This window comes from Triturus cristatus, chromosome 7 (genome assembly GCF_964204655.1).
Source record: "Triturus cristatus chromosome 7, aTriCri1.1, whole genome shotgun sequence".
Taxonomy (NCBI): Eukaryota; Metazoa; Chordata; class Amphibia; order Caudata; family Salamandridae; genus Triturus; species Triturus cristatus.
In genome coordinates, this window is record NC_140590.1 from 344,259,186 (window position 1) to 344,542,510 (window position 283,325).

At 45.8% G+C, this 283,325-nt stretch overlaps 1 protein-coding gene across 1 annotated transcript; it reads right to left on the bottom strand.

Annotated features, from left to right (window-relative positions):
- Positions 1 to 22,056: 22,056 nt before the first annotated feature.
- On the bottom strand, positions 22,057 to 129,820 carry EMP3 (epithelial membrane protein 3 (MAM blood group)). The gene is made up of 5 exons (XM_085616475.1): positions 129,242 to 129,820; positions 46,078 to 46,180; positions 42,948 to 43,050; positions 28,105 to 28,245; positions 22,057 to 24,361 (listed from the first exon to the last, which is right to left on the bottom strand). Exons 2-5 carry the CDS (start codon positions 46,153 to 46,155, stop codon positions 24,192 to 24,194), a joined length of 492 nt encoding a protein of 163 aa, XP_085472601.1. The 5' UTR covers positions 46,156 to 46,180; positions 129,242 to 129,820; the 3' UTR covers positions 22,057 to 24,191.
- Positions 129,821 to 283,325: the final 153,505 nt, after the last annotated feature.

The following is a 283,325-nucleotide window of genomic DNA, read 5'->3' on the forward strand; positions in this document are numbered from 1 at the left end:
TTGCGAGTTGGTAGCGACAACCTGCTCCTGAGGGATCGGGTGTGACACTCAAAAAGGGCATGTTCCATGGATGCGGCATCCCCTCGTCAGGCATGGCTTTGGTTTTAGGCCCTCTGCACGCGATCAGAAGGCGCTAACTGCCCAAACTTCCGAAGCTCAAGTGTCTGTGGGTTTGAATCTTCCACAACCTCAGTGACCGCCTTACCGTGCTCCTGGGCCGGGCCCGGGCCGCCCACAGGGTGCCTTTGTTTCTGTAGAAACTCTCAGTGACATGTAAACTGACTGTGTCGCATAATCCACAGACCAGGTTTGTGGACCTCAAAATGTACACAAACAATAAACATTCGCATATCTTGCCCCTTATCGGTTCCAGAAAAAACGGGCCACATTGTGATGTTGAGACTCACTTACCAGCACTAACTCTCCCAGGGGCTGTTTGACACCGACCGTTTACAGCTGACTCAGTAGTGGTTCCGTGTCATAATATCGTCCTCAGAAATGTTGTCTTATATTAATATTGTAGCCTAAGTATACTTTACAAAGATATGGTCCCACTGGGTGTAGATTTCCTATTATTAACTCCAATGGGACCATATTTTCGCAAGGGGTAATTAGGGCACTGTATTTATTTCAGATAATATTCTGGTATCTATCATACACTCAACCCTTTAAAAGCCCATTGTAAAACAGTTGAGTTGGTACAGGGTGGGGTATTATGGAAGGCCATAACGAGGACTACAGGAACAGACAACTCAACTGAAAGTTTTGGACTAAAACAAGATGCACTTTTCAGAATAGCCAGTAGATGGCAGGCGTGTGCAATACATGTGGATCTATAACGATGTATTCCAGAAAACCTGCCACATATGGTATATGATGTTTAAGTACCTAGTATTTGTATATTTTATTTGAAAGGTTTTATATAGCGCGAACTAGACCCATGCGGGTATCAGAGCGCTTTACAAGACGAGGAGTCAATGACATAAAACATTAAGCATGGTAAAGGTTCATACAGTGTAACAGAAACGAATAGCAAAGCGGAGGAGAGAGTTGAGGATCTAAACCAGGAATATGTTCTTTAGTAGGAGTTTGACTTTTTTTCTTGAAGGGGATACTGGAGGGAGTAAGACTTATATCAGGGGGAGAGCGTTCCAAATTCTGGGAGCAAGGCCCGAGAATGATCTATTATAGTATTTTTTCCTTGTTGAAACGTTGTGGCTTTAGCAGGAGGGTGGGAGCCCTTCTGGTGGATCTAGCGCCTCCTGTTAGCTCAAGTTTGCTGGCAAGATAGGTTGGGGTGTTGAAATGTAAAGCTTTGTGTGTCATGCATGCAATTTTTAGTTGGATTCTTGCTTCGTAGGGGACCCAGGTGAGGGATTTAAGGTCAGGGGAGACATTAATGTGCCTTTTTGATCCAGTGATGAGCCTTGCCGCCGGGTTGAGTGAAGCCCTTACGGGGGCAGTTGTGGCACTAGGTAGGCCAGTGAGAGTAGCGTTTCTATATTCCAATCTGGGGATCACAAATGCTTGCACGGCCAGTTTGAAGTCTGTTTCAGGCGGGAAAGTTTTTAGTTTTCGTAGTATACTCAGTTGTAGGGAACATCTTATTAGCCCATTAATGCTCAAAACATGATGCACACAGTAGAAACAAGATCACGTCTAGGTATGGATCAGGATGTTGACAGCAGGGTCCTTCAATGGATCGCTACAGCAAGGTGAGGGACTTCTGAGCTTTCTTGAAAGACAGGATGGAGAAGGAGACTTGGAGTGGATTTGGTGAGTGGCGACTGCAGAGGGTCATTAGGCTACTTCCATGAAGGTGATTAAAGTGCAGCGATACATTGGGTTTTTATGCTATTCTGGCATTTGTATACCCCATGTTAGTTTTAGTGATGTATCTATGTGGCCAGCTGAAGTATATCTGTATACGTACCATGGTGTAGTAAAAGAGTCTTGACCTTGGTCCCAAAACAATAGGATAATCTGTGCCAAAGACTGAACCACAAGCATTGTCGGAAAAGGTCACCTGCCAGGACCCAGGCATCCTACATCCTTAGAGTCAGCCCCATCAGACCTCTTGTGGAGAATGATCCCTCGGAGATCAGCACGGACTATAGTATTCAACAACCACTGGTGTGTCATTGTGACATTCCTAATTGTCCTCACTATTTATAGGCAGAGCTCTACGTTTTCTGAATGAGGTTTAAACAATCTACAGATTTTACAGTATGGGTGTGTGTGGCACGCCTAGAAGTATCATTGTTGCAGCTCAAGGATTCAAACACAAGTCTAATGAAAAACTGAGTGGTCCACCTAGAAGCACAAAGCAAGGAAAACCACCAATACCACAGTCATCGGTCTTTGGCGTCCAAGCAGAAGCGGTAACGGTGCAACTCAGAGAAAACCACATTAATGGAACTATGGTGTGTACCCAAGATTAGTGAAATGCAAACCAAGTAGGTACCAACACAGAACCAGTGAGGGGGAAGACACCACAGTAAAAGGTCCATGGTGCCCACCCAGAATGATGATGATAGCAGGCAAGGAATGAGTGAATGCCATTTTAAAGCACAACAGCTACTTCAGAAGAGGTGTCTGGGCACAAATCAGAAACTGACTGCAACTAAAACCAAGCAAACACAAGGAGATGATGGATGGAGCGCTGAAACTTTTCTGATGCTTACCCCCAGTCAAAGATCTGGGTTGAATCCATCATCCTTCTTTAGCTCACTTTGCCACCCCATTTCAGACCCAGCCATATGCAAATCAGTCTTGATCCTCAGTTCCTCATGGGAACAGTCCAGCCCGAACTGCCAAGCCAGGTCTTCCCTGGGCCGGAAACAAGCATCCTGAGACCAGTTTCGGGGTAACACTCATGATCAGCTGGGCTTGCTTGAATCCAGTGGGAAAATGAGCAAGGGACCCACGTCTGGGCATACCCTGCCAACTTAGGGCAAACAAAGCAACACAAGGAGATTGACAATAGACAATTTGCAAGCATTCTTCCTATCACCTTTTTTGTGTTTCATGTATCGCCCTAAGTGGCATGGTTATGCCCAGATATAGATCCCATTCTCATTGTGTCTCTGGATTCAAGCAAGCCGGGCTGATGAGGAGTAATACCCCTGACCCGGTCCCTAGATCCATGTTTCCGGTTCAGGGAGGACATGGCCTGGCAGTTTGGGCTGGATTTTTCCCATAAGGAGCAAGGTCAAGACTGATTTACATATGGCTGGGTCTAAACTGAGGTGGAATTGTGAGCAAAAGAACGATGGGTTGGGATGCAACCCTGAGTGATCATCAGTGATTAGACAAATTGTAAGCATTCCTCCCATCAGCTTTTGTGTGTTTCATATATCGCCCTAAGTGGCATGGGTATGCCCAGATGTGGGTCCCATGCTCACTGTGTCACTAGATTCAAGCTAGCCTGGCTGATGAGGGGTAATACCCTGAAACCAGTCCCAAGATGATTGTTTCAGGTTCAGGGGGACCTGGCTAGGCAGTTCGAGCCGGACTGTTCCCATAAGGAGCAGGGTCAAGACTGGTTTGTATATGGCTGGGTTTAAACTGAGGTGGCATGGTGAGCAAAAGAGCGATGGGATAGGAAGCTAGCCCAGCGACTGCCAGCGGATAGAAAAATTGCAAGCAATCCTCCCATCACCTTTTGTTGTGTTATATGTACCACTCTAAGTGGCATGGGTATGCCCGGACGTGGATCCCATGCTCACTGTATCACTGGATTCAAGCTAGCCTGGCGGATGAGGGGTAATACCCCGAAACTGGTCCCGGGATGCTTGTTGCCGGTTCAGGGAGGACCTGGCCTGGCAGTTCGGGCTGGACTGCTCCCATAAGAAGCAGGGTCAAGACTGATTTGCATATGGCTGGGTCTAAACTGAGGTGGCATGGTGAGCAAAAGATTGATGGGTTGGGATGCTATCACAAGCGATCTCCAATGGTTTGACAAATTGCAAGCATTCCTCCTATCACCTTTTGTGTGTTTCATGTACCTCCCTAAGTGGTATGGATATGCCCAGATATGGGTCCCATGCTCACTGTGTCACTAGATTCAAGCTAGCCTTGCTTAAGAGGTCTAAAACCCCAAAACCGGTCCCGGGATGCTTGTTTCCGGTTCAGGGAGGACCTGACCTGAAAGTTCAGGTTGGATTGTTCTCATAAGGAGCAGGGTCAAGACTGATTTGCATATGGCTGGGTTTAAACTGAGATGGCATGGTGAGCAGACGAACAATGGGTTGGGATGCAACCACGAGCGATTGCCAGTGGTTAGACACATAGCATGCATTCCTCCCATCACCTTTTGTGTGTTTCATATACTGCCCTAAGTGGCATGGGCATGCCCAGACGTGGGTCCCATGCTCATTGTGTCACTGGATTCAAGCTAGCCTGGCTGATAAGAGGTAATACCCCGAAACCGACCCGGGATGCTTGCTTCCAGTTCAGGTTTCATATGTCTGTCTCCTTGCGATTTGCTCCCATGTGTTCATGGTGTAAGTAAAGTACTTGGAACCACAAATGCTTTCATGGGCCTCATGATTATGACTGCGTATTAGATATTCTTTCCAACTCTTCTGCATAATAAGTTCATAAAGACTCATTATTGAATAGGTGATAGAGTTGGTTTATGTGCTAGTTTGGGTTCTAATGTAGGTGTTGGTATTTCAATGTGTGCTCTTGGCTTTCTGTGTCATGCAGTTGGCAGCTCTGGGTTCGAAGTCTGTGTTGTGTCGCTGCAGGTGCAGGTCTCAGTGGCGCTGGTGTCCGTGCAAGTACTTTGTAGGTCTAGTTGTCATTGGTGACAGTGGTTCCCACTGATTTGCTTGTACTATTGTATGTGCTGGTGCAATAGTCATGCTTTTGGGGGGGGGGTCATTGTCTTTGAGATTGAAATCCTGCCTGTATCGATAGCAGTAAGACCTGTCTTGGTTGATCTCAACCACTGCTTGCTGTCATAATGCCTTGCTCTTGGATTCTGCTGTTGCAACTGGTTGTGATCCCCTCATGTGGTAATCTCCTTTTCTTCTCTTTCGTTTTGCTAATGGATCGTTGATTTTATACTTTTTGTGGTGAGGCTTTTAACCCACACTACTTTTTGACCATATTTCTAGATCCGTTTTTTAAACTTCTTGGGGGGATATTTGTGCCTTAGGATTTTGACCTCTTGTGATGAGAAAGCTAATTAACAAATTAAAAAATGTACTCAATATTATTTTTGTGCTGCTAATGGTAGGCCTTTTAAATACGTGCATAACGAAAAATGTGCACGAGTTTCTCTTTCTGTAAAACAAAAAGATATTCTGAATTAATTTGCATGTGCTGTTCTTACTGTTAGTTCCTGTATCTTTCTTTAGCTAATAAGACGTTGACTTTTCAAGGCTGTAGCCTCTAGGCAGAAGAGAACGTTTTCATGTTCTATTGTGGGAAACTTCCTTCACAATCAATCAATCCATTTGTAGAGTGCACTACTCAACTGTGAGGGTCTCAAAGTGCTGGGGGGGGGGGTAGGAGGGGTGCTGCTACTGCTACTGCTCGACCAGCCAGGTCTTGAGAAGTCTCCTGAAGGTCAGCAGGTCCTGGGTCCATCGCAGGCAGATGGGGAGGGTGTTCCATGTCTTGGCGGCGAGGTGGGAGAATGATCTGCTGCCGGCAGTCGCTCGTCGGGTGCGGGGGATGGTGGCAAGGGCGAGGTCAGCGGAGCGAAGCTGGCGGTTCGGGGTGTAGAAGGTGAGTCGATCATTGAGGTACGCTGGTCCAGTGTTGTGGAGTGCTTTGTGAGCGTGGGTGAGGAGCCTGAAGGTGATCCTCTTGTTGACGGGGAGCCAGTGCAGGTCTCTCAGGTGGGATGCGATGTGGCTGTTGTTGGGGATGTCGAGGATGAGGCGTGCGGTGGCGTTCTGTATGCGTTGTAGTCGTTTCTGGAGTTTGGCCGAGGTTCCCGAGTAGAGGGCGTTTGCCGTAGTCCTGTCTGCTGCTGACGAGGGCCTGGGTGACTGTCCTTCTGGTTCCGGTGGGGATCATCTGTAGATCTTGCAGAGCATGCAGAGGGTGTTGAAGCAGGAGGAGGAGATGGCGTTGACTTGATGGGTCATTGACAGCGATGAGTCCAGGATGACCCCCAGGTTGCGTGCGTGCGTGGTCCGTGAGCGTCGGTGCAGCAGGAAGAACGGGGACGAAGAACGGTGTGGCGATGTGCAAGAAATGATTAATGCAATGAATGAAGCAGCATTTATAGAGCGCATAGCTACCCGTGGGCATCCCAGCGCTGGAAAATAACTGATTGAATATAATGGGAAACCCAATCTACCCTTGAGAGCTTGATCAAATCAAATGAACAGGTAAAAAGCGCCTTCAAGGGATTTATTTGGAAAACTCTGTTCTATTGCTTTTGATATATATTTTTAACTGCAAGAATTATTGATAAACTCGCCACAGAAATATTATTCAAATGTCTCTTATCGAAGAAATATTTTTGTTCCTTTTGAGGACATAAGAACCAATGAACCAATCACAAAACAATAAATATTCAAAACATGGGTATATATAGAAAACATTTTTATCTTTTGAAATGTATCAAGGGTACTACACAGTTATACAAACAATGTAACCAGAGGAAAATAAATACAATTGTATAATCCTTCAATGTCATTTTTGTAAACACTTCATCTCATTGTACATTATTTTCCAGAAGAGAGTGTGAGTGTCGACGTTTCGGCCTCTATGCATTTGTCCATGAGACCATCTTCAGGACTATCATAAATTTAACAGTTGACCCCTGAATGGTGTTTCCAAAGATTCAAGAATTATAGAATACAATTTATACGTATATGTCAAATAGATCGTCGTTCTGTAACTTTTGTTTAAGGTGAATACTCTTCAAAAGATACAGGTAAGTGAACTCTGGTGCTTTTTGGACGGTGAAATAAAATTTCCACTCCCCAGCAACTTCTCAATTGAAGGAGTTTATTCTGTTAGGTTTTGTAGCGCAGCGAAGATTCGGCAGTCTGCAGTCGGATTTGATACTAATAATATCTCTGTGGCGAGTTTATCAATAATTCTTGCAGTTAAAAATATATATCAAAAGCAATAGAACAGAGTTTTCCAAATAAATACCTTGAAGGCGCTTTTTACTTGGACAATAACTGAAGCTTCCGAGAATCATTTAGGGAAGAGCCGTGTTTTCAGTAGCTTGCAGAAGGCCAGATGATTAAGTTCCCTTCGTATCTGGAGAGGGAGGGAGTTCCAAAGTTTGGCAGCATTGTATGAGAATAGCCGACCACCACTTCTGACACTCTTAATTCTGGGGACGACTGCCAGATGTTGCTCATCTGAGCGTAGGTGCCTGTTGGCTCAGTAGGGCTTGACCATAGAGGAGATAATCTCTGGTCCTTTCCCTCCCATCAGTTTATGAGTAATGCATAGAGCCTTGAAGTGGACTCTCTCCCGGATGGGGAGCCAGTGGAGAGCTTTCATGGCGGGCTTAGCAGATTGCCGATTCTGGATTCCCATGAGGATCCTTGCGGCACACTTCTGGACTATTTGAAGTTTGGCGAAGACCGAGTTTGGGGCACCAAGGTATAATGCATTGCTGTAGTCCAGGCGTGACAGAATAAGCGATTGGATGATGAGCTTTTTCGCCTGAAAGGGGAGCAAGGGAAGAACTTTGCGAAGCGTCCTTATGATGCCAAAGCAGGAGGCCAACACCTTTCTGGCCTGGACTTTGAGGCTGAGGTCTGAGTCCAACCAAAAGCCAAGGCTTTTTATCTCCGACTTGGGGGCCGGTACCGAGCCCATCGAAGATGGCCACATCTTATCTGCTCTGAAGAGCGAAGGGTTGCCGAGGAGCATAAGCTTGGTTTTATTGCCATTTAATTTTAGGTAGGAGTGTTTCATCCACTTGGCTACTTCTTCAAGGCAGGTGCAGAGGCAGGTGGAGGCCATGTCTGAGTGGTTAAGTGCAACCACCAGCTGGGTGTCATCGGCATACGTCATACGTCATATGTCAATGGAGGAGCCAAGGTTTGGAGGTGACCTCACCCTCAAATACCTGGAAGGACCTCCCCTCCAGGAAGGATTGCAGCCAAATCAAGGCTACTCCAGACACACCCAGATTTCTGAGTCGATGGACCAGGATGCGGTGATTGACCGTGTCAAAGGCCACGCTGAGCTCTAACAAAATCACAGCAGAGGAGCCTCCTGCAGCGAGAATCTTTCTGGATTCTACCAAGACAGCTAAAAGAGCCATTTCTGTACCTTGGCTGGAGCGGAAGCCACTTTGAGAGGGATGGAGAAGATTATAAGATTCCAGATGAGCAGAGAGCGCAGAATTGATGTGTTTCTCCAGTATTTTGCTAATTCCTGGAAGGAGCGAAATAGGACGGTAATTGGCCAGGCAATCTGGGTCTAGGCTAGGTTTTTTCAGGCGGGATTCGACCATGGCTTTTTTCCATAGGGAGGGACCACCCCTTAGGATAAGGATGAGTTCATCAAATCCAGGATGACCGGACCAACTGCTTCTGCCACCTGGTTCAAGATCTTAGGCGGGGCAGGGTGTCTGGGCGATCCGCTTTTAACAAGTGCAGAGATGGTCTGGAGTGAATCATGGTTCATTAAGGGGAAGGTCTTTAGGGAAGGTTCCTTACTCCCTAAGTGTAAATCCTCAGGGTGGGGGATAGTATGGCTATCGGTTGGGGCAAAGGATCCGTAGATTGTTTGGATTTTGTTATAAAAAAAGTCCGCAAGTTCGTTGTAACGTTCGTCCGTGGCTAAGGGAGTATCGGGGAGAGAAGGGGCTATCAGTAGTTTCTTTGCAATTCGGAATGTTTCACGGGGGGAATTTGCAGCTGAGGATATGATTTTCTCAAGATAAGAGGCCTGTGCTTTTTTAATTTCAAGCTTGTAAGTTTTGATGGCCTCCCTGTATTCCTTTTTCTTGTTCAGGGAAAAGTCCCTTCTCCAGACTCTTCTGTTTTTTTTACAGGCTTGTTTTAGTTCTCGGAGTTTAGGGGTATACCAGGCCGGTCTGTTAGGCCCTTTGTGCAACTGGGTGGTTGTTTTAGGAAGGACTTGGTCTAGTGTATCCTCAATCCAGTTATTGAATCTATCATTAGCCACCACCGGATCAGTGACGGGGGTGGGGGCTTAGAGTTTTCTAAAGCCGGTATCAGCCCCATCAGACCTCTTGTGGAGAATGATCCCTCGGAGATCAGCACGGACTATAGTATTCAACAACCACTGGTGTGTCATTGTGACATTCCTAATTGTCCTCACTATTTATAGGCAGAGCTCTACGTTTTCTGAATGAGGTTTAAACAATCTACAGATTTTACAGTATGGGTGTGTGTGGCACGCCTAGAAGTATCATTGTTGCAGCTCAAGGATTCAAACACAAGTCTAATGAAAAACTGAGTGGTCCACCTAGAAGCACAAAGCAAGGAAAACCACCAATACCACAGTCATCGGTCTTTGGCGTCCAAGCAGAAGCGGTAACGGTGCAACTCAGAGAAAACCACATTAATGGAACTATGGTGTGTACCCAAGATTAGTGAAATGCAAACCAAGTAGGTACCAACACAGAACCAGTGAGGGGGAAGACACCACAGTAAAAGGTCCATGGTGCCCACCCAGAATGATGATGATAGCAGGCAAGGAATGAGTGAATGCCATTTTAAAGCACAACAGCTACTTCAGAAGAGGTGTCTGGGCACAAATCAGAAACTGACTGCAACTAAAACCAAGCAAACACAAGGAGATGATGGATGGAGCGCTGAAACTTTTCTGATGCTTACCCCCAGTCAAAGATCTGGGTTGAATCCATCATCCTTCTTTAGCTCACTTTGCCACCCCATTTCAGACCCAGCCATATGCAAATCAGTCTTGATCCTCAGTTCCTCATGGGAACAGTCCAGCCCGAACTGCCAAGCCAGGTCTTCCCTGGGCCGGAAACAAGCATCCTGAGACCAGTTTCGGGTAACACTCATGATCAGCTGGGCTTGCTTGAATCCAGTGGGAAAATGAGCAAGGGACCCACGTCTGGGCATACCCTGCCAACTTAGGGCAAACAAAGCAACACAAGGAGATTGACAATAGACAATTTGCAAGCATTCTTCCTATCACCTTTTTTGTGTTTCATGTATCGCCCTAAGTGGCATGGTTATGCCCAGATATAGATCCCATTCTCATTGTGTCTCTGGATTCAAGCAAGCCGGGCTGATGAGGAGTAATACCCCTGACCCGGTCCCTAGATCCATGTTTCCGGTTCAGGGAGGACATGGCCTGGCAGTTTGGGCTGGATTTTTCCCATAAGGAGCAAGGTCAAGACTGATTTACATATGGCTGGGTCTAAACTGAGGTGGAATTGTGAGCAAAAGAACGATGGGTTAGGATGCAACCCTGAGTGATCATCAGTGATTAGACAAATTGTAAGCATTCCTCCCATCAGCTTTTGTGTGTTTCATATATCGCCCTAAGTGGCATGGGTATGCCCAGATGTGGGTCCCATGCTCACTGTGTCACTAGATTCAAGCTAGCCTGGCTGATGAGGGGTAATACCCTGAAACCAGTCCCAAGATGATTGTTTCAGGTTCAGGGGGACCTGGCTAGGCAGTTCGAGCCGGACTGTTCCCATAAGGAGCAGGGTCAAGACTGGTTTGTATATGGCTGGGTTTAAACTGAGGTGGCATGGTGAGCAAAAGAGCGATGGGATAGGAAGCTAGCCCAGCGACTGCCAGCGGATAGAAAAATTGCAAGCAATCCTCCCATCACCTTTTGTTGTGTTATATGTACCACTCTAAGTGGCATGGGTATGCCCGGACGTGGATCCCATGCTCACTGTATCACTGGATTCAAGCTAGCCTGGCGGATGAGGGGTAATACCCCGAAACTGGTCCCGGGATGCTTGTTGCCGGTTCAGGGAGGACCTGGCCTGGCAGTTCGGGCTGGACTGCTCCCATAAGAAGCAGGGTCAAGACTGATTTGCATATGGCTGGGTCTAAACTGAGGTGGCATGGTGAGCAAAAGATTGATGGGTTGGGATGCTATCACAAGCGATCTCCAATGGTTTGACAAATTGCAAGCATTCCTCCTATCACCTTTTGTGTGTTTCATGTACCTCCCTAAGTGGTATGGATATGCCCAGATATGGGTCCCATGCTCACTGTGTCACTAGATTCAAGCTAGCCTTGCTTAAGAGGTCTAAAACCCCAAAACCGGTCCCGGGATGCTTGTTTCCGGTTCAGGGAGGACCTGACCTGAAAGTTCAGGTTGGATTGTTCTCATAAGGAGCAGGGTCAAGACTGATTTGCATATGGCTGGGTTTAAACTGAGATGGCATGGTGAGCAGACGAACAATGGGTTGGGATGCAACCACGAGCGATTGCCAGTGGTTAGACACATAGCATGCATTCCTCCCATCACCTTTTGTGTGTTTCATATACTGCCCTAAGTGGCATGGGCATGCCCAGACGTGGGTCCCATGCTCATTGTGTCACTGGATTCAAGCTAGCCTGGCTGATAAGAGGTAATACCCCGAAACCGACCCGGGATGCTTGCTTCCAGTTCAGGTTTCATATGTCTGTCTCCTTGCGATTTGCTCCCATGTGTTCATGGTGTAAGTAAAGTACTTGGAACCACAAATGCTTTCATGGGCCTCATGATTATGACTGCGTATTAGATATTCTTTCCAACTCTTCTGCATAATAAGTTCATAAAGACTCATTATTGAATAGGTGATAGAGTTGGTTTATGTGCTAGTTTGGGTTCTAATGTAGGTGTTGGTATTTCAATGTGTGCTCTTGGCTTTCTGTGTCATGCAGTTGGCAGCTCTGGGTTCGAAGTCTGTGTTGTGTCGCTGCAGGTGCAGGTCTCAGTGGCGCTGGTGTCCGTGCAAGTACTTTGTAGGTCTAGTTGTCATTGGTGACAGTGGTTCCCACTGATTTGCTTGTACTATTGTATGTGCTGGTGCAATAGTCATGCTTTTGGGGGGGGGGTCATTGTCTTTGAGATTGAAATCCTGCCTGTATCGATAGCAGTAAGACCTGTCTTGGTTGATCTCAACCACTGCTTGCTGTCATAATGCCTTGCTCTTGGATTCTGCTGTTGCAACTGGTTGTGATCCCCTCATGTGGTAATCTCCTTTTCTTCTCTTTCGTTTTGCTAATGGATCGTTGATTTTATACTTTTTGTGGTGAGGCTTTTAACCCACACTACTTTTTGACCATATTTCTAGATCCGTTTTTTAAACTTCTTGGGGGGATATTTGTGCCTTAGGATTTTGACCTCTTGTGATGAGAAAGCTAATTAACAAATTAAAAAATGTACTCAATATTATTTTTGTGCTGCTAATGGTAGGCCTTTTAAATACGTGCATAACGAAAAATGTGCACGAGTTTCTCTTTCTGTAAAACAAAAAGATATTCTGAATTAATTTGCATGTGCTGTTCTTACTGTTAGTTCCTGTATCTTTCTTTAGCTAATAAGACGTTGACTTTTCAAGGCTGTAGCCTCTAGGCAGAAGAGAACGTTTTCATGTTCTATTGTGGGAAACTTCCTTCACAATCAATCAATCCATTTGTAGAGTGCACTACTCAACTGTGAGGGTCTCAAAGTGCTGGGGGGGGGGGGTAGGAGGGGTGCTGCTACTGCTACTGCTCGACCAGCCAGGTCTTGAGAAGTCTCCTGAAGGTCAGCAGGTCCTGGGTCCATCGCAGGCAGATGGGGAGGGTGTTCCATGTCTTGGCGGCGAGGTGGGAGAATGATCTGCTGCCGGCAGTCGCTCGTCGGGTGCGGGGGATGGTGGCAAGGGCGAGGTCAGCGGAGCGAAGCTGGCGGTTCGGGGTGTAGAAGGTGAGTCGATCATTGAGGTACGCTGGTCCAGTGTTGTGGAGTGCTTTGTGAGCGTGGGTGAGGAGCCTGAAGGTGATCCTCTTGTTGACGGGGAGCCAGTGCAGGTCTCTCAGGTGGGATGCGATGTGGCTGTTGTTGGGGATGTCGAGGATGAGGCGTGCGGTGGCGTTCTGTATGCGTTGTAGTCGTTTCTGGAGTTTGGCCGAGGTTCCCGAGTAGAGGGCGTTTGCCGTAGTCCTGTCTGCTGCTGACGAGGGCCTGGGTGACTGTCCTTCTGGTTCCGGTGGGGATCATCTGTAGATCTTGCAGAGCATGCAGAGGGTGTTGAAGCAGGAGGAGGAGATGGCGTTGACTTGATGGGTCATTGACAGCGATGAGTCCAGGATGACCCCCAGGTTGCGTGCGTGCGTGGTCCGTGAGCGTCGGTGCAGCAGGAAGAACGGGGACGAAGAACGGTGTGGCGATGTGCAAGAAATGATTAATGCAATGAATGAAGCAGCATTTATAGAGCGCATAGCTACCCGTGGGCATCCCAGCGCTGGAAAATAACTGATTGAATATAATGGGAAACCCAATCTACCCTTGAGAGCTTGATCAAATCAAATGAACAGGTAAAAAGCGCCTTCAAGGGATTTATTTGGAAAACTCTGTTCTATTGCTTTTGATATATATTTTTAACTGCAAGAATTATTGATAAACTCGCCACAGAAATATTATTCAAATGTCTCTTATCGAAGAAATATTTTTGTTCCTTTTGAGGACATAAGAACCAATGAACCAATCACAAAACAATAAATATTCAAAACATGGGTATATATAGAAAACATTTTTATCTTTTGAAATGTATCAAGGGTACTACACAGTTATACAAACAATGTAACCAGAGGAAAATAAATACAATTGTATAATCCTTCAATGTCATTTTTGTAAACACTTCATCTCATTGTACATTATTTTCCAGAAGAGAGTGTGAGTGTCGACGTTTCGGCCTCTATGCATTTGTCCATGAGACCATCTTCAGGACTATCATAAATTTAACAGTTGACCCCTGAATGGTGTTTCCAAAGATTCAAGAATTATAGAATACAATTTATACGTATATGTCAAATAGATCGTCGTTCTGTAACTTTTGTTTAAGGTGAATACTCTTCAAAAGATACAGGTAAGTGAACTCTGGTGCTTTTTGGACGGTGAAATAAAATTTCCACTCCCCAGCAACTTCTCAATTGAAGGAGTTTATTCTGTTAGGTTTTGTAGCGCAGCGAAGATTCGGCAGTCTGCAGTCGGATTTGATACTAATAATATCTCTGTGGCGAGTTTATCAATAATTCTTGCAGTTAAAAATATATATCAAAAGCAATAGAACAGAGTTTTCCAAATAAATACCTTGAAGGCGCTTTTTACTTGGACAATAACTGAAGCTTCCGAGAATCATTTAGGGAAGAGCCGTGTTTTCAGTAGCTTGCAGAAGGCCAGATGATTAAGTTCCCTTCGTATCTGGAGAGGGAGGGAGTTCCAAAGTTTGGCAGCATTGTATGAGAATAGCCGACCACCACTTCTGACACTCTTAATTCTGGGGACGACTGCCAGATGTTGCTCATCTGAGCGTAGGTGCCTGTTGGCTCAGTAGGGCTTGACCATAGAGGAGATAATCTCTGGTCCTTTCCCTCCCATCAGTTTATGAGTAATGCATAGAGCCTTGAAGTGGACTCTCTCCCGGATGGGGAGCCAGTGGAGAGCTTTCATGGCGGGCTTAGCAGATTGCCGATTCTGGATTCCCATGAGGATCCTTGCGGCACACTTCTGGACTATTTGAAGTTTGGCGAAGACCGAGTTTGGGGCACCAAGGTATAATGCATTGCTGTAGTCCAGGCGTGACAGAATAAGCGATTGGATGATGAGCTTTTTCGCCTGAAAGGGGAGCAAGGGAAGAACTTTGCGAAGCGTCCTTATGATGCCAAAGCAGGAGGCCAACACCTTTCTGGCCTGGACTTTGAGGCTGAGGTCTGAGTCCAACCAAAAGCCAAGGCTTTTTATCTCCGACTTGGGGGCCGGTACCGAGCCCATCGAAGATGGCCACATCTTATCTGCTCTGAAGAGCGAAGGGTTGCCGAGGAGCATAAGCTTGGTTTTATTGCCATTTAATTTTAGGTAGGAGTGTTTCATCCACTTGGCTACTTCTTCAAGGCAGGTGCAGAGGCAGGTGGAGGCCATGTCTGAGTGGTTAAGTGCAACCACCAGCTGGGTGTCATCGGCATACGTCATACGTCATATGTCAATGGAGGAGCCAAGGTTTGGAGGTGACCTCACCCTCAAATACCTGGAAGGACCTCCCCTCCAGGAAGGATTGCAGCCAAATCAAGGCTACTCCAGACACACCCAGATTTCTGAGTCGATGGACCAGGATGCGGTGATTGACCGTGTCAAAGGCCACGCTGAGCTCTAACAAAATCACAGCAGAGGAGCCTCCTGCAGCGAGAATCTTTCTGGATTCTACCAAGACAGCTAAAAGAGCCATTTCTGTACCTTGGCTGGAGCGGAAGCCACTTTGAGAGGGATGGAGAAGATTATAAGATTCCAGATGAGCAGAGAGCGCAGAATTGATGTGTTTCTCCAGTATTTTGCTAATTCCTGGAAGGAGCGAAATAGGACGGTAATTGGCCAGGCAATCTGGGTCTAGGCTAGGTTTTTTCAGGCGGGATTCGACCATGGCTTTTTTCCATAGGGAGGGACCACCCCTTAGGATAAGGATGAGTTCATCAAATCCAGGATGACCGGACCAACTGCTTCTGCCACCTGGTTCAAGATCTTAGGCGGGGCAGGGTGTCTGGGCGATCCGCTTTTAACAAGTGCAGAGATGGTCTGGAGTGAATCATGGTTCATTAAGGGGAAGGTCTTTAGGGAAGGTTCCTTACTCCCTAAGTGTAAATCCTCAGGGTGGGGGATAGTATGGCTATCGGTTGGGGCAAAGGATCCGTAGATTGTTTGGATTTTGTTATAAAAAAAGTCCGCAAGTTCGTTGTAACGTTCGTCCGTGGCTAAGGGAGTATCGGGGAGAGAAGGGGCTATCAGTAGTTTCTTTGCAATTCGGAATGTTTCACGGGGGGAATTTGCAGCTGAGGATATGATTTTCTCAAGATAAGAGGCCTGTGCTTTTTTAATTTCAAGCTTGTAAGTTTTGATGGCCTCCCTGTATTCCTTTTTCTTGTTCAGGGAAAAGTCCCTTCTCCAGACTCTTCTGTTTTTTTTACAGGCTTGTTTTAGTTCTCGGAGTTTAGGGGTATACCAGGCCGGTCTGTTAGGCCCTTTGTGCAACTGGGTGGTTGTTTTAGGAAGGACTTGGTCTAGTGTATCCTCAATCCAGTTATTGAATCTATCATTAGCCACCACCGGATCAGTGACGGGGGTGGGGGCTTAGAGTTTTCTAAAGCCGGTATCCATTTTTCTGTGAGAAGTTTTGACCAGCGGGGGGACTTAGTTTGCGTAAGCCAGGTTGGGAGAGTAGCATGGATAGGAGACCAACTGAAAGGAATGAGGAGGTGATCCGACCAGGGAATAGGGATCGATATCTGACAAGAAAGTTCCTTCAAACTGGAAAAAATGGGGTCTAAGAGGTGCCCTTTTGAGTGTGTTACATGTAGTACCTTCTGGGTGACTGTAAGGCCGCTAGGTCCAAGGACAGCTCAGATGCCACCTTTGATGTTAAATCATCGAAATGGACATTGAAGTCAGCCAAAATAGTAAACCTTGCGGCGGAACTAGCCAGTTTGGGGACCATTTCAGAAAGTGATTTGCAGAATTGGCCTATGGATCCAGGGGGGCGGTAGATTAGGATGCCCGATAGGGAGAGCGTGGGCGTAAATTATATCGAAAAATTAATGTTTTCACAATCGAGTAAGGGGCTCCCAAAAGTTCGACATGTGAGGTGACTTTTCAAAATATTACCAATGCCACCACCTTTACCAGTTGCCCTATCCAGCCTCTGTATTATGTAATCAGGGGGGAGATTTTGAATAATGTCGGGGTCTGAGCCTGCGTTCAGCCAAGTTTCGGTGAGGAATAGAACATCAAGGCCTTCATCCATAAGCAGGATGGGCAATTTGGCAGAATGTTTAGGCAAAGATCTGCAGTTCAATAGGAGTATTTTAAAAACGTTGTCAGGTGATGCTGCGTTGGGGGCTATGGGGGGCGGCAACCAAGATCTGAATGAATAGTGCATGCAGTTGGTTTCTACAGTACTGGGAGCAATGGAGTGGAGGCAGTTTGGTCCTGGGGGTAGGTTCAGCTGTATAAGCTGCTCCGCGCTGTCACAATACTTGTCTGATGAGGGAGGGGTTCTGGCCCCTGACCCCGTCTGGACGCGGATGGGCGCAGACGGGCTTGCCTTTGGCGCGTCAGTGGTGCGCCCGCAGCGCACGTCTGCTGTGTGGTCACGTCATCGGACTTTTAAGTTGCCCGGGCAGGTTCAGCGACTAGAGCGCTGACCAGAGCAACGGCGGCTCAGAGTCGATTGTGCAAATAAGAGGTGAGTTAAAACAAGGTTAAAACAATTCACCCACAGATTCCCAGCAATTTCAATTTCAATGCAATTCTGATCTATTCACTTTAAAAAATGAGCTAAGAACAATGCTTTTAAAAAAAGAAAAACAACGAGGTATCAACGCTACCCTCGCGCCTAACGTGACTCAAGGCAGCTCCTGTCAATGCTGCGCGGTCGTGTCTTCGGGCTTTTAAGTAGCCCGGGCAGGTTCAGCAACTAGAGCGCTGACCAGAGCAACGGCGGCTCAGAGTCGATTGTGCAAATAAGGGGTGAGTTAAAACAAGGTTAAAACAATTCCCCCACAGATTCCCAGCAATCAATTTCAATTTCAATGCAATTCTGATCTATTCGCTTTTAAAAATGAGCTAAGAACAATGCTTTTTAAAAATGAAAAACTTTGAGGTAGCAATGCTACCCTCGCGCCTAACGTGACTCAAGGCAGCTTCTGTCAATGTATTTTGAAGTCATTATTTTACTTTTGGTAGAAAGATTATGTGAAGAATGACTGCAGAAATTAATAATGTGTTTTGTGTCTTAACAATACGTGTATCTGAAGGTAAAGTTAAAGAAATGTTTTTATTTTTGTGTAACTTCTTGCTTCTGTCAGCCAGACCGGCCGTGAGTGCAGTTGATTTTAATTTTTTGTCGCAAAAGTGCCAGTACTCTTTAAATATTTTATGGTGTGCTAAGTTTGCAGACTTTGATATTTACGCGTTATAATTCGAGCAACTCTTGCACATACCTATATTGCAGGGTGCATATATTTGTATTTGACACCTTTATATGCGATTCTGCGCGGATTAGTAAATGGGACTGGGATTAGGTGCTTACCTCTGGGAGCATTGATAGGGGGTTCTGGACTTTGCAACTCCACCATCTTGGGGGGATTTCGGAGCTAGTCTGACGTGTTGGCTGTGTTCAGAGCCAGTCAGATGTTTTTCCAGCGCAATTTTGGTCAGCGCTGTAGCCCTATGCCCGGTACCTTTATTTAATGGGCAGGGAGTGTGGATGTGCCGTGGGTGTGCCTGGGGCGAGCCAAAGGTGCCTTTATCCGGCCAGGGGCCAGGACCCCTGCCTCTCTAGTGTCACAAAGGACTAGTTACTCTTCAGAGGCACTGAAAAGCCTCAATATGGGGGTTTCACAAACCTGCCGTCACTCATTGGGCCCTGTCTGTTCTAACAATGAGTGTGCAACTTGCCAATACATCTTGAGAGCATCTCACCCTAATAGATGGGGAGAAACAACCAATGCCTATACGCAACCAGTCGAATGGCATATATTTTTATTGATCTGCAGATCCCTCTCTAAACATAAATTAGAGCTTTTTGTCCTTTTAGAAGACAAACAGCTGGAAGCCATTTTCCTGACGGAAACTTGGCTCAAGGAAAACTGAAACCCTGATTTAGCCATAACCCTTTCCCCTGGCAATGCAATCTTTAGAAATGACAGGACTAGAAAAATTGGAGGGAGATGGCTATAATTTATTTAAAAAAAGAATGTGAATGTAGATGCTCTCCTGGCCAAGTACCAGGATGCCAAAGCCTGTTCTTCTCAATCAAACTTTCATCAACTTACACTTTTTCTGGCATGCTTTCCTATTGCCCTCCTAGATCAGCCTCAGAATTTGTCTCCGTTATACCAGACATCATAGCCTCTCAGAGCATTCAAACAACTACTTCACGCTGTTAGGCGATCTCAATTTACATTTCGAAGACAAGGGCTGTACACTGGCAGCTAATTTACTTCTGGATTTATCAGCTCTCCAGCTTCCCAAACGAGTTGAGATCCCTACGCACAACAAAAGCCATATACTACTGGACCCTATTTTTTCTAATATTCATAATATATGACTTGGGGCCCCTCTACCATTTAGCGGGTCTGATCATTTTTTAATTCTGTTTGACATCCCAAAATCAGGAATAAAGATTCCTAATAAATCTGGGAAGAGGCTGGCCCGGCAATGGTCCAAATTGGAACAGCATGACTGGGAAACGCCCTTGCAAAATTCTGCTCCTGAGTTCGTTGGAGACATTACAACAGCATATTCAGCATTCACCAACTGGATCAATAGTGTCCTAGAGAGATTGGTTCCTCTGAGGGTAAGCAAGAAGCCCCAGTCCTGTTACAAAGCCCAGTGGTTTTCTACAGAGCTGGTGGAGCTAAAGAAAGCTTGTAAGAGGTCTGAAAGAGAGTGGAGGGCTCATTATAGTGATAGCGATGAACAGGTCTATAGACAGGCGCTGAAAATATATCAGCACGCTATTCAAAAAGCCCGGTTGAAAAACTTTGCAAGCAGGATCAGCCAGGCTCTTTTAAGGAACTCTACACTATTGTGAATCCCTTTTTTAAAACCGCCTATCACAGGGGGCCGTCCGAAGCACGCAAGGGGTTAAAGCAATTCCTACATCAGGATTGGTTGGCTGCCCTTAACCTTTTAGATTTGAGAACAGCCTTTGACACGGTATCACACACTGTTCTCCTTCGAAGATTGGAAATGAGAGGCATTATGGGAAAGGTGCTAAATTGACTAACATCTTTCTTATCCAACAGGAGATTTCAAGTCAGCAAAGTGCCATTCTGTTCCAAGATACATCACGTAAAGTGTGGTGTACCGCAGGGGTCTTCCATCAGCCCAACACTTTTTAACATATATGTCCGTCCAGTCGCAGACATTATATGTTCCTTTGGTTTCGCTATGATCTCTTACGCTGACACCCAGATTATTGTTTCTCTCTCTCCTAATGGTGAGCCAGTATCCCAAAAACTCAATAGCTGCTTAGAGCAAGTCACCAAGTGGATGGCAGTGAGGCTTTCCTCAAATTAAATGGGGAGAAAACAGAGGTCATGGTAGTTGGTAATAACACATCGTTATGAGACCAACTCACATGGCTTCTGTCCTTAGGAAATCACCCTTTCCCCAAACTAGAGGTGTAAAATCTGGGTATCACTCCGGACAGTCAAGTCCACAGATTCTTCAGAATCTGATAAAACCTAACAAGGCAAGCAGAGAACTCAGGTCAACCAAGCTAGGCCTTCTCACTGTTGCAAGAATCAAAAGAAGTGGTGGTCAGTCCTTCGCCTACTTGGCCCAGAACTGTGGAACTCTCTGCCAGTCATTCTTAGACTTGATATCAATCTGCCGAATTTCAGAAAGTAGTTGAAAACCTATTTGTTTAAAATGTAATGGGATAGTTTCAGCAGGGATGGCTAGCGCTGGGAAGTCTGATTCGGGTAGCCATGCGCTTAACAAATTCTGCTAATAGTAATAATAACAATAATAATTTTGTAAATCCGTTGCTGAATGTTATGTATTTAAAATGTCACAATTTTGTTCTGTATAATGTGTATTGTTTAAAACACTATCAGTAGACATGAGTTACTGTTGGGGGTACTCTTTTATTTCGGCTTTATTCTTCTCAGATCTCTGTTGGTATGAGCTGCTTTTTCATTTAGAGCCATTTCCCAGAGCTTGTTTTTTTTATTTCTGTGCTTTTCTCATATTTTACATATCTGCTTTATTATTTGTTATAAAACTCTATTAACTGCAGGCTCACTTTAGCTTCTTTGGCACAACCCGACTCTTGGCTTATTTTGACTAAATAACAAACTTGCTCAACAAGTGCATAATTTACTGGCTGTTTCATTCTGAGAACACGTTGTTATTTTTCCTTGTGTAGAGTATTTGTTTCTTATTCTAAACGACCTAGTTATTTGATGACGTCTTTTTAATCTGGATTGTGTATTGTTTCTTTAGACAGCTTATGTGCCGAGAGAATACAATTGCGTTTCTGTTTTGTATCATTTTGTACTCACTATATTAATAAATGTAATGATAAAATGACCAAGTGAGAGGCTGTTTGTAGATTATTTTTGGCCCAGTTTTGAATCCACTCTGCCTCCCACGGATCCTGCGGATCTACCTTTTCTAACACAAGTAACGCGCCAAAAGTGGTTCTGTTTAATATCCTGTTTGAATGTAAACATTGGGGTTGGTCCTGGTGAACATTCTCGGAACTCTTTTCTGTTACCCGTTGGAATATTTGCCCTTTGATTTCAAGAATTTGGGAGAACCATTTTTAATTTTATTTTTGCTTTAAATTTTCTTTTGCAGTCTTAGGTGATGCTTAGTTATTAGCATCGCCTCTCCTTCCCGCCAAGAGGGCTGCTCTGTTGGATTGGGAACTGTTAGAATTCCTCCATGATCTCCTGGCCTCGACATTGACGTGGCCACGCTCAACCCCACATTAGATGCTGCCATAATTTGTCTCTACGTTTAAAACTGTTTTCTTAAGAATATGGTCAAATGTGGATAAAATTGTTCAGATTGTGTAATCGCAAACGTGGGACTGAATTGATCGAAATAATGTGCTCTGCAGGTCCTAGATAAAGCAGGCTTTAGAGCTGAACAGTCAAGTGCAATAAACTGTAAGATTTTTGAAGAGTCAGTAACAGAGTTGAAGGACTTCCATAGTGGTTGTTTTACTGCAATGAAAACGCCATCAAGTAATTCGGCATGTATATATTACAGTGAAGAATCTGAGACATTGCATAGACATTCATATTCCATGTAGATACAAATATAGTAAATAAGGCACATCATTTTCTGTGGAAACCACATTCTAAGAAACTAAGACAATGATTTAAGAAAGAGAAAGAAAAACATATGTTAGTCTTATTTATTTTTAAAAAAAAACAATGGTTGCAGCATCATGAGCATTCAAGCATTGCGAACAATAACAAATAATGTGATTTTAATATGGTGAGGCACTAAGCACTTTTATTCGTGATCATGTGATGGGAAGTATAAGACCAAATGTGGTCTCATAATGTCTAACCAGTATAAAAGAGTCACATTGGACGGAGGGAGCTCTTTCCTTGCTGTCATGTCTCTATTAATTCTTTTTTATGAAGAGGTCTCTTTCCTGGGTCCTCAACAGACCTACAGATCTATGCGCTGTGTGTCTATCCAGTGTGGATACTAAAAAGAGGAGAGGGCAACCAGAGGTGTTATTGGACAAACCCTCTTCACTCGTTGCCCTCAGCGTGTCCACAAATTTTAGTAATGGGTTTCTAATAAATATACCAGTTTTATGAAATAAAAGTGGCCCTATATGCATGGATACACATCCCAGCGACACAGTTGCCTGCAAAAGGAGTTTGGGAGAGCTCACTGTGACCAGATTTCACGAAGGTACACTGGAACGCTGGGCATTATGTTGGGAGCTATTTTTTCGACACTAGCCTTTGTTTTTATCCTTTCTCTGACTCCCTTCGTGTCTGCCATTCCTTAGATAAATTGTCCCTCTAATTAATACTATTGTCGATCGCCTAAGATCAAGATGCTTGCATTGCTTTTTAAACATAGCATCTTTTCTAACTATTGAATTTGATTGCTTATGGCACAGCTGTGGCAGAATTTATATGTAAATTACACTAGTGAACTTCTGTTTCTATTTTCAATTATAAAATTTAGATTAACGTCCGTACATTTGTAATAATTATTCATAGAGTATGTTTTCGGGGTAAAAAAGATTGATAGCAGAAGCGTGCCTGCTCAGAGATCCTTCACACAATATTTACTGACATTATGCGCAGCAAGACAACAATGCTTGCGTTGCACTTTTTTAATGGGACCGCAGTGACTGCCCTTCACTGTACTGCGCATGCTCGGCAGAGGCCATATCATTGGGAGGAGTGTGTGAATTTCTACTCTGTGCTGGAACAAGGAGGCCAACTGCTCAAATTGATGTGAATCGTACAAGGATTACACAATAATACATCTTGCTTGGAGGTTTACCACATTGAAGTCCATTCTTAATACAGCTGGGTGATGCATATTCCACGTTGAACTGGATGACTCCCCCCTCTGTCCAAGCACACACTCATTTATTTGACAATGAATAATGGGTTGTCTCTTCAACAGATCTAAAAGAGTATCTGTGTTAGTTATATGTATACTTTAACATTACATCATTACATGTAAATAACTTTGTAAGATAAACGTCTTCATAATGGAATATTCCAACAAAAATGTAGAAAAAATACCGATTTTCATAAGATGCTACCAGCTGCAACCGGCTTTAAGGATACATAAAAAGTAGACTCATTTTTTACCATTACACCACTAACTGCTGTTCATTATTGGATAAAAAGGTCCTTTTCAGTTACGGTAGGATTTCTTCTGGGTGAGGCTTCTTCCTTCTTTTAGGAAAAGTAAAACAATGTGTAGTGCCAGTGATTAGAGAAGGAATGTCTCCACCTCTTTCTTCTTCTCGGCCCTGTCCACTCGTGTCCTGATGGGCTTTCGGATTCTGTTTCCCGGGGCTGTGCCTGGTTTCTGGCATTGCTGGACGGTTAGACAGTCTTTGAAGAACACAATAATATTTCTGAGGGAGGAAGGTGTGAGGTCACTCTCAGCTTCATGCTAAGGCATAGGGGTTTTTCTAATATCCATCATGTTCTGTCTGGTGGCTAGTCTTGCTGGCACTACCTGGAGTTGGCACAAGATGAAACTGACATCCCTTTCTCCTTTGGATGAATCATTTTACTAAGTGGAATCAGTCAATCCTGGTGGGATAACTAAAAGAGGCAATTGATGCCTGTTCAACAACATGTTCTGAGCATATCGCAGACTCAATATAACTCTGCATTGGTCCGTAAATCTGGAAATGGTGTCCTAGGTAGGGAGCGATCGCGACAGGCAAGCTGGAGGAGACAAAATCTGGTCAGGTTGCCCACTGTGCACCTTTATCTGTAAAGTCTTCTCAGATGGCAAGGCAGGTCCTACTATTCACCTCACTCCCGCTTGCGTAGGTGGATGTACATAATGCCGCTGATCATGGAGAGAGGGAAGGCCACCCATGCCAACACAAAGCAGTAGCCGAAGTAGCCATCCTTCAGTCGACCAGTGTGGAACTCAGAGACGTGGCAAGCATAGATCACAGCAGAGGTGAAGACAGACAGACCTGCAACAAGACAGAAGGGTAAGTAGTCACTCAACGACACAGTGCAGTTTCCATGCGACATGAACCAGAACGAGGCGTAATGCATCTTCAGATTGTTTGCCGACCAGGTGAGCGACTATACCATTCTTAGGAGATGGAGCCTCTCCACACCCTGGGTACAATTGTCTTAATTAAAACCATATGTTGACATTTTGTTAATTGTTATACAGTTACTTTAAATGAATTTCTTTTCTGTCATCTATGCAATCCCAATTCAACCCCAACCCTGCTAAATATCATGCATCCCTTTTAATCTACTGCACTCTCATTGGTCTGTGCAGTATGTCAAATAATATATGTTACCAAAGCGACCTTGTTGAGAGTGCTATATAATTACACTACTTATTAGTGTGTGGCAAATTCAATATTGTAAAACAGAATATTTGACATTGCCAACCTTTTTTGGTGACCAGCCAGGAAAAGTTTTAATTGGTGACTTTCATAGGCATTCAAACCTTGCATATTCCAAATACCAGAATGGGTGTGGCGGGCGGAGAGGTAAAAGTGATGCAGGTTCAGGTTTGAGAGCAGGGCACAAGTTGGGGGTACAGGCGGGTACATGGCGTCCACCCAATATTTTCACAAGGTGGATGCCGTCCACCCTGGAAGAAGTGGGCCTCACTGAAATATGTTGAACTTATCCCAGAGTAATTTTCAGGCACCAAGACACATTCAGCACCGCGCCTGCACATTGCCTGCTTTCTTTCAGAGCAGCAACGCGCATGCTGTTAGGAGGCTTTCGTATTTCGGTCTCCAGCTGGCCCATAACAAAGGCTAAATTTAAGGGACCACCAGGCCTCCCTTTGGTCCACTATCCTAGTTCGGAGCTATCTGAGCCTCACACCTAGATGCAAGGGAGGTGAATCAAAGTTACACAGCGTGTTACCTCTTCAGAAATACTTAAGAGAGACATGCTTTTCACTTTGTTTAATCCCTGTATATAAGAGATATGCATGCACTGTGAGTATGGCAAATGTGCTGGTCTGTCCCAGTTTTTTTACACAAATAACATTTTAAATACCATTATTTTATATTTTATAGGCACTTATCATCCCAATGCAAGGTGTCAGACCGCTTTACATCACACATGCACATTATACATTGACAATAAATCATATAAGTATGTATATCAATGTACAGGATGTGTTACATAAGACAGGGTTACAAGGCGTAGGAGCCACATGTCCTTTATACCTCACTGTGCTATATTTACTACCACATCTCTCCTTGTTGCCAATTTCTTTGTGGCAAAGTTTTTACAAAATAAATGTGTACGCTGAGGCCTATGTTTTGCGTCGGGGGATGCGTCACTTTTTTTACAAAACTCTGATGCAAAATCTCACTTGTTAATTCTCGCAATGCGCTCAAATGTACTCATGATAGACCTGCAAAACGTATGTGTGAAGTGTTAAGATCTGATGTCACTCCTTATGATGTCACTTTCTGCGAGGTCATGGGTTATGATGCTCTCCCTGTGTTGCAGCGCTGTGATGTTACGCTGTGATATCATGCACCATGAAGTCACTTGTATACTTTGTTAGTCCCCCCACTTCTTTTTAGGTCGAGCTGGGCAGCGCATTCGTTGCTGTGAGGCATGCAGTATTGGAGTATGGCTTTGAAGCCCCGCCCATATTTTTTATTGGCTTGTGTCATTGCCCTTCGTAAATGCTAAATATCTGCGTGCGCGACAACCAAATTTGAAATGTTGTACAATTTTTAAGAAGTTATTGGGTGCTCCTGGGGTGACGTATATTCAAACTTGAGTGTGTCCCCCTGGGCACACCAGAAAAAACGCTAAGCGCTTCAATGTTTTGTAGATCCGGCAATTTTATTCATTGCTTGATGAAAGATTCAATAAAGTTTTTTCAAAAAAGTTTTTTCAAGATTTGGATTCATGAAATCACGACGTTGTATAACGTGTTCAAATCGCTAATGCTTATTCATTGTCCAATGCATTTCGGGTTTCGCACAACCCTTCATCAGGGACAAGCCTGTAAACACAATCAAGGTGAGGAGACTTTTAGAAACTTTAAATAATGAAACATTCAAATAATGTTGTCTTTATGTGGTGTTCGTTTGCCGACTAAGTGAAGGTACCGTATATGGGGGGCGAGTGTACCTCAAGTGTATTATTTGTTTGTAAACTCATAGTGTATGTATGAAAGTGTATATGGCCATTTCACAAGGTGGTACTATTGATTGGCTTAGTAAAGGCTATGTACAATAGGTCACGATAAACGTTACCGTTAGTTTAAATATGGTAATATACCATTTAAATTGGTTAAAGTAGATAAAGTTTTGAGGATTACTTACATTAGGCGGCCAAAATTTCGTGCATCCGTTCAGCAAGTTGTTATTTTTAGCGATGAAATGGACGCGCTTAAATGACGAAGCTGAATTCGCCACACTAGGGTGTGAAAACTGAAAAGGGGTGCAGATAGACTGTTTACAACGAGCGGACTTGGTGGCCATGAATAACTGTTTAAAAGTTTGTATGATGGCTGTAGGTAAACAACAATAGATCGAAAGATCATGTTAAACTAGTGAGCTTGTGTTGGGTCTTAAAAAATGTGTTGAACGGAATCAGATATATTAATTCATGAGTTACGTGGCAGTAAACAACAATGGGTTGAAAGATCGATCGTGTTAGGCTAGTGTTGGGTTTTAACTGATTCGAGTATATTAATTCATGCGCTACATGGCGGCCATGTTGGATTGGTATGGAGGTATGATGTTAATAATGGGTGTTGTATGTGGTAATGTTAGAATGAAATTGGCGGCCATATTAAACTGGTTTATATAGCATGTAAAGATACGTTACTATGCTAAAGACATTGTAAAAATGTGAAAGCATTAAAACACAATCGTTGGAAATACAGATTGTATGACGAATTTTACAGATAACAACGCTGCCTTCAGAGTCATTTTTAGGCTTGTTAGTCCCACCTTCGTACCTCCTTGTGTGCATTTGTTACCTCCCATAACAACTGGACCTTTTACTTGTCTTGTTACATGGTCTGCTTTATCTTGGCGGTGAGCACTATATTGTTTAATGAATTTCCCCTATCCCACCCACCACGTCATAGCACGCCGCCTCTTTTGATTTTATTTACTAATGGCAATCCACTTTAACTGTAGTGGCCACGTTTCTTTATTTATTTTAGCGGTGCGGTCCACTTTAAGTATAGCAGCCGTGCTTACTTTTTTTTTTTTTGTTTACTAGCGCCCATGCGGCACTTTCACATTCATGGAGGCTGCGCCTAAAGGCGTCTAAAGAAAGGGGCGCGGCCGCTATTAAAGTGAAAGTGGGGCATGGGTGCTTTTACCACAAAAAAAATATGTTTGTCAACTTGACAAACAGATGCTTATTTTTGTAAAAGCACCCCTTGCCGCGGTTTGACTTTAAAGTCAGCCTCGCCCCTTTCTTTAGATGCGGTTTGTCTTAAGAAAGGGGCGCGGCCTCCATGAATGTGAAAGTGCTGCATGAGTGCCAGTAATTTGCAATGCAATAGGTCTCGCATTTGAGAGAGTTTAAGCTAATGCAGTGCCAATACTGAAACTCTCGTAAATGCGAGACCTATTGCACCGCAAATGCTTGTTTTGGACTTGTGCCCTGGTTGAGAGGTTTGAGTGGATAAATTAGACCCGGAAATTGAAAATAAACAAAAGAACATAGGAAGACAAAGGCAGCAAAGAGCCCTTACTAGCAAAGATCTGGAAGAGGCCCGTGGCGTAGAAGAGCCCTCCACGTGCCATGGTGTAGAGCTGCCACATGAAGAGGATGAAGGAGAAGCTGGAGAACAGGACGGAGAGCACCATCAGGGCCTGGACGGCGTGGAACCAATCTGCACGGAAAAAAACAGTTCTGTTAGACGAGTTAGCATTTAAACAATTTTATCTTTTTGAAGATCAGCAAAGGAGATCTCTCAAAATGGCTCACTGAGTTTATCCAGTTCTCTTTGTTTTGCTGTCCAAGTCTTGTAGTTTTCTTTTCTCATTATAAATGCAAGGAGATTTAACCCATAATGTAGCAAACAAGCAGTGGTAAAGTCAATAAGTCTCCCCTTTCAGCTTTGCCAATGCAGGCCTATTGACTTTGCCCAAAAATGTTTGGCCAGTGCTGTTCAGCAGTAGCAGAAACAAACAAACAGTTATAGTCCACGCTGAACAGCATCAGAAAAAAAGACCGTGATGATGCATAAGCACACACTCGTCATCACTCGTTTACACATATGGGTCATGAGTCTATGGCAGCGTCAGCACCAACACTAAATATGCATAATTTGTTGGTTTATTTCTGACTAGAAATATGTCACTTGAAGTGTGCCTACTGTGTGACTAGTCACATAATATTCTTTGACATTAAGTGCTCCAACTTAACAATGATTGTATTCTACATTTTTAATTGGACTGCAATGACTTCCCTTTGCTGTGCTCAGAATATTGGGCGGAGACCGCCTTAATGATGGTGCTGCATATCTGCTAATCTATGCCAGAACAAAGCACCATCTATGTAAAGATTAAATAATGCCAGAACAAGGTACCATCTTTGTAAAGATTATTAATGATTTTTGCAGTCTCCAAGCTACCAACACAAATGATTGAATTGATTCGCATGAAGATTACATGATAGTGACTGTGCATGCGTCATAACATGGTGGCAATTTTGTTTTTTATTTTTATTTACCATTCCAAGATGATAGACACCGATCTTGTAAAAAAAACACTTAAAAAGTGTTTCGAATCAAATTTTTTCTAGGAAGGTGTGAAAAAAACATTAAAAAGATAATTAAATGAATAATTATTCTTTTAATTAAAACTGAGAAAAACCCAAGAGGGGAAGGGGGAGATACAACAGATGAGTTGAGGAGCAGAATAGTAGAAATACGAAGAGAGCGGAGGATAGTGGGGCGGGGAAGAGTGGGAGAAGCAACAGCTGTATAGAGGGAAGTGACACAGAAATTACAGGGCGAATTTCAAGGGGGGCCAGCACAGGAGAGAAGAGCAAAGAAACGCATACATTCCAAAGTATCAGTACTGAAAGAAAAAAAAAGTAATTCCATGAATGTAAGCAGTGGAAGGATACAAGTCATCCAATGAAAAGGATGGTAAAGAAGCTATGCTTCAACATAGGGGCAAATACAAGCAGAGAAAGAAGTGCCATAGAATAAAAAGCAAGCAAATGAGAGTGGCAAGAAAGGCAACCAATGGTAGGCAATGGGAGGACACAAAGGCCACTGTAAGTATTACTATAGCCCACAAGAGCACTTTGACAACACATGCTAAAAGCAGTCTGTAGACGAGAGCTAAAAACACAGGACTTGAATCAGAATGAGTTAATCTAGTCTGCTGGGGGTCATCTTAAAATCTATGCAGTACCCAATATGCCTCATGGTCTACTGCATAACCTATATATGGAGACTTAACAGTTTTCTGTGGTTCCTGTCAGTATGGAATTCTATATCGTTTTCTGACCAGTGAGTGGCAGCATAGAAAGACCCCATCACTCAACAAAGTACAACTGGCAGCAGTGGCAGGCTACTTCCCATTATACAAAGAGATGTGTCAGTAGTTTTTAACACCAGGTGATGGAAGACTTGCACTCTCAGTGGAGGTACTGAGAAAGATAAACACATAGGGGCAGATTTACAAGAAGGTGCCGCAGCCTGGCATCGCAAGTGTTAGAAATGGGGGTCTCTAGTTGGCAATGGCTGGCCACTGTCCAAGTAGGGACCCTTCTTCCTAAGTCAGAGTAAGAGGGCTACACCCTTTGATAATCCCTGCTCTACCCTGTGGTAACGTAGCACGAGCAGCTAGGCTTATCTCAGAGGCAGTGTGTGAAGCATTTATGACCATACACAGTAACACAGTGAAGAACACTAGAAAGGGACACCACACAAGTAGTTATAAAAAATAAGTATCTTTATATATAGACTTAACACAAGACCAATAACGATAAACAGCCACAATACTGTAAAATAGGATTACTCTTGAAATGCTGCAAAAATAGTTCAAAGTGTGCAAAGAGGAGTTCAGTTCAAAGCAGTGGTCTCTGCGACCCTTTTACTTACAAAGTACCTGGATTTCGTAGCAAAACCAACAAAATGTCGCAAAGAAGCTGTAGCGATGATTTTCTGCACGCGTGGCCGGCGATGCGATGAATCCTTGCCGCGAGGGAGGAGACGATGCGCTGATCTGCTGATGCGTGCGGGGACAAGGCGACAAACTTCTGCACGCTAGGCCGTTGATGCGATGACTCCTTGCCGCGAGGGAGGAGACGAGGCGACGATCCTGTTGCGTGTGCGATCGGGTTGCGATGAGAAGAAATGGCGCTCCGCGAGGAACCGACGATCCTGATGCGATGTGATAAAAATGGCGGACGCCCGGCGTCCACGCTGCGATGTCGTGATGCGATGATCTTGATGCGATGATCTGTGGGGTTAGCAAGCACTTGGCAGCCCGCAAACGTGCGATGCGATGATCTTTGGTTGCGAGCACTCAGAGGCAGCAACGCGATGATTTTCCGGTGCGCTTTCAGCTGCGGCGGCTCGCAAACGGGCGTTAGCGATGATTTCAGCACTCTCTTCTCTGTGGTAGAACTAGAGACCCTGGAACTCACAGGAGCCTCACCTGCAGATAGAAATCCTCGCTGGGAGGAATCAGGAGGCTGGGGGTGAAGGCTGATGTGCCTGAGACTTCAGCAGGAGGCTAGCTCTCTCCTAGCCCTTGGGTGATTGCTTTAACAAGATTAATAAAAGTTCTTTCAAAGTCCTTTTCCCTATTCTTCCAAGTCCAATGATAACCACTGCAGGCCAATCCAAGAAACAGCACACAAGCACAAGGATAGTCACCTCCTGCAGATTTCTTCAGTTACACGGACATAGGTTCGCCTTGATGTCCAGGAGCAATACAAATTGTAGGGGTTTCAGCACAGATATTCATACTCCAAAAGTCTTTGTTTTCAAAAGCTACAAGTCACTGAACCCAGCCAGAACTAGTTCTGCTCAGTCCTGGAGCACTTTGTTTTCCAGGCTGCATCCTTCCTTTCAGAAAGAGGGGGTCTGCCATCAGACACACAGTAGGAGGTGGAGCCAGCATTCACCTTGCCAGGCACAGGCCTATTCAGGTCAAGGAGCTACCCCTCCCCATACTCCAAATGCAGATCTCTCTATTCAACCCAGGTCTGACTCAGCCTGCCCTGTCCCTCCAAAACCAGACAACCAATACACATAACAGCAGAGCACACTGGAAGGCTTAGACAAGAAAATACCTACTTTCTGAAAGTGGTATTTTCAAACACAGAATATAAAAATAAACTTCACTAAAAGATATATTTAAATATTCTGAGCTCAGGCATACTAAATTCATTTTTCTACCATGTTACTTAGGTCAGTTAGGATTATAGAATGTAATAATCAAAACTGTCCTTTCTGGCCTATGGGGAACAGGTAGCTTTGTAGTAGTGAAAAACGAAATTGGGTGTAATTCACTACCAGGACATGCTACACACACCATGGCATGTCCTACCTTACACATACAATGCACCCTACCATAGGGGTGACTTACATGATGCCAAGGGAAGGTTCAGGGGCTGGGAAGTGGGTGCACTTCATAGCCAAGATGGCAGTTCTGGATTGCACACAGACTCTGCAGTGGCAGGTCTGAGACACACTTTACAAGCTGCTTCTGTGGGTGGCGCAAACCAGCACTGCAGGCCCACCAGCAGCATTTGGTTTACCAGCCCTGGGCACACACAGGCCACGCTACTAGGGACTTACAGGTAAACCAAATAAGCCAATCATGGGTATACCAACTCACATGGTCATATTTACAAAGGGAGAGCATATGCACTTTAGCACTGATCAGCAGTGGTAAAGTGCCCAGAGTCATAAAAACAACACAAACAGGTCAGAAAAAATACAGGAGGAAGGCAAAAAGTTTAGGGATGACCCTGCAAAAAGGGACATTTCCAACAGCAAGCCTTTTGGCTGCACCACTTTCAGAGCACAGGAATGCAATATATTTACAAGGATATGTCGCATTCCTGTGCTCTTCCCTGCGCTGGTGCACAAACAGCTGCCATGCGCCGGCACAGGCAACCTTGCACCGTGGTGCCAGGATGCATGCGTCATGGGGAGATTGTTTTTGTGCAGGAAGGGGTGCCTTTCGACCATGCCGAATCGAGTGATGCTTTTTTCAGGAGGGGCGTTACCAAAGCTTGTTTCCAGCAAGTTGGCACAGAACCACTAGTCAGCGATTGAGTGCAAATTTGCAGTAGTGCCGGTAAGAGTTCAGAAGCCAGCTCCTTCCAGATTTTATGTGGTAGCGGATCCAGAGGGGAAACTGAAGATAACCCTATGGCCATTTTATGGAAATCTTCCTCACAGAGTGTGTTAAAATGATCCAGGGAGTGGGAGTTGTCCACCCCTGCCCGTTTTGCAGGCAATGATTCCTTGGGCGTATTATCCGATTTGAGTCCATCAATGATATTACTAATCTTGTCCTCAAAGAAAGTTGCCAGGCTATCACATAGTTTCTGACTAGGCACAATCTCATTCTTTGAGCAATCTGGATTGATCAGATTGTCTACTATCCTGAAGACACTTTGGGTACTATTTTGTGCCTTCAGAATGGAGTCTGCAAAGAACTCTGTTTTTTCTACAAGAATTTCTTTTTTATGCTCTACTATTGCCATTCTCCAGGAAATTTCGTCTGCATATTCCTACGCCATTTCCTTTCTGCTTGCTTACAGCCCAGCTTCAGGTTTCTCAGTTTTTCATTAAACCATGGGGCTGACGGTCTACCTAATTTTTTATGTATTTTGATAGGGGCAACTTGGTCCAGCCTAGTGGTTATTTGCTCGCAGTATGTTACATCATTTTCTTCCACCTGCTTATTTACATCACATTCCTCATTCAACAGAAATATTGAGAATACCATTCTCTTTTTCAGGAGACCCTTCCAGTCCCTGCTTTGGAAGTTCCTGACTTTCTTAGGAATCGGTTTATTCATCCTGGGATTATCCAACTGAAAAACAATCAGGTGATGGTCCAACCAACACACCGGTAGGACATCAACTGTTCCCATTATCTGTTCTTCAGAGAACACTAGATCCAAAGTGTGTCCCCCCCTTGTGTGTGGGTCCCATAACCCATTATTGTAAGTTTAAATTTCCACAGGATTGGATGAGATTATGATATCCTGTATCTAGAATCCCGTTGGGCCATAAATTGAAATCCCCTATGACAAGCAGTCTGGAGTGAGTCAGTGCCAGATTGCTCAGGACCTCAATGAACCCCTGCTGTAGTTGAGGACTGGCTATTCCAGGAGGTCTGTAGCTGACTATGCCAGTTAGTACTTGTCCTTTGGGATCCTTTAATAGGAATCCCAAAAGCTCAATGCCCTCTAGCTCATCAATATTAAGAGGACATAACCAGAACATTACCGGCCCATCTCTTTGCTTCCATGGGTCTCTAAGATTGCTGAGGCTCATGTTAATAATATTCTATCTGGTCATCTTTTAAACACAGGTATCCTTCATCCCTCCCAGAATGGCTTCAGAGCAGGCCATAGCACTGAGACAGCTTTGGTGGCTATGGTTGAGCATCTACGAAGACTGTTAGACTCTGGACAGATGGCGGCACTGATCCTTTTGGATCTTAGTGCCGCTTTCAACACTGTTTCCCACCCGATTCTGCTCCAGAGATTAAGAGAAGCCGGAGTGGAGGGTACTGCTTTAGATTGGTTTCGTTCATTTTTGGCTGAGCGTACCTTTAAAGTGTGTACATCCCCCTATGAATCTTCTCCTCGCCTTATTTCCCAAGGAGTTCCGCAGGGTTCGGCACTCAGTCCGACCCTGTTTAACTTGTATGGGAGACCGCTTATGGGGGTTGCCAATAAATGGGGCATAACCATGGTGTCATATGCCGATGACACTCAATTAGCGGTCGCACTAAATGGGAATACTGCGCTGAATGCCTCCAATTTTCAGAGAGCCCTTAGGGAGGTGGCAAGCTGGATGACCGATAACCGTCTCCAACTTAATGCCACTAAAACTGAAGTTTTGGTGTTGGGCAAAGAAGCTCCCCTTTGGGGAGACGATTGGTGGCCGTCAGAACTCGGCCAAACTCCTATTCCGGTAACCCAGGTGAAGAATCTTGGGGTTTTGCTTGACGCCAACTTATCATTTACCCCTCACACAAAAAAAGTGGCGGGTACCTGTTTTGGTGTTCTTCAGAGCCTTAGGCCTATTTTTAAATCTTTCGACGCCTCTACTAGGCAACTTATAGTTCAGGCCATGATTCTCTCTAGATTAGATTATGCCAGCGCACTTTTATTGGGCACCAACCAAGCAGAGCTCACACGCCTTCAGCGTGTGCAAAATGCGGCCGCTCAAATGTTGATTGGTTTGCCTAAGTTTTGCTCAGTCAGGCGTCCCATTTCTGATCTTCATTGGTTGCCCGTTAGGCAGAGGATAAAGTTCAAAGTATTGTGCCTGGTTTTTAAAATTCTGAAGTTTGCCTCTCCTCCTATTTTAGCTCAGACCATCTCCTACTACACCCCTGCTAGAACACTACGTTCAACGGGTCAATTCCTGGTTAAGGTTCCCCGTTTTAAAAAAGCCAGAATGGGCGGCCGTTCATTTGGGGTTTTGGCAGCGAGCCTCTGGAACACACTGCCTGTTAGCATCCGTTCTATTTCTGACTTGCTGCCTTTCAGAAAAGCTGTGAAAACTTTTTTGTTTCCTTTGGTTTAGTGATCGTGGCTGGTACTATATATCTGGTGTTATGTTGCTCGTCCTTTTATAGCGCCGGGACGCCGCTTGGCTGTGGCATCTGTGCGCTTTATAAATATAAAATAACATAACATAACATAACTGGAGCAAAGTCCCAAATTTCTTTGAAAATGACTCCCACACCGCCACCTCTACCACTTAATCGAGGTTTGTGGAAGGCTTTGTATCCAGATGGGCACGCCAATCCCAATTCCAATTCTGATCCAAGGTGTGTCCACATTTCAGTCGTGAACAACACATCTAGGTCATACGTTTCTATTAACAATTGGACTTCCAAATAATGCTTGGGTAGGGATCTAACATTAAGCAACCCACATTTAAGGCTACCTCTTTTCACAAAATCAGATACAGGCCCTGCAGTCTCCTCTAACCTGAGCCTGCCTCTCCTACCCTCTGCTGCTCCAATCTCAAGTAGCTGTTCCATGGAGTAATAATACCTCTTGTCTCCAGCTCCGACTTTCTCCAAACGGGCAGCATGGCTGGCGCTGTGCACGGTCGGTGCACGGACTGGCGCAGACGGTCTTGCCTTTTGCTGCTTTTTAGGGGTGCAGAGCATGAAAAGACTAGAGTAAAAAAAGGCAAAGCAGTCACCCTCGTAACACACTGCGCGGCCACACCAGTGTGCTGCTTATATGGGTGCAGAGCGTGGAAAGGCTACAAAGTTGACCTCTAAGTAGGCGGGTCCGCTCTGACAGACGGGCATTGCGAGGTCAGAGGAGCGGATAAAGGTATTATGATCTAAGCAGCCTCAAATATGCGGGCAGTATTTAAAATGGTTAAAATTAGCTTTCATTAGTTAAAGGAGTTACAAAATAAAGTGCAGCAGCATCAGCAGTGGTCACAATGAGAACACAGTAAAAGCACGCAAAGCAGATACCCTCGTAACAAAAGTCATTAAGGCTCAAAAAGCATATGATTATAAAAAGTTTGTTTACACATGCTACACTTTAGACACATAGATTACAGGGCACTAAAGTGAAAGCGACGAGACAGGCAAATCTGAACAAGTGCACGCGGCCACACTACTGGAGACAGATGGCCCCTGCGCGCCGCTGCTCGCTCCCGCAAGGTGGATGCCGCAACAAGCACGAGTGCTTGAAAAGTGCAGACCGATTCCAAAAGGTCATTTCCTAGAGCAGCGCATGCGCGCTGCACTAGGCTCGATCTAAAAAGGGAGGGAAACAGGATGCCATAACAGTCCTTGTTTTTCCTCGATCTGGCCACTGGAAAACCCCAACTTTTGTTCTACCAGACTTCTGGACAGTGGCTGTCTAAGCTGGATTTTATGGTTAGATGTTGGAGGATACGAGGGATACTATCGTACACATTTCCTTAGCCCTCAGAGTCTAAGTTCAGTGTGCCTGAAAAGTTTTGACATTGTTAAACCTCAAAGTGGGTAGGTATGGCCACAAGAACTTTTATCCCATTGGTAAGGGCGTGTCCAGGAGTTAATCCCACTCACTAGCTCGGGCCAGGCATGAATGTAGCATCTACAGGCACCCACTTCAGAACACTCCTGGACCTGAAGAAGAACAGAAGAGAACTGAAAATGCTGTCTAAGACCCGAGGGGAGCTCGAAAGGACTGGACCTGCTCCCACTTCTACCTAGGACAACAAAGTGGACACCACAGGTCATAAGGCTGACCTCCTGCTCAAGTCACGGGGACACAACAAGCTACAAGAGGCCTTTACTACAACTGCCCAGCTGACATGTGGCAACTAGACCTGGACTGGACTTTACTGTTGGCCTCTGCCTGATACCCTGTGAGTCTCCAAGTGCTTCCCCTGAGGTCCTGGGGGGCTTCATATGTGTACTCCTCTGGTGGATATGGATTTAACGGACTAAGTTAGAAGGTAAAACCTTTGGCTATGACCAACCTGTTGGTCTATCTGACCTGCAGTCTATCATGGTCAGCATTAAATGGAGCTCAGCTCCCGGTCTCTCATTGGCACTTTGTGCTTCTTTGTCGTATTCCTACTTAAGGCTTTAAAACATCATATCTCCAGTTCTCCTTATTGGATGTTTATCATTTTAGTGTCATTTGGTTTAGTAACTTTTACTATAGTTTTCAAATTCAGTTTGGGAAATGTATTGTTTCGTATTTTGACTCTTACTGTTTTGATACTGCAGAAATACTTTTCACATAATTTAAAACCTGCTCAGTGCCATAGCTAACAGTGGGTTCCGCTTAGGTTAAATTGGTGATTTTAGGCGTTCACCCTGACATGGGCTGTGATTATTCCTTGAGGTGGGCAGCAACCATCCCAATTAATAATCCAATTTCTTACAATCAGGGAATATTCATACACAGTTAGTGCAAATAGAAAAGACTATTCCCTTTCTGCGCTTTTACTAATAGAGTATTGTACATTTTTGGGGTGATTCACAAAGACAGGTAAAAGTACCCATTTCGTCTCTATGCATATGTGTATATTGTAAGTCTGCACCTATAGTGCACATGAGTGTGATGGTGTTGGTGTGACTTTATGTGTACTTTGCCAGATCTGATGGCTCATTGGAAGAATGGATCTATTGCAAAGATCTGTTCTTGTCCTCTTAGTTATTGGTTTGAGGATCCAGTCAGCCTTTCATCATTACAAGGTCGATAAAATGAACATTAGGTAACCTTAGAATAAACATCTGTAACCAAGAAGCCACTTGGCCTGAACGTGCTGTTTACAAACATATGTGCGCCTTTATGTGCATGTATGTTACTTTTTCTGATCCTAAATATCTGTGCATATGTATTGTGTCTGGGTTTTGTATACTAAATCGTATAGTTACCTAATTTGTAAAGTATTTTTCTAAAGTTTTATGATGTTTTATAAGTGGTGGAACTGGGAAAATGCTGGACAAGCCTTGCTGATTTAAAAACGGCTAGATCATTTGTAGGTCTCTCCTACACAGTGCATGCGCTATGCTGCCACATGTATTGCTTACTATTCAGTGGGCTTACAATCCGCCTACAGCATACCTTTAGTTGTTTTCATAGTCACTCTTTTTTTGCAATCTTTCAATTGCTTAGCTCCTGCAGAGTTCCGTTCCTTTCTTGTGTTAGCTCCTCCCTTGACCAAGTACATGTTATTTTTGAAACACACTTTTGTTTTAATGAGACTTTTTTTATTATTCATGGACGTGCAATGTGCTTCCCTACTGTTAACACAAGTGTACGGTTTCTTAGTTATGTTACTTTCACTCTACCTGCTGCCTCTATTGACACTTAACTTACACCCACAACCGTCCTACTCTACGCTACTCAATTTTACCCTGCTCCAGTCTATGCCACTCAACTCCACTCTACACCACACTACTCAAATCTACTCTATGCCATTCAACTCTATTCCATTCCACTATGTGCCACTCTACTCTACCCCACTCCACTCTTCTCTATACTATTCCACTCTACTCTACTCTACTCTATGCCACTCTATGTCACTCTACACCACTCCACTCTACTCTATGCCACTCCACACCATGCCACTCCAAGCCACTCTACGCCACTCAACTCTATGCCACTCCACTCCACTCCACTTCACACAGGGCCACTCTACGGCATTCAACTCTACTTTACACCACTCATTTTCATGTCATGCCACACCATTCCATGCCACTTTACACTATTCTACACCACTGCACTCCACGTAACTCTACACCACTCCACTCTATGCCACTTCACTCCGCGCCACTCCACCCTATGCTACTTCACACCATTCTATGCCATTCAACTCTATGCTGCTTTACGCAACTCCACCCCACTCTACCCACTCTATGCCTCCACTCTATACTAGTTTACTTCAAGCCTCTCTACTCTATGCCATTCCACTTCAGTATATGGCACACTACGCCACTTTACTCCTCTCCACTCTACTTTGTGCCACTCCACGTCATTCCACTCAAGTCTACATCCTTCCACTCTATGCCAGTCCACTATACGCCACTTTGCTCGATGCCACCCTACTACATTCCACACATTGCCACTCTATCCCACTCTACTCTACACCATGCCACACCATTCTATGCCACTCCACTGTACGCTACTCTAGGCCTCTCTAATTCACTTCATACCACTCTTTGCTACAGCACTTTACACCACTCTACGCAGCTCTACTCTACACCACTCTGCGCCAATCTACACCACTCCATTCTGGCCTGCGCCACTCCACGCCACTTTATGCCAACATATGCCACTCTACTCTATGTCACTCTACTCTACACCACTCCATGCCACTCTATTCTTTGCCACTCTGCTCCATTCTACTACATGCCACTCTACACCACTCAATGCCACTCTACTTTACGCCACTATACTCAATAAGAACCTACACAACACCTCTCTACTCTACGCCACTTTACTCTATTCCTCTTCACTGCATGACACTCCATTCCACTCTAGTCTATGCCATTCCATTCTACACTACTCGGCTCTATGCCACCCACTCCAGTCTATGCTACACTAGGCCACTCCACTCTACACCCCTCCACACCACTTCACTGTATGTCACTCCATTCTACACCACTCCACGCCACTTCACTATTCGCCACTCCACTCTACGCCACTTTACTCTACTCTACACAATGGTGCTCTACAGCACTCTATGCCACTCCACTCTAGGCCACTCTATTACACTCTATACCACCCCAATTCTACACCACTGTTATCTACGCCACTCTACTCTATGCCACTCCACCCCATGCCACTGCACTTTACTCTACACCCCTGTACACCACTCTACCCTTCTCTACTCTACTTCACTCTACTCAGCATCACTCTATGCCACACTACTCTACTCTTCGCCACTACTGTATGCCACTTCAACCCAATGTAAGTCACTCTACTTTACACCACTCTACCCAAAGCCACTCTACTCTACGCCACTCTACTCAACTCCACTCTATGCACTCTACTCCACTTTACTCTGTACCACTCTACTCTATGCCACTGTACTGTACCCCACTCTGCATCACTCTACCATACTCCACTCCGCCACTCCACTCTACGTAAATCCACTCCACTCTATGCTACTCTACACAACCCAACTCTACTAAATGCCACTCTACGCCGCTCAAGCCTCTCCATTCTGCGCTACGCCACTACACTCTACTCTGTGTCACTCTCCTCTACACTACAAAACTAACTTGTAGCCATGCTGCTGTACAACATGCCTAAAAGGTATTAGCAAAGCCAGTCGCTCAGTGGCGTAACCTTAGCCCCCAAAGTGCAGACGGCCCCTGAAATCCATGGGACCCCCTCCAGCACTGTGCAAGGACGGTGGGACCCTGGACTGAGAGTTTCTGACCAGGTCCAGAGCACGGGGGCGGGGCACTGCATGTACTTTGCAGGGGGCCTCCTCAAGTTTTATTACGCCACTACTATAGCTTTCACATAGGTGAGACCTATTGGCTTTGCCAATGCTTGTTAAAAATTAATTGCGGACTCTCAGTAAGAGACGTTTTTAGAGGCTGATCACAACTCCCAAACATGCGGAATAGCGGAGCAGAGTCCCTGCTCGCTGGGAGGTGTCGAGCCTCGCCCTGCTGTGGTCAACGCAAAACCGGAAAATTACAGGCCAAGGAACATGACTCAGAAAGTGCAGAGACCACCATCTGGAGAAGCCCCGCTGCCTGCTGGGAGAGAGAGGGCTGCAGAGTTGGCAGTTACGGAAAGCTGATGAAAGGGTTCGCTTGTACTCTGTAAACTCACTCTCAGGACCGTGACATCAAGGACTGCGCCATCATAACTGGAGATCGCGAGAGCCCTGAAGAGCACGTCTATCCCAATTACTCGTATCCACAACACAACCACATACACTAAGCATAGAACAGCACAAGATATAACACAAACCTGACAAGAACACCATAGTCAAAACGTTTCTGTAATAAGACATCACCAAAGGACCTAATCACAAAAAAATACGAAAATGTGCCCTCCCAGCCTTTCTCAAGGGCGGACTGGGGAAGCAGCCCTATGAAAAATGTTCAAACTAACTCTGCTGCCTTCCTCTCTTCTTTCTATCTCTCTCTGCCCATTTCCTCTCCCCTCTCTATCCTCCCTCTACGATCTCTCTCTGCCTCTCTCCTCTTTCTTCTTTCTCTCTTTCGGTTCCTCTCTGGAAGCTTCTCTGTCCCTACTGCAATTATACTCTGGGGTCAGGGAGGGGGGTCTTAGAGAGGCAGCTAGAGGACTTAGGTTTGAAAATCATCCTACAATGTCTCCAGCACGAATATATGACGTTACATCGCAGTCTTCACACCGCGATACGTTTACAACGCAGGCATTACAACACAAGTCGTTACAACGACTAGCGCTGGAGGACGCTGGACTTAGGAATAGTACGATTTACTATTCCAACTCTAGCCTACGTAACAGTAGGGAAGGTGTTGGAATAGTAAATCATACCATTCCTTAGTGTATAGCGCCATCCAGCGCAAGCCGTTGTAACGACTTGCATTGTAATGCCTGCGTTGTAAACGTATTGTGGTGTGAAGACCGCGATGTAACGGATGTCTCCCCTCCAGCACCCACCTTCCACAAGGGCGTAGCTTGGTTAGTGAGATTAGGGGGTGTGAGCTTCAGATTTCCCAACAATCACGCTGGCACATGCTAAATTGCATTCTACACCAAGAGGGGCTTAAAGGGGAATGGAAAGGGAGAGGAATGTGGCATGATAGGGGCACTAAGTGAGAGAAAACATATTATTTTGTGAAATTACCAACATTTTAAGTCAATTCAAACAGAGAGAGGTAGAGAGTATGTGTAAAAATTCCTGGTGACAGACGTCTCACCATAACCAACCGAAAGCACCTGTACCCAACCATTCATCACCAAATACATTTATTAGGGGTGTGTGACAGCCCAAACTCCCCGTCCCCCCCAAAGCTATGCCCTGGCCTTTCAATATACCCCACTTCCCTGTGGGAAATGCCCAATGGAATAAAAGACCCATCTGACCCTTTACAGATGCATATTACTACATATCTGGAATTCACAAACCTGTCCCAGGTTAGGCCTGGAAACTTGAGACAGTTGCAAGTTTTCAAGCCTATTTATTCCATGGAAACATAAGCAAATTTGCACTTGTGAATATGCAGAAGCATTTTCAAATGTGCAATTGTATATACTACTATGTGCAATCATGTGTGCAAGGACACATCATTTTTAACACCTTTTTCCACAAAGAAAACATGTTTATCAGTGTAGAAATACCATTCTGTAGACACTTAGCAATGTTGGGGGTGATCCCTTCCCACTCCCACCCTAGAATTGGATTTATTGCAGGAGTAAGTCTCTGATCATTTTCAGGGTGGGAATGGATTGGTTGGATGTTCCCAAGCTTTTCAAGGCACACCCTTCACTCCCACCTCACTTTGCACACTCTGCGGAGGAGGAATTTCTGCTCCTCAATGCTATGCGGTCGTGAGGTTTTATAAGGCATAAGTAAATGGGTTTAAGAGTGCAAGGTCACTTTTTATGAATATCTTGCACATGTAAATCAGGCCATTTCAGAGTGTAAGTGAGACTTACATGCGCAGATGGCTTTAAGAATCTGTCCCAATGTGTTCTTTAGTTATCACAACAGGGAGGAAGACAAGGTGTGAATCTATGTAGCTTGTTTTCATTCATTCACTATTTCATTCAACACTGCTTCCCTAAGGACACCTAAGAATGCTTCTCAATTCCCGCGTCACCCATTTCTTGTTCCCTAGAACATTTAAAAAGAAGTAAAAAGAAGCACAACCACATTGCCACTTACCATTGTCTGACACCGAAGAGCACAGCCAGGCCTCAGTGTTGTTGTCGTAAAGGCAGTCATACCAGAGATTCAACGTTTCATCCTCCGATAAGACCCACCATGACTACGGAGAGGAAACAAGAGAGTGCAGAAACATCTTAGTAAGGCAACCTTGAGATGCTGCTAAAGTTCATCAACTTCAGCCCAAATGATTTTGAGGGCCAACTCATGTGTCCTTTCCCACAGAACCCATAATTTCAACCAGGAGCTTACACCAGCCCACCAGGAGCTTACACCAGCCCATCAGGAGTCCATCCTGGCCTTCACCCGGCTGCCAGTGCTTGAAAGAGTCAACCAAGCGGCAAACCCAACCTTGTGTGCTACATCCTATCATCTCCCTCCAGTGGGCCAAGAAATCACCCCTTATTTGGATGACAATACTAGCACATCCATGGGAACCTCCTTGTTCACCCTCAACCATGCACATAAGAGTCATCACCTGAACGCTAACAGGCCTTCCAGGAGTCAGAGAAACCCATCAGGAGCACCACAGATAGCCTTGGGGTGGGGTGGGGAGGGGCGGGGGGTCACAATCCAAGGAGACCGTTACAAGATCCCTGTCCCATGGTGTCAGCTTCCCCATTGCAAGTCAGTCCCCACCTCCTTTCAGGAATCAGTAGCTTTCAATGGCTTGCATTTGAAGTCACAAGCCACTGATACATGGCATTGCGCATCACAAATAGTAGGGGGTGCCCTTTTTTCGCCCCTACTGATTGTGATTTGAAATGAGTCATTAAACCCTTTTTGCAATTCACAAAGGCTTTCCCAAATCGCACAATGTGTTTATTATGTGAAAAAAAACTAAATTTTCCAGTAGCTAGTCACAGGGTTTGTGTCTGCAAAATGTTTTTGCACATCAGACCAAAACAGCTGTCATGTCCTCAAAATCCGATTCGAATTTTGAAACACACACAGACAGCCTACATTGTTAAGAACAACTGGAGAATCCTCTACGTTACCAATTCCCAAAGATGTAAATTAGCTGCTAATTAGAGCCAGGGTTAAGGTTAAAGACTGTCTCTGGCCCAAAATATATTTTCTGGGGACTAAGGGCATTTTGTCTTTCTAATATATATATTGGGAAATGCTTTGGGGAAATTATTTCAATGAAAGTATTAACATAGTCGAAATATTCAGCAATATTTTCTTTCTCTGCACAGAGAATTCGAATCCATCCATCTGTTGCCAAATCTCCCTCTAGTCTGCACCAGGCTTTTTCACCCAAATCTAAACCTACTAAGAATTTCTATTCCTAATTGTCTTTTCAGTTTATCCCAAAATCTGGACACTGCACAGTGCTTAATAAGAGCTAGGATCCATGATATTTCTCAGGAGATCAGTTCCCTTGCACCACCTGCAGTCCCTGGCAGCACAACCAGATGTCAGTACCAACGCCATCTACTACTGAAAAGACTCCATTAGACCATTTGAGCTACAACAGGTGATCCAATGCTGGCATATATTTTTGACAGTCCCCCACAAGTAAATGAAAAGATAATACCAGGGCGCCTCCCGAAGCTGGTTGGGCACCTGCTATGCTGGGACCACTGGTATTGTCTTTTAATTGTAATCATTAATTGAATTTCTAAGCATGCTGCTAGTCTTTTCTTTTAAAAATAGACTGACCGCGCCACCATGCGGTGAACTGTCATAAATATTTGCCAATGTTCAGAAATAAGAGCCGGTGTTGACCACTGGCAAACACACCTCAAATTAAGCGCTGACACTGGGGATATCATCTATCATTTGAAAAGGGGTTTCAACCCATCTCATTAAGTGGACAAGTGAGATGTCTGACAGATGGGTCAGTGAGTTAATCTTCCGTAGCGTGCAGGTAATAGTTTTTAAAACCAGCATGGCCATCTCAACTCTTCATATTTCTGAGGTTTAAGTGAGTAAATTAAATTGGGTAGTAAATGTGGGGTCAACCAAACATGCCATTAACACGCAAGCTTTACCACGCTTGCCTTTACCACGCATATGCTTTACCAAGCATATTCTTTTATCACACATGCCTTTACAACGATTTTCGTTGTAGAGGTGGTAAAGGTACATGCGTGGTAAAGGTAGTCAACACTATAGGCTAGGAGTGAATGGTTGGGAGGTGTTGCAGACACTTGGAGGAATTTCCTGCAAGGACAAGATTCCAACAGACTGTGCAGGGTTGCTCTAGATAAGATGAATGGGAAGGACCGGGATGCAGCTTGGTGAGAAATTTTCCGGTCAGGGCAGGGGTCGGTGAAGTTTTTGGGGATGTGGGCCGGGCTTTAGGGCCTAGGGCGGGGGGCTGGGGTGTTTTTAGTGCTGGGAGGCCAGTTTAAAGGCTGAGGACTTGGAGCATGTTTTCAGAACTGGGAGCCGTGTTTAAGGGTTCAGGGCAGGTGGCGGGATGGTTTTCGGGGCTGGGTGAGAGGGGAGGAGTGTTGTATAGGGCTCAGGTGTGGGACGGGCTGTGGCAGGTGCTAGCGGTTACAACGTGGGTCTCGTAACCACACGTAACCTTTACCACGTAAATGCCTTTACCAACCATGCCTTTACAATGAAATTCTTTGTAAAGGCATATGCGTGGAGAAGGTAACACATAGTAATGGTACAACTGCATAGTAAAAACATGCGTGGTACATCATACAACCACTTAAAAGTTATGATATTGAGCACTCTATAGGAAAACAAGTTATAATTAATTTGTCTTTTCCATAATGGCTCAGTTCTTTTAACAAAACCCACAGAACGGCTTGAGGGATTTCTGCTCATACCGCATTCTGTGGCGTGGGTCCTCTTTCCCTTGACGGTCTGCCCTTGTCCTGTTGAAATATAGAGTGACCAAAGAATGACATCCCTCCTTTCTGGACCACAGGTGGGTGTGAAGGGACCAAACCATGACAATGGCCAGAAAATATTGATAATTTTCTTATCTTTTGGTCCCTGTAGCAGATTGTGGATGTATCTCTTTGGCTAATTGATTGACGATTTGGCCAGTGCAAGTGATAAACGCCCCTGGTAGCCACTAGCGAGATGCATAGACCATCTCTGGTGATGCATCGCGCCTTATGGTTTACAACAGATGTTTTCTGTTCAGCCGCTGGCTTACCTTGTCTAGCGTCGCTACCAAAAGAAGCACCAGAATGATGATGTGAAGGGCCGTAACGCCAAAGAGGAGAAAACTCATTGTCCAAACAGCTGTGGGTAACGATCTACAGAAAATATTACATCAGAGAAGATCCATCAGTTATAGATATATATATTGCTGAATTCCATCACTGCAAACCACTGTTTCAATAATTTACAATAAATGTTTAAAATATATTTTTAGATAATTCATCAATTACAAACCAGAAAAGAACTTGGTGCTTGCATAGTACTAAAAATACATAATACACTAATACATTCATACAATGATCATGAATATATTTCTACTGCTATGGTGTGGAATATGCAGAGTACTCCTTAGAGCAGGGTTCTTCTAACTGGGGGGGTGGTATGGGGGGCCTCAGTTGTTCCCAGGGGGGCTCTAGTCTCTGGCAAAAAGAAGCACTATGCTCTGTAATGGGCCATCACTAACATCTTTTGGGGCACATGCATCAAGCATTTTTGCCTTCGTAAATGGCCCGTTTGTGAACACAAAAAATGCTTTCCAGATGCAGCCAACCCTATTTCGCGATTCGGTAACCTGTTAACAAATTGCAAAATAGGTTTGGGATTCGCTTTTAGTAAGGGGCGTGTTTAGGGCGTCTCTTCCTAATACCGAATCGCTTCAGTATGTAGCAATGTTTTGTGACCGAAATGCGGTCGCAAAACATTCACATTATACCACCTATTTTAAGTAGCCCAAGGGACCCTTTCCCCTTTGTAAATTTTTTGTAAAAGCATACTGCCTGCTCTTACAAAATGAAAGGTAAACTTTTAATTTTCTTTATGTAAAGCATCCCGTTTTCCTTTAAGGTATATGGTCTGCTTTACAAAAAAAAGATTGCTTTATTTGAAAGCAATTACGGACATTGTGGTCTGCTGACCCCAGCAGGCCACCATCCCTGTGATTTTTGCGATTCCTAGGGGTCGCAAATTGTGACCTACCTGATTAATATTCATGAGGTAGGTCAATTGCGATCCCCTAGGAATCGCAGAAAGTGTTCAGAACACTTTCATACATTCCATTTTGCGATTTCCTAATTGCGAATCGCAAGGATTTGCAATTAGAAAATCGCAAAACCGGGGCCTTCATGCATCTGGCCCTTTGTCAACTATATCCAAGGTAGAAGTATGTGTCAAAAGGTAATGGACTCCAAATATTCTTAAAATCCCCCAGCCACACACTGTGGATACTTTTAATAGATACAATTTAGTAGAATAATTGAAAAAAATGAAGAGGGCCCCCGATTTAATTTTTTCTCTGTGTGGGGCAGCATTAAAATGTTTGAAGACTACTGCCTTAGAGTGTGCTATACAAATATAAGAATTAATCCATCACAATATTATACATCCAAACATATTCAGGGTGTAAATGTTTATTGCAAGACAAGTGTTATGGAATGCCCAAGGGCTGTTAGCAGCCTTTAATTCTTACACACTTGTGTTTTAAATTAAACCTTTTGTGTGTACAGATTAGTATGCCAAAGAGTACTCTATTTTTCTATTGACTTTGTTTTTATACCTAACTCCATCGATCCTCATTTTCATTACCCATGATCTTATTGATCTTCCTCGCAAACATTAAAGGGGAGCTACATCCCACAAATCTGTATGTGACTGTAAGACACTCTCTCTATCATGCTTAACAAGACACTTTGAGGAGGCACAGGGGATCCCAAAGGTGTCCTCATTTTTTTTAAACCCAGCTTTTGTGTTTTTGGCAAAACTGAAACATAATTTATATCGATCCTCAAAATCTGTAAATTTGAATATCTTTGCATGTTGTCTAAAATATCCTTCAATCTAGCCGTTTAAAGATGGCGGCTAGAATTTAGAAGACAGGGTGATGAGATAGCAGTCCTATGGGTAGATCATAAACAGGTGTGTCCACTTGGCTAAAAAAAACTGAAATCATCCAGAAAGAGGCAAGAGAGGTGCAGAAAGAGGCAAGAGAACTGCAGAAAGAGGAAGAACAGTGCAGCAAGTGGAAGAGAGGTACAGAAAGAGGCAAGAGAAGTGCAGAAAGAGGAAGAAAGGCGCAGAAAGAAGCAAGAGAGGTGCAGAAAGAAGCCAGAGAAGTAGAGAAAGAAAGCTGCAGAAAAAAGCAAGAGAAATGCAGAAAGAGGCAAGAGAGGCACAGAAAGAAGAAAGAGAGGTGTAGAAAGAAACCATAGAGGTGCAGAAAAGAGGTGTAAAAGAGCTACAGAAAGAAGCAAGAGAGGTGCAGAACGGAGCAAGAGAGGTGCAGAACGAAGCAAGAGATATGCAGAAAGGAGCAAGAGGTGTAGAAAGAGGCAAGGAGGGTGCAGAAAGAGGCAAGAGAGGTGCAGAAAGACATAAGAGAGGTACAGAAAGAAGCAAGAGAGGTGCAGAAAGAAGAAAGTGAGGTACAGAAAGAAGCAAGAGAGGTACAGAAAGAGGCAAGAGAGGTGCAGAAAGAGGAGAAAATGTGAAGAAAGAGGCAAGAGAGGTGGGTGCAGAAAGAGGCAAGAGAAGTGATGAAAGAGGCAAGAGGGGTGCAGAAAAAAGCAGAGAAGTGCAGAAAGAAGCAAGAGAGGTGCAGAAGGAGGCTAGAGAGGTACAGAAAGAGGGGAAAATGTGAAGAAAGAGGCAAGAGAGGTGGGTGCAGAAAGAGGCAAGAGAAGTGATGAAAGAGGCAAGAGGGGTGCAGAAAAAAGCAGAGAAGTGCAGAAAGAAGCAAGAGAGGTACATAAAGAGGTGAGAGGTGCAGAAAGAAGCAAGAGAACTGCAGAAAGAGCAAGAAAGGTACAGAAAGAGGCAATACAAGTGCAGAAAAGGGCAAGAGAAGTACAGGAAATGGCAAGAGAAGTGCAGAAAGATGCAAGAGAGGTGAAGAAGGAGGCAAGAGAAGTGCAGAAAGAGGAAGAAAGGTGCAGAAAGAAGTAAGATAAATACAGAAAGAGGCAAGAGAGGCACAGAAAGAAGCAAGAGTGGTTTGCATACCATTAGTACCAATTTAACACCCACATATAGCAATAATTAACATGTGACCATTCCAGCTTTACAAAGGGCCTTCCCCCACACTATAACACGTGTTGCTGCATTTTTGGTTACATTTGAGCCTTTTGAGCTAGAAACAAGGTTTTTTTGTTCAAATCTGCAGATTATGCTGCAGATGATGGATTATGTGGCAAATGCAGAAAATGTATAACTATGTGAAAATCAGTGCTGCCGAACAGGCGCATAATTCCAGTGGCCCTGCTCATACCTCTGACTTGGTCCAGAAGTGCTCCTCTGTGTTGCATTTTTTTTTGTGTCTTATCGAGTTTATAGTTTAGTTTCTATGGAAACGAGGAAGGCTAAACCTGAGGTTACAACTTCACAGCACAGACTACCATACCACATAATTACTCTCCATAACACATAATCTCACTTTACATAATTCCTATACACTAAATACCCCATACTTTCTAACCACATAATTTCACTGCACAGCTACCACATAATTCCGCTACACACTTCATACATCCACTCCCCAAAAAATTAGTAAAAAAGTTTACATTTACAACACCAATAGGTCTAACTCTCTCAAATGCGTGACCTATTGCATTGCAAATGCTTGTTTAACTATTAGTCGCGCTTCCAGAGTGGTGGAGAAAGGGGGCTGGGCCACCGACCAGCGCACAGGATTCCTCTGCGTAGGACTTACAGGAGGCACCAAGAGGGCTTCTTAGCCCCCAAAGTCCCTCAGGAGTAAAGTGGACTTCCTCCCCAGCCAGTAGTGTGCCAGGAGTGGGGTTTGCAGAGTGGTGGACAAATAGTGTGTGGCCTCCAAAGACCTCTTAGCAATCCCACTGTGTAGGATTTACTGGAGGTAACAGGAGGGGTAGTTCACCCCCCAGGACCTCCTTGGTGGCCAACTACCCCTCCTATTACCTCCAGCAAGTCCCACACAGCAAGATTGCTAAGTTCTGATAGCAGGCCATTCTCCCTCTCTCCACCACTCTGAAAATTACCCTACCTGTTACCTCCAGTAATCCCTACACAGTGGCATTGCTGAGAGGTGGTCGCAGGCCACACCACCATTCTCCACAACTCTGCAAACGCGCCTCCTGGCATGCTCTTGGTTCGGGGCCCCTAGAGGGTCTCTGGGGGCTAACTAGCCCTCCTGTTACCTCCAGAAATCCCCTCACAGCTGGATTGCTGAGAGGTAGTCAGAGGCCATGCCCCCTTTTTACACCACTCTGTAATTGCGCCTCCTGGGGCACTGCTGCTTGGGGGGTGAAGTTCACTTTAGTCCTGAGGTCCTCAGGACACAAGGGGACCTCATCACCCCATTACCAGTGCGCCAAGAGGTGTGTTTTCTGAGTGGTGTAAAAAGGGGCATGGCCTCCTACCACCTCTCAGCAATCCCACTCTGTGGGGCTTACTGGAGGTACCTGGCCATCTAGTTGGCCCCTAAGGACCCTCAGTAGTGACCGGGACTTGATTCACCAGCCAAGATCTCGCCAGGAGGCACGTTTGCAGAGTAGAGGTGAAAGGGGGTGGGGCTTCCATAGATTTGCCAGTTCCTCTATTTATTTATTTTTATTTAGGAAAGGGAGCTGTGTGCCCCCCTTCCCTTGGCGCTTTTAGGCCCCGGGGACCCCATCTCCCAGGGACCAACCAATTTTTTTTATTATTAAATAGAAAGGGAGGGGGCTGTGTTGCCTCCCTCCATAGGCTGATTTAGACCCAGGGGACTCCATCCCCCAAGGCCTGGCCATTTTTCTTTTTTTAAAGGGAGGTGGGCTGAGCGGCTCCCCCTCCACAGGCCATTTTTGGCCCTGGGTACCCCATCCTCTGGGGCTTGGCCATTTTTATAAACATTTATATCATTTTAACGGAGGGGAGCCGTGCCACCCCCTCCCCAGGCGATTTGAGCCCAGGGGACTTCATCTCCCGGGGCCCAGTTATTCCATTTTTCGTTTTTAAAGGGAGCGGGAACCTGCCTGCTCCCCGCCTCCTGCGTGAGTGGGCATTTCTCTTGACAGTTTTCCTGCTCTCGTTTCCATTAAGTGAAGCAGAAGTTTGCTATGGCATGGCAGGAGCAGTGCTCCCGCCATGCCATTGCAAACTGCAATGTCCCGGGGGTGGGCACCCTGGTAAATTGCTGGTGCCGCCCTAGGTGGTGGCGATCCCCAGGGCCACTCAGGAGTCCTGGAGGGTGCTGCAAGGACCCCAACCCATCTTTGTAATAGCCCTGGGGAGGTGGTGGTCCTCGGGCCGGGGGGCTGCAACGCCCCCACATTTAATTGATCTGTGCCCCTGGGAGGTGATGGTCCCCCAGGGCAGTGTGGGGGTGCTTGCTCCCGCATATAAATGAGTATCACCTCGGGGAGGTGGTGGTCACCAGGGAAGCAGGGGCTCCCACACAATAATTTCCATTGTCCCCGGGACCTGGCCCACCTGGAAGCTTAGAAGAAATAAAGCTCAGGAGACCGCAATTCTTTTTTTTTTAAAGGTTTTTTCTGGTCCTCGAGGTCCCTGTGGGACCCCCTGAGCAGGCCTAGGGGGTCAGGGTGTTTCTATCCTTCCCTCTTTTCTTGTTTTTTCTTGTTTTTCTTGTGACTTGGTTCAACAGAGTCACAAGATGACTGCCAACACTTCTTGGTTTGAAGTGTTGGCAGCCAATCAGATCTCAGGCTCAAGATCGGGAGGGTTCAAGGACCCTCTGTGGCTACAGTTGTATATCTGAGAAATCTTTACATTTCTCAGGAACTACTAAATGGATTCACACCATTTAACAAAAATAATGCTTTTGGAACCTTTTTGCTAAATGTGGTGTAATTCCGTTCAGCAGTTCGGGCTGTAGCCTTTTCTAAATTTTCCTATGGAAATTAACATGGAGAAAACGTGTTTTGGGACCCACTTTTTTTCTTGGCCCCTGCTTGATGATTCACCCCAAAACTTTTAAGACAGGAGCTGACCTGAGCGCCCCATTAGTTTAGAAAAGTTCACAAAGATTTGGCGCCAAAGATATTGGCAAAAGAAAAAGCGCTTTTCCTCTGGGGACTATGGAAACTAGGTCCTAACTATAACTACCTACTGTCGTCAGTGACGTCATTTGAGATGTCAGTGATGTCATTGACCATGTCATGAGTGATGTAATATGTGAGGTCATAAGCAGTGCATTGCAGGGGCATTAGTTATAGTTAGCTCAGGTAGCTATAACTACTGAATTTCTCTGGTTTTGCATGAGTGAAATTGCAACCTAACTATAACGTCCCTTTAACCATTGTTTTTCTCAGTGAATTTCTAAGGATTTTTAAATGCTATTTCCTAACTATAATGTCCCTGTAACCATTGTTGTTTTTCAGTGAATTTCTAAGATCTTTTAAATGTTAATTCCTAACTATAACGTCCCTGTAACCTTTGTTTTTTTCAGTGAACTTCTAAGGTTTTCAAAAATGTTACTTCATAACTATAGCGTCCTTGTATTTGTTTTTCTATAATTAGTTTACATATGCATGGTGTACCACTTATTGTTGTATTTGTCATCTATCTATTTAAAAAGTACATTTATCATCTTATTTTCAAGATATTTTTGGTTTTCGCAATGACGTCGTGAGTCCCGAGGACACAAAGCAAAAAACGCTTATATAGACATCTTTTACATAAAGTTTGAGTCTAGCTTTTTAGTAAGACATTAATTTAACTTTTCCCTTTGTATTCATTTGTCAAAAAACAACATTCGAAATGCGTTTTCCTTGTTCTTGGCGACACCGGAATTAGCGATGGCATTGGCAGTCGCGAAGACCGTGTGTTTTTTGCCAAAGTGTTAAACACATATATAGACATGTTTTGCATAAAGTTTGAGTCAAGCTGTTTAGTAAGATATTCATTTACATTTCTCCTTTATATTCATTTGTTGAAAAAAAACTACATTTAATATGTATTTTTTATCTTGTTTGTGGCGACACCGGAGGATGTGATGATGTCAGTAGTCGCAAATACAAATGACAAATTGTAAAACACACATATATATTTTTTTTTACATACATTTTGAATCTAGCTGTTTAGTAACATATTGGTTTAACTTTATTTTAACAACGCATTTGTAAGAAACAGTTTTAAAAATTAACTTTCCTCAACAGTACTCGCAAATAGCAGATAACTACTAAATAAACCATCTTTAAAACTGATTTTCTGTTTTCGCGATGATGCCGCAATGTTATCACCGCAAAATGACAAACCAAAAGCACACATTCATTAGCCACCGCCACATACAAAATTTATAACTGCAAAGTAAATTATAACCAACACACTAAACACATTACTATCTAAAAGACTCTATATTAGCATGTATTACTTCCTTAATATCTCTGTAACACTGTATATAACTCTTTCAGTGGAATCTGTGACTGCATGCATCACTGTATCGGTAAGTCTCTCATTCACTGTATAAGTATTTCAGTGGATCTGTGAGATGGTGCATCAGTCTATCAATGGTTCTGTAACTAACTGCCTGACTGTCTCAATGCATCTATGAGTAGCTGCATCAATGTCTCAAGGGGTTTGTGATTGGTTACATGAGTCTCTCAGTCAATCTGTGAGTAGCTGCATGACTGTCTTTTTGCATTTGTAAGTAAGTATATGACTGTCTGACTGTATCTAGGGGTGGATACATGAGTGTCTACATGGGTGTGGGAGTGGGTCTGTGAGTGAGTGCATGAGTCTCTCAGTGGGTCAATGACTGGGAGCGTGAGTGTCTGAGTGGTTCTGTGAGTGGGTGCATAGGTCTCTGAGTGGGACTGTGAGTGGGTGTATGAGTGTCTCAATGGGTCTGTGAGTGACAGCATAAGTCTATGAGTGGGTGAGTGAATGGGTGCATGCATGAGTGTCTGAGTGGGTCTGTGACTGGGTGGGCAAGTGTCTGGGTGGATTTATGAGTGGATGTGTGAGACTTTGAGTGGGTGAGTGAGTGGGTGTATGTATATCTGAGTGAGCCTGTGAGTGGGTGTGTGAGTCTCTGAGAATATGGATGAGTGACTGAATGTGTAAGACTCTAAGAGGGTCTGTGACTGAGTGTGTGAGTGACTGTATGGGTGTGTGAGTGGGTGTATGAGTGTCTAAGCAGATTTGTGATGGGTGTATGATTGCCTCACTGGGCCTGTCAGTGGGTGTATGAGTGTCTCAGTGGGTCGGTGATTACATACATGAGTGTGTGAGTGGGTCTGCCAGTGGATGCATGCGTCTCTGAGTGGGTCTGTAAATGAGTGCATGACTCTCCGAGTGAGTCTGTAAGTGGGTGCAAGAGTATCTGAGTGGGTTTGTGAATGGTTGTGTGAGTGCCCAGGTAGGTCTGTGAGTGAGTGTAAGAGTCTCTAAGTAGGTAAGGGACTGTGTGCATAAGTCTATGAGTGGGTCTCGATGTCATTGAACGCCGAAGAGGTGATATACACAGATCTGGCGCAATTAAATATAGAACTGATCATACTACTTACTTTCGGGAGAAGACAGACCAGTCTACTTCTGGTCTCGTATTTGGACCATTGGGACTTGTATTTACTGCCCTGGAATATTGATTTGTGGCTCTGAGAAAAGGATCAGGCTGGTTTATTGGCCTACCCTATATAGCACGCCTGTGCTTTATATTGATTACAGAGCTACACTAAGCCCTGATGAAGTCGATACATTCGATGAAACACGTGTTGGCTACTGGGAAGAATCTGATGTTTTGAACATAGAAAATGATTTGTAACAGATATAGATTCAACCTAGTATACTACGCTGACGATATACAATTGATTGTTTTCATATCAAGGAATTGGGAAGACACACAAAAAAACTTCGTCAACAGTATACCCAAGGTAATTCATTGGAGGGAGTACCAACTACCTAAAATTAAATGGCGATAAAACCTTGTTTCGCTAATATGAAAGTGCTCAGCAAAATGCTCCCGCTGATTCTACCATGCTCCCGCAGAATAGTAGTGCAGGCACTGATTACGTGAAAGATCAACTATGGAAATTCTGTGACTCTGGGCACGCCTAAATTTGTCCTAATCCGACTCCAGACAGTAAAAATTCAGCCGCCCAGTGCTTTAAATGGGCTGGTACTCACCGGTACTGAGTACCGGCACTTCTTTTTTTTACCCCCAAGAGTACTGGCACTTTTTCCTTACAAAGGAGAGTACCGGTACTCATTTAATCAGGTCGGCGTTCGTTTCAGGTACACTGGTACAGTGAGCATGCGTCACATTTTCGCACTGTGACACATGCTCACATGATTGATGACTGTAATGTGTGCCGTGGCGCACCAGTGACGTGGCACAGCCAATCAACGTCTGACGTCACCCGCGCCAGGTAGTTGTTTGGCGCGAAGGATCGGAACTTCGGAAGCCGTTTGAAAAGACCAGTTTAGGCTGGTTTTACTTTTCCCGTTTCGGTTTCCCAGCGGCAGAGCAGGACGGAAAGCAGAGCCACAGGATCAGCAGCAGCACAGAAGAGCCGAATCGTCAAGGGGATTGCCATCGCCAGCGAGGAACCCTCTCCATCAACTCCTCGGTATAGGTTAGTAGTACCCTGCACGCTTTTTGTTTTGTTTCTGCCTGCACTCTGACTGCCTCATGCCACTTCAAAGCCTGCACTCTGCTACTCTGCCATCCAAAACACCGGGCAAAAATGAATTATGTCTGAAAGAAATAATTGCATTATTTCCGCATGCGGCGCCATGTGCACTTTTAATGTTTTTCCAAGTTTATTTCCGCACTATTTGATTTGTGAAATTCGCGACGAGAGGTTTTTTAATAATTAGCCAAATTAGAAAATCGCCCTTCTTTCTGTCCAGATGCCTCTACTTGCCAGTCGCCAACTTTTAAAACTGTCAATCTTTGTTTCATTACTTCTGAAAAGTAAGTTTTAAAAATACGTATTTAATTCTGGCCTGCACATGCTTCTTCGCTACCCACGTGGACATTTTTGTCTGCATAGGTTTGACAAGATGTTCCTCAGTGTCCTTGGTTGTAAAGGTGTGGTCAGTGCTTTACATGGGACGGTACTGTCCGGTACCGAGTACCAGCACTTTTTTATTTTGAGAGGGAGAGTGCCTGCACTTCTCACGAGAGAGGTAAGCTCTAAGCCTCCGAGTCTTCCCTCTCTTTGTCTTGCTCCTCAGTTAGTGAAAACCGAGACTTTTCTTTCGTTTATTTGCTCCCCTGTGAAATGGATCCAAAAAAGAAAAACATTTTTGCTGGAAACGTTGTCTTTTTCTGACACAAGTGCAGCCTCGGGGTGGAGAGAAATAAAACATTCCAAATGTGAAAAATAAATAACTAATTAAAGCAAGACAGAGTGGTTGCAAGGTGGCCAGATTGATTTATTTACACCTAAACACATTGGCGCCACTTTACAGTATTTGCCAGTGAAGGGATACTTTTGTTTTCTCCTCTCTCTCTTGAACAACATTGCTTACCTTGCCTGGAGGTACTGAAATACCTGCTTGATGGGTGAATTGGAAAACAAAATGTGTACAGCGACTGTGTGTTTACGAATGTGGTCTTTTTAAACCATATTGCCTATGTTTTGAAAGGATATAAGCAATGGGCACTAAAAGGGTTTGCTTTTTCTAGGATGTTAATTTTTTTTAGGCAGCACATTGCTCTTGTCTAGTGCAGAATTAGAATTGAGTCACATCCAGGTGTTTATAGCGGGTCAGTGCAGTGCAAGTTTCTCTAAGTGGGGCAGTATGGTGTTCAGTGGGGGAGAGGATGTGGCGCTATGGTCAGAGCTGCTGAAGTGGAACTGGTGAACCCAGGGCACAAGTCCTAAAAAAAGAAGTGGGGGGACGCTGTCACCGGAAGTGACGTCACAACAGGAATCTCATGAAAAGAAGTGGGGGGACGCTGTCACCGGAAGTGACGTCACAACAGGAATCTCATGAAAAGAAGTGGGGGGGACACTGTCACCGGAAGTGACGTCACAACAGGAATCTCATGAGTATTCATATGCCTTTAGATGACGGGGCATTTCACAGCACTGCTACCCCTGGTCTGTTCCTCGATGTCCTTTGCAACCCCCCCTCCCCCCCCACTCCCCCGAGGGGGTGCCCCAGTTCCAAGCGTTAACCGCCAACGCCTGCTCGCTCCGCCTCCCAATCACTCCAGCCTGCACACACCACCGGTGCCTCTTAAAGTCTCCAATTACAAAAATTAGCATATCTTTGGTAATTTACGGGAAACTTCCCTCCCACCCGGGCTCTCTGCTCACACAATGCTGTCCAGCTTTTGGGCAGGGGGGACGGCGTCCACCCGGAAAAACCTGGTAAAATAAGTGGGGGGACGCCGTCCACCCGCGTGGTACCCCGACTCGAGCCCTGGGTGAACCAGGTTCAGCCTTACTGACCAGGCTCCCAGACCACTCTCCTGAGGGAGCACATTCCTGTGCTACACCTTAGAAGGCGCTGCAAGATCTTAAAAGCCCAGGTGTCTTGGCACCAGCAGGTGGACCCTAGCGGTGGCAAGTGTGGATTGACCTTGAAGGCCTGTCCACCACTATCCATGAAGTCCACCTCCAGTCTTGGGGACAGACCTATGAAGCAGCACACCATAGAGTGGCAGTGACTCTGTCACTGAGGTCACAGGACCCTTGAGCAGGGTGGCTCTAGGGCAGTGTGACCGCACCGGGCGCTAACTTCAGGTGGGGGCGTTGTGTTTGTAAGTATAATATGGTTTTAAAAGCACTTGCTGCCTCCTTGCTGGCCTCCAACATTTTTGGGCAACAATAAAAATGTCTTGATAACTCCAGGGATTAATGTTCTTAGTAGAGAGAGATTGTGTTTTGTCTAGTGGAAGGTTTGACTCATGAAATGGAATGGCAGAGGTGTAACATGCATGCTGCTACGTACATGTGCCATGCAGATCACAAAGTGCACATAATGTGAATAGGTCAGTGGGTTACTGCTTTTGTCAGAGAGACCCTATTGTTACTTGCAGTTAATAAGTTAAAATCCTAACATAGAACAGTGAGCTATTAACTGTCATGTAAGAGCTGCATGCAAACTCCAAGGTATAAATTAGAGCGTTATGTTTCTTTCCCCAGTCTTCGGTTATCCTAATGTGGCAAAAAAGGGTTCATTTGGGTAGGTTTGAACCACTACCATATGTTAAAACATGGTTGCAACTAGGAAGGAGATCAGCTGATGAGACAGCTTGTCGTTCACGCAACCAGGGGGGAGAAAAGTCTCCTTTTGAAGCTATGTGGACGCTTTTTTGATGAATGACAAACACTGCTGATCTTTTTATAACCTTTAATGGTAATTTCCAAGCTTCCAAATGCAGTCCTACAACATTTTCGTTTTTTTGTATTTATCCAGTACTTTAGCTCATATTTGCTGAATATGTTGGGTTTTAACTAAACTGTGTCCTGTTAGATTAATAAACTTTATTTTTTGCAATTTAACTTGGTGGACTGAATTCCAGACTGTACTTTCATTAGACCAATGCCTCTGATAAAAAGGAAAGCCGATGGCTACCTATTCAATAATCTGTCAACTAGTATTGGTCAGTAGAAAAATTGTCTACTTTTCTTCTATAATCTGGCCATGGTCGCTGAATCTGTGCATAATAAATGTGAATCATGTGCCATTTGTGCACCGGCAATTTCATATGCAATATTTGAAAGAGAATGTTAAAAGTATTTTAATACATGCAAGGGTATCAACAATACATTACAGATTGAAGCAGTTTGTCATTATTCGCACCCCAAAAAATTCTTGAGCCTTTTAAAGTGACATTAGCCCCGCCCATTGTCCCGCCTCCTAGCCCCGCCTTCTTGCCACGCCCCCATGTCACAGCTCAAATTGATGAGTACCTGCACTTTTTTTTTCCCATTTAAAGCACTGCAGCCGCCAGACTACACTGGCTGCTCCTGAGCAAAAGCATCCTCTTCAAAGCGCTATGCATAGATAAATACACAACAATAAACCCTCCCACCTGGCCAATAAACTCGTTAAACCAGTTCTACCTAGAAACCTCCAATCATCTAACCTCCATCTGCGGTTATTCACAAAACCTCTCTTTCGAGACTTGGCTGCCGAACGTTTTCATTCATGATCGCCCCAATGGGGGAACGCTGTGTCCACTGTATGAGAAAAATGTGCAATCTGCTACATTTCTGGACACATTTTAAAAACATGACTATACCCACTCATGCTGAAATGCTTCCTATCTGACTTGGTTGACTTGGTTGTAATTTTGGGAGACCCAAAGAAATGATTTATTTTACCTGGGGCAGTGGTTAATTTGTAAAACAATAAGTGTGTGGCTCTCCTCAGGAGGCAGCTTGCACCGGCCCAGTTTTCCTATTAGCGCAGTCTAAAACTGAACAAACTAATCACCATGAAAGGAAGGATGGGAGAAAATGTGGCGTAATGACCTGACCTGCCGACTTCAGAGCTGGGCATTGCGTAATGGCAAGACCTGCCGACTTCAGAGCTGGGGAACCAGGTTCCAGCCTCTGCGTCGGTTCAACATCCGGTGATTTTGGGCAAATCACATAATCTCCCTGTGTCTACCATAAATTAATGTGTCCTTAACTGGTGCTCATGAAAAGCGCATGTGTTGATGATTAAGTGATGATGCTGAGCACCAGAATCCAGGGCTTTAATTAAGCACTGACTAGATGCGGGGGAGATGGTGTCATTAAAAAGACTGAAGGAAGGGGTGACATTAAAACGACTGAGGACCACTGACGTAGAGGGGAATCTGGGAGATATTCCTGGATGGCCGTTGCCCCTGAAAAGGCGGCATGACTGGCACAGGGTCAGTCACACATCAGGCGGTACACATGGTGAGCCCTAGTTGCTTTGCTGTTGTGCTGGCTTCGCCAGAAGTCGCTGGATTCCTCCTTGGATCAGCCTGTTCCCAGCTGCCTCTGCGCCGCGCCAACTCAGAGGACGCTTCAGGACATAAACAGTAGAATGAAAGCGCGTGAGGCTCTCTGGCGGCAGCAGCGCTGTTTCAGGCTCCAACCCTGGAGAGCGGCCAGACTTTCTTCACCCCTCAGCCCTAGGCAGACATGACTAGGCACGGTCCCCGCCCAGATGTGTTATGTTTATTAGCAATTAAAACCAAATGGAGAAATGCTTCTTTGTGGTTTGAATTTACCAATTATGCCGTTTCCCTTCATTTTTCTCTAACTGCTTTTTATCTGGCTTACATTACACCTCTCTCATTTTATTCATCTCAGCGGAGTCAGCGCCCATCTTTTTTTTCTCCCTTCTCTTCAAGTCCTACTTTCCCTCCAGGGTCTCCCTTTCTTTAGCCCTTCACACCCTCTCTTCCATCAGCAGCTAAGAGGGCGCATTTTCCTATTGGTGCAAAGGAAGTGACGTAGAAAAACTGCTATGGCTCCAAATGCATGGAAAACGGGCCACCCAGATCCCTGTTTAGTAATGAAAGAGAGCTACGACTGGAGTACAATGGACTCCTGATACCACTGGAGTCCTGTGCTACTGCACCTGTTGCACTAATTATAACTACTCCCCCCCCCTGCCCCCCCCGCAAAGGACAGGGGGCACAGCCAGGGCATTACCCCACTAATACCGACTTAGTGGCTCTCTGCAGCATAAGCCATATATACACTGGTCGACTGGGACCTAAAAGCAACCCTGGTACGTGTTCATTCGTACCCCAGGTGTACGAAGCGAGGGAGTTTGGCCATGTCTGTGATGATCTGGTGGGACTTTGCCTCATGATTATTTATTGCTGTCTCTTTCAGTTCTTCTAGCATATTCCTATTTCTACATTTCTTTCTCAAATGTCTTTCCCCCCCACCTCATTTATATTCTTCTCTTCCTGGTCTCGTCAGACTACTTTCTGTCCCCTCCCTTATTCACAGTTTTCTGTCCGTGGTCTCTTTCTTTCCTTTTCTTTCCTCCCCTTATTCACCTTTCTCTCCTCCTGAGTTTCCTTTTTAGTTCGAGCATGGGCAGTGCATGCGCTGCTCTGCGAGGCATGCTGGATTGAGGTATAGAATAGAAGCTCCGCCCATTTCCTGTCCATCTTTTTAATAGGCTCCTGTTACTGTCCTTTCAAAATCGTTTCTTTTGATTGATAAATAAGCTTAGTAGTCCCTCCTTGGTACCACCTTGTCTGCATTTGTAAGCTCCCATAAGGACAGGACTTTTTACTTGTGTTGTTACACGGTCTGCTTTATCTAGTCTGTGAGAACTATTTTCTTTAATGATCTTCCACTATCCAACCCACGACGTGCTTTCCTTTAAGGCAGCACGCCACCCTTTTATATTTTTAATAGTAATGGCTGTGGGTCCGCTTTAACTATAGCAGCTGTGCTTATTTATTTATTTAATTTGCAGCACAGTCCGCTTCAACTTCAAGCGGATACTCTTCTTTGTTTATTTAATTTTCCAGCCCGGTCCACTTTAACTTTAGCGGGCGAGCTACAGAACCTTTTTTTTTTTTTTTTTTATATTGGCTGAAAGCGCCCCATGCTGCTCTTCGTCCCTTTCTTGAGACGCTGCTCACTGTAACCGAATATGGCGAGCAGCGTCTAAAGAAGGTGGCACGGCGACCATTAAAGAGGCCTTTCATTTGCGAGAGTTTGAGCTATTGGCATTATGAATAACAATGCCCATATATGCGTGTTGGTTTTAAAAACACATAATTAAAAGGCATTGTTATTTAAAATGCCAATAGCTTAAACTCATACAGACATATTGGATTAAAATTGACATATTGCATTGAAATTGCTTGTTTTCGTTCCCTGCCCCTTCAGATTTCTTACATTTTGATCTCTTTTCCTCGCCTCCCTCTCACTTATCTACTTTATTACCCACTCGATCTCTTTTTTTCACCCCTTTTCTGTCCCTTCACCCTACTTCATCTTGATCTTGTCCTCTCTCCTTTTCTCCAACATCTCTCTTTTTCACGTATTTCCATCTGTCTCCATTCTCTGTGCCGGTTGGTTCTGCGGGAAAAAATTAGGATGTGTAAATGAACTTTTTTTTTTTTTAGCATTTACCTGTGTTCTTGTATTATAGAATTTATATAGTGCTTCGCACCCTTGCCACAAAGCACTTCCATTGACATTTGGTTCTTAGTGCCCATTGACTAACTACTTGCACATGTGTCCAACTGATGCGACTTCCTGAGAGTACATCTGAAATCTTTGAAAATTCCAAAAATGAGTTCATTTACACCGAAACGTTGGTTTGTATTTTTAGATTGTGTTGTTGACCTGTTCTCTGTATCTCTAAGTGTATTGCAGGCTTACCGTTTTACAGTCTGATAAATCCTTTGTTTTCCAGTGCAGCCTCTGTAGCAGCCAGCCCCGTAATCCACCGAATGTTGGCCTGATGCCTATTGCATCACCCAGCATCCACTACTACAGTCAGCCTTCAGCCAAGTCCCTGCCTTCTTAGGCCGAGAGTTTGTAAATACCGCAGCTGCAGCGAGGACAGCTTCAGGCTTCTTCTAGTCCTCACTTTTCTGAGTCACCTGCACTTCTCCAAAGCCGGTGTTCCAGCCGTTTGAGCTCTCCTGTGTTTCCATGTCTCCCAGAAGAGGGGTGCTTAGAAATACAGCTGTATGGCATACTTAAAGGGTTTTAGGAGTGTTTCTATCCCTCTTTTCGAAAGCAGAGAAGAGTTGTAGAAATGCAACTGGGCGGCATATTGGGGTGGGGGTCGAGGAGGGGGTGGAGGGGGGGGGGTTGGGTGGAGGCTCGCCGTATATCAATGTCTCTTCTCGAATGCTAAGACCTTTCATAGAAATAATGTTGCATGGAACAAAAGTAGCCATGTTTGTGCGCCTCCTCTCAAAGTTCAACCAGCCAAAGAAAAACATAGAAATACCCTGACATTTTGGAAACAGGATAATTTACTATTCTAACTCTAGGCATGGATATTTTATTAAAAGTGCATTTGGGACATACAAAATAAGATTTTCTTCAAATAGAACATGTGTTCTGCAATTGGTGGATGAGAGCCAAGGGGATAGGGTAAAAATATGGCAAACTCACTGAGACGCTTCTTGTGCACGAGCTGCGGTGCACACATTGTATCTGTCAATGCTGTGAATCCCGCTGACCTGAATAATATACTGGTGGGATTAAAAGTACACTACCAACAGTTATACAAAGGATTTACAAAACTACTATCCTTCTAACTCAATAACAATATTTATTGAGGATGTTTCAACACTATGTCCTGATGAAGCCCCTGTTTGTAAATAAGTGAATTGGGGTCACAACGTCGACATAACAGTTATTTGATTGGACATTTAATGCAATATTCATGAACCTGAACTTTATTTTGTAGTTGGTGTATGAAAGCAAACTGTGAAACCAGGCAACTTTCTGTTTGTTTTTCACTGCTGAGCTATGCACTTTTACACTTATGTCACTATTCACGCGTACCGCGATACCACTTGGAGCACTTACATCTTCCTCTAATGCTTACTGAAGAAAATAAAATTAGATGAACAATGTTCTAAAGTCAATTATAGTGCTAATTTTGATCAATAGAGGGTAGCCTGGTAAAATTAGCTTTTCAAATCTTCGCTAAAAATTCAATAGTAAATCCAAGTGAAGCAGTGTATCCTTTTAGCACACATACAAACAGGTTCTTAGGAATACCGGGTCAGCCCTTATTTATGTTCTTGTCCACAGAGGCTGTGGGCAGAAACAAATGGGAAGTTTCAACATACACAACAGCAGCCATTTCATTTACTTGTATGCTTTCCAGAAGTAGGTGTATTTCTGTGCTTATTCTCAACAGCTGAGGGAGGCATATAATTAGGACCAAATAGTAATAAGAAAGGATAATTTACTATTTTAACTTTATTCTTCAGATATTTGGTGGATTTCTATTTTACGGTATCCTTGCCATAGCCACGGGGACGCAGGCTAAGTGAAAGTGTGGGCATGTTAGTGCGCATGCGTGGAGTGCATCCAAATGCCCAGCAGAGGTGGTAGTTTGTTGAAAAACATTCAACATAGGGAAACAGCAGGACGCAGTAAGGTTGTTAGCACAGTTCTAGGTTTGGAAGTTGGTAGGAAAGAACATATGGGAAAAGGCGCATACACTATATTGTTTTAAGTTGGTGAATATTGGCAACTACTATTTAAAGAGAGCTGCAATGCCTTGCAACGTACCTCAGGATTCCATCGTGGCACCCACTTTGTTCAACCGGTACCTTGAGCAGCTGAGAGTGTTATTAGAGTGATCATGAGTGTTTACGCAACAATGTGCAGATTGCATCCAAATCTACCTAAAATCATCTTCCATGCCATCCTTTCCATTTGCACCACTCTTGCTAAACTCCAATCTTGGGTGGCTGACAACTTTCTGAAGCTCATTCCCAGTAAACTGAATTCCTTCTCTTGAAGCAAAAACACCAGACACCTTCTACCCAGTGCTCTTCGCAGCACTAAAAGTACAAGATTCCCCTCCTTCCCTGACTTCTACAGTGAAATCTCTGGAGTTCACTCTGGCTATAAGCAGACTTGAAACAGTGGTGGTGGTGGGATGTGGAACAGTGATGGGTTTCATTTTCGCTTAAGCATACAACATCAACAACCCTGCTATACAAGGTGTATAGCATAAGTTAATATATTGACATGAGTAATAACAACATCTATTATTTCAGCATGGGTTGGTGAAGGTTGAATTCAGGCAGAAAGTGGCAGTGTTGATGGCTGGTGGAGGGCCATGAGTCAGAGGATGACAGGAGGCCATTTCCATGGGAGGCATGGCATCCTCGTGTGCCCCTGTGTGTGGCTAGTACAGAGGTGGGCTGTACATATTTAAAACATGTTTTTTCAAACAGACCAGCAGGACTATGAAATGTCAGTCTGACATGTAATTGACCCAACCCAAATTTAGTCCTGACTATTGCTACTGACAACAGTGCTTCTCAGAAGCACTTGTCATTGTTTGTTTTAATTCCACCTCTTTGACTACCACACCTAAATGGGGACTATCTGGTTGCCATACAATTTCCATGATCTAAGACAGCTAATCAGATAGCTCATCGGAAAACAAGCATTGGCAAAGCCAATAGGTATCAGCATTGCAAGAGCTATTGGCGTTGTCAATGGCTGTAAGTGATGGAAAAAATGGTATGATGTGGCAAGCGCAGGCAGTGACAACACTTTTTTGTTGGGCAAGCGGAATCGGTCAAGCAAGACAACTTGAAGGGAGGGCAAGCAACACAAGAAGGGTGTGGAGGGCGGCTGGAGAGAAGCTAAATAAAAAGGCATTTAGTAATTGCTAAAATGTTCCCCTTATTTTGCATACATATTACCAGCCTGGTGATTAGATGCACCACATTATATCAACTGTACTTCTTGCCCTCTGGAGTGAGACAACACCTCACGCACTTCTGACATTTTAGCCCTTGTTTTGTGGAAGGCTTAGATGATAGCCTGCCTCAGACCCTTTAAAACTGATTGCCCATGTAGATACCTGGGTGAATGTTTTGCGACAGAGTAGGCCCCATTCTACCTTGGCCAGGGGCCCAGCATATTTCAATTGATCGGCTTTTGAAGTACACGTTTTGGAATCACCAAGAATAAAGACAACACAAATGAGGGGGGGGGGGGTGGGAGGAGAGGTGAAACAGGGATGGTCAGAAGAAATGAATATTTCAAAGGGGAGGGAGGGAGAAAAGCGACATGGACATGGCAAGTGGGAGGGGAAAAAGCTATATGGAGAGGGGCGCCCTGGAGGGGAAAAAAGCAAAATGGATGGGGGACCGGTGGGAGTGGAAAAAAGCAATATGTACGGGGATATAGGAGGGGGTCTGAAAACACAAGTACTCATATGAAAGGCTTGAAGGCAAATTAAAAAATAGCTCCAGAAACGGGAGCAGTGGAAGGACACAAGTACTTGGTCCTTGCTCAAGGGGAGGGCCAATCACAATAGAGGACATGACTAATGCTACAATGATGAATGAAACCAAAGCATATGAGAGCGATGTTGAAGCATACCAATGGTAAGCATTGGGCGGGCTGTAAGCCCACTGATTGTAAACAACATGTCTTGAAGTCTTGAAGAGACAGCGCATGCATTGTCTAGCTGGGACCTAAAAAGAGAACAAGCATTGGCATAGCCAATAGGTCTCGCCTTTGGGACCTTATGTGTTTAGCCAGAACTTTTGGCTATGTTGTAGAGCATTGTGGCTGCTGTGCATTATGTTGAAAAGTTATAATAAAAAGTCTTAAGCATTTTTATTACCTGTATACAAACAAAGAAGACACTACATACAACTGAAAATCCTGATTAAAAAAAGATTTTAACATAAAAAATGTCTTCTAGTTTTTTTGAACTTGCACTGCTGGCAACTTCTTCCTGCCTGTTCTCATGCTTGTTTGTTATAACTTTTTTTGTTATGGGGGAGCGGGACATAAATAACGGGGGAGTGGAGGTTGGAAAACAGTAATTTAATTAGAACACGAGCAGCAGACGGACACTAGGGGAGAATCAACAGATTGCAAGCAGTGAGTGTGTTGGGTCTGTGTGCGGGCAGTGAGTGTGCTGGGTCTGTGCACGCCCAGTGAGTGTGTTGGGTCTGTGTGCGAGCAGTAAGTGTATTGGGTCCGTGTGCGGGCAGTGAGTGTGTTGGGTCTGTGTGCCAACAATGAGTGTGTTTGGTCTGTGTGCGGGCAGTGAGTGTGTTGGGTCTGTGTTCAGAAAGTGAGTGTGTTGAGTCTGCGTGCGGGCAGTGAGTGTGTTGGGTCTGTGTGTAAGCAGTGAGTGTGCTGGGTCTGTGTGCGGGCAGTGAGTGTGTTGGGTCTGTTTGCGAGCAGTGAGTGTGTTGGGTCTGTGTGCGGGCAGTGAGTTTATTGGGTCTGTGTGCGGGCAGTGAGTGTGTTGGGTCTGTGTGCGAGCAGAGAGTGTGTTGGATCTGTGTGCGAGCAGTGAGTGTGTTGGGTTTGTGTGCAGTCAGGGAGTGTGTTGGGTCTGTGTGGGTGCAGTGAATGTGTTGGGTCTGTGTGCGCGCAGTGTGTGTGTTGGGTCTGTGGTTGGGCAGTGAGTGTGTTGGGTCAGTTTGTGGGCAGTGAGTGTGTTGGGTCTGTGTGCGGGCAGTGAGTGTGCTGGGTCAGTGTGTAGGCAGTGAGTGTGTTTTGGAATTACTGGGCACATGCGAATTTTGCCTTCATTGTTGCTGTGTCCCTGTGCCCAAGTAAGAGGCTGCAGAGGGCGTTGTGCCGACTTCATACTAGCAGTGAACATGTTTTGAAAGCCTGGGCTGCGCGAGGTGTTATTTCTGGTGGGTTTTACCCCTCTGACGTTTCTAGGGTCGCTGTAGGGCAGCGCTTGTGCATGACAGGCCAGGGTGTTTCTTTTGCCTCCAGTGTGGTTGTACCCTTGCAAGAGTGTTCAGGCATGGAGTTGTCTACAGCGGTGAGTGCTGGGAAGGCTAGAATGAGATGGCTGTCTCTTGTGGGTGGTCTCAGTACATGCTGGCGTGTGGCTGTGGAAAACTGCGTCTGCGTCGGTTTAGCAGCCCCCTCTTACGGAGGCTGCAGGGAACATTCACAAGTAGCGAGTGGGATTTGGCAAGATTGTGGCATGTGAGCTGTTGCCTCTTGAGGGCCGTGTGAAGGCAGCGTGTGTGTGCAGCTGTAAAAGGCTGCAGAAGGTTTTGTGCAGCAGTGAGTGTGTACCCCTTTAACAGCATGCGGCGGTTGTGTGCAAGCAGAGAGTGTACCACTATACGAAGGTGCATGTAGTTGTATGCTCGCGCTGTGTGCATACCATGATTGTAAGAGGGTGCAGATAGTCATGCGCGCACGCTGTGTGTGCACGACTTTAACAGCCTGCAGAGGCCGTGTGCAGGCAAGTGTACCGCTGTAAGAGGGTACAGATAGTTGTGTGCAGATGCTGGGTGTGTACCATTGTGAGAGGGTGCAGATAGTTGTGTGCATGCGCTGTGTGTGTACCAGTGTAAGAGGGTGCAGATAGTTGTGTGCACACGCTGTGTGTGTAGCAGCAGTAAGAGGGTGCAGATAGTTGTGTCCACACGCTGTGTGTGTACCGCTGTAAGAGAGTGCTGCCTGGCCGTGAGTCTACATGTCGTCACCCCGTGTGCCAGGGCTCTAGTGCCACTCAGGTTCAGGCTGCCGGTCACTTGCAGTCTGTGTCTCCAGGGATGCCATTTGCATGTTAAGGATACCAGGCAGGCCCTTAAATTAATTATCCGGTATAAAACTCGATGGAAGTCACTACCCCGGGTACTGTGGAGCTAGGACCCGACGCAGCTTCAAGAGCCGTGATTTACGATCCTGGTTGTAAACGCAAGCCTCAATGCTCCTGCTCAAAGGAACACGATCAGATCATTTGGAAACCCAGCAGAGTATGCCGAAGCAAAAAGAAATGACGGATGACCTCTACCTGGGTACCACAGTTTTTCTTCACCTAATCTTGAAGAAAGGATTGCTGCTGTTAATAACCAGAACTGCTTACCGGGCTGTCCTGTAACAATACTGCGAGTGGTGCGCGCGCGCGCCACTGCGAACCATGGCCTATTGGTGTCTATTATGCGCATCAAGCGCGTAATAGACACCAACAGGCCATGGGCGGAGCAATGCGCCCGCCTTTGGCCAACTGCGTTCAGTCTTTTATAAAAAGAAGCACGCAAAGGCTAATCGCGTAGCACAAAAGGAATCGCACACACACAAGCGTGTGCGATTCCAGGGTCCGTTTTGGAACCCTCCACAAAAGGGCTCTCGCCTGTGCGAGCAGTGCTGCGCACTGCATCGCTAGGGGCGAGCCCTAAAAATGTTGTTTTACGTGTTGAGATAATGGTGGAGTCAAATTAGCCTTTCTCTCCCCTGATGTAGAAAAGTGAGTGTGCCATTATCTGCACATATACTAGAAGTACCAAGAGACTATCCACCTTGTGGTGACCTCTGCCCTCTACAATGAATAAAGTGCCATCAGAAGATAAAATGAAACACAAATACAAGTTAAAATGGGTTATGAATTATTTTAGAATTCCACATTTCACCTTTGGAAAGAGAGCCCTGTTTATATTGCACAAAAAATGGATGCAGCCCTTTCTGCAGGGTCAGTTCCAACCTTTTTGCCTTCACCCTCCTGTTTTCTGAATCAATTTTTGTTAGCTTTTAAGACTCTGCACACTTTACCACTGATAGCCAGTGCTAAAGTGCCAGTGCTCTCTCCCTTAAACATGAGGAAATTGGCCTACACCCAATTGGTATGTTTAATTTACTTGTAAGTCCATAGTGAGATGGTGCTACATGTACCCAGGGCCTGTAAGTTAAATACTACTACATGCCCTTAACGCTCAATGTGCCACCCCCTTAAGTATCCTTTTAAACATGGCTCAGGTCTTCTATTGCAGCATGTGTGTGCAGTTTTAAAACACCATTTCGACCTAGCAAAAGGTGACTAAACTTCCCTTTTTAAGTGCATATAACTCACCCAAAAGGAGCCCCTAAAAGCCTATAGGACAAGGTGCAGTGTATTTAAAAAGTTGGACATGTACTTTTAACTTTTACATGTCCTGATATTGAAAACATCTTAAATTCATTTTTCACTATTACAAGGCCTTCCTCTCCCAAATGATAACACTGGGTTACCTTATTACCCAGAGGATAACATTGGGTTACCTTATTACATTTAATAAGTGATACCTTTTAGTTGGGAGCAAGTAGGAATGTCGCGTTTGTGTTTACAGATTTGCAATTTAAAACCCTCTTTAATGGCAAAGTTGGATTTGAAGTCACAATTCTGTAAATGCCACTTTTAGAAAGTTTGCACTTTCGTGTCCCAACTATTTGGTGCTGCAGCCTGTATCGTAGGTCACATGACTAGGTGCAGCTGTCAGTTGGTGTTTCTGTATTGCTCCCAGACAGTGAGACAAAGTAGGCATAGGTGTTGGCAGGATGGGCCATCTCTGACTTGATGGGGGGCCGAGCTGTCACCTACCACACTTGCACATCACAAAGGCTTTGCCTCTGCATACTCACAAAGGGTTTAACATTGGTCTATTGTGCCTCCAAACACGCTGGGGCCAGGGCAGGGAGCCAGGACATTTCACACACCTTTGGGGTGGAACCCTCTTGAAATTTCTCCTACTTCAAAGCTGGTATCATGGATAAATAGTGGACTCTCAGACGCAACTCTTCAGCACACCTCTGGACCTGTGGAAGACTCAGAAGGACTACTGTGCTGCTGTGCTGTAAAAAGGACTGCTACTTTGTTGCCCTGCTACTCTGTGGCTCTCTTCTGCTTGCTGCCTGCTGCCTTGCTGCCTGAGTGAAAAGGACTGGATCTACATCTTGAACCCAGGACCACCAGAGTAACTCCAAGGCTAGTTGGCTGGCCTCCTGATTGGAGCCTCAGGGACAGAAAAGGCTCAAACCATCTTGAACCTGACACCTGGGCTCTGTTTACCGTGAGTCTGGTGCCACCCCAGTCCTGGACCCTTAAAAGAGGACCTGACGGTGCTCTGCCATCCCAACTGTGTCTCCAGGGCAGAACAGACACATTGCGATGCATCTCTGCATTGTAATCACTGCTGCGCGACACAAACCAATGCAGGACTTCGCATTGTAAACCTTTGTCGACTGCTTCTTCGATGACAATGCAGGACCTTGAACCCCAAACCCATTGTTGGCTTCATCAGAACCGCCACTGCTCAACCCACCTCTAACACAGGACCTCGCACCACAGCTTCTTCGGGACAATGTTGCGCAATGCATCCTCAACGCCGGATCTCATAATGCTCTGGAACCAGGATTTAAGGTACTTTGTTTAGCCAGCTGAACTTGATCCCTTTATCCGACCCACACACCATTGCTGTTGCCCTGAACCTGTGACTTTGTCCTGGTACGGCGTTACCAGATAACCACAGATGGCACTTTGTACTTTTAAGCATTATTTCTACCTAAAGCTTCAAAACTGAATACCTCCGGTTCTACTAATTGGAATTTTGTAATTTTAGTCTCAAATAATATATTACATTTTACTCTATTTTTCTAAATTGGTGTGCAATTTTTCTTGTGCTGGGCTTTCACTTCATTACTGTTGGAAGTGCTGCATATATACTTTACATTTTGCCTCTAAATTAAGCCTTGCTGCTTTCGTGCCAGGCTGCCAGAGGCCTAAGCACAGGTTAATTTGGGTCTTGCTTGTCACTTCACCCTGACAGGAATTGTGGTTGCTGCTTGAGTAGGGTTTCACTCCCTCAACCACAAACTCAATTCCCTACAACTACTATGTAAAACTGGATGGCCCTGAAGACTTGATGGAAAATAAAATTGCACCCAGATTAAAACCATCTCATTGGTGCTGAGTCGACCTATATGGCACATTTAATACTAGCCACTGTCCTGGACTTTTAACCATCAGTCCTTTGCAGGCTGCCATGTGCAATCAATCCCACACATTCAACAGAAAAATTAAACTGTAAATCCAAACATTCATAGTGATGTTGTTTAAACAGCCACAGTTGCCTGAAGGGACCCCACACGACCTTGTTCCAGTTGCCAGCCGTTTCAGGCTATTTGTGCTAAATGATCATGTAGCGCTCAGTACCAATGCTCATTAGAGTTTCACCCAACTTTGGAAAATAAGGAAACTAAGTAACACACATTGGGGTTTGAAAAGGAAGCTGAGAATAGAAGCCAGTTTTTTTGTGATATAATCGACAAATTGAAGATAAGCTTGAGTAATATTTTTTTTAAATGAAGTTCTTTAACCTAGATGGCTCTAACTGGATTATTTGCAGTTTGTTTTCCAGGGATGTTTAAAAAGCACTTTCAAAGTGTTATGTTATTTTAGTCACAATGTTAGCATGACGATTTGCATGGATCAGACCCTCTTGCACCTATGTTGGACCCCCTTCATTTGTGTAAGAGTTTATGTCCCTTTACATGAGGTCATAAACTTCAGTTTCAATGACATTCCAGTGTCATGTTGTATGATGTCATAATTCTGCACTTCTGTGCTGCCACAGTGCTCCCTCTTTTCCATGTTACAAGGCCCAGCCCTTTTTCGAGTAAAGTTGCAATGTCTTGTGCAGTCCCATGTCCCTGTGACTCCTTTTCAAGCCATTGACTTTTCTTTTACTGACCTTTCCATGAACCCACGGAAGGTCAGGAAGACGTTGGTATGGAAAAGCCTTATGGACAGTTTTTAGGTCTGGCTAAAAATAGACAGGCAGGGACTAAACAATGTACAGAGAGGGGACTTGGCTATGCTCTTTTGGTGATTTATTTGGCAGCAGTTGTGTGAGCTAGTCTGTGGAATAGTACCATTGCTCGTAGCTGAGAGAGCTATTGCTATTCGTGGAGAAGTGTGGCTCAATGGTTAGAGCGGCAGACCCTGCTGCAGAGGTCTGGCCCGGGACCAGGGTTCAATTCCCGCCTCGGCTGGTCTTGGGCTCAATTTCCTCGGACCTGTTAATTCTCGTCTCGGTGCCTATTCTAATCGTGGGTCCCACTCTGCAACTCTGGGCAATAGCTTACTTAATCTCCACAACGGCCCCAACAGCTCTGGGATGCCTGGCTTCACCTTGGGGGTGCCCAGGAGTGGACATTTCACAGGGAAAAGCCAGGAAGGGTTCCACAGCGGTATGAGTACAGCGCCAGGAGACCCTAATTGGGTAGCAGTGCGCTATACAAGTACAAACACATTTACATTTACATTTGCTAATGCAAGCCCCTTTCAAATGCAGTGCGAAGAAAGTGCTTTGCATGGTGCAAACCTGTGACAAAGGCAACAGGAAGGGGTTTTACATTGCGAACACTCGGACAAACACAACAATAAGGGGTTTTCAATTGTGAACTATGTAACAAAACAATAGGAAGAGGTTTTAAGCTGTGAACTGGCAAAATAGGAAGGGCCTTATCACTGTGAACTCCGTGACAAACACCAAAGGAAGGGGCTTTATATTGTTTAACTCTCAGAGACTTTCTTACGCAGATGTCTAGTTCAGGAGGCGCTAGAAAGGTGCAGTTTTCATTGAGCACATTTGTAGTTTTATGTGTAGAATGTAGAACTATGTGACTTATAGTTCTTTTTCTTTTTATAGGTAGAAGCACTGGATGGACATTGAATTCTTAGGTGTTACCGTGTGCTATGCATAGTAACGGATTGCTAAGTTACATTACTCTGCTATTAAGCATTTGACTGATCTGCTTTGCTATTCTGAAGGTCAACTGTTAACAGAAGATACTTGGGGGCTTATTCACAAACCCCTTGTGCCACCGGTGCGTCACTTTAAATATGGGAAAAAGTGACGTTCCGGCGGTGCAGTGGGCGTGTAAATAGGCCCTTTGGTTCTAAGTTTCCTATTAGAGTAAGGTGGACCCAGAACTCCAGTGGTGAAAGACTCTTTTCAAAATTGGGGCCCAGTAATCCCAAATTGTCTCTCAACCCATCAAACATTCCCTCATGTACTGCAATGGAGGTGCATTGTTATTGCCCATTCCCCGGGAGAAGCTAACACTGCTGCTGTATATCTTCGCCAGCACTCCCTGCTGTGGTACCACAATCTACAAAAGCTGCTGTGCCTGCGGCTGCTGAAAGACACAGCATGGCTGCTGGAACACAGCATGATGCACTAGGAATTCACTACTCAGTCTGGCACTGTCAGATGGTCCAGCTTGAATGGGCCAGTGTGTGTGCTGGCTTTTGTGGTCCAGCCACGACCTACAGAACTGAAAGATAAACGACCCCCACACTGACCCTTTCAAAGTAGCCCATCTGATGGTGCTCGATTGCCTGCAAAGGCAACGCGACAAACTGGCAGCCGGACGGATATCCGCCATGAGTGAAACCTGCAGCCGAGATGCTCATATGAGCGAGAGGCAGAGTCCCGGAGTAGAGGATGCTTGTCAGAGTTAGCACTCAGGGATCCAGGTGGAGAGAGCGGAACTCTGTTCACTGTTGTAGCTGGGCCTTGATGACACAAGTGAACACAACTAGTGGTACATATGATGTGGTGTCAGTGGTTTGTGCTGGTGAGGGGGGCACTATGCCAGCAGTCACTGGGCAAGGGCTTCCCTCAAAGTTCATACATGGTCAGTCTGGCAGTGGTGTAATGTAAAATGATGGGGCCCGGCCCCTGAGTTACCCATATCTCACAGATTGTTATGGCCTTGGGCAGAATGGGGCCCCTCTGTAGAGTCTGGGGGCTCCCAAAGGGTTGTGGGCCCCACGCACTGCAGAGGCTGCAGGGGCCTTTGTTACGCCTCTGTGTGACTAATGTCTGGGTGACCAATGCCCCACAATATGTGGGCAGCTTCATTATGGACAACAGGCTAACAAGGCTTCCAAGAAGAGGAAGCGGATGCCTCTCAGCAGTGAATGCTGCAGCCATGGTTCATTAATATGGCTCATTCCTCATACAATAAGTAGAGTGCTTGTCTTCAGCCATGGCCTCAACAAAAACACAAGGGGAACTATTGAATCCTCTATGGCAGAAAAGCAAAATACAGTAAATACTGATTCTACCCACCGCACACACTTCACAGACTAGCAGGAATGCACTATCCGCTGCACTCTCAAACCGCTCACATAATTACAAACTAGTAACACACTACAGGAAGTGTTCTTATACCCCTCAGATACTACCAGTCTTACATCACCAACAGCACTCTCCCACCCTTCACAAACTCACAGCCTCACAACACAGACACCACTCTCACTCTTATCAAAAACTAGCAGACACAATTCTGACAGCATTCTCACACCACTGGCATCACTTCCACACTTTTCAGTGTTCTAGTAGTTACACCCCACCATAAGCATACTGTGGATGCTTAAGTGGGTGACTACAAGAAAGACCCTCAAGAAATATGCTCATCACATTGCCCCGATCCTGATGGCACTCCATTGGCTCCTCTTGCCAGCCCGCACATTTTCAACAACCAGCGGCATCATTTACAAAGTCATCATGTCCAGCACTCCGCTTATCTTGCAGACAAGCTCCCCATCTCTGGTGGTTCTTGGCCTTCCAGCAGTCAGGACCCATCAGACTGCATGTTAAGAAGAGTAAAAAAGAAAAAAACAAGGCAGCAAGCCAACTCCATCTATGCACCCAGGATCTGAGACGAAACCCCCACATTCATCAGGACCACCACAACGCTGCTCCAATTTAGGAAAGAGTTGAAGACTCACCTCTTTAAAGAACATTACACCATAATGCACTGGCCCTCCATTCCCAGCTACTTTTTTATAACACTTGTTGACTGTATGCTCGTCTTTGACCCTATACAGTACTTCGATGTGTTTTGGCTAGGTTTGCTCTATAGAAAAAACACATGCTTATAATGGGTGAATGAATAGATGCATGAGTAGAAGGATGAGTACATGGATGATGAGTTATTGAGCACATGGACAGAAGACTGAGTGACACAAGGATGGAAGCTTCAAAAGCACGTTCAGCTTTAATCTAGACCTTTGCTAATACTTGTTAATATAATTAAAGAAATATTTGAAAATGAGGCCAGCAGTCACAAGCTAAAAGGACCTCATGATGTTCAGGCATGTGGAGTCACAGAGCCTACCGCCTTCTGCTACCCTTGCAAAATGTGTTTAGTGGTAGGAATGTGTTGCTCATTAGGGTTGTAAATATGCATTTGGCGCTGGAGCTGCTTGCCACATGAGGACTTGAAACAGTGCTCTCGGAGTCAGTGCTGTACAACGTGCTTTGGACACAGGCGGCCAGGCGGGTGTTCCTGCTCCCCTACACAGACAGACCTTTTGTGAAGGAAAGACTACAAGAAGCCAGTGTGCTGCCAAATCTGTGGAGTATCTGTGCTGTGTTATTCACAGGCGACAATGCAGGAACTTTCAAGCAGGAGAACCTAAGAGTCATCCAGGACACATGGCCCCTGGCCTTGACCAGCCTGCCTCTTTCCTCTGCACATTACCTGGCAGTGGTGCTGGATCCTTTTTCAGAGTGGGGATGCTGAAATCAGGAAACATCTAAAAACTCGCCCTTACACCTTTTCCTGAACTAACCCTGTTCTCACCGGCCCCTTGGAATGTTCATTCAGTGTATATTTGTTACTCAGATATCCTTTCGGATTCTGTTGCACTCTAAAAAATGCTCATATTCTATTGCTCTTTTCTTTTTTGATTTATGGTATTCCCATCAGTTGCAGCATCATTTCAAACAAGTTCAAATTCAACAAGTCTTGGCAAAGCCAATAGGTCTCACCTACACAAGCTATTTGATTCTTTCAATGTTGTTAGCCATGTTGCACAGAGCACAACTATTGTGCAGCATGGCTGAATGGTTTCATACAAAAAAGTGCTATAGCGCGATGTTGGACTTGTTCCTTTCTGCAGGGTCATCCTAAAACTTTTTTCTTTCACACTTCTGTTTTCTAAACCTGTTTTTGTTGGCTTCTAGGTCTCTGCACACTTTACCACTGCTAACCAGTGCTAAAATGTTTGTGTCTCTCTTCTTTATGCATGGTGAAATTGGCTTACACCTAATTGGCACACTCAATTTACCTGTAAGTCCCTCGTAATGTGATACTACATGTACAGGGGGCCTGTAAGTTAGAGGCTATCAAGGGGCCTGCAGCACTGATTGTGCCACCCACTTAAGAATCCCTTTTAAAAATGTCTCAGGCCTGTCACTGCAGCCTGTATGTGCAGTTTTAAACTGCCATTTTGACCTGGCAAAATAAACCTTTTGCCAGGCATAAACCTTCCGTTTTAACACATATAAGTCTCCCGAGGATAGGCCCTAAACACCCTACAAGGTAGGGTGCAGAGTGTTTCTAATGTTGGACACGTACTTTTAAGTTTTGCATGTCCTGGCAGTGAAAAACTCTTACATTTGTTTTTCACTACTGCAAGCCCTACCTACCCCATAGATAACATTGGGTTCCCTTATTACATTTAATAAGTGATAGCTTTTAATAAGGAATAGATAGACGGTTCAAGTTTGGTGTCTAAAGAATTGCAATTTAAACCCCTCTTTAATGGAAAAGTCGTATTTAAGTCATAAATCTGGAAATATCACTTTAGAAAGTTGGCATTTTCTTCTCCTAACTGTCTGGTGCCTGCAGCCTGTCCCAGGGTCACATAACTATGTGTAGCAGACATTTGGTTGTTGTGTATTGGTCCCAGACAGTGAGAGAAAGGGAAAATAGATGTTGGCAGGATGGGTCACTCGGACTTAACGAGTGGGCAGCGTGGTAACCTACTACACTTGCACATCACAAAGGCCCTTCCTGAGCACACTCACAAACGGTTGGTCACTAGTCTTTAGTGTCCCCAGACAGGCTGGGGCCAGGGCAGGGGGTGGAAACCTCCGGAACCTTCTCCTACTTCAGAGTGGGCACCATGTATAAATAATGGACCTTCAGACCCAACTCTTCAGTACACTCCTGAACCTGAGGATACTACAGAAGAAGGACTGCTGCCATGCTAGTCTACTGCTCTGCTGCCTGTTGCCCAGCTTGCTGAGAAGAAAGACTGGAGATATACCCATCATCCCAGGCTGAATGCCTCCAAGGCAACTGACTTCCGGTTTTGAGCTGCAGGGATATAACAAGCTCCAGAGGCTCTCTGCAACTGCCCAGCCAACCTGCAACTAGACCGGCCTGAGCCCTGCTGGTCTCTGCTAGAGTGAGTTCCTGACCGTCAAGTGCTGCTCCTCTGGCCCTTAGGTTGGCCTCAGCTGTACCCTCCTGAAGTTTTGGGCACTTTTTGAATGCGAACAAGCCTGTTTTGGCCAAGATCTTGCCCCGCGCCGTCCACCAATGCAAAGTTTTGGTGCACCAATCTGCGCTACCGTGACTGCTAATGACGCTGGGCTGAGTTAGATCTGCACTTTGTGCCACAGCATCGACAGCTCGGGGTGACCTCCAACATGCGAAGCTCCAGCAACGATTTTACTTACCTGAAATCTTTTAAATTGCTTATCTTCAGTTTTACTGATTGGATTTTTGTAAATTTGATATCAAATAACTTATTAAACCTGGCTCTATTTTCCTAAATTGGTGTGGGATTTTTCTCGTGTTGTGTTGTGTTTTCTCTCCATTACTATTTATGTGATGCATAAATACTATATAAATTGCTTTACAGTTAAGCCTGACTGCTTTTGTGCCAAGCTTCCAGCAAGTTAAGCACAGGTTAATTTGGGGTTTGCTTGTGTTTCATCCTGACAAGAACCGTGGCTGTTGCTTGAGTAGGGTTTCAACACCCTCAGCCAGTAACCCAATATTCAACACACTTGTGTATCAAAGTACCTCAAATGAGGTCAAACCTCTGCCCAGATAGTGGTAATATGTGTAAAAATTACAAAAAAATGAGGTAATACTAATACAAAAAAGTGCCACATTAAGCTGCATAATTTGGTCCTTCCCTGCTACATGATTTCAGTGGCCCTGCCTGCAATGCTTCTATAAGCACTAGCCCAGTCTGTCGCAACCCTACAACACTCCCAGGCCATTTAGTTACATCCTTGCATCGCTTTCATAGGCACAAACAGATTGTGCCACTTATCTATAAATCTTCAGTAGCCGGTACCAGCCGATAATGGCATAGCCACATAATCGTCCATAGGCATCAGTTGATGTTCTCAATGCCCACTACACCTTACATTCTAACTAGATTCCTAGAAATTCACCCAGTTTCCCTAAATCCACCTAAGGTCAGCGTCTGGGCATGTTCTTGTCAAGTTCCAGAGGAACACCAAAGTTATCTTAGCCAATATGGATCCTTAATCAAACGGAAAAAATAATTCAGCTCGACTTTAAAAATGTTGATCAGAGAAGCAGAGCACTTTCTTTGCTCGCGCTCAACGAAAGTCAACATATTCCAGCTACCAAGTCCGCAGACCCCCAGAGACCTAGCTAAAAAGAGACCGCTGCGCAGGTAGGCCACATGTTCAACAGCTCAACCCTTGTGAGCTTCAAACCCCCCTCTTCGGGGAACTTGCTGCCTCCCTCCTTCCATAGTTTCAATGGATGGCCTGTTGTATGGCAGCCTTGATGAAAAGGCTGCTTGATAGACTTGTGCATGGCCAACTTGCCTCTGACGACCTTAAACAGCAACCTAAAGCGAGGAATGTGGACGCTCGCACGGGCATTATTACCCATAATGCGTTGCGAAGCAGCCAGGAGCTCACAAAAGCTCAATTTTCCTGTTTTAACAGATAAATGCTGACTCAGATGTGAGACTCCATTGAAGTGTATTGATCTCAGTGAGAGTCAGAGTGCACTTCCGGTGAGTGAGGTTTGCACTGCCTAGTAATGGGCAATGTATGGTGGCTTAGCCAATTTCCAGTGACAATAGTGGGACCCCGGGATCCAAATAGAAGTGACTCTGTTTTCCCTTCCAATATCTTCTCTACTTACTACAACACAAAGGGCCTCATCACAATTGTCCTGTTAGCTCTGCTCCCCGGCCCGTGCCCGGCCACTCGCAACACCGTGGGCGTGGCAATTACGTTGTGCTATATTACACTATCATTCTGGGTTCCAGACCTAGGTATCTGGGACAATGCGTTAATAGTGTGTGTTTTGCCACTGAACTCATTATACCACTGGTAGCCACGCCGCTGAATACACATAGCCCGATTTTTTTCTAAACATACGCACAGCCGCATTCTGCGTCTCTATGCTTGAGTGCCTTGTGTACAAACCCTCTGAAGTGGTCCAAGCGGCACAGTTTCATAGCAGCAAAGATCGTGAAAGAGGGGCAGAGCTATTATTAGTGCAGCAGTTGTTATTGGTGCAGCAGGCAAAGTGACACAGGGGTTCAGAGACACGATGGACCACTGTCACCCATCTGTGATAGTTTTTCACTACCTATCTGTGAGGTACGGTGTCTATTGTCCTTGCTCGCATTAGGTGGGGCCCATGGCACCCCTAAGTATTATAAGTAAAAAAAATGCTTCGTTACCAGACTCAATTAATAGCAACGCTTAATTTGTGCAGGTGGGTGTAGGTGGACTCCTTTTTGGAGAACAGGACTTATTTTTCTTCGTCAGACTTTGACGGAGAGCATGGGAGAGAAAGAATTGAGGGAAATATCTATAAGGCGGCGATATAAAATTATCGCAGCTTTTTCGGCCGAAAAGCTGCGATAATTTTATCGCTATATTAGCAAGGTCACGCTATCGCGTGAAACCTTGCCTTAGCGCCTGAATTCCTAACGCCCATCTTTGCATCTCTAATGAGATGCAAAGTGGGCGTTTCTCCCCAGGATAACGGGAGAAATGTTGCTAAGCGACATTTCTCCTACTATCAAGCCTCACGCAAAGCAGCATAGCGTCAAGAAAAGTAGCGATAACCTCTGTGATCGCTACTTTCCTTACGCCTGCTTTAAAAATGACTTAGCCATGATATCCTATGTAAGGTGGATATCATGGCTAAGTATGCGAGGCCCTATCAGCAAGCTATCGCCAGACTTTGTGAGATTATCGCTGGGTTTCCAACGATAATCTCACGTTTGGCAGTTAGCGCTAGGATTTTTATCGCTTTTGAGATAAGCGTTGCTAATAGCACGCTATCTCAGCGATAAAAATCCACGCTAGCCGGCAATAATTATCCTAGCGCTAAGTGTGCTTAGCGGTAATTATCGCCGGTTGTTGCTGATATGCCCCTAAAATGGGGGAAGAAGAAGCGACAGATCAGAAAACAGCCATAAAGGGAGAAGAACATCTAAAGCTAAGATAAATACACAGAAAGCGTGGAGTGGTGGAGTCAGGCGGTGGAATCAAAAAATGTCAGTCTCTGCATTTTGCAACCCTGGCATTTGGTTGCTCAAGTGGTGGGTTCGTAAAAATAACTTACTTGGGGGCATATTATCAAGGACAGCGTTAAAATTATCGCCGGTTTAGCGGCAAACAACTGCCGCTAAAGCGGCGTTAATGGGCTTGATAATATGCCCTGCAGAATTCCAATAAAAGCCCAGGTTCACACCAGAACATGCCGGCGATCATTTTTAACGCCGTCCTTGATAATATGCCCCTTGGATTCCCTGCACTTAAAAAAAAACCCACAAAGGGGCATATTATCAAGAAACGGCGTTAAAATTATCGCCGCTTTAAAGGCAGAAAACTGCCGCTAAAGTGGTGATAATGGGCTTGATAATATGCCCCAACATTTCTCTTGCATTACTACTCGTGACTCCGCAGTTCTTATACGTAAAAGTAATGAGGGATAGATGTGGGGAAGAGAATCATATTACAGCACAAGATAATCTTTTCGGGTAACGCACAGTAAACCTAATCTTGGCTGAAATTATAACCCTGCCCGCACCCACCCTGTGTTCTTTGGTAACTAGCACCCCTTGCGATGCATTCTTCAGAGCAGCACTGAAAATCTGGAAGATTATCCGATAGTCATTCTTTTTATGCGAGGCTTCCTGTTGTGCTTGAGATGTCTTAATTCATTTGAGGCGCGTCACAGGACTGTACGATTTACAGCCAAAAGCGAAGCTTCTGTCAGCCTATCTTGGAAAGGCTCAGAGCAGCAGCGCGTGCGCCTTCACCAGCGGGAATAATTACAAATATAATACTTAGACGGTATTAGCAGGAGCCCCCCCAGCGGCATCATACTTCCTTTGAACCATTTTGTGTTTTCCTAACACAACTCCGTTTCCGCATCCGTGTGCAGCACCAGGTTGGGCTCATTACTATGTTTTGTTACTTCTCACCTTCCTAACTTTTACATCGAAATTAATTAATGTAGAGACACTATCTGCAAACCAGACAGGTGTTTCCATGAGACGAACGCATTCTACCTACCCTTAAGATACAAACATACGAACTATCATTTAAATATTTAAGATGTAATGCCCAGGTCAGGAATTTTTTCTCTAGGGTAAAAAAAAGACCCCAAATGCAGGTTTCAAACATTACAATTCTTCCCAACCTTTACGCCTTACCACTTTCAAATGTCACCAGCCGCCACTGTCAGTTTCCCCACAACTACACAGGGACTACACTTCAGAATGTTGCAGTTTCGCCTCCACAAATAACGCCCGGTTTAACCTGATGAAATCGTGCTTGGTAAACACAGTGGTTGAGAATAATTGTCACAAAAATCGGAATCCCGATTTAGTTGCAAACATTTCTGTGTGCCCACATTCTGATTCCAGGGCCCGGCCCTTCAGATTTGAGTTTGTACGAAGACTACTATGTATGCATATTTTTTAGGTTCCGCTACTTTTATTTCGTGCATTCACTAAAGTGTTTTTCTATAGTGAGGACCTGGCCACAGAAAGTACTTAACTTTAGCACAAAAAGAGCGAATCACGGTAAGTGCAGTATTCCGGCTGGGAACAAGAGCAAAACCAATGTAACCTTTTAAAGAGCGAAATCCGACAGTCCTTGGCCATCTGTGGCCCAGCAGTGCCCCCTTCCATTACGACCATCGCCCCTTTTGCCCATGAAGCCCCCTTCGAACTCTGCCACTTCCTGGCGTTGTTTTTCTTCTGATTGGCCTGTCTGCACAATGAATGGTTGTATTGACGGAAGGCAGGCAGCGCGCGCACTGTGCCGGAAGCAGAGGCATGCCAGTGGCCATGGGAGTGGCCCCATCATTCTCGCTGGGTTGTGAGGTTCCTCGCAGCAGTGTCAGAGGTGGCTCTCTTCCCCCGGCCCATCGCACGACCTTGGTGAAGCATGGCACACCTCCCAGACGTACAAGGGGCAGTTATTTCAAAGATTTAAGATCTCCGAGGGTAATTTTATGTTCGGTCCAGTAGTGCCGGACCAGTGCTATAGGATATTAGTAGTATCCGCTTCCCTCCTCATCTTTGCCTGTCAGAACGAGAGGCAGGGTGGCCTTTAGCATGTGCGACCTAAAACCACGCGCAGGGCAACGACCTCCAGAGGGGCACCAAAGCTCCCTGAAGCACTGTCCCCTCTGTGGTGTCGTGGGCCCTAGGCCCACATGCTGCTGAAATCACGACACAGACTGGCCACGTGCACCCGGGCCCTTTTGATTAGCAGGGTCACCTCACTGATGGATGGGTGTGGGGTGCGTGTGTGTCCACCCCCACAAGGCAGTGGCTGACTAACTAGTGTCTGCTGAGACACTAGAACGTGTCCAGCATGACACTACACCCTCGACTTAGGTCAAAACACAAGTGTGTTGTGGTAAATAATTTAATTACCGGGACTTAATTTGGTACAGAAACATAATAAAATAGCTCAGTAAATAAGAGGCAGAATCCGTGGTATTAGAGGTTCGGAATGGGCTTTATTCCAATGATCGATTATAATCGGTTGCTCCAAGTTCCGTCACCACGAAGGTTCAGGAAGTGAAGTACATACATGATTGACAAGAAATGACTTTTATAGAACATACAATACAATGAAGCGAATGCGGTAGGCGTAACAATTGATAAGGAAGATGACGATTTACATGCGTAACCGAAAATGGGTGTAATGAGGAGTAAAAAGGAACATAATTGGTTATGATGTCATATATAGGTGGATCTATAAGATTATACTTGGCATAGATGCGCGCGCAGCAGCATGACGTGTGATTGACGTGCAACTAGGGGGTGAAGGGGACTTGACGTTTAGCTCTACATGTGGAGACGAAAAGTCTGGGGGGTCAAGTCAACCTAATCCCAAATCATATCTAACATCCTATGTTTAAAGAACTATGTTATCCACAAAGGGAAGTCTCTTGGACAAAATCTATTCTATACTGACTGTGTGTGCGTGCACAAGCGTCTAAGTGTCTAAGTGTCTATATGAGATGCAAGGGGCAGAAACCTTCTATGGTAACAGGGCTATGAATTACTTGCATGAGGACAGAGAAGCCGAGCCTTTGCTCGGTAGCTGGAAGAATGTTTACTTAAACTACTAGACAGGAATGCATCGGGCAGGGAACGGAGCAGATAATTTCGAAGGTGAAATACAGTTCTTGGCAGGCAGCAAGCTGATGTCGGGCTTCGTGAGCCGCGCAGAGAATGAGGCAAAGTTCATGGTCACGGTTGCAGGCTCAGACTGGAGCTTTCAGAGGCAGAAGGCAAGAAGAGTTTGATGACAGAATCAGGGCCTACTTGCCTGGACTGTAAAATGGCATAAGTGAACCATATAAAGGCGGTGGCCTTTCATACTTAAGAATGGAATATCCGGCCTATTCATGGCGGATCTGACAAAGGACATGTTGGCGGTGGACGCACATGTGTTTGCGTCTTCATAACTAGAACTGGAGGGAACATACATGTACTTGTGATTCATACATGGAACCGTTGGGGTCCAAGATAGGGGACATAACTGATCAGAAAAATCCATATTTCCACATTCCCTCCTTGTCCCCTACTTGCCCGTTAAGAGATATCAATCTTCATCAATCCATTGATCTGTTCATATAACATCATTTGTTCTTCTTTCTTCTTCCGTGACGAATGAAATCTTGGTGGTGGAATACACGATGTGGCACACAGACCACAGATCGCTGGTCCACATTGTAGACATAGACAGCAACTGAATAGTAGGAGAAGGCCAATACCTAGGAAAGATAGGACCTTCCATCCAAAGGTAGATAGTACACTCCAAAACCAACCGGACCAAGTCCAGGTGCCTGGGTTCTGGTGTATCTGGCTTACAATCTTATGAAGGCGAGTTATGGCCTTATATACAGATGGCGAATTTTCTGGTATGAAAATGCAACAGCTTGATCCGATGACCCTACAAGCTCCGCCCCTATCAGCCAGGATGACGTCAAGGACAAGACGATTTTGAAGCACAACAATCCGCATAGCAGACTGCTCTTCTGTTAAATTGCCTAAAGCGGAAATAGTTTCATTCACTACTGCTTCAAGGGTTCTAGTTAATCTACGTATCAGCTTACTATTAGTAACAGTACCTATATAGGGAAAGAGACCTTTATTGAAATCTGTGTATTTTTCCCATGCTGTTTCAGTGTAATCGACTATTGGGAGATCTCTCCTTACTCTATTATTTACTAAATGAGTGTTTCTGTGATAATCAGGGGGAGCTAGAAAAACAGGTGGCAAAAGGAATCCAATATAGCAAGTACCATCCCAATCTAGAGGCAAACGTACATATGCCGTCTGACCACATATGTAATAAGAATGGCGAGACGCTCTAAATGTAGACTTGCCTTGATCACTAAATTCTACTACAGTGGTGCATTTACTATGGCCCATATGTATGGAACCATTTTTCCTTCCACATAGTTCACCCTTTACTGGAAATATTGACATAGCGGGCAAAATTGGAGTAGCTTCGGATTCGACATTTAGGATCATAAGATTAAGTGTAAAATTACCTAATCCATACACTTCATTTTCTAGATCAGTTCCTGTTCTCTGGGGAAGTCCCTCCTTGTTGGGGTAGCAGACCTTAAGCAAAATTAAGTTCAAATTTCCCCATACCCAGTTATCTTGATAAACTGCAGAATTCGAATCTAGAGAATTAATTAAACTAAACCATGCTCCACAGGAGCCGTTGTGCGTGAACGGGTATGGAAAGAGAGGTAAAATTCCTTTATAATTCTGATAGGGAGGGAGTCGGCCACATATCCAACAATTTGTAGCATTGCTAACCTGATGGGAGTGATGTAACATACTAATAAAAGTGTTATTGCGCAGCGCAAATCTATAAGACAACTCAAGCGGAGATAATTCACTAAAAGAATGTTCAGCAGTAACATTGTAAACAGGTCTAGAAGTAGGATAATATATGTGCAACAATATACTTGCAGTAATTATTAAAAGACTCAAGAAAAACAAAATTAATAACGTCATTATGCAATGGCTACGCAATGATTTACAGTACGCATGTCGCTTCAACATTTTTTCGCGATTTTCCATGATTCAGGTCTAAGGGATACATGTCGGAGACAGATTCAACCGCTTCACCTTGGAGAGGACTTAAACAATCAAATCGTCCGACGGTCTAGGCCTTAGTTTTAGTTTATAGAGTTCCTTGCTGTTGGTCTCAGCCAAAGGTAGTTTTGAGTCAATGGGTGAAGACACACGAGGGGGGCTATTCACATCCGAAGGAAGTCCATGAAATTTCTTGATATGACTTGAATGCACCCATCCTTTTCTGCCTTCGATCTTCACGGCTGTCCTTGTGGTGAGCAGGACCAATTTGGGTGATCTCCACCTGGGCTCCAGCTGAGTCTTTCGGTCGAAATTCCTCACAAGAACGAGGTCCCCCGGAACTACGTCAAGGGGTTTCACCTCAGTGTTGTCGGGAAAGGTTGCAGCTACCTGTGAACGACAAGATTGTAGTGCAGACATCAAGGAAGCTAGGTAATCTGTTAGCATATTACAGTCAATATCAGTTATTTTTCGTGGCATAGGCGTCCCCCACATATTTGGTGGTCTGCCGAAGATCACTTCATACGGGGATAGCCCTGTTCAAGAGTGTGCTACCATTCTTGTGTAAAAGAGTGCAACTGGTAGTGCTACTACCCAGTCGACACCTTTCTCCCTGCATATTTTGGACAATCTAATTTTCAGGGTCTGATTATGTCTTTCTACGAGACCTGCTGCCTCAGGGTGTCGGACACAGTGGAATTTCCACTGATAACCTAACAAAAGTGAAACATGTTTCATTAATTCGGATGAGAACGGCTGGCCGTTATCTGAGTGAACAACACGTGGTAAACCGTATCGTGGGAAGAATTCTCGAACCAACTGTTTGGCAGTAGTCGGGGCAGTGTAATCTGAAACCGGGTATGCCTCCGTCCAACGGGAAAGAGCACAAACAACTACGAGAACGTATTTGAATCCTCGACATCGTTCCATCTGGATATAATCCATCTGGAGGACTTCAAAAGGGTGATCAGGAGGATGAAATCCACCCTGTTCTACGGGAACGCTTTTTCCTGGGTTGAACTGGCAACAGATCATACAGGTACGGACTTTTTGTTTGGCTGCTGCTCGTAAATGTTTATTGAACCAAATGTGTTGAATGCTATCTAGCATAGCTTTTTCTCCTAGATGTGCTGGACTATGTATAGTGTTAATTATAACTTGGACCATTGAATCAGGAAGGAACCACACAGACTTTTCCTTCATCATCCATCCTTGATCCGTTTGGATCCCTCCTAATTCGGTCCATTTCTTTATTTCATCTGGTGTAGCATGTGTCTGGATGTCAATTACGTCAAAAGTAGGATCTTTAACTGTCATACAATGTGTCGGCGTCGGGACTATTATCTTTGTCATGTCGGATGTTTGTGTTTGAGCAGTCTGTTTAGCTGTTTTGTCGGCTAGATCATTGCCTTGAGAAATGATATCAGTGACTTTCGTATGAGCTTTACATTTCATAATTGATATTGCAGTCGGTAGATGTATCGCATCTAATAAGGCATGAATGAGGGGTCCGTGCTGAATGTGGGCACCGTGGGAAGTTAAATAACCTCTCTCTCGCCACAGCACGCCGAAGTCATGTACAACTCCGAATGCATAACGTGAATCAGTGTATATGTTGACTTTTTTACTTGTGGCTTGAATACAGGCTTGTGTCAGAGCGATGAGCTCTGCGGCTTGAGCTGACAAAGTATTTATATGATTTGTTTCAATGACTTCAGTCTCTGTTGTGACTGCGTAAGCAGCCACCAACTCTCCTGTATTTGTTCTCATACATGAACCATCTACATACAATGTCAGGTCTGGATCTGACAATGGGACATCGGTTAAGTCTTGTCTGGGTTTCGTCGTTATAGTAATAACTTCAATACAGTCATGGGCTAGTGGGTCTGTTCCGATTACTGGCAAAAGTGTGGCAGGATTCAATGTGTTACAGCGTCTGATTTCTATATGTGGCTGGAACAATGTAAGTTCGTACCCTGTAAGTCGCGCTATAGTCAAGTGTTGTGTTTGCGTTCTATTTACAAGAACCTCTACCGCATGTGGTACTTGAACTGTCAATGGATGTCCTAACACTATGGCATCGCTTTGTCGTATTGCTAAAGCTGTCGCTGCCACTGATTTCAGGCACGCAGGAAGAGCCTGAGCTACTGGATCTAATGTATTAGAAAAATAAGCACATGGTTTGTGTGCTCCTGCTTGTTCCTGTGTGAGTACTGACAAGGCAGTACCTTCGCGTTCTGTAACAAAGAGTGTAAACTGTTTTCTGTAACATGGCGTTGTTAAAACAGGTGCTTGACATAAAGCTTTCTTTAGGCTTTCAAAAGCTTGTGTATGTTCCTGAGTCCAAGGGAGGACAGTCGATGTGGCTGCCTCCTGTGTTGTCAACTGAATGAGCGATTTTGCTAGAAATGCATACTGAGGGATCCACTGCCTACAGTATGAAGTGAGGCCTATGAAGGCTCGTACTTCCTTTTGTGTCTTGGGTATTGGCATGTTAGCTATTAACTGAATGCGGTCGGGTGTAAGCTGCCTTCCCTCCTTGGACAGCGAGTGTCCAAGATAAACAACTCGCTGGACACAGAATTGCAGCTTAGAAGGGGACACCTTGTGTCCCTTTTCAGCTAGAAATTGTAAAACTGTCAGTGATGCTTTCTCACATTCGGGTTCGCTTCTAGCGGTGATCAACAGATCATCGACATATTGAAGCAAGGCAGTGTTAACTGGCATGTGGATACTGTCAAGTTCTCGTTTCAGTGCTTGGCTATAGATGCTGGGGCTTTCTGTAAATCCTTGAGGTGCGCGTGAGAATTTAAAGCTACGTCCATTTAAACTAAATCCGAACAAATATTGGCTTTCCGGATCTATTGGGACGCTGAAAAAGGCGTTTTTAAGATCAATTACAGTAAAGAATGTTGCTTCGGAATCAATGGCTGTCAATAATGACGAGATATCAGGGACCACAGGGAATTGTGGCACAATGCACTTGTTTAATTCGCGCAGATCAATAACCAATCGATATACTGGCAGGGCCTTTGGATCTGTTCGTTTAAGAATCGGAATTATTGGTGAATTACATACATTGGAGTCTGTTTCCACAACTACTCCTTGGGCAATGAGCTCGTCAATGATTTGCAGCAAAGCCACTACAGCATCTGGGGGTAACTTGTATTGTCGCATTCGTGGTAGTACCACTCCTGCCTTTAATGTGACTCGATATGGTGTAATATTCATGCAACCAACATCAGTAGGGCCTTGTGCCCATAGATGTGTAGGTAAAGTCTGCAGTCGGGGATCCATGTCTCTAGATACATAGTGACCTTTAAAATCACGTAAAAACAATCTTACTCCTTCCGGAGAACAACATATTATGGCTCCTAAAGCTTTCAGTGTTTTTATTCCTAACAGATTTTCTGGACATGATTTAGTAAGCAATAAATCGGTAGTTCGGGTCAAAGGTCCTATCGTAAGTGGAAGAGGTTGTGACACTTCATTAACAATAGGTTTTCCTGAAAAACCAAGGGAGATATTCTGAGAGCCTGAGAGGGGTGCCCCTGGAACTTCACTACGTTTTATGGTCGTTCGACTTGCCCCTGTATCGAGTAAAAATTTTCTGTCTTGGCCTAACAATTCACTATGTACATAAGGTCCTTCTTGATCTACAGGGATCTCGATAAGGGGTAAGTCAACTTCCCTCTCTAGGCTGGTTCATGCGTATCGTTGGTAATCAGGATAGTCGTACTGTGCGGTCTGGTACAGTTGTCGTGTCGTGGTTTGTGTGGCAGCAACGGGCAGCGCTGGTGCAGCTGGCACAAACTGTACAGACTGTGGTGGAGCTGGCATGGACTGTGCGTGCTGCGGAGCTCCTTGTTCATTCTGATCCTGTCTAGGTGGCCGTGGTCTTTCTTTTGTATTACCTATGGCGATATTATGTTTCAAAACTGGACAATCGTGTACGTAATGACCTGGCTTTTTACAATAATTGCATGTCCCTTTTACAGGTCCTGCTGAATCACCGGAATGTGTCATACCCTTTTTATGTCCTTCAGCTGGAATTGTCTGAGGAACTAGCATTTTCATTTTTGTGTCTTTCATGCGTCTGTGTTCATGTTCTTGTTCCTCTCTAATTCTATTGTGATGGTACTGTAACATTTGTAACATTTGTGATGGAGTGTTACCTTGCCAGGTACTCTCGAATTTTAATACTCTATTCTTTACTTGGGGCAGGGCATTTTCTACTAATTTTGTTACAAACAGATGTGGGTATGATTCGCTACTTGCTTTTATGCCACTATTTATACCAAAACATTTTTCAAATCGGGCATAGTAATCACTAGTGTCTTCATCTTGCTTCTGTTTACAGGCTGAAATTGTACCCCAATCTTCCTTTTTCGTAGTTAATAAACGTGGCAGTACCTGTACTAATAAACCTGGTAGTGCTTTAGTTTTATCCCCAAGTCCTGCTCCTGCAGTTCGGGCCTTTTCTTCTGCTTCTAATACTGACCATTCTATTTTTTGGTCTCCTACCTCCCACTCTTTTTCCCTGAGTTTCTCATAAATGCCAGCAGGCATTAATACCTTTAATATTGTCATAATGTCGGGATAGGTATACTCTCCCATGAGTAACATGTCTTTAATTTCTCGGTGAAAACCCGCTGGATCTTTGTCATGACTGGGTACCACTTTCTTCATTTCTAACAATTCTATTTTTGATATGGGCGTGTATACAAATACGCGTTTAAACTCATTGTCCTCGCCCTTTATTGGGTGTACTTCTCGTAGAGGATTCTGTCTGTCCATGTAATACGTGGTTCTTTCCTTAATGGGTAGTGAAACATGTTCTGAACATACAAAAAGAATGTATTGCTTTCTTGATTCTAGTATTTCTTTAATTAATTTAGTACCTGAACCTCTCCATCTATTCATGAGTAATTCAGTCAATATATCAGGTAAGGGACCAGGGTCCGAATGCTGACTCTGATATAGTATAAGGAGTTGTTGAATCATATAAATCCCAGCTAAACGCTGTTCATCTGGGGTGAGATTCAAAAATGTGCGTGCTACTGTATCATCACTATATTTTCCGGGACTGTCAACCCAATGGACAGCTGACCTGGCTAATTCTTGTTCATCCATAGAATCGAGAAAATGATAACCCCTTCGTTCTCGGAGTGATTTGTCAGCTGCTTGGAACGAATGCTCGTTAGACCTTATATGGACTATGGGTGTTGGGAAACTCCTGTTATTGTCTGGACATATCGGACGTATCGGGTCAATAAGACATCTATTACTATTACAAGATCTTCCTCTACCTACATAGGCTATAGTGTCTGACTGTCCTGTGGGCAGTCCTGATCCTTCTTCCTCGCTTTGTTCGAACTGGTCTACCGCTAATCTTTCTTCGTGTAGGCGTTCTATTTCTTTTCGGATCTTTCGGCACATGGCTATTATACAATTCTGCTTATCATGTCTTCCTTCTGATATATTCTGACTCCATCTGGTAAGAATTTGCATTGCTTCCGGGTCTACCCCTGGTCGGTCTTGATTTCTGATCACACAATTTATGAGGAAACGTAACAGTTCCCCCTGTATCTCCACTTTCTGATATTCCATAGCTCTGTTAATACATTCAGAATCTCGCCCTGTTTGAACAAAATGATATATATTATCTAGATGCGCAGTCATTCCTGGTAACTTCCCTAGATACACCGCGGCTCGTCTGATACGTAATGATGCCAGGGTCATTTCGTCCTCTTTGCCGGGCACAGGGTCATATCTACAATCTACAAGAAGTTCCTTAAGCGTACGGGCATTTATGAGTTTGGGGGTACGTGAATGTGCTGACTCTTGAAACGTAAGTTTATTTATTCTGGGTGGCGTAGAAAAAGTGTTGCTAGTACCTCCCGTAGCCCCATCTGGGGTGTCGGGCGTGAAAGGATTCGTTGAACGCGATACAGCAACTATAGGTGTGGACACAGCTATAGAAGTATCTGCAGGGACAGATGTAGAAACAGATGTGCTTGCCGGAACTCGTTGCTGTAGAGATACGGGTACCGGATCTTGGCGTTGAACCTCCCTGACAGGCGGTCTATGTGGGGCGGAATTTGCATACTCGGGAGCTGCGTCATCTAAATATGAGGAAAGAAAAACATCTTCTGCGGTTCTAGGATGCCCCTTAGGATGTACCTTTATTGGAAATAATGGGGTTGGCAAGTCTTTCGGTATCTCTGGAGTAGCCTTAGGTAATCCTTCGGCTAGAAGGGGATACATACCATTCATAAGGGCATTTCTTTGTCTGTCTACTTGTTCTGATTTCACTCGGATACCTTCCTCAATTAATAGATTTTCTCGAACTTTATTTGAACTCTCTTTATTCTTCTCTTCCTGTCGGAGTGCTTTTTCTGTACGTCTATGAGATTCTTTACGCCATAACTCAACGGCATCTTTCTGTGACTGTCTGACTTTCCTTTTCCATAACTCTTCCTCGACTTTCATGATGCACTCTGCATCCCAGGTCCCCGCTGCGGGCCACCTCTGACTTTCTGGTAATTCCTTGGTGTAGTCTACCCATAAATCAAGAAATAATATAGCGTCTAAGCCATGTTTATGATACATGAAGTACCCTGGAGTGTCCCTAGGAGGAATAGGAACGGCTTCTTCGAGTACCCCTTTTCTTGTTGTGATCTGTCTTAATTTTGAAAAGAGCGGCATATTGAGAACTAATCTGATACTTGATTTAAAACAAAACTTAATACAGTAACCACGATAACGAACAGTCATTCATACTACAATATGCAGAACGTACTTAAAACATTTAACATTTAACATTTACCTGAACAATCAATAATGATGATGATCTAAGGAAAACTTAAATCACTAAACATAATACTCGACATTAACTGAATTATATACTTGATATACTGCTAAACAGTACAGATACACTGCTGAAACAGTGCAGACCGGATTTGTGTACCCAAACCCGTCTTGACCGGCACAAACTATGTGCACGTCAGAAAGCCTCCCCAGTAATGGTACTCACCGGGTAGCTCGGAAACGGAAGGCCTCGGAAACTGGACTGAACTTGAACCGGACTGGACTCGACTCGAACACTGCGGAGACTGGACTCGACTTGGGACTTCGGAAACTGGTGGGCCTCTGTATACCTCGGATCTTGCTCTCTCAGCTAGGCTCTGGTCGGGATACTTCGCACTTCTCACCGCCTCGTCTGGGTGTTGATCGCAGCCTCAGTCGCCCCCGCTTGACCGGAGGGAGATACAGGAAATCCTGCTGGTACGCGTTATTGTCCGTCCAGCTGTGGCAGGAGACCGGGCCTGCAACTCACCGCCGGCGCGTGAGATGAGAAAGTGTCCCTGTTCGGGCGCCATTCATGTGGTAAATAATTTAATTACCGGGACTTAATTTGGTACAGAAACATAATAAAATAGCTCAGTAAATAAGAGGCAGAATCCGTGGTATTAGAGGTTCGGAATGGGCTTTATTCCAATGATCGATTATAATCGGTTGCTCCAAGTTCCGTCACCACGAAGGTTCAGGAAGTGAAGTACATACATGATTGACAAGAAATGACTTTTATAGAACATACAATACAATGAAGCGAATGCGGTAGGCGTAACAATTGATAAGGAAGATGACGATTTACATGCGTAACCGAAAATGGGTGTAATGAGGAGTAAAAAGGAACATAATTGGTTATGATGTCATATATAGGTGGATCTATAAGATTATACTTGGCATAGATGCGCGCGCAGCAGCATGACGTGTGATTGACGTGCAACTAGGGGGTGAAGGGGACTTGACGTTTAGCTCTACATGTGGAGACGAAAAGTCTGGGGGGTCAAGTCAACCTAATCCCAAATCATATCTAACATCCTATGTTTAAAGAACTATGTTATCCACAAAGGGAAGTCTCTTGGACAAAATCTATTCTATACTGACTGTGTGTGCGTGCACAAGCGTCTAAGTGTCTAAGTGTCTATATGAGATGCAAGGGGCAGAAACCTTCTATGGTAACAGGGCTATGAATTACTTGCATGAGGACAGAGAAGCCGAGCCTTTGCTCGGTAGCTGGAAGAATGTTTACTTAAACTACTAGACAGGAATGCATCGGGCAGGGAACGGAGCAGATAATTTCGAAGGTGAAATACAGTTCTTGGCAGGCAGCAAGCTGATGTCGGGCTTCGTGAGCCGCGCAGAGAATGAGGCAAAGTTCATGGTCACGGTTGCAGGCTCAGACTGGAGCTTTCAGAGGCAGAAGGCAAGAAGAGTTTGATGACAGAATCAGGGCCTACTTGCCTGGACTGTAAAATGGCATAAGTGAACCATATAAAGGCGGTGGCCTTTCATACTTAAGAATGGAATATCCGGCCTATTCATGGCGGATCTGACAAAGGACATGTTGGCGGTGGACGCACATGTGTTTGCGTCTTCATAACTAGAACTGGAGGGAACATACATGTACTTGTGATTCATACATGGAACCGTTGGGGTCCAAGATAGGGGACATAACTGATCAGAAAAATCCATATTTCCACAGTGTTTTAAAACACTTATTCTGAAGGCTGCTGGTACCCCTGTCTACTTTTTGTTTGTTTTTCTTTTTATAGCGGACCTTAATTTTGCCCTCACCACCGTACTCCAACTCCTCCCAAATTTGTAATACATAGACAAAGACGAGGAGTGGGAGGGTGCACCAACTTTGGTTTCACCCAGGGAACTCTATGAGCAAAGGCCAGCTCTGTCCACAGGACTCCAGCATCAAGAAAGGAATGTCACACAGTTTAAGCCCCTCCCCCCCAAAAAAACCTAGGCCCATCAATAGCCCTGGACTCAAGGACATAAGCACCCTCCCAGCGGTGCTCTTCCAGTGCTGTTGGACTAGAGCAGTGCAAGCTTCCTCCAGCAGTGCTCTTAGAGTGCTGTAAAACCCCAACAGTGTGAGAGTACTTCAAGTAGTGCCCTTTCAGTGCTATAGAACTCAAGTAGTGTGAGCGTTCTTCAGCAGTGCCCTGTATGTAATGTTATATCGCTCCTCGCGATATTCTGTGTTGGGCTTGCCCATCACTTCTGAGCACACGTGGGGGTTGGTGATGAACTCTCCCCGGACCCTGCCTATGTGTGAGTTTTGGTTTGTCCCGCGTAGCGCAGGACGGTGTGAATAAATAACTGTGCACGTGCGTGTGGCGTCAGAGCTGACACACGCGAGCAGCCACTAACGAACCCCTGTGTCTTGCCTCATTATTGCGGCCCAGGCCAGACAATGTGTGCACGTTGAATAAGCGCATTACAATGCGACATTTCTTCCGGTCTGAGCGCACGAGCGCACGCGCTCAGACATAACATTTTGGTGACGAAGGTGGATCCTTGTGGTCCCAGGCGGCGGCCACGTATGGTCACATCGTGTGCGCGATGCTTGTGCTACTGGGACTCCATTCCCACGCGCCCACGTGCTGTCTGCACCTGTGGGAGGATCGTTTTATGAGGCGCTTGCTGCACCCTGCTGAAAGTCTGTACAGGGCAGCCTCGGAGTGCTGATTTGCTGGCCTGACTGGTGGCTGTGAGGAGGCAGTGAATGCTCCAGGGGAACTGTGAGTAACTGCTAGCTGAGGGCACTGGATCTTTGAAGTGAGTACCTGTCCACAGGCGTAGCAGCATCATCTTTTAGTCGAAGGGGCACACCAGTGACATTGAGGTTTCCCAGTCATGGCTCACGTCCCTGCCATAGAGCCATTTGTGGTCGATGGGGCCCCATCTGCTCAGGCCCAGAGGTGGAAAGAATGGGTCGAGCGAGTGCTTTTATTCTTCGAGGCTACAAAGGTAGATGATGAACAGAAGAGGGCGATGATTTTACATCTTGGAGAGAAGGATGTGTACAAGATAGCTAAGTCAGCGGCAGAGGCAGCGCCAAAAACTCATCTCACGCTCATCGCAGCCCTCAACGCTCATTTCGAGCCTATGGCGAATCGTGACTATGAATGTTTTGTGTTCAGACAAGCCAGGCAACAGCCTGAAGAGTCGTTAGTTGTATTTTATGCCAGGTTAAAAGAGTTAGCCAGCACATGTGGGTTTCAGGATGAGATGGAGGAAATTAGGGGCCAAGTCATTCAGGGGTGTGCTTCAGCGAAGCTGAGGGAACGAATCCTGAAAGAGTCAGGGAAGTCCTTGGCAGAGATACTTACCATGAGGAGGACCAAAGAGCTTTCAAGAGCACGGACGGCACATATGGAGGCAGCCCTACAGGCTCCCTTAAAGACTGAACCAGTGAATGCAGTCACCCCGGCCCCAGTGACTGTGCCAGTCAGATCTAGAGGCATGAGAACCCGCACATGTGGCTACTGTAGGGGATCGTAACATCGGCCGTCGGAGTGCCCAGCGAAAGGAAAGAGATGCACGGCATGTGGCAAAATGAACCATTTTATGAAAGTCGGTTGATCAAATAGAGGATGTGTGATGAGGTCCCAGGTGAATGTGATCCCAGAGACACAGGAGCAAGTAAGTGATATGAACGATGATGGTCAAGAAGAACACATGGTACACTCGGTATTCACGGTCGGGTCAGCATCAAGTAACTAAAGTCGAGTGCCACAGTGCCAAGTTCTGGTAGGGGGACACCCCTCGACAGTGATTGTAGATACTGGGGTGACCATAAACATCATGTCCCGTGAGGCTCACCAAGGGAGGACATCTCCTCCTATATTGACGCCAGCCAAAATTACAGTGTTTGCATATGGACAGTCCAAACCCTTGGCTATCAAAGGAAAATTCAGAATGACCCTGACCTATGACACGCAGGAAGTGGAGGCGGTGGTCTACGTCACAGAGGAAGGACATGGCATGTTGCTTGGGTGCAAGTCAGCAGAGGCCCTGGGCTTTGTCAAGTTTGCCTTCGGTATACACAGAGAAAGCGTGAGTCAAATATTACAAGAATTCCCAAAGGTGATCAATGGGATTGGATGCTTAAAGGATAAACAGATACGTCTTCACATTGACCCTTCGGTGCAGCCTGTGGCCCTTCGACACAGACAGGTCACATTTCATCTGAAACCCTTGGTGGAACTGTGTAAACTGGAGGAAGCAGGGATTATCAAAAAGGTGAAAGGTCTGATGCCCTAGGTGTCACCAATCGTGGTTGCGAGGAAGCCCAAGCAACCGGGAGAGGTGAGAATCTGTGTAGATATGAGGGCTCCCAATGCAGCAATAAAAAGAGAATGGCATTTGACTGCGACCATTGATGACCCTATAGGGGAGCTAAGCGATGCCTGCTGGTTCTCGAAGCTTGTCCTGCGAGCTGGTTATCATCAACATGTCCTCGATGAACCATCCAGATATATCACAACATTTTCCACGCATGTGGGATTGAGGCAATACAAGAGGCTAAGCTTCGGTATCTCAAGCGCAGCAGAGGTATTCCAAAATACCATTAAAGAACTCCTGGCCGACCTCCCAGGCGTAATGAATGTAAGTGATGACATTCTGGTCCATGCAAAATCAATACATGAACATAACGATCGGCTGCAGCAGGTTCTCCAGCTAATACAGGATTTGGGACTCACGTTGCACCGAGAAAAGTGCAAGTTACTTAAAGAGAGACTGCAATTCTTTGGGAATACCTTTTCAGCGGAAGGGGTTGCTCCTGACCCTGAGAAAGTCAAGGACATTAAGAAGGCCCCGGCTCCCAAGAATGTGACGGAAGTGCACAGCTTCCTGGGGAATTATCAAAAACCTAGCCTCCCTCACAACACCTCTAAGGGAGTTGACTAAAGTGTCGGTGCCATGGGTATGGGACCCGGAACAAGAGGCTGCATTTCAAGCAACGAAAGATGCTCTGTCGAGCACCACCACATTGAGATACTTCGATCCAAAGCAACAGACTCAGTAAAGCTGGGCCAAAAGGGCTGGAAGCCATCTTACTTCAGCGGATGACTGATGAGGACAAGTGGGCTCCCGTGGCTTTGCAAGCAGGTTGTTGACTGCCATCGAACAAAGGTATTCCCAAATAGAAAAAGAAGCAATAGCGGTGCACTAGGGATGCAGGCATTTCCATCTATATGTGTTCGGGAAACCTTTCCTGGTCACCACTGATCACAAGCCTCTAATACCTCTCTTCACTTGAACAGCGTCCAAGCCACCACCTCGCATAGAAAAGTGGATGCTGCAATTGCAGGAGTACAATAGCAAGATTGAATACCACCCTGGAGCCAGTAATCCTGCAGACTATTTGTCATGTCCTCCCCGAGCGGCTACCAGTGTCGAGATGTACGAAGCTGAAGGGAAGAATATGTGAGATACATCGCGGACTGACCAGGTCCGCTGCCGAAAACCCTAGTAGAACTGTGCCAAGCAACAGCTGAAGATGGATGCCTGCAGAAGGTGCTCAATGCCGTGAGAACGAACAAGTGGCATCCCCTAAGAAGTCAAGTGACAACTTTTACTCCGACAGCCAAGAAGATAATTGAGAGCTTGTACCAGGTGAGACAAGAGCTGAGTGTGGATCCCCATGGGTGCCTACTCCGAGGTCACAGGCTGGTGGTTCCGTCAACTCTTGTGGACAGAGTGGTCAGTTTAGCACATGCGGGACACCAGGGAATGGTGAAGACTAAAAGTAGACTGAGAACAAAAGACTGGTTTCCTCTCATGGATGACAAGATGGAAGAAGTGGTGCGGTCCTGTCCGTGGTGTCAAGCCACTGGTGAACCACACCCTCCAGCGCCAATCATGACCAAGCAGCATTCAGAAGGCCCATGGCTAAGGGCCAGCATGGATTTTGGAAATTTTCCGGACGGAAGACACTCCATGGTGGTAATTGGTGATTACTCGAAGTACCCCGAGCTAGAGGTGCTGTCCTCCTTGAGTGCTGGAGAAGTCATACTTAAGCTGGAGAAGGTGATGGCCACCCTTGGGCTCATCAAAGAGATCAGAATTGATAATGGTCCACCATTTCAAGGACAAGAATTTGCATCATACCTTACATCTCACGGGATTGTACACAAGAAGATAACCTCGAAGTGGCCACAGGCAAACGGTGAAGCGGAGCATTTTATGCAAACGTTGAATAAGGTTATCAGAATAGGCGTGGTACATGGTGATTCGGTGGAACAATCTATATATGCTTTTCTACGAGATTACAGACAGACTCCCCACACGACCATTGGGCATGCTCCTGGGCACCTGTCCATGGGACGAGTGGTTGGTGATTCGATCCCTCATCATCCAAGTCGGACTCCTAAAGACCTCAACAATAGTGAGGTGGAGTGTAGAAGGAAGCGAGCCAATGATCATGTCAGCAGAAAGCATAGAGGAGAGACATCTAAGCTTCAGACAGGGAACTTAGTCCTTGTTCAGGACAGGCATGCTGGCAGTAAGTTTCGCCTTCCATTTGAGAAAGATCCCTGGTGTATCACTCATGTTAGAGGTACGCAAGTCACAGTCAAAAGAGGCATGGAAGTGCTCACCAAAAACGTGACGATGTTCAAAAAGTATCATGGGTCTCCTAACACTGAAACAAGATTAGCAGAACCAAATCCTGATGATTGTTGCTGGGATACTTGGTCTGAAGCTGGTCATGATGTCCAGGGAACTGAAGGGGTGGCGGAATCTGTACCTCCATTGGGTGTTCAACGAGAGGTGTTGGAGTCTCCTGAGGATGCTGAGGACACTCACCATTGTGCCGGCTAAATAACTTTCACTGTTAAGGTTACACTGGATGTAACTGATGTATGTTATGCTGTATATAATACTGTAGAGCGGAGATGTTCTGACTGGTCATGTTAACTGTTAAATGTTGTTATGTGTGAATTCTTTGTTTGTGGAGGAATGTTATATCACTCCTTGCGACATTCTGTGTTGGGCGTGCCCATCACTTCTGATCACACGTGGGGGTGGGTGATGAGCTCTCCCTGCCTACGTGTGAGTTTTGGTTTGTCCCGCTTAGCGCGGGACAGTGTGAATAAATAGCTGTGTGCGTGCGTGTGGAGTCAGAGCCGACACATGGGAGCAGTCACAAACGAACCCCTGTGTCCTGCCTCATTATTGCGGCCTAGGCCCGACAAAGTGCACACGTTAAATAAGCACATTGCAACGCGACATTTCTCCCGGTCTGAGCTCTCCAGCACACACGCTCAGACATAACAAGTACTATGTTACTCTAGCTGTGGGAGCGTCCTCCAGTGCTGCCCTGTGAGTACTATGTGACTCTAGCAGTGTGAGCTTCCTCCAGCGGTGCCCTGTGAGCACTATGCGTCTCTAGCAGTGTGAGCTTCCTCAAGCAGCGCCCTGTGAGTACTATGCAACTCTAGCAGTGTGAGATTCCTCCAGCAGCGCTCTTTGAGTACTATGTCACTCTAGCTGTGTGAGCGTCCTATAGCGGTGCCCTGTGAGTACTATGCGACTCTAGCAGTGTGAGCTTCCTCCAGCAGCGCCCTGTGAGAACTATGCGACTCTAGCAGTGTGAGCTTCCTCCAGCAGCGCCCTGTGAGTACTATGCGACTCTAGCAGTGTGAGCTTCCACCAGCAGCGCCCTGTGAGTATTATGTGACTCTAGCAGTGTGAGCTCCTCCAGCAGTGCCTGTCTGTGCTAGAGGACTCAACTGGTGTAGGTTTCTTCTAGTAATACCCTGTAAGTGCTATATGACTCCAGTATTGTGACCTTCCCTCAGCAGTTCCCTGTCAGTAACGTACAACTGTAGCAGCGTGACCTTCCCTCAGCAGTGTCCTGTCAGTAATACACAACTGTAGCAGTGCGACTTTCCCTCAGCAGTGTCCTGTCAGTAATACACAACTGTCGCAGCGTGACCTTCCCTCAGCAGTGTCCTGTCAGTATTGCACAACTGTAGCAGCGGGAACTCCCTCAGCAGTGTCCTGTCAGTAATACACAACTGACAGATTTAATTGTTAGTTAGGCTATGTCAAAATGGCGCCAACAGTTCTAGACATTAGTCTATTTTACATGCAATTTGCTTTTAAGTAAAAACGCGCGTAATTGGGTAGATTTAAATAAGAGCGTGTATTCACGCAACGTAAAGATGGCGTTTTAAAATCAAGGCGAATCTCGTCTCCACCATGCCCAGGACTTGTACATTAACATCCAGGTAACTGCTTCTAGCTTTAACAGCAACATTGCAAAGTAAACTTCTTAGTCCTAAATATCATATTGATCGAATATTATTTACATCTAGCTTCAGGACTAACAACCTTGATGTGCTGTGAACTATTGCTGCATGATAATACACCGCCGCTATCAACTTAAGGTAAATGCTAAATGCGGTGTACTCAATATGATTGAACTGCTTAAACTGTGTTCGCGTTTTTTCACTATTTAGTGATGAATACCTCGTTTTCTATTTAAGTCAGTATTCCGCACTAAACGTCAACTACCTCATCATCTAGACTCCGTATTGGATATACCCACTAAGTTGTGGGAACAATAAACCTTTTCTTTTTGCTTAAGTTAGTATCCCATAACATCATGATTATTAGTCACTGGGGTGCCTAAATGCTAACTATCCCATTTTCCAGATCCAGTACTGGATACACCTATTAGGCTGTGGGAACAATAAAACCTTCTTTGCGCCCTAAGCATAAAGAAGTACGTTCAGACTTATCATGAAAACTGCCATTTGAAGCACCATTATTGATATTGTTCCCCGATATTAAGTTCCTAATTTAAAATGTTACATTTTGGACTTTTTTAGAATATTTCGATAACAAGAAAATACAGCCCGATACTTCAATATAAATATGATCTAAGAACATGAGCGACCCATCTAAGTATGTATCTTTGTCTATACTATGTATAAAATGTTTTATACCTAAGTTAGGAATATAACTAAGAGGTTGTCACATTGCTTTATACAGTGTATACAAATAGGAGTTTCACAACTGTAGCAGCGTGACCTTCCCTCATTTGTGCCCTGTCAGTAATACACAACTGTAGCAGCGTCTCCTTCCCTCATTTGTGCCCTGTCAGTAATATACAACTGTAGCAGTGTGACCTTCCCTCAGCAGTGTCCTGTCAGTAATATACAACCGTAGTAGTGGGAACTCCCTCAGCAATGCCCTGTCAGTAATATACATACAACTGTAGCAGTGGGAACTTTGCTCAGCAGTGCCCTATCAGTAATATACAACTGTAGTCAAGGCCGGACAGGCCGTTGCAGGCACCGGGTGTTTCCCCGGTGGGCCACTAGGGTGGGGGCCGTTTGTAGACCCCTGGGGTGCCGTTTTTATTACCGGGGCCGATATTTCAGTAAAGCTGCAATATTTCGGCCCCCGCAACAAAATAAGCATCAAGCTTTCCACAAGCACTGCCTCTCCCTCTCTGCCCCCCCACCCCCTCAGCCCCCCCCCCCCTTGGGTCCAGCCCAGCACTTGGCCAGGGCCGGTTGTAGCAGTGTGACCTTCCCTCAGCAGTGTCCTGTCAGTAATACACAACTGTAGCAGCGTGACCTTCCCTCAGCAGTGTCCTGTCAGTAATACACAACTGTAGCATTGTGACCTTCCATCAGCAGTGTCCTGTCAGTAATACACAACTGTAACAGCGTGACCTTCCCCCATCAGTGCCCTGTCAGTGCTATAGGACTCAGACAGGGTGTGCAATCCCCAAAACTAACTCGGCCCCATCAATGGTTTAGGAATCAAGCATCCTCCCAGCAGTGCTCTCCCAGTGATAAAGGATCCAGCAGTGCAGGCTTCCTCCAGCAGTGCTCTTAGAGTGCTGTAAGACCCCAGCAGTGTGCGCATCCGCAAGTGTTGCATTGCCAGTACATAGGCTCCTTCCAACACTGCCCTATCAGTACTGTAGAACTCGAGCATTATGAGCTTCCTCCAGCCATGCCCTGTCAGTACTACAAGACTCCATAAGGTTCCAGCAGTGCAAGCTTCTTCCGGCATTGCTCTGAGAGTGATGTAGGAGAGTAGGATCTGCTTCACATGTTTACCCCCACTTTTTGCTGGTGTTTCACTGTTTTTCGACTTTAGTCTGGCTGGGACCCTGCTAATCAGGGCCCCAGCCTAGCTGCTTCCTCTCTAAAATGATTCCATGTACTTTAGGTACAGTTCAGATTGGATCTGAGGTGCCCTTATAAGTCCCTAGTATATGGTATACTATGTACCCAGGGCATAGGTACTCTAGAGGCCTACCATGGGCTGAAGCATGTATTCTGCCACCCCTGGACAGCCACCCAAAATGACACCACAGGTCTGCTACTGCAGCCTGGGTAAGGTGGTGCATGCACCCCTTACTGTGATATAGATTACCTATATCACTATATATATACACAAATATAAACCTACCAGTCACTCCTATGGCAGGCCTTATCAATCCTGAAGGCAGAGTGCTTGGTTCTTATGTGAGAAGGTGCCCCTGGATGAGCAGAGCCCCTCTGCAGTGTTCGGAGACCCTTCTCTGATGCTGTTAGTAGTGCAGCCTGACCATATATTCTTAAGTGCATTATAACCAAACGGTAAATGCTAACTTTGGACTGGCTGCACGGAAACATGTCGTGTTTGGTGTCAAACACCTTGGAATCATACCCCCACACCAGTAACTGGTGTGGAAGTATAATCCCACCCTTCTAGAGGGAGAGACATGACAGCACTGGTATACCCGGTAGAAACTTAATAGAGCCCTGGCATCACAAAATGGATGCTGCAGCCACAGACACGGGTCTGGCCTCCTGCTGCTGACCGAAACTCCGGCAGGGGAGGCCTGGACAATAGGTTTCCTGTCACAGGGAGGTGTAACCACCTCCCAGACAGGCTTATGTGTGTTGGGGCTGGGTGGGAGCACTCTCTGAGTGCTTTGAAGTCCTGCACTGGGGGCACATTTGGTGTCCCTGTGCATAGTCCAGCTCAAACTGGTTCAGGGGCTTCCAGCCCCTGCTCTGGCGTGAAACTGGACACAGGAAATGGGTGAAGCCACCCCTCTTTCCAAACCCTCCCATAGGTGGGTCCCCAGAGTATGTCCAACCCCCTTCCTTAGTATAAGTATGGGACCCCTGTCCTTAGGACTTTAAATTACCCTGGACGAAACTCTGAAGCTGAATCCTGGACCTAGACCTAGATGCTCTGCTCAAAACCAGATGACTGAAGAAATCTCCCTTGGGGTCAAGGAGTGACTCCCCTGCTTGGCAGGCACCAATGAAGCAATTTGCCGGTCTGCCTGATCGAAGCTCCCGCTGGACTCCAAAGTAATTGCAGCCCAGGAAGAGGATTTCCAGACATCTCAGAGGCCGACCCGAGTTCCCAGCAAAGCTGAGACCCGCAGCCCTTGTGAGCAGCGTGGAAATGGAACTCCTGGCCACCGTGCATTTCTGCAAGTGCATTGACTTCTCGACATCTCTTGAAGTCGTGCTTGGGCCAACTTGTAGCCCCCACCTCGAGTACTGAATCCACTGAAGATTGTTAGCCTGGTCATTCCGAGTGACCCGTGGGCCACCATTTTGTGTTTCGTCTCGAAGTCCCTTCGCGTTCCCTGGTCCATTGACTGGTGGGTCCCTGAGGGTGTAACTTTGCATTTCCTTGGGCCTTCCTGGTTGCTCCAGATGTGCCCTGACTCTCAACCAAGTGGTGAGTACCATAGACCTTGCTGGTCTGCACCGAAGCATCTTTCTTGTTTCTGCTTGGGTTGCTGTTGCCAAGGATTGTTGTGTCCTATCCGGGCACCGACTCTGCAGCTCTCGACATCCTTTGTGGGACAGCTCGAATCCAGCTCCTGGTCATCCTCGACGCCTCCTGGACCTCGTGGCTGAAGAGTCAAGCTTCACCTCTTTCACCTGAAATCACCCGACATCGGTGGGCATCTGCTCATCGCCTTCCTGGTCACTGACAAGTGACCCAGGCTCTGTCCCCTCTGCTTTCAGGTTCTTCTCATCTTTGATCCAGGCTTGGATCTCTTCGGACACTTCGCATCTTCACGGCAGCAGCACTTCTTCGCCAGCTCCCATTGAAATCGACGACGCGACCTGACACCAAAAGACATCTATGCACCCGGCTTCCCTGAGTGAAGTAACACGAGTACTCTGGTGCTCCCGTGGGTGCTAGCCCTAGAACTTCCTAAGTCCAAAAGGGCTTGGACCTGACTCATTTCTAAGTGACCCTAATCTTTAAAAATCTAACCGCGACTTTCCCCATAGAAGCTAACGGGAGCTCGCGGCTGTGTTCACACACTGCACACGGCCCCCGTGGGTCCCCTGTGTCCCTACCTTGGGTGGTTTCTTGATGTCCCAGCGATTCTACAGGCTCTAGGCCTTGTGTCTAGTTAAGTCATGGTTCTTATACCACTATTTTAGTATATGGTTTGTCTCGCCCCTAGGGCCTGACGTGTATTTGTGCTATTTTACTGTGATTATTGAAGTGTAACTTATGTGTTTTGACCTCTAGTCTCATAAAGAGACTAGGAGGGTGTGTTTAGTAATAAATACATATATTTTATATATATACCTGGTGTGGAGATCTTTCATTTAGTGACTCAAGAGATTATAGACTGGTAAAACAAGCTGCTTTACATTCCTTCAAGACTAAGCCTGAAGGCTGCTCTCCATAGCTACCACTAGGATAGCTTTCAATAAAGGATGTCTTTAACCTATAACCAATAAGGGGTTATTTGGACTGATACAAGGTGCCCACTAGAACTAGTGGACAGCATATATCAGGCCAACTTCTCACAAGTGCTATAAGCAGAGTGAGTGTCTTCAAGTGGTGTGATGTCAGTATTATAGATCCCCACAAGTGTGAGCTTCCTCCAGCAGCACCATGTCAGTACAATAAGATTGCAGTGTTGTACATTTTCTCCAACTAGCGCACCACAGAGTGTGGATCCTCAAATGGTAAGATGTTGATACTTTAGAACTTCAGTACCACGAGGTTCTTCAGTTGTGCCCTGACACTACTATAGGACCCCAGCAGAATGAGGTTCCTCCGCAATGCTCGGTCAGTACTATAGGATTTCAGCATTGTGAGCTTTCTCCAAGCAGTGCACTGAGAGCACTGCAGCATGAGAGCCCTCAATGCTGCAATGTCAGTACTATAGGATTCCAGCAGTGTGAGCTTCTTCCAAGACTGCCCTATCAGTACTATAGGACCCCAGCAGAGTGAGCTTCCTCAATGAGTGGCCTGTCAGTACTGTAGGACTCCGGCGGTGTGAGCTTCCTCCATGAGTGCCCTGTCAGTACTACAGGACTCCAGTAGTGTGAGCTTCTTCCAAGACTGCCCTATTAGTACTATAGGACCCCGGCAGTGCGAGCTTCCTCCATGAGTGGTCTGTCAGTTCTATAGGACTACAGTGGTGTGAGCTTCCTTTATGAGCAGTCTGACGGTACTACAGGACACTAGCAGTGTGAGCTTCCTCCATGGGTGCCATGTCAGTACTACAGGACTCCTGCAGAGTGAGCTTCCTCCATGAGTGCCATGTCAATACTACAGGACTCCAGCGGTGTGAGTTTCCTCCATGAGTGCCATGTCATTACTACAGGACTCCAGTGTGAGGTTCTTCCAAGACTGCCCTATTAGTACTATAGGACCCCGGGAGTGCGAGCTTCCTCCATGAGTGGTCTGTCAGTCCTATAGGACTCCAGAGGTGTGAGCTTCCTTTATGAGCAGTCTGACGGTACTACAGGACTCTTGCAGTGTGAGCTTCCTCCATGGGTTCTATGTCAGTACTACAGGACTCCTACAGTCTGAGCTTCCTCCATGAGTGCCATGTCAGTACTACCGGACTCCAGCAGTGTGAGCTTCCTCTATGAGTGCCATGTCAGTACTACAGGACTTCAGCAGTGTGAGCTTCCTCCATGAGTGCCATGTCAGTACTACAGGACTCCAGTGGTGTGTGCTTCCTCCATGAGTGCCATGTCAGTACTACCTGACTCCAGCAGTGTGAGCTTCCTCCACGAGTGCCATGTCAGTACTACAGGACTCCAGCGGTGTGAGCTTCCTCCATGAGTGCCCTCTCAGTACTACAGAACTCCAGAGGTGTGAGCTTCCACCACGAGTGCCATGTCAGTACTACAGAACTCCAGCGGTGTGAGCTTCCTCCATGAGTGCCATGTCAGTACTACAGGACTCCAGCAGTGTGAGCTTCCTCCATGAGTGCCATGTCAGTACTACAGGACTCCAGCAGTGTGAGCTTCCTCTATGAGTGCCATGTCAGTACTACAGGACTTCAGCAGTGTGAGCTTCCTCCATGAGTGCCATGTCAGTACTACAGGACTCCAGCGGCGTGAGCTCCCTCCACGAGTGCCCTCTCAGTACTACAGGACTCCAGAGGTGTGAGCTTCCATCACGAGTGCCATGTCAGTACTACAGGACTCCAGCGGTGTGAGCTCCCTCCATGAGTGCCATGTCAGTACTACAGGACTCCAGCGGTGTGAGCTTCCTCCACGAGTGCCATGTCAGTACTACAGGACTCCAGCAGTGTGACCTTCCTCTATGACTGCCATATCAGTACTACAGGACTTCAGCAGTGTGAGCTTCCTCCATGAGTGCCATGTCAGTACTACAGGACTCCAGTGGTGTGTGCGTCCTCCATGAGTGCCATGTCAGTACTACCTGACTCCAGCAGTGTGAGCTTCCTCCACGAATGCCCTCTCAGTACTACAGGACTCCAGAGGTGTGAGCTTCCACCACGAGTGCCATGTCAGTACTACAGGACTCCAGCGGTGTTAGCTCACTCCACGAGTGCCATGTCAGTACTACAAGACTCCAGCGGTGTGAGCTCCCTCCACGAGTGCCCTCTCAGTACTACAGGACTTCAGAGGTGTGAGCTTCCACCACGAGTGCCATGTCAGTACTACAGGACTCCAGCGGTGTAAGCTCCCTCCACGAGTGCCATGTCAGTACTGCAGGACTCCAGCGGTGTGAGCTTCCTCCATGAGTGCCATCTCAGTACTATAGGACTCCAGCAGTGTGAGCTTCCTCCATGAGTGCCATGTCAGTACTACAGGACTCTAGCAGTGTGAGCTTCCTTCATGAGCAGTCTCACAGTACTGCAGGACTCCAGCGGTGTGAGGTTCCTCTATGAGTGCCATGTCAGTACTACAGGACTCCAGCTGTGTGAGCTTCCTCCATGAGTGCCATGTCAGTACTACAGGACTCCAGCAGTGTGAGCTTCCTCCATAAGTGCCATGTCAATACTACAGGAATCCAGCTGTGCGACCTTCCTTCTTGAGCGGTCTGTAAGTACTATAGGACTCCAGTGGTGTGAGCTTCCACCACGAGTGCCATGTCAGTACTACAGAACTCCAGCGGTGCGAGCTTCCTCCATGAGTGCCATGTCAGTACTACAGGACTCCAGCAGTGTGAGTTTCCTCCCTCCACGAGTGCCATGTCAGTACTACAGGACTCCAGCAGTGTGAGCTTCCTCTATGAGTGCCATGTCAGTACTACAGGACTCCAGTGGTGTGTGCTTCATCCATGAGTGCCATGTCAGTACTACAGGACTCCAGCAGTGTGAGCTTCCTCTATGAGTGCCATGTCAGTACTACAGGACTCCAGCGGTGTGAGCTCCCTCCACGAGTGCCCTCTCAGTACTACAGGACTCCAGAGGCGTGAGCTTCCACCACGAGTGCCATGTCAGTACTACAGGACTCCAGCGGTGTGAGCTCCCTCCACGAGTGCCATGTCTGTACTACAGGACTCCAGCAGTGTGAGCTTCCTCCATGAGTGCCATGTCAATACTACAGGAATCCAGCTGTGTGACCTTCCTTCTTGAGCGGTCTGTTAGTACTATAGGACTCCAGAGCTGTGAGCTTCCACCACGAGTGCCATGTCAGTACTACAGAACTCCAGCGGTGTGAGCTTCCTCCATGAGTGCCATGTCAGTACTACAGAACTCCAGCAGTGTGAGCTTCCTCCACGAGTGCCATGTCAGTACTACAGGACTCCAGCAGTGTGAGCTTCCTCTATGAGTGCCATGTTAGTACTACAGGACTTCAGCAGTGTGAGCTTCCTCCATGAGTGCCATGTCAGTACTACAGGACTCCAGTGGTGTGTGCTTCCTCCATGAGTGCCATGTCAGTACTACAGGACTCCAGCAGTGTGAGCTCCCTCCATGAGTTCCAATGTCTATACTACAAGACTCCAGCAGTGTGAGCTTCCTCCATGAGTGCCATGTCAATACTACAGGAATCCAGCTGTGTGAGCTTCCTTCTTGAGCGGTCTGTAAGTACTACAGGACTTCAGCTGTGTGAGCTTCCTTCTTGAGTGGTCTGTAAGTACTATAGGACTCCAGCGGTGTGATCTTCTTCCATGAGTGCCATGTCAGTACTACAGGACTCCAGCGGTGCGAACTCCCTCCATGAGTGCCATGTCAGTGTACTGAGAGCACTTCAGAGAGAGCAGCCTCAAGCAGTGTGCGGTCAGTGTGACGGGACTCTAGCAGGTCAGCCCCTTCCCTGCAGTGTACGAGATTGTTTGCACCAACATGATGGTGAAGCTTGCACTAAAAATAGAAACCCAACGGTTTTTTGAGCTACAAAGAGGAAAGAATATCTGTGGAATCCCGGATATTGAGCAGAGCGTCGCAGACGATTTGAAGAACACAAAGACAACTCCCATGCCACAGAAAGAGGAGCTCAGACAGCAGCCGCTTTTACTTCCACATTCACATGATGCAGTGCACGTGGTGGTTGGTGTATGCACTTATTAACATATCCTTTTATTTATGCCTCGTGTTTGTTCGGCTCCAGGATGTGGTTTTAGAAGTCCTCTTCTCTGAGGCAATCTTGTGAGAGGCTCGGGCGGAGCTGCAGATGTGCGATGCATCGGATATTAGCTTCAAGCCGCGCGCGCCAGGGCTCTCGGTGCTCTGACACAGAGCTCAAGGGGCACGTGGCCATGTGTCAGCCAAAGACGTTTGTTTTGCAGAAAATAATGCTCCCTGCATGAGAGACATCGTTACAGAGTGCGGAGCCTCCGAGGTTGGCACACACAGAGGTCCCCTTATAGCGGTGGCATCACGTAATATATTGGGAGGTGGTGAGGCTGAAGAACGTCTCATAGACACTTATAGACCTGGGGCTGGGTGGGAGCCTCGTGATGGGTGGGGGCTCCCGCCTCACACAAGCTGTAAGGCCTGCGTTACGCTAGAGTGAGATGCTGCGCGAGGCTATGACCACAGCTTCAAATTGAAATATAAAAGTGCAGGCACTCCTTGTCCCAGTCTGCTTCTGAGCCTTGGAGTAGCCCTGAGAAGTGCCGGTAGTCTCTCATTAAAGCATTGGAAGCAGCCCTGAGAAGTGCCTGTACTCTCTCATTAAAGCATTGGAGTAGCCCTGAGAAGTGCCGGTGCTCTCTTATTAAAGCATTGGAGCAGCCCTGAGAAGTGCCGATACTCTGGCATTGGAGCAGCCCTGAGAAGTGTCGGTACTCTCTCATTAAAGCATTGGAGCAGCCCTGAGAAGTGCCTGTACTCTCTCATTAAAGCATTGGAGCAGCCCTGAGAAGTGCCGGTAGTCTCTCATTAAAGCATTGGAGCAGCCTTGAGAAGTGCCGGTGCTCTCTCATTAAAGCATTGGAGCAACCATGAGAAGTGCCTGTACTCTCTCATTAAAGCATTGGAGCAGCCCTGAGAAGTGCCGATACTCTAGCATTGGAGCAGCCCTGAGAAGTGCCGGTACTCTCTCATTAAAGCATTGGAGCAGTCCTAAGAAGTGCCGGTACTCTCTCATTAAAGCATTGGAGCAGCCCTGAGAAGTGCCGGTAGTCTCTCATTAAAGCATTGGAGCAGTCCTGAGAAGTGCCGGTACTCTCTCATTAAAGCATTGGAGCAACCATGGGAAGTGCCGGTACTCTCTCATTAAAGCATTGGAGCAGTCCTGAGAAGTGCCTGTACTCTCTCATTAAAGCATTGGAGCAGCCCTGAGAAGTGCCGATACTCTGGCATTGGAGCAGCCCTGAGAAGTGTCGGTACTCTCTCATTAAAGCATTGGAGCAGCCCTGAGAAGTGCCTGTACTCTCTCATTAAAGCATTGGAGCAGCCCTGAGAAGTCCCGGTAGTCTCTCATTAAAGCATTGGAGCAGCCATGAGAAGTGCCGGTGCTCTCTCATTAAAGCATTAGTGCAACCATGAGAAGGGCTGGTACTCTCTCATTAAAGCATTGGAGCAGCCCTGAGAAGTGCCTGTACTCTCTCATTAAAGCATTGGAGCAGCCCTGGGAAGTGCCGATACCCTAGCATTGGAGCAGCCCTGAGAAGTGCCGGTACTCTCTCATTAAAGCATTGGAGCAGTCCTGAGAAGTGCCGGTACTCTCTCATTAAAGCATTGGAGCAGCCCTGAGAAGTGCCGGTAGTCTCTCATTAAAGCATTGGAGCAGCCATGAGAAGTGCCGGTGCTCTCTCATTAAAGCATTGGAGCAACCATGAGAAGTGCCGGTGCTCTCTCATTAAAGCATAGGAGCAGGCCTGAGAAGTGCCGGTGCTCTCTCATTAAAGCATTGGAGCAACCATGAGAAGGGCTGGTACTCTCTCATTAAAGCATTGGAGCAGCCCTGAGAAGTGCCTGTACTCTCTCATTAAAGCATTGGAGCAGCCCTGAGAAGTGCCGGTAGTCTCTCAGTAAAGCATTGTAGCAGCCATGAGAAGTGCCGGTGCTCTCTCATTAAAGCATTGGAGCAACCATGAGAAGGGCTGGTACTCTCTCATTAAACCATTGGAGCAGCCCTGAGAAGTGCCTGTACTCTCTCATTAAAGCATTGGAGCAGCCCTGAGAAGTGCCGATACTCTAGCATTGGAGCAGCCCTGAGAAGTGCCGGTACTCTCTCATTAAAGCATTGGAGCAGTCCTGAGAAGTGCCGGTACTCTCTCATTAAAGCATTGGAGCAACCATGAGAATTGCCGGTGCTCTCTCATTAAAGCATAGGAGCAGGCCTGAGAAGTGCGGCTACTCTCTCATTAAAGCATTAGAGCAGCCCTGACAAGTGCCCGTACTCTCTCATTAAAGCATTGGAGCAGCCTTGACAAGTGCCCGTACTCTCTCATTAAAGCATTGGAGCAGCCCTGAGAAGTGCCAGTACTCTCTCATTAAAGTATTGGAACAGCCATGAGAAGTGCCGGTACTGTCCCTTCCAAATTAAAGGAGTGCAGGTATTGAGAGCTGAGGTCAAAGAAGATGGAAATGGAGCACTAATGCTGGGGAAGATGGTAAGGGAGGAAGGTGGGAAGAGTGTAGAGTTTTAGCCATGTATTTGAAGTGTTGGAGACTGATCCAGTCGAAACCAGTGTAGAACATTGGTAATCTGAAAAAAATTGATTAGGGCACAAGTGTCCAGATCCAGGCCAGAGCATCAGTATAACAACTGCCAATCCATTGCTTGTAAATCTTTTGTGTGTGGATATTCTGAAAGTCTGGCATTGATCTAGCATTAGTGTGCCTGTGGTGGACATGTGTTAGCCTTCCATATATTTAACCACCATTCAAATCAAGTCCCTTCTAACTGCAAGGTAACTGCAATCTGACTGCCTGTTTAGTAGTCAAATATAGCAATATTGTGTGTTTAGAGGAGTTCTGACAACTTTTGGGTCAGGTGCTACTGCACCTGCTGCACCATTCAAATCATGACCCAGTTGTCTGCAAGTTAACTGCACTTGCGAATGCTTGTTTAGGAATTAAATAGAGCAATATTAGGTGTTTAGTGGGGTGCCTGGAACTTTTGCTCCCGGTGCCACTGCACCTGCTGAACTATTGAAATCATGACCCTAGTGCTTGATAGATAACTGCACTTATGACTGCCTGTTTAGTTGTAAAATGTAGCAATATTAGGTGTTTAGAGGAATTCTGACAACTTTTTGATCCTGGTGTCACTGCACCTGCTGCATCATTCAAATCATGACCCTAGTGTCTGAAAGATAACTGCACTTGTGACTGCCTGTTTAGTTGTCAAACATAGCAATATTTGGTGTTTAGTGTAATTGTGGCCCCGGAGCCACTGCACCTCCTGCACCATTTAAATCAAGCCCTTTCAACTGCAAGGTACCTGCAATTGTGACTGCCTGTTTTGTGGTAAAAGATAGCAATATTAGGTGTTTAGAGGAAATCTGACAACTTTTTGGCCCGCTGCCACTGCTCCTGCTGCACCATTCAAATCATGACCCTAGTGCCTGAAAGATAACTGCACTTGTGGTTGCCTGTTCAATTGTAAAGTATAGCAATAATCATTGTTTAGTGGGGTGCCTGGAGCTTTTGGTCCGCGTGCCACTGCGCCTGCTGCATTATTGAAATCATGACCCTAGTACTTGCTAGATAACTGCACTTGTGACTGCCTGTTTAGTTGTAAGATATAGCAATATTTGGTGTTTAGTGGAGTTATAAAAACTTTTGGGCCCGGTGCCACTGCACCTGCTACACCGTTTAAATGACGCTCCTTTTAACTGTAAGGTAACTGCAATTGTGACTGCCTGTATAGTAGTAAAATATAGCAATATTAGGTGTTTAGAGGAGTTCTGACAACATTTGGGCCCAGTGCCACTGCACCTGCTGCACCGTTCAAATCATGACTCTGTTGTCTGCAAGGCAACTGCACTTGTGACGGCCTGTTTAGTGGTAAATTATAGCAATTTTAGGTGTCTAGTGGGGTGCCTACAGCTTTTGGTCCTGGTGTCACTGCACCTGCTTCACCATTGAAATCATGACCCTTTTGTATGCAAGGTCACTGCACTTATGACTGCCTGTTTAGTTTTAAATTTTAGCAATAATATGGGTTTAGTGGGGCCCCTAGAGCTTTTGGCCCCGGTGCCACTGCACCTGCTGCACCACTTAAATCAAGTCCCTTTTAACTGCAAGGTAATCACAATTGTGAATGTGTTTAGAGGAGCATTAACTTTATCATTTGTTTTTATATAACTTTTTATTGATGACAGCGTAATGGCATTACAAACATCACATAATTCTGGCAATGAATCTACAACGATTATACTTTGGGACACACAGTTTTTCACCAAGTGTTTGGCACATTAATCAGTCAGTGTGTCACTGTTTTCAGAAATCTCGGACTACTCAAGGGAAAGTGGGGGAGAAAGAAAGGGTGGAGCACAAATATGCCCTCTGTATTTATTCCATTTGCTCCATATTTCTGTCCATTTTTTTGGGCACCCCCTGGATACATACACAGTTTTTTCCCTGCGCATGCACAAATCCATGTCTTTCTTCCATTCATTTACTGCCCGTACCCCCATGCCCCCCACATTTTTGCAATGTTCCGTTTGGTAACCATCTGACCCAACGTGGCCCATGTTTTCTCTCTGCTGCCTAGGTCTGTAGGTTCTCATATATTTAGTAGGCACCTTTTGGCCTCAGGCACAAGACTCACTCCCAGAGTTTCCTCCATACTCTGGAATACTTCTTTCCAAAACCCACTGATGTGGGTGCACTCCCAAATTATATGTAGAAACGTGCCTTCCAGGCCGCACTGCCGCCTGCAGCTTGCAGCTTGTGTCTTCCCTGTATCCCATCTTAACCAGTGCAGGCCCTGAGAAGTATATTCTGTGTAGTATTTTTACCTGTACCAATTTTAGTCTGTAAGAAATTGCCACTTCTCTGGGCGAGGCCAATGCCTCTAGCCAGTCATCATTTTCTAGCTCTGATAAATCATTTTCCCATTTCCTACGGAGTTGTAGAAGGCGGTCTGGTGTGTGGTTAATCAATTTTAGGTAGGTCATGGATATTGCTTTTTTAGGCATATATTCGTCGAGGGGTCTATCCTCCAGCGGCTAGGCCTCAGGGGGCGACTCTCCGCTTGGGATAACTGTTTGCAGAGCATACCGTACCTGTAGGTACTTAAATCTATCTGTATTTGCCAATTCATATTCTTGTTGCAGACGCTAAAAGCATATTACTTCCCCCATTCTCCATAGATCACCCACCAAGATATTCCTATAATGTCCCAACTATCGAAGAATTTTGTCTTCCTTAGTAAACCCAGTTGTTCCGAGTCCCACAGTGGGGTGGCTTGCGTAATTTTCTATGTCCTACCCACACTCCTATGAGCCGTATGCCACACTTGAACAAAGTGTCTCGTGGGTCCCGTCAGTTGTGGTTTTGTGGGCCTTGCAGAAAGTATCCTCACGTACGTTCCCCCAGGTAAGAGCCATCTGTCCATGTTATATCCTGGGTCAACTTGGGGCCGGTACGTGCAATGGTTGATGTCCGCCAAATGGGCGGCCCAATAATATTTCTTAATATCTGGGAACCCAATTCCACCATCATACCACCCTCCCACTAATTTTGGGAATGATATTCAAGACAGACTATTCACCCAAAGTAGCGCCCTCTGTTCACTTTCTATGGCCGCGAAGTACGCTGTGAGGACAGGATTAGGTGAGTTGTGTAGGACATATAAGAAGCGTGGTAAAGATATAATTTTAAACAGTGCCGCTCTACCTAATAATGACAGAGGGAGAGTCTTCCAGTGTGCTACATCATTTTTAAGCCGCTGTAGCGGTGGCAGGAGATTGTGGGCATAGAACAACTTTGGATCCTTGGTAATAAATAATCAGTGGTATTTAAAGCCGTCTATGGCATCCGCCACCCTGCAACCTTTGGGCAGGGGAGGAAAGCTCCCCCTCAGTACAAATAGTGATTTCGTCCAGTTAATAGCATAACCCGAATATTTGCCGAAATTTGTGAATATATTGAGAACCTTGTGTATCGATCTCCCAGGTGATGCCAGGGACAACAAAATATCATCTGCGTAAAGGGAGATACAGTTCTCCCAATCCTCCGACCATTTTAAGCAACTTATAATGGGGTCTTTACGGATCCACGCTGCTAGGGGTTCCAGTGTCAATGCAAATAACAGTGGGGACAAGGGGCAGACTTGTCGGGTCCCCCTGCGAAGGGCAAAGACGACAGATTTTTAGTTATTCACGACTACCTGTGCCAATGGGTCAGTGTGTAAGAGTCGTACCCAACTGGTGAAGTTGGGACCAAATCCAAGTTTTTCCAGGACACCACAAAGGTAGGGCCACTCAACGGTATCAAACGCCATGGTGGCATCTAAGGATACCACTACTGCATCATTAACTTTATTTTTAATATGCAATGTTTATCACAACATTTAGAATTTGATCACAATGACCAAATAGATTAAGTTGAAAAATCAATCCGATAATGCCTACAAAGTGCAAAGAAACTTACTGAGGCATGAATAGGAAATGCCATAAACGTTCTAAGGCTAAAGCATCTGCTTTTCACAACAAAGTAATAACAAGCATTTGCAATACAATAGGTCTCGTATTCACACAAGTTTGAGCTATTGGCACTGTAAATGAAAATGCCTTTTATTTATGTTTTGGGTTTTAAAACATAGATTAAACTCTCGCAAATGCGAGACCTATTGCATTGCAATAAAGGGCCTTCTCGACTGCTTGTTAGATTGTAAATATCAAAGGAAGAGACCGGCCTGCGACGTCTTCAAAGTAGTGATAAATAGTGCACTGAAGAAGATATGTAAGTGTTGTAAATTACACAGACACAAAGTGTGAAGTGAGAGTTACATATGATCTGAGCTACAAACACTAACAAAGCGCTCCCACACCTTTCACTCTGTGATTACACTGTCGCGACTCAGGATGAAGAGCGAGGGGGCTTTTTCCTGCCCTCTCCGTGATTTGAGTGTTCAGTGTCCCATTGCGTGATGTCATTTCTATCTTTGACCTAATAAAAAACACTCCAGCTGTAGTAGGGCCCTGGCTTCACCTCCTGGTGCAGGGCGGGCTGTGCTTTATGGCAGGCATGGAGAGAGGGGCGGTCTCTGCTGCAGCTACGGCCTCGTACAGTGCCTCTGATATTACTAGTGAGCGAGAGGCGCTGAGGTGGTGGTATTGGTGGTGGTGGTACTGGTGTTGGTGGTGCTGATATTGGTGGTTTTGGTGGTGGTGATATTGGTGGTGGTGGTGGTATTGGTGGTGGCAGTATTGTTGGTGGTGGTATTGTTGGTGGTGGTATTGTTGGTGGTGGTATTGGTAGTGGTGGTGGTGGTATTGGTGATGGCTGTATTGGTATTGGTATTGGTGGTGGTGGTATTGGTGGTGATGGTGGTATTGGTGGTAGTATTAGTAGTGGGGTATTGGTGGTGGTGGTAATGGTGGTGGTGGTATAAGTGGTGGTGGTGGTATTGGTGATGGTGGTATTGATATTGGTGGTGGTATTGGTGGTGGTATTGGTGGTGGTGGTATTGGTATTAGTGGTGGTATAGGTGGTGGTGGTATTGGTGGTGGTATTGGTGGTGGCGGTGGTAGTATTGGTGGTATGAATGGTGGTATTGGTGGTGGTAGTATAGGTGGTGATGGTATTGGTGTTGGTGATACTGGTGGTGGTGTGGTATTGGTGGGGGTGGTGGTATTGGTGGTGGTATTAGTGGAAGTATTGGTGGTGGTATTGGTGGTGGTGGTATTGGTATTGATGACGGTGGTATTGGTGGTGGTGATATTGGTGTTGGTATTGGTGGTGGTATTGGTGGTGGTGGTATAGGTGGTGGTGGTATAGGTGGTGGTGGTATTTGGTGATGGTATTGGTGGTGTTGGTATTGGTGGTCGTTGTATTAGTGGTGGTGGCACTATTGGTGGAGGTGGTATTGGTGGTGGTATTGGTGGTGGTGGTATTAGTGGTGGTGGTGGTATTGGTGATGGTATTGTTGGTATTGGTGGTGGTGGTATTGCTATTGGTGATGTTATTGGTGGTGGTGGTATTGGTGGTGGTGGTATTAGTATTGGCGGTGGTATTGATATGGTGGTGGTGGTATTGGTGGTGGTATTGGTGGTGGTGGTATTGGTGGTATTGGTGGTGGTGGTATTGGTGGTGGTGGTATTGGTGGTGGTAGTATTGGTGGTGGTTGTATTGGTGGTGGTGGTGGTATTGGTGGTGGTGGTATTGGTATTGGTGGGGGTATTGGTGGTGGTGGTATTGGCGGTGGTGGTATTGGTGGTGGTGGCATTGGTGGTGGTGGTGGTGGTATTGGTGATGGTATTGGTAGTGGTGGTAGTATTGGTGGTGGTATTGGTGATGGTGGTGGTATTGGTGGTGGAGGTATTGGTGGTGGTATTAGTGGTGGTATTGTTGGTGGTATTGGTGGTGGTGGTGGTGGTGGTGGTGGTGGTGTTGGTGGTGGTATTGGTGGTGATATTGTTGGTGGTATTGGTGGTAGTGGTATTGGTGGTGGTGGTATTGGTGGTGGTGTTAATAAAACAGGCTTTTGAAAACAACCCGTCAGGTGGCTTTAGTACAGACGACATGTAACACAGATGTGCCGTTATCTACTTCAGCCCATTAGCACAGGATTATGTTCTACCTGGAATTCACATGACTTAATTCGCTAATCCCAGGTTAAAGTGATTGAAAGCAGGCGACCGTGTTATGGGGGCGACCGTGCTGCTTAAAAAGTGGTTTCAGCTGAAGCAGCGCATGTCCAGCCTGCAGTAAGAGAAACTTAATAAAGTAAATAGTGCTTACAGACTAAATAACTGGTCCCGTGTAATAACTGAAGTAAAAGGGCCAGTCGCCATGGGAGTGTATAAATGAAGACATGGCCGTATTAAGGAGAAACTAACAAGCCTATTAATGAATACGAAGGCAGCATTTATGAAAGACAATGACACAAGCCAATGAAAAATATGGGAGGAGAGTGGGCGCTGCTTCTCTCCCAAACTCTACTACAGCAGTGTTGCCGAGCGAGCAGTGCATGCACGCAGCTGCTAGGCTCGACTAAAAAATCAAGCATTCCAGCATAATGTTAGAAGCTGTCTGCCTTATCTGTGGGAAGAGATCTTGAATGGGGCTTAACAGCGTGAACCGCTTTGGTAGAAGAATCTTAAATCGTAAATACATACAGCCAGGGTAAGGTCTTTCAAGTGGGAGGAAGAATGCAATGGTTTATACTTGCATAGGCATCTTGGGCCAGATGTACAATGTTTTACACTTGCATAGACATCTTGGGCCAGATGTACAACCATTCCGTTGTGCGTGTCGCAAAATGAAATGTACTAATGTGTCACAGAAACATTTAGCGATTCTAAATGGGGTCGCAAATGACCTGCCTCATCAATATTCATTAGGCAGGTCGTAATTTGCAACCCATTGGGAATGGGATACAAGCACAGGGATGGTGGCCGGCTGGGGACAGCAGACCACCATGTCTGTGTTACCATTTTAAATAAAGCAACGTTATTTTTTCAAATTCAGCCTATTTTTCTTAAAGGAAAACAGGATGCATTTAAAAGAAAAAAATGAAACATTTTCTTTTCATTTTTTTAAGGGCAGGCAGTGGTCCGTGGGACCACTGCCTGCTCTTAAAAAATATTTTCGCTGACAAACCCAAAGGGGACCCCTTCCTATTTGCGACTGGCTTACCACCAATTTCAAATTGTTGGTAACTGTGATTTTTTGCGACTGCATTTGCAAAACAATTGTACATACCAGTGCGACTCACTATTAGGAAAGGACTTTATTGGCACGCAACTTCCTAATAGTGACTCGCAAACCCTATTTTGCGAGTCGGTAATAGGTTACCAACTCGTAAAATAAGGTTTGTGCATTCTACAATGCTTTTAAGTGGTTGAAAACGGCCCGAATTTCTGCTTGCGACTGCTGAAAACGGTTGTTTATCTGGCCCCTTATTCCTTAATCTGATAACTGTACAACCCCTGTTACCCTGGCTAATTTAACTATGCCCCTGTAGATCCCACCCTAGGACCTCCTCACCACTTTCATGCTTTATGCTTGCTACTATTAAAAAAAACAAGCAAAAAAACAAATACTGGCAATGCCAATAATTTTTTCTTTTGTGCTCTTTTAGCACATACAGAGCAGGTACCATCTGAGCAACAGCAGTACTAGCTTCTGTTTGAGCTCACAAACATGTACTGCATGGCTATGAGAAGTGCAAGCTTCCCATGACCACACAAAAAGATACAGTAGAAGGGTAAACGCATGGAACAAGCAAGGCATAAGTGGAAGCAAGCATCATATACTTCCACCACACAACGGGGCAGTGTGCGCAGCAAGCTTCCGCCTCATACACAACAGTTACAGCAAATGCAATAGAAGTGAGTGATAGGTAGGCCCTCCCTGCAGTTAGATCCTAAATGGGATCACAGGGCAGAATTGAGCATTACAGGAGAGGGGCATCCAGATGGCAGCCATGGTGAGAGTTCTGAGACCTGTGCACATAGACGCTATCTTGGGCAGCAGGACAGGGTGATGCTTGGCTAGGTTAGTGGGCAGCAGCGGCCGTTCCATTAGAGCAAAGGAGTGCCACCCCCAATGCCACCACCAGCAAATAAAACGATAATAAAACGGGTTTGAGACCCATTTTATTATCGTTTTTTTAATCCCCTGGACCCGCCCCCAGGACTCTCGCAAGTCTTGGGGGCGGGTCCAAGGGATGTCACTGCTGTTAGGGGAGTGGTGGGCACTCCTTTCACTGCGAGCAGTGAATCTATATCCAGCCCCATCTTCGTTGCTGGGCCGGAGAGAGCAGGCATAGGCTCCCAGTCCTCCTGGGAGCGCCATTTGCCGGTGCTCGGGGCAATCCCGACACTGATTTCATGCAGTGTCGGGGTTGGCTGTAGTGCAGTCTGGGAGCCGGTGCCCAGAGGAAGAGCGGAAGAGCGCAATGCGGCAGGCAGTGTTGTTCAGGTACATTTGTATTTATTTATTTTTGTCCCCAGAATCCCCCTCTCTCCACATCCTTCCTCTGGCCCGTCACTTTGGCAGGAGACAGGCTGCTACTGTTAGCGGGGCACAGTCCTTAAGAGCATCAGGGGATGGAGGCGCTTGTGATCATGACCCTCAAAACACTAGACATGCTGCCCAATTTGTAAGCCTCTCACCGCCATGGAAAGGGGAGCAGAATACCTCATCATGTTCTCAGGGCCACCACACCAGCTCTCTCACACTAAAATAATAAATCTTGTGGCCCTAAAAAACATTTTACTAACAACAGCTGCATTCATTAAACCACTTAGGAGTTCTTGCATCACAGCAAATGATATAATTTCTGGCAAAATAGTCAATTGCTTAGGGCTAAGATGAGTGGATTTGCTGCTACATTTTATAAAATTAATGATAGGTTCATTGTATAGCGGTCTCCATATGATATAGTATACCTCTTGCCTTATCCTCCAAAAACAATACTGGGCTTATGTTGCAGAAAAATAATGGGTGTTTTCTGGATTATAGTGATGGCCAGATAGTAGTGGCGAAGATGGGCAGATACTCTAGGGCATTGCACGCCAAATTCTATAGCTCAATGATATTGACATATGACATGATAAAGAGGAGCACATATTGTTTAATATTTAATACTGTGATGGGCATATCATGTAGTGCATTAATGGGCACATTCTGCAGCACCATAATGGGCACATTCTGAAATACCTTAATGGGCACCTTCTGCAGTACTATACGGGGTATCTTCTGCCAGGTCATAATTAGCAATATCTGCAATGCCATAATGGGCACTTTCCATAGTACTATAATGGGCACATTATGCGGTACGCAAATGATCAGGCTGGGCTCTTTGAAATCACGCACCATTTCCATCAATAAGGGGGTACCCCAGGGCTCATTGTTGCACCCAACCTTGTTATGTTATGTTACGTTATGTTACGTATTTTTCGAAAGCGCATGGCGCTGACTGGGATAGCAGGAAACGAGACCACAGGAATAGAATTAGCATGTAGAAAAAAGGCTTGTTTTAAGGGGTTTCCTAAAAGCCAGAAGGTTGGGCATGGCTTTGATATACATGGGAAGGGCATTTCAGGCTTTTGATGCCCCAAGTACAAATCCTCTGCCAACCCAGTTCGCATATTCGAATCTGGGGATCACCAGCACTTTGGCGAAGGCTGATCGTAGAAACCTTCCTGGTTTATACCAGGTAAAGCTCTTCCTCAAATGATCAGGCCCTTGCAGAGCTTTGTACACGGTACACAATGCTTTGAAGGTGACCCTCTGTCTGACAGGGAGCCAATGAAGTTTCTTGACGAGCTTAGATACCGAATGAAATGAAGGAATTTTATGATGCACCCAGGCTGCAGCATTCTGCAAGGTTTGCAGTTTGTTGCTAACATGCTGGTTGGCATTCAAGTACTGCCCGTTGCAAAAGTCAATCTTCGATAAGACTAGCGAGGTCACCGCAGCTTTCTGCAGGTGATCTGGAATAAAGGGAAGAATCTTCTTAATCATCTTTAGAGTGAAGAAAGCAGCCGAGTTCACTGCCTTGACCTGATCAATGTAAGACAATTTGTTGTTTAGGAAAACTCCCAGATTCTTGGTGGACCTGACTGGAGAGCGGAATGATCCAAGTTCAGGCGACCACCATTCCGGGGACCAAAAAGAGCACTAGGGCCCAACATGCAAAACCTCTGTCTTTTCGGAGGTGAGTTTGAGGCAGTTCGTGGACATTCACAAGAGAACTACCTTCATGCAATCACAGAATCTAGTAGCGACTCCTGTGTCCTCCGAAGCCAGCTAGACGACAATTTGTGAGTCGTCGGCATTGGACGTCAAGGCGAAGCCAAACGATCTAATCAGTTCAGCCAAAGAGATGGACTGAACGATGAGCCCTGGGGTACCCCACAAGAAAAAGAGTAAGAGGGAGAGGTACAGTCACCTAGTTGTACCGAATGCTCACGGCCGAAGAGAAACAAATTCAGCGACTCCCAAGCTGTTCCAGTCACCCCGATCCTGCCCAGATGCTCCATCAGCAGCCTGTGATGAACAGTATCAAAGCCTGCTGATAGATCGAGCAGGATCAGGGTGGCTCTTCCTCCCCACTCTAGAGACAGCTTGATCTCCTAGGTAGCTTCGATGAGGGCGGTCTCAGTGATGTATCCAGCAAGAAACCAAATTGGGTGACATCCAGGAGATTATTAGTGTGAATGTACTCAACCAGTTGTTTGTTCAGGACCTTTTAAATGATTTTGGCAGGCAGTGAAATACAGGAAATGGGGCGATAGCTGCTTGGATCGTGTGGGTCAAGTAAATGTTTTTTAATTAAAGGTAAGACTGAAGCTTTCTTCTATGCTGATGGAAAAGAACCTGAATGACACATCAGCTAGGAGATATCTGCCAGTTTTGTCCCAAAAATCTTGGCTGTGAGGGTAGTCACCTTAGGAGGGCAGGAATCGTATGGCAAGTCCGATTTGGATGCCTTGTTTAACATCTGTGTGATGCCTCTATACCAGCGGGTGAAGGCCTGTGGCTTAGATGCAATTTTCTATGCTGATGACATGTTGCTCATGTCAGTGGAACAGGATATTGACAATGCTAAACATCCTTCTCAAGATTGCCTGAGGAAAATCGCAGCCTGGATTACTACCAATTGCCTCACGCTGAACAGTGGAAAATCTGAGATCTTACTGTTCTGAAAAGCTCAGCACCAGGGCGGGACTGGGAACCAAAACCGGCCCTGACAAAGTGCTCGGCCGCCCCCCCCCCCCCCCCCCCCCCGGACGAGCTCTTTACCAGGGCCAGTTTTTGGACGATTTTGTTGCAGGGCTGATTTTGCAGTTATGCTGCAAAAACGGCCCTGTAACAAAACGGCCCCCACCCGTGCAGCGCACCGGGGGATTGCCCGGTGCCCACTACGCCATTCCGGCCCTGCTCAGCACCTCTGGACTCCCGAATGGTGGCTGGCAGAAATGGGGGCAGGTTCTTCACCATGTAACGCCTTAAATAATCTGGGCTTCAAAATGGACCAGGAACTTTCCAGGAAGAACCAAATTGTTGCTACTTGTGGCACCTGTTTTACAACTATTAGACTTCCGAGGAAGGTCTTTCCTTGGCTACCATTCTATGCCAAGAAAATGCTGATCCAGACTCTGCATATAAGTTGTCAGGATTACAGTAACACGCTATTCATGGCAGTCAACGACACCTTACTGTCTACCGTCCTATCTCTCTCCTCCCCTTGGTAGGAAAGATATTGGAGACACAGGGCAACAATCAGACCATCACCTACTTCGAGGTCAACAGCCTACTCGACATCTCCCAATCCGGCTTTCGACCATCCCATAGCACGGAGACTACTCTACCTGCAGTAGTAGACTCCATTAGACTAGCCCTAGATGATAGACAACCAGTTATGCTGATTCTACAGGATCTATCAGCCACATTCAACACCATCTCACACTCAATTCTGGTCAGTGTCTCCAACAGATAGGCATCCAAGGGTTAGCATTGGACTGGTTGGTCGATTTTCTTAACAATAGGCTTCAAACAATCTCTAGAGGGACATTCCATTCTAGTACCATACCAGTAAACAAAGGTGTCTCTCAAGGCTCTTCCCTAAGCCCTACACTTTTCAATATCTATGTAATCCTGGTGGCCCAACTCATTAAATCCTACGGGTTAGAGAAATTTTCATATGCAGATGACACGCAATTGACCATCTTATTTGGGCAAGATATAGAAAGCATTAAACAAAAATTCCTCACCTGCATGAAAGAGATTAATTGCCTCCAACTTAACGCAGGAAAGACAGAAATGTTACTGTTTGGCAAAGGTCAGAGTATATGGAAGGACTGCTGGTGTCCAGCAGAATTGGGCTCTAATCCCGACCCACTAGAACCGCAAAACATCTAGGCATAATCTTAGACGATCAACTATCAATGCAAAACCCGATCGCCTCCGTATGTGGCACCTGCTTTAGCACCTTGCGTTTGCACAAAGAAATCTTTAGATGGCTACCTCTGGACTCACGAAAGACTCACATACAGGCGCTAACTATTACCCGCCTGGACTATTGAAATGCTTTGTTTTGTGCTTCCAGTGAATTCCTTCTGGCTAAATTACAAGTAGTCCAAAACACAGCAGCATGTATGATTAATAACCTATCCCCTAGAACCACCTCAGCCCCCATACTTAGAGATCTTCACTGACTTCCCATCTGAAAGAGATCATTATTCAAATTTCTCTGCCTGACATACAAGTCTTTATCAGGGTCAAAATACTTACGCAATAAGCTCACCCCCTATATTCCAAGTAGCAACCCCTGATCTAGCCACCTATCACTCTTATGCTCCCGACGTATTCACACAGCCAGGCAGCGCGACTGATTTACCATCAACCTAAATGGCAATCTGCCTCCCCATTGTTGAGGAAACTACATTGGCTTCCTATATCACAGCGATGTGTTTTTAAGACTGGCTGCCTTACTTTCAAATCCCTGCATGGCACCAGCCCGGAGTTCATCAATAATTTTATACTCGGGTATTCTCCTACACGTTACCTACGGTCCTCTCATCTTTCTCTTCTCACTATCCCGAACTTCAAAAAGGTACGTCTAGGAGGTCGCAGATTTGCCACTCTTGCTCCCAAACTGTGGAACTCCTTCTCTCTCGAAATTCGCTCCTGCACCGACCTTCTCGTGTTTAGGAAACTCCTGAAAACCTGGCTGTTTACTCAGGGCTAGCTTCTGCCGCCCCGTCAATCTGGTTCCCCAGTGCCATGAAGCCAATTGGCGTACGTGCGCTTTACAAATTCTCACTAACATTAACATTAACAGCCAAATATGAAGGCCATGCCTTCTCCTCTCTTGCCCCACTCCACTGGAAAAATCTTCCTCTTTCCATTCGAACATGCCCAAGCTTGGTGGAATTCAAGAAACGCCTGAAAACCTGGCTGTTCTAACCGCCTCTTTCCCTCACCTACCTGCCCAACAGCACCATGATGTTCCTTCGGTGATGAGCCGTGTGCTATACCAAGAATCTAATAACATAACATAAACTCCAGGTGGTATAAAATACGTCTGCCCACTTGGTGTGTAATCTGCCGCAAGACTCCTCCCCAGCTCCTATTCTGAGAGATCTCCATTGGCTCCATGTCCGCAAGTGCATCCTGTTTAAGATCTGTTGTCTCCCCATAAGTCCTTGATGGACAATGCCTCTCTCTATCTCAAGGATAAACAACATCGCTATCTGCCTTCCTGCACCTTGAGATCAAGCGGCAAGGAGTTTCTGATTGTCCCCCATGTCGGCACTGTGAGATATGGTGGTAGAGACTTCTCCTTTATGGCCCCCACGGGCTGGAATGAACGGCCTCTCCATCTTTACCATTGTGTTGACTTTACTAGATTCAGGAAAATGCTGAAAACATGGCTGTTTTACTGTTTAGCTTTCTTGCTTATACTGGCCTAGCGCCAAGATATACCTTAGGGTATGATTATTTGCGTTTTATCAAGTAAGATTAACATAACATATTAGCACCATAATGGGTGTGTTCTGCAGTACCATAATGGGCACATTCTTCAGCACAATAATGTGCTCTATTAGCAGTACCATAATGGGCATGTTCTGCAGCACTTTGATGGGCACTATTTGTAGTAGCATAATGAGCATGTCTGGTGGTGACTTTCTGTGGAACAATGGATACAATACGGTGGAAAAATGCCAGAGCCGGGGTGAGGGGCTCAGAGCAATGAGTGGGGGTACAAAAGCAAAGCCTCAGAGCAATGAGGGAAGGTAAAGAGGCAGCAAACAGTAACATAAATTGAGCAGTGACTACTGAAGGGGTAATGGGAAGGTGGAGCGCTGCTCAGAAAGAGCGAGACTGAGAGGAAAAGAAAATAGTCTCAGGCACTGCAATGCAAATATGCTGGATAGGAGGCACAAGGACAACAAAGCTTGAAGAAAGAGAGCCAAGCACCAATGAACTGATCTAAAGTGTGATTGACAATGTCTGAAGCCAATGGTTGAAACAGGAAAAACATAATAAGCCGGCGGTTTGAGTGGGTCAACACAAAATCCACTCAATGTATATGGTACAGTATGTTGGATACAAAAGGTCTGTCAATGAGAGCCAGCTAAAGCTGTCTGGAAGCAAGACCTAAAAATTAACATGAGTGAGCTCTTCACATTGACAAGGAACACAGTGAAGTATGTATTCTGTCCAAATCTTCTATCCCAGCATATATTCTCTGCCATTTCTAAAACCATTATGGATATTTTTAGGTCTTGCCTACACAGCGCAAGCGCTGCAAGACGTATTATTTATAATTCCGTGGCCGTACAACCCACCCACAGCATGTCATTAGTTGTTTTCATTTTCACTCTCATTTGCAGTCTTTCGATTGCTTAGCTTCCGTAGGCTTTCCTTCCTTTCTTGTATTAGCTCCTCCCTGGAGTACATGTGTTTTTCCTTGTCTTTGTTCTTTCTCAGCTTTTTGCAACACACTTTTTTTTATTTGATAAGCATTTCAGTAGTATTCCTAGGTGTAGAATGTGCTTACCTACTTTAAACATAGGCATATGGCTTCTTATTTACGTTGCTTTCACCCTATCTGCAGTCTCTATTGTAGGTTTAGTTACTTACACCCACAACTGTACAAATCTAACCCACTATACTCTATGCTACTCCACTCTACGTCACTTCATTCCAATATACGCCACCCTGCACCACTCCATTCTAGCCCACTCCATGCCACTCGACAAATTCCACTCTACAGACCTCAGCCACTCTGTTCTAGGCCACTTTCTCTACTCTGTGCCACGCCACTCTACTCTACGCCACTCCACCCCACAGGATGCCACTGCACTACACTGCTTGTCACTCTCCTCTATGCCGCACCGTGCCACTGTGCCACACTACTCTATGCCACTCTACACTACGCCACTCCAGTACATACAATGCCACTCTATGGCACTGTATTCTACTCCCCTCTATGCCACTTCACTCTATGCCAATCTCCTTTACGCCACTCTACTCAACTCTACGCCACTCTACTCCTTTATGCTACTTCTCTCTATGCCCCTCCACTCTATTCTATTCCACTCCACTCTGTGCCACTCTGTTCCATGCCACCCCACACTCTGCCACTCTACTCTACACCACTCTATGCTACTCTACTCTACTCTACCCCACTCCACTTTATGGCAATCTACTCCACTCAACTCTACTCCATTCTATGCACACTACTCTACACCACTCTATGCCACTCCACTCTACTCTATGCCACTCCATGCCACTTGTCCCCACACAACGCCACTCAACGGCACTCTATACCACTCCACTTTATGGTACTCCACTTTTCTCTACACCACTTTTTGCCACTCTTCTCTATGCTACTCTACACCACTCTATGCCATATCACTCTACTCCATGCCAGTCTACTCTGCTCCACCCCACTTTTGTGGCTTTCTACTCTATTCCACTCTACACCACTCCACTCTGTGCCACTCCAAGACACGCTATGCTATGCCACTCTACTCTATGCCACTCTACTCTACGCCACTCTATTCTATGCCACTCTACTCTACGCAACTCTACTTTTCACCACTCCACATAATGTCCTGCCACTCCACACATTGCCTCTCTATGCCACTCCACTTTACACCACTATACTCTACACCACTCAACTCTATGCCACTCGGTGCCACTCCATGCCTATCCACTCTAGTCTACACCACTCTATGCCACTTCACACCACAGAATGCCACTATATACTACTCCACTCTATGCCACTCCATTCTTCGTGACTCCTTTCCACTCTACACCAGTCTGTGCCACTGTACTCTGTGTAACTCCAGTCTATTCCACTCTACACCACTCTACTCTATGGCACACTACATCACTCTACTCTACACTATTCTACTCCACTGTACGTCACTCCACTCTCTCTACTCTACTCTATGCCACTCCACCCTACACAACTCTATGCCACTCCAATCAACTCTATGCTACTCCACGACACTCCACTCTGCACCACTGTCCTCTATGCCCCTCTCCAATATGCCACACCACTAATTTTTAGCCATGCCGAACAACAGCTATGCTGCTGTACAACATGGCTAAAAGACATTGTCAATGCCAATAGGTCTCACATAGGTGAGACCTTTTGACTTTGCCATTGCTTGTTTTTTTTTGCCCACCAAAAAATATCTCCAGTCTAGTCCCAAACAGTAGGTAATATGACCCCCCTGAGGTCGGCCATCAATGTTTCTTTCTTTCTTTCCATACCAAGCATTGAAATCACGCCAGTCTGTCAACTTATTTTTCACTTATACATTATCTTGATTGCATGTTCGTGATTCTATTAAAGTCTCTTCAGAGAGATACTTTGGGGCGGGGGTGTTCAATTTTGGGAATCAACGCCTCTTTTACAGCAGTGAGTTAAGATTAGTAGGACAGTCGATGACAGAGATACAAGTCGAAGAGATGCTCGAAGGAAAGCGCAAGAGAGGTGCTTAAGAGACATATACTGCCCATGGTCTTGGAGTTTATGTATTATGCGAGAATCAAATCTCCTCTACGGCCAAAACTAATGCACCGCAGCGCTCTGACGCGCCCCAGCGGCACGTGGCGCTGAATTAAAAGCACATTTATAAACAAAATCAGTGTGCAGCTTTACCGTGAGTTTGATGGAGTCTTCTCCGTTTAAGGGGATTTCCTCGGCCCCTCCTTGGTTACTCGGGTGCCGCCGAGTGCCCTCTGCCCTGGGTGCCCTATGACCTGGGTGCCTTGAGGTGCCGCTGCGTGCCCTCTTCGTGTCTCTGGGTGCTTCGGGGTGCCGCTGCGTGCCCTCTTCGTGTCTCTGGGTGCCTCGGGGTGCCGCTGCGTGCCCTCTTCGCGTCTCTGGGTGCCTTGATTTGCCGATGCGTGCCCTCTTCGCGTCTCTGGGTGCCTTGATTTGCCGCTGCGTGCCCTCTTCGCGTCTCTGGGTGCCTCCCCGGCTCTCGAGTGCCTCTTCTCTGAAGAGCCCTCGCTGCTGAGTTCTGTTTAAAAAGGGGGCAGGCCCTGCGCCTTCAGACACATCCTCCTTACAACTTACCCACCCTCGCCTGCCCCCACCCTTCGCCCTCGCCCCTTTTCGTCTTGCTCTTTAAAAGGCTGGGGGTGTGACTGGGGTGGCCTGGTCGAACAGGGTGACACTGCCCTGCATACCAAGGCATGAGGACAGAGTGCTTGGCAACTTTCTAAATCTTAATGAGAAAACTACGAAGTGGAAACTCTTGACGTTCTTGTGAGTTACTGGAGCCCACTGGGCACGTAGGAACCTACAGCCTGGGGCAGAAGCAGCCGAGGAAGGCGATGTGCAAACCTGATCCTGTGTCACTTTGTGCAACACACGTGTAATGTAAAGCACTACAAAACACACGCAGAATGAAATATGCATTTTATTTTCGTTCTACCCTTATTCTACCTCTTCGCCACTTATTCACTCTCTTTTCAAAACTCACATGTATTCTTCCCTCCTATCCCCCCCTTCTCATTCTCTCTCTTGATAATCCATTTCACTCACCCACTGCCTACCCTCGTTCTGTTCGATTCGCCATCAAATTCTATCCAGTCACCTCCTCCTCTTCTTAATTCCCCGTCTCCCTTCTCTTCCTTTCCACACTCTCTTCATTTCAACCTCTTCTTTAAGTGGACCCTACTCCTTCCACCAAATCATGTGCTTTTCGCCCCTTCCCCTTATCCACTTTACCTTAACCTTCCCTCTTCCCGCGTCTTATTTGTTCCCTTTTCAACACATTTGGGTAAATTCCGCTCTATATAAAAATGCATCAATAAAAAACCCTCCCCATTTTTTCTGTTTACACCTATTTATCCCCTTCCCCCCTCGTGTGACTCATCTTTTATTCGCTCTCTCGTTGCCTCTCTTCCTAAATTCTGCTCGTCATCACTCTATTTAATTCGCCATGTTCTCAGTCTTTACTCTTAAGCCCTCGCTTCACTCTCTCTTTTTCATCTTTTCTTCACACGTCCCACTTTTTAGGTCTCGCGCCTAGCGTTGCAGTGCGTAACACTGCTCGCGCAGCGAGAGACCTCTTGTAGGGGGTTTAGAAACAGACCTCAGAATCGCACACGCTCGTGCGTGTGCTTTTCCTTTTGGCCCAGGCTATTGGCCTTTGCGTGCATCTTTTTATAAAAAAACAGCACGCAATTGGCCAGAGGCGAGCGAATTGCTCCGCCCATGGCCTATTGGTGTCTGTTACGTGCACCGCTGCCATGTGGTTTCAATTATCGTGCCCAGACACGGGCGCGATAATTGAAACCTCATGGCTCACTGCGGCGCGCACGCGCACCACCCGCTGGCTTATTTGTTTTCCCAAAGCGATCGCGTTCACTTTCGCGATCGCTTTCCCTGCCACTTGTCCTTTTATGTGTTGGAGGTAGGTGGAATGTTAGTGGAGGTCAAGATCACGGAAATATTTGCATTTAATGTTTCCTACGACAATTTTAAAATCACGCACAAAAATGTGGTACGAGATTCAAGGTTAGGGAAAACGTCCAGTGAGATGAGACTTCAGTTTGCAGGGTTGATAAACCACATAAAGGAGCATGGTGCTGTCTGGGGAGGTGGAAATTGGTAACCTAAGCATTCAAATACTTAAATGCACATGGCCCTTTCTTTTATCGTAAGTACCACTGCTCAGTACGAGTCTATGGTACTGTGCACCGTGCACAGCACACTCCTCTGCCTCTTCGTGTACTGCACAACACGTGCTGCATTTTGCATCACTGCACAAGACCCCTGTCTACATCTCCGCACACTGCCATGGACACGTGTATCTGGGCACTGTGCAAAGACTAGTAACCGATCTCGCTGCTACCTAGATGCCCTCTCCCTGCGGGACTCTGTCCTGCGCTCTCTACCTACGAAACAGCACACACCCCTGTACCTTCATCACATGCTGCACACATCTCTTTGCTGTGCCGTCACACACCGAACAGCACACTTCTGTGGATGGCCTCCTGAAGTGCACAGGACACCTCCCTTCATCTCTGCCACTGAGCAGGAGTCGTTGCTGGAATTTCACAGATGAAACCCAATGGTGTCTCCTGCGCTGTGCCGGTGCAGAGGGGATATGTGCGCTTCTTATGGGCGTCTTGAGCACATATGGTAATCAAAATATTTTTTTCAAGTTAAAACATTATTCCGGACAAAGGAGCTTGGAAACACAACAAACCTGGGGGCAGCAACACACCTCTGTGTTTCTGATTTCTGCTGTCAGAATAAAATGCAATCACTCGAAAATATTTCCAGTTAGTGAGTGTGCAAGACGGAAAAAAGAAGCGCACAGAGCACTTCTGCGCTAGCGCAGCGCAGAATACTTCACCATCATTCGTCCACGCGAGCCCTCGCCGCACCCTGCCGGGGGCACATGACTACTCACACTTACAACAAAAAATAATAATAATCCCTTCACCTCCTCACCCACTGTTTGCCCGGGGCTCATTCGCCGCACCCCACATGCGGGAGCATCTTTGTGCATCCCACCGACTCCGTTAGTGCCCGCCTCCCCATCACATACTGCACACAACGCGTTCGGATCTTGGATGCACACTTGTGCGCCTCGGAAGGCACTTTACCACATGGCTGCAGATTACAAACACCGGCTCTACGCGGATGCTCCTGGTCTGTGCGACGCCCGCCACCACCTGTAACCCGTGGCCAGTTACCTCTGCCGTGTGCCGCACACGGCCACCACCTCACAGGTGGCACCGATCACTGCACACATCTTTAAGGCGGCCTTTTCCTTTGTCTAGCGCCTCTCTCTCCCCTTTCCAGTTGGACGGATGTGTGTACTAACACACCGACATGCACACGCCCTCGCAGCATCAGTGTTCTGCACCAGGGTGGCCTCACGTGCAAGCCTTAACTAGCTGGTTCCCTGAGCAGCGTCTAGTCGCTGTTCCCACTGGACACATGCCTCTAGTCCCCCGCTCTCTACACGCTGTGTGCATCCGCCCAAAGAGTGGCGAGGGGCTGTGCCAGGGTGCCTGGGGGCAGGCCACTGTCTGTGCCAGGGTAACCTGAGCCAACACAGGAGGGGCCGCAAGTCATAAATTGCACGCACGGAGCTCGGCCCGCCAGGACCCGGATGAGGCCCAGGGCCCTCCTACCTGCAGTGCCACCTCCCCTGTAGAACACCTACAACACAGCACATACCGCACACGGACACTACGCCATGTCCTCAGAGCCAAGATCGCGTCACTCGTGAAGAGCAGAATGGAGAAAGTTATTAACCTGTGCAAGGGGGGGGCGTCCTGTTCAGAGCTGTGCCAAAACACAACACACTCCACACCACACGCCTGCTTCCCAAGGCAGGAGGGGGGTCTATAGGGCAAAAGCAAGGCAGGCTGTTGACCGACCCCTGCTCGAGTGCCAGGCTAACTCACCAAGGGCAATGCCACAATGCAGTAATGACCTGACGGCCTTCAGGATCAGCAGCATTTCCACACGTGTGGTAATACGGAGGGGTTTCCACGGTTCGCAGCAGCAGATTTTAAACCTCCGGGACATTTCTGCGCACGACGACGTCTTACCGCGTTTTTTACAATAATGCAACACCACCTAATTTTAAGTCAGTAGAACGTGATACATAGAAATGCAAGCTCTCGCGAAAAACGCATATTCACTGCATTTTTCTGTTACTTTTCAGAAGTTCTGAGGACAGAGGGTTACATTGCTCTTTATCATTTATGTCATAAAATGCATAACTCCTTTAGTGAACATGCATTGGCAAAGCCAAGACGCTTCACCTTGCCAGACATTTTCTTTATCACATACTTTTGGTGGTACAGTGCAACGTCGGAAGACACTTTGCAGCATCTTTAGAAAACAAAAAAAAAATTAAATGGTGGTCACGTATGGGCACACGTCTTAAAAAAACAAAAGGGGGGGCTGGGCAGGACTAACCAAGTTAGCCAGTATCCAAGTGTCATCATGGCGCGGGATGTAAGGGAACATGGCATCACAGAATGTAACATCACAGGAAGGGGCATCAGATCTTAAGACCTCAGACACGTTTAGCCGGTTTATCAAGAGTACATTTGAGCGCACTGCGAGATTTACCAAATGAGATTTTGCATCTGGGTTTTGCCCAAAAAGTGACGCATTCCCAACGCAAAATCAGGGCCTCAATTTATACATATTTTTTTTTAAACTTAGCCACTAAGAAACAGGCAGCGAGGAGAAACATGGTGGTGAATCTGTTATAATTAAATGGTTGCAACATCTGCATTTTAAAATATCTTATGGGGTTAGGGCACCTCCTGCAGAGATCTTTGTGTGCCAATAATAATAATAATAATAGTAATGAAGAGAACTTTCGAGGTTAACACATTTGCTGGAAAAATCTGAATTTTGTATAGACCCAGTTTTGAATAAAAGTAGCATAGAAGGTTAATGTGTCTCCCGCAAAGCACATCATGTAACATGACGCCTGCAGATTTTTAGGTCTCGCCTAGCTATTGCGTTTACGCAATCGCAATGCGAGACTCTAGTAAGAGGGGCATTTCAAAGTGCTCCCAAAAGTGGATTGTATGGCGAGCACGCGCACAATCACATGCATCGTGCCGCCATGCAATCCGTTTGGGGAAGCGCTTCAGCCCACTGGCGCGTGTACGTGTAGCCACAGCCTCGGCATCATACTTCAAAGGGTCCGCTCCCCCGCCTGGAATGCGCTCCCCCGCCCCCGCCACAGCATGCCGAGAGATTGTTTCCTCATGGTGCCTCTCACAACTGTTCCTCCCCCACCACAGGGCTAGTTTTCATTTGCATGTTTCCATAGAATTTGACTTTTAGCACTCAGTAAGAGGACATGCGTCTTTCTCTTTCCTTTTGTGTGTCCGCATCGAGTTGTTCCCTTCCACCACCAATGTGCCCACATTTTTCCTGAGCCCAGACTCACGGAAAGAGGATTCATTTTATACAATAGGATACGAGAAAGCGATTAAGTGTCAAAGCGGTTTTAGCATCAGAAATAGCGGCTCTTATTTCCGGTTCTTTTTTTATGCGCTCATCCCTACAGGATATGGACATTTCCAGTGCATGAAACACATGGTAATGGTCCGGCTTCTCTGCAGAGCGATGCATTATAGTCCATTAGTTGGTACAGTTGTGGTTTGTCTTACACTATTACACATCAATGTACTGAATTGTGTGAAACAAGAGACTTAACAAGCTATCCAAAACCTCATCTCAATACGGTGAGCCGAGAATACCTGCTGAGTCATGAATATTATAGTGCGGCTGTTTTCATGTGTGTGCGACTCTTGCAAAGCAGATTTCCACCTGTACCCGAACCACTGCGCGTTGCACGAAAAAGTCCTAAAAATATACATTTCAGGAACAAGGCACACCTATCAACCATTGAGGCTGCCTGCTGTTCAGAATCGGGGCGCTAAAGAAATAAAAAAACAGGCATTGGCAGAGCCAATAGGTCTCGCCTTTGGGACCTTATAAGTGTTTAGCCATGCAACAGTTGCATAACTAAACAATTATAAGGTCCCAAAAGCGAGACCTATTGGCTATGCCAATGCTTGTTATTTTATGTAGATATGTAAGTGGGTTACTGCTTTTAACGCAGAGATCATTTTGTTACCTGCAGTCCATAAATTGTAACCCTGCTAATATAGCACAGTGAACAACAAAGATCCTGTGACTCCTACACAGCTTGTTACTCTGTCTTACATAAAAAATCAACCTGTACATAGCTGTACACACTTCTATGACTTCTTCTCCATGTATAATGTATACGTGTGATAAAAAGAGTTTCGAAACCCTGCATTGGGCTGAGTAGCGCTATCAAAGAAATAAAACAAAATAGTGGTATTTAAACGATTATTTGTGTGAATCCTGTGACAGACCAACATCTCACATTTTTACAGTGAATGCATATCTTATACACAGGGACTGAACAAAGTCAAAACCACGCCTCTCTTAAGTACCTCTTAAGTAACAAGCGGTGTGCCTTTGTTTCTCCTCCATTGTATTTGCATCTAGGTGTGAGGCTCCCAGCCAAGCAGACCCGAACAAAAGGAATCCTGATGGACCCGTAAATTCGGCCTTTGTTTTGGGCCCAGATGGAATTTCAAATAACAAAGCCCTCTTCCCAGTCTGCATGTTGCTGCTTAGAACAAAAGCAGACAACGTGCAGGTGCCTGGGTGCTGCTAAATGTGTCACGGTGCCTGAAAATTACACCGGGGCGAGTTCATTTCAGTGGGGTCCAACCTCTTGGCAAGGTAGATGGCGTCCACCTTGTGAAAATAGTGGGTGGACACTATCTACTCACGTGTACCCCTGACTTGGGCCCTGGATCAAGTCATTCCAGTGACGTGCGTCAGACGACATGCGTGCACATGCGGAAAGCCCCGGGCACCATTTAAGCAATTTTTAATTTTTTTTACTGATTTAGGATGGCAGGCTCCACTTAGATCGGTAAATGAAACAAAGATTATTAAGCAGAAAAACGTCAAAAATAAAACAAACATTTGCAATGCAATAGGTCTCACATTAGTGAAAGTTTGAGCTATAGGCGTTGCAGATGCTAATGTTTGTTAGATTGTTTTTTGTAAAAAAATATCCCAGCATTAGCTTAAGGAATGAAAGAAAATCCACAAAGCAAGGAAAGGGTGCAGTACCACAGGCGGTTACCAGGTGTCTTTGTGCAGTTGCAAAGGGGCCTCTAATAGCTACATAAGGGATAGCACCCTTAATGCAATTATTTAAAAAAAAATGTTAAAAAAACGATTACAGCTGAGCATACGTTTCCATTTGTTTTTATTGAAAGTGAGCTGCTAAATAAACAACAATTGTTCATTTTGAAAACGCAAGCTAACAAAAATCTCACTTCCAAAAAAAACAAACGGAAAGGTATGCTCAGTTGCAAGTTTTCTCTTTATAGTTGCATTAAGGGTGCAGTACCTTATGTGGCTAATAGAGACCCCGTTACAACTCCACACGGACACCTAGTAACAGCCTGTGGTACTGCACCCTTTCTTTGCTTTGTGGATTTTCTTTTATTACTTATGCTACTGCTGGATTTTTTTTTTACAAAACAAATATAGGAAACATTATCATTTGCAATGCCAATAGCTTAGACTTTCACTGATGCGAGACCTATTGCATTGCAAAGGCTTGTTGTCTATGTTCACTCTTCTCTTATTCAGCCTTTCAGAGCCCCTACCCCTAAGCCATGTATTCACTCATCTCGTGTTCACTCGCTGGTCACCAACTTTAATTTTCCATCTCTTCACTCCTGTCTCTTGTCCCGTCTTCTGGCCACTTTCTTGTTCCAGCTCTCTTCCAAATCCTGTATCCCCCTCCCCTCTCCACCACCCACCCCCATTAGCCCTCTCTCATCCTCTCATATTCTTCTCCTGGTGGGGTCTCTAGAAGTGATTTTTAGGGGTAGGGTAAACAATAGACCACTGATAAAACTGGTGGGGCCACCTGCAAAGGGCAATTGTGAGGCTGAGCGTGTGTCCATGTCCCATTTTAAGTAAACGTGTCTCCCTGTGTGAAATATGTTTTTTATGTGTGTGCATGAATTTGCATACCCATAGTTATACACATACGCATATTTAAACAATTTAAGTATGCATGTATTTTCTCAGATTCTTGCAGTGAAAGGTGGCTGGGTACAATAATATCGGTGGCAAGGTTGGACGCTCGTTTTCTTGTGACACTCAACAGCGTGGTGGTGGGGCCCAAGGGGGGCCAGAACAAATAGAGCGGGGGCACGGGCTCCCTCTGGTGCCTCTAGAGAAGCTGATGGTTGGCACGTGTTCGGGGAGGGTGTGTGCAGTTTGCCTCCAGGAGAGGAGAATGCTTGGGCTGACGTTGCCAAGATTGTGTTGGGCGGATAGGGAGGAGGATTCCTTGTGTGCACAAGACAGACATTTGCACATCAAAGCCCAAATATGCCCTTCCAGTACAAAAAAGATCCTTTCACACTTTTCCTGCTTTGTATGTGTGCTGTACAGTGCAGCATGCAAAAAAGGTAAAACGAGGAGAAATTAACACATTCCTCCTCATTACGCCTGCCTCGAAGAGGCGAAAGATTTTGGCACAAATCCCTATCTATAAATGCTTTTATGGATTTGAGTCAAAACCCAAGGGTGGTCACATGGGCACATCCATGCACCACCCACGGGCCGCCCTGTGATTCACAGTAAAGCAAAGCAGCGCATAGCACAACTTTGCGTTACTTTGGGAAACTATGCAGCACAAATGCTGATTTTCATTTGATAGTAAGTCTTAGCATATCACTTTGAATCAGGTTTACGTTACAAAAGTAATCCAAACCCAGTGCAAAGAATGAATAAATCTGGGCCCTCGTGTCCCATACCAGCCAGGCACACCCTGTTCAGCAAGAGAGATGCATATACATCAAATGCCCAGTGCCAACCATGCTCATCGTTCACTAGGAGTGATAAGCATATGGTCAGCTCCTCCCCTAGCCAGAGGTAATGCGCGATAGATGTGGCAAGTTACTCAGTGAGTTAAACTCTCTCTGTTTACATCTGCAAGTTTGGATCCTAGAAAGGCAGACTAGCCATCCTTCAATTCGAGGTTTGTAAATTCAGGACTATTATTATTAGTATTATTCAGTACTATTTAAAGTGCTGAGAACTTGTAAAAGGGCACTGTTCCCAAAAGTATTATTACTGGGCGATGGCCCACATTCTCCTTGTCACTGGAAACACTGTTCACTAAATCTGTAGACTCTAGGTTGTTCCAGCCTGATGCACTGTGTACTGAAGAATATTACATATAGCCCAGTGCACCTGGCTACCAGAGACCCTGTGAATGTTCACTCCTAAATGCTGTTATGTGTGTATGTATGTGTGTGGTATTTGTATAGCACAAAACTAGTTAAAAAGGCAGTGGAGCACTGTACAGGGCCGAAGGCAAGCATACAGTTAACAAGTGATAGGAGAGGTAGCAGGTTATTAGAATATTACTGCATTGTGATGTGTTATTGAAAGAGGTGTGTCTTCAGCTATTTCCAAAATGGAAGCAGCCTGGGGCGATCCTGATGACTATGGGGATGTTGCTCTAGATCCTTGGTACATAGATGGAAAAGACTTAGGGCCATATGTATGAACACATTTTCCCATTGACACAGAATGGGTGAAACCCTTTGATACATCTCGCTCCTGCTGCCTTGTTGTTTCCTTTTTACATTTCGTTGTCTCTACTCTAATGGTGGCCTGGCTTCGGGTGTGCCGAATATCTCCAGAGATGATGAGTTTGCCCTCAAGATAAGCTGAGTGCTGGTCATGATGGCTTTGTAAATGATGCAGCCGGTTTTGAAGATGGAGTGGGCCGGTATGGGGAGTCAATTGAATATCATTAGTCTAGGGGTGATGTGATCGCATTTCTTCTGGCCCTGGATGAGAGGTGCTGTGGCCCTTAACAGGGACCACTGTGGAATCTGGGAAGCGATGAAGCAGGGTGTTACCACAGTCCAGATACAGAGTACGCAGTGCAAGAGTACAATGGCTTGATCAGCAGTTATGGAGTAGCTTCTTGAAGAAACAGTTTCCCTCTCTTTAGAAGATGGAACGGGTTCCAGTCTGCCTTTGTGTTTTTCAAGAGCATGTTTTTGTTTAGGGTGAGGTTGGTGTCGAAGGTGAAAAGTGAGTCCAATCTGTCAGCTCAGTTCAGTCCAGAGTGATCCTATGAGAGCTGGGGTTCGAAGCTGTCAAGGTTCATGTCACTGAGCGAGGTTTATTCTATTTCTTGTTTGTTTTTCTTGGCAAATAAAATGATTTCTGTCTTTGCTGGGTAGAACTTCAGGTAGGCATTGGACATCGAGGTCTACATGATGTGCGGGCATTGTTTGAGGAGTTGGATGGCTGGAGCCAGGGGTGGAAAGAGGAGGCTTTCAGGTAGAGTTGTGTATTATCTGCATATTGGTGAGTCTTGAAGCTGTTAACTGTGAGTAGAGCCTCAAAGGGCTCCAAGTAGAGGTTGAAGATGACAGGAGACATTATGGAACCCTGGGGGACTTCACATGTGATCGGGATTTTTTGGGACCTAGAGGTGCCCATGTGAACAAACTGGTGTCAATTGGAAACACAGGAGGAGAACCAGCGGAGGACACTGCCAGTGAATTCTATTAGAATCTTCAGGGTGTGGATGAGTCGGATGGTCGACGGTGTCAAAGGCAGCTGGGAGGTCTAGCACTATCAGGAGAAAGGAGTCATCTTCATCGTGGCCAGGAGGGAGTCATCTATGATAAGGAAGGTAGCAGTCTCTGTAGAATTATCTGAAGCCAGATTGGTAGTTACGCAGGAGATGGTTAGCACTGATGTGATATTGGACTAGATCATAGACTACTTTTCCAATGGTCTGACTAATAAATGATAGGTGAGTGATGGGGTAGTAGCTGAAAAGATCATCAGGTTCTAATGTAGGTTTATTTAAGAGTGGGAGGCTCTGCCCTGTTGTTCTCGGAAGGTGCCTTGAGTGAGGAAGGCATCGATGATGGTAAGTAGGGAGAAAAGAGCTTCCCCAGAGAGAACTTAATGAAGGACAAGGGTAACCCATCATCTTTCTAGGAATGGCTTTGAGGGAGTTGAGTATGTCAGTGAGCTCCATGGAAGACAGGGTTTGAAGGATGATCACTGATGGACTTTCTAAGAAGGGGTGGGTGTAAGAAGAGAAGTAGGCTTGGTGTTGTCGATGTACTGTTGGATCTAGTTTATTTTATACTAAAGTAGGTTGATGGCATTGCACTTTGTTATAGAAAGTGGGTTAGGGGGGTAAGAAAGGGGGATGCAATACGTAATTGTGTTGAAAAGTGTTCTGCTTCTGTTGGCGGATTCATTGATGGTGTTGGTACAGTACTTTTCTTTGGCTGATATAATGAGCTGTCTGTGTGCTGCAGAGAGGGACTTCAGTATCATAAGGAGTTCAGTTTTTCTTCCACCTGTTTCCTGTCTGCGGATGGGGCATTTATTGTCTGCTAGGCCTTTAGAGTACAAAAATGCTGAAAGTTTTGGCTTGCACTTGCGTGTTTTTCTTGGAGCATGAATGCTCACATAGTTTTCCATAAAAGCACTGACGTCATTTAGAAGGGTGTTGGCATTGGATGTGAAGTTGTGGGGCCACAGATGCGTTCATGCATTAGGTTATCAATGGAGAAGTGTTTGAAGGATACGAGAAAGCGATTAAGTGTCAAAGCGGTTTTAGCATCAGAAATAGCGGCTCTTATTTCCGGTTCTTTTTTTATGCGCTCATCCCTACAGGATATGGACATTTCCAGTGCATGAAACACATGGTAATGGTCCGGCTTCTCTGCAGAGCGATGCATTATAGTCCATTAGTTGGTACAGTTGTGGTTTGTCTTACACTATTACACATCAATGTACTGAATTGTGTGAAACAAGAGACTTAACAAGCTATCCAAAACCTCATCTCAATACGGTGAGCCGAGAATACCTGCTGAGTCATGAATATTATAGTGCGGCTGTTTTCATGTGTGTGCGACTCTTGCAAAGCAGATTTCCACCTGTACCCGAACCACTGCGCGTTGCACGAAAAAGTCCTAAAAATATACATTTCAGGAACAAGGCACACCTATCAACCATTGAGGCTGCCTGCTGTTCAGAATCGGGGCGCTAAAGAAATAAAAAAACAGGCATTGGCAGAGCCAATAGGTCTCGCCTTTGGGACCTTATAAGTGTTTAGCCATGCAACAGTTGCATAACTAAACAATTATAAGGTCCCAAAAGCGAGACCTATTGGCTATGCCAATGCTTGTTATTTTATGTAGATATGTAAGTGGGTTACTGCTTTTAACGCAGAGATCATTTTGTTACCTGCAGTCCATAAATTGTAACCCTGCTAATATAGCACAGTGAACAACAAAGATCCTGTGACTCCTACACAGCTTGTTACTCTGTCTTACATAAAAAATCAACCTGTACATAGCTGTACACACTTCTATGACTTCTTCTCCATGTATAATGTATACGTGTGATAAAAAGAGTTTCGAAACCCTGCATTGGGCTGAGTAGCGCTATCAAAGAAATAAAACAAAATAGTGGTATTTAAACGATTATTTGTGTGAATCCTGTGACAGACCAACATCTCACATTTTTACAGTGAATGCATATCTTATACACAGGGACTGAACAAAGTCAAAACCACGCCTCTCTTAAGTACCTCTTAAGTAACAAGCGGTGTGCCTTTGTTTCTCCTCCATTGTATTTGCATCTAGGTGTGAGGCTCCCAGCCAAGCAGACCCGAACAAAAGGAATCCTGATGGACCCGTAAATTCGGCCTTTGTTTTGGGCCCAGATGGAATTTCAAATAACAAAGCCCTCTTCCCAGTCTGCATGTTGCTGCTTAGAACAAAAGCAGACAACGTGCAGGTGCCTGGGTGCTGCTAAATGTGTCACGGTGCCTGAAAATTACACCGGGGCGAGTTCATTTCAGTGGGGTCCAACCTCTTGGCAAGGTAGATGGCGTCCACCTTGTGAAAATAGTGGGTGGACACTATCTACTCACGTGTACCCCTGACTTGGGCCCTGGATCAAGTCATTCCAGTGACGTGCGTCAGACGACATGCGTGCACATGCGGAAAGCCCCGGGCACCATTTAAGCAATTTTTAATTTTTTTTACTGATTTAGGATGGCAGGCTCCACTTAGATCGGTAAATGAAACAAAGATTATTAAGCAGAAAAACGTCAAAAATAAAACAAACATTTGCAATGCAATAGGTCTCACATTAGTGAAAGTTTGAGCTATAGGCGTTGCAGATGCTAATGTTTGTTAGATTGTTTTTTGTAAAAAAATATCCCAGCATTAGCTTAAGGAATGAAAGAAAATCCACAAAGCAAGGAAAGGGTGCAGTACCACAGGCGGTTACCAGGTGTCTTTGTGCAGTTGCAAAGGGGCCTCTAATAGCTACATAAGGGATAGCACCCTTAATGCAATTATTAAAAAAAAAATGTTAAAAAAACGATTACAGCTGAGCATACGTTTCCATTTGTTTTTATTGAAAGTGAGCTGCTAAATAAACAACAATTGTTCATTTTGAAAACGCAAGCTAACAAAAATCTCACTTCCAAAAAAAACAAACGGAAAGGTATGCTCAGTTGCAAGTTTTCTCTTTATAGTTGCATTAAGGGTGCAGTACCTTATGTGGCTAATAGAGACCCCGTTACAACTCCACACGGACACCTAGTAACAGCCTGTGGTACTGCACCCTTTCTTTGCTTTGTGGATTTTCTTTTATTACTTATGCTACTGCTGGATTTTTTTTTTACAAAACAAATATAGGAAACATTATCATTTGCAATGCCAATAGCTTAGACTTTCACTGATGCGAGACCTATTGCATTGCAAAGGCTTGTTGTCTATGTTCACTCTTCTCTTATTCAGCCTTTCAGAGCCCCTACCCCTAAGCCATGTATTCACTCATCTCGTGTTCACTCGCTGGTCACCAACTTTAATTTTCCATCTCTTCACTCCTGTCTCTTGTCCCGTCTTCTGGCCACTTTCTTGTTCCAGCTCTCTTCCAAATCCTGTATCCCCCTCCCCTCTCCACCACCCACCCCCATTAGCCCTCTCTCATCCTCTCATATTCTTCTCCTGGTGGGGTCTCTAGAAGTGATTTTTAGGGGTAGGGTAAACAATAGACCACTGATAAAACTGGTGGAGCCACCTGCAAAGGGCAATTGTGAGGCTGAGCGTGTGTCCATGTCCCATTTTAAGTAAACGTGTCTCCCTGTGTGAAATATGTTTTTTATGTGTGTGCATGAATTTGCATACCCATAGTTATACACATACGCATATTTAAACAATTTAAGTATGCATGTATTTTCTCAGATTCTTGCAGTGAAAGGTGGCTGGGTACAATAATATCGGTGGCAAGGTTGGACGCTCGTTTTCTTGTGACACTCAACAGCGTGGTGGTGGGGCCCAAGGGGGGCCAGAACAAATAGAGCGGGGGCACGGGCTCCCTCTGGTGCCTCTAGAGAAGCTGATGGTTGGCACGTGTTCGGGGAGGGTGTGTGCAGTTTGCCTCCAGGAGAGGAGAATGCTTGGGCTGACGTTGCCAAGATTGTGTTGGGCGGATAGGGAGGAGGATTCCTTGTGTGCACAAGACAGACATTTGCACATCAAAGCCCAAATATGCCCTTCCAGTACAAAAAAGATCCTTTCACACTTTTCCTGCTTTGTATGTGTGCTGTACAGTGCAGCATGCAAAAAAGGTAAAACGAGGAGAAATTAACACATTCCTCCTCATTACGCCTGCCTCGAAGAGGCGAAAGATTTTGGCACAAATCCCTATCTATAAATGCTTTTATGGATTTGAGTCAAAACCCAAGGGTGGTCACATGGGCACATCCATGCACCACCCACGGGCCGCCCTGTGATTCACAGTAAAGCAAAGCAGCGCATAGCACAACTTTGCGTTACTTTGGGAAACTATGCAGCACAAATGCTGATTTTCATTTGATAGTAAGTCTTAGCATATCACTTTGAATCAGGTTTACGTTACAAAAGTAATCCAAACCCAGTGCAAAGAATGAATAAATCTGGGCCCTCGTGTCCCATACCAGCCAGGCACACCCTGTTCAGCAAGAGAGATGCATATACATCAAATGCCCAGTGCCAACCATGCTCATCGTTCACTAGGAGTGATAAGCATATGGTCAGCTCCTCCCCTAGCCAGAGGTAATGCGCGATAGATGTGGCAAGTTACTCAGTGAGTTAAACTCTCTCTGTTTACATCTGCAAGTTTGGATCCTAGAAAGGCAGACTAGCCATCCTTCAATTCGAGGTTTGTAAATTCAGGACTATTATTATTAGTATTATTCAGTACTATTTAAAGTGCTGAGAACTTGTAAAAGGGCACTGTTCCCAAAAGTATTATTACTGGGCGATGGCCCACATTCTCCTTGTCACTGGAAACACTGTTCACTAAATCTGTAGACTCTAGGTTGTTCCAGCCTGATGCACTGTGTACTGAAGAATATTACATATAGCCCAGTGCACCTGGCTACCAGAGACCCTGTGAATGTTCACTCCTAAATGCTGTTATGTGTGTATGTATGTGTGTGGTATTTGTATAGCACAAAACTAGTTAAAAAGGCAGTGGAGCACTGTACAGGGCCGAAGGCAAGCATACAGTTAACAAGTGATAGGAGAGGTAGCAGGTTATTAGAATATTACTGCATTGTGATGTGTTATTGAAAGAGGTGTGTCTTCAGCTATTTCCAAAATGGAAGCAGCCTGGGGCGATCCTGATGACTATGGGGATGTTGCTCTAGATCCTTGGTACATAGATGGAAAAGACTTAGGGCCATATGTATGAACACATTTTCCCATTGACACAGAATGGGTGAAACCCTTTGATACATCTCGCTCCTGCTGCCTTGTTGTTTCCTTTTTACATTTCGTTGTCTCTACTCTAATGGTGGCCTGGCTTCGGGTGTGCCGAATATCTCCAGAGATGATGAGTTTGCCCTCAAGATAAGCTGAGTGCTGGTCATGATGGCTTTGTAAATGATGCAGCCGGTTTTGAAGATGGAGTGGGCCGGTATGGGGAGTCAATTGAATATCATTAGTCTAGGGGTGATGTGATCGCATTTCTTCTGGCCCTGGATGAGAGGTGCTGTGGCCCTTAACAGGGACCACTGTGGAATCTGGGAAGCGATGAAGCAGGGTGTTACCACAGTCCAGATACAGAGTACGCAGTGCAAGAGTACAATGGCTTGATCAGCAGTTATGGAGTAGCTTCTTGAAGAAACAGTTTCCCTCTCTTTAGAAGATGGAACTGGTTCCAGTCTGCCTTTGTGTTTTTCAAGAGCATGTTTTTGTTTAGGGTGAGGTTGGTGTCGAAGGTGAAAAGTGAGTCCAATCTGTCAGCTCAGTTCAGTCCAGAGTGATCCTATGAGAGCTGGGGTTCGAAGCTGTCAAGGTTCATGTCACTGAGCGAGGTTTATTCTATTTCTTGTTTGTTTTTCTTGGCAAATAAAATGATTTCTGTCTTTGCTGGGTAGAACTTCAGGTAGGCATTGGACATCGAGGTCTACATGATGTGCGGGCATTGTTTGAGGAGTTGGATGGCTGGAGCCAGGGGTGGAAAGAGGAGGCTTTCAGGTAGAGTTGTGTATTATCTGCATATTGGTGAGTCTTGAAGCTGTTAACTGTGAGTAGAGCCTCAAAGGGCTCCAAGTAGAGGTTGAAGATGACAGGAGACATTATGGAACCCTGGGGGACTTCACATGTGATCGGGATTTTTTGGGACCTAGAGGTGCCCATGTGAACAAACTGGTGTCAATTGGAAACACAGGAGGAGAACCAGCGGAGGACACTGCCAGTGAATTCTATTAGAATCTTCAGGGTGTGGATGAGTCGGATGGTCGACGGTGTCAAAGGCAGCTGGGAGGTCTAGCACTATCAGGAGAAAGGAGTCATCTTCATCGTGGCCAGGAGGGAGTCATCTATGATAAGGAAGGTAGCAGTCTCTGTAGAATTATCTGAAGCCAGATTGGTAGTTACGCAGGAGATGGTTAGCACTGATGTGATATTGGACTAGATCATAGACTACTTTTCCAATGGTCTGACTAATAAATGATAGGTGAGTGATGGGGTAGTAGCTGAAAAGATCATCAGGTTCTAATGTAGGTTTATTTAAGAGTGGGAGGCTCTGCCCTGTTGTTCTCGGAAGGTGCCTTGAGTGAGGAAGGCATCGATGATGGTAAGTAGGGAGAAAAGAGCTTCCCCAGAGAGAACTTAATGAAGGACAAGGGTAACCCATCATCTTTCTAGGAATGGCTTTGAGGGAGTTGAGTATGTCAGTGAGCTCCATGGAAGACAGGGTTTGAAGGATGATCACTGATGGACTTTCTAAGAAGGGGTGGGTGTAAGAAGAGAAGTAGGCTTGGTGTTGTCGATGTACTGTTGGATCTAGTTTATTTTATACTAAAGTAGGTTGATGGCATTGCACTTTGTTATAGAAAGTGGGTTAGGGGGGTAAGAAAGGGGGATGCAATACGTAATTGTGTTGAAAAGTGTTCTGCTTCTGTTGGCGGATTCATTGATGGTGTTGGTACAGTACTTTTCTTTGGCTGATATAATGAGCTGTCTGTGTGCTGCAGAGAGGGACTTCAGTATCATAAGGAGTTCAGTTTTTCTTCCACCTGTTTCCTGTCTGCGGATGGGGCATTTATTGTCTGCTAGGCCTTTAGAGTACAAAAATGCTGAAAGTTTTGGCTTGCACTTGCGTGTTTTTCTTGGAGCATGAATGCTCACATAGTTTTCCATAAAAGCACTGACGTCATTTAGAAGGGTGTTGGCATTGGATGTGAAGTTGTGGGGCCACAGATGCGTTCATGCATTAGGTTATCAATGGAGAAGTGTTTGAAGGATCTGAAGCATTGGGCTTCTCTTTTGAGCTTGTTGATAGGATACTGGGCAGATAGATATGGATGGCAAGGTGGTTGGTCTTTTCCAGGAGAATGGGTGGTTTGCACTGGTTTGTTAGTAAAATTGAACAGATAAGGTTGAGAATCTGACGTTTGGAGTGTGTTGGCTGTGTGACGTGCAGTATCTTGATTCATGTTAAGTGTGTTAATGAAGTTGGGGAGGGTGTCTATTATTTGCTTTGAGCCTATGTTGTCTGGGTTTAGTTTATGCTCCCTGCTGTGTCTTATCTAAAACTGTTTCAAGCCTGTTCATGTAAAAGCATGCGTAAAATCTGGGAGATTGTGGGGTACGTGGAGAGACTTTAGTGTAGCAAATTTAAGGGCGATTGTACCATCAAGGTAGCACATGGTCTGCTATGCTCATACAGAAAGGCTGATTTACCATGCTAATTCCAGCCCTAGAATATTATATTTGGGAAATGTGTAACTTTTCTTTAATTTGTCCAAGGGCCAATTAAGCAGTCTAGATCATGGCACTATTTTAGGGAATGTTTAACATCTCCAAATCGTGTAAATCTACGTTTAAATGTTGCAACTGGTTTCCTAGCCCAAGAGGGTGCGAATGAAAGTAAAACACACCAGGAACAGTATAGTAAGGATTCTTTCTACATGACTAAGCCCATAGAGAACTACCTCAGATAAAGTAACAGTACTTATAATCTAAATACTGTAAGAGGCAACAGCTTACACAGAAGTAAGGATGCAGGCTACGTGAGAGGCACAATACGAGACTACAGGAGGATGCTAAATGCCTGAGTCAGCCAATAATTAATGACGTATGCAGAAGTTAAGCGATGCAGACCCCGATTCACAAAGTGACTTACGTGTAGTAAAGTTTGTGACGGAGTTTCTGCACTTAGGGTAAAATCTGCATAGGGCACACTCCCTGCAGGGCGCCATGCGGAGATTCTGCCACGAGTGCGGAGACTCTGCACACATAATTACTATGCATAAGTCCCTTTGTGTTTTGTGAGCCCTAGATTGCTGCTTCGTTTGGTGTGCATCCTGACTTGTACTTAGATACTCCGTAGTTACTACTACAAAGAGTACACCAACTGTTGCCGTTTCTTTAGGGAGGCTTAGGCTCCCCAGCCTGCATGCCTCCCCCCAACCTGCCTGCTGTACAGCAGGGATACCCGATCTGTGCAGTAGGTATGCCTCAGGCCAGTACTCGCTGGCACGAGGGTGTGGTGAGTTACATTAACACTTAGTAAGCGTGCACTTGTTATCGAATGAACATCTGCTAGGCCTGACATCCTTGGTGTGGTTTCCCCTGACTTTTTACCTTTCGGCCTCCTGTTTTGCAGAGGTCATTTTTGCTGGCTTCAGGATTCTGGTCACTTTGTCACTGCTAACCAGTGCTAAAGTGCATATTCTATGTACTCAAAACATGATAACATTGGCTTAAACCACAATTTTCTTACTTAATGTACTTGTAAGTCCCTAGTAAAGTGCACTGTATCTGCCCAGGGCCTGTAAATTAAATGCTACTAGTGAGCCTGCAGCACTGATTAGGCCACCCACTGAAGTAGCCCTGTAAACATGCCTCAGGCCTGCCATTGCAGGGCAGGACTGTTAACTGTGAGTTCTGCCCTGTCAAGAGGTGCCAATCCAGTCCTGAGCCTTGAAAGAGGGTTCTGCAGCTGTTTTTCTACACAAACCAATGCAGTGCTGACTTTGCACCAATCAGAACCGACCCAGTGCCCTTTGATCTCGGCGCAATGCTGTTTCGAGGACATCCCTGCGCGGTTTGACGATGATGCCGGAACCAACTGCGAGGCCTTCATCGTAAATGGTTCTACCAAGAAGCAAACCTGAGTGTGAGGCTTGACGATGATGCAGCACCTGCATCGTAAGGGGTTTGATGTCAAAGAGGGGACCCGCCTGCGAGGCTCTACACCGATGCATCTACCCAACTGAGTGGACCAGAACCGACGCATCGTGTCTTCGATGCCAACTCTTGCTTGATCCAAGGTACTTTTTCAGCAGGCCCTGCGTGGGTTCCGTAACCGGCCTACCCTCCATCATGATCAGCCCGAATTTTGGTTTACCCTTGTTCCACACGACCTCAAGTGCTATTTGCCTTTAAGCACTATATGGCAGTTAATTAGTTCAAAATTAATTTCTCAAGTTCTACTTACTGGATTTTTGTCTTTTTGGTCTCGTTTTACTCAGATAAATATTCTCTATTTTGCTAAACTGGTGTGGAGTCTTTATGCAGTGTTTTCAATGTGTTACTGTAATTAATGTGTGAGCAAACACTTGACACATTGCCTTTTAAGTTAAGCCTGACTGCTCTGTGCCAAGCTACCAGTGGGTGAGCACAGGTTAATTTGGGGGGAGGAGTTGGCCTAACGGCTAGGGCGCTCAACCTCGGACCTGGGGGAACTGGGTTCGAGTCTCGGTAATGACGCTAAACATCCTGTGATTCTGGGCAAATCACTTAATCTCCCCGTGTCTAACAAAAACTGAATGTTTGTCCTCATGTAACGTAACTGGTGCTATGTAAAGCGCTCGGATACCTGATTGGAATCGGGTCAAGTTCGCACTATATAAAACTCTGCAAAAAAAAAAAAAATTAAGTTGTGCATTTCACTTTCCCTGACTAGGAATGTGGTCCCTACTTGGGCAGGGTGCAGGCCACTGCTTACTAGAGACCCAATTTCTAACAACATCAAACAGCCAACACATTGTTCGTGGTCAGTCATTCATTCAATACTTTATTCGATTTTGAGTAAAATCATAAAAGTTGACAAAAAAACAATATCATTATATAATAGCTGCAAAGGAGCATGAGTAGTGGGATGGCTCTCTGAGCATATATTGGAGTACTTAGTGCAGACAAAGAGTAATAGTACAAAATGTTAGGACAACATTACTTGCTGGTTACATAAAGGCATCCATTGACAAAAAGCTAGACAGGTCCGTTATGTTGCAGAGTGTGATGATGTACCCTTTAGAAACGGTCTAAAATAGAACAATATCACAAAGTACAAGATTAAAAGTGCAGTTGTCCCTCTAACCTTAGTTCAGATTCTCACATTATTCATTGTCCAGGGAGTCACTGTATAAAATCAATGTACAGTTATGGCACTGAAATATAAAAATCCATTAACATATAAAGCCAGGAGGGGTTCGTGGTAAGTCTTATATAGCCAATTGAACTCCAGTCCAAGTTATTCTGTATTCGAAGATCATTGGCCTGTCTAGAACTCAGATACAATAAAAGTGATAATATAAGTCCCTAAGGGTATATTTACAAGGAGATATCACCAGCTTAACGTCCCTTTAGCAATGTTCTGGTGGCGCTATGCCCTTCTCTATATTTATAAAGCAGCGTTTAGACACTTTTTGTGGCTTAACAGGGCCTTGTAAACACGGCCCCTTTACATGCATCACTTAGCATGAAAGGGGCGTGGAATGGGTGTTGCTGTGGGTGCTCTACTGCAACATCCATTGGTTTTTGATGCTGCCCCAGATTTACAAGGATATGTAAATCTGAGGCAGCGCCAAAAACTAACACCATGCAAGAGCAGGCATCAGAATGGCGAAATGAGGAGAAATACTTTTATTTCTCCTCGTTTTTGCTTCTTCTATGTGTGCTGTATTTTGAAGCACACATAGAAAGAGCAAAACGCTATTAAGGATTGTTTTTGTGCAGGAAGGTGTCCCTTTCTGCATATAAACAATCGTTAAATAATGACAATTTGCTACTTCTATGTGTGCTGCATTCTGCTGCACACATAGACCTTCATTTATGAGGCCCTAGCTGCACTTTTGCACAGCTGAAGCATCACTTGTTTTACGCTCTGGTGGCGTAACGTGCCACAGCATATTTTCATGGCCTTGTAAATATGTGCACCTAGGCATACGGTCAGATTCCTACACATCCCTAGGGGAGGCGTAGGAGTGGCGCAACTTTTTATGCATGCTGCCCTGTGTAGTATGCATAGAAAGAGGAAAACACCTCGTATAATTGTTTTTGTGTAGGAAGGTGCCCCTTCCTGGACAAAACCAATCACCCATACAAAGCAGACACCGTTGCACCATGGCGCAAGAGTGCCTGCTTCAGCGCATGGCAGCCCATTGTGCGCCAGCTCAGGGCAAAAGGACAGGAATGCGCCGTGTCTCATACGCAGGGCAGGGTTATGTGCATCTTCCTGCACATAAACAATCATTCCCTGCAACACATGCACCCTTGCAGTTTGGTACAAGGGTGGCTGAGGTGGCGCTAGGCAACTAATTTTTGCGTCAGCGCTTGGAGAAACACTGGGATGCGCTGTATTTTTGTGATTATGGTGCATCCCTGAGTTTTGTGAATGCTGGAGCGTGGCACTGCAAATTTGGCGAAGCTCCGCGCTCCGGCATTGCATTGTAAATATGCACCTTAGTGCCCTTGTCTGAAAGTCATCCTCGTGATAGAAGGCTCGTCGACAGTTACCCAATATAATGCACTCATTTTTTTCCTCTTTCTTGTCACATAGGAGCGCATGCTCTAACAGAAAACGCGGGGAGATTTGTGCCAAATATAACACAAAACCGTTAGCCTATAGCATTCTTTCAGTGGTTTCAAGTTATAGGCAGAATTCCAAAACTGCAGGCTGCGGTGAAGATGAGGTCCAGATGTGACGTGCAGGGAAGGGCGGCCAAGGCTAGGCGTCGAATGGGGGAGGGCTGGCCTGAAACCCGATGCTCAGGCAAACTGCGAGCCGAGAACGGATGACTGTTCTGTGGGTGAATGAAATGCCTCAGAGGGACGAGGAGGCGGGGCAGGGGCCTTCCTGCCCCCTCCCAGCATGTTTCCAATGCTAGCACGCGCGTGAACTCCGCATTTCAGCCTCCTGGCATCTCCTGGCAGGAATGTGAGATTCCTCCTAGGCTGTCAGAGCACCGAGGGCGTGAGGTCCTCCTCTCAGCAGCTACTACAGGTCGCCAGCAGACTAATCTTTTTCACTTAGTGCTTAGACAGACAGACCTCCAGACACGCTCACGACGACAACATGGTACTAACGCCACATAGTTGCCAAAGCGTTGCCACCATAACAGGGCGTGCTGTCTAGCGGGAGGACGGCTCAGTGAGTTAAATACCTCCGGCTGAACCTGTGATCTCCAAGTCACATGTTTGATCCAGCAAAGCCGAGTGAAGTTCCCACCTTCTGAGATCAGTGCATTGAGCGTCATTACATTGAATAATAAGAAAACCTTTCATTCAAAGAGCTTAGAAACGGCAGATGTGTGATATGATGCACTATTTGGAAACAAACTATTACTCCAGCAGAACGTTTTAGGTGGCCCTGTGTCCCAGTCATTCTCGCACGACAGCACCAAAGCCACAAAGGTGGTACATCTTACTGCCCCAGCAAGCATCATACAGCCAATCAGAACATAACACACTTACACAGCGTTGAGTCAAAGCTTTATAATTGTCAAACGATGCTAGTCAACATCATGATCAGCCCAGTCCGGGGAACAGACATCTGTTCACCATGTGCAACAATATAAGGTCAGAGTCCTTTGGCATACACATCCGTACACAAAGTACTTTAAAATGATCCATGTCCCGACCAGACACAGAGCACTTTTTACTTTGACCAATATAAACTGTTACACAATGCTTTGAACAATCTGAGCTTCTCAAAACCACAAAACAACCATGATCTGTTGCGCTTTTTCATTACGACAAAGAAGTTGCAGAGACAGGTAGTCGTACCGAGCTTGGTGTTTGGCTGCAGAGGTGTTGTCTTGGCCTTGATGTGACTGATGATTGCATTGACCCCTGAGACTGGGATGGAGTTCATGGTCTGCCCTGCGGTAGGGATTCAGTGGATTCACCAGGGCATGATGAGATGTTCCATGAGCCTTTGAGTGGTTTTCTGGCTGGCACACTCAGCTGCACTCCTACACTCTTTCATCTGGTGCAATACTTGAAGCTGGTAAATTTTTGCTCGGATCTCACTGGCTGTGTGTTTCTTGTTCTAATTCTTTGGCTTGGGTGGGTCTTGCCTTTCTTCCTCTCACGTGACACTGGGTGGTTCCCTCCCGTCTGCAGTATCTTTCTCGGGTGTATTTGTGGACTGATTTCCGGGGTGTGGTTGGATCAACAGAACTTCTGTGGCTTCTTTTTTCCTTTCTTCTCCTGTGTCTAGTATTATCCTTGTTAGTTTTATGGAATGTGCTGCTTCTTGACACTGCCTGAGAGGTCTCTGTTAGACTGCAGTCATGCTCAATACAGCTTCTTGGCACTTCTGAGGTTGCATTGGCCTGGCCTCTTGATACCAGGATCTGTCTCACTATCCTTTTCTGGGGCGTGCGCATCCATTCTTTCTTGTCCTCATTTCTTAAGATGCAAAGTAATGTTTTGTCTTTGGCCTGCACGCCAGCTCTTGCCCCTTTGAGAATTTGTTTGATTGAGAGTAGTTTTTCAAGGACCTTGCATTGCATGCTTGATGACAGGCAACTCTAAAGGATCCATATTCGAAGGCCTTCTCAGTTGTGATGTATTGAAGGCGATTTCTTCTGCCGGCTTTTCTAGCTGTACAACAAAAGCTGCTAGGGATTCACTCTCCTGATAAGCTGAGTTCAAATTGTGGTGATCCTGATCAACACTGTTTATTGGGTCATATTATTCACAGTGCTTCTGCGAATTTTGTGCTTGTCTCAGTCTGTTTCTGTAGGAAAAGTTCAGATTAAACGCCTTACTGGATAAACCGGAAGCTGCACCATATGTTTGTCCCACAATTCACCTGCTGCTTCAAGAAAGTTGTCCAGTGACTCCAGCCACTTCTTCCACCTCATCCCCGAGCTCTGTGGGTTGTTCTCTTGTACGGCGGTGACATCTCTAAGTAGGAAGTCAAATCCCACGATCCTTTTTATTCCAGCATGATGTGGTTTGCTACAGGTTATTTAATAATGTCTCTTTCTATTATCGCTATGTACGACAACCTTTTTAGGTTCTGTTTTGAGACAAGCCAGAAATGGCTTTGGTGTTAATTGTCCAAAATGAATACTGGCATATTTCATTTATCTTTCTTCGGTTTCCTTTTGTGTCAGGGCACAAATGTAAATATTTGTAACCCGTACTCTAGCTCCTGTAAGCAGCAGTCACCACCACCACTCTCCTGAGTAGTGCTCAATTTACCAAAATTTGAACAGATGAGCAAATGACTCTGCATTGCTTGTACTCAAACTTGTAGTTTTGTGATCACTGCCTCTCAGTGGTGATCATTTGGTTTTTTTAGTGTCTTGCTTGCATTCATGGGCAACTCTTGTGCCTTCGATTACATTTGAGCTCTACAGTTGCTTCATTTAGTACTGGTTTATTTGCCTTCCAGAATCGTGCAGTACATCACTCCATCATATGTTAGGATCACAGAGGGCCACTGCATTATTTCCCCAATTCATACTTACATCCAAGATTAGGGTCTTTGTTTTGGTCTGGTTTGAGTATTTCCCTTTTACCTCATGGTACAGACTGTTTGAGGTATCGAGTGCTTGTGTATTGGAATGTAGAAAGGGCTATTTCCATCTCAAAAAGTACACTGAATCATCACATTAAATGCTTTTTCTCAGAGATACATTCTATACAGAAAGCATTTTTTTGCTTTTATTTATTCACTGCATCACATTTCTTTAATGCTCTAATGAGGACCAACAACAACATAGTGAAGGAAGGAATACTTGAATTAATTTCAGCTATCGGCAATCGCTCGGGCCACATCCCAGTCCTTCGCTTTCATCCACCTCAATTTGGACCCAACCATATGCAAATCAGTCTTGTTCCTGCTCCAGTTGGAACATTCCACCCTGAGCTGCCTGGCCAGGTCCTCCCTTAACTAGAACACAAGCAACCCAAGACCGGTTTCACCCTGATTAGGCCTCCTCAGTCAGGTATAGCTTGGGATGTCATTGTAACAAGATGGTAATGGATGGAATGTTTGGATTAATCTCAGCCACTGGCAATCACTCAAGGCCACATCCCAGTCCACCATTTTCTGCCCACCATGTCACCTCATTTTTGTCACAGCAATATGCAAATCAGTCGTGACCCTGCTCCAATAGGAACAGTGCAGTCTGTACTGACAGGCCGGGTCCTCTCAGAACCAGAACACAAGCAACCTTAGACTAGTTTTGCCCTAATTAGTGGGTCATCTGTAGGGTAAGGCTTGGTTCCAGTGGCACAGTGAGCATGGGACCCACTTCTGGGCATTTGTGCTGCACTTAGGGTGTCAAGTGCAACAACACCAATGTGATGGATGGAATACTTTAATTACTTTCAACTAATGGCTATTGCTTGTGGCCCCATCCCAGTCCAATGATTTTCTCCCACCATGTCACCTCAGTTTAGTCCCAGCCATATGCAAATCAGTTTTGACTTTGCTCCAATAGGAACAGTTCAGCCTGAACAGCCAGGCCAAGTCCTCCCTGAACCAGAACACAAGCAACCCAAGACCAGTTTCAACCTGATAAGGGCTCAGTAGACTGGTATAGCTTGATTCCAGTGGCACAGTAAACACAAGACCCACGTTCTTAGGAGGCATGGTGGAAGAAAAACGATGGATTGGAATTTGGCCTGAGCGATTGCCAGTGACTGAGATTAATTTAAGCATTCCATCCATCACCTTGTTTTTGTTGCTGTTAATGAGGACCAATCTCGTTGTCGTTGCCAATGCTTATCAGTGCTGTCGGCATTGATATTTGTTGACCTTCTTACCCAAATTCAGACTGGACTGATTTGAACAGCTTTCAATGTGTGCATGAATTGCACCTTTTTAATGTGAAGCTGTTACACTATCAGTGCCTAGAGAACCATTCCATGTATGTGTGTAATGTATTAGTGCCCTGAGTCAATCATTCACTTTAGAGGACTCCAGAGTGACAGCTTCTACCAGTACTGCCAGGGCACAAGTCCTAAGGAAAATAGTGGAGGGGACTAACTATTATATAGAATTCACGATGGGAAGTGACATCACAAGAAAGAACCTTCTAATCACGGTCACTAAGGTCAAGGTCCTATTTTGCAAAAACAACAAATTAACATAAATCACGTGCATTTTGTTTCCACATTTTAATGTGAAACTAAGCTTGAAAATGACTAAAAATGGCAATATATTTAAATGAATGTGCAACTTGCTAATTACATTTTTAAACCGCTTTTAGTAAGTAAGCAAAGTTTGCTGGTACATTAAACTTGCTGTTAAAGATGTTTTGTTTCCTTCTGGTGTTCTTTATCTAGCTAAAAAGGCTTTATATTTTGTTAAGCAGCAGAAGGGTTAATGGAGTGAAGTTATCTGTTCCTTACATAAGAGATAGAAACTCAACCTTCTCCTGGGCTGTTTTCACTTATAAAGGGGATGCTGCCAGTAGGTTGGAGGTTTACAAACAGTCTGGGGCCGGGTTCCATGCAGACAGAGTTGGGAATGCAAGCAGCTGCAGTGCCTGGGCACAAGGGGACTCCACCTCTCAGCCTTCTGCTAAGGGGAACGGAGGCCCCTTTCTAAAAATAATGGCGGGATTCCATCCACCTGTTCCCACTCCCGACTTGTGCCCCGAGTACCGCCATGTCAGTTGTATGGGAGACCAGCAGTGTGAGTTTACTCCACTCAGTGCTGCAGTTCTCCAACCGTGTGATCTTCCATCAAGCAGTGTACACTCAGGTCACTAGGGCTCCAGCCCTCTGACTTTTCTCCATACAACTTCCACTCTCCGCTCAGTGCTATAATTGTCCACAATAGAGTGCTTCCAGCAGTGCCCTGCCAGTGATACTGGAAATCATTAGTAAGAGTGTGCTGTAGCAGTGCTCTGTGAGTGGTGTAGGAGAGCAGCAGTTTGAGCATATTTCTGCAGTGCACTGTCATTCCTTTAGGACCCCAGCAGTGTGAGCTTCCTTCAGCTGAATGAGCTCCATCCTGTAGTTTCCTCAGAGTGCGACTAGATGCCACCAAAATAAGCTGGTTCCAGCAGTGTCGTTGGTGACCAGTGACTCAATCAATCAATCAGGATTTATAAAGTGCGGCTAGTCACCCGATAGGGTATCCAGGCGCTTGCAGGCCCCGGAGGCTTATTCGAACAGCCAGGTCTTAAGGGCCACCCTTATTTCCGGAAGTGAGGTGATGGTCCAGAGGTGCACGGGGAAGCTGTTGCAAGTCTTTGCTGTGATGTGGGAGAAGGAGTGTTCTCCACTTCTACTTTGGTAGATGCGGGGAGTATGGGCAAGTGGAAGGGAAGCAGAGCGTAGTCTTCTTGATGGTTGGTGGAAGTTCATGCGGTGGTTGTGAAGAACCTTGTGTGGTGGATCAGCAGCTTGAATTTACATCTCTTCTGTAGGGGGAGCCAGTGGACTTTCCTGAGATGGGGTGTGATGTGGGTTAGTCGGGGAAGGCCTAGGATGAGTCTGGCTGCGGCAGTGCCGTAATCCAGTCGGTTGGTGATGATGGCTTGTGTCACGGTGCGTCTCGTGTATAGGGGTTGCCACTTAAAGTTCTTACGTAGCATGCGCAGAGCGAGGAAGCAGGCAGAGGAAACGGCATTCTGTAATGAAGTGTCGATCCGCTTGGAAGTGGTAAAATGAAGATTTAATAACGAGTACAGCAGGATCGGTGAAACAGCACCAACTGTTCAGCCGTCGTTCCTCTCTCTCTCTTTCTCTCTTAAATGAATGATACATCACACGATGCATCACTCCATTCCATGACATAGAGAGAGTTCCAACAGTGTACATCATAACACATCCCCTTCTCAATAAAACAGAACAAAACAAAACATGTATGTTAACAATAAAACTCATTCCCATAAAAGCACAAAAAGAGCAACCTCACAATGTGACAACCTGCAAGGAAAACATAGCATCAAATAACATAGCAAAATGAGAATAAGCACTAGTACAATACATAGTCTTTCATTTTAACAGGCACCCTCCTGCACCTTGGAAGATGATGATTGGATTCCCCACTGTCAAGAATATCCTTTCCATCCAAGCGATTTCCATCAGACAAAGAAGGTCCAGGAACCACCACATTCTGGAAAACACTAGTGTGTTTGACTAATCTAGACATACTCCACCAGCAGTCTGTGTTAACCTTCACCACTTTCTTCCTGATGGCCACAATGGTAAAGGGACCCAGAAAACCAGATCTGCCTTTAAAGGTATGTTTGGGATTTTTCACCAGCACCTGGTCACCAACGCACCACTTCCTGTATCTCACATTCATCCTAGAATCATAACCTGACTTATACTTGTTCTGATAATAAGAAATTCTGGTTCGTCTTGTGGCTTCAGACATACCACTTCCAATACTTGGAGGCAATCAACTAGGACTAAGCTTGGAAGAAGCTTTCCTCCCTCTCAAAGCCTCAAAAGGAGACGTTAGAGTAACAGCATTCGGTGTAGTGCGATGAGCCCACCAAGTATCCCTCAAAACAGTACTAAAGAGTATCTTCAATTCGAGAGCTCGTTGAGCACATCCTTTAACCACCCTATTCATCCTTTCGGCTAACCCATTGGCCTGAGGCGAATATAAAGCTGTCTTCTGATGAACAATGTTAAAATCCTTAAGAAAATTGCACATTTCATGAGAAACGAACTGGACCCCATTATCAGTGACTAAGAACATTGGAACACCTTCAGAAACAAAGACATCCTTAAGAAAGTCTATTACTGTTTTTGTGTTAGCTACTGACACCCACTTGGTGATCACCCACTTGGAGGTATAATCCACAAGCAAAAGAACAAACCTTTCAAAAGAGGGTAACAGTTCAAACGGACCAACTATGTCCAAACCCAACTTCGACCACACTCTCTCAGGAACTTCGACAAGGGACAAGGGAGCATTGTTGGGAGTGTGAGATTTGTCATTGGAAGCACAAGACAAACAATCCTTAACTACACACTCAATCATGCGATCCATACCAGGCCACCAGTACTTTTCCCTCACCCGGGCTTTCGTTAAACTCCTGCCCAAATGACCCTCATGGGCAAGGTTAACTATTCTGTCCCTGAAAACACTGGGAGGAATTACTCTATCGCCTCTCATGAGATTATCACAGCAAAATGACAACTCCTCCCTCACAGCCCAATAAGGCCTTATGTTTTGATCCAAGACCTTATAATCAGGCCAGCCATGATTTACCCACTCCTTAAGAAGAGCAAACTCCTTGTCACTACCTACACCCTCCAGCCACTCCTCAGATGAAAAGGCAGACTCAGCAACTCAAAGTACACACTCAACCTCACTGCAGTCTGAGGTATGACCAACCGGTAAGCAAGAGAGGCAATCTGCAGATTTATTACTCAGACCAGGTATATACCGAACAAAAAAATTAAACTCCTGGAGACCCTCACTCCAACGCTTGAGCCTGGGTGTAGTGTGCTCATTGTGGCGGCACGAGAAAACCTGTACCAAGGGACGATGATCTGTTCGGACCAAAAAAGGAATCCCCCAGAGGTAGAATTTAAAATGTTGTACAGCCCAGAACACACTCAAAGCTTCTCTCTCAATACATGAGTAATTAGCTTCCGCATCCTTAAGAGCTTTAGAGGCAAAAGCAATTGCTCTGTCCTCACCTTCCACAACCTGAGAGAGCACAGCCCCTAAACCTTCAAGAGTAGCATCCGTCGTTAGAATAGTCTTACGATTTACATCAAAATGTCCTAAGGTGGGCATTTTACCAATTCCAGCCTTAATGCAATCAAAGGCTTTTTGACACTCATCAGACCAGGCAAACTGTGTCCCCTTTTTAAGCAGAGCCCTGATGGGTTCAGCTACACTCGCAAATCCTTGTATAAATTTAGAATAGAACTCAGCGAGTCCCAAAAACGACCTCACTTGGTCCTTATCTTGAGGAATGGGAGCTTTCACTACACTCTCAGCTAGTTCCAACTTGGGTTGTATGCCCTCTCCAGAGATTACGTGGCCTAAATATGTTACAGAACTCAACCCCACACGGCAATTTTGTCTCTCAACTGTGAGTCCTGCATCCTTTAACTTCTCTAACACCGTATAGAGGGTAGTACAATGTTCTCTTTCGTCCTTCCCATATATCAAGATATCGTCTTGAAAAAACATGACATTAGGTATTTTTCCGAGCACCATTTTCATAACCCTCTGAAAACATGCCGCCGCAGACGCCAACCCAAAAGGCATCCGCAGGAAGCGGTAAGCCCCCAAAGGTGTCACGAAAGACGTAAGGTGTCTTGAGTCCTTGTGCAACATAACTTGGTGGTAGGCCGAAGATAAATCCAACACACTGAAAACCTTAGCTTCTTTGAGAATGCTGAGAGACTCAGATATGTTGGGTAAGGAAGGGAAAAGACCTCTGGAAACTTATCAAAGCACTCACAACTTGAATCCAAAGAGTCCACCAACATAACTTGATCTTTGGGATCCTTAGCACAGGGGTTAAGCATGATGCCTAGGTCACGTTGATGTCTCCATCCAAGCAAATTGTCCCCTCTTTCAGCCACATAAACTTTACCCATAGTATGTCTGTCCTTAAATTTGATACGGGCTTGAACATAACCAAGGACGTTGATCTTAGAACCACCGTAACTAACAGGATTGATATCTGGCTTCGACAAGGTCACGTTGTCGAGACCCACACACTCATCCCACTGCCTATTACCAATCATGGTAAACGGCGAACCTGAGTCAGCTAGAACAGAGAAATCATATCCATCAACCGTGATTCTACATTCAGGCATTGCTATTTTATCAGCATCTACTTTCCCATCATCAGCCCTCACACTCAAAAGAATAGTGCGTACTACCTCAACATTTTTCTGTGGGTTGCGAGCTTTGTCAAGGGCCTTGCAGACTCGAGCATAATGCCCCTTGATACCACACTTGTTACACACCGCCTCTCTAGCAAAACAGTGCGGTAATTAGAAAAATGCGAAAAACTTCCACACCTCATACATTTAGGTTTAGGGCATGTTGATGTAGCTTTGTCACCAGAATTACTACCCCCATCAGCGGGATGGCTGTCATGTTCCACTTTGCTTTGAACACTCTTAGAAGGAGCAGGCATGCGTGTGTCCTTCTCAACAGCCTTGCTATTATTGGAGGCAGAAATTTTTGCCAGACTATTGCAAATCTCAGAGTTTTCACCCTCCTCTATGACATGCACTTCACTAAGTTTCTGGCCCTTTTCTTCTTTGTTCTTCCTGATCTCTTTTACCCACTTGGAAGTGTTCTCCATACCCTCTACAAAGGCCACAGCTTCAACTAAAGAAGGATTTTTCGATAAAAGTTTCTCCTGAACACGAACACTGTTAGTGCACCTCACTATCTGGTCTCTCACTAATGAATCTGAGAGGTCACCGAACTCACACGTACGTGCGAGGGTTTTCAAGGCTGCAACATAGCTGCCTACACGCTCCAAGGGACCTTGAATCCTGGTGAAAAACGTATGTCTTTCCAGAACCACGTTGATACGGGGACCAAAATACTTCTCTAGCATGATCAAGGACATCTCATACACATCTCCTGGAGAACCATCACCATCACCAACAGGGATCAGATCCATGCTGTCATAGGTATTCCTTCCTTCCACGCCCAAGTTATGAAGGAGAATGGCTTGTTTCCTAACAGCCGAAAACTTTTCTCCACCAATGGCCACGATGTACGAATCAAAAAGGTTTTTCCACCTTTTCCAGGGAAGAATTGGATCACCTTCCTCTGACAAAAAGGGCGGTGGCTGTGACATGCTAGAGGATGAAGCTAACGCCATTTCCCGTTGTAGTCAAAACTTAAAGAGAAGCACTTGAAACTTTAATAGAGCCAGCAAAAACTGCTAATGAATATGTGCACAAATTATTGTCCCCAAGGAAAAGCACAAAATATCAGTTGTGAGCATTCTCCCACTTTCTCTTAAATCTTTTGTCTTGAAATATGTCAAATTCAATTGTGTGTATTGACCCCGTAGACGCTTTCACATAAAGTTTTGTTCAGAAGAAAAAAAAACATTTCCTTCGTTCTTCCGTTCCCTCCGTGTTGTCAAGGTAACAGACAACAAGATGGCCGCTTAGATGACGAGGCACATAGGAACGTGCGTTCCAAGACTTGCGTTTCAACGCGTTCAAATGGTGCAGCCCAGCAGCTCGTGGATCGGCTCGTGAGTCTAACGGTACGATTTGCGTAATGTAGAATAACTTGTTAATACTCTAAGAACATGTGCTCCGACTCACATTAATGTTGACCGACCGTTGATTCTCCCTCAATTCGTCAAAGAAGATATCTTAGGAGTCCAAGTTTAAAGAGAAACATAATCGAAGTACACGTAGGGGAATTGGTGCTTAGCGGTGTTGCCTGTCCCCAATCAGGCGAAGTCTGCCCGTCGCCAGTGTAATGAAGTGTCGATCCGCTTGGAAGTGGTAAAATGAAGATTTAATAACGAGTACAGCAGGATCGGTGAAACAGCACCAACTGTTCAGCCGTCGTTTCTCTCTCTCTCTCTCTGGAATGAATGATACATCACACGATGCATCACTCCATTCCATGACATAGAGAGAGTTCCAACAGTGTAAATCATAACACATTCATCTGCGATTTCATGGTGAACTTGTTAGCAATGTTGATTACGAGGTTTGTGGCATGGCCGGATGGAGTGGGTGCGGGTCCTAAGTCTGATGGTCACCAAGAATTGTTCCATGTGTTGTTGCTGTTGCCAAAGACAAGTACTGCCGTCTTGTCTGTGTTCAGCTGCAGTAGTTGTTCTTCATCCAGGCGGCGACATTTGTCATGCATCTGTAGAAGTTGGTTCTGGTGGTGGTGGGGTTGTCGGTGAGTGAGAGGATGAATTGGGTGTCGTCTGAGTAGGAAATTATGCTGAGACGCTGGGATCTGACGATGTTGTTCAGAAGGGCCAGTGGTTTGAGTGTGCTGCAGCAATGGTCTGTCCGTGCTACAGGAACCCATTAGTGTGACCTTTACTCCTCAGTGCCCCCCAGTAAAGTAGGATTCCAACAGTGGGAGCTTACCTTAGCAGCAGTGGCAGAGCGTCCATTGGGGGCGTTGGGGCGTTGCCCCCCCGCCCGCGCCCACAGCTCCCTCGGCGTCTCTGAACTTAGTTTACTTAAGTTCAGATCGCCGAGGGAGAACTGACAATCATGTCAGTCAGCATGACGTCGGACTGCCCACCCCCTTCAGAGTCTGAAGGGGGTGGGCGGTCCGGCGTCATGTTGACTGACATCCATTGTCAGACCAGCAGCCAGGGACAGGCAGCAGCACAAGTGCGCATGAGTGGGGAAGGTGAGTGAATTTTTCACCGGTGCCCAGTCATGCACACTTGCGTTTCCACTGGCTTGCGCATGCCCATTAGGAGCCCCTCGGTCTCCTAATGGGCAGGCGGCGGGCAAAGAGCAACCGTGCCCTAAGTAAATCCTGGCGCTGCAGCAGTGCCAGGATTGGCTGAGGGGTTGTGTGTCTCTCCAGTCCCGTTCCAAGAGGCGCCATTGCCAACGCGGACCAGGAGCAGAGAGAGGCGGTCAGGTAAGTTTTTATTTTTTACATTTTCTCCCTCGGCCCCCCCCACCCCCGCGAGTACTCGCTGCGAGCCGCGACTGCTCTTGTTGTTGGAAGAAATAGTGTTTTATTATTTTTTTTTTATTTCTGTGCTAGGTGTGTCAACGTTACTTCGGTACAGGTGACCGAGTGACTTGGGGCAAGTTGTTTTAATGTAAAACAAAAAATTAGGTTTGTTTGAAATGGAGTATTTCGGTATGGTTTCTAGGGCGTGAGCGTCACAGTTCTGAGCTTTTTAATTTTGTCGGTGTTGCGATTATAAACAAACGACTGTTCACCTCGTTCCTATCTGTGAAGTAAGTTTAATGCATCTTTAAAAAGTCTGTGTAAATTGCCAAGTTTATCCTAAGGTGTGTGTGTGGGCAAATTTAACGAAGTGAATTTAGTTTGTGTTGTCTGAGAAAGAAAGTGACAATGTCTTGTTACTATGATTACATTTAAAGTGTTTCATATTTGCTGTGACAATTACGAAAGTAAGGTATACAGATTATGTGTATGTTGTCGTGAGATTAGATTTATCTATCGTTAGAACCGACGTGTCAAGAACGAGTTGAATGTCATCGTACTCCGTTACATATCAATATGTAAAATAACATCTTAATAGGGTTTACTTCTTTGTAAGACTATTCCATAGCTGCCAAGGTTTAAGACGGCTTTATTGTGACATTTTCATTGTAATTACGAGTGACATTCAACGACTATGAGTGACACTTTCTCGCGAGCAGAAATCAAGCTATGAAGACATGGGAAACGTATAAATATCAGAAATTACACCCATTTGAGCAACTAGAAACTCTAAGAGATTTTAAAACTGATTCAAAGCACCAGAAACATAGCTGCCAAGTTTGCAGACTACTCAATTGTGTCATTTTGGTGGTTTTAGTGTGCATATGAGCAGGGCCATTGGAATTATGCGATTTTGTGGCTGCAGTGATTTCCGCATGATTGTAGATTTTCCCCATTTGCTACATAATCCATAGTCTGCTACATAATCTGCAGATTTTAACAAAAAAACTTGTTTCTAGCTCAAGCGGTTCAAAAGTTAGTAAAAACACAGCAACAGCTGTTGCCGAGCATAATGCCGCATGACTTACTTTTCTTGCTGCATAATTTACTCAACCCTGCTGCATAATTTGACCTTCCCTTGCCTCATAATTCCAGTGGCCCTGCGTATGATTGACATTCTACTGTCAAATGAACGACACTCTGAGTGACACTTTCTCACAAGGAAATTAAAGTAGTAATTAACCATTACCAAGATCTGTGAAAAGGGTTCTGGTCTTCGGAGTGTCAGATCGCTCCTGTTCTCTCTTCACACTGCTTTCATCCGCAGTCTTTCACAGTTAGCCACTTGTTGCCTCTTTTTTTTCTCTGCTTCTTTTTGTAATCCTTAATCTTGTGTAATCTCTTTCCTCATCCTCACCTGTTTTTCACTGAGTCCTGCATGCACCACTTGTATGGCCCCATCACCACATATGCACCCACTCTCTCTTTCCTTAACTTTAAACACTCAATTTTAGTTTTTATATTTCAGAATGTGCATATTACTCCTTCACACACTTATTTCTAAAATAGAAATCACAATTGACATATATGTGAACATCTCTCCGCAGAGAAGTCAAGGGTTTGATATGCCAGTGTGGATTTTATGGGCCCATTATGATTATGGATTTGATACCTTAGCTATATAATCCATCATCTACAGCCTAAATTGAAGATTTTAACAAAAACCATCAGAAAAAGGATCAAATGTTAGTAAAAATGCAGTAATATGTTGCTGCACAGTGGATGGCCCTTCACATAGTGTTAACATGTGCAGAAAGTGACATAATAAAGAAATACTACCCTGCATTACACTGTAAAATGTAGTCAACCCTGCTGCATAATTTGGTACTTCTTGTTGCATAATTCCAGAGGACCTGATTAAAGTGCTGCTGCTCTTCCGGTCCTTGAGAGAGGTGGAGAGAAGCAAAGGAGAGAGATGGGAGGGTAATAGGGGTCATAAGGAGGAGGCTGGGGCATTGCTGGGTGTATTGCATTAATAACCTTCCTGCTTCCTCATATTTGCTTGAAAATGCTCCATTTATCCTCTATTTTTTCAAAATGTTCTCGGGGGAGAACCCCCAAACCCCCCCCGAAGGTTGTTTAGGCTCGCTCGCTACGCTCGCTCACCTCAGTGCAGAACTGTCATAATTTAACGCCTCACCACTTTCAAATGTCACCAGCCGCCACTGCTTAGCAGTTCCCTGTCTGTGACATAGCCAAGGCCAGACTGGCCGTAGCGGGCACCTGGCATTTCCCCGGCGGGCCACCAGGGTGGGGGCTGGTTTTGGGCTCCTGGGGGGCTGTTTTTGTTACTGGGGACCTGCAATATCGGCCCCCTGTAAACAGGCCCCCTGCAAGCAGCTCGGCTGCAACCTCCTCCCCCTCACCCTGGGGCCGGCCGAGCAGTTTGCCAGGGCCTGTTTTGGTACCCAGTCCGACCCTAGACATAGCAGCTGAGATTCCTCTCACCGAAGTTCGACTTTGACTTTGAGGGATAACTTGTAGGACATAATTGGAAAAGACATTTGCACACCTAAGTTTCCAAACACATTTTCAATTAGAAATCCGTATTTATTATTGACAAAATGTGATTTTACACTAATAAATTGGCCTCCAAACATATAAAATCGCACCATTGTGGTGTAACTTAAAAGTGTGCTTAAAGTTGTTTGTTGTGGGCTTTTCAGTAACTGAACACCCAGCAAACCCAGCACAAACAAGTATGTGGGTACTCACAAACTTCTTACAACAATGTTTTCCCCTTCAAATCTATTGAAAATTAATTTCTTTGAATGACAGATGTACGGCCATATCTAGGGTGGGCGAGACAACACCAACGTTGATAGGGTGTGAGGAAAAGTGTAGAAACAAGGGAAAGCCGTTTTGCCTGTGAAGAAACAAATATATGGTAGCTCATGGACTTGTGCTCGCCACATGCGCAAAACCACAAATGCACACCTACTACATCTAAAAAAACATGGCAGAAAGTTGCAAACCACAAATAATTCCAGAACCATACAGTCACATATTCCTGGAAGTTGTCCTGGAATCCCCTATGCATTCCACAGTAGCAGCGAAAATTGCAATACACAAAGGAATAATACTAGGGGCTACACTTCTGTCCACGCTTTATGAATTGGGCCTGTATATTTCCATTGATGTTCATTGTCGGAAAATTGTTGCTCAGGGAGATACAGATCTTGTGTCCTTGCACTGAGTCACACAGGAAGCAGAAGCCTGCCTTGAGGCTTATGCAACTGATAGATGCAGCGCGCAGTACTCAAACAGCAAGTTATCACCATGCCAAGGACTGGCACGATGGTTGAAAATTCCCCGGATCCTCGGGTGCTCAAAGCTTCTAACTTTTGTGTGCTGCAGTGATATTAAAAGATGGAAAGCCCGGTTGGCAGGGGTCGTGAGATCCTGGACAGAATCAAGTATGGTACTCAGACCAATACCACTCTTTAGTGGGCATCACTTCCGAGTGACTGGGGGAGGGCGCACAGGGAGGTAAACTAGAATCCAGTTAACGTGAGGTGCGACATAACAGGGATCCTGGGTTGAACTCTGACGACCCCCTGAGTATTTGCAAACTACTTGGGGAATTGATAATTTCAGGTCCGTTCCTCCCTGTGACATCCTCACTCTCCCCACATTTCCCTCTAGAGATTTTGGACATGACAGATCTGCGGTAACTTCACAGGTCTCATAATTCCAGGTGTGGCGAGTGGCAACATGAGGAATTATGGACCTCGCACGAGGGTCTAAGGCATGGGTAATCGCAAACATTCTACCAAGGCCCAAACATATGGTCTGTGGTGTGACCGAGGGAAGCATTAATAACTTGAAGGTCGGGTTTGGAGGGGAGAGGATGGGTTTGGGTGGTTGTAAAGTGGTTGTAGGGGGAGCGAAGCTTGTACATAGTGTGGGATGTGAGTCATGGAGTTATTTTGAGGATTTTACTCACTGCTGGCCGCTGTGCTAAGTTCTTACAGGCACATGCATCATCATAGGGTTTTGCGATTCCTTAATAGCGATTATTAAGGAATCGCAATTAAGGAATAGCAAAACCCTATGCATGTAGGAATCGCTAAAGAATTAGCGATTCCCACAAATTCCTTAATTGCGATTAGCAAATTGCGATTCGCAATTAAGGAATGTCTTCCCATTCATTCCTATGGGCCTCCAGGCCCATAGGAATGAATTAGAGATTGCGGGAGCAATTTGCGAGTACCAGTAGGTACTCGCAAATTGCTCCCGCAATTTCGATGGTGCAAGGGTGTCAAAATGACACCCTATTGCACCCATGTATGTTCACTCTGCACAAATGTTGCATACACACATGCTCTAAGGGCATGTGTGTGGGCAACATGTAACTTAGAAAAATGCAAAGAAGTGCATTTTTCTAAGTTTTCGCAAATTACCATGAGGTCCAGCCTCATGGTAATTTGCTCACGCTATTAGCGAAATCGCTATTTTTGAAAGTGTAATGCATTGCATTTAAGGAATCTCAATTAGGGATTCCTTAAATGCAATCGCTATTTAAGAAATCCCAATTTAGAGATTCCTTAAATAGCGATTTCTGCATTTGGGATGATGCATCCCAAATGCAAAAATACCGGGAGCAAAGGGTCAGATTCTGAGAATCTGCCCGTTTGCGACCGGTATTTTGCTTGATGCATGTGCCTGTTAGTCTTTAGAAGAGACACAGATTTCACAATACTGTCTTATGCTGTGTCTGAGTTGCTATACCTCTACTGCACCTTGAAGTAAGCCTCCTCTGCCTGCTAACGCTCACTTTGGTGAATCAAATGTAGTAAGGAAGTAACTTGATCACTGAATTGGAATGAAAGAGAATCTTAGCCTGACAATCTCTTAATGCCTTCATCTTTTTACCTCTAAACATTAGCAGTGCTTAGATACAGGCTCAGTTGTGGTAGTAAGTGCTATAAAAAATCCTTGGCAAAAGAGCACCCCAACAAGGTGTTCAGTTCATTGAGGTGGGCAGACACAAACACTCATCCTTCACTGCTAGATATGGCAATTGTACTTGTAATTGCATTTATATAGCACTTACTACCCCTGACAAGGCATCGGAGCACTTTTCAGTGAGTAGCACACTACTCCAGGACCCAAAAAAGATTTGTGGTGAATTAGTATAGGGAGATATGAAATTAATTTTTTGGGTGGACGTGTGAGTTTCTTATTTGGATTGAAAAATGACAGTGGAGGGATAGGAGAAGGATTGAAAGGGATAGTGGAGGGATAGAAGAGGGATAAGGCTAGAAAGTGTTTTTTTGTTTAGATCATAGCAGTAGAAGGAGGTTAGGTATGAGTAATGGGGAGGTGGAGGGGGAAGAGTCAGAGGGAAGGTTTTACAAAAGCTTGTTTGAGAAATCTAACTAGTATAAAAGGTTTGGGGTGATGCGAGGAGGGGTTGTGGAGGGAAGAGTCTAGAAAGGGTTATTTTGGGGATCATAGTAATAGAATGGGGTTTGGGATAAGTCTGAGAGGAGGTGGAGGATATTGTGAGAGAGTTATAGGGTGAGAAAAAGGGTAGTGCATTGGAGAGAGTAGTAGAATGAGGTTTGGGGTGTGTCAGAAAGTGGAGGTAGAGGATATATTGAGAAAGTAATAGGGTGAGATGTAAGGTAGTGCATTGGAGACGATGAATTAGAAGTAAAGTAATAAATATAAAGATACATAAGTACATAGGTATATATGTATAAGAAAGGTGCTATATGTAGATTTAGGATGTATTTAATAACTCAGTCTTTAAAGTGCTGCTCTACTTTTAGCTAATTTATTTGTTTTTTATATATAAAGGTGGGCTTTGGTGAAACATTGTCAGGGTGTTGCAGAGTGCAGGCTTGTGTGTTTCGGCGGCGGTTCTGAGTTCGGGAAGGCACGGTTGAGGAAGAGGTCTTTTAGGAGTCTTTTGAATATTACAAATGGAGGGATAGTCCTGATATCAGCTGGGATGGAGTTCCAGATTTTGGCCGCGTTTCCAGCAAATGATCGTGCAGCGGTTTTTACTTTGCGTGTTTTCATAGGGATGAGTAGTAGGTTGTTAGAGCTCCTGAGGTTTCTTGTCTGACCGGCTTTCTTGAGTTTGGAGGCCAGGTATTCAGGTTTCCCAGTGTGCAAGGCTTTGTGCGTGAGGCAAGCAGTTCTAAAGCTGGTACGCATTTCGACGTTGAGCCATTTTAGTTCTCTGAGTGCCGGTGATATGTGATCGAATTTCTTAACTCCGGTGACCATTCTGGCTGCTGCATTGAGAGTTGTTTTGAGGGGAGCTAGGTGGGATTTTTCTGTAATGGTGAGGACTACATTCCCATAGTCGAGTCTCGATAGCACCAGTGATTAGGTGGCTTGCTTGAGGTCTTTGGGTGGGATGAAGGGTTTTATTTTGTTGAGTAGCTTTAGATTGAGGTAGGCACTCTTTGCGGAGATCTTAATGTGTTTGACCATGTTCAATTTTGGGTCTAGGATGATTCAAAGGGATTTTACAGAGTTAGCCAGGGTGAGATTACCATTCTACGATGTGAGGGTTTTCTTCTTTGTTGGAGATGAGGAGGATTTCAGTTTTGCCTTGGTTGAGTTTGAGGTGGTCTATGGATAGCCAGTGTTGGACTTCTCTAAGAGTGTTGTTGAGTCTCTGAATGTCATCAATGGAGGAGGTTTCCAGGTAGATCTGGGTGTCATCTGCATATAGGTGGAAGGGTTGTTGGCTTTTTTGAGTAGGGTGGTCAGGGGTTCCATGTATATGTTGAACAGTTGAGGGGAGAGCACTGAGCCTTGGGGGACACATCTGCTGATGGGGTGTAGGTCCGATGTAAAGGTTTTGATTTTTATTCTTTGGGTGTGGCTGTGTAAGAAGGAGGAGAACCAGTGTAGGACCACCTCATCAGCACCTACTCTATCTTGGAGAGCCTTGATGAGTAGATTGTGATCAACCGTGTCAAAGGCTGCCGAAAGTTCCAGGAGGATGAGTTGGCAGCATTGGTCAGTATCTAGAGACTTGTGGATATCGTCCACGATGTTAAGGACCTCGGTCTCGGTGCTACAGCCTTTTCTGAAGCCCGATTGGTGAGGATCTAGCAGGTTGATGCTGTCCATGTGCTGAGTCAGTTGTAGAAGAACGCATTTTTCGAGGATTTTGGATAGTAGGGGGAGATTGTAAACGGGTCTGAAGTTGTTCAGATCGTTGGTGTCAAGGCCTGGCTTTTTTAGTAGTGGGGTGACTTGAGGCAGTCTGGTATGATGCCAGTTTTCAAGGAGCTGTTTATGATCTCGCACCAGAATGGGGCAAGGGAGAGTTTCAGCTTTTTGATCAATTGAGTGGGTATAGGATCAAGGACGTGAGATGCGGGTTTGGTGGAGGAGATCAGTTTAAGAATCTCAGCTTCAGGTATGGGTTGAAGGATTTCCAGGCTTTCTTGGGGGGCTTGCATGTGCTGGTTTCGATCCCTGAGGTTGTGCTTTTGCAGGAAGGATTGAGGTTGATGTCAAGTGAGAGCTCAATTTTGGTGATTTTGTCGGTGAAGCAGTTGGCGAAGATGTCACATAGGTCTTTGGAGGCCTTGACTGGGGTTGCAGAGGGCTTGGAGGTTTGTTGCCTGATGATGTTAAAGAGTTCTTTGGGTCTGTTTTTCACGTCGTCCAGAGCAGTGCAGAAAAAGGTGTTTTTTTCGCTGTTGATGTTTTTTTTGTATTTCCTTCGGGCAGCTTTGAGTTGTTCGCGAAGGCTTGTAGAAGGATTGTTCATCCATAGTCGTTCTGTAGCTCTAAGTTGTCTCCATTCAGCGTTGATGTCCGTGTTGAACCAGGATCTGGATGGAATGTCCCTGTTTTTTTTTATTTCAAGGGGGCTAGTTGGTCTAGGATGGACGTCATAGTTATGTTGTAGTGAGAGGTGAGTTCCGTTGTGGAGAGACCATCTGGGGAGATAAGCAGGAGCAAGCTTATCTTTTCTTCCAGGTCGACCATGTTGATCTGTGTTAGATTTCTCGTACATTTGGCAGGGGTCTGGGATGGAATGTTGGTATGTGATCGGTTGAGTGATGTGGAATAGTATTATGTGGTGGTCAGACCAGTCAACAGGCAGGATGTGGTCTATTTTGATGGTGTTGCGTTGGGTGATGATGGCATCTAGGATTGCTCCTTTGTTATGGGTTTCATCTGATCAGTGTTGGGTAAGGTTGTTGCTGTGTAATAGCTCATTCAGATATTGGATTAGTGAGTTGTTTTTATCATTCCAGCGTAGGTTGAGGTCGCCCAGAATTAGGTTGCTGGTGTCTCGGAGTGAGCAGTGAGCAACCAGATAGGACAGGTGTTCAGTGAATGTGGTGGTGTTGCCTGGGGGATGGTATAGGAGCTGGCATTGTAGTGTTTTGTTGTTGCTTGTGTTAATGTTGACGGTTAGGCATTCAAAGGAGTTATACTTAAAGATGTCAATTTCGGTCACGGACATGTTGTTGATGTAAATGATTGCTATACCCCCGCCTCTTTGGTCTTTTCGGTCTTTGTTGATGATTGCAAAGCCTGGGGGCACGAGACTATCCATGATTGGTGGTGAGCAGTCATTTAGCCAAGTCTCTGTGATGAAGGCTATGTCTATGTCATGAGTGAGGATGGATTCTGCTAGCTCTGTGGCATGTTTGGTGGCTGATCTGCAGTTTATGAGCATGCAGTTGGTAGCGGGTGCCTCTTTTTTTGGTTTCTTTCTTAGGGGGGCCATGGGGATGTTGGTGAGGGAGGCTGAGGGTCTAGGGGGTTTCAGAGGGGAGTGGTCTCTTCTGAATCCAGTGATCACCTGAATCTTGGATTGAGGGATGGCAGTAGAGGGGATGTCGTAAGAGGAAACAAGCTCTGCCGCTTCATTCAAGGACATAGCCTCTCTAGTTTTTTTAGGACTCAGTGTCTGACTCGGGAGGGGGCTGGAGATCCAATTGGGTCAGGGAGCCTTGGGGAGCCCTTGGTGTGTGGGGTTGGAGACGGTGGGAGTACAGTGGGGATTTTGGGAAGGCTTACGGAACGTGGCGAGGTTGGTTAGGATTTCGTTAAAGCCCTGTATTATAATAGCTAACGGGCTTTCAAGCAGGGAGAGGCGCTGCCCAGTTTCTTCCAGAGTGGGAGTGAGTGGGTTCTGGACGGTGTCTCCCCGAGGGGGCAATGGCCTGAGGATGTTGTGTTGCGTCTAGTTGTTATTGTGCTGTCCGTAAAGGCTTTGAGTTTGACCGTGGGCGCGGGGAGTGGGGGGTCTTGTTGTGGCTTCTGCGTTCTTTTGCATGTGGGTATAGGGAGGTAGAAGGGAGGTTATATGTGGGGGTGATCGCGGAGATGTTCAAACGGGAGAGGGTGAGACTTGTTCTGGGTGACAGAGGTGTGGGTGGTGTTTTGTGGTGGAAAGCTGGAGTTTTTGATAGAGGGTGCTGGAATGGTGGGTGTGTTCTGCTGGGGGGTCTGGCTGTCCAGGGAGAGGGGGGGGGGTTGGGCATGGGAGATGTGCGTGAGAGCAGGCAGTCCGAAGTGAGGGGAAGAGGGAGTCAAATGCCTCAAGGTTGTCGTTATTAGCTTGGATCAGGACTGTGCCGTTGGAGTAGATGGTCACAGAGGTGTTCCCGCTCCGCATCATGCGGTTAGGGATAGAGAATGACAGTTTGCAGCTATGGGGAGTGTTAGTAGTTTTGGCAATGTGGAGTTGTGATCTGAGGATGAAGTTCCACTTTTCGGGTCTTTCAGTGTGGAAAATGAGATCCATTTTTATCTGGCCTTTGGAGGAGCAGTGATATATGTCAGCAACTAGGGATTCAGGGTATTGTCTAATCAGTTTGTGTTTGAGTTTTTTTTCCGCTTTGGTTGAGAGGTTGGGGAAACTAATCGAGAAGGAGTTCGGGCTGTGTGGTTTTAATTAGTTTGGTGTGGGGGGGTTTGCGTAGGTTGGCGTGATAGATGACATTTTGTCTAAGTTGGAAGGGAGGGTTAGTTCCCTTAGGGCTTGGTGTGTTACGATGCCACTGGGGTAATTGGAATTGTTAGTGCCTTTTAGTGACGGTCAAGATGCAGAGTTGGGTGGTCCGGCCCCTTTTTGTGTGTTGGTCGATAGCTCACCGGTGGGGTGTGCCGGGAAATAAGTAGATATGTGCAGAGATGAAGCGGGCCAGCGTCGCTTATAGTGACTGGTGGGTCAGGGCGCAGAGTTGAGGTAATCAAGCCCCTTTTAGTGTGGTGGTCGGTACTCATCGGTGAGGTATGCCGGGAGTTAGCTCTGGGTGGCCATCTTGGGGTCAGTCAGTGAGGCCGGTGTGGTGCAACATCTTGGGGTCAGTAGTGAGGCCGGTGGAGTGCAATAGCGGTAGGCGTTGATGACTGGGTCAGGATTAAAGCATCTTTTTCCAGGACCCTTCCGAAATTACCCAAAAATGTGCTCAAGTTTTTGCTTTCCTAACTGCTTAATGCTTAAAAACATTCTCGCCCTAAGTGCGCCAGGTATGCCCAGACTTGGGTCCTGGGCTCACTGTGCCACTGGAATCAAGCTATCCTGGCTGAAGAGGGGTGAAACCCTGGAACCGGTCCTAGGATGCTTGTTTCCGGTCCAGGGAGGACCTGGCTTGGCAGTTCAGGCTGGACTGTTCCCATGAGACACAGGGTCAAGACTGATTTGCATTTGGCCAGGTCTAAACTGGGGTGGCATGGTGAGCAAAAGAATGATGGATTTAACCCAGATCTCTTGACTGGGGGTGAATGTTTTGATTTGTTCTGCATTACATCCATCAATTGTGTGTCTTTTAAAAACATTTTACAGTCTTTCTTTTCATACTTCCTGTACTTCAGCAATATTATTCACTTGAAAACCTCCTCTCACTTGGCAGTCACAGAAAGAAAAGATTTAGCCTGACATTTGACCTTTGGCCTTGAAGCACCAGCAAACGTGACACGATGAACATAGCAGGTCGAGACCCATAGTTTGGAAAACATTGGTCTATAACATTAAGCTTGCCACTTCAGACCTCACATCCCTGTAACAACTGTGAGGAAAACCATAATCAGAAATTCCAATGGCTAGCTTGTCATAACTCTAGAACTGGACCTCTGCACTTCCTCACTATGCTTTTCCCCCTCCGTCTGGGCATGCGCTCTGAAGCAGCCGCCGGGTGAGTGCAGAGCGGGAAATTAGGCGTACAACATCAGCCGTGCTGTGCATTGCTGTTCAGAAATTAGGACATTAGTCGCCCTCTTCACAGCTCAGAGTGGCGCGTGGTGGGCATCAAATGACCCTCCGGTACTGCTCAATCGGCAGGGAGAGGATTTAACTTGTTCTCATTAGCTCAGAAAAAGTACAAGGTGATATGTGTATTTGATTTCCAGGAAAATCTCGGATGCGGCTGCACGCGAAGCTGAGATCTTAATCCCGATTTAGTTTTGGGAAATTAATTCTTCACAAAGTGGATGAGGAAAGGGGTGGGGCAGGGAACGTGCGTAGATGTTTGTGCCACCTTTCTCTGCCCGGTTGTGCATCCGTCGTGTCCAGTCCCCCGGCCGGCCGTCCACCACGGACGGTCGTTCTCTCAGGATGAATAGCACTTCCAAATAACCTTACGCTCTAGACTCCGTCTCATTGATTTTTGTTCTTTCTTAAGTTCAAGTTGCATTGATTTTCTGAGAACCATGTGCACAGCCGAAGAAAATTATTAAGAATGTTTCCTGTATTCAGATTCCCTCTTGATTGTTTTTCGTACACATCCATTGACAGCACTCAGGGTTGGATTAACCATTAAGCACCCGTAAGGTACCCGTAAACTCCGTGGTTGTAATACGGGATTCTTTCACAGGTACGACGTTGGGCGGCCATCTTGAAGTCAGGCAGTCAGGCGCTGCGGGGCTCTGCAGTAGCTCGCGATCAGCATTTTAGTGTTCTCCGACTGCCATTAATTATGAGCTCATTAATAGCTTTGGTCCAGGTCCGGGACTGTCGTGACTCTCGCGGGTCCAATGCAGGGTGTCCTTGGATCGAGTGAGGTCCGCTGCCCTCCGATCACCCCCGAGGCATCCGTTGCGGTCCATGAGGTGTCGGGGCGCAGATCGTCGCAACTTCGTTTCCTGGTGGAGGTGGAAGCTCGATTCAGGCTTGCCCGACTTGGGGTACATTCCGGTGAGTCCTCGATGTGGGGGGGAGTAGCTTGGGTACTCAATGCATCGGTGGTCCCAGTGCCCAGTACCCAGAACTTCATTCTTATTGGCTGCCAGCACTCCAAACCAGGAACTGTTGGCAGCAGAAATCTGTTCAAAAAAGGATAAAACACAAGAAAAGGGGGCAGGGTAGGAACACCCTGACCCCCTAGGCCTGCTCTGGGGGTCCCACAAGGACCACTAGGGCCCCAATTTTATTATTAAATAAGGGGTGGGAGGGCTCAGGGGCTCTCCCAAGCCCTGGGGACCACCACCTCTCTGGGGCACTAAAAATTAAAATTTGGGGGTCTGTTACGGACCCCCAAGCCCTGGGGACCACCACCTCCCCGGGGCTTAAGAAATGAAGGAAGGGGGGCTGCACAGTGCCCCCTCCAGGAGCCCACAGTGGCCATGGGGACCGCCACCCCCCAGGACTGGCTCCTGCAATGTCCCGGGGTACACTGGGATTTGCTATGACAGGGCGGGAGCATGGCTTCTGCCCTGTCATAGCAAATGCTGCTTTGCTTGATTGAAGCGAGAGTAGGAAAACCACATGTCAGCAGCTCCCCTTGCTCAAAAAGCATTGCCGGCTCCCGCAGGAGGCGGGGAGCCGGTGGGACCGTGGGGGCATTTGGGCTCCTCCACGGTCTCAAACTGTGAGGTCATGCCCCGGGGGATGGGGTCCCCGGGCCCAAAAATGGCCTGGGAGGGGGGCTGCGTGGTTCCCCCCCTTTTTTTTTAAATTAAAGAAAAGATTTGGGCATGCCCCGGGGGATGGGGTCCCCGGGGCAAATATAAATTAATGGTACTGGATATTTTTTTTCCGCCAAAATTTGGAGTCGCGACCATAGCGCGGCACTCAGCACGGCCCCTAGTGTAAACGTGAGGGGTTAGTGGCTCTCAGCGCGGCCCCCTGGTGTGAACGCGATGGGTGCACGGCCCCTGGTGTGAACGCGATGGGTGCGCAGCTCTCAGCTCGCACCCTGGTGTGAATGCGATGGGTGCACAGCTCCTGTAGTCGTGCAGGGTGCGCGGTTCCAAGCAAAAATAATTCCGATTTTTTATATTAACCTAGGTTATATGTTGGGTTATTGGGTGGCTCTAAAAAGAGCCCTTGTTTTGATTGGGAGATTGTTATACCTACATGTAAGTGCGGATGCAGAGCTTCAGGTTGTTGAGAAACACTCTGTTCTCTTGATAAGTGAAGTGTACTCCATCACTTCTGTAGATGCCATCCATATGGAAATGTTGATTGTTGTTATAGATGGAGCCCATCCTATGGCCTCTGAGGTAAGCAGAAACAGCTTTATTGACATTTTTTCTAGCTTTCTCAATCTGAGGACAAAATTGATTGGACCACTTCCATTTCTGTCTTATGGCATATGTTAGAGAATACAAAGACAGTTTGGGGGAAAAGCAACATCAATTCTACAAAGGTGTCTTTCATTAGCATTTCCAGACCTAACCCAGTCAATGTGCCTAGGTCATTGCCACCACAGTGCACAATAATGAGGTCAGGGGGTTGGAGATGCAAAAAGGTTTTAACCAAAGGCATCAATTGGTGCCACTTTAATCCTCTCAGTCCAATCCATTTAATGTCTACATTTTTCAAAGCTTGGTCTTTGTCAATACCTCTATGTTCAGCATACCTTTTGCACCAGAAAATATAGCTATGTCCCAAAATACACACTCTAAGCATCTTGAAGGGAAGTCTGGATGTAATGGAAAGATGTAGGTAGCTGAGGTAGTCAGTTGGTAGAATGAGAGGTATGTAAAATGGTGGACAAGATGCAATTTTAAAAAAAATAACAGAATTGATTGGCTGTTTAAGAACATTCTACATTCAAAGATAGGGTGCATTTTTACTTTTAAAAGCATTTTTCTTATTGGTTAGTAAAAAATGTTTGAAAGGTACATAGAAAGGATAAGATCATATTTTGCCAAGTCAACCACACCTACTGTTTGTATTTGCAACATTGTGTGGTTAACTTGAAAACATGGTGAACTTGTGACATGTGAGTTCCGATGAATGTTCCATGAACTGTTACTATGGAAACTGGCATGAAGCAGAATGGGGGAAGGGTTAAAAGTTAACTGTGCTTTTAAAATGTGAAATTGCAATTTATATATGTCATATTTTTCTTCCAATGATTTTTCCCAAGTCAGTACTCTCTTTAGAAGTGGTGTTTAATTAAAAAATAGTGTTGCATTTATTTGTTATATCTTTTAGAACTCCCGTAGGAATTCGCGACTCCATCGCGGTGGTGAACGATGGGGTCGCATCTTCTAAAAAAAAGTAGGGACAGTTTGGGCACCTTTAAAAGTCAGTTGCTAAGGGTTATTATGTGTAACCAATAGAAATGTGTTTTATAATTTTGAAAAATCTCGGAAGCAATGTGATTTGGTACTTATGTGTATTTGTGTGGAGAAAGAGAGGGAAACTTTGCCATTACTGGTTTTACCTTGCTGAGTCTGGTGCATTATATTGATTGTGTGTAAAAGAAAATCCTGTCAGAGTTTGAGAGATTTTAAATTGAACACATTTGCAAGGTGAGTTGAAAATGTGTGAGGTTTATTATAAATTGCTTAACATTATTCAAAAACTGTGTTGTTTAAAATATAATATTACATGTAGAGATGTATATTGTACTTGGTTTCATTGTACTTAAATGTTGTTTAAATAAGAGTCTGTACAGCAATATGTGTAATTTTTTTAAAGATGATTACTGATGTTCATATAAGATGTTATTATTCAGGCTGATTTTTTAAGTCTGTACAAAGGTATAGTTGAATGATGCTGCATAATTTTAGAAAGTTGGTTGAAGATGCAGCAATTTGTAATTTGGAAAATGTTCAAATAAGGTGGAATTAATTAGGCTTCTTTTTTGTTGTCTCTACAAACGTAAAGTTGAATGATACTGCATAGTTTTAGATAGTTTGGTAAAGATGCAGCACAACTGTGCAGTTTGAAAGATGTTCATATAAGGTGTTATAAATTAGGTTTCTTTTTTTAGTTTGTATAAAGGTAAAGTTAAATGAAGCCACATATTTTTAGATAGAATGGTGTAACGGAGGCGGCAGAACCACAAAGGAAGATTGGTGGACATATGTACCATTTTCACTCCCTCTTATCCCCTTATCGCAGGAAGACTGGTATCCGGCTCCCGATACCTCGACTGGGATTCAAAGTGACGGCCTGGTTCCCTTTAATTGGGCGGAGGATACAACACCGGACACGCCCCCTGAGGACGTCCCAACGTACGCAGCGTCAAAAGGACAAGACTCCAGGAAGTGGACGGACGGCGATTCCCGGAGGAGTGCAGTAGGAGAGCGGAGCAGCGGAGAGGAGACGAGCAGAGCGGCGGAAGGAAGAACCAGGAGGAGTGAAGGCGAGGATTCAGGACCGAACAAAGAAGAAGACCAGACCAGACCAGGAGAAGACTCGGGACACCACGCAGCGCCCCGCCACGTTCCCAGGGGAGGAGCGTAGCTAGGACCGCGTAGCGGGCTGGGTGGGGAAACGGGAACCGAAGCCTTCCTAGACAGTACAACACCCGTCTACTGGTCGCAGAGAAGCGTGTTTCTTTAGGAATATTTTCTTTCTTCCCTACCCCTATTTGTTTTTTCCTCACGTTATCAGGGGAAGTCACTTGTTGCACTGCTGGGTCCAGTACAAAGGGAGGGGGACGAACACTATGCACTATTAGGGGTCTCCTCACTCCCGGTCCTAGGGTCAGGCGTTGTCGTGCTAAAACCGCACCACTGACCAGATTCTTTTTCCTTGCTTTGGGGCCTCCCACGTTCCCGGAGAACACGGACGTCAGGAAAGTGTCGCCCGACGACCCGGAATCCCAATCACTCGTGGAGGAAGACTCCCCGTCACCCCGCACCACGGACCCGGCCGCATTTGCCCACGAAAGACTGACCAGTAGAAAAAAGAAAAGCTATATACCAATAAAACCCCGTTTAACAAAAAGAAGTGTGTCGTCTGTCCCTGACCAGTCATTACGAATGGTGAAATAAGGTGCTGTCAATTAGACTTCTTTTAACTAGTCTGAACAAAGCTATAGTTGAATGATGTCACATAATTTTAGATACAAAGGTGAAGATGTAGAATAAAAGTGTGGTTTTATAAATGCTCATAAATGGTGTTGTTAATTAGCCTTCTTTTTTAAGTCTGTTGAGAGGTATAGTTTAAAGATGTCGCATATTTGTAGATAGAATGATGAAGATGTAGCTCAAAAGTAAACCACCACATATTACCCTTGCAGGCATGTTGTGCTTATCTACTTAACTAGATAATACGTAATGACTCATCTATGTCTTCAGATTGTATTTATAGAGTTATCTGTATGCTTAGTAAACTATGGAGAGGATGCCTGACCGATTACAGGAGTGCAAAGGTAGTGAGTGGGTGATTTTTAAACTACATGATTAATGATTGACTGATTCCATATTCTGCAATCAGTCAGTTAGTATCCAAGTACTACCCATGCACTCATGCAATGACCCAGGCAGTAACTCATGCACTGCTACAATCCCCTGAGCACTACCCATACAGTGCAACCATCGCCCTGTCACTACCCATGCACTCCTCCAATCACCCAGCCAGCACCATGTACTTATCCAATCACTCCGCCAAAACCCAAGCATTTATAAATTCACCATGCACTCCCCTTGCAGCACTCTAATCATCCAGTCACTACCCATGTACTCATGCAATGACCCAGGCACTAACTGATGCACTGCTACAATCCCCTGAGCACTACCCATGCAGTCCAGCCATCACCCTGTCACTCCTCATGCACTCCTCCAATCACCCAGCCAGCACCATGTACTTATCCAACCACTCCGCCAAAACCCAAGCATTTATAAATTCACCATGCACTCTCCTTGCAGTACTCTAATCATGCAGTCACTACCCATGTACTCATGCAATTACCCAGGCACTAACACATGCAGTGGTACAATTACCTGTGCACTGCACATGCAGTCCTCTAATCACCCAGCCAGCACCATGTACTTTTCCAATCACTCTGCCAAAACCCAAGCACTTATAAATTCACCATGCACTCTCCTTGCAGTTCTGTAATCATCCAGTCACTACCCCTGCACTCATGCAATGACCCAGGCACTAACTCATGCACTGCTACAATCCCCTGAGCACTACCCATGCAGTCCAGCTATCGCCTTGTCACTACCCTTGCACTTCTCCAATCACCCAACGAGCACCATATACTTATCCAATCACTCCACCAAAACCCAAGCACTTATAAACTCACCATGCACTCTCCTTGCAGCACTCTAATCATCCTGTCACTACCCATGCACTCATGCAATCACCCAGGCACTAACTCATGCACTGCTACAATACCCTGAGCACTACCCCTACAGTCCAACCATCGCCCTGTCACTACCCATGCACTCCTCCAATCACCCAGCCAGCACCATGTACTTTTCCAATCACTCTGCCAAAACCCAAGCACTTATAAAATCACCATGCACTCCCCTTGCAGCACTCTAATCATCCAGTCACTACCCATGTACTCATGCAATGACCCAGGCACTAACTCATGCACTGCTACAATCCCCTGAGCACTACCCATGCAGTCCATCCATCGCCCTGTCACTACCCATGCACTCCTCCAATCACTCAGCCAGCACCATGTACTTATCCAATCACTCGGCCAAAACCCAAGCACTTATAAATTCACCATGCACTCTCCTTGCAGTACTCTAATCATGCAGTCACTACCCATGTACTGTTGCAATTACTCAGGCACTACCACATGCAGTGGTACAATCACCTGTGCACTGCCCATGCAGTCCTCTAATCACCCAGCCAGCACCATTTAAGCGCATAACATATACAAAAGAGGATCTTTGTGCTTTGAACCTTGCCGATTTGGCACAATGTCAGCTCATTACTGCCACCAACAGCCCTCAGTCTTTGACTTGTGGTCTGCTGAACGTGAGATCTTTAGGTAGGCATCATGTAGAGATCGCGCTCCTTATAGAACAATATGATTTAGATGCCTTGTTCATGACTGAAACATGGACACGGCTAGATAGTGGGGCTGAACTGGGTCAGGCCTGTCCCCCAGGATATAAGATTAGGCATAACCCACATATTGGTGCCAGAGGAGGAGGTGTAGGGCTGATCTATAGAGAGTCATTGGATTTCTCCCTGCTAGAAATTAAGAAAATCAGGGACCATGAATTGATGGGTTTTTCATTGAAAGGACAGGGGGGGGTGCTTTTTACTGTACTTTTGTGCTATAGACCCCCTGCTGGTGCTATGTCGGCTGTGTCCGAACTTATAGACCTGATTTATGATCTATCTAATTCTCATGCCAGACTAATAGTGCTGGGGGATTTCAATCTATGGCCAGGTGGACCAACAGACTCAGCTTATTCATGCCTCACCCAGGCATGTAGTAATATCAACCTGGAGCAGTTGGTGGCCTCGAAAACCCATCAGAAGGGCCATGTCCTGGACCTGATCTATGCCAATTCTGGTCAGGTAAGGGTGGGAAATATTCTACCACAATGTTGGACGGACCATGCCCAAGTTCTTTTCTCGGCCGATCTTCCGGAAAATCACCTAAAGTGTAGTAGCTTGGAAAATGCTAAGATCGGTAGACAATGGTCAAGGCTCTTGAGGAGTGAACCTCTTCCTAGTTTGCTCTTGAATACCTTTCACCTGGATGAGAATGTGGAGCAAAGCTATAACATCTTTATTCAGCGTATTACGGCGTCTCTAGATAAGCTGGCCCCATTAAGAAAGATACGAGACAGGAAAAGAGTTGCCATGCCTTGGTTTTCGAGAGAGCTTCTCCAACTAAAACTTCAGTGCAAACGGGCAGAGAGAAGGTGGAGGAAACATTATCTGGCATCGGATCTGTTACTTTTTAGGCGTGAGTTGGCAGCCTATAAGATCCAGATCAAAGGCGCAAAAGCAAGGTTTCTTAAGGAGACTTTGCTGTCAGCCTCCAATAAAGCTCAGGCCCTATTTAAAATTGTTAATGAGTTATCTCGACCGGCTAGTGCGTCCACCGCCATTCCTGCCTCTCAGTCACTCTGTGATTCGTTGGCTACGGCCTTCGAAGACAAGATTGCGACCATCCTGAGCAAAATGAGTCCTAATATCTCAGTGACTACTCCCATGTCTACACTTGAGGCGGAGGATGGAAGAGCAAGGCTGGATAGTTTTCCCTCCCCTTCCTTTACAGAATTTGTGGCGTTAGCTAATAGTGTGTCTTCAGGCTCTCCTCTAGACGTCCTTCCGCACAAGTTCTGGAAGGTGTTTGGGCAGGAGTTGTTTCCTGCTCTCCACGCAATCTGCTGTCAATCTTTAGGCTCTGCCCAGGTCCCGGACAGCTGGAAGCTTGCGGTAGTCTCGCCGCTGCTGAAGAAGGAATCACTGGACCCCTTATCTCCTGCTAATTACAGACCTATCTCATTGCTTCCGTTCCCGATTAAGATCTTGGAGAAATTGGTCACAAGACATCTGTCCAATTTCCTGGAAGCTAATGACTGTCTGGACGCAGCGCAGTTTGGGTTCAGGCCAGCCCATGGAACCGAATCAGCTTTGGTGTCCGTTTTGAGTGACCTTCGTTCGCGTGCCGATCATGGTCAGGCAGCCTTTTTAGTGCTGCTTGACATGTCGGCAGCGTTCGACACGGTCAACCATGCCATCTTGACCAGGAGGTTAGAGGAGGCCGGGGTGATGGGTCTGGCCCGAGATTGGCTTGTTTCATACCTGGCCAATAGACATCAGGTGATTGCCCTGCCTCCCTTCAAGTCTACCATCAGAAGGGTAGGGCAGGGCGTACCCCAGGGATCAGCCATCAGCCCTATTCTTTTTAATCTTTACCTCCGCCCCCTGGTCAAATTAATCAAATCTTTTGGCATAACGGTCACCAATTATGCTGATGACACCCAACTCGTCTTCTCCTTTGAGGGGGAGAAAGCGGTGTCATTAGAGACCTTTCATCACTGTATGGTCTCCACGGCAACATGGCTAAGTAACAACTCGTTGCAATTTAACAGCTCCAAGACGGAGGTGTTGCATTGTTCAGTGGATCGTGTCCCACGTTCTCTACCGCAAGACTTCTGGCCTCCCTCTGTTCAAGGCACGGTAGCAGCAGCAAGCTCGGTTCGTAATCTGGGTGTGACTATGGAACCCAATCTTCAACTTGAGGGTTTCATTGACAAAACAGTGTCTTCCTGTATGGGGCTTCTACGTACCCTGCGGAAGATTCTTCTTCTGCTCCCTGCCCTTGCCAGGCCAGAAGTAGTGCGTAGTATCATTCTTAGTAGACTTGACTACTGCAATGCACTACTTCTGGGGGCTCCCATCACGGCATTGGGCAAACTTCAACGGGTCCAGAATTTTGCTGCCAAGCTAGCACTCTCTCGCCGACGGTTTGACTCGTCATCTGCAGCCCTTAAAGATTTGCATTGGTTGCCTATTTCCCAGCGGGTTGAATATAAAGCTTTGTGTTTGGTCTTCCGGGCCTTACATGGTTTGGGACCACTCCCTTTACAGGAGATGTTCACTTGGTACAGCCCTACCAGATCTCTCCGCTCTGCTTCAGCTAGTTTGGTAACGGTCCCCAAAATCCGGAGGAAGCGGATGGGGGGACGCTCTTTTGTCTACATGGCATCTAAGTTGTGGAACAATCTCCCACTGCCGCTTAGATGTGCTGGAGACTTTCTATCCTTTAAAAAACAATTGAAAACTCATCTGTTTCCTAGGATAGAGTAGCTTGCCGCTGTTAGTACTAACTTTTTTACAGGTTTAGTCGGATCACAGCGCCGGGATGCCCGTTGGGTGATTGGAGCGCTTTATAAATATGCTATACATACATACATACATGTACTTATCCTATCACTCCGCCAAAACCCAAGCACTTATAAATTCACCATGCACTCTCCTTGCAGTTCTATAATCATCCAGTCACTACCCATGCACTCATGCAATGACCCAGGCACTAACTCATGCACTGCTACAATCCCCTGAGCACTACCCCTGCAGTCCAGCCATTGCCCTGTCACCACCCATGCACTCCTCCAATCACCCAGCCAGCACTATGTACTTATCCAATCACTCTGCCAAAACCCAAGCACTTGTAAATTCACCATGCACTATCCTTGCAGTACTCTAATCATCCAGTCAGTACCCATGCTCTTATGCAATGACCCAGGCACTAACCATGCACTGCTACAATTACCTGTGCACTACCCATGCAGTCCTCCAATTACCCAGGAACTCTTCTAATCACCTAAACATTGCCTCTAGACTCATGTAATCACCCAGGCACTATGCATGCACTTCTTAAATCACTCAGCCAGTACCCATACACTCCTCTGATCACCAAGCTAGTAGTCATACAGTTATCCAAACAGTCCACCAATACTAAAGCGCTTATAAAATCAACACACACTTGGCTTGCACTGTTCTAATCACCCAGGGTATTATCCATGCACTCATGCAATAACCCAGGCATTACCCATGCACTTATCCAATCATGCATGCATTACCCATGCACTCATACAAGCATTTATGTATTACTGATGCACTTATGCAATCACCCAGGTATTACCCATGCATTTGTCCAATTAGACAGGTACTATCCATGTCCTCATTCAACCACATACGTACTACTGATGCACTCATGCAATTACCCAGGCACTACCTATGCAGTCTTCCAATCACTCAACCACTACCTATGTGCTCATGCAATAACCCAGACATTACTGATACACTCATACAATCACCCAATCACTACTGGTACAGTATTCCAATCACCCAACCACCACTTATATACTAATGGAAACACCCAGGCATTACCCATGCACTCATGCAATAATCCAGGCATTACCCATGCACTTGTCCTATTATACTGGCACTACTCATGCAGTCATGCATCCACCCAAGTATTACTCATGCACTCGTCCAGTCACGCAGGCACTACCAATGCACTTATGCAATCAGCCAGGCATTACCCATACACTTGTCCAATCACGCAGGCATTACCCATACACTCATGCAATCGCCAGACATTTTCCATGCACTCATGCAATCAGGCAGGCACTACCCATGCACTCATACAAACAGCCAGGCATTACCTACACACTCGTCGAATCACGCAGGCACTACCCATGCACTCATTCAATCAGCCAGGCATTACCCATGCACTCGTCCAATCATGCAGGCACTACCTATGCACTCATGCAATCAGCCAGGCATTACCCATGCACTTGTCCAATCACACAGGGACTACCCATGCACTCAAGGAATCACCCAGGCACTACCAATGCACTCATCCAAACACACAAGCACTAGTGATGCACTCATACAATCACTTATGCACTACCCATGCACTCTTTCAATCACTGAAGCTCTGCATATGTACCCATGCAATAATTCAGGCACTACCATACACTTATTGCTCTTTTTTAAACAGAATAGGTAGTTCTGAACAGAACCGTTTTTCTTCTTTTTTCAATTTTATAATTATTTTGTTTTTTTTAACTATTTTGTAAATTTTTGGGGTGTTTTTTTTTTTAAAAAAAGGAAAAACAACAGAACAAACTGTCCAACTTTGCAAATAGACAGTCATTGCAGGAAAAAATGTAACAATTTTTTTTTTTACAAGCGTGGTTTCTTGCGGCAGAAACCACAGCATCGACAGACTGCTCGCCGAAACACACTACATTCTTGCACTTGATGCAGAGTTGTTGAAGATTAGCGAACTCTGGACAGATGTCAGGTCCACGGTTTACTCCAGAGGTGCTTCGTCCAGCAGCCTGGTTATCATGCTGCGCAGCTTCCTGGGCACGACGATGTTGTTCGTGGGCCAGATGCCGAGATGTAGTGTCTGGAGATGTTTGAGCATGCTGAACATCCCACAGGAATATTTTTTTTCACTTCCCCGTGAGAGCACCCTTGGACACAGAGTGCAGCTGACTTTGCGAGCACTTTGCGAGCATCGACCTTCTTTTCCCCGTCAGGAATTGTGAAGAAGGCCCAAACAATTGATTCTTTCTTCTTTGTGACAGGTTCCTCCAACTCCTCTTCTTCTTCTTCTGTTAACAAGTTCACATCAGCAGAGCTAACAAACACAACAGGTGTGTCTCCTTGGATGTAGATGAAGGAATGAAAAAAAAGGGAGTGGGTCCTTCACATTTTAGAAACAAAACCTTGTAAACCAATAAAATACTTTCTTTTCAAATCACGTGGTGTTCACGCACCGGGCGCGCAAACAGCGCGCACACGGCGGACTTCAGGAAAATATATTTAACAATAATATTACTTTATTCCAATTAGAAATATATGATTTTTATATTTAGTTTAAATAAGCTCTTCCTTTAATACACATATTAAAGTTATATATATATACTTTTAAAACATAAACCTTTTATGGAAGTTGCGCACCCGGCGTGACCGTATATGTACGTGATGTAACGCGGGGCCGGAAACCGCGCACCGATCGCATACCAAACGTGCATCAGTCGCGACTCTTGGAAAATATAGTTATCAATAATATACCTTTATTGCTATTACAAATATCGGATTTTTATATTTAGTTTAGATAAACTCCTCCTTTAATACACATATTAAAGCTATATACATATACTTTTAAAATATAAACATTTTACTGGAGTCGCGCACCCTGCGCGACCGCATACGTACGTGATCTTATGCGGGGCCGGACACCACGCATCCGTTGCCTACCAAACGCGCATCCACCACGACTTTACCAATATGGCGGCTTGAAACCGCGCACCCAGCGAGACAGGTACACGAGCGGTATGCGACTCCACTTTTTTGCAACAAAAAAATATATATATTTTAAAAAACAAAAACATTATATTATTTTTACAACAAATAAAAACGTATCTAAAAATATTTTTTTACATATAACAGTTACAAAATATCACTTAAAATAACTTTTGAAAATCACAGAAAAAAACAAAGGTTTCAGGGACATTATACTTAGAAATTAGCATTTAAAGAACGTTTGAAATTCACTGAAAAAACCAAAGGTTTCAGGGACGTTATAGTTAGAAAGTAGCATTTAAAAAACCTTAGACATTCACAGAAAAAAACAAAGGTTTCAGGGACATTATACTTAGAAATTAGCATTTCAAAAACCATAGAAATTCAATGAAAAAACCAAAGGTTTCAGGGACGTTATAGTTAGAAATTAGCATTTAGAAAACCTTAGAAATTCACTGAAAAAAACATAGGTTTCAGGGACATTAGAGTTATTTGGACATTTCACTCGTACAAACCCAAAATTTGGCAGTTATAGTTAGTTGACTAACTAGAAGTCGCGCCTCCACAATGCACTGCTGATGACGTCACATATTACATCACTCATGACATGGTCAGTGACATCACTGATGACATCTCAAATGACGTCACTGATGACATCATCCACATTATAATCTGATGCACCGCCTCACACCCAAATATAACCTTTGATACACCCACTCTAAAATATACACTTCCAATATCGAAACCATACACACAGTTAGTACATACCCGCTCATTGATTTCTACGTCTACACACACATCCACTCATTAACCCTTACAGTCACTCATACATGCAGTCACTCATCAATACAACACTATCATATGCACTCATACACCTATACAGACACTCACACACCACCACTCATCCATAGCGTTTCCCACACACCTACTCAGTCATACAAAGAATCAATCACACCCTTTACTCACCTATAAAGTTATACACAGACCACCTCACTTATTTATACAAATACTAACACATACTTACTCTCTTATACAATCACTGATACAAGCACACACTCATCCATACAGCCACTCTCACAATCACTCACTCTCACGTATAGTCATTTATATACTCCAGCACTCACATATACTGCCTTTCACATATGTAGTTACTCACACATATACCACTGAAACATCCATTCACTCACCAACACACTCATACACACACTCACCCACCTATACAGCCCTTCACAGATGCACTCTTGAACCCATACACCCAGTGAATCACCCACTCACACATATATGCACAGAGTCACACCCTCCACCCACCCACATAGACACTCATACAGATACTCCCACAACCAATCAATAACACATATAGACACCAACCCATGCAGCCGCTTATACACCAACTGACAGACTTAACAGACATTTACACAGTTTATTCAGTAACCCATGCATTCAGTAAGATATGCTTAATCAGTCACCTATACAATCAGTCATGCACCTACTAAATCATCCATTCAGACACTTATATACCCACTCATTCTTCAATACACCTTGGCATATATATAGAACATATTTAAACTTTACAGAAACACACAGTCACTGGATGATGTCATCAGTGATGTCATTTGAGATGACATCATTGATGTCACTGACCATGTCATGAGTGATGTACTATGTGACGTCATCAGCAGTTCATTGCGGAGGCACGAGTTATAGTTAGTCAACTAACTATAACTGCCAAATTACTCTGGTTTTGTACGGGTGAAAGGTCCAACTAACTATAATGTCCCTGAAACCTATGTTTTTTTCAATGAATATATAGTCCAAATAAAGGCTAAGTGGCAAAGGTTTAGCTATGGCACTAGCAGACTTGACCTTTAATTTTGGCTTTACCGTTGTGTCAAAACATGCTGTTAGTGTACCCTATTTAAAGTCTGTGCAGGTTCCATAACACCATGGCATTTCTTTGGTGAGAGAAGACCTGGCGTTTCATCATCAGTCCCACTCACACTCCAGTTCTTGTGTAACGAGCTAGGTGGAAGTTATGGAACCAGAAGGCATGGTTTTTATTAATCCCAGCTTTCCCTCGTGACGAATTGTGTGCTCTTGGTTAATCCCTTTTTGAGCATATGTCTCTGCTCCTTTTGATTATTAAAGTGATAGAAAGAACCTAAATCAAACTAAACACTGTTAGTAAGTATGTGATAACAAAACCAAGACATTAACCCACCAATCAAATGTTATTTTACCCATGGGGTAGAGAACACCCAGCTCAGGTATCCGAACACCTTTAAGAGTCAGCTCTCCTGATCTCACAGAATCACTTCAGGGTGTCCATACATCCGACAGCAAGATAACCTAAACAGTGTGATCGGAGTGGGCATTGTGGGACAATGCACTGCTGCTCTCAAGAAGATAGGTCAGAAAGATGAATTTAGCAAGATATTAAAACGTCAATCATTATGCCAAGTGATGATGGACAACACAGAGTTTCTGCATAGCTTAAATGCTTGTTGACCATTTGAGCTGCTCTTGGGAGATTGGGTGCAAACAATATGCCCTCAAACAAAACCAAAGCCACCTATGAGTCACCAGAAAGACAACTAAACATAAGACCCCATCGCTATAGACAAAATGAACAATCATTTGCAATGCAATAGGTCTCGCATTTATGAGAGTTTGAGCTATTAGCATTATATATGACAATGTCTTTTATTTATGTGTTGTTTTTAAAACAGATGAATAAAAGGCATTGTCATTTACAGTGCCAATAGCAGAAACTCTCGCAAATGGGAGACCTATTGCATTGCAAATGCTTTCGCCGCCTGTGCTATAAAAATTAAAAATAAAGCATTAGGAGAGAGCGTGTCCCAAAGCTATTTGAGAAAATAGTGCTGTAATTAAAGCCTACAGTGTAACAACACACATAACGGGGGTGTCGCCATGGGAGGTTACAAATTGAGACAAGGTGGTACTAAGAAGGGATTACTAAGCCTATTGACTAATGAACAGCCACCGTTTTACAGTGGACAATGACACAAACCAATGTAAAATATGGGCGGAGAGTGGGCGGAGCTTCAAGTCCCTACCTGAACACAGCATGCCTCACAGAGCAGCGCATGCGCTGCCCAGGTTCGACCTAAAAAGCAAGGTGGCACATGCCATCCCCCGAGGACCACAAAGGCAGAGTTAGCGATAATACACAAGAGGAAACTCAAGAGATGAAGCACTAACTTTGATCACACCCCCTTTCATGACTGTCACCGCAATTAAAATGAGCACAGTCACTGTTCACCGATAACTGCACGATAGCCCGCAACACATTTCACGCCACAAAAAAATCTGACTTGCAGAGGAGCATCAACTGACATTGCCCAAAATGATGGTTCCATTGTCCAAGACAGTCCTCAACCCTCGACCTCAACAGAACCTCTGCAAAAACTGAACGTCGTCGGATACCATCAGGTGGCCACGCCCCAGTAACTAATGCAACAAACATGCTGACTCACCATACTGAAGAAAGGTGGGAAGTGAGACCCCTGTACAGAGGGACACTGAAGGATCCAGGTAGAACCTTCGGAGCATGGCCAGACACGACTGGACACTACGATATGTCCCTAGCTGACAGCTTCGCTCTTCTGGAGCCAAGTTCGTGAAGGTTCCTAGAGCCTGCAAGTCCAATTGGGGAGGTAGGAGCTTTACTATCTCCACCTCCAAGGTTTGGAACAAACTCCCCCCTCACGTTTGAGCTCTGCCCACCTTGACCTCATTCAGAAAGGAGCTGAAAACATGGCTTTTTAACATCTAGGCTCTCTTCCAGGCTCTCCTTGTTCTCAGTTGCAGCTAGTGCCAAGACCCCCTGGGTAGACCTGCGCTATAAATCATTTTAACATAACCTAACATAAAATAACATAACATAACTTAGAGTAGAAGAGGAGGAGAAGGGTAAGAGAAATGAGAGAATATGAAAGAGGAGAACCAGCACTTCTGCTTGGTGTCATGAAGGGAACATAGGAAGAGATTGGTCACAACTACCGCTGGTTACAGGTGGCTGCTTTTCATGACTCCAATCCCTTTCTACAGTCACAACTTAAGCCCCAATTATGAGTTTGGGTATCCGTCCTTAATTTATAAAAAAATAAGAGCCAGGGCCCAAGATATTTCTCGGGCGCCACTGCAGCTGGCACTACCAAAAGTCTCTGCCAGCGCTGCCAAATAACAGTACCAGTGACTTATTTGCCATTGCATTTATACAAATGTGACAACTTGGACTATAACAGGTGACCCAAAGGTGTAAGAGCAGCAAAAGCACCCTGGCATTTTTATTTTTTAATTGTATATTGAATTGTTAAACACTTTGTCATGGTCTTAATTAAAATTAGATGTACAGCGCCACCATGTGGTGAACTGTTATAAATATGTTAGAGAGACTAAATAAATGAATGCCGATGCTGAACACTGACAAAACACCAGCACAAATTAAGCAGTAATATTTTTTTATGGCAAACGCAAATTTTGAGGCTAAAAAGCTGCTTCGGGAATAGATTTCAAGCACAGTACCAGACTAAAGGAGTTAGGACGGTCTCCCTGCAGGTGGGAGGGGTGTTTTTCTAGTCAGGTCGTGCATCGTTTGGAGGAGTTTTGGTCTCTGTGGAGCATTCTTTGGCTCTTGGCAGACAGCACTCTGCACTCCACAGTAACGAGACAGGAAGCAAAGCCAGTGCTCTGTGAGCGGCGCAGTCCCTTCCAGAGAATCCACTGGCTGGGCTGGGGAACCAAAAGAAAACATGCTAGGCCATCCCCGCTCAGCTCTCTAGGCTCCCTTTTCCATCAATCATTGTCTCTCTCCTTCGCGCCTCTCTCCCCTCCTTTTCTGATCTCGAGCTCCCTCCCCCTTCCCTCTGTTTCTTGAAGCCCCCTGCGCCTGCTGCCACGAATCCGGTGAGCTGGGGAAAGAGCTGCTGGAGGTACCAACATCAGCCCCGGGTATTCAAGCCCCCAGAGCTCCAGTACTCCCCACAGAATAAAAGGCCTGGCCGGTTGCGGGGACGCATTTCAAAGCCGGGCCGACGGAGCCCGGAGGTTTTCCGACAGGGCAGTGGGGCTGGGACAGAGTCAGCCTTATTATCGTGTTAGGAAGATGTCTCAACAGGTTGGTGCCATGTCAGGCTCAGGAGAGATCTTTACTAGTTACTGCCCCTGAAGAACCTAAGGCTCTAGAGAAGTGGTCACTGTTTCGACAGCACGGGTCGGTGTTCTTTAAATACCAGTGGGCTGGCTCCGTGTCAGACGCATATCAGAGGTATGCGAAAAGACACTGCTTCCCCTCTAAAGACCAGTAGGCCTGGCACTGTGTTGGTCGCTTGCCAGGCTTGGTTAACAAATGCAAAAACATCATTTGTTTGTTGTAACGCTTTTCGCCCTAAGTGGGATGGGTATTCCCAGACGTGGGACCCGTGCTCACTACGCCACTGGAGTCAAGCTATCCTGGCTGATGACGGCTGATAGCCAGAAACCGGTCCTAGGATGCTTGATTCCGGTCCAGGGAAGACATGGCTTGGCAGTTCGGGCTGGACTGTTCCCATGAGGCACAGGGTCAAGACTGATTTGCATATGGCCATGTCTGAACTGGGGTGGCGTAGTGGGCAAAAGAACGATGGATTTAACCCAGATCTCTTGACTGGGGGAGAATGTATGCATTGTCAGCATTCCGTCCATCATTTGTTTGTTGTAAGGCTTGGTTAACAGACCTCTGCCCAGGGTGGGGCACAGATAGGATTCACACAGCACGGCTCATATGAAAGAAATGTTGCACTGCAGCAATGAAAGAGCGACTCTATTTCCAACACTGTCGATGCTTATGTAAGACGACATACACCAGGGCGAGACACAGAACAAACGCTTTTTCACTTTCATTTTTTTAGCATTTGTATAAAAACAACTAGGGAAGGGACATGATTAGGATGGGACAAGAAACGTATTTATCTGCCCCGCCCCCCCCCCGAACATTTAGTGGTATAACATGTAACCATATTCAATTTGTGAGTAGGTGAGGTTTTTTGTAGGGGCTAATAGTAAAGTTATGTGGTTACTCTGAAAGGTTCATGGAATGCACAGGTGGGCCTGGCGCCCTTAAGTCGGTTTATGTACATATCATATGTGTGAAGTGCTTGCGTCTCTGCCTGGCACTGTGCTCTGCACTCACGTTAAATAAATAAAGCACTAAAAATGTGGTGAGGAATGTGAAGGGGCCTTCCACACCCTGCTCTCATTACAAGCATCTGTGAATATACCGCCTGTACTACTGTGTGGTGCAAAAACACGAGAGGGCTCGGGGCAGAGCTTTATTTCAATCGAGGAAAAACAAGAAAAGCTATGAGGTCGATCAACACATTAACCAAGTAAAATTGATTAGGATTGTGAAAGTATTGTTAAAAGCATTATTTGAACAAAAATATTATAATATATTTTAAAAGCAATAACTGCACGAAAAATAGCTTGGTTAAAGAAACTGTATCAAGAAATTCAAATGTTGATAACTGGATTAAGGGGACTGTATCAAGTAATAATGATAACTAGAAGTGATAACTAATAATATGATGCACTAAATATATCAGAAGCTTAAAATTCAATAGCTATTTCCCATTGGATCCATCATATAATAACATGATGAAACGGGAAAAAACAGGGGATACAAAAAAGGAAAACAAGTCTGGGCACTGTCACATTCTTTTCATTCAACCCCTTAAAAAAATTGTGGTGCTTATTTACAAGCCCCTTGCGTCGCCAGTGCATCACTTTTTGTGATGCACCTGCGGTGCAACCAGCTGTTACACACAACACTTTGTGTGAAAGGGGCGTGACATGGGTGTTGCTGTGGCTGTTCCCTCACAACACCCATGTTTTCTGCCGCATTTTCAGACTCACGAGAAATCTTTCCTGCAGCACGCAAAGGTAGAGGCCATCACCTCTTGTGATTGTTTTTATGCCAGAAAGTGTCCTATCCTGCACAAAAATTATCTCCCCGCAAAGCAGGCACCCTTGCACCATGGTGCAAGGGTGCCTGCGTTGTCATTGAGCACCAGCGCAGGGGAGAGCACAGGGATCTGTCATCTGACGCATCCCTGGGCTTTGAAAGTGACTCAGTGCGGCACAGCAAAATGGCTTGCGGTACCGCACTGAGTCACTTTAATGTAAATCTGGCCCCTAATATTAATGATAGTTTTCCCTTTGATAGTGATAGTGATATATGTGCTTCATATCATAGTGCAAACTAAGGGGCTTATTTACACGCCCATTCCGCCACCGGTGAGTCACATTTTATGACACACAGGCAGCACAATGGGCTTGCACATATTTCCAAGGCCACGTAAAGTCACCCAGCGTGACTTTTCATGGCCTTGTAAATATGGGCCCCATTCATGCATTACTCTGTGTGAAAGGGGCATTCCATGGGTGATACTGTGTGTGTTCCCACGCAGCATCCGTGGAACTTGACGCATTGCCAGATTTACAACATTTTGTCAAACTTGGAATGTGTCAGAATTGTACTCCTCCCCAGGGGAGGTGTAGAAGTGCCGCAACGAGGAGAAATACCATTATTTCTCCTCATTTTCTCATCTTTCTATGCATGCTGCAGAATGTGATAATGAACAACAATATCACAAATGGTGTAACTTAAGAAAGGCAGTTTAAACAGAGCATGTCAAAGACCATTGCAAGCTGGAAAAAGGAGAACTCTTAGTCATTGATTTTCAAGAAGTGCACAAGGCATCATATATTTACATGTAGTCAGGGACAGTTGTATCAGCACTGTGAACAAAGAAATGCAGAAAAACAACCCGACATTGAACTTGCTGCTATAAGGTGCAAGTGGCAAGACAAGTGGCGACGCAAGTGGCAATGTGTGTGACAGCGAACACGGCGCAAAGTGCAACTGTTTATGTACAGTGAAGAATGTTTCAAAAATTGCTTTCAACAGATTGTACAGTTATTTGGTTGAACCAAAAGAAACAATGCGATATGGTGTGGCGCTGAATAGTCGACGGCGTTTCGACCCTTGTAAATCAGGATCATCTTCAGGACCAGGTTGTTGTTTTTAAACAAGTGCTGAAGGGGTGCAACCGCGGGGAAAGAGCCAATTAGGTCATCGATTAATGGGCCAGTAAGAGGTCCAAGAGCCCGTGTTGTTCGAATGTCAGGGCGAGCAGTTGGTAAGCACGACCGTGCTGGAATCGCAGGTCTAGGTATCCCAGGCGTCTGGAGGGATCCGTGTCGGTACGTTGACTCGGCGGTGCGAGGTTGAGTAATGATTGTAGAGGACAGCGGGGGTGCCGGTGCTGGCGACTCTCCGAGGCAGTGAATGTCGGTGCTGCAGAATGCGGCACGCATAGAAAGAGGAAAATGACATTAATTATTGTTTTGAACAGAAAGGTGTCCCTTCCTGCACAAAACAATTATCCTCGCAGCGCAGGCACCCTCACAAAATGACGGAAGGGTGCCAGCGCTGGCACATGGCAGCCAATTGTGAGCCAGCACGTGGGAAGGCACAGGGATGCGTTGTATTGTTGTTAATACAAAGCATCCCTGTGCTTTGAAAATGACGCAGCACTGCGCAGCTAAATGGCTTGTGGAGCTGCGTCATTTTCTTGTAGATGAGCCCCAAAGATTGCAAGGTATAGAGCAGCTCTGCACTGACATTGCATTCATTGCATAAATACCAGCCAAAATTGAGGTTGTGTTCCAAGGTGTAGGACTTGCACATACAGAGCGCGCCTTGAAGTGTTTGGTAGTTAACAGCAGCGCTGCCATCCATTACGACTCCTTAGGGCGGGGGCTTGTGACGGGCTCTCAGTTATAACTCTATTAACCTTGTGGATATGCATAAACATGTGATGTTTACGGTGGTGGGAAGACGCAGGCTTGTGGTTTGGTTTCAGTGCTGTTTTGATGTCATACAAAACTCAATAAAGTTTGTTACAGAAAAAAAAATCATTAGGGGCAAGGGAAGTCTGTGACAGGGATGGTTTGCACTTGTTGCACAATTATTGGAGGGGCAATTCATTGTTTCAGTTGTTCGTTTGTATTGCTCTTTTTCCACCTTCTCCTTTAAATATTCGCTGGCTTTGCCCAGCATTCCCTTTGTTAGTGCTCCATCAGTTGGGATTTCCGGTGTGTTCTGCGGATCTATAGGCTGCTAAGATAGTGGCAACCCTGAGACAAGCTTTAGTGGAACTGGGGTCAACAAGTGGGGCCTCCACTCGAGGAACCGTTGAACCCTTTTACAGACGCCATTTGGGTTGTTTCAAATGATAGCTTTTCAGAAAACGGGAGGACCCACGAGATGCTTGCACAGCTGGGGGACAGGGGGTGATATTTTGAAGAATCTGGAATGAAGTTAGAGCCCATGAGAGTTAAAGGAATGGAGATGGGATATGTTGCAGTGGTGGCTCCTCCACTAAGGCGAAGGAGGGTCGCCCCACTGCTCAGCAAGCGGTGGAAAAAATACAAATAAAATGATAATTACAAAAAGTTATCATTTTATTTTTCTTTGCGGGACTCTGAGCCAGGCAGGGCTGGGCTCGCCGCCATTTGACGGAGCAGGAGTGGCTTGTACGCCCTCCCTAAGTGTGCATGACTGCTTGGCCGGCTCTCTTGGGCTGGCCAAGCAGTCTTGCGCACTTACCAAGTTCTCCACTGGGATGTGTTTCACAGCCCTATGGAGAACATGCCCAGGCTCACAGGAACTATCTGAGCGGCCAAACAGGTCGCACAGACCAATCACGCCGCTGCTCATGCAGTGTCGTGATTGGCTGGGAGAGTCTGGGAGCTTGGGTGCTTCCGGTACTGGCGAGAACGGAGGAGAGGCGTGCAGTGGTAAGTTTGTTTTAGTTATTTTTTTACCCCCCGCCGCACCACCTCTGCTCCGAGGCAGCCGCCACTGATACGTTGGTATCGATGGGAGGGGAGGGTGTAAATGTGGGAGGTGACGGTTTGGCATTAAGGGCAGAAAAAGGTGTCGGGGAACGATTGAGGTCAGGGCTCCGAACGCTACAGAAGGGGTCATACTGGTGGTGGACAATGCGCCATTAGACGAGACAGGGAATAAAGAAAGCTGAGAAAGGGGTGGTCAATGTTGAGGAGAAGGCTAATGAAGAAAGCAAGGACAAGAAAGTTCCCCTTAAAGTCTATCATGAGGTCTTTGCAGATGCGCTTGAGGTGACTAAAGTGAAGTTCTGGTGGGGGTATGTTTTTTAGTTGTTTAACAGAGAATTTAAGGTGAAAAGGTTGTCTAATGAAGAGCACTGGGTGTTGGCTTGGAGACTCCGGGCTCCAGTAATGATAGAGAATTATACCTCTGCTTTTTTTATATATAAAAACATTTATTGTGAGAAGCATTCTGAAAGGAGTATGGGTTTATGGTCTTTGGGAGTTATTAGGAAAGATTTTGTGAATTTTGGTTGTTTAACATGGGTGATGTACGATGAGACGTTCAGGCTGCAGAAAACGAGGAATTGATGTAGGGAGAGTTCGATCAGGATCTGTGGTTGCAATCTAGACCCATGGCGGGATTACATACAGAGAGCAGTTTGCCACTTCCATAGCACCTCGTTCTAGGACATCCCACCCAAGAAGAACAGGTGGGGTAATCATGCAGGGTGGGGAGGAATGAGGGGCACAGTGGATATGGCATTTACCAGGGATATGTGTAGTAGGTTGAGGTATGAGTGCTTCAAGCGTGGGTCAAACCTTCCTTGGTGCACTGCAGTAGAGTTTTCAGAGGTAATGATGAGAACAATGTTGTTGCTTTGAGAATACCCTGTAAATATAGGTTCGCGATATTGTAATCGAGTTTTGCTTGAAAGAGAGGATCCACTTGTGGCGAAGTGGAGATGTAAACAAGGAGGATTGATTAGGCAGACCCATGAAAGCAGACAGGGCTGCCAGATAAACCATGGTTGTGCCACCGCCAGGGCAGGATGCTAAAAAACAATGCAAATCAGAAGACATTGGAAAGGTGAGATTTAAAAGAGTTGATTGCTTCTGTCTTGCACCACTGAACAATACTTAGTTCAGTGATCTCCGTTTCTATTTAGTTCCAGGTTACCTGACCACCAAGATGACTTCTCAAACTTCATCAGGAGGGCAAAACGACTCAAACTTGCACTGCTCAATCTCCACACATGCAGTTCCAGTGTCTGAAGATTGAGGTTGAAGAGCAGACCATCCCACTACGAGAGCAGGTCCTCTCTGCATGGCAGAGGAAAGGGCGGCCAAATACCCGGTGCCAAGAGATCGGCATACCAGATCCTCATCGGAATCAGCTAAGCTTGATCCGCCCACAGTACCTGCAGCACTCTTGACAGGAGAGGGATTGGTGGAAATGTGTGCAGCTGCCTCTGACACCAGATTAATATTAAGTCCTCCCCCAGTGAACCATTCAGAGGGAAGTGCATACCACAAACTTGAGGACACTTCATGTTCTGGACCACGCCAAAGTGATCCACAAAAGAGAACCCAAATATGGAGAAGATTAATTCCATCACTTGAGGGCTTAGCTCCCACTCCTAATCCTCCAGTGCGAGATGACTGAGAGCATTTGCCCTCACACTGAGGAAGCCTGTCAATGAGTCCTTTCCGGGAAGATCCCTCATCCCTGCGCTCACTTACACAGGCCATTATTCCCAACATAAGGTCCATGACCCCGCACTGTCCTGTTTGTCGTTTTAATGGATGGTCGTCATGCTGTCCAACACACCTCCAACTATGCTTCCTGAGATGCAAGAGAAAATGGCATTCAGATCAAATTGGACCACCCACAGTTTACGAACATATATTTACAGACACCACTCTAATGCAAACCAAAGGCCAAGCATTATCATGTCACTTAGAGAAAAAAAAACAGCCAAGTAATCAGGTGTCTACGATAGCGGCAGCCTGAGCCTCTGGGAGGAAAACAGGGACTGGCGCAAGTGTGCTGTTTTGTGGCTAATACACCTTGATGTTGTCATGTTCAGATGCAGATTCACATGTGGAGGCATGTGGCACCACCCGGCAGTGGTGTAGTGCCATTAGTTGCAAAGGTTTCTGGGGCCAGTTTGATGCCTGGAAGGAGTATTTATAAGCTGAGGAATCTGTTGGAAGATGTAGCTTTTAGAAGCAGCCACTTGGGAGGCTGTTGGGGCTGAGTATATAGTGGGTGAGCTGTATGCGTTGCAGCCAGTTCCTATAGGATGTCCTGATCCATTTGTTTTGCACTTGGGAGAATGATTTGGTACAATTGACGGATGTGGGCAATGAAAAAAAGAATTGTTTGGAAGGAGCCAACAGCCAGGGCTAGAAGAAAGTTCAACCAAAAATAAAGGTGTTTGCAGAAAAGAAGGAGTTCAATTAATCATGTTTAAAGACATAAAGTTGGAAGATTTTTAAATGTTATGGGAGAAAGTGATGCACTTGTGCTTCATGGACATTAAGCTACACTTATTAGGTAACATGGAGAAGGTGGCAGAGCTGCTTTGGGAAGAAATGTAGGACTGAACTTTGTTTGAATTACAGTGGGGGAAACACCTGTGTGGAAGGGTTTTCCCGTGCGGTACTTTCTCACTAACCTGCTTTGCTCTGGGCAAATTCTCTTACTTTTCCTCCTTCTCGCTTCCATCCATTCTCACCTCATCAACTCTCTTGCCCTCCATCCGCTCTGAACCCCATTCACTCTCCCATTCCCGTTCACTCTAATCTATACTCACTCTCATGCCCCTTTCCAGATCTGCATTTACCCGTGCCCACATCCACACCTATAAACGCCGGTATCATCTGCCTTTTGCCCTCTGCCACCCCACAGAGACCACATTCTCTGTATAGCATATTCCCTTGAGACATTCCAGCTTGCCCTCCTACTCTCCAATTCACCAGAACAGATGTTTTCCACTGTGCTGTTAGGGGCAGCTAGGGAGGTGAGATAAGGGTTGCATTGACTCCTGGGCAGGCGAGCAAGCTCTACCAGGGAAAGGTGATAGGGGGGATGGCGAGGGAGAAAGGATGGACGGCCAAAGTGAGCCAAGAGGCTTTGAAAGATTGGGGAGAAGTAAGTTGGACGAGAAGGATCAGGAGGGGTACACACAAAAAGGGGATTGTTTGGGTTTATCAGGTTTTAGGACGTTGGGGCAGGATTTTGTATAGCCTGTAGGGCAAAATGCCAGGTGCTGTTTTCTAGGTGTTGTGACCTACTCTCATTAAAGCAACATTTTGCTGACTATATCACTATCTGTATTGCTTGTGTTGTGTCGTCCTGTGATGAACCTGTATGAGAGATGGGCTTACAAATTCTCCCCCAAGGTCTTTGGGTGGGTGGAGGTGGCCAGCATGGCGTTTGGTAGCTGATTGACTACAAGGGAAGAGGTGTGTTAAGCAGAGGATGTGGTTGGATGTGTAGGAGAGGGCTTCCTCAATCCTGCCTTCACCAAGAACCTAGTGGGCTTGTGAGAGACACCATACACACACCCCTTTTTACAGCAGTGTTTGCAGGTTGGAGTGAGTTCTTGCATTAAAATTGAAGTTGGGGAGGAGCCTAGCGCGCAACCAAGATGGCCGCGTAGGTGCGAGGCTCCCGAGGACCTCCGCAACCTCCTACGTTTATCCTGTCTTCATCCTGCATCGGTTGAGGGGACTGTGTCGGTGAGCCTGAGCCGAGGTGGTACCCGTTTCCCGTTTTCGAATCGGACCTCAGGTGCCGGAGTGAGCACCGGCTGAAGTTTGCGGCCTACTTCTCTCCTGACCCCGGATTCGCGTTTGGGGGCGACCCAGTGGCAAAGTGAACAACAACGGCGGGCTGGGCCTGGCGAGTCGCGTACCCCACACTTTCACTTTCACTTTTGAGTCCCCTTGCCGTTATCGCAAGTGGGATCACGGCGCTCTTTGTGTTGGGGTGGCCTCGCTGGGAGACCCTGCCTGCCTGCCTGCTGTGGCCCGCTCTGCCGTCCTGGGGTGGCCCCCGGGGCTCGCGGCCTTGATTGCTTGCTCTCCACTGCGTGGCTGGTGCAGGTGCGAGACACGCGACGATGGCCATGAAGCAGGATGGGGATCGGTTGAAGGCCAAGTCGACCCGGCGTGGCACCGCACATCAGGCCAACATCATGGACCGCTACACCCTCCCGAAGGGGTCTCCCGGCGGATCGCACAAGTCCTCTGAGTGCCCCCCGGATGCCCCGGATTTGCCTACGGATCTGTCTCTGCAAGACGTCATGGGCGCCATTGCTGAGATGAAGGCCTCAGTGGGCCAGCAGTTTGACACTTTAGCACCCAAAATCGACGCGGTCCTCATTGATGTCAACCTTGTGAGAGCTGATCTCTCTAAGACTAACGACCGGGTCGACTCTTTGGCCCACACCGCGTCGGGCCTCACGACTGAGGTGGCGGCCCTTCAAACGGAGGTGCACCGGCTCCGTCAGGCAAGTGCGCTCATGGATCGGCGCCTGGAGGACTCCGAGAGCCGGGCCCGGAGGAATAATATCCGTATCATCGGAGTACCCGAGGGACAGGAGGAGTCGGCGGCGGATCTCTTTGTGGAGGACCTCATCACTACCCATCTCCAGCCTCGAGGACTGAGTAAATTCTTTGCTGTGGAGAGGGCCCATAGAGTTCCCGGGGGCAGACCGAAGGTCGGAGCCACTCCGCGGCCTCTTATTGCCCGTATTTTTAACTTTCGGGACAGGGATGCGATTTTGCAAGCTTCCAGACTGCAAGGGCCGATTAAGCTGGAGAACATGGAGGTGAACTTTTATCCCGACTTCACCCAAGCGGTCCAGAACCAGAGACTGAGTTTCCTGGGCGTCAAGCGGCGGCTTCGAGGCATGAACTTAAAATACGCCATGCTCTTCCCGGCCAGGCTGCGGGTGGAGGTGGATGGTCGCACTCACTTTTTTGACCGTCCTGAAACGGCCGGGGACTGGCTGGACACTTTGTCTGGGGGTCATGGTTGGGATGGCGGGGGGGGGGCGGCGGGAGGAGAGTGCCCACCGGACCGGGTCTGAGGTACTGATGCGGGGGCTCACTCCGGATGCTGCCACTTTCGGCCAAGCTTAGGGTCTTTTGTCTGTCGTGTCTTGTCTCCCCTCCATTGGAGGTGGTGCGGGGTCTCGAGGGGGTGCTCTTTCCTCCTCTAGGGGGTCTTAGTAGTTTAAATTACATAGGGGCGACAGGCACACTGCAAGTTGGGGGGGCTGTCTGGGCTCATGCAGGGGTGCAGGGAGGGGGGAGTTTTGTTGGGGCGGTTGGGTTGGGGTGGGGTATTGTTCATTTGTACCACAAGGCAAAAATATTGTTGTGCTATTCCTAAAGTGCTCTCTGGGGGGCGATTGATCGCTTTCGGCTATGATGGGGGGTAGGGGACTGAGTCTTTTGTCCTGGAATGTTAATGGACTGGGGGACAGGATAAAACGGGGGGTGGTCCTGCAGTTCCTAAAACGAATTTCACCTGATATAGTCTTTCTGCAGGAAACACACCTCATTGGAAACTCCTTTCGTGCTATGAATAGACGGGGCTACCGCCTTATGGCCCACTCGGGCTTCACGTCTGGTTCAAGGGGTGTGGGCATTATGGCTAAGACCTCGCTCCCGTTGGAAGTTGATGAGGTGCTCCATGATGACAGGGGACGGTACACGGTTCTGGTGGGTAGATTGGAGGGCAGAGTGATTGTTTTCGTTTCTGTTTATGTCCCGCCAGGGTTGCAAACGACTACTTTTGCGGATCTGGGGCGCCTCCTCCTTGGCCTTCCGGAGGGGATTCTAGTGGTTGGGGGGGATTTTAACGCTGTGGTTTCCGGGACTGAGGATCGTCACCCCCCCTAGGGATCTCCCCCGTGCCCAAGCGTGGTTGTCCGGCCTCTTGGATACCTTGGGGCTGGTGGATTGCTGGCGTTTGAAACACCCTACGCAGATACAGTACACTTTTCATTCCGGGGCCCATGGCAGTCTTTCGAGGCTAGATTATGTCCTAATGCCAGCGGCGCATGCGGGGAGGGTCGGGGAGGTGCGCCATTTGGCGCGGGGTATTTCAGACCACTCCCCGCTCCTGTTGCACTTCGACATTGTCCCGAGGGGGGAGGGGAGGATGGTCCCGATTAATCCCTGGTACCTGCGTGACCCCACCATTCGCACAGAGTTGGTTAAATCCCTTAAGCGATATTTTGAAGATAATGTGGGGTCTGTGTCCTCGGCGGTCTCTCTGTGGGAGGCGTTCAAGACGGTACTCCGGGGGGAGGCCCTGTCTCTTATTTCCCATTCCCGGAGCCGCGAGCGGGAGGAGGTGACCCGTATTGAAACTGAGATAGCTGAGTTGGAGGGTGATTTGGAGTGTGGGGTGACGGAGGACAAATTGCATGCTCTCCGACTCAAGCAGGCGGACTACAAGGCCCTCGTCACGGAGGCAGCCAGGGGCCTCAGTAGGGAGCAACAGGGGAGACTGTATGATGTGGGTGATAAGGCTGGTAAACTGATTGCGTGGCTGGATAAAAAGGAGAGAGCCAGTCGAGTTGTCCCGTCGATTGAGCAATTGGATGGTGTGTGTGTCACTGACCCAGGAGAAATTGTCGATTGCTTTGCAGAATATTTCCGTGGGGTGTACTCCCTGGTATCTTCCCGCTCGGAAGAGGACTCCCATGCCTTACTTAAAGACATTGCGTTGTCTTCCCTTTCGGAGGAGGATAAAGCGTTGTGGGACGCGACCCCAACATCTGAGGAGATTGCCCTCGCCATACGCTCGGTCGCCTCCGGCAAGGCCATGGGTCCTAATGGCCTTCCCATCGAACTGTATAAACTACGACCGGATACGCTGGCGCCACATCTCCGTGCTATGTTCCTCGCGGCCCGCTCGGCGGGCTCCCTCCCGCTGGACCAGCGTCTGGCCACTATCGTGGTTATTCATAAGGAGGGGAGGCCGCGGGATCGGGTCACGTCCTACAGGCCCATTTTGCTGCTGAATGCGGAACCCAAAATTCTCGCCAAGGTGTTGGCTAATCGGCTGGTTGGCGTGGTGTGCGATCTGATTCACCCGGATCAGTCCGGCTTTATCCCTCATCGCAACACTGCGCTCAACCTGCGGCGTTTGCATGGGGTGCTCGCGCGGGTCCCGTTCATACGAGAGCCGGCCATTTTGGCGTCCCTGGACGCCACTATGGCGTTCGACACGCTTGAGTGGCCCTATATTTGGGCGACACTGGCGAAGTTTGGTTTTGGCCCGGGATTCATCGGTTGGGTGAAATTGTTGTATTCCGGACCGCTGGCGCAGGTGGCGGTGAACGGTAGAGTGTCGGCTCCGTTTGAGCTGGGTAGGGGCACGCGGCAGGGCTGCCCGTTATCACCGCTCCTCTTCGCGCTTGCCTTGGAGCCCCTGGCGGAGTGGCTGCGGTGGCATCCTTCTATCCGTGGTCTCCGATGGACCCCCGAGTATGAGGATCGCGTATCCCTTTACGCTGATGATATTCTTTTATACCTTGCTTCCCCGCGTAAATCACTGATTGTACTAGTTGATGTTTTGCACTCATTTGGCCGCAACTCCGGCTTAGTCATCAATTGGGCTAAATCTTGTGTGTATGTCCTTTACGGGGAGGCTCCTATCCTTCCGCGGGGTTGTCCTATCCAGATCGCTCCGCAGGGATTTAAGTACCTGGGTATCTTCATTACCCTGGACGCGGAGGCCCGATATAAACAGAACTTGCTCCCCCCCCTCCAGCGCCTGAAGGATGACGTGGCGCGTTGGAGGCGCTTGCCGCTCTCGCCGCTCGGCCGTGCGGCATTGTTTAAGATGATGTCGCAGCCACGTTTCCTGTACGCTTTACAGAATACGATGGACGTTGTCCCGGCGCGCTACTTTCGCGAGGTGGAGAGTCTGCAGCGACGCCTGTTCTGGGAGGGTAGGCCGCGTATCACCCTTGCGAAGCTGACGCTCCCGTGGTACGACGGGGGGGTCGCCCTCCCAGACATCAAACGGTATTACTGGGCCTCCCAGCTGGCTGTGATAAACCACGGCCTTTATGGGCCCGCTCTTAACCCGGCCTTTGAAATGGATAAACTATTACTGCCGGGTGGCAACTATAATCGGGCGCTGTATTCTAGATCGCTTGACGCGCGTCTGACGGGCCCTACGCGGGTCGCGGTACGGGTGTGGCACGCGGCTAACTTGGCGATGGGGTGGAAGGACCGGTTGACCCGGGCGACGCCACTGTATGCATCGGAGCGGCTGGGCTCCCTGTGCACCTCGAAGGGCTTTGAGAAGTGGGACATGATAGGCATCAGCAAGGTGGGCGATCTCTGGACGAGGGGGGGTTTTAAGACGTTCGAGGTGCTGCAGACGGAATTCCAGTTGCAGGACAGGGAGTACTTTCGATATATGCAGGTCCGTCACGCGCTGTGCTCCTTATTCCCGGATGTTGCCTCCATCCCGGAGTACTCCCCTCTGGAAGATAGAGTGCTAGATGGGCATGTACCGGACAGCACGATTTCATTAATTTACAAAAAGCTCATCAATGATCGCTCGGGACTGCTGACTAGCCTTCGTGAGGCGTGGGGGGCTGATGGACTGGAGCTGGATGACGAGGACTGGGTGTCTGCGGTGGCCTCCCCGAAAGAGGTGGCCGTACCGGCTCGCCTTCGCTTCGTCCAGCTCAAGATACTCCATAGGGCCTATGTTACGGGGCCGGGTCTGATGCGTATGGGCTATGCCGTGGACGGGTTGTGTAAGCGTGGGTGTGGTTCTTTGGGGACCTTTCTCCATATTTTGTGGGAATGCCCGGAGGTGGCGCGATTCTGGCGTGGTGGGCATGCGGTTTTGCAGGCAGTCACGCATGTGACGCTGCTGCCCGAGGCGAGGAGATGTCTCCTAAATGTGTGGGAGCCAACCGACTACTCAGTGCCGCAGACGTGGTGGGTGACTCTGGGATATATGGTGGCCAAGCGTGATATTGCGCAATTGTGGGGTTCCCAGAGGTTGCCAACTGTCTCGGCGTGGAAGGACAACATGGATTGGTGTATGTTTCGGGAAAAGGTAGTGTATGTTGCGAGAGGTAAGCCTGGGAAATGGGTGAAAGTGTGGGGCCCCTGGAACACCTACCGTGGGGGAATCTGTACCCCGCCGCTGACGCCTGATCTGTCACCGGCCCCGTCTCCTTAGCCTGCTTGTCTCCCTGGTTCTGGGCATTGAGTTCACTTTGTCTCCGTCCCGACCTATCCCCCCCCTGCTAGTCCTGTGGATCGGTAGGGTCCCCCCCAGGGGAGCTCATGCTGCTGCTTCGACTGTTGGTTGCCTTGTGGATTTGTTTTTTCGTTTCTTATATAAAAATGAAACCGTTGTGTGGGGTCCGGATGGTGTGGCTGCCGACGCTTCTTTCAACTCCTGTGACCGCTCTTCTGCCGCAGCGTGTGTTTTACTGCTTGTATTATATGCTCTTCCTGTTTGCTAGCGGCCGGCCTGAAGGTTGTAGGCCCATCTTTGTACATCTTTTGGATTCTGTAATAAACGGTTTCAAAAAAAAAAAAAAAAAAAAAAATTGAAGTTGGCTGGTTTGGTTAAGACAGGTGAATGCCTCTTATTTCTGTCGCTGGTGGGGAAAAGTCCAGCAATTGCCTTCTAGCAAGGCTCTAAAGGGTGGGCAATTTTAGGGACACGCAGTTAGGTGAGAGAAGGGATATCTAGGTTCCTGCTGGATAAGCCTGGTCTTGAGGGCAGGGAAAAGGAAATGAGCTGTGAGCAGTGCTTAATTTGAGCCGGTGGTTGCCGATAGAGGTAACCAGCACTTATTTTTGAGGACTAGCACTTATTTTCCCTCTTCAGACATTTCCCGACAGCAAATGGGAAGAAAAAAAACACAAATCAGAAGGATGTAGGAAGCATAAGACGGTCTCAAAAGGAGCAAGCAGGAACTTGCAACAGTGAGATAAAGGGGCAGTAGCATCTGAAAGTGGATTCAAGAGGCATGAGATGGATTCAACGTTGCGCAGCCTTGGTATTCAGCGCACTGATGTTTTAGCGCGAGCCCTGGGCTTCTGAGTAGAGCTTTGGGCACCGGCACTCAGTAGTTTACAAATTAACCACTAGATGTGAGGTTCTAGAGATTGTGGAGATTAAGTTTGGACGAAATGGGTGAGAATGCATTGAAACAAAAGGGGGCCTGCCAGGTGTTTGTCAGGTTTTAGGACGGGGGAGGGAGGAAAAGACCAGAGGTCATATTACATGAAGTGTCCCTGTGGCGCAACCAGCCTTTGCGCTTGGTTTGTGTGCCCCCGTGGCACAATGGTATTACAGAAGGGGCTGCAGATGCTTGTGCGGCCCCTTCTGTAATACTGATAGCGCTGGCGTGCATAAAGCGCCAGCATTATCTGCAGGGAGCGTTCCCTTATTTGCATGGGGGCGCACCCCATGCAAATAAGAGAAGTCCTTTGCCTCTGCTTCCGCGTCGTATTACAGACGCGGGTGCAGAGGCAAAGATGCACTCAAAAGGCACACTCAGAGAGCGCCATCTAAAAGGTGGGGCACTGTCAGTGCACCCCCTGATGGAAGATCTCTGGAGGGTGGAAAGAAGGTCCTATGGACACCCCAGACATCAGTGGCTGCACCTGCCTGCAAGGGGATCTCTAATCCCCTTCAAAAGTGCAGGCCGGTTGCCACCTGCACTATGAAAACATGGAGAGCCTGTAAAGCAGCCACTCTGTTTTTCACAGGAATGAGCTGACTCCAGGGCAGCACAAGTTCGTGGCTGCCCTGGGGGCAGCGCATTCATAGTAATAGGGTGTATTTTCACTGTTTGCGCCATTTTAAAGGTGCGCCAGTGCAAACAATGAAAATGTGTATTTACCATGATATGGCCCCTGAAGGCATGCCCTGCCCCAAGATTAGTAGGAAGTGGCAGTGCTGATAATTTGGCGCAGCGGTCCCCTTTTCTTTGCTCTCTCTCGGCGTCGTTTCAGTAATTCTGCTTTAGTTCCTCCACTTGTTGTTTTGCCCTTCATTGTACCCCTGCCCCCTGTTTTTTGCCTTCTGTATCCCCCCTCCCTCGCACTCTCCCGCCGCTGCGTCCCCGCCCCCCTGTGAGCCCATTCGCCGCCCCGCTCCCGCCTCCCAGCTGCTCCTCCCTCCCACTGCCCTTCTTATGGAGGCCGCGAAGTGGCCGCGCAGCGGACACGCGCAGCTGGCGCGCCGAAAGCGCACCAAAGGCAAGCCCGTCTGCGCCCGTCCGCGCCTGGACCGCACCCAGCACCAGAACCCCTGGCCCCACAGGAACCAGAAGCCCCGCCTGAGATACGACACTGCCGCCCTCCACGCACTCAACACCGGCCGATTTCCCGCCTGTCATCGAGCCACCCCGAAACGCACCCACGGACCCTTCACCTGCCAAGCCTGCAAATTCACCTGCCTCCGAACCTGCACCGCGCCCCCCAGACCAGGCACCAACAACAACCACCTCAGGTGTATCCTGCTCAACACTCGCTCCGTCCACAAGCACGCCGTCGAACTCTGGGACCTCCTCGACACAACAGCGCCAGACGTCGCCTTCCTCACGGAAACCTGGATGAACGCTTCCTCAGCCCCAGACATCGCCATAGCCATCCCGGACGGCTACAAGATCACCCGGAGGACCGCGTCAACCAAACCGGAGGAGGCATCGCCATCGTCTACAGGAACACCATCCGCATCACGACCAACTCCGATGACACCCTGACCACCGCCGAACACCTTCACTTCCAGATACACACCGACCCCAAGACCACCCTCCGAGGTACCCTTATCTACAGACCCCCGGGGCCACGCACACAATTCAGCGAAGCCATCGCAGACTTCATCAGCCCGCATGCCCTCGCCTCCTCAGACTACATCCTCCTAGGGGACCTGAACTTCCACCTGGAGAACAACAATGACAACAACTCCACCACCCTGCTAGACAACCTCGCCAACCTCGGACTCAAGCAACTGGTAGACACTCCCACCCACTACGCCGGCCACACGCTTGACCCCGTCTTCTCCTCCAGCAACCTCGTCACCAACAGCCACTCCACCGGACTACACTGGACCGATCACAGCTGCGTCCATTTCAACTTCAGGAGGACCACGACCAGTGGCGGCTGGTGACATTTGATAGTGGTGAGGCGTAAATGTTTAGGGTGAGTCCCCTGTGGCGTGCGAGTGTAGCAAATGTGCCTGATTGTCATAAGGGGGAGTTGCCCCCACCCCGGGAGTTATATTTTTTAAAGAGTGGGCAATGGTGCATTTTCAAGCAAGTTTGATGAAGCAAGAAAGTTAATAAAGTAATTATAGTTAGGCTATTATTAGGGCACAAGAGAATTTAAGCCTGTAACGCGTGACACAGACTGATACTACTTTGCATATTATGGCGCTTCTGGTAGTTTTTTAATAAAAACGCCTCTATTTTAACATTAACAAAAGTAAACATCAAGGCTCATCAAAATGAATGGTGTGTTGATAAGGCATGCAGATGGAAAAGTTTTGCTTCATGAGCAACCTTTCAGCTTCTCTTTTGGGCTCTTTGAAACATTGACTTTCTAAATTTCATAAAAGTGGAAATGCTAAGCACTGGGAAACCCGGGAAGGGGGGGTGGGCTGATGGGTCTGCTCCTATTCCAGGTATGAGCAGGGATAAAGGAGACATTCAACCCCGGGTATAGGGGTATGAGTTTGAGCAAGAGAAACGCAGTAGAAACTAATTCTGTGTTTCAACCTTACAAACGATTGATGCTGCAATCTTTCTATTTCAGGACTGTCAGCATAATTAGAGCAAAGTTTAATCGCACATGTGAAGTTATCTTAAGGTAACTTTGAGTAATTAATACAATCACATCCTGGAAAGATTCATTAAGCTACTTATTGCACTGTTAAACTTAGAAATCAACATAAACTGATGTGTGTGTTTTTATTAACCGGTGCTCTTTTCTTACCAATAAAGTACAACTGTCCCCTTGTTCTCAGTTTTCCGTTGGCACCTCATTACTAAAGTACTCTGATTCCTAAAAGTCCTCTCTGTCCTCTGCCTTCAGATTCAACAGCTTTTCACAGACTTTAGCGTTAATGTGCTATTTGTCTTCAAACTTCTAGGCGCGCTTCTGCACTTATCAGTCTGACACCCAATGTCCAAAGCTCACGCGCTGACGTGAATGAAAAGGAGAACGCCGGATCCCTTAAATCACTCCTACATTTGATTTGACAGATTCATAAACTTCCGTGTCTCTGACGGGAGCGCTGATCATAATCGGTCCACAGTGTATGACAACGAGAAATACACATGGGAGACGTGTCTCACAAGCACTAAAGCGGAACTGGAAATGACGTTTTCATGCTACGAGCCTGCAGAGTGCAGAACCTGAATTATGTCACATTTAGATTACATTTCGAACACAACATAACTACATATAAAGTCATTAAAAATACAGGTAGTTCAGGGTTTATGTATAGTGAAAAAAACACTATCCGAAGCTTCACTAACACATAGGCTTCCCTAAAATGCAGCCATATACAGAATTGCAATAGCCGGTTGGCCTCCCAAAAACAACCGTGAACAGATACAGCGTAGATAACATCACAAGCGTGTATCATGCTTCACTTACACCCAGAAAACGGTTGCAATATGTCCAACAGCAAGCATTCTTTACATGCACAGAACAGGTGCAGTCTTTCAGCACACGTGTCACGTATGACACAAATGGCCGCAGTGAAAGATTCACTCACAAGAGTAATAGTAATACTAGTCTGTAGACTTACCACACAAACATCAGATGCAGTACGGACAGCTACTTCTGTCAGTGTCACACGTAGAGAGAGGAGTCCTTGGCATGAGCAAATAGCAACCCATGGTTGTCGGAAACACAGAATAGATACAGCATTGCCCGCATGGACGTTAATTCACCAATAAATGTCAGGAGCAGCAGAAGTGACATCATACACTTTGCCCCCTTAGCATCACAGGAAGTGTCAAGTGACATCATAAACTTTGAGCCTGGATCTTACCTGTCCTGAGAGCAGGTCTGGGTCCGCGCCGCCTCGTGTCCGTTACTTCTGGCGCCGCCGCCTACACACTCACTCAACAGCCCATCAGTGCTGGCGCCCTTCTCAGCCAATCCTGGTGCTGAGCAGCACCAGGATTGGCTTAGAGCAGGCTTACGCACCGCCCGCCTACCCCTTAGGAGACCGAGGTTTGAGCCTTGGCTCAACCCTCGCTCTCCTAATGGGCATGCGCCAGCCTTGGAAACACTAGTGCGCATGACTGGGCACGGTGCAAAAATCGCCCTCCGTCCCCGCTCATGCGCACTTGTGTGCTGCTGGCTGCCTGTCAGTCAACATGACGCCAGACCGCCCACCCCCTTCAGACTCTGAAGGGGGTGGGCGGTCCAACGTCATACTGACTGACAGTTCTCCCGGCCTCAGCGTCTCTGAACTTAAGTTCAGAGACGTCACGCCGAGGAAGCTGTGGGCGCGGGCGGGGGGGGCAACGCCCAAACGCCCCAATGGACGGACCGCCACTGACCACGACTCACCACCACGAGCAACAGGCTCCCTGAAGATGCTGGAGCAAGATCACCACCGACCAGCTTACCACTTCCCTAAGCCAAAACCCCCCTACCTACACTACGGACACCAACGACGCAGCCCGCAACCTCACACAGTGGATCACCAACTGCGCCGATGACCTGGCACCACTGAAGAACCCTCAAAGCAAACCTGGCAGCAGGAAAGCCCCATGGTTCACCGACAACCTCAAAGACTCAAAGAAATCCTGCCGTACCCTCGAGAAAGCCTGGCACCACAAACAGACGGCAGATAACCTGACTGCCCTCAAGAACGCCACCCGAAAACATCACCAGCTGATCCGCACAACCAAAAGGACATCATTCAGAGAACGACTGGACAACAACACCCACAACAACAAGGAACTCTTCAGCATCGTTAAAGAGCTCTTCAACCCCAGCGCCAGCAGCAACGACATCACGCCTTCGCAAGGCCTCTGCAACTCACTTGCCACGTTCTTCCACCGCAAGATCGTCGATATACACAACAGCTTCGGCGCCCAGTCCACATACCCCACCACCGCACCAACGCCCCCCACCACCACCCTCTGCGCCTGGACCCCCGTCAGTACTGAAGACACCACCCACATGATGAACACCATCCACTCTGGCTCCCCAGCCGACCCCTGCCCGCACCACATCTTCAACAAAGCCGACTCCATCATCGCACCCCAACTCCGGAACATCATCAACAACTCCTTCGCATCCACTACCTTTCCGGAGAGCTGGAAGCACGCGGAGATCAGCGCCCTCATGAAGAAACCCACCGCGGACCCCACAGACCTCAAGAACTTCCGGCCCATCTCGCTCCTCCCCTTCCCCGCAAAAGTCATCGAGAAGACCGTCAACAAGCAACTGACCGCCTTCCTCGAGACGAACGACTCCCTCGACCCATCGCAGTCCGGTTTCCGAGCGAACCACAGCACCGAGACCACCCTCATCGCAGCCACCGACGACATCAGGACCCTGCTTGACAACGGGGAAACTGCCGCCTTCATCCTCCTCGACCTATCGGCCGCATTCGATACAGTCTGCCACCGCACCCTAACAACCCGCCTCCACCACGCCGGGATCCAAGGAAAGGCCCTGGAACGGATCACCTCCTTCCTCTCCAGCAGAACCCAGAGAGTCCGTCTCCCGCCCTTCTGCGCCGCGGCCACCAAGATCATCTGCGGCGTACCCCAAGGCTCCTCGCTCAGGCCTACCCTCTTCAATGTCTACATGAGCCCCCTCGCAGCCATCGCTCGCAACCACAACCTCAACATCATCTCCTACGCTGACAACACCCAGCTAATCCTCTCCCTCACCAAAGACCCCGCCACCGCCACCGCCAAAACCAGCCTCCAGGGAGGAATGAAAGACGTCGCGAAATGGATGAAGCTCAGCCGTCTGAAACTGAACTCAGACAAGACGGAGGTCCTGATCCTCGGACCAGCCCCCTCCGCCTGCGACGACTCCTGGTTACCCCCTGCTCTGGGCACCGCCCCCAAGCCCACGGACCACGCACGCAACCTGGGCTTCATCCTTGACTCCTCCCTCACGATGACCAAGCAAGTCAACGCCATCTCATCTTCATGCTTCAACACCCTTCGCATGCTCCGAAAGATCTTCCGGTGGATCCCCACCGAAACCAGAAAGGCTGTCACCCAGGCCCTCGTCACCAGCCGGCTGGACGACAGGAACGCTCTCTACGCTGGAACCACAGCCAAACTACAGAAAAGACTCTAGCACATACAGAACGCATCTGCACGACTCATCCTGGACATCCCTCGTCACACCCACATCTCCGCCCACCTGAGAGACCTGCACTGGCTCCCCGTCAGCAAGAGGATCACGTTCAGGCTCCTCACCCACGCACACAAAGCTCTCCACGACATGGGCCCCGAATACCTCAACAACCGCCTCACATTCTACTCGCCAGCCCGCCAGCTCCGCTCCGCCAGCCTCGCCCTCGCCACCGTCCCACGGATTCGCAGAACCACCACCGGAGGAAGATACTTCTCCTACCTGGCTGCCAAGACGTGGAACTCCCTCCCCACCCACCTACGACTGACCCAGGACCACCTCTCCTTCAGGAAGCACCTCAAGACCTGGCTTTTCGAGCAGTAGCAGCCCCCCCCCCCGCCCCCAGTGCCTTGAGACCCGCTCGGGTGAGTAGCGCACTCTACAAATATTCTTGATTGATTGATTGAAGGCATGCCCTGCCCCAAGATTAGTAGGAAGTGGCAGTGCAGCGGTCCCCTTTTCTTTGCTCTCTCTCTGCGTCGTTTCAGTGTGCCCCTATGAGCGCATGCGCTGAAACATAAAAGCGAAAGATAGGCCCCACTCCGCCTCTACTGTACTGGCGTGGTCAGGTTGTTGCACCACCTAGCACTCGGCCTGATCGGAGTGCTGAGAGAGGCACCATTTTCTCAGCCCTTTGTTGAATTCATGTCACACTGTTGCAGGGCCATGGGCAAACAACACCAGTCACCCATCTGTGTGACAGTCCTTATCAAACTATTCATCCTTAACATTTGGCAGCACCGGTGGTTGGCTCCTCAGAAAAACTTTGGCCTCCTTTAAAAAAAAAAATAAGCACTGGTTTCAGGTTGCTGATGGTTGCTCTTTGCTTGTGACTCGTGAGTATGTTCTTCAGAGTGCCTTGAATGCTGAAGCAATTCTATGCCAGAGGGGTCCCCAAAAGTTACTATCCAATACTATAAGATGTACAATTTTGTTCTCACTTTTAAAAATAAAATCTTGGCGATCCTAGTCATCTTACTTCCCCGCAGTGCTTAATTTGAGCCGGTGTCTTCCGGTGCTCAGCACCGGCACTTAATTGGTTTCCGGTACTTGGCACTGGCACCTAATTGTCAACACTATACTTAGAACAGTCCACCATATGGCTGTGCTGCTCATCTAATTTAGAGATGAGCAGAACAACGGTAGTTTAGGACTACTATATATATTAAAATTGCTAATACCTGCCTCCCCAGCCATTCCTTTAGCTTTGGGGACCTGTTGCATTTCCATGTGAGAGAGATGATTAGTAGTTGTTTTGGCAGCAATGACAAGGGCGATTGGTGGTGCAAACTGCTGTGCCCTCCTGGTCAGAGCCCTGGCACTTAATATTTTACAAATTAAGCACTGCTTCCTGCTTCCCAAATCCCTTTGATATGTACATGTTCAGTGCCCTTGCTGTGGCCCCTAGTTTAAATACTAGTCTGTGTTCCACGCCTGGAAATGTTCCTCTTCTTCACAAAAATGTATTATAAAGAATCCACTCTGGTTGTCTCTCCTCCTCCCTCGTGGTGCAGCTGCAAGACAGAGAGGAACGAACATCTTGTGCGCTTTTCTCCTTTCCAAATTTAGCTCCTTCTATTTTTAGGAATCCCCAAAGAAACCTCCTCCCGTCTCCAGACAGCATCCCGGTGGCTCCTTCCCCTCTTCCAAATATAGGCCTCTGAGCTGGGACGTCTGCTCTGAACCTTTCATCTCCTTTGTCTTCCAGCAAAGACAAATAAACGGGTGGGGATGCTCTTTCCGTGTTTTTTAAAATCTGCTTAGGTGGGGAAGCCTGTGATGAGCCCCCAGCAGCAACGATTTGCAACAGAGGAAGAGAGACAGAGGCACAGCCCCACAAAAAGAGTCAGTGCTCCAGGATTACGTTTATACCATGCGAGGCAATGACAGCCAAGCAAAGAATTGTAGATACCCATTCAGATGGTTGCAATTTTAGATAAATGGATATCAAATAACCATATAAATAAAAGCAATATCGTTAGACATACCAAAAAGGAAGAGGAATGAGTTTGCACTCACTTTTGATTAAAAAAAAACATTCACTGTTCTGAGCTCAATTTCAAGATCTCACTACTCCCCTCTCCAGTGAGCAACTTTTCTCACTCGTCCTCCTTCTCGCCACAAACCAATTTTTTTTGCTGCCATCCACTCTCTCATTAGGTTTCACCTGCACAGCGCTTGCTTTGTGAACTCTTTTGTATTTATTATATCTTAAAAGGTGGCTCATATCAGTTCCTAAAGCCAAATTACTGTGTTTATTCGCTTTTGTGTGGAACTTTTTTTGTTAACTTCGCCTAGCTGAATGCATTTAAGATACTCCTACTAAAGCTGTTCACATTGTGTAAGCCCCATTCACTGTCAAGATAGGATCTCTTCTCGCAGAAAAGGCAGGCAGCTTCTAACAGTATGCTGGAATGCTTGCTTTTTATTATTTAGTTGTGTAAAGCAGATGCTTTAGCCTCAGAACATTTGTGGCATTTCCTATTCATGCCTCAGTACCTTTCTTTGCACTTTGTAGACATTATCGGATTGATTTTTTTCAACTAAAGGTAATAAAAATTGCACGTTAAAAATAACGTTTGTTACAAGAGCTATGCTATATTTTGCTACTAAACCACAAGTGTAGTTAACTTGCAGATAACAGGGTCATGATTCGAAAGGTGCAGCAGGTGCAGAAGCACCAGGCCCAAAAGTTGTCAGAACTCCTATAAACACCTAATATTGCTATATTTGACTACTGAACAGGGAGTCACAATTGCAGTTACCTTGCAGTTAAAAGGGACTTGATTTGAAAGGTGCAGTAGCACCGAGGCCAAAAGCTCTAGGGACGTCACTAAACCCAGATTATTGCTAAACTGCAAAACTAAATAGGCAGTCACAAGTGCAGTTACCTTGCAGACAACATGTCCATGATTTCAATGGTGACACAGGTGTAGTGACACCAGGAACAAAAGCTCTAGACACCCCATGAAACACCTAAAATAGCTATATTGTTCTACTAAACAGGCAGTCACAAGTGCAGTTACCTTGCAGACAACAGGGTCATGATTTGAATGGTGCAGCAGGTACAGTAGCACCAGATCCAAAAGTTGCTAGAACTCCTCTTAACACCCAATATTGCTATATTTCACAACTATACAGGCAGTCACAATTGCAGTTACCTTGCAGTTAAAAGGGTCTTGATTTAAATTGTGCAGTAGGTGCAGTGGCACTGGGGCAAAACGTTGACATACCTCCTCTGAACACCTTATATTGCTATATTTAACAACTAAACAGGCAGCCACAAGTGCAGTTATCTAGCAAGCGCCAGGGTCATGATTTAACTAGTTCAGCAGGTGCAGCGGCACCGGGACAGGGACCAAAAAGCTCCAGGCACCCTACTAAAGATCGATTTTTGCTATATTTTACAACTATACAGGCAGTCACAAGTGCAGTTATCTTTCAGGCACTTTAGTCGTTATTTGAATGGTGCAGCAGGTGCTGTGGCACTTGGCCAAAAAGTTGTTAGATCTTTGCTAAACGCATAAAATTGTTATTACATCAATTCATTCTATTATTTCCCTCTTTCATTTCATTTTTCAAAATGTTGCTATTACTTACCCACACCATACCTCTATTAACAGCATAATATATTGCCTTTTTATACATAAACAAGTCATAACACTTTAACAGACTTTTTGTAACTTATATTGTACAACTACTCAGCGAGCTACAACTTACAACACAAAACAGCTTATTATTAATCACACAGGCGAAACCTAAGGCATTTACCAATGTTTGCTTTTAACTTGGATTCCAGTCACTCCACCTTTAGTCCACAGCTAACCCCAGCATAGGCCTGCAGCGGGTAGAACTAAGCAAATCTAAACAAAGGCTAGGCTAGGGATGTACAGTGTGTTACAGTTCAAGTCACATCTGCTTCTAAACATCTCTTTGCAGCACCTTGTCGTGTGCGCAGGGTAAAATGTAATGGACCTTTGGAGCCACATTCCACATGGGTAGAGTAGCTGGAGCTTAGGTATGGAGATTTCCTTTGATGCTTTGCAGCAATAATTGCCTAGGGTGGGATCTGGGGAAAGGGAAGCCCTGGACAAGGAAGTCAAGGATTAACCATTTTGGTCTTCTGTGGTAAAAGGAAGTAAGGATGTTATATTTTTTTTTAAGTCTATCCCTAGAACAGAATTGAGACACGCTGCTGCAGTACATGGGAGGGAAACTCCTAATTAGAAGAGACATTCAGCTATATGGGAGCATAATGCTTATCCCTGTATGGATACAGTTCCTGAAAGCATTTACTTTCTCCAGATGCTTTAGGGGAATTTTCAAAGATCATTGCACTGTTTTCCCCTTGTGGCAATTTTTCAATAATAACCTATTGTTGAGGCTGAAAAGCTATTTATACTGAAAGTAACCCTAATTTGTTTTAGCTATGAATTTTGAGTCCTACATCATATTTACTTTGTTGTTCTTGGATTCATCAAAATAAATTCTTAACTTTCCAATTAACCTGGTGTAACAGGAACATTAATCACCAAAGTTACCTTTACATTTTTAGTGTTGCCTGAAAACCTCTGGACACAGAAGGACATGTTCTTTGCAGTCGGCATCTTAATCGTCTGCGCGACTTTAGCATGAGTGGAAATAGCCACTAGATAAAACTCCCAGCTCTCTCCTGCAGGAACAATAATTGCCAAAGTTACCGTTGCATTTTTAATTGTTGCCTAAAAACCTACGGACACAGAAAGAACTCTGCACTGGGTGCTTGCTTTTTAAATTTCTGTTATTTCTCCCACCCTCTCCCCAAGGTCAGCACCAAGCTCACAGTGAGAGGAGGCTACCGGGTCTTCTCGGCGATCTTGACGGCTGCGTGCACGAAGCTGGCAACGAGGATTACAGAGTAAGAACAGAAATTCTTCTACCTTCAATGTCTTGTTTGGTGGCCTGCGATCCTAATGTACATACTGGTGGTGTGAACTTACTTTGCACACAACTTGGATGGCTACCCCAACTGTTTTTTTAATTTTGCTGCATACAGTCTTTAATCACCCCTTTTTTTCTACCCAAAGAGCTGTCTAAATTGTTCCTAGCTAAAACTTCTGTTACGCGAATGCTCCACTACCTTCGCAAAACACGATTTTACCAATTTAGTGGGTTTTGTTTCTGGATAGTGCATATACGTGGTCACACAACACTCCTGCTGACATTGGTAAACACCACACATACACAGACATCCTTAACCTCAAATCCATGCTGCATACATTTACTACACACAACACATTTTAACATCTTATAATAACATGCCACACAATTCAACTACACACACTTCTGTACCACATAATTCCACACCATGCCACACAATTACAAACCAATAACATAAACTACACATAATTCCACTCCACTCCAAACCATATAAATCCACTCCACACAACACAGTTCAACTTCATATAATTTGACTACACACAATTACACTCCAACCTACATTTCCCGCAACATATTTACACTACACATATATCCACTCAATTCCAAAACACATAATTACACTCTACAAAAAAAATCTACTTTGCAACATGCCACATAATTCCACACCATAAAATACTACTCCACACCATTTCACATAGTACCACCACAAACCATGCCACATAATTCAACACAACTCAATGTAATGCCACACAGTTCTGCACCACACAACATAATTACACTCCATATAATACCACTCAGATCCACACAATTACATACACATACTTACACTCTACTCAATACAACATAACTACACCCCACATAAATGCACTCCACACCATAACACATAATTCCAATAAGCATAATTTCGCTCAACACCACACAATTCGACTCCACACATTTACAAAACACATCACATAATTCCACACAAAACCACATATTTCAAATACACAACACAATTCCACAACACCCCACATACCTCCAAAACACACCACAAATTTACACATCATACCACAACTAATAATTCCAATAGAACCCACATAATTCCAGGCCAAACCACAAACATCCACTACACTTGTCATTTACAACGCCAATAACTCTAACTCTCCCAAATGTGAGACCTATTGCATTTCAAATGCATGCTTGTTGTGGGTGCCAGCAGTACTAGAATTTTTTATACCTATGTGTCGTGACCTACTAATCGCATTCAAAAAAAGTCCTTATTTGGCGGCCCTAAATGGACACAGCTAGTCAATTAATTAGGGTTAGTAGTCCAAATATCAAAATGTATTTACCTCTTGCACTGTTTATCGCAGTCAGGACATTCCACCCGTAATTTTGATCAGGAAGACTGGATTTTCTTTGAATTCAGGATTGGGTTTTCTGGGAATTGACTCAATAATAATCCATGTAAAGCACAAACATAACACCCCTTAAGGTTTCAAGGTGCAGGGGCTCGATAAGTTGTGAAATAGTGAGTCAATAAAATATGCGTTAAAAAAAAGTCTTACCTGCTTCCCTGCTCCCGCTGTCGCCTCATTGCTTCTCTCGTTAGGCCGGAAGGGTATGGGCCCTTAGGGCACAGACTCCACACCCAATCCTGATGCTGCTCTCATAAGAGAACAGCACCAGGAATGGTCTGGGCGGCCTTGTTTGCCGCTCAGATGGTGCATTGGAGCCTGTGCTGTTTCTCCAACTCTGCTGTGTAGCACAGCAGGATTGAGGAAACATAAGTATGCATGTGTGTTTGGCCGGCCTAGGATGGCTGGCCAAGCACACATGCGCACTTATGAGTGCATAGTACTCCGCCCTGCCTCGGCTCGGCCCTGTCCTATACGTATTGTATTGCTGGGCCAGATAGCATAAATAAAATGATAATAACATTGTCCTATTATCATTTTATGTATTGTCTGCTGGCACGAGATGTTGGGGTGACACTCCTCCGCCATTCCGGAGGAGGCGCCCCTGCCTCCAATGTCCAAAAATAAACTGAAACTGCGCCCACACAGCTGGGGGCAGAGTGTAGCTCTTTCATAAACTGGAAAGAAGCACGAGCTTATTTTCCCAGTTCATGGGATTAAGTAGCAACCCATTGTAAATCAATTTAAGGACATTCTAAAAGTTTAAAAGTACAGCCAACCAGGCTAAGCCTGATATTGCTACTTTTGAGAAGGAGAGAGTATTGCAGTCAAAAGCAGGCTTTCCCTGCTCCCAGGTTGTCTTGAGGGACACGGTGGCTGCGTCTGTGTACCATCACGTAATTTAACAACAGATGATTGACTTCTCTGGCTGCAACCTATGTGCATCCTACCCAAAGAGCTCCTGGAGAAGAAGAAATTGGGTACAGGCTGGACCTATTCTTTTTCACTGTGGGCAGGAATCCTCCCCTACTTTTAAGTTTCTCTGTACAAAAAATATGTTTGTGATCATTTTAATAGTTGGTCCTAGACTTATTTATCATACAGTTAATTTGTAGTGCATTTATAGTTTGAAAAACACATTAGAAATGCATACGATTGGTATAAAGTCATAAGTACATGCAGAATTCTTTAAATATGCAAATATGTGCACTCTCAAAAAACAATGGCACCCATTATTTCTGCAAAGAAGACAGTATTATTTCTATTTTTCAGTTACTTTTTGGTAAACAAGTCGCCATATTCAGTAACAATGTGAAAGGTTGTTCCAAGGAGGGAGTGAAAAGGAAGTGTGCTCATGTGTAAGACAGATAAGATAAAGAAGGATGGGATTCAAAGTCAAGGTAGATCTAAGGGAGAATCAATTGCAATTATTAAACATCACGAAGACTGGCTATAGTTTACATTAACACCAGTTTTTTCTGGGCCTGCCCCTCACTGGTTGCTCTAGTTGTCGCTTATGATTTTTTCAAAAAGGTGCACAGAGAGACATCATTTTTGGATTGGGCAGGGTAGGGGTGGTACCGAGCACAACTAGATCTGCCCACTGGGCCCGGGCTGAGGGACCCCCATGACTGATCCCTAGGCAATAACACAGCCAGGTTCTCCATAGTGCTGAGGGTGCCTAGTTCATGAGAGACGGGGAAGCACTCAGGGAGCGGACATGGTCGATAGCATCCTGCTTGGCTTGTGACGATTCAAATTCTTCAGAGAGACGTCTGGAGTGAGGGGGAGGAACAGTATACCATTCTGGCTGGAGTGGGCCCGCAGGGCGTGAGCGTGAGGTTGGAAGGACATCATCTGAACTACCGGAAGGCGGAGGAGACGCTGTGACTCCTGCAGAGACCGGACAACCCGTCGTCTACCCTCCCAGGTAAACAACAGAGCAAAAGGGTGGCCCCATTGGTATTTAATCTCAAGGTCTCGCAATTTATCTGTCACAGGCTTAAAGGAGTTCCTCCGGCGCAGCGTAGAAGGGGCAAGGTCCTGAAAGATTTGTATGGAGAGCCCATTGTAGGAAACTACTTGGACTCCCTGCACCTTACGAAGGATAGTTTCCTTATCCACAAAGAAGTGGACCCTTGTGTGGGAGCCGGCCTCGTGGCGTGGTCCTGTTTCCCCGCGCTAAGCCGCACGAGGTCCCATGCACATCGGGACTCCTCCATCTTGGATTGCACGTCACTCCACGTGTCCATCTGTATGACCCTGCTCTACCCGGCCTCGGTCCCAGCGAGGCCCGACATCGAGACGCCCGGGGGATACCACATGAGCCCTTCCCACTCCCGGCGGAGGGCAGTATCGATGGGACCCCCAACCATCTCTCCACACCTGGGTGTGACCGCCCCACAGCTCTCTGGGGCCTGGCGCCTCTCCTGCTGGGCGTCTGGCCGCTCCCTACCCGGCCTCTCCGCCCCCTCCGGGCGCAAGGGTCCGGACATCAAAGGGCTCCCGTCCTATATCTGGGGCGACCCGACAACAGGGCAGTAGTTGTATCCTGGAGTCACGAGCCCTGCTGATCGGATCACGGCTGACCCTACGGAAGAAGACTCACCCTGAACCACCACTTGAGCCCTGCTGACGACGTCGCGGCTCCACCGTGCCTAAAGACCTTCACGAACCTTTGGGGCCCTGCTGACGCTGTCGCGGCCCGACCTTGTTGAACCTTACCACCTGAGCCCAGCTGACCTCGTCGCGGCTCGACCGAAGCGGAACTACCATCCGAGCCCTGCAGACGCCGTCGCGGCTCTCCACGTCCGAGCCGCTCTGAGACCAGCATCCAAGGTCTGGCACAGAGCCCTCCCGTACCTGGTTGGTACTAAGACTGTCCCGCTACCCTATCCTCTTAACGAACATTGAGACTCTGATAGGATCCCTCGATCCCTCTGTAAATATTGCCCGTATTACTGCCGCTAAAGAATCTAACTTGCAACTGCTATTGATTCCTGTGTGGTGGTGTTACTGGGCCTAGTACGATCATAGGAGGAGGACCTCCCCGAGGGGGCTTCTCAGCGGCGCTCGGCTATACCTTTGCGGTAGGAAGGTGCCCGGAATAGTCTCCCCGACTACCCGGTGGCCCTCCCTCCAACACTTGTGATTATGTCTGGAACAAAATTAGGATGGTTGCGGGGGCCAGGCACTCGATGCGCTCTGTCCAACATGGGTGGCGAGGTACCGTCACCCTCGCGAATGGCATGTAAGAGATCCGCCGTGTACGTCAGGATATCTTTCCCTTCTGTTCCCAATGGGACGCCCTGGATGCGAAGGTTATTCCGCCGACTGCGGTTCTCCAGGTCTTCCTACTTCAATTGCAGCGTGATATTTTGGTCTTCCAGCTCGGATACCTTCTTCCAGAGACCATCGATATCCTCCGTCCTGGAGTCCATCGTCCTCTCCAGACCCTCAAGCCTGTCGCCAATCTCAACGACCTCTTTGCGGATATCCTGCAGGCTGGTTTTGAAGTCTTGCCAAAGAGAGCCAATTTCAATCTTGATCTCCTGCAGGAAGGTCGGCATATAGGCCTGGGTGATTGGCACCCCAGAGACGGACGAACCAGAGGGCGCCAAGAAAGCAGTAGGGTCCTCCTGTGTATGCGAAGGCATCTTGGACCATAGGGAGGTCACCGGATTCTCTCGGGGAGCCGCAGAGTCGGCCTCTTTAGCGCCCCTATGCTTAGGAGGCATGACCCCGGTGATCAGGAACACCAAGGACCCAGCGGGTGTAGAACCAGGGCACCCCAGTCGGTGGAAGACTCCGGGAGGGGGGACGGCAAAAGAACAGAGAAGTGAGGGGCATGCCCTGCAACACACAGGATGAAGACAGGCCCAGGAGGTTCCGAGGGGCCGAGGACGTCAAGGGTTGGAGGGGGACATGCAGACACACCCTTGCAGGTGAGAGCGGAGTGAGCAATCAATTCATATGGAGGACCAGCACATGCACCAACCAACAGGGGCCCCGCACAGGACATCACCACAGCTACTTAGGCTCAGCGGGGTTCCCCTTCAAGGGGCAGTCCAGGTATGCAAGGCGGGGGCATCCAAGGCAGGGGGACAAATAGAGTCACTGGGGTCCCTCCAAAAGGCCCCACAAGCAGGGTGGGAGCGTTGGAAGCAGAGCAGTCCTGCACAGTGACCAGAAGATCTTCAGGAGCCTCACAGGCCGAATCTGTACCAGCACGGCTGGAGGGGAATATGCAGACACACCCTTGCAGGCGAGAGCGGAGTGAGCAATCAAGTCATGTGGAGGACCAGCATATGCACCAACCATCAGGGGACCCGCATAGGACGTCACCGCAGTGTCGTAGGCCCAGCGAGGTCCCCCACCAAAGGGCAGGCCAGGTAAGCAAGGCGGGGGCACCCAAGGCAGGGGGGCAAACAGAGTCACTGGGGCCCCTCCAAAAGACCCCACAAGCTGAGAAGGAGCATCGGAAATGGAGCAGTCCCACACGGTGACCAGGAGATCTCCAGGACCCTCACGGACCGAAACAGAACCTGCACGGGGATCAGCAAGCAGAGGACAATGGTAGGAGGGCACCTGCGGCATGCGCGCCCCCCCGGTCTGCGCCCTGGAGTCAGAGTCCCAAAAGAGAGGCAGAAGCGAAGTGAGGGCCAAGAATCACAGGCCGCAGGTGGGGACAAAATGGCGGGTCCAGCGTCACAGAGCCAGCAAAGCTCTAGCGGACCAGGCGCCCACAGTCACACGGTACCCCCCGTCCCGGTACCTCTACTGCCGGTGCGGTCAGTAGGAATCCGCTGCATCCTCAGTGACTCCAGGGGGGAATTGACCGCTCCCACAGCTAGACAGCCTCTGACAATAGGGGAGCCGCCATCCCCGTCAGGAAGCTCCAGGGACACACAGAAGCCCCAGTGACAGCCCGGGCCCCCAGGAGTTCAGCGGTGGTGGGGGAATCCAGGGCCTTTTTCGCCATCCCCAGCGCCTCACGCCGTCAGCAGATGAAGTCCCCAGGCACCTATTTGAGACCAGCAACGGCTGGCGCCTAAGATGGCGGCACGGGCGGGTCGGGCCGACCCCGACTGGAAGGCACACACCACAAGAAGCGTCAGGGCAGCCCCCACTGCACAAGGCGATGGCAAGAGCACTCCCACAGGCGTCAGAGCCCCCTCGGGCTGAAAAGCAGGCCCGATGGCCAGGGAAAAATGCAAGTGCGGGTGGCGACGGAGCAGAGACTCGGTGTAACACGTCTCACTCCATGAGCGCCCAAGCCACGCCCCCCTGATGGAATTTTAAGTTCAACAAATTCTCTTCAAAGGGTAGGTCTGTCCCCCCAGTTAAAAGCAGCCATGAAAAATGTAAAATGCGCATAGATCGCTTGTCCTCTGGTCCCGATGTACCTTTCCAGATGGATTGCACAGCAATGATATTATCAAGAGCAGAACAGTAGGCTTTCAAACCTGACTCTTCACATTGTATAATTGTATTGTCTGTAGCCCATGTCTGAAGATTCTTAGGAACACTTTTAGAGAAGATCTTGCTCACAGAATCTAAAATCGCTATTTGTTGATAAATGTTGGGTGGCTTAGAGGGCCTCTTGTACATAGTAAAGATACAATTATCAGCCCAAGAACTTGGGATGTTTCCTGTCTTCTAGCAGTGCTGAAACAGAGGTACTTGCCCCAAAGTGCTACTGGGATCTAATCGGTTCCAGTGCCCCCGAACAGCTAGCTCCATGAATAAAAACAAGCTATTTGTTTTGCAGGGAGTGAAATGTAAGCAGCAGAGTCCAATAAACAGTCCTACTCCCATAGGTGGTGGGGCAGGTCATCTTCCCTATTGTCGCCATAAAGTACTGTTAAGTAATCAGGCCAGTCCTGCTGTGGAATTGCCATTGCAGAGGGGTTAACCTTGGTCGCACATGACAAAGCTACAATGCACCAAAATTATTATGAGATTTTATCCCTGGCTGCCCAATTCAGGTTGTGCCAAATTGAGGGCAGCACGGTACACAGTTGCATCTTCCTCAAACTGTAAGTCAGGTTAGCTGGGTCCAAATATATATATTTCTTAAACAGTCTGTGAGTTGGACGTCAGATCTCCACAGTGATCACGCCAATCTCTGTATTGATGTTTCTCTCTTTTTGAAGGAAACCTCTGTTGATCTAATTCTGTTGACAAATCTAGTCATGCATGATTTAAGTTCTGAAATTACATTACCTTCACTGCTACCAAGCAGTTCAACACTGGGGATTAACATTTGATATAGGGTGACTATATATTTTGGGTTTCGATAGATGTGATTACATTACTTTTTTTCCTAACATAATCATAGCTCAAAGCCCAACTTCTTTGGGCAGTTGTAGCCTTTGAGCCAGGATCAACTTCTGCATGGTCAACTCCAAAGCAGTACAAATGCAAAAAGGTGGGGGTGGGGGCGGGGCCTTGAAATTGATTCGTGAAAGAAACAGAGGGGAACCCAGGAGAAGGAAAGAATTCATGGGACACCCAAAGCTCAAAGGGACAATAGGAAGGGAAAAAAGCTGAAGAACCTGAACACTAAAAAAGGAAATTGGGGGAGAAAAAACCCAAGAATGAATAGGTTTAATAAAGGAAAAATGCTTAAAAGCAGTCTAACAGTCAAAAAAGGAAGGAAGGCAGAGTATTTATAATCCCAGTGTTTTAACTTATACTTATCCTTTGTTCTGAGTGTCCTGTAACTAAAGGTGGGTACCAGCAGGGAGAGACATGCTGGCACCCACCCTAGAGCAAAAGAGAAATGAAACAGCATTATTTATTTGTCCCCAACAGGAATCCAGGGTGACTTGATATAGGCATTGGAATATCTGATTCGCTCTTGTTTTGGACTACCAGGAACAGAGCTCTCTTCTCGTCCTGGACAGGCTGTCATTATACATGGCCAAGCACTCTCCTTCCCTATCTGAGCAGGCAGGCTTGTAGATGGTAGGCAGACCTTTAGCTTCTCCAGCAATTTGTGTAGACTTCACATGATGTCCCTAAACTTCAGGAGACTGGCTGTCATGACGGTACCAGCCTAGGTTGCACAGCAGCATTATAAGTATTCGACCGATGCACCCCCTTCCTTGCTCAAGAAGAACTTCGAACTGGAACAAAGTCTGGTGTGTGTGATGTGAATCCGCTATCTAAAGTATCAGACAAGGTTAGTAGCATAGCACATATGCTATGGACCTTGTTGCAAACAAGGAAAATGGCCCCTTTTAATGCTGTAACAGTAGTGAAATACAACAATTATCAGGGTTTAATGGGCCATCAGGGCTCGGGACCCTGGAGCCACTGCTGCACCAATGGTAGCTACGTCATTGAAACTGGGTTGGGTTGGTTCCATTTCAAATTTCATTTTCTGGCTGCTCCTCATACACAGCCTTTGCACAAGGTGATGGCTCTCACAGCAGAAAGCAATGATGCTGGTTCTAAGCAGGAGTACCCAAATATAGGGCACCAGGAAGTGTGGGATCTCTGTACTTGGCTACCATCAACCTTCCTGAAGCAGTAATCCAGGACAGACAAAAGGGCAAGTCTAAATCTTCCTCACCTTGAATAACACAAACTATAATGACACACCACATGCCTGCCATCCACTAAATGGGATTGCTCGGGAAGAACTATTCGGCAGCCCTTTCCTAGCAATTGAATTTCTTAATGGTTGTCCTGTCTTTGTCCACGCTCACTTCAGTGTCTGGGTTTCCACCCTCCAGTCACAGGAATACAGGCAATAGACTTCCACTGTCTGGGAGAAGCTGTCCTCACCCTCATTCTTGTGCCATGCTAAAACTAGGGTCATTCAAAATTAATATCACTGGCCCTGTACTCAGTCAACACACAGATTCCTACTACCACACATGTGTTGGACACTCACTGCACATGCATCCCCTCAACATCTACAAAGAATGTTAGAAGACCACACTCTATTTGACATACAGAAAAAGGTCTGGTTACACGGAAGATTCACAATGCATGGTATGCCGTCACCACTGCTTTATGTGATACACCCAGGGTAGGAATAGCAGTTCAATGCCCAATATGGGGCCACATTTAGTTAGGTTCTAGACTTCACAATACCAGGGTCAGATCTAAGCCTTTACACACATGATACATTAGTGTGAAACCAGGACCAAAGCAAAAAGGCAAGGAACCAGATTCACAAGCAGAAGGGCATTCGGGCTGGAGTACATGCCTGTTTACCATGCAGGGGATATTCCCATTCCAGCACTCCCCAAACACAGGAAGCCTGCCAACCTGTTCCCTCTCAATTGTAGTAGATTCAAACGCTAATGTCAAGAACAAATCATCTTGTGATCCCAGGGGAATTATACATTGCACAATAACAGCGAATAATTATTTTTCTCAAAAGACATATTGAAATCAAACTTGAGGCACAAAACAGTGTTACGTGGAAAATTACAAATCACATAAATCTATGAATAAATTTATAGAAAGAGGACATGACTTTATTTTGAATCTCTGACAAGACTACTGATAACACATACGTTCTCAATCAGAAGGTTGGCAATAGCCCACTACTGTTGCAGCCACAAAAAGATGCATTCAGGCCCTTTTAATAGAACAATATTCTGGTCATCTAACAGGACTCCAGCCACATTCCAGGAGGAAACCCAAAAGCTTCATTCTATTATTGTGACAGGAGGCCAAATGTGGGAAGCAATGTTAACTACCCTACCACCGAGCCGGCCTGAACCATGCTAGAATGGACTTCTTCAGCCAATTCTAGAGGTAAGACAATAACACCCATTGTGTGACATAACATTACATATACCTCAAATGTGTCTTGACGTGTTTCGTCCAAACCACTGAGTTGTACAACATGATAATATCAAAGCAGGGCATATCTATTAACATCCCTTCCACAAGGTATAAGGGTAGTCCAGTGAATTTACACAAACTCTCTGTGGGACAATATGTAGAATAGGGTATGACTCCTTCTTACTCAGGGTACTGAACAAAGGTTACTTGCCAAACCCCTCTGCCACGCCCACTGTCACCTCAACCCCTGAGTCCCTGACTTCACATCTTGTCCCACACCTTATTTCCCTCATTGTACCCATCAACCTCCTCTTTTTTCACCTGCTCTCCACCACCATAATAAACTTGTTTGCCATACAATATTGGGCAACCGCTAGCCTGACTGTCATACCCACCACAATTAGGGTCACCCGCCCACTAGGCCTTGTCTTGCTCTCTCTGCAAAGTGCTCCTTCGTCCGTAGTGCACCTTGCCATTGAATGCTTTCTCTCCTCACAATGCGCTGGTCTGGATCAACCTCATCATGAGCACCACAATATGCTTCTTCTTTTTCCAGAAGTAGCAGTAAACAAGTGAGCCCTCAGCCCTCCCCCTGACAGCAGTCTCTCTTGAAGGATATCTATTGAGTTTCATAGTCACAGAGATCTGCAACATCTATCTCTTGCTTTACAGCACCGTATTGCCTTTGCATTGAAAACAGTTATGCTTTCTACTGAGTCTTTTGTCCAGAGTGCAGTGCTGGATATGAAAACTACAAAACATGTAGATTAAAACTGAATAAACGTAAAGTTTAAAAAATACAAAATAAAGAGTGGGCACTGGGATATCTGGTGGGAGTTACACGGTGACACTACTGCACTTCTTTGGACGCAAGGTGCCTTCTGAAGTGCAAATGGGCACAAATAGCACTCCCAAGATAACAAAGGGACTAGGCTTTGGAACTCCCAAATCAGGCTAACTTTAGTGGGGTTTTCTCAGAGCATTAAACCTACATTCACATACTGGTGGGCTGGGAAAAATGTACATAGTTTAACATTTGAATTGGAAATTTCTTTGGCAAAAATTATGTGTCAAATCCATCCTATATTTTTGAACGAGTTCTACTTGCACTCCCATTTTGGTGAAGGTAAACAATAAGGTGGAACTGCCTTGCTTCTGTAGATGCTAATATGAATAACCAGGCCTAGAGGCCTTATCACTACCAATATGATGTGGGCACAGCACACAAAACAGATTTTTTAAGTTCAAAAACGTTACTGTAACTCCAATAAGTCTTTAGAAATACATTGTGGCACTATGGTGCTGAAAACATTGACTCCACTTCTAAAAGAAAGCATGGCACTTTACCCAAGCATGGCACTTCACCCTAAGTGGATTGTCATGTTACACTGTAGTTAGTGAGAGACACTTTTTAAAATACTTTCAGCTATGGGCACATTGCTCGTAGCCAAGTAAGGCCACGCCAATAAGGCAGGCCAGGTTTACCAAGAACATTTTGGAAAAAATGCATTCCCAGGTCTCAGTGAGGGGTCAGAAATGGGGTTCAGCAAGTGAAAAAATCTTGGGGCACAGCAAGGGCAGAAGGGTCTCTTACAAGCTACATAAGGGCGTTTCCTGCGTTCCACGGCTTAGAATCAGTGCGTGCAGTCAAGACGCTGCATTTAAGCCAGTGCTCTTCAAACTTTTTAATGACACGCCCCCTGTGAAAAAAGTAATCACAGCCCCCCCACAAAATTGTTCATAATTAGTCAATTAAACTGCCAAACAGTGCAGTTAAGTTCTGTTACTATTTTAAAAAATGCAATCAAATACATGATTGCCAAACATACTATTCTGGTCAGACAGGCCTTACTTACGTGTAAACGTATCCATAGTGGGATTATTAGAAATGTGGGTGGGGGTTTCGAAGAATATTTGGAGTCCTTTCCCTTTTGAAAGCTTCTACCAGACATGATGTAAATGACAAAAGATGATAGTGTTGGCCCATTACAGAGCGCCTCATTTTTTTCTGCTGAAAACAAGGCACTTTTATCAGAATAAATCTTATTTTGGCTGTAGCCTGACCCCTCCCCCCAAGCCTGCCCCCCCTCCCCCTCCTAACCTGCCCCACCCCCTCCATCACTCGACGCATCCCTGGGGGGAAGGGGCGCCCCCAAGTTTGAAGATCCTAATTAAAAAATAGTCTATTGTACACAGGTGTATTATTGTAAGATGTTTACTGTTGCTTAATTTTCAAATCTGAACTATACTCCCGACACACTCCCAGTGACCTCCACCCATATCTCATGCACGAATCCGTTACAGAAATAATAGGGTATTTTTATCTACCTAAGGAAAATATACAAAGGAAATGCAGTGTAGGGTAGCGTGGGGAAGGCCTGCTGACGCAATAAGCCGCGACAGGGAGTAGTCGGGAGAAGTACATTAGCTTTGCCAGACCAGTTGTCTCACAAGATGGGAGCTCTCCGGACCGGAAGAGCGAGGGCAATCAAGCCTTCCTGTGCACCGTGGCACGTGCGGTACGGCACGCGCCAGCAACGCAATCACTGATTCCACGGGCTATCGGAGAACAATCGTTTCCCCTTCTGAAAGACCCCTGTCCTCCACACCATCAGGAAGAAACTCTGAGGTCGCGCCAACAGGAAATGGAATCCTACATGATTAGAGCGAGGCCGAAAATAATCGGGCGCATATAGCTTTTGAGCGTCAAATTTGGGGCTGTGTTGCTTCACAGCAGCACCTCTCACCCATTCTCAAGTTTTTTTATTTGGCTACAATTTCGGTGTGCGTCACGTCATTTGTGCAATGTTGCTTTTTTTTTTTTTTAGCTCTAGTGAACATCAAAAAAGTAACCATACATGTTAAATAAATTAATGCACAGCGCTTAGTGCGGGTAGTGTTATAAACTGACAACCCATGACTGCATACAGAGTTCGTTCGATGACAGGAATGCGCATATGTGAGTTGAACATACTTATATCACAGACGCAACGTGGTGCAAGAGCAATGCAACTTCCAAATTAGATTTATGAAGCCACGCAAGGCCACCTTGCGTGGCTCTGAGCAGCATCATAAATATCGAGTAATGCAACGCAGCACAAATCACTGCAGTGCTTTACTCTGCACTAAGGAGGCGCTTCCATGAGTGGGTGTTCCATCCATCCATCCATGGATTTTGACGCATTCCCTGATTTACCAGAAATGGTGGACCTGGGAATGCGCCCAAAACATCCACCTCCCTAGGTGAGGCGAAACAAGGAGAAATATGATAATTTCTCTTAGTTTCTTCCTCTTTCTATGTAGAGGAAAAAGCCATAGGGGATTGGGTTTGTGCAGGAAAGTGGCCCTTCCTGCACAAAACAATCCTCCTTACAACGCAGGCACCTTTGCAAAATGGTACAAGGGTGCCTGTGTTGACACTAGGCAGAGAAAAGTGCGCCAGCGCAGGGGAAAAGGCAGGAATGCTCAATACTGACTTAAATACGGCTCATTCCTGCCATTTTCCTGTCACGCAGCGCAACAAGGTGACTTGTTGCCCTGCACTAAGTGACTTGGCCAGGAATATGGCCCCAAGTGTTTCCCTAGTATCGCACTACGAATCCACGCTCATATTGTTGCCTGGGATGGGATGAAGATTTTGACTTTTTCCACTTTAATTTCAATAGTGCCTCCCACAATCGAATAGAACTTGTGTAATAAGAACTAAAGCAGAGCACTCTGCATATAATAGTACAATATACATGCAGAGAAAAAAAATAATACAGCACACAACCAGGGGCGGCTCCTCTGCTATGGCGGAGGAGTGTTGCCCCTCCTGAAAAATAAAATGATAATAAAACCATTTCATTATAATTTTATTTTTCTTACCTTATTACCAGCTGAGCCGAGGTTAGCCTGGGGGTGGGGCCATGCTCATGAGCGTCACGTCATCAGTCGGGAGGAGTGGTAGGCACTTATTGCATGTCAGTTTGGCCGGCCGTCTTAGGCTGACCAAACAGACGTGCACTTAGGTTTCTCCAACTCAGCTGTGTTGTACAGCCAGGTTGGAGAAAAGCTGTAGGCTCCCTGTGTGTGAGCGAGCGTTAAATCAGCCGGCTCACCCCAATCCAGACTCTGCTCTCATACTAGGTATACCATAAGAGCAATGCCTGGATTGGGTGAGCAGCCTGCGCGGTCAAGCCCTTCCACTTCTGGGATGAGAGGAGCAATAAAGCGGCTCAGGCAGCAGGAGTGGAGCGGCAGGTAAGTCTTTTTATTTTTAAATCCAACCTCAAGTCTCCCCCTTTACCCCCTCCACCCTACCTCTTTACTATAGCGGCAGCCACTACTACACGCAACAGCTAGAAAGAACAAACAAAAAAGCTTCATGATGATTTAGAAAGCAAGCCTGAAAACATAGGAAGGAAACGTCAACTTGAAGAGGAATGGTTTCAAGGCCATAACAAATACAATGTATCTGATTCATTAAGCCATTTAACCCCTTTGCCGCGGCGCAAATTCCGCCGTGGTGCTGGGGGCGTGGGGGGTGAGCGTGGCGCCGCCATGCTCGTGACGGAACCACGCCGTCATGAGTCACGGGCGAGCTGTGCTCACGACGGCGAGTTCCGTCACGACTCCGCCCACTCTTCGTTTCGCCCGCACAGGCGGGGAATTAGTGCCGCGTGGGCGGAGTGGCTGCAGCATGACGGAACCACGCCGTCATCAGCACACGCCGCCCGTGGCTCATGACGGCGTGGTTCCGTCATGCGCACGCAAGGGGTTAAGAGTAGTCTCACGGGAAAGTGTCTGGATTTGTGAGTGAATTGTTTTTAGCAATTCTCAAGAAAGAGAAATTGCACTTGTAAAGGGAACTCCTGATGCATAACATTTCTACAGTGTGTTGTGATATTACCCATGAGTCAATGTCTCTCGAGCACTTTCCGAGATGGACTTCTTGTGATGCCCCACAACATAAAGTGGGTGGTAGGGTTAGCTGTCCCCCACAGACAGAATTTCACCGAGGAATGGGTGTGAGGGGGGTCAGAACTGCAGCCACTGCCTGTCCCATTGGTGGGTGCAATGCAGCTGGTTGATTTGTTTATATGCACCTTGTGCATGTCCAGGGCTGATGTACTTTGTGGCGTTTAAGGTCTTATGTGTTTTGTGTTTGTACATTTATCGAAGTGTTATATTTGCAAGTAATTCCGCACCATAGTGTTTGAAGTATGTTTTGAAAACCAACTTCCAGTTTCTTTGTTTTGTTGGTTGACTCTGTTTATTGAGTGAACGCCCTGGAAATATATTTTTAAGGTGTTTGTCATTGCTACAGGGATAGTCAATATTCTGACGACGAGAAAGATTTACCTTCACTACACTGACAGGTGCAGGGGTCTGTCTTTGTGCCATTCACCGGCACTTTAATGAAGAAGATGGTGGAAGTTATTTTGAGAGACTGAGTGGACCGCAAGCAAATTGAAGAACATTTTTGAAATGTTATAGCATTGCCGTGGAGATTTTTAAGGTTTTTGACTGTTCTTAGGGTGATAAGTGTGGACGTTTATATTGCTGCCTTAGATCTTTGAATCATCATGTGTATTTACTGGTTTTGTAGAAGAGTATGTAAGAAAACAATTCAGTAGATATATTTCTTACAGATTTTTTTGCAGCGCAAACTTGACCCAAAGGTATTGGGTATCAGAGCGCTTTACATGAGCACCAGTTGCTTACAGAAGGACACATTCATTTTGTTAAGCACAGTGAGATTAAGTGATTTGCCCAGAATCACCGGATGTAGAGCGTCATTGCTGAGACTCGAACCCAGTTCCCCAGATTTGAGATCGACCGCCTTAGCCGTTAGGCTACATCCTCTCCCCAATAGTGGAGGGTTCACCCTAAAGATTAAAGAGCATCGCTTAGTTGCCAAGATCCCTAGTTTGCTTTGATAACTACATATGGTAGTGAGCCATCCAGCTAATGTGAAAGGTTTGTTAACGTGCAAGTAAATAATGGTGAACAGAGTTAATCAATGATGGCAGACATTGACACAAATGAAAATAATTGTGACTGCGAGAGAGGCAGTAGGGTTTTTAGCTAGATTATGGTGTTAGGAAGCTACTCTTCACCCTGCCAGCCATCTACATATTCATTAAAGATGGGGTGGAAGTGGGGCTACACCTAACTGGCGGCATAATGGCTGCCCCTTTCTGAGAGCATAAGACACACAGATGATGGCCGGAATGTACAGCAAATCAAACATTCACCCCCAGTAAAGAGATCTGGGTAAATCCATTGTTCTTTTGCTCACCATGCCACCCCAGTTTAGACCCAGCCATATGAAAATCAGTCTTGACCCTGTGCCTCATGGGAACAGTCCAGGCCGAACTGCCAAGGCAGGTCCTCCCTGGAATGGAAACAAGCATCCTAGAACTAGTTTCAGGGCATCACCCCTCATCAACCAGGCTAGTTTGAATCCAGTGGCATGGTGAGCCCGGGACCTATGTCTGGGCAAACCTGGCGCACTAAGGGCGAGAAAGCAAAAGACACACAGATGATGGATGGAATGCAGAGCAAATCAAACATTCGCCCCCAGTCAAGAGATCTGGGTTAAATCCATCCTTCATATGCTCACCATGCCAACCCTGGGACCCCCGCCCATCCCAAACACTAGACCGACTTTGCCTTAACCACGCACATGCGTGGTTAAGGCAAAGTCTTGTTTGGGCAAGTCGCTGTTCGGCGTGCGGGCTTCCAGAACTCGTGGCTTTGGCCTTGATGTTCCGGATGTTTCCCGACAGATGCGTACATGCATGTCACAAAGCGATTGATAGGGGCAGGGATCTCCAATAACTCTAAATCCTGAACGTAATACAAGGGATTCAAAATATAAACACAGAATTGGTACTTCAAAATTAAACACAACAAAAGCAGCCAGTAATTTTTGCAAAAATATATTAGAATCAGATTAATGTAGGTCAGGTTTAAAATTCTCCTCTGCTCTTGAACAATCCCCGGTATGGCGATGTGCAGTATCCCGGGTGATACCTCCTGGATTTGTTATTTCAATAGGTAGATACAATGGAGATTAGTGATTGTTATGTCTGTATGAAATTACCAGCGTCAGTTTCAGAGGGAGTTACATATCTCCATTTATCTTTAACATATGATATATCATGTAGTGTCTAGCAAGTCTGTTATATGCAACGGGAAAACTTCAGTATTACCATTCAAACTTAGATGTAGTATTTTCAGATTTTCCTATTCGAAGGAATATGAATCCAGTACTTAGTAGCCAACATGTACAGTTCATGGGTGAATTTTTCTTAACAATGAAATCAATTGATATAGTGAAGGCACACAAGAATAATTTAACATGTATTTTGCGTGAAGAAGAGAAAGTGTTTTTGAATTTAGTTGAGGAAAGGAGACAGGATTTTAAAAAGAAAGCTTCTGGACAGAAAACCCATATACCACCATGGGCTGGGAAAGAGGGAATTTATACAATTGGAAGGCTCATGCTGCGATGTCCCTGGACTTTGTAAAGAAAGGGAAAACCTGCATCCATAGGTTAAAGATAGATTATAATAACGTATTTATTGGTTCCAGTGAATATGAACATAACTTCCTAATTTTGGGAGGTTGGGAACTAAAAGGGGCAACTGATCCAGTATTTCCTGTGATTTACTACATGTGTGGGAATAATGCTTATTATAAGTTGCCTGCACGGTGGTACGGAAGCTGCTACTTTGGGATTGTATTTCCGAAAATGTATCATGTTAAAAGAATCACTGGAAACAATGAAAACTGTAATGGACTAACACGAAGAAAGAGAGCTAGTTTTTCAGAAATAGTAGGTGATATATTTGGTGCATTAATACCTTCAGTGGGAGTCATTCTGAATTCACATAGAATTTGTAAATTGTCGACAGTAGTTGATCGTCTCTCGACTGATACTGCTGGGGGTTTCTTGATGATAAATACAGAAATGGTTTTACAAAATCGACTTGCGCTTGATATTTTATCAGCAAAAGAAGGTGGAGTCTGTAGAATGCTGAAAGTTCAACATTGTTGCATTTACATTCCTGATAAAAGTAGGGAAATCAGAGGGTATATTAAGAACATTACAGAACTTCATGAAGAATTGAAACCACTGGAGGTTGACAGTGTATGGGAGAGACTAACAAAGAGTATTTCGTCAATAGGGCCTTGGTTTTCTGATTTAGGGAAAAGTATTTTAGGTCAAATAATTCTTCCAGTAGTTGGTATAACGATAATAATCTTAGCAATAACGATTTGGTGTAAATGTTGCAGAAACAAAGGAAAAGGAAGAAAATATGAAGTGAATGGGAAAGGAAGGAAAAGAAAGAGGAAATTTGAGGAGAAACAAATGGAGGAAATGAAAAAGAGAATATACAAAAAGATGAAAGATTTAGAAAACAAAGATGAAAATAAGAAAGAAAAAGAGGAGAATGAGAAATGCTGAAAGTAGGCATCTGAGAAGGATTGGGTAATTTTGTGATGGCTCAAAATGGCATCAGAGAGGGGATTGATGGAGCAAGGACTCGTAGAAAAGAGACATGCTCGGAAGCAATCCGCTCCTTTAACTCACTAACAAGTTATTAAAAGCATTTTGTGTGAAACTAATGCGCACCACATGAATACGTGGGTTAGTGAAGCTTGCTTATGTGTATGCTAATGTGGAAAACAATGGAGATTGACTAATACCGTTCTAAATGGGGAAATCTTTATTGCGCATGTGTCAACTGCATCTACGCAGGATGAAGAGCTAACGCTTGGAGGGAAATTCTAGCGCATGAGCAGAAGACACTAATATGGAGTCCTGAAGACTCACGTGCATAGCATCTGCTTAACTGAAATGAAAATTAGCTATTTTACTAATGCTAATGCGGGAAACGTATTAATAAGTAAAGTGAAACAGAGGAGAGGTGGGTGGTATACAGTGCAACCATTTTATTTGTGAAAGTAACATCTGTCTATTTGACTTTATCACTAGCGCGTATTTGGGCCTCTTTTGCATAACCGGCTTGAATGAAATGATGCGAAGCCTGTGCATGTCCATTGAATAAAGCCATGAAGGCCATGACTGAGCTATTGAAAGGGAGACAAAATCGAATGCTACAAACGTGGGAACGGATGATGAAGAGTTTAACGAAGAAAACTCTTATTCAGAATGTTATTAAAATTGTTGCAAGAGCAAACTAAATGCGTGTGAGATCTTAAAATATGAATACAAATTAAGGACGTGTTTGCGAACAATAGTTGAACTGATTTTAATGACATGTAAGCTCGGTGTGATGGAGCTTCCCCCTTTCCTGACCAATCATATTTCGTATTTTCACGATATTGAAACTTTAGTGGGTAGAACATGAAGAACGAAAGGTTTAATTAAGATAGCTTTAGTTAGTTAGTTAGCAGAGCTCGGGATGCTGTCTGTGTAGCGGGAGATGCTGGGAGAGATGCTGTGAGATGCTGATGAAGAGCCGAATGCAGAACCTGAAGCAGAACTTTCTATCCTAATTTAATTGGGTTAGATCAGAAGATCGTGGAAGAATCTCGAGGAGGAAGAGAGTGTCAGAGAGGGGTGCGGTGCAGTTGTCGGTATTCTAGAGAGTCCAACTATCCTGTCCTGAATCCTGTTCTGAAGTCTTTGTCGCCTGACCTATCCCGGGGGACCCTTCCAGCCCTTTGGCCAGGGGATTGGTCTTTCACATCATTCTTGGTAACTATAATTTCACGCTATTTGGAGATGTTCTTTTCTCTCTGTCCTCTCACTTTCTGAGCATTAGTTATTGTGTGAGTCCGAAGTATATGCTTGATGTTTAATCAATTGAATTTTCTCTCCTAAAAATGATGGTGACTGTACTGTATTTTTTGAAGTGGTTCACATGCACTTAATTTAGATAAAGATTTAAAACTTTCCTGAGTCTGTGGTTATTTACTTTAAACAAAAGAACAGTTAGAGTTAATGTGAATTATCACCATCAACTAGTTCTACTAATGGTCCATCGACCAGAGGAAAGAACTTGTTGATCTGTGAAAGGGTTAGTTAGAGACAAACAAAGGTATTGAATGAACAAATCCTGAATAAAGTGAATTTTATAAACTTGACACCAGCGGTTTTACTTAGATGTGAGTTTATGGGCCCAGGTGAGTATATGGTAGTAGTGTATCAATACCACCTATGTTATGTTACTTTATGTTATGTTATGCTATGCTATGTTATGTTCTAAATTTAAGAGCTTTTTTACCAGGGGGTGGTGGGGCTCATGACACTGAAGCAATAAGGAGGTAGCCAAAAAAGTACAAGGAGAAAACGAGAAATTGACTCAAGAAAGAAAATACCTGTACTTGCTTCTGATTTACATAATAAGAGTTCAAAGCCAGTTTGAAATACATAAGGCACTACCTCCTGAAGAAGTTGGTTTGAATTTCCCAGAAAAAAACCACACAGCGAGCGCTAAATGGAAAACAAGACAGTATACACATTTTTACACGTAGGGTATCCGAATAAATTGTGAAATTAAACAGAATGTAAAATGACAAAAATGAATGGGTTACAAATGTTACATGTAGGTTGTAACGATAACATGAATGAAATGATACATAAGATTCAGAGCCTGTCGTGCAGTTCCTAATTACGTTCTGTGCTTACTTGCTGCATAAGTACTATACTCTCTGCCTACCCTACGCTATTCCTACCAGACATCCCAATATCCTTATTCCTTCCTCCTCAGCAGAGGATCTTGGCCTTCCATACAACCCAAGTAGAAGGTTGGCAGCCTTCATCACTAGCTCCGCTGAAGCCGCGAAATCCCCAGTTCCAAACACTTAAAACATTAGGTCAGAAGTGTCAGCGATGTGACAAAGAAAACCACTTTGAAAAGGTATGCAGAGCAAGCCGTAGAGACACCCACAGGCAATCCAAACACTACATCTCTTGACAGCGCGCTAAAGCAGTACGATACGAGATACGTCCTCCAGTTCGTCACGTTCGAGTCTCCATTCTCACGTCACTCATAGATCGCGAAGATCATAATCCCGGGAATCTAGGTCTCTCACACCGGTATCGCAAGACAGTGAGGAATACATCTGCATGGTTGCAGACCTGGACAGGCTCACGAAATAACAACGACTACACCTCCAAATGGGTGAGCACTTAGCCAAGTTTGCACTGGACAGTGGGGCATCTCTCAATTATATCTCAGTTGCAGAATACATCAAATTGAATCCACAACCGTTCCTGCATAAAGCCGTTGTGCGAGTATACACATGGATGTCAAAAGAGCCCCTTCCATGTTTAGGACAATTCCAGACCTCTCTCACATACAATGATAGAACTATTTCATCGAAGGGCCTGAAGCTGACTGCCTCCTTAGCCTGCCCTCAGCGGAATGACTTCAACTGGTGGAAATATTAGACCAAGTGAACCTCACATAGTCCACAAGTTTACATACTTATTTACAGGACTCGGAAAAATGACCAACTGTCAAGTTTGTCTGCATATCAACAAACGGGTGACGCACATAGCTTAACACCACAGGAAAATATCATTTCATCTTCAAGAGTCAGTGGAAGAAGAGCTGCAGGATCCTCTTCGGGCAGACATCATTGAAAGAACGTCTGGTCCTACTCCCTGGGTATCTCCAGTAGTTTTAGTACCAAAGAAAGACTCAGAAGGCAAAGTCCGCCTATGTGTTGACGTGAGAGCACCCAATACTGCTAATGAAAGGGAAAGACATCCTGGACCTCATATCAGTGATATGATCATGTCCTTAAATGGTGCACACATTTTTTCCAAACTGGATCTTAACAAGGGCTATCACCAGCCCGAATTGCTCGAAAGGTCACGATACATTACCACATTTTCGACTCACCAAGTTCTATTCAGGTACAAACGACTCAGTTTTGGAGTCTCTTCTGCCACTGAGATATTCCAGGAGGCAATCGGAAGAGTTATCCATCACATTCCCAACACTCTTAGCTATAGTGACAACATTCCCGTGTTTGGAGCAATTGTACAGGAACATAATAAAGTAGTATGTCACGCATTACTGGAAGCATATCTAACACTCAATAAAGACAAATGTGAGTTTCACAAATCCACTTTGAAGGCACAGGAATGAGACCATATCCTGAAAACATTGCAGCACTGAACGACACCCCTCGCCCTCGAGACGCTGGAGATGTACAGTCCTTTCTAGGAATGGCCAGCTACTGCGCATGTTATATTAAGGACTATGCCACTATCAGCTATCCACTGAGGACACTGACCAAACAAGGTCACACATTGCAATAGACCACCAGATGTGATCAAGCATTCCACTCGATTAAAGCTTCCGTTGAATCGGCCAAAAATCTGGCGTAACATCAACCCTCGTTGGAAGACAGAGTTAACAGTGGATGCCAGTCTGGTGGGACTTGGAGCTATATTGGCTCAGTATGACAAGGAAAGTGACCAACGCCACATAGTGGCTTATGCCAGCCGCAGCCTGATGGACACCGAAAGAGCTTATTCTCAGCCGGAGAAAGAAAGTCTTGCAGTAGGCTGGGCCTGTGAGCACTTTCACATCTTCATCTATGGAAAAAACACTTCACACTCATCACGGACCACCAAGCTCTGATAACCATTTTTGAAAATCCCCGAGCCAAAATGCCACCAAGAGTAGGGCGTTGGGTAATTTGTCTTCAAGAATATACATACACTATCATTCACAAACCTGGAAAAGCAGCAAATCCAGCAGACTACATGTTGCAACATCCCGAGAGGTCATCAAGCTCGAATCCGCAGTTGGTGGAGGAATATATACACTTTGTAGTGGCTCAAGCAAAACCACCTGCAGATCCTCTTGAAGCCATCATTGAAGCCACAGCCGGCGATGCCACTTTACAGGATGTGAAACACCGCATTCAGACAAACAGGTGGAGACACCTAGAGGGCTCGGACATAAGAATCATGATGACGGCCATGAGCTAGTCTTTTTCCGACGTGTAAAAGATTAACTGTCCATTGCCAAAGATGGCCTTTTGTTAAGAGAGAAAACGATTGTCATTCCAAAGCAACTGCGTCAAGGCATTGTCAATTTAGCAAACGAAGGACACCGAGGCATCGTAGCCATGAAGAGAGCACTGCACAGGAACGGGTCTGGTTCCCTTCTTTTGATCAGATGGTCGAAGTCACCTTGAAAGACTGCTCTCAGTGTCAACTGGTCAGTAGAAAGGAACCACCTGCACGTCTACAAATGTCAGAACTGCCGGAGGGTGTGTGGTAACATGTTGCAGTAGACTTCTTTGGTCCAATACAATCAGGCAAATACATCCACGTCTTAATGGATGAATACTGCCGCTTCCCCATTGCTCACATAATATCATCCACCAGAGCAGCCACCACCATACCAGTGTTGAATGAGGTCTTCGCAGCCTTGGGAATTCCCAAAGTAGTCAAGACAGACAATGGCCCTCCATTTAACGGATACGAATTCGCCTCATTTGCCAATCATCTCAGTTTTCGACATCAGAAGATCACTCCCCTGTGGCCACATGCCAATGGTATGGTAGAAAGATTTATGGCTACTCCGAAGAAGGCCATACAGCAAGCGGAATTATCCAAGCGAGATGTTCAAACAGCACTGAACGAGGTGTTAAGAGTGTATCGAACTACACCACACAGCACTACAGACAGATGTCCAGCAACCTTGATGCTGGGCCGCACAGTGCGCACGAGAATACCGGATTGGAAAGACGCCACTCGTTGTTGGAGTCAAGATCCAGAACATGAGGAGCTAGCAGCAATAGACGAAGCTAGAAAAGCCAAGATGAAAGAATATGCGGACAATCGTTGGAGAGCCAAACCATCATCCATCAAAGAAGGGGACTGGGTACTTGTCCGACAAGAGCAAAAAAGAAAATCTGACAGTCGATATCACGCTCATCCACTGCTGGTAACAAAACAAAGAGGAACTATTATCACAGCTGTTTCAGATGACAAGAGAATAACAAGAAATGTCGCACATTTTCAGAGATGGAAGCCAGTCACAAGAGAGACATTAGAAGTACCAGAAAGTGCAGCAAAAGAGGACATTCAGGTGACAGGAAGTGTGCACATGTCTCCTTTTCTTTTGGCTGAAAGTGAAAGACCCATTCAAGATGCTGCTTGCCGGCCACAGCGATTTCATCGGAGGCCTACACGTCTAATTGAAGAACTGTAACTATGTTCTTTGTTTTTCCTTATTTCGCCCTGTACTATTGTTTGTTGATATCAGTTCAAATTGTGTAAGGAGAGGGAAGATGTAATGTCATGGCAGATGTAGAGCCAGAGGCGCTAGGACCTGGGACAGGAAAATGGGAGGCGGAAAGGGAAAGAAGAGAAATGGAAAGGGAGGGGACAGGCAGGGGCAGGCAGTTGACGGAGTAAGAGAAAGTATGAAGTCGCCTGACAATAAAGCTCGGTGAAGGTACCTTCCACGTGTCCTTGTCTTCTGTGCCAGGCAAGGGACAAGACACCCCTTCCATATGTCTCTTCCATATGTCAAGGCTCTCGAGTTGACCACATTTGAGGCTGATCTGCCTACCTCGTGGTATCAATTTTGTTTCAGATATTTTGTTTAACCATCCTGGCTGCCACCCACTTCAGGTAATTTGATGCAAGAGTAGGGACCTGCTAATAAGGATGAGATCTGGTGTAACAACTATTGCTGCTGACGTTGGAACTGGGAAATCAGGTTTGAATCCCGGCATCGGGTCAACATCCTGTCATTGTGGGCAAGTCAAACAACATCCCCGTATCTAAAAAAGAAAAAAGTCATCATCTCTGGCTCTCATGAAAAACTCTCTAATGCCCTTGGGCGAAGTTCCTTATATATAAACATAAATAAACAATAGTGTTTAATTAAGTCTTGTGCCGAGCTGCATCAATACATCACTGTCGCTACACCCACACAAACACGCAATGTGTACTCTGCAAACCTGTACCCCAATAACTACGTCAATAATACCCTTCCCTCTTCCAAGTCCCCCTCTCCCCCCTACAGGAATACTCTCCTTGACCAGGTCTGGACTACTGGACTATCGCCTCTCTCCCCCTCCAAGATGGTCTTAAAGACATCCCACTAAGAGAGCGGTAGGGGCAGTCCAATATCAAAACTGTCATTTGTTTACGTGTTAAAGGTAATTTGTTCACTCTAGTTGATATATGTTGTTTAAACATGCATGCCCATTTCTTCACCACCTTGTACCTACATTCCTGCCACCCAAGGTGAATATTTTTGTGTTGTACAAAAAACAACATACAATAAACCATTATTAGGCTACAGACACAGCCGGATCACTGTTTTGAGTGCATATTTTGGCCACGGTGCCCACTTATGCAATAATGATTGGATTGAAGAAAACTATGGAGTACAAAATATCTGACTGCCACCCCTCTTCCAGGAGGGGCAAATGTGTATGCTATGACATGGTGAAAGGGTCCTATGGCACAGTTATATGAGACATGGTTCTATGAGGTATACAAGGTATAATTACGAGGTACAGTTGAAGGATATGTTTCTAACAATACAGGGTAGCTAGATCATTGTTTCAAAGATGTGTGGGTGGCAGGAACACGTGGTCGCTCAGTAGACAGATAGAGGGTTTGTCAGGCATACATGGGACAAGTATATTCAGGGACAGACCTCACAAGGAGCAGAAGTTAACAGGAGACCAGGTCTAACACGCCCAGTGACCACGCTCATAGATCCACCATACAGCAGTCTTCCAAGTCATCATGGGAGAGCTGCATGGCTGGTCACCACAATAATTTAGTAAACAGACTGTATTATGTAAGGTATTACTGCCTTGTAGTAATGTGTAACTAGAGGTTTAATTTGCATATCACCCGCATTCCTTTGATTTTAGGAAAACTAACAAATAACCCATTGGAATTTATTCTGTTCACTAAAAAAAAGACAGTCCATAAGCTACTTAAATATAAACAAGGGTTCCTCAAGTTTTGGAGTCAGAGCCTGTGAAGGATCCCGGGAATGGGAATGACAAGTGAAGATGCGGAGAAACAGACGCCTGCAGCAGGCTTCCCGCAGGGGCTTTGCGTTACAAGTGAACCAATCTGAGTAGGGTCTTCTTGGACCACAGTGAATCCCCCAGCTGCTGAGGCCAGCCCATGAACTGAAAACAAGTCTTGAGGGGTTGCTGGTTTAATCACCTCTATTAATTCAAAAACACTGACAGGAAATGAAAGAGTGTGCCTTCTGGACCTACAGTTATACCCTTCCCCTTGCTTTTTGTGGGGTTTGAAGGGAGTTTGTTAATCCCCAGGAGTGCCATCCCTGGAGTGGGGGAACTTTTCATCACCAGTCTACACATCCCAGAAGGAAATACTGATGCCAAAGTTACAGGGGACAAAGTCTCTCTATATGCGGCTCTATTTCAGCAGACATCGGGGCCTTTTCGCTTACTATTTGTCTGTTCTTTATGTATTTGTTTTCATATCTATTCATTTAAATTATTATGCTTTTTCTGTACTTCACTGGTGTTGCTCAAAAGCCATTTACTTTTTATTGTTAGCTTCACTGTTGCTTCAGTTTTAAAAATCATGATAGTATGTGAAGTATGGTGTGTAGTTTAGATCTTTATCATGTTAAGTACTTTCTTCTCTTTACCAGCAAGATATACCTCCTCCTTGTGACCATTATAAGCTTTGGTCTCTCTGTTTTCCTTCTATTTCCACATGTGCTTATCTTACTCATGGTTGCTAGATTCAGCTGGCCAAGTTGTGCTCTGATTTCCAGTGTGTGGAAGCTGATGGTGGACGCAGCTTGATCCCAACCTTGTGTTGCAGTGTATTGTGCACCCAGCGATACCCACACACTCAATGGTGGCAAACTCTGACAACATTGATCTCTGCTTAACTAGGCATGTGGACCTGGCTGAGCGGCAGCCATCCCACTCTGTAATGAGATTGTGCAATAGACGTCTTTAAATCTCCTGCCAATACACCAAGCCAACTACCATTTAACCCCGCCAAAAAAGGGAAGAACAAGAAGAGGATGAGGGGTAGGTTTAGTGAAGAGGCTGAAAGAAGTAGATACAATTTACAGTGGCTTAGCAGGCAACCAGTTGTTTATCTGGATACAAGGTTTAAATAAGTGGTCAATACAGAGAAATATTAGCACCCATAGTGTCTAATTGCAAAAATTACAATATGGAAATTCTTCCACACTTTTAATACCTCTGTAGACCAGTGGAAGTTTCCTGGAATCTGCTACAGCACCTCGTCTTCTCCTTTCAAGCCACACACACAATTCAGCACCCAGAAATGGAAAATTCCCATTCATTTTGAACCATACCAATAATAAAATTAAATGAGCATGGTTAACCAGCTCCTCAGAAGAGATCCATCCATTCAGCCATTCATTCATTCATCCATCCATCCCTCCATCCATCCATCCATCCACCCATCCATCCATCAATTCCTCCTTTCAACCTTTTTTATCCACTGTTACAGCTTTCCATCCATACATTCTTTAACTCCTCCTTTCTTCTTTTCACCCTTTCTTGCAGCATTCCTCCCTTTTCCTCCTTCCCCACCACTTTCTATCTGCTCTCCTCTCTCCTCTCTCTCCCAATCTCTCTATCCTTTTCCCCATTGAATACTCTTCTATTCGAATTGTTAAGTATGATGTAACTGGGCTTTCTGTTCTTTCAAATTCAGTTGAAGCCGGTAGCGGGATGAAGACTATTTGTTTGATGCCTAAAGAGTATTAACTGAAACTTAACTACACCTCTTCTACCAATCTACTGTGGATGTCCAAGGCCTATATTACGCTTGGCGATGAGTTATAGAACCTGCGTATGGAGGCATCTCAACATCTACAAACGGTATGATTGACCAACTAGAGTTACAATTTTCTCTTATCTCCTTTGTGAAGTGAAGACTTTTTTCGTACACTCTTTCCTGTGATTATTCTCTGAAGAGTGTTGTGACTCACTTAACTCTTGACGCAAGTTGTACTTTTCTGGCTGCGATTGGGTGACGGCACTATCTCTAGCTGGGTTAATCCCTCAACTTGCCATGTTTTAGACCAAGGATAAGTAAATTGTGAATTTTGTTGTTGTTTTTCACAACCGTTAACTTAAAAAATGTTGCTCATTGTACCGTGTTGCCATTCAAATTACCTCAGTGGTTCTGTTTACTTGCGCTGCAGCAACTCAAGCCTTCATGTCACGGAACTGCGGGAACTTCATTAAGGATCACATGACTATTCGGCACCTACTGGAGTATGTTATTTGATGCACATGGATGTGAACATGTGTCCGCAATCGGCCTTATGGGATTGGGCTCAAACATTGGATCCATTTATGCAACTTACCCGTTGCGAGGCTGAAATCACTAGGGCAAATGACAACAACTTCTCGTCACTAGAATTGGTGCATAGACGATGTCTCAAAGAACATGCCATAACACTCTTAAGTGGATTGTACAAATTGCTTTGGTACTCTCAAAATTGGAAAAGATTTCACTCATAACTGGCATACATCTTTCATTTTTCAAAGGCAAAGTTGTGTAGCTTCTACTGGAAGACTCTAGGAAAGTTATTTGTGCTTGAGCGGTTTTATTCAACAAAATGTTCAGGACCATAGACTATTTGTACCCAATTTGTGTTTAGAGTTCAATTTAACACAGTGGTGTGCCTAGTGGTTTTTCGCTTCTTTTTTTAGGTGAGCTGTCTCGGGTATCAGTTCGGTACCGGTATCCTGACTCAGATATCAGTTCGGATACTAGTGGGGAAGGGGGTCTTCTCATATTTGTACTCTCTACAACATCTATTTAATCTATCTGTTAAATTATATTGTATTTGCCTCTGCACAGTACTGAAGAGTTGTATCCAAAATGCAGAACATTACTCCTCCATCTTTCTTTTTAACAAGCCTGAGTGAACCTGTGTTACCATTGGGAAAATGGAAAAAAGTGTTTGCACATTACGCTAGAGTTTGTGGAACGTCTTTGAGTGCAGAAAGGAAAAAGTCTCGGTTGATGAATTGTCTGGGGCCTGAGAGACAAGAGGTATTTGAAAATTTACCTGAATTATCATCTGGAGATACGTTAAGTTTGAATGAGTATGAAGTCTGCCTAAAAAACTTGATTTACATTTTCTTCCAAAAGTTTCTATTGTATTAGAATACTATCATTATGGAAAGCATATGCAGAGAAATGATAAACATGTAGTAGAAGAATACAAAACCGAACTAAGAAAACTTGTGCCTACATGCAATTTTGGTATCAACAATGAGGAAAGATTGAGAGATCAGTTCATGCTAGGTTGTAGCTTGGAGAAGGCAAAATAAATGTTTTGGCATAAAAATAATCCCTCTCTCACAGAGGTTCTGACCATAGCTAAGCCATGTGAACATAGTCAAGCACGTGTGGAGAAAATGAGATAGGACGAGAATCATAATTCTCCTCATAATCTGGATCTCAAGAACAATAGTACCTGGGTCCATGTGGTGATGTGTAAGGAAGTAGAAAAAACTCAAGAGAAGAATTTTAAAGGTTTTCAAAAGAGTTGTTTCAGATGTGGAGCGTATGGATGTATGGCAAATTATGAAGATTGCCCAGGATGGAAAGCGGTATGCAAGGCATGTGGTAAAAAAGGGACACCACAAAATTTGTAAGGCTGGTTCCTTGAGTAAAAAAGTAATGGAGATTTGCTATGGCGAAGAAGAAGAGTCTACTTGTGATGTGATAGTCCTGCATGTTTTAGAGCAAGGTATGTTAGGACACATACAGCAGGTTTAAATTGAAAATTTGACAATTTGCATGTTATTTGATTCTGCAGTCAAAATCACATTGATTCCTAAGAAGTGTTTGATAAAGAATTGAGAGAAAAGGTAAAATTGTTTAAGACTGATATTAGGCCGAAGGGCCATGGTGGTAAGCCTATTAAATCTGTGTTAAGGGAAGATGTACTTCAGGGAAAATCTACACCTCGGTAAGAGGGGATCATTGTGAAGCACTTTTCATCAAAAAGATTTGATCTATGCTAGACCCCAATAAAAATCCTGCAGTCGCATTGAAAGGGCAAAGTTCACATAGAGCAGGTTGCTGTCTGTCTATCAGAATATGAGAAAGAATGTTCTGAGGTGTTTCAAGAGAAGTTAGGATGTCTCTAGGGCTATGTCCATTAGATCAAATTGAAGGAAAACTATCTACCTCATTTTGAGAAATTAAGAAATGTGCCTATGATGGTAAGAGAAGCAATGATCAGTGAACTTGAGAAACTTAAAAAAATTGTATAATAGAAGAGGTATAAGCACTTAGTTGCTAGCTTTGGTTTTTACGGCATGTAAGGCCAACGGAAAAGCCAGACTATATGTTGATTTGTGGTAATTAAACAAAAGCGTAGTGGTGGATCATTGCCCTCTTGATAGTAGTTCATTGAACTTATCTTCAACGTACCATCAGGTGAAGTAGCATCATGAATCACAGGACATGACAGCTTTTGTTACACCTTATGGAACGTTCACATTTTTAAGTATGCATATGGTGTACCCAACATGTCCTGCCGGATAAACTAGATGCAGGGAAACTGTACTAACAACACAACATTGCTTACTGGGACTGTTCCAGCACCATAAAAAAGGTAGCAAGATGAGACATAGATGTGCCCAGCTGGGACTGGAACTTGCCAGATGCCGAATTGCAATTCACTGGGCGAACCCAGCACCACTAACAGGAAGTATATGGAGGGCTTATTTACTAGACTGGCCAGTGGCTGAGGAGTGTTGGCTCTGGAAGATCTGCTCGGATGATAACACGGAAAGAGACCTAGAGATCTGGCGGTGCAATGGTTGATCTTCTGGGCAACAGCAGTGAGGTGATAGATGATGGCACTTTCCCGGGCTCACCGTTGGCTGTGACTGCGGCCAGCCCCATGGTGGTTGAGTCCGCATTGAACCCTGGCAATCCCATGACACCCCCACACCCTTTAGTGATGGCCAAATGACTTTAATGGCTTGATTTATTGATGTGATTATTACATTTGCAGGTTTGAAGGTTGGAGGATTTAGAACTGTTGAGCGACCCCTAAGCACCTCCTTAACCCCCGACCTGCTTGCCCTCTGCCCTGATGGATGATCTGCTATGGATGTGTCATGGTTGTATATTTCTGTGCTTGTGAGTTGCTTCCCTATCTTCCGCACGGCTACGTCCTCTCACCCCCTCCTCCACTTCGGTGGGGGTGAGATACCCATGCTGGCCGACTCCCCCCCCCCCCCGCCTTGGGGGAATGGGACACTACTATGCTGCAGATCTGTTTGATTATATCTTGTTCTGACTCAGAGCATTACCCTGATGGTTTCATATTATATATTTGTATGTACCATAACAATCACAGAATATAAACAAAAACATATAGGAAAAAAGTTTGTAAGAATGCCCTTTGGGTTAATATCTGCATCATCTGTGATTCAAAGGGTAACAGAGAACAAATCAGAGTGGGTACTTTGAGTTAAGATATACCAAGATTATTTTTTTTACATTGGTAAAAATATTAATGCACATGAACAGACAGTGTCTGAAGTCTCTTAATGATTCAACAAAAGTGGCCTCACTTTAAAGCAAAGAAATGCAATTTTCAAACATCTGAAATGGAGTATCTGGGTCACAAAATTACCTCGAAAGGCATTGAACCTGAAGAAGAATAGATCAGGGCGATAAAGGACATGCCAAGTCCCAATAACAATAAACTACTAACATTCTTGGGAATGTGCGAGCATTAGAGGAAGTTTAATCATATCTTTGATGATAAATGTAAGAATATTAGGTGTTTGTTGTAGAAAGGGGTGTTGTTTTGTTGGAGCATGGAGTGTGAAAATAAATTCAATACTTTGAAACAAAGTTTGGGAAAAGCACCTAGTCAGCCTGGTGATGACACAGTTCACAGTTAATATGACAGATGCGAGTTCCAAGGGTGTTGGTTCAGTCCTTTTACAAAAGTCTGGTGGGATTGAACGTACCATATTGTTAATTTTAAAGAGCTTGAGGGGAGCAGAGAGAAATTATTCCATAATTCAAAAAGATGCTTTGGCTGTCAATTAGCCTCTAAATAAATTGTGAAAATTAGTTTGGGGAAATAAGTTTGAAATTAAGGCAGATCATTAACCTCTCAAGGAAGTATTCACAAAGAAAGGAATTGATGCTATTTAGCGGAAGATAAAGAAATGGGTAGTTTCCCTGCAGGAGTTTGATTTTTATCGTAAATAATTTACCAGGTGCAAAAAATGGTCTGGCAGATCGCTGTTCTCGTCTAGTAGGAGGAGATGAAAAAGTTACCCCCTACACACCTGGACGAGAGCTTAGGTCTACTCATCAGGCTTTGTTAACCATTCCCCGCTTCAGCAAAAAAAAGACTGGCGGTACGAAATTCGCAGTGCTTGCTCCCGCATTTTGGAACTCCCTCCCCCCGGAACTCCGTATGTCATCTTCCTACATTGAGTTCCGGAAGGGTCTTAAAACTTTTCTTTTTTCTCGTGCTTACAATGCTTAAATTCCCCTTTGCTCCTGCTTGCTTCTCGCAATCCAACAGCGCCAAGAAACCGCTTGGTAAAAGTGCGCTATAGAAATGTTTTTAAATTCAAATTCAAGACAACAATGATTTTGTTGTGTGTGCCCTGAGAGAGGACATAATATTAGAAGATGAATGGGTGAGAGAAATGAACCACGATTCACCTTTACTGGAGTTCTCAAGAAGATAAAGGATGGGTGGACTTTAAAGGGAAAAGGTTATAAGCATCTAAAGGGTTTTGGAATGTAAGAAACCGTGTGTGATGGTTTAGTGTTGCGTGGGTTAAGGTTAATTCCACTTGTCATTCTGGGGAAAAGTCGGATTGCTTTTTACAAGAAAGACATCCATGGATCTCTAAAACCAAGGAAAGGATCAGGTAAAAGTACTGGTGGCCAGGAATGGATACATAGGTGAAGAGAGTTGTGAGAGAATGTGTTGAATGTCTCAACAATGGTAAACATTTGAAGTGAAGGTCTAAACCCATTGACATTAGGAGGTTGCCTAAGTGTGCCTGGGAAGATATTGCTCTAAACATTGTTGGCCCCATAAAGATCTCAAGTGTAGATAAGAACATCAGTGTGTTAATTGACATGTTCTCACCCTAGCCTTAATTTAAAATTACCAATTCTGTGGAGTCAAGAGATTACAGTTTTAGAAAAGGTTTTTAGTACAGAAGGTTTTCCCAATCCCATTTTAACAGATAATGGAGTGCAATGTGTTTCAAACGCGATGGAAACATTTTTCTCAGAAAGAGGAATTAAGCACAAGCTGTGTGTTTTATGTCATCCTGAAGCAAATGGAATGGTGGAGAGGTTAAACCAGGTTTTGAATGAGACTATAGAGAGAGCAGTAGTCATAAATGTATCTTGGCAGAAGGAGCTGGGAAACAAGGTGAGGAATTATAGACTGACTCCACATTCCACTACAGGGATTACTCCTTTCAAATTGTTTAGAAATAGGAAAGCCAATACCTTGATTTGTCCTACATTGGTGAATGCCAAATGCACAAATAGTGAAAATGATGTTAATGGTAGTTGCAAGATTATTGACTGGAGAAAGGTGGAGGAAAACAGAACAGAGAAGAGGAAGGAATGGTTTGACATTTGCAAGGCAACAAGAACATTGGAGATTAAGTGTGGGGACTTGATGAAAATCAGAAATCCTAGGATGAGCAATACGCATTCTAAATACTCATCACCTATGAGAGTAATTAGTGCTTAGAAATGTGTTTAGAAATGCCATTGGCCCTGGATATTACAGAATATGAAACTTGAACAGGGTTACGGATTATGAGAGATATATAAATGTAGGTATGGGCATTAGTGAGAGTGATGCAGGGGTGGAGAATGAATGTCCGCATGTTCTAAGAAGATGTTGTTGATAGGTTTAAAAACCTCTTGATATTAATGATTGTGTATGAATTTGACATTTTCTATAAGGGCATCAGACATGATCTAATGCTACATGTGTATGTGATGTGACTTATCTTTCATTTTAGATAATTTATTTTTGTTAATGTCTGTATTTATTTAAATGTTGTGAAAAGTTAAATTGAGCTTTTCTTATTAAAAGAAGGAAGATGTGTGGTATTCCTCTATTAGAATTGTGAAGGATGATGTAACTGGGAATTTTATAGTTCTTGCAAATTCAGATGAAGCTGGTAGTGGGAGGAAAAAGAGCATTTGTTTGATGGGTAAGGTGTACTAACTAGAACTTCAATAACCTTTTCTACCAATCTACTATGGATGTCCGAGTCCTATATTACATCATCATTTCTCTGAAATGTGGCTTTTATTTTTCCACACCACTTATTTGTTACAAGGTATTTTTAAGCATTTGTCTGTAGACATGCATACCAAACGAGCCTTTAAAAAACTAATTAATATTTTAGCTATAGCATCCGTCACTGTAGTTGCGGGCTGTTCATGACTCCACTGCACACAAACCTTAACTAGGGTCTACTAAATCCAAAAGTGTATTACTCAGCAGTAAAGTGACCCAAGAGCACAGGCATGCTGACATCAATTGAATCTTAAGGCCTCCCCTTCAAGCTCAGGGTTGTGTATTAACCAGTGGCTAGAATGCCAGGAGGCCTTTACCAGACCTCTTAAAGGTGCTGCTTCTACTGAAGCAAGACAATTAAGAGATGTTGCTTGATTAGAACCTATTCCAATTTATTTTAGTAGGTTGATCTTTTAATTAAGCATATTTTCCTCTACCCTAGCAAACAGGAAAGAGACCGAATGTGCATTTGGTTCCTTGATAAGCATCTACTGCGCATCCTTCCAGGCACCATCTCCTACTGTAGCAACCCTCGTTCTAACTTCCTATTATTTTTTAGATCTAAAAGACTAATTATTCCTTGACTCTGATGACCTGCTCTTGACCTGCGCTACTAGAAGCCATAAAAGCTACAGAGTTAGACCTAGTTTTGTTCAAGGTATAGAATGCACAAGACTCACATATGCTGGAAACCCCTGTTTCACCACTGAGGTGGATGTCAACGCAGTGCCCTCTTTTCAGTGTTAAGGTAGAGACCCGAGATAGGGGTCTGACTATTGCTTAACCATTGATTGGAATGCTGTCAAGACCACCCCATGGACCACTCGTTCAATTTGGAGTTTGCAGGTACTTTCACATATTAATTACATCAGGGCTAGGACAGACGGCCGTGTGTTTTCTCAGTAAATCATTTACTTCTAAATGATGCATGTCTATCAGTAGTATAACTACAGACATGACCCATGAGAATCATCACTACTGAAGGTGAGGTACCACCATTCTAAGATACATTTCTAAAATTATATCATCATCTTTACAATATTAAAGCCTTTAGTTGGACGATTTTTTACAGAAGGCAATGGAGACATATAATTGGCAGGAGAGGTTAGTCCAACCAAATGAGGGGCATATTTACAAGGGCTTTATCTCCGCTTTTTTGGCTTACTATTTTGAATACGAAGGTACACTGAATGAACAATGCCATGGCACTTCTATGGGTAGTACATTCGCTCCGAGTGTGGCCGGATTATACGTGAGTGATTTTGAACAACAACATACACTACAGCATATACAGAATCAGAATAATCCCTACCGTACTCAGGTGAGACTCTGGCGGCGCTACATTGACGTCATCTTTATGATCTGGGAGGACACCCAAGAAACACTACAACAGTTCCTTGAATGGATAAACACCAGTGACAATTGCCTGAGATTCACATGCACGTCAGACAAGAAACAACTAGACTTTCTGGACGTCACAATTTACACTGAGAACAACACCCTCATGACCAAAACTTTCTAAAAACCCACAGCAAGAAACAGTATACTTTCCTACAACAGCATTCATCCATGCCCCCTGAGGGAAATCTTGCCGTACAGTCAGTTCTTACGCTTGAAATGGAACTGCAGTTCACTGAAGATCTATAAAACACAAGCCAAAGAACTGGAACAGAAGCTGGAGATGAGGGATTACCCCAAAAAGATCATAAGGCAATGCCAGAAAAGAGCCCGCAACCAGCCCAGAGAGTGCCTATTTGAAACCATTCCACGAGAGACACCTAATGACCTACTGACCTGTGTGACAACATATAGTACAACATCAAACACAGTGAAAAAAATAATTAACAGAAATTGGAGGATCCTCACATCCAACAACTTGAAATGGCTGAAACCCCGTTTTGCGAACAAGAGGACGCAAAACATCAAGGATTTTCTAGTACACACTAGACCAGCACCAACCATGAAGAGAGATACGATAACGGCAGAATGGAACATGAACCCAGTTGTTGGACATCATCCATGTGGTTCCTGCTCTGTTTGTAAATCAACAAAAGTGACCAAGACTCTACAACTGCTACCAAACCTAACCTGGACATTACGCCAACATACAAACTGCAACACCACCCATGTAGTATACATGAGCGTGTGCCCCTGCAATCTGAAATACATTGGGATGACATGTTGCAAAAATAAACAGCGCTTTCATGAACACAAGAGTAATGTGAACTGCAAATGGTCACCCACAAGGATGAGCAAACACTACATTGAGAGCAACCACAGTGCGGATGATCTTAACTGGGTAATTTTGGAAACATTACTGTCAAAAACCAACAATGCTGAACGAATCCTTTTTGAAAAGGAACAGCGTTGGATCCATCGTCTTAAGACAGATGTGGAGGGATTGAACGATAACATCCCCTGGCACACCCTAGCATGAAGACAACAAATAATTTAATTTCAACCATCTCGTCTGGAGGATGCATGATGCGTTTTACTCATTAGCTCCCTTAACGTTGTTGAACTCTCAAATGAATATCCACTAACACCGCATTGGGTACCAGAATAACCAACCGACACCACTACACTAATTCAGAATGTTGATAATAACACTGATACTAAACAAATACAAACAGCATACTCGGGTGGAAGTCTTTCTACTATACTCCTTACCACCGGTGCCAACCATCAGTGCCAACCATGGAACACCTAAGAGGCCTTCACTACAGTGAACAACTTCTTATAGAACCTATTGAATCATCCCCTATGTTAGCCCTAAAATATCAAATAGCAACATTAAAGTTCAATGAATACGACCGGCATTATAAAATGAAAGTCTTTCTAAATGTTCAACTTTCCGTTAAATGCCAGCCATTGCCAACCACAACACACGGGGCAGTCCCTCTTCCATCTTTACTGACCGTAGCCGGTAAATACAAGCTCCATACGGGCCCACGTCACCCGGGACACCCTATGCAGAGCTAGAACAAGAAAGTGAACAAGAAAGTGATTTGACGAAACTGGTGAGCGGCCACGAGGAGCGCTGATATGTGCAGAATATACCGCAAGTAAGATGTAACTAACCTTCCATTATTTCCACAGAATGTGGTTTCTACTAGCCCCACGGTATCCCGAGCACTACAGCTAGAAAGAGGTAATGATCACACTTCTCATCACTATAGCATTATCGCTTTCAGCGCTAAACATTATCTATTTCATGTGTTGCCGCCTTCAGTCCGCGTGTTGCCGCCTTTATCTTGTAACAAAAAAAGGAGCACAGTAACGAGTAGCACTTATTCAAACAACCTTATTAATAGCCACATGTAATGCATTCAAGAACAATCATTTTGCCTTTTGTGATCATATGTTTTTGAGCACAGTAACGAGTAGCACTTATTCAAACAACCTTAACAGCTAGCGCTAATAAACACCGGAGCGCAGGCATAAAAACACGAGATACGCATGTCCTACTAAAAAACCTTTTGACGGAACAGGAAGGATTTTTAAGAGGACAATTCCATATTTACATTTATATAGTGCACCTGCCCCCCAATGATGTTAAGGCACTTCACGATGAAATAGTCATAATTAATTTGGTCCCTCGAGATGGGGTGGGGGGCAGAAGAACCCGACAGAGACAGAAATCATCAGTTCGCTGTGATAAATTACAGTAAGAACTTTGAAAAGATGGTTCTTAGATGTTTTCTGAAAGCAGTGTATGGTGTCAAAGTTCTGTGAACTGAAAGAATAGAGTTTTCAGATTGAAGGGGCTTTGCCAGAGAAAGACTGCAGGCGTGAGGGTTTTGGGCAGGAGAGAATTATGACTTCTTAGACCTCTCTGACTGCCAGAAATCATAACCAAGTCCAACATGCAGGGTGGTGGGTTATCATTGAGAGCATAGCTGATTTTGAGTTTAAATCTGAAAAAGTCATTGTATTTCCTCAAGGGTAAAGGAAATGTGATCAAATTTACTAGCAGAATGTAGTAACCTAGCTGCTGAGTTGAGTACTGCTTTGAGAGGGTCCAGTGATGACTGAGGCAGTTCAGCCAGATGAGAATTGCTGAAATTAAGCCATGAAAGGACCAGTGCGTGGCCAGTCTGCTTTTGACGATCCGGAGGGGCAAGGGTTTGAATGTATTTAAGTGTATGGAGCTTTTTCCATCTTGCTGATACTAGGAGTAAAGTTGAGGGCTTGATGAAGTGTGAAGCCAAGCGATTTACCTGCCGAGGTTGATGTTGGCACAAAGTCATCCAGATTTAGAGAATCAAAAAGAATGAGGTCAAATCTGCCTTTGGTAGAGGTTGATAGGAGGAGGAAATCAATGTTATATGGGTTAAGAAGCAGGAAACTCTGATGCATCCAAGCTTGAAGTTGAGACAGGCAGACAGATTGTTGTATAGTTCAGCTATACATGTTTATTCATATTCATTATTGTTTTGGACAAGTTCTACAGAAGTCAAGTAGAAACTATCTGCCAAAAAAAGAGAGTATAGCTTGAGTTCTGAGAAATTCCCAGCATCCTATCGAATTACAGAGAGTTTGTAAGCATCATTTTAATTGTGAATGGATATTCCTTAGCAGTTTATCTGTAAGACATGTTACCTAAGATATCTCTATGTTGTAGAGGTTTACTACAAAGCCGCAGACCTGCTTGATCCCACTGAAATTACAAGGCAGAGTGTGGAGTTCTGTGTCTCTGTTTTTGCTCTTATCACATTCCCCTTTCCCCTCTTCTACCACTGACATTCATATCCCAGTGTAAATGATTATTGGTGGGGTTGGTGAGAGAAGGAAAAGATCATTGCTTCTGTTGGATCCTGCACACATGGTTAGTACAACCTGACCAGTTTACTAGTCTCCACCCTCACCCAGATCATCCATCCACTTAGTACACAATGTCATCACTACCAATTTATCACCAATGAGTAGGGCTTCCCTACAACCTTTAACGGAGATGGGAGCAGATACAGATTCTCTCTAGGCGATACATAAATAGGGACGAAACCTTAGCTATTGACCTGTCTTTGATTCACAGATGTTAGTGCCCAAGTCCAATAATGTTAATCATATGCAGTGAATATAATACTGTGTTATAATTAGAAGCCATTGTACAAGAACTGATTGCAATTAAATCATTTTTTTCTACTCTATATATTTAAACCATAGTTGTTATACAACTGAAAAAAAAGTCCTTGTGCAATTTTGTCAAATTATTAGCTCATCATTTCCGGTGTGAATTAGAAAAAAGGCTAAAAATTCTTAAATCCAGTTCATATCATTCTTTCTCTCTTCAATATCCTGTCAATATGCGTGCCTTCCAAGTGGGTCAACACTTTTCAAACTTATCATAAAACATTAAATACTTCTTCAGGACAAATCACAAGCACCTTAAACAGGTATCATAGCATCTATGTAAAATAAATTAATGAGCGGTTCTTGTCACCAATGTCAAGCACCAGACATTTCTCCCAATTTATGGCCTAACTTAGATCTTGGCAGACTGGTTACTGCATCACAACAGTTGATAGGTATCCCGTCTGTCGAAATATTAATCCCATAGGATAGAATGGAATTTATATGTCGGCGAAAGTGATTACCGTCACCGCTGTGACGCAGTAACCCGTCCGCTAAGATCTAAATCAGGCCCTTAGTCTTACCCAACAGTGACATGCATAAAATCGAGAGAAACTCTCCTACCATCCCTATCATTAGCAGTGTAGAAAATACCCCGCAGGTCTGTAGCAGGCAAAGGGAAATGTCTCAGGTCTACCAAAATGTATGCGTCAGTGCAATGAATGTCAAGAACAGCCCTGCAGGGAAGAGATCATTTTGTTAAAAATGTATGAAGCTTATTACCATCTACTAAGTCCTCAAGCATTAGCACATCTGCATGTTGAAACATCTTGTCTAGCCAGGTTCTCAAAAAATGGGCAGAGACCATAAAGGTAAGTCTGGATTTGTGCTAGTGCATGACATGTACCTCCACCAGCAGTATCTGACCACCTCCACCAGAGCAGGGAGTCTATTGTGCCTTTTTAAGGGTACGAACATCTGGATTAAACTGTATCACAACCATGTTAACTGTGGGCAAGTGGTGTATGTACTGTTACCAAGTGATCGGGTTCACCAACGATCCTGCTCCCCATTGAAGGTGGTCAATTATGTAATAGAGCTCCAAATATGGTACACTAAGCCCACCTTCAGAAATTGGAAACTGTACTTTGCATACTGCAGTTCTATGTCCGCCCCATATTAGACCCTACATGACACTATTCAGTTTGCCAAAAAAAGCTCTTAGATAAGCAAACAGGAATAACAGCAAATGCATATTACAAGAAATTACAGGACTAAATATTTTAGTGAGGGTAATCCTGTCAAATGCCATTATAGGCAGATTCTTCCACAACGCTGGAAATTGAGGAAAATATGTCACCACCCTAGTCAGGATCACTGAATTAAGGCCAGCCTTGGAATGGTATACCTGAAAGCCCAAGTAAAGAAAGGCATAATGTTCCTAGGAAAGGGATAACACAAGTAGGGTGTGCACACTGATCATTCATTGGTCCCAGGCTGAACATACAAGATTTGCCTGAAGTGATCTCTAGGCTTTAGACCTCTATAGATCTCTCTATCGCAAGTAAACGTTACCCCAAGCTGCTCTCTGTGTCTCTGATGAACACCAGGATGTTGCTGTTTAGAGGGAGATCATACGTTTATCATCTGTGTATAGGTCCCAGTCTTAATGCGCCTTCTCAACCTTTACTTCAATACCAAAGTCTATATGTAATTGCCTGTTCTAGAGGATATCAATATGGCAGTAGCTTGAGATTCTTTGGTAACAGAGGTAGATGTTGTGGTTGGAGAAGGTATGGGTTTTTTGTGCAATATGGGGAAAGATAACCATGTCAATTAATCAGAGAAAGGGATGGGGGGTTGAACCACATATTTCGATATACCATGGACTCAGGGATGATTGTTTGAGACCCTCAACCACACATACACAGTCTGCGGTATATATTATCTCCGCTCACTTGGTTTGGTGTATAGTGTCATCATTCTGCCTGTCACTTGAGTGTTATGTTCTCCAAGTGACCACCTTTCTTCCACCAGGAGGGAGACTGTCTGGATGTTGACAGTAGTGAAGGGTCAAAATTATCTCCTATCCTAAATAGGAAAGTTTATTGAACAAAGACAATAAGTATATGGATAAGGCTAAAATAAAGAGTCAGTGTTCAGTGGATAAGTAACTAGTCCACAACCCCTAGTGAAAGGATTGAAATGTTTCAGCTGGTAAGTGCCCCTACAGGCCTGCTGGTCTTCGTCCGGACTGAGGGAGTGGAGGGCCTACAGTTTGAGCACTCCACACACAATATCGGTAAGCATGTTCACTCACCAATCTTCGTCACTAAGCATGATCTGCTCAATGTCTGGTGTTATAGGTGGAGAGTTTGGCCCATAACTGAATGGAAATCAGGAAAGTAAGTCACAAGAATACATTGAGTATGGCACTATAGTAAGCTGATTCCCATTTCATCCAGTGAGACACTATTGGTAAAATGACTGTAAATGTCATATACATACTAAATAGCATATGTTCCATAATAGTGAGAATCTAATGCATTTGCCGTAGGTAGGGTAACACTAAGGTGACCCTCTCATATTGGCAGCCTATGTATAATTGTAGGCAGTGCCTGCCTTTGGTTGGGTAACGCTAAAGATGACCCTTATAATGCTAGATGGTATCTGTACAGATCTGTGCATTAGTTGGTAACATCAACTGGGTTAAAGTCACCAGTGCACCAGTAAATTATTGGAAAACGTGTGTACACTTACAATATTGTGAAGCAGCATTGTGGATAAGAGGAGTATTGGATTTACCAAAAAAGGAATTAAACTAAAAAGGATTTGTCTAGTTTAGAATGATTAGTAATCCACTAGATTATTGAGAAATGTGTGTGCACGTATAAAATAGAAAATAGATTACAAAGAAAAAACAGCAAAATATACCTTAGAAAGGGGTTCACGTTATCCCATAAGAACCTGGGGGCTCAGACGGGGAACTTTAGCCTAAGGGAAAAAAAGCGAAGACAGGATATGGTTAAGGGATAGAGGGCCAGATGTATCAAAGGGTTTTACCCATTCTGTGTCTATTGGAACATGTGGCCCACAGTTTTTAAGAGCACAGTAACTCTGGAGGTCTCCCAAACACTCACCTCAGTCCAAGCCGTTTGCTGAAAAAGTGCTGTGCGTCCCTCTCAGCCTGAATATTGGAGAGGTGTGGGTGAGGTGTGCTTATGTACTCGCCTGATCATCTTAATTGGGGGTCATTATCCTCAAGTGGAAACAGCGGTGTTTAGGGGCCTCATGCACTCGTATGAAAGCAACAACTTGCTACGTATAGAAAATGTTCTGAAAACCTGCATAATGCTATGGATAGGTAAAGGCAATAATGGTGATTACACCTCATAGGTTTAGTTGTGCAAGTTAATTTAAATGCTCTAATTTAAAATCATAATAATTAAAAACAGGATGTGGGAAATGTAAAGAAAAAAAAAGGCATGTAGAGCCGGTGAATAGGGCTTTGGGGGACAGCTGACCGAATGGGAGGGCTGTCCCCTGGGGGTATTGGGGAAACCAGGTGCTGTCTAGATGACTGTGCTGATTTTGGGCTACATCCGGTAAAAGGATGTAGCCCAATATATTTATAGGGCTTGATTCTGGGCTGCCACACACTATTTTGGTAATAGGTGTACACGGTGTTAGGAAGGTTAGATAGCCCACGACCATGCAGGACCACTGAGTTAAAGAAGAGCTCCGTCTGCTGAAGGAGGCCAGTTGCTTAGATCGTCTGACCGTCCGTCACGAGTCCTCCATACTCACCACCCAGGGGGGCTGGAAGTCCTGCAGGTGAGTGCAAGGGGCCACCTGTAAACATGTGCGGTCCCGGCAGTAAAAAAGCCATGGGGGCTAAGGAGGGGCCGCGGGGGATAAACGGCAACCGTGAGGAGACCTCCGGGTAGAAGAAGGGAGGCTGCACCAGAATCCAGGCGAAGCCAGTGCAATGCATTTAGAGGCAAGGAGTGAGGGGCTTTCATTAGCCAGTGCAGGCACTGAGGCAAACACGCACCAATCTGGGGAAGAGACAGGGCAAGCTGAGCGAAATGACTTACCCCAGAACCATGAATGGGGAAGTGGGGAGGACGAGGAGCTCTTGTGGAGGGGCCTCTCCAGGAGGAGTAAACTGAAGAGTGATCTTCCAGCTCCCTGCAGCAGGCAGAAGCAGGGTGGGGTTTTGGCCAACAATATTTTTATGTCTCGCCTAGCTATTGTGTTTACGCAAACGCTATGCGAGACTCTAGTAAGAGGGGCATTTCAAAGTGCTCCCAAAAGTGGATTGCATGGCGAGCACACGCACAATCACGTGCATCGTGCCGCCATGCAATCCGTTTGGGGAAGCGCTTCAGCCCATTGGCGCCTTCGGCATCATACTTCATACGCCTGGAATGCGCTCCCCCGCCCCCGCCAAGCGCGCGCGCCACGCTCCGCCGCGTCTTGCTTGTTTTTTTAAAGCAGCCTGGCAACCGGACTTTATCATTAGCATTCGCTTGCTCATTAATATGGCTCCGGCTTCACTCGCAGCCATGCACGTTTTATGCCGATCCACTTTCTACCACTGCACACACGTTTTATATACGGGTCGCCGCGCTTTGTTTCAGCGCAGCACCCACTTTCATTCAATCTATCGCGTCTCACGCCCAAAAAATTTAATACAGCAGTGCCGCGATCCACTTCCTGCCACCGCATACACGTCTTTTATGTACTTGGGCGCCGCGTTCACCGTTAAAAAAACAGCAGCAGCGCTGCCGATCCATTTCCTACCACTGCACACACATAAGTGTTATGTACGTGGGCGCCACGTTCACCTTTAAAAAGCAGCAGCGGCGCTGCCGATCCATTTCGTGCCACTGTACGTCTTTCGCGCATCAAATCACACTGCACACTTTCTAAGACTAACAGCTGGGTGAGAGTTAGCCCTACAAGACCGAGCCTCCGAACCCAGTACCATTGCAGCTGCTGTAGACTCCTTCCAGGGCCTTTGCTCGCACACATCTTTCCCTGTGCGCCGAAGAATGAAGAGGCCTGGGGGCACTTTTCCGTACAGATAAAGTTACAAAAAGCTGTTCTGTGGAGCAGCGAGCACAGACCCGGGATACTTACATACTTGGGTCTGTACTTTGAAGCCATGGGGCGTCTCTGTCCCGTGCCTCCAGAGGAGCCAGCAGCGGGCAGGTAAGTTGCAAGTTTACCGTTTTTTCTACTTTTAGCTTCTATCCACGAACCTCTGCACTGATAACACTTCTGGTGGCTGACTTACTGTGTCCATGGAGGAGAGTTAAACAGGATGTCGTATTGGAAGTAGCAGGAAATGGATGAAATGGAAATACACATCTTGGCTAAGATAGAGTTGTCTTTACTCAGCCTCTACTTCACATGGTTTCCTCAGCCCCGTTGGCTTCTTTCTGCATTCCATTTTATCTCTCTGGTTCCGCCATCACTCTTTTTCCGGGCAGAGTATCAGTGCTCCATGTACACTTATGTGAGAGGACAACCGCTAGAAAGTTTATATCTGAAAAGGCGAATGTCCAGGTTAATTGCAAAGGAGGTGTAGCATTCAGTGAAGGACAGCCAAACGTTTGGATTCAGTCATGGAAGGCTTCTAATCTGAGTCTGTGATTGGCAAAGTGTCACTGAGAAGTTTGTGTTTGTTCACAGCCTTAAGAAGCAATAAATAACTAGGCGCAATGTTATTAACAGAACACCTGTGTTCTTTTGCAGTCCTCTCGCGGTGGGTTTTAATTCTTTAAGCATGCTCATTCGGCTTCATAAAGCCCCCAATACAAAGCAAATCCCTTTGGTGTTGTAAGACAAGATTGATGTTAAAAAAAAACGTCTAGGCTTTTTCAGCTTCTTCTCAGCACTGAAGTCATTAGGGGCTGAAGAAACAGTGTTTATACTACGTTGAAATTTATTTGAGTTTTAACAAGCATTTGCAATGCAATAGGTCTCGCATTACTAAACGTTTGAGCTATTGGCATTGCAAATAATAATGTAAAGCCAATTGCTCAAACCTTTAGTAATGCGAGACCTATTGCATTGCAAATGCTTGTTATTACAGTGCTGGTGAGGAGCTAGGCAAGCATGGGGCACGTAGTCAGGAATTTCAGGTGGGGTGAGGCAGGAGTAGACTGAGGCGGTAAGCAGCCTTCAGGTTCAGGAGGCAAATTGGGGGGACATATAGACAGACAAGAGATACCTGTGGAACTAGTAGTTGGGGGGGGGGGACCACGCAGGTTGAGCCTCGCGGGAGGGCATCAGCAATTGTAGCAGCCATGCTGGACTGGAGTGATGAAGAGGAGGCAGAAGTTGGGATGTTGTTCACTTCACGGAAGACCCAGAGGGTGTACACAAGCAGCTGAAAAAGGGCCTGCAAGAAGAGAAGGGAGCTAGCTCAGGGCTGCGTTTTGGAGAGGGCAGAGAATTGGATCAACAGGCAGTTATTTCAGAGCACTGCACACTGGGCCTATTATCTCCATTGCAGGTGTCCCAGCGGCGCCAGCTAGCTGACCTGGGAAAGCAAAGTGTGGCTTATCTGCCGCAGGGGGAAGAGAAGGCATGGCACAGAATGGCCAGCCAGACAGCGTAGTGGGACTCTGCCTTATATGATGCAAGAAGGTCTTGGGAGGCCTCGCCATGGCAATCGCTGGAGAAGAGTGGAGCATCTATCAAGCAGGAGCACCACGGGTCCAAATCGCCCTCATCAGTAGAACACCTGAGAGGGTAAGGGCCGGCCCCTCAGGAGATGGTACATGGTAGCCCAAGAAGGGGGCAGCAGCAGCCAGATAGGTGAGCAGGCATGGGGAATGCCCCTGAGGGGATCAGGTGGCACAATGAGGTGCTGGACTATGAAGGCAATAGTCTCAAAGAATGAGAAATTGTGGACACAGAGGTGCTGGTCCTCTCAGTGCCAACGGAAGGCCAGAGGGGCACAGTGTGGGACGGGGGTCGCTAATCCTGCATCTAGTGCTGTTTTCAGGTTCCAATCAGAGAGTATGCATGGGCAACGATGGCACAAAGGGCAAGGCAGCAGCGTTCACAGGCAAGGCAGCAGGCTTCGGAGTGGGCACCAACCTTATGGCCAGTTAAGAATCTCAATGTGATCAGGATAGCAGTTCCAGTCATGGTGTCAACAGGGGCAGATGCAGGGTCCAAGTGGGGGCAGGAGGCAAGACTACAGAAGGGTAGATATGTCAGGGACACTCGGGTAGGTACGGAGGACATGAAGGGAAAGGGGGGACTCCAATGAAGGTAGAGGTTGCAAGGAAGGATGGAAGGAGGGACAGAAGGATATGGGCACACCACAAGGGTAGAGCAGGAGATGGATGAGTCCACAGGGGTAGGGAAGAGGCAGAAGCCCTAGAGAGTAAGGAACTTAAAACCAGGAAACTTCCCTACATGGGGGTTGCAAAGCCACTGGTGGCTCATTTAATGTTATCAATGAAGGAGAGAGTATGTAGAGATGTTCAAGTTACTGGACAAAGACCGTTGTGCAAAAGAAGGCTTAAGGAGAAGAAGAGGAGTACAAGCTAGCGAAACACCTGCGAGTACCTATAACCATTGAGAATTGAATGGCGGCAGATATATGCCAGCGTCTACTGTGAGTAATACCCAAAGAGCAGTGTTATGCTATTTAAGTACATGGACATAATATGTCCATAATATGTCCGGGGGCAATGCCTGGGCTCAATACAATGAGGAGTTCAGGGCATCCATGGTGTGGGACCCCGAAGCACAATGGGGCAAGTTGCACATGGACCTGTGGCAGCAAACAATGGGCTCTGCAAAATCTGGCAAGACCATATACACAGCAAGTGGCTTGCCCATGGTATATTGGCCCTTTCATACCTGTCTCACCTGGGGAGGGGTGGGAGCTTCCAATAAAGCCCAGGGAGGAGCTCAAGGGGTATGTTGGAATTTCAATAAGGGACATGTGCTCCAGGTAGCAGCATTTTTCTCTGCTACTGGCAGGAGCAAAGTTGTGGTACCTGTCCGGGAAAGAGCAGGCAGGACAGCACCAAAAGTGCCCTCATTGCTGCCACAGACGACATCAGAGCCATCCTGGACAACGAAGAAACCGCAGCCCTCATCTTTCTGGACCTCTCAGCCTCCTTCGTCACCATCTGCCACCACACTCTACGCACACGCCTCCATGAGGCAGGAATCGGCGACAAACCCCTGGACTGGACCACCTCCTTTCCCTTCGGCAGAACCCAGAGCGTCCGCCTCCCGCCGAGATCATCTGCGGCGTACCCCAAGGACCATCCCTCAGCCCAACCCTCTTCAACGTCTACATGGCACCGCTCACCAACATCGTCCGATCACATGACCTCAACATCATCTCCTACGCCAACAACACCCAGCTGATTCTCTCCCTCACCAAGGACCCCTCCACCGCCAGAACCAACCTCTACGAAGGAATGAAGGCCGTTGCCGAATGGATGAAGAACAGCCGTCTGAAACTGAACTCGGACAAGACGGAGGTCCTCATCCTCGGCTCCACCCCCTCCGCCTGGGCAGACTTCTGGTGGCCTACAACACTAGAAACTGCACCAACACCCACTGACCACACACGCAACCTGGGGTTCATCCTCGACGCATCGCTCTCCATGACCAAGCAGGTCAAAGCCGTCTCATCCTCCTGCTTCAACACCCTCTGCATGCTCCACAAGATCTACAGATGGATCCCCAATGAGACCAGAAGGACAGTCACCAAGGCCCTCGTCAGCAGCAGACTGGACTACAGCAACGCCCTCTATGCAGGAGCATCGACCAAACTCCTGAAACGACTACAATGGATACAGAATGCCTCTGCTTGACTCATCCTCGACATACCCCGCCACAGCCACATCACATCCCACCTGAGAGACCTACACTGGCTCCCCGTCAACAAGAGGATCACCTTCAAGCTCCACACCCACGCTCACAAGGCACTCCACAACACCAGACCAACATACCTCAACAGACATCTCACCATCTACACCCCGAACCGCCAGCTCCGCTCTGCCAGCCTCGCCCTCGCCGTCATCCCCCGCATCCGAAGAACAACCATCGGGGGCAGATCGTTCTCCCATCTCACCGCCAAGACCTGGAACACCTTCCCCTTCCACCTGCGACAGACTCAGGACCTGCTAGCCTTCAGGAGACTTCTCAAGACCTGGCTCTTCGAGCAGTAGCAGCTCCTACCCTCCCTCCCCAGCGCCTTGAGACCCTCGCGGGTATGTAGTGCGCTCTATAAATTTACTGATTGATTGATATACCAGCACTCTCTCGGGCATTGTCAACCTGGGGTCACCCATATGTGGCTAAATGGTTGAAAAAACTAAAACTAGTGACTCCCACACCATGGAGTTTTCTCCTATGTTGTAGGAGTCATTAAAATGTTTCCTCTGCCCCTTACCGCCACACTTTTCATTTTGGTAACGGTGATAAGAAACTGGCCATTCGACCAACCCACTCTAAATCATGTAGACAGTCAAATGGCGAAACCTCAGGCAGCCCTTACTCCATTGGATGAGTATATCAGCATGGCGATGGAGAAGGAGTAGTCCCTGTCGCTGACATATCTAAGACCTGCCCATCTGTAAATCAGGTGGGTGGTCCTACAGTTTGGCTGTTGCAACAGAGTTCCCTCCCAGTCAATAAACCACCTAGTCTTTTTCAGGAAATCCTTCAGCAGGGCATGGCAGTAGGCTGTACCTGAGGAAGTTGGACGCGCGCAGATACTTTGCAGAGGCAAAAAACAATTATTTAAGTCTTGGTGAGATTATCCTTCGCCCAGCAGTAATTATATTACACCGCTTTTATTGTTTTAAAAAACTCTTGCACTTTGCTTTCAATATTGTGTTTGAATTGCAACTAAAGCTGTATCTTACTTGTGTGACATCGCCTACACCCAGGTCCACCGCGGTGCTTCCCCGATTGTTGTGGAGGGTGCAGGCGAGAAAGTATCTCTTCTCTGGCTGTTGAGGGCGGAGCATAGCGATTAGCGCCACGCTTGCAGCCTATATCAGCTAAACATCCTGCTCGGCTTCGAACGAGGTACCGAAGGACAGAGCGGGGCCTCATTTCTCTGAGCGGATGCCAGGTGAGGTGAGGAGAGCTCCCGTACACAGATGGGATCTGGGTGAATACTCCAGAAAATTATGAGAGTCTTTGAAAATCCCAAACTAAAGTAGGTTGTATATTCTATATCACTGGTTTGGTTTATTTTTTTAATCACACTAAGATTGATACAGCAGTAGCGGAAGTTCTTTAAGGTCCTGATGAAAGCCTGATTGTCACCAAATCTTTAGGCTGAAACATGTAGACCCTCCCTTTTGGACTTTAGCAGTTATTTTTTAAAACTGCTTCTACACTGGTTTTTAACCTCACCACCTGGACAGTAATTATTAAATTGTTTTTTCTGGCCCGGTAGATGATTTTAATATTTGCACTCATTATTCACTTGCACTGCTTCCATTACCACTACTTAGACAGAAGAGAGCAACATCAAGGATTCATGGTATGATATTAACACTTGAGCAATACCACATCTTAAACAAGATAAAGAAGGTATTGTTGCTCATATAAGATGCAGCCCGGCATGTTGGAGGGTTTTGCATGGTTTAAAGAATCCCAAATGATGATGATTGCTACTTTGGTGGCTGATGGGATTTATTTAATATGATCATGTTCACTTGCTTTGTTTGAGTACTTAATTAATCTCCTTTGTGCTCATTACTACTTAGACCCTAGGTTTCTGCATTGTTGTTTCATATTAGGCATTAAGGGATTAGAAACCTGTGGGTCTTTAAATATTTTTCCCTTGGACCCCCTTTTTGAAAAAATTCGGTTGTTCACTATATCAGCTACATGCCATCCCCGTGGCGCAGAGGACGTGCGCAGCGAGCGTGCCTAAGGCAAGCCCGTCTGCACCCGTCCACGGCCGGCCGGGGCTAGGGGCCATACACTATGCCCATTTTTTATGCTACTCGGCATCTGAATTAAAATCGCTACTGGGGAACTGGGCCATTGACTCCCATACCCAGCGCAAATTAGATAAGCTTGGGATCCTGACCCATAGGGACCCCCACCGTGTAACTTCCCATAAACCACAGGGTCAGGAACCCCCTTATAATGGCAAGCACCAACAAACGCTCATTACCTCTACACATCAGACGCAGGAGGGACTCTCAATCTGCTACCTAAACACCCGCTCGATGGTGAAACATCAGCTTGAGATTTTTTATCTCTTAGATATGGATCAATCGGATATTGTTCTCCTATCCGAAACATGGCTGACGGTGGAATCTAGCCTGGGCATTCTTGCAGCAATCCCAGACAATTTTTACATCCTTCAGGCCAACAGACCAGCGGGCAAAGCCAGAGGAGGGGTCACAGCTATAATACTACAGAAACACAAATTTACCTCACTAGTAACATTAGGTATTCCCTTAGTCAACAGCCTTTTACTTAAATTTGAATCCCATCACTCCTCGTTTATATGTGCTATACTTTATAGACCCCCACGCCACATGCGTACATTGCCTTAGCTGTTGGGCTATGCTATTGCCGAACAGGTTGTCAACCATGCTAAAATTCTGATAATTGGTAATTTTAACTTCTGGCCTAATGATGTACGGGAAGGCCCCTGCTCTGTTGAACTCACCAATCTTCTAACGTGAATGAACTGCACCCAGCATGTAAAGGTAGCCACCCACATAAAGGGGCACACCTTAGACCAGGTCTAGACATCCAACCTGGAAATTCCTCATCTACTGATTTCCCCTTGAACATGGTCGGACCACCATTTTATTACTTTTATCCTAAGTACTCTCCCTACTACAGCCCCTTCTTCAGGCAATTTAATGGCCAGAAACTGGAGTCGTGTGGACACCATAGAATTCTGCTCCTCGTTAACCGTCTCAGCCCCCACTACCTAGGAGGCATCCCTCCACATCCAGGCAGAAAACATCAACACCTGGCTGGAATCTGCCAATGACAACATTGCCACCTTGAGAAAAATTAAAAACAAGAGGCCCCATGAAGCTCAACGCTGGTTCTCTGACGACCTAAAGACAAAGAAACTGGCCCTGCGACAAGCTGAACACATGTTGAGACGCGATTATTGTCCCGATAAAAAGGCTATTTTTGTGTCTTTACTTAGTGATTACAAAAGCGCTATCCTCCAGACCAAAGCAGAATATTTTTCCTCTAAAATATTGAAATCAACCAACAAAGCCAAGGACATCTTCTCCATAGTGAATGAACTTGCCAAACCAGATCGTGTCACTGCCAAACCCACCCTATCAAAATTCTTATGCAACTCCCTTAACACATTCTTAATTGAGAAAATTGCCATCATTAAGGCTAGTACCCCCAAGTCTATCCCACACCAACTACTCTCACCTTGCTCAAATTCCTTTTATCACCCGCGATACTTTCTTTGCCCTACTTAAAAAGATCTGTTCTGGTGCCCCTATGGACAGTTGTCCCCCCCACATCCTTCGGGAAGTTTTTCTGCACTGCCCAGACCCCCCTCTATCGCTTCTAAATAAATCCCTTGCCTAAGGTATTGTACCTAATTTATTTAAAAGCGCGGAAGTTGTCCCTATCCTGAAGAAACCGTGCACTGACCCCTCGATACCTAGCAACTATCGCCCCATATCTCTGCTGCCTTATTTGGGAAAAATTTTAGAAGCCCACGTCGCTAACTGTCTCAGCGCCTTTGTAGAGAAATCTCATTACCTGGATTCACACCAAGCTGGTTTTAGACCAGCACACTCCACTGAGTCAGTCATCTTGGCAGCCCTCGATGAATTAAGAAGGGGGGCCGACCAGAGCACTGCTCAAGCCTTGGTGCTCCTGGATTTGTCGACCGCCTTTGACACGGTCGACCACCATCTTTTGATCGACCTTCTCGGATGTGACTGGATCCAGGGTCTGGCACTGAAGTGGATTACCTCTTTCCTCAGCAACCGCTTCCAAGCAGTTTGCCTTGCTAATTTCTCCACTGAAAAAAAAAGACCGACATGCGGAGTTCCGCAGGGTTCCTCCCTTTTACCCCATCTTTTTAACCTGTACATTTTACCCTTGATTCTGGCCCTTCAAAAGAGAGAGGTCGTAACTTTAAACTATGCCGATGACCTTCAGCTAGTGTTTAATATCGACTCATCCCCATCATCAGTTGCAAGCTTTCAATCTACCATGAATTTTATTAGCAACTGGATGAATGTCAACCAGCTTAAATTAAATCCCAACAAAACCGAGCTGATTCTTACTGGTGGCTCAGCCAATCCTTGGAATTCTAATTTCTGGCCTCCACTACTGGGGTGTCCCCCCCCCCCTCCCAGCCAGCTCGGTCAAAAGCCTGGGAATCGTAATCAGCAATGATCTTACTATGAAGGCCCAGATCAGCTCACTGGTCTCTGCTTGTTTTTTCCATCTGCGGAGAATCCCCAAAATCTGTAGATTTCTGACCACCGAAGCCTTGACCCAAGTAATGACCCTGGTAATGTCGTGTATTGACTATGCAAATTTGCAGCAAATTTCCTGTCACCGGGTTACCTTACAGTCGGTCAGCGCCAAGACCATTCAAGCCTGCTGCTGGTGAGTCTTAATGTATGGTGTTCCCATCTAAGGACAGCCCCTTGGGGAGGGGCTACACATTGGACAATGATTAAAAACTTTCTCAGAATGAATTACTTTAGTTTAAATACTTTGCAAATAGGCAATAGACTTTTAAGTACAGTAGTTTACAGTTGTTGCAATGGGCAACACAATTTCAAACACAATGCAACATTGAGCTCAATCTGAATTTCTAGTCAAATGCAATTAGTTACTTTATGGATTACTTTTCTAACCACAGGACTGGATCCTAGATTCAGTCCTTGGACATCTCCTGTAAACAGTTGAGTAAAACATTTTGGTTACAGTAGTTATTTTTAAGGAATATTATTGTATTTTAAAAGTTGACACTTAGAATTTTTTTCACATAGAATTACCAATGTTATTGTATGGCAGAAAATTCACTTAGCAGGTAAGTAGTGTTATCGTTACTTTTTCTTACTCAGTGGTGGATCCTGGATCCAGCACTGGCCAATCTCCTGTACACAGTTGAAAGAATGTGTTTAAGTCATACAGACGAATTTTTAGGAATATTTTTAGTTTGTGAAAATAGACATTTTGAAACTTTTCTGGTGAAAACTACACAATGGATTCCTATGGAAGGAAATACAAGTTACTGGTAAGTATGCTTAGAATTACTTTTCAGGGTCAGTGCTGGGCTAAAAGATGCAGCACTGGGTTCTCTCCTGATAACAGGTGAGTAAATCGGAATTCCTAGTTCGGCTGATTTTAGAGGAATATTTGTACGTTTCAAAAATGGACACTTAGAAACTTTTCTGCTGAAAACCACACAATGGATTCCTATGGAAGGAAATACAAGTTACTGGTAAGTACGCTTAGAATTGTTTTTCAGGGTCAGTGCTGGGCTAAAAGATGCAGCACTGGGTTCTCTCCTGATAACAGGTGAGTAAATCGGAATTCGTAGTTCAGCTGATTTTATAGGAATATGTGTATGTTTCAAAATTGGACACTTAGAAACTTTTCTGCTGAAAACCACACAATGGATTCCTATGGAAGGAAATACAAGTTACTGGTAAGTACGCTTAGAATTACTTTTCAGAGTCAGTGCTAGTCTAAAAGATGCAGCACTGGGTTCTCTCCTGATAACAGGTGAGTAAATCGGAATTCGTAGTCCAGCTGATTTTAGAGGAATATTTGTACAATGGTGAAGGAAGGGGGCGGGGCCTGAGGTGACGCGTGCAAACACGCCCTGTAGCGCATTTTAAGTTGGGGAATTAATTCCTCTTCAATCCTGAGGGACCCTGGGGGCCAACTATCCCACCAGGTACCTCCAGTATGCGCCAGGGAGCTGCATTGCAGAGAGGTGTTCAGAGGCCACGCCCCTTTTTACAACACTCTGCAACGCAGCTCCGTGGCGCTTAGTGGAGGTACCTGGTGGGCTAGTTGGCCCCTAAGGGACCTCTGGATTGAAGAGGAATGAATTCCCCAACTTAAAACGCGCCACAGGGCGTGTTTGCACAGTATCACCTCAGGCCCCGCCCCCTACCTTCACCACTGTGCAAACGAGCTCCGTGGCGTGTTTTAAGTTGGGAGATTAAGTCCCCTTGAATCCTGAGGTCCCCTGGCGGCCAACTAGCCCACCAGGTACCTCCAGTAAGCGCCACGGAGCTGCGTTGCAGAGAGGTGTAAAAAGGGGCGTGGCCTCATTACACCTCTCTGCAACGCAGCCCCCTGGCGCATACTGGAGGTTCCTGGTGGGCTAGTTGGCCCCCAGGAACCCCCAGTATTCAAGGGGAATTAGATCCCCCTCTCCAAACGCGCCAGGGGGCGCGTTTGCAGAATGGTGCAAGGAGGGGGCGTGGCCTCCGGCCCGATCCCGTCTTATGTTTTTTTTTGTGTTTTTAGAAGGGGGGCTGTGTAGCCCCCCTTCTTTTTCAAATTTTTTTTTTTTTAACCAAAAATCGGGAAGGGGCCGCGTCACGTGGCCCCCTTCCCGAGGCCCTAATTTGCCCCGGGGACCCCATCCCCCGGGGCATGGCCCTTTTTAAAAAAAAAAAAATTGTATTGTGGAGGGGGCTGCCTTGCCCCCCTCCTGTGGCCCCTTTTTTTTTTGTTTGTTTGTTTTTTTAAAAATTTTTAGGAGGGGGGCCAAGTGGCCCCCCTCCCGGGCCACTACTGGCCCCAGGGACCCCATCCCCCGGGGCCTGGCCACCTCGTTGGGGACCATGGGGGGGTCCTCAATCCCCCCCGGTTCCAGCCGGGTCCCTGCTTCCTGCGGGAGCCGGCATTGCTTTTCCACATGGGGAGCAGCTAACATGCTGCTTCCCATGTGAAAAAGCAATCTGCTTTGCTTCATTCAAGCGAGTGCAGGTTTCCCTGCTCTCGCTTCAATGAAGCAAAGCAGTTTGCAATGGCAGGGTGGGAGCCGCGAGGCACCCACCCTGCCATTGCAAACAGCAGTGTCCCAGGGGTGGGCACCCCGGGACACTGCAGGAGCCGGCCCTGGGGGGTGGCGGTCCCCAGGGCCATCATTGGCTCCAGGAGGGGGGCCGCGCGGCCCCCCTCCCACTTAATTTAAAGACCCGGGCGGTGGTGTATCTCCGGGGCTTGGGGGTCCGTAACGGACCCCCAAGCCCCGGGGAAACACCACCGCGCAGGGGGCGCAGGGTGGCGGTCCCCGGGGCTGGGGGGGCCCTCTGGGTCCCCCATTATAATATACATATTGCCCCCGGGACTTGGCCCCCCCGGTGGCTAAATAAAAACGAAGCGCGGGAGGCCGCGCTTCGTTTTTTTTCCGGCAGCGGCAGGTCAATGTGGGACCCCCTGAGCAGGCCTAGGAGGTCAGGGTGCCCCCTTGTCGCGTTTTGCGCCTTTTTTGGGGGGTTTTCTCGTGCCTCGGTTCTAGCGAGGCACAAGATGGCTGCCAACACTTCCTGATTCAGAGTGTTGGCAGCCAATTAGCATTCAGCTCGTGCTCTGGAGGGTGCGAGGAGGGTGCGGGGAGGGTGCGCGGATCCTCCAAGGCCATAGATACATCTATCTTTTTAACTCTAATTTTCTCAGGAACTATTGAACGGATTTACACCATTTATGCAAAAGGTATGAGTCTGAACTGAGGACTACCTCTTTGCCAAATTTGGTGTAATTCCGTTCAGCAGTTCGGGCTGTAGCTGCGTCAACAGGTCCTATGGGAAAATGCATGGGGAAAACGCGTTTTGGGACCCCCCTTTTTTCTTGGCACCCGCTTGACGAATCACTGTGAAATTTTCAGGATAGGAGCGGACCGGAGCTGGCCAAAAGTTTGGAAATCTTGCGAAGATTTCGTCAATCGGCGCCAACGTTAATCCAAATAGAATGTTGCGGATTTCCTATGGAAAATAGGTCCTAACTATATCTACCTTCTGGCGACCACCAGTAGCTTATATTTATATATATATTCACTGAAAAAACCATAGGTTTCAGGGGTGTTATAGTTAGCTGGACTTTTCACTTGTACAAAACCATTGAAATTCCCCCGTTATAGTTAGTTCAGCTAACTATAACTCGCGCGCCCGCAATGCACTGCTGATGACGTCACATATTACATCACTCATGACATGGTCAGTGACATCACTGATGACATCACTGATGACATCTCAAATGACATCACTGATGACATCATCCAGTGAATGTGTGTTATTCTGAAAATTAAATATGTTTTATATATGTATATCTCAAGGTCGATGGAAGAATAAATGGGTATATAAGTGTCTAAATGGATGATTTGTTTTTGAAAAATTGATTGTGTAACTGACTGATTAAGTGTATCATAGTGAATACATGGCTTAGTGAGTAATGTTTAAATATGTAAATATCTGTATCAGTCTCTCACTTTGTGTATAAGTGGCTGCATGGGTTGGTGAGTAGCTACATGGGTGTCTATATAGGTTATTAGTTGGTTTTTTGAGTATCAGTCTGAGTGTCTGCATGGTTCGGTGGGGGGTATTACGTAGTGCATAGGTGCATGAATGAGTGACTCACTGTTTGTATGTGTTGAACACAGTATGTGTGCAGGACTGTATGGTTGGATGAGTGTGTGTATGGGTGTGTTAGTGAGTGAATGACTGTCTCAATAGTGTCTTTATGAGTAACTACATATGTTTTAAACTAGTATATGTGACTATTGGTGTATATATGTGAGTATATGTGAGAGTGAGAGATTGAAAGAGTTCCTGTATGAATAAGTATGTGTTTCTATAAGTGATTGTTTAAAAGACTAAGTATGTGTAAGTTTCCGTAGAAGTAAGTGTGGTGGTGTGTGTATAACTGTATATGCAAGTAAATGTATGTTTGATTCTTTATTAGCATGAGTGACTATGTGTGTGAGTAACTCTATGGATGAGTGGCATTGTGTAACAGGATGTATAGGTGTATGAGTACATATGATGAGTGAGTACATGTATGAGTGACTGTATTGGACTGTTGGTGAATGAGTGGATGTGTATGTGGATCTTAGAATTACTGAAGAGGTTGTTGTAACTGGTATTGGTATGTCCATTGTTTTGAAAATTGTAGTCTCTATTTTTGAATGTGTGTATCAAAGGTTATATTAGGGTGAGAGGAGGTCTGCCACTCTATCACAAGGATGATGTCATCAGTGATGTCATCAGTGATGTCATTTGAGATGTCATCAGTGATGTCATGAGTGATGTCACTGACCATGTCATGAGTGATGTAATATGTGACGTCATCAGCAGTGCATTGCGGGCGCGCGAGTTATAGTTAGCTGCACTAACTATAACGGGGGAATTTCAATGGTTTTGTACAAGTGAAAAGTCCAGCTAACTATAACACCCCTGAAACCTATGGTTTTTTCAGTGAATTTCTGAGGTTTTTTAAATGCTAATTCCTAACTATAACGTGCCTGAAACCTATGGTTTTTTCTGTTAATTTCAAAGGTTTTTTAAATGCTAATTTCTAACTATGCCTACAGAGATAGGACATGTGAAGAAAGAAGAAAAAATGCACAGAAAGAAACAAAAGAAGTGCAGAAAGAAGCAACAGAAGTCCTCAAATACGAAGATAAGTGCAGGAAGAAGGATAACGTGCAGAAAGAACAAAAAGAAGAGCAGAAAGAAGCCTTGTTGCAAAATCATCCTGTACCCTCAACTTTTTCAGACGGATACTGGTGGTAACTGAGTCTGACTAACCAGTCCTAGAGCCAGTGCTATGTTAAAAGACACTTAGAATACAGCGAAAACACCTACATACACTAGGGAACATTATGCGTTGGGGTCCCCCTGTGATTAGCCTTACCTCCTCTATAAGCCCCTAGTATATAATAGGGCATGGGGATTAAAACTACCTCTTAAAACAGGCCACGGGGCGTTTTTGCACACATTAACTCAGGCCCCGTCCCCTCCTTTCACCATTGTGTAAACACGCCCTGTGTCCGTTTTTAGTTGGGAGATTAAGTTCATTTGAATCCTGAGGGTCCCTAGGGTCCAACTAGCCCACTAGGTACCTCCAGTAAGTGCCACAGAGCTGCGTTGCAGAGAGGTGTAAAAAGTGGCACAGCCTGGACCACCTCTCTGCAATGCAGCTCAGTGGCGCTTACTGGAAGCACTTGGTGGGCTAGTTAGCCCCCAGGGGCCCTCAGTATTGAAGGGAAATTATATCCCCAATTTAAAACGTGCCATGGTGCGTGTTTGCACACGTCACCTCAGGCCCCGTCCCCTCCCTTCACCACTGTGTAAACGCGCCCTGTGGCTGTTCTAAGTTGAGAGATTAAGTCCCCTTGAATCCTAAGGGTCCCTAGGGTCACACTAGACCACTAGGTACCTCCAGTAAGCGCCACAGAGCTGCGTTGCAGAGAGGTGTAAAAAGGGGCTTGGCCTCAGAACACCTGTCTGCAGCGCAGCTCCCTGGCGCATACTGGAGATGCCTGTTGGGGGCGCGTTTGCAGAGTGCTGCACGGAGGGGGCATGGCCTCCGGCACGATGCCAGTCTTTTATTTATTTTATTTTTTTAAGAAGGGGGGCTGTGTGCTTCCCCTTCTTATTCTAATTTATTGGCCCTGATGACCCCATCCCCCAGGGCCTGTCTCCTAATTATATTTTTTTGACCCCAATCCCCAGGGCCGGCCACTGTTTTTTATTATTTTTAAAAAATATATATTTATAGACACACCTAGGACATGCTGGACAAACCGTACGTACCTATCACCATGACGATTTGCGTGATATTCATTAAAAGGCGACTATGCATGCAATTAATCCACGTGGAATGTATTTACACCACTAGTGAAGCTCTGACATGTCTGATGCTCTACCGTGCCTAATCCCGGTAGACACCCTTGTCGTTTATTTATACAAACATGGGTAGCTATTGACGGGCACATTTAATACACATGCACACCAAGCCATTCAAAGGGGATTCGACAAAAATTCGACCAAAACTATGCAAGAAACCCCCCTCACGGTTAATAAAACACACATCCACTGCCGGATGTGTAATACTTTTTATTTTACTCTCTGGAAAGGGGACGAACATCACTTGCGAGTCACAGCGCGCTCCTGACAGAGCCCAATGCTGTGTTACACCCACCATTGCCTGCCGAGTGCCACACACCTCTGTGTTGTATTCCACTAGCTAGTGCATATGCTATGACACTCTCTAGCCCATGTGCACTGTAACACCACCCCGTGAATATGTCATGCCACACTTGTCTTCGCACGGGTTATATTGCCCCATCAAACGTGCCTTCCTCGATGCCTATGTTATAACGCACAGTGCTATGCCATACATATTACAATTTGGGATCCATATCTTTGTCACAGTGCATGTGCAACGTTACACTCCCCAGCACATATTTTATATTACAACTTTAGAGACTAGTTAGGTTACACAACACTGCCCTGTGCATATTACACTCCAAGGCGCATATCGCATAGCACGCGCTAGTGCCTGTGCTATCTCGCGCTCTCCAATGAATCTGTCATTGCGCACAATGTATTGCATATTATATTTCACGCCTGGTTCATCTTATATCACACTTTTTGGTGCATAGTTTATACCATACACTATATCTAGTTTTCATTTTCAATCGTGCTCTCAGGACTATGTTCTATATAACACTGTGTTCACCTACCCTTTTCACGGGCATTACATTTTGCGATAGGGGTGGAGGGTCAGGGGGTGTTTTTGCCAAGTGAGCCCGGAGTCACAGTCACTAACGTCTTCTTCTTCCTGAATAAAAGTGAGATTATGCTGCATACTTGTTCATATTTTAAGTAGTTTGCACAGACAAAATGTTTTAAAAACAATAACGTTTCTAATACCCGCCTTCTCTGAACAGTTAGCTTGCTGCCCCATCCCCCTCCTCCCTATCCTCTGTTGTGTGAATCCATGGACTAGCCTCCTCCCTCCTGCCATGCATGGTCTGATGTGCTGCCACTGCCCTCAATTTAGTATGATGTACCAGTCCACTCCTCCTGCCCTCCATTGCCCAATTCTATGCCCCATCATTGACCTCCTGCTTAAACTCTGTGCTTAGCTTGCTGCCCCTATTCTCCTTCCCCCTGCCCTCCGATGTCTTTGTGCATGCCCCTGCTCCATCCTTTTTGCCCACCATGTCCCATGGACCTGCCACTCCTATCTACTCTGAGTGTTCTGTTGAGCTGCCACTCCCCTCCCACCTGCCTAGCATTGTCAGATGACTGTAACCTGTCCCTGCCACCTCCACCCTGCCTGTCCACATGCCATGCCTCTATCCTCTTCCTCCTGTCCTACATGGTCCATTGTACTGCCACACCCTTCTGCCCTCCCTGGTCTGTTGTGCTGCAACTGCTCCTCCTGCCTGCCCCGTGTGGTCTGTTGTGAGGCCCCTTCCCCTGAACTTTCTTGTCTGTGCACAGGTCCTAACCCTCCCTTCTATCCTCCATCGTCCTTTGTGCATGCCCCTGCACCCTCCTCCTTGCCCATCATAGCCATTGTGCTGCCACTAACCCTCCCACTTGCCATGCATGGTCTTCTGTGCTGCCATGGCCCCTCCCACCTTCCCTGTGTGGTCAGTTAGCTGCCCCTGACCCCCTCCCACCTTCCCTCCATGGTCTGTGTATATGCCATCACAGTCTCACTGTTGCTCTTCATGTTGTGACTTGCTTCTAGTGCCCATCCTGCCTGACCTCCATGGCTATCTTGCTGCTCCTGCCCTGCCCCCTTGCCCCCAGCCCTCTGTTTACATGTGCAGACCCCTACTCCCTCCCTCCTGGCTTGTCTGTTCCATTGTAATGCCCCTGATCCGTCCCTCCTGCCCTTTATGGTCTGTTATGCTGCAGCCTTCTCTCCTGTCTGTCCATTATGGTCAGCTAGCTACCATTGCCTCTTGCCCCTCTGTTCTCTGTTGTCCATGTGCATGGTCCTGTCCCCTCCCTCTTGCTTTCTATGGATTGTTGTGCTGCACTCCCGTCGTGCATGCCCTGTCTGGTGTATTGTGCTGCTGCAAACCCTGATGCCTGCCCTGCAGGGTCAGTTTGGTGCACCTCTCCATGTCTCTCCTGTCCTCTGTTATCCAAGTCCATGTCCCTATCCCATTTCCTTCCATGATCCAATGTACCATACTTGCGAACATTTTGAACTTGGTAAGAGGGAGATTTTGAAAAAAAACTGGGGTATTGATTTTCCCCTTTGAGTTACATTGAAAAAGAGGTTATTGTAGACAGGAGACAGATCAAATAAAGCCCATTTGAGCTTAAAAACATTGGACGTTTCCTGGCTGAATCGGGTCTGTTGGCATGTATGGTTGTACTACCATTGCCTCTTCCTTCTGCCCACAATGGTCTATTACATTGCCACAGCCTTGAAGGAGGGTAGATTTTGTATCACAGGGGGCCCCTGGCCCGTTCTGTCCACACCTGAAGTATGAGACCCTTGTCCTTGCCCTGCCAGCCGCATTTGTAGGCCGTATTAAATTGACCAGCGGGTCCTGTGTTGCTATATAATTATCCTGAGACATCCTTACCACTCAGCCAGCATAAAACCCCTGTGTAGGCCCTTCTGTTCAATATGTAGGCCTCTTTGTTAAATTGACCATAGCTCTGCAATTTTAGTGTATAGCAGTCTGAAGGCAGGTCTGCGAGGCCTTCTGCTCCAAACTAGTAGCCCCCACCCTACCCGAGTGCTCCGTGCTCGGTATCAAAGTTCAACATCCCCCTGAAGCTGTCGACATACAGTAGGCTGCATCCTGGACTGGTACTTGCTTCCTGGGCAGGTTTCCCGCTTTTAAGGAAGTGGCAACCGCAGAGCATCAAGTTAGGAGAACTGAGGAGATTTTATACATGAATATATTGAATTCCTGTACAATACCCATTATTTTCTGCTTGCTCTATGGAACTTACGATAAGCGATTGGCCTGAGAGACTGACCTTTTCACCCAGTCCATTGTCAGCATTAAGTGGGTAAATGACGAAATGTCTGGTAAAATCTGCAGACGAAGCTTTTGGGTAGCATACGTAGGTAGATGTAGCGTGCAAAGGAGCCCACAAAATGATATAAAAAGGGAGCACCCACAGATATCAACGGACAACCTCGCCGTCTGTATGTAGGTTAACAGGCTGTGCAGGTTTTCCCCAAGAACTGGGAGCTCTTGTCTTCCTTTGCTTAAAATGTCTTGCTCTGCTTTGCTTAAAGTATCTTATTCTATTTTACCTATATGAAATGTCATGTTATGTTTAACCATTGTTCTCTTTACTTTTGCATTTAAAAGATGTTGTATTGTAATTGCAGGAATGCTTGCTCTAAGAGTAAATGTGAGTGTTCCTAGGTAACATTTTCCTTGGTGTAACTTGTTTCTCATGATGCATTTATAGATGTGTTTTCTCTCTCTCTCTGTCAGTCCATTAATTGAGATACAGAGAATATCATGACAGCTGTATGATTATCTGGATTCTGTATTTTGTACTTTATGTCTCTATTCTGCGGTTTCTTTGAAGTTGCATCTTCTCATTAAACTGCCATTGTATTCTGCCTCCAATTCCATGTCTCATATGTCTGTTTTCTTCATTTTTGGAGCAAGCGTTCCTAGGCACCCCGGCTCAAATTAAGGTGCCCCTTTTGTCCCTGACTCACTCTCCTGCTCAGTTCTGTGGTGGCTCCCGGGGCTCTGGGGACCGCCCCTAGCTTCCTTGACCCGTAATAGATCTTCCCTCCAACAGCCTCTCTTGCAAGTCCTGTATTGTTGGTTTGTTGCCCCTGCCCCCCTTTCCACTGCCCTCCATAGTCTGTTGTGCTTCCACGGCCCTTCCTGCCTGCTCAGTGTGGTTAAATTGTTGCCTTTGCACCCTCCTACCTGGCTTCAATTTTCAGAGTCCGTGCCCCTGGCCTCTGCCTCTCAACAGTATCCTAATGAACAACTAGATTGCTAACATTCTATATTTATTACAAAAGTGTGGAACGCCTGACATCATCTTGATGTAATCAAAACTGTAATACCTAGAGCATTCCTTTAGAAATTACATATATGAGAGGGTCTTATTGGCATCAAAATTATGGTTAGTGCTCTAAAAGACTAAAATAAGGACATATTTTCTGAGTTTTCAAATAGCGACAAAGCACTTTTAAATTATTTGTTATCTTTATGTTTTTTTATCTAGTTGACAACTTGATTAAATGTTGCACTTAGGGGAGAGGATGTGGTGTTACTTCCAGAACTGCAGACTTTGCAACTGGGGAACCAGGTTGAAGTTTCTGCTTCAGCTCGACATTCTGTGATTCTGGTCAAATCACTTAGTCTCCCCATGTCTGCAACCAAAATGAATTTGTTCTTGTGTGATGTAACCAATGCTCATGTAAAGCACTCCAATACCTGACAAGTCTGCACTATATAACACTGCAAAAACACAAAATAATAAGTGTTTTGCACACTTCTGTCATTGGGCTATATTTGGGCTATATCTGGGTGATTTTGGGCTACATTTGGGCTCTTTTGTCTCCGGTGGCCATCTTGGGAGATTTATTTGTTATGAAGTTTCCTAATTTCCTCATGTACTGCAGTCTCCTCAGTCGGAAATGCTTTCAGTTTTTTTACTTTGATTCCATCATGAAGGTATTCAGATATGTCACACATTTGCCATAAATTCTGAATGTTAGCACTCTAGTTGCTCATTAGATCACTGTAGTAAAACTACTGTTCACCATGGAAGTCTGCTCCTGGTATTAAAAGTGCATGTTTCAGTCTGCATGTCAGAATGTTTTAATGAAATAGGAGA

Coding starts and splice junctions, on each gene's coding strand:
- EMP3 (XM_085616475.1), bottom strand. CDS start 46,155: ATGAGTTTTCTCCTCTTTGGCGTTACGGCCCTTCACATCATCATTCTG. Junction 28,246..42,947: donor CTCTTCGGTGTCAGACAATG/GTAAGTGGCAAT, acceptor TTTTCCGTGCAG/ATTGGTTCCACGCCGTCCAG. Junction 24,362..28,104: donor CCTCTTCCAGATCTTTGCTA/GTAAGGGCTCTT, acceptor GTCTTGTTGCAG/GTCTGTCTGTCTTCACCTCT.